We start from the raw sequence: 268,042 nt of genomic DNA, 5'->3' as shown, positions 1-268,042 counted from the left end.
AATCTGCTGGTTTTGATGCTTCTTTTGAATTCTGTGAAAATTGTCTCCATTTTTTCACTGACAAAATTGTGTCAACTAGAGCCAGTCTATCTCAGCCTTCATATGACCCTTCTGTTCCCCTGCATTTCTCTTCTGTTTTCCATCAGTTTGAGCCGGTGTCCTTTTCTTTTTTAAGTGACACAGTTAGTCATATGAAGCCCTCTGGTTCTCCTGCAGATGCCCTCCCACCTCGCCTGTTTAAGGAGGTACTTGCTACTATTGGACCAAGTGTCCTTAACATTATCAATAGTAGCCTCTCTTCTGGAATAGTTCCAGTAGAGTTTAAACATGCAGTGGTACGACCTCTACTTAAAAAACCCAGCCTCGACCCCTCTCTCCTCTCTAACTTCAGACCTATCTCTAATCTTCCATACATTTCCAAAATATTAGAGAAGGTTGTCTACAGTCAGTTGTTGCCCTTCTTAGAGGATAATGGTATCACTGAGCTGTTCCAGTCCGGTTTTAAAGCCCTCCACAGCACAGAGTCAGCGCTTCTAAAAGTTTTTAACGATGTCCTCCTGTCCACTGATTCTGGTAAATATGTTGTCCTGGTGCTTTTAGATCTGTCTGCTGCGTTCGACACCGTCGACCACGCCACCTTAATCACTCGTCTTGAGAACTGTGTGGGCATTAAGGGCGCCGCCCTCAACTGGTTCCGGTCGTACCTAACCGACAGGAGTTTTTGTGTAAAAGTAGACAGTTTTATGTCGTCCACAGCTCCTTTACCACATGGGGTCCCCCAGGGCTCAATCCTTGCCCCAATTTTATTTGCACTTTACCTTCTCCCCCTTGGTTCTATTTTTAGGAAGTACAGTATTGCATTTCATTTTTATGCCGATGATTGCCAGATTTATTTTCCCATGGCACAAAATAACACGGTTCAACGTCTTATTGACTGCCTGCACGACATCAAAGTCTGGCTTTCAGCTAACTTCCTGAGCCTAAATGAAGATAAAACAGAAGTTATGTTGTTCGGTCCAAGTCGCTCTCCCTCCCCCAACGTTGACCTCGGCACTCTGACCCCGTATCTCAGCGACTCTGTCACAAACCTGGGGGTAAAGTTTGACTCAGATTTTAAATTCGAAAAACAAATCAGCAGCGTCGTTCAAAAAAGCTTTTATCAATTACGCCAAATAGCGAAAGTGAAACCGCTTCTATCAAGACATGATCTTGAGAAATTAATCCACGCTTTTATCTCGACTCGTCTTGACTACTGCAATGCCCTGTATGTTGGCATTAGCCAGGCCTCCCTCGCCCGCCTGCAGCTCGTGCAGAACTCTGCTGCTCGTCTGCTAACACAGACCCGCAGACGTGAGCACATCACCCCTATTTTAGCGTCCCTTCACTGGCTCCCTGTGCGTTACCGAATACATTTTAAACTCCTTTTATTTGTTTTTAAATGTCTAAACAACCTCGCGCCAACCTATCTCTCCGACCTCCTTCAGCCTTACTGCCCCACCCGATCCTTAAGATCAGCCGATCAGCTGCTGTTGACGGTCCCTGACACAAGGCTGAAGCTTAGAGGTGACAGAGCTTTTGCCGTTGCTGCTCCCAAGCTCTGGAACGACCTACCCCTGAGTGTTAGACAAGCCTCCTCTCTTCCTGTTTTTAAATCTCTCTTAAAAACATACTTTTATTCCATGGCTTTTAACACTGAGTGATATCCATCCTGCAATGGCGCCCCATAATACACCTGCTGTGATCCTGTTTTTATGTTTTTATGTTTTTATTAATTCTATTTTAATTATTTATTTTTTATCGTGTTCTGTTTGTATTGTGTTGTGTTTGCTCGGTACTCGTTTTATCTTTTAACCTGTTCATTGTACAGCACTTTGGCTACCCCTGTGGTAAATTTTAAATGTGCTCTATAAATAAAGTTGATTTGATTTGATTTGATTTGATGAAGCAAAGCAATCAAACAATGTACTAATATGATCCACTTCAAGAAACTCTTCACACTTAAAGTGTTTACAAAGTACAAAGAAGAAGATAAACATTCTCAATTTATTTCATCCATCATTCATTTTCTACATCATCTTTCTCATCTCACCATATGAAATATAACTTACTTCACTCATTATTATTTATTTATTTTTATTGTGATTACTTATGGAGTATATTGTGAATACATTGAGAACAGGAAGTGAACAAAAGTGTTAGCAACTGTTACGTAAAAGAAAAGTGGTAGGATTAAATAAGCTCTGCTTCTTCCTACTCCTTTTCCAACATGTTGAAAATACAAACTGGAAATTGTGATGCATCATGTTGTATACATGCATGTGTGATGTATCATGTTGCATGCATGCATGTGTGATGTATCATGTTGTATACATGCATGTATGATGTATCATGTTGTATGCATGCATGTGTGATGTATCATGTTGTATGCATGCATGTGTGATGTATCATGTTGTATGCATGCATGTGTGATGTATCATGTTGTATGCATGCATGTGTGATGTATCATGTTGTATGCATGCATGTGTGATGTATCATGTTGTATGCATGCATGTGTGATGTATCATGTTGTATGCATGCATGTGTGATGTATCATGTTGTATGCATGCATGTGTGATGTATCATGTTGTATGCATGCATGTGTGATGTATCATGTTGTATGCATGCATGTGTGATGTATCATGTTGTATGCATGCATGTGTGATGTATCATGTTGTATGCATGCATGTGTGATGTATCATGTTGTGTGCTTGCATGTTCCAAATAAACTCAAAGTCAACTCAACTCAATTCAACTCAACTCAACTCAACTCAACTCAACTAACACTTGGTGGACATTCAAGCCACAAAATGCAAATGGAGTATTGTTGGTGTATTTTGGATGGTTATAGAGGACCTCCCATTGGCTCCATTGCAAGTGGACTTTTATTTACATTTATGAGTTAGAATTAGGGCTGGGTGATATATGGAATATACTGGATATATTGTGGGTTTGTCTCTGTGCGATATAAAAAATGAGTATATGGTGATATTGGAGTACCGTATTTTCCACACTATTAGCCGCACCTAAAAACCACAAATTTACTCAAAAGCTGACAGTGCGGCTTTTAACCCGGTGCGCTTTATATATGGATAAATATTAAGATTCATTTTCATAAAGTTTCAGTCTCGTAACTACGGTAAACAGCCGCCATCTTTTTTCCCGGTAGAACAGGAAGCGCTTCTTCTTCTACGCAAGCAACCGCCAAGGTAAGCACCCGCCCCCATAGAACAGGAAGCGCTTCTTCTTCTACTGTAAGCAACCACCCGCCCGCGTAGAAGAAGAAAAAGCGCGCGGATATTACCGTACGTTTCATTTCCTGTTTACATCTGTAATGACCACAAAATGGCTCCTACTAAGCGACAAGGATCCGGTTCATGAAAAGACGCAATCTCTCCATCCTCACACGGATTACTATTTCACAGCAACTGATATTCCTGTGAACCGCACTGTGGATACTGTGGATACAACGGGAGCACGTACGGTGAATATTCGCACCACAGGGAATGAGAAGTCGTCCTTCACTGTGGTTCTAGCTTGCCATGCTAATGGCCAGAAACTTCCACCCATGGTGATATTCAAAAGGAAGACCTTGCCAAAAGAGACCTTTCCAGCCGGCGTCATCATAAAAGCTAACTCGAAGGGATGGATGGATGAAGAAAAGATGAGCGAGTGGTTAAGGGAAGTTTACGCGTGTGTGCAGGCGCCAAGTCCTGTTGGAACTTGAAATCTCCATCTCCATAGAGCAGGTCAGCAGCAGGAAGCATGAAGTGCTCTAAAACTTGCTGGTAGACGGCTGCGTTGACCCTGGATCTCAGGAAACAGAGTGGACCGACACCAGCAGATGACATGGCACCCCAAACCATCACTGATGGTGGAAACTTTACACTAGACTTCAGGCAACGTGGATCCTGTGCCTCTCCTGTCTTCCTCCAGACTCTGGGACCTCGATTACCAAAGGAAATGCAAAATTTGCATGGTTGGGTGATGGTTTGGGGTGCCATGTCATCTGCTGGTGTCGGTCCACTCTGTTTCCTGAGATCCAGGGTCAACGCAGCCGTCTACCAGCAAGTTTTAGAGCACTTCATGCTTCCTGCTGCTGACCTGCTCTATGGAGATGGAGATTTCAAGTTCCAACAAGACTTGGCGCCTGCACACAGCGCAGAATCTACCCGTGCCTGGTTTACGGACCATGGTATTTCTGTTCTAAATTGGCCCGCCAACTCCCCTGACCTTAGCCCCATAGAAAATCTGTGGGGTATTGTGAAAAGGAAGATGCAGAATGCCAGACCCAAAAACGCAGAAGAGTTGAAGGCCACTATCAGAGCAACCTGGGCTCTCATAACACCTGAGCAGTGCCAGAAACTCATCGACTCCATGCCACGCCGCATTAACGCAGTAATTGAGGCAAAAGGAGCTCCAACCAAGTATTGAGTATTGTACATGCTCATATTTTTCATTTTCATACTTTTCAGTTGGCCAACATTTCTAAAAATCCCTTTTTTGTATTAGCCTTAAGTAATATTCTAATTTTGTGACACACGGAATTTTGGATTTTCATTTGTTGCCACTTCAAATCATCAAAATTAAATGAAATAAACATTTGAATGCATCAGTCTGTGTGCAATGAATAAATATAATGTACAAGTTACACCTTTTGAATGCAATTACTGAAATAAATCAAGTTTTTCAAAATATTCTAATTTACTGGCTTTTACCTGTATATGGTGTATCGTGACATGGACTAAACATATCCACATATATATGGTGTGTCGTGACATGGCCTAAACATATCCACATTTATATGGTGTATCGTGACATGGAATAAAAATATCCACATATATATGGTGTATGGTGACATGGCCTAAACATATCCACATATATATGGTGTATCGTGACATGGCCTAAACATATCCACATATATATGATGCATCGTGACATGGCCTAAACATATCCACATATATATGGTGTATCGTGACATGGACTTAACATATCCAAAAATAGAGATATTAATAAAAGTCCATATCGCCCAGCCCTACTTAGAATGCGATTTTTTTTAAATTATATATCCACCATCATGTCTTTTATAATGATTGTGAACGATAGAACAATTCCCCCAAAAAGTGCAGTTCCCCTCTAAATTCCAATGATTAGATTTAAGACTTGAAGTGTATGAGCATGAAGTGATGAAGCCTACTTGGATGAGTCTTCTAAGACAAAGTGAACAGTCCAGTTGTGATGGATTGAATGCCCTGAGAATAAAATGATATGTGCTTACTTGGACTGTGATGAAGCTGTGAGGACTCAGGTGCTTTGTCTTCATGCTCTTCAGTCTTCACAGAGACAACAGTCAGTGGAAACTTGCTGACATCATCCTCCTCCTGCCCTACAACACACTCTCCCTCCTCTTCCTCTTTCATGTGTGGATCCTCCTCTTCCTCTTTAATGTGTGTATCCTCCTCTTCCTCTTTTATGTGGGTGGGCTGTGGATCCTCCTCTTCCTCTTTAATGTGGGTGGGCTGTGGATCCTCCTCTTCTTCTTTAATGTAGGTTGGCTGTGGATCATCCTCTTCCTCTTTAATGTGAAGGGGCTGTTGAGCGTCTGTTGGGTAAATAAGTAAATAAGATAAAGAGAGAATATAAATAGTTTTGGACTGACACTGTTAACACAATGACATTATTTGTGTTCTTTCGTGTGTTGTGTTAAAAGTGTGTAGCAAAACAACCAATAAAAACACGGGAAATACTTCCTTTTGTCCCAGCCACTAAAATTAATTCAAAAGTGAGTACAAAAACAGACTTGGAAATTTGATGAGGAGCAAGTTTTTTTTATAAGTACAAGACAGCATTGATTGAGGCATTCTTAACTTTACACTCACTGATATAAAGTGTGTAAATATTTTATTCTGTATACGGTCTATGACACCTAAACTTTATCTCTAAACTTAACCATAATTTGTGGTGTAAAATGACGTCTGGAACTCAAGATAGTTCCACGTCTGGGAACGCCACCGACGGATAATCCTTGATATTACTCAACAAATCTTAAGGGATCTATTCCGTTTCATAATTAGATTTTTTTCTCGTATCTGCTTTTCGCAGGAAGAACTCGGCCAGGGGTGTTTAAACTAATTTTAGATGGGGGGCCACATGGAGAAAGATCTACTCCAAGTTGGCCGGACTGGTAAAATCACGGCAAGATAACGTAAAAATAAAGACAACTGCAGATTGTTTCCTTTGTATAAAAATAGAACAAACACATTCTGAAAATGTATAAATCATGTTGGTTTTTTTTTTACATACAATAGTATTCTATCTTTAGTTGTCCTTTTTTACACTTTCAGAATCAATTATGTGATAATGTTCATCAGTCAACTCATTGGTGTTCATTTTCAATCTATCAAGATGAATAAATAATATCAATATCAAATTACAGGATGTTATTGATGTAGTTTGCTCATTTTCTGCGACTGGTGCGCTAACATCATGTGTTTTAGTTGTGTTTTACATATGTAGCATAATCTACAAAGATAAAAAGAATTGCTATTGCGACATCTAGAGGACACATTTAGAACAGCAGTTTATTTCATTCAAAAATGTTGACTCATTTTTGTACTTAGCAAATTCATCCCGTCTCATTCACTCATTCACACAGTGATGGCGGGATCTGCCATGCAAGGCGCTTACCACGACCCATCAGGAGCAAGGGTGAAGTGTCCTGCTCAAGGACACAACAGACGTGACTAGGTTGGTAGAAGGTGGGGATTGAACCAGGAACCCTCAGGCACGGCCACTCTACCAACCACACCACTAGCCTTCTACCATCAACCTGCCTACTAGCCTTCCACCATCGGCCTGCTTGCTAGCCTTCCACCGTCGACCTGTCTACCAGCCTTCCACCATCGACCTGCCTGCTAGCCTTCCACCATCGACCTGCCTGCTAGCCTTCCACCATCGACCTGCCTGCTAGCCTTCCACCATCGACCTGCCTACTAGCCTTCCATCGACCTGCTGCTTGCCTCCAGCCATTGGCTTCGTCTACAGGCTTCCACCCGTCGGCCTTGGTTGCTAGTCTTCAGCCCTGTCTGCTAACATCTTCAAAAGTGGTAAAACAAGTGTAACTTCTCCTCTCACTATGTCACATATTATTATATTGTGTTTTATACTTTTGTGTGGTTTTACTGGTGTCCCAAATGGGTCTGGTCACCCCCACTCACAAGCTATGCTACTTCAAGATGCACAGTTTGACATATTTGATAATTTGACATTTCATCATAGTGGCAGCTACAAAATAACCTCGGCCTTATCTCAGTTGAAGATTTTTGTGACTTTGGACAAAACAAAATGGCTGCATACTATGGTAGAGTCCATTCATTCTTATTGTTTCCTTGTTTTGAGAGATCACGTCAACATTACTGCATCCTCCCCTATTGTGAGCACTTACTTTCACAGATTAAAGACCGACTCAAAAGATCGTAACTTTAAGCGCAAATGTTTAGTTATATTATTGTTATTGCTCTCAGGAAATGTTGAGACTAATCCAGGCCCTGATACACCTACACAATGTTTTACACCTGCAGATTTTAAAACTAGATCTGGTCTTGGGATTATTCATATCAATGTTCGGCGTTTACTCTCTAAACTGGATATGATAAAGATCTGGATGAACTCAACAAATGTTGATATTGTAGTCTTATCTGAAACTTGTCTTAAACAATCTGTGCTTGATAAAGATATTTACATTCATGGCTATAATGTCTATCGTACTGACCGACAAAGAAAAGGTGGTGGAGTGGCCATATATATTAAGCAGAGGTTTGATGTTAAATTAGTGCTCTCTGAATCAGTAAGTAAAGAACTTGAACTGTTAGCACTTGAAATTGAATGAGCTAGAAATCACCACATTATGGTAGTGGGGTGTTATAGGCCTCCATCTGCCCCTAGTAATTCCCTATCTACTCTTGTGAAGCTTCTGTCTCAACTGAAATACAATGAAATAGTGATTTGAACTGGGACTGGCTCACATCTGTGTCTGACTCTTTGAAAGCACAGTGTGAATCTCTAAATTTAACACTATTAATTAACTCAACTACAAGACCTAATCCTAAATGCCCTCAAAAAGCTACACTCATTGACTTTATTCTAACAAATATGCCCTTTAAATGTGTTGCATCTGGTGTTTTCCCTAATGATGTGAGTGATCATTGTGTGATTGCAGTAGTGCGAGACACAAGGATTCCTAAAAGCAAGCCTCGTCTTCTTGAAAAACGTAATATGAAATTACTTGAGACGCAAGCTTTTTTACATGACTTGCATCTTTTTAATTGGGATAGAATTGCTCTTTTTGATAATGTTGAACTGGCTTGGAAATATTTTCACGAAAACTTCTTGAGTATAGTGAAAAAACATGCCCCTTTTAGGAAATGTAGGGTTAAAGGACGTGACAATCAGTGGTTTACATCGGACCTGTCAGATGTATTGCATGAGCGTAATGCTGCTTGGGCCAGGGCACGCAAGTCAGGGTTGGAAGCAGATTGGTTGAATTTTAGACAATTAAGGAATCAATTTACCGTATTTTCCGCACTATAAGGCGCACCGGATTATTAGCCGCACCTTCAATGAATGGCATATTTCATAACTTTGTCCACCAATAAGCCGCCCCGGACTATAAGCCGCGCCTACGCTGCGCTAAAGGGAATGTCAAAAAAACAGTCAGATAGGTCAGTCAAACTTTAATAATATATTAAAAACCAGCGTTCTAACAACTCTGTTCACTCCCAAAATGTACGCAAATGTGCAATCACAAACATAGTAAAATTCAAAATAGTGCAGAGCAATAGCAACATAATGTTGCTCGAACGTTAATGTCACAACACACAAAATAAACATAGCGCTCACTTTCTGAAGTTATTCTTCATTCGTAAATCCTTCGTCTTCGGTGTCCGAAGTGAAAAGTTGGGCAAATTTACGATCCACTGGCAGATGTTGGCGTCGTCTGGCGCTGCCTCCTCGTCTTAGTGAAGGTGTGTTCGCCTTCTGTCATCCATTGTTCCCACGCAGTTAGCAGTCTAGCTTCGAATGCCCTGTTGACACCAATATCTAGCGGCTGGAGGTCTTTTGTCAATCCACCCGGAATGACGGCGAGTATTGAATTAAGCGCGTAAGCGTGTCTCTCAATGTGCTGTTATGAGCTAGCAAATATAACAACTACACTACCCAGCATGCAACGATAGTTACGAGCATGCGCGGTAGCCCTGAGAAGCGTTGTATGCTGGCAGTTAGCACGCTGTGAGTAAACGTTGAGAACTCAGTTAACACGCCTCGTCTGCATTATTTATAATTAGACAGACAACACACTTAATAGGAGCCATTTTGGGGTCTTTACATAAACACACAAATGGAAATGAAACGTCACATATCCCAGCATGCACCGCGCGCTTCTTCTACGGGGAAAAAAGATGGCGGCTGTTTACCGTAGTTGCGAGACCTAAACTTTATGAAAATGAATCTTAATATTTATCCATATATAAAGCGCACCGGGTTATAAGGCGCACTGTCAGCTTTTGAGAAAATTTGTGGTTTTTAGGTGCGCCTTATAGTGCGGAAAATACGGTACCTCTCTCCTTCGGAAAGTCAAATCAGAATTTTATTTCTCCACAACAATTGAAAACCTCAAACACCCAAAGAAGTTTGGGAAAATCATCAAATCTTTGTCCGCCTGCTGTAATTCAGTCAATCTCCCACCTAGTATACGTGTTGATGGTGTCAGAGTAAGTGACAGAAGAGAAATGGGTAGTCATTATAATAATCATTTTATTTCCTCTGGTTTTCTCAATAATTCTGACAACTTTACTGAAGTTCCGCTAACTCCGGAAAGAACCGTTGAAAATACCCAGGTTTTTAACTTCACGCCCTTTACCACAACAGAGGTAATGAGGGCTCTAAAACAACTTAAACCTAGAAAGCCAGCTGGCTCAGATAAATTAGAGCCGCTCTTTTTAAAGTTGACAGCTGAAATTATAGCTGGACCACTGACTCACATTTTTAATTTTACTCGAATTTCAAATGAAATCCCCTCGGATTGGAAATATGCCCTTGTAATCCGCCTATTAAAAGGAGGTGACCCTCCATCCATCCATCCATCTTCTTCCGCTTATTCGAGGTCGGGTCGCGGGGGCAGCAGCCTAAGCAGGGAAGCCCAGACTTCCCTCTCCCCAGCCACTTCGTCCAGCTCCTCCCGGGGGATCCCGAGGCGTTCCCAGGCCAGCCGGGAGACATAGTCTTCCCAACGTGTCCTGGGTCTTCCTCGTGGCCTCCTAGTAATCTAAATGATTACAGACCGATCTCTAAACTCTCTGTTCTGGCAAAAGTGCTTGAATCCCTTATCAGTGAACAGATAAAAGACTTTTTGGACACCAACTTTATTCTGTCACCATTTCAGTCAGGTTTTGGCAGAAATCCCAGTACTGTTACTGCTGCTATGAAGTTTATAAATGATGTAACTGAAGCTCTTGACAAGAAGCAGTGCTGTCTGTCCCTCTTTATTGACTTTTCAAAGGCATTTGATACTGTTGATCATGTCATTTTAATCAAACGTCTTTCAGCAATTGGTTTTTCTCAGCAAGCATTTGGATACTTTGCAAATGACCTCACAAGTAGAACTCAGGCTGTTCAGATAGAAGGTTCCTTCTCGGACGTACTGCAAGTGGAAAAGGGTGTCCCTCAAGGTTCTGTGTTGGGCCCATTATTAATTAATAATCTTGGACAGAATATTCTGAACTCAACTTTCCATTCCTACGCTGATGATACTGTCATATACTGCACAGCACCCACTCCTGCTGAGGCCTTTAAATATCTACAACAAGCATTTGACAGAGTACTAGAACAACATTGCTATCTTCAACTGCTTTTAAATGCAGAGAAAACTAAGTGTATGTTCTTTACCACGTCAAAAACTGTAAGATCAGCACTGTGTGAGAACATTTGAATTTGTGTTAGTATCTGCTTTTAAATATTTAGGATTTTAATTGATGACCACTTGAGTTTTAAGGAGCACATTCAGTATGTTGCAAAAAAACCCTGAAACTTTTACTGGGATTTTATTATAGAAACAAGTCTTGCTTTTCTTTTACTGTGAAACAGAAATTGGTGGAAACAACAAATGTACCTGTTATTGACTATGGAGATGTGTTGTACATGAATGCTACTGCTGGTTGTCTCCACAAGCTGGATAGTGTGTACCACGGGGCACTGAGATTCATCACTAACTTACTCACCATTGTGTGTTATACTCAATGGTTAACTTACTCACCATTGTGTGTTATACTCAATGGTTAACTTACTCACCATTGTGTGTTATACTCAATGGTTAACTTACTCACCATTGTGTGTTATACTCAATAGTTAACTGGACATCTTTATGTGCTCGACGCCTCAATCATTGGTATGTGTTCATCTACAAAACCATTCTGGGTATCACCCCATCTTATCCGTCTTGTATTTTAACAAAGAAACAAGGAAGTCACAATCTTCTTTCAATGAATGTTCTGCAATTTGTCGTCCCCAAAGTAAGAACTGAACTGGGCAAGAAAGCATTTAGGTTTTCAGCAGCGAAGGCTTGGAATAAACTACAATCCAATATTCAACTTCAAACCCTTGTTACATTGAATGAGTTTAAAGCTTCTGTGAAAGGATTGCAGTCTACCTTGTCTGTATGCACATGTGTTATGTCAGCAAGTTTTAATGTTGCACATTTAATGTTTTATGTGTTGTTTACTGTTTTAATGTAACCTTGCTGCTGCCCTCTTGGCCAGGTCTCCCTTGGAAAATAAATATTTGATCGCAATGGGATTTTACCTGGTTAAATAAAGAAAAAAACAAACAAAAAAAAACAGCTGTTTATTTGAAGTCTTAAAGAAGTCAACTATGTGTGCAGTGCAAGGTGAAATGCAGTTATGTCATCTTCTTGTCAATAACACACACATCAAACTTTTGCATGTTGTTGCTTCCTTATTTGTCATTATTCAAAGCTGATTTTAATGTGTAGCAGCGGCAGCTGAACTCAATGTGACAACGTGTCATAGTTACGTCAGTCAGCTGGAATTAAAAATACAAATAGTTGTGTCCTTAGTCCAGAATCTTCACGGTCCTCATGGAGGACATAATTAGGAACCAGTACTAAAAAAATGGTACTTGGTATACATCCCTAATCTTCACCACTAAACCTTTGAAATATGCTGACATATGTGCTGCTAAAGGTAAATAAACAGTAGCCATATTGAATGTTTGCCTTCATTTGACCAGGTGAGGTAAGGAGGACGGCCTCTAGGTCACATGGTTACACCCCAGCAATTACACTGTTGATGATTGATGAGCATTCATTTTTAAATGGTGGTGTTAAAAAGCAAGTACCGTATTTTCCGCACTATAAGGCGCACCTAAAAACCACAAATTTTCTCAAAAGCTAACAGTGCGCCTTATAACCCGGTGCGCTTTATTACGATTCATTTTCATAAAGTTTAGGTCTCGCAACTACGGTAAACAGCCGCCATCTTTTTTCCCCGTAGAAGAAGCGCGCGGTGCATGCTGGGATATGTGACGTTTCATTTCCATTTGTGTGTTTATGTAAAGACCCCAAATGGCTCCTATTAAGTGTGTTGTCTGTCTAATTATAAATAATGCAGACGAGGCGTGTTAACTGAGTTCTCAACGTTTTCTCACAGCGTGCTCATAACCACATTCGAACTGCCAGCATACAACAACGCTTCTCAGGGCTACCGCGCATGCTCGTAACTATCGTTGCATGCTGGGTAGTGTAGTTGTTATATTTGCTAGCTCATAACAGCACATTGAGAGACACGCTTACGCGCTTAATTCAATACTCGCCGTCATTCCGGGTGGATTGACAAAAGACCTCCAGCCGCTAGATATTGGTGTCAACAGGGCATTCGAAGCTAGACTGCTAACTGCGTGGGAACAGTGGATGACAGAAGGCGAACACACCTTCACTAAGACGAGGAGGCAGCGCCAGACGACGCCAACATCTGCCAGTGGATCGTAAATTTGCCCAACTTTTCACTTCGGACACCGAAGACGAAGGATTTACGAATGAAGAATAACTTCAGAAAGTGAGCGCTATGTTTATTTTGTGTGTTGTGACATTAACGTTCGAGCAACATTATGTTGCTATTGCTCTGCACTATTTTGAATTTTACTATGTTTGTGATTGCACATTTGCGTACATTTTGGGAGTGAACAGAGTTGTTAGAACGCTGGTTTTTAATATATTATTAAAGTTTGACTGACCTATCTGACTGTTTTTTTGACATTCCCTTTAGCGCAGCGTAGGCGCGGCTTATAGTCCGGGGCGGCTTATTGGTGGACAAAATTATGAAATATGTAATTCATAGAAGGTGCGGCTAATAATCCGGTGCGCCTTATAGTGCGGAAAATACGGTATATCTCCATCTTTAGTCATAAATGTGGCCCCCGGATGAACATGTGTCACAAACATTGTATTAGATGATATGTGGATGTTGTGCTTACTTGGACTGTGATGAAGCTGTGAGGACTCAGGTGCTTTGTCTTCATGCTCTTCAGTCTTCACAGAGACGACAGTCAGTGGAAACTTGCTGACTTCATCCTCCTCCTGCCCTACAGGACACTCTCCCTCCTCTTCCTCTTTCATGTGTAGATCCTCCTCTTCCTCTTTCATGTAAGGGTGCCGTGGATCCTCCTGCCTCAAAGAGGAGCCCCCCTGCTGCTGAAGGGCACGTTCTTCTTGACAAGCGTTCATCTGTTGGACGTCTGCAAGACAACACAAACAAACAGATGTGACAAATATTTTTTAGTCTATCAAATATAATATTTTTTCCATGAAGTACATGTTTGTGTACTTATGGACTAAGTACATCATATCAAAAGATGATTCTTAGTTTTTATTCTAATTTGGGTCCAATAAGCCCAAATAGCAAAGAGAAATAAAAAAAGCATGTAAACAAACAGCTTGGGCTTTAAGAGGTTAAGTCAGTATGCACGTATAAAAGTTTCATTGTGCTGCAGCATCGAGTGACGCCAACTTGCTCCTCCCACTACCAACCTACCAGCCAACCTTGATGTGCACCTCCAAAATAGTCTGACCTCACGTCAACGATGACCAGGACTGCAGAGCTGTGATTAGTTTGCTTTACTTTTACACGCAATATCCTCTCCTCGTTCTTCCTTCTGCGAAAGCAACATTCTTAAAACCAACAGAAGTGCAGCGAAGCACGTGTAACAAGTACCAGCGAGTGTGGCCGTGCAATAGTATGTTGGTCGAACCTCACTCACACCTTAAGAAATGTGCTGGCGTGAGAATATATATACACTATATTGCCAAACGTATTTGGCCACCCATCCAAATGATGAGAATCAGGTGTCCTAATCACTTATAAAATCAAGCACTTAGGCATGGAGACTGTTTCTACAAACATTTGTGAAAGAATGGGCCGCTCTCAGTGATTTCCAGCGTGGAACTGTCATAGGATGCCACCTGTGCAACAAATCCAATCATGAAATTTCCTCGCTCCTAAATATTCCAAAGTCAACTGTCGGCTTTATTATAAGAAAAGTGAAGAGTTTGGGAACAACAGCAAGTCAGCCACCAAGTGGTAGGCCACGTAAACTGACAGAGGTCAGCATAGTGCAAAGACTTTCTGCACAGTCAGTTGCTACAGAGCTCCAAACTTCATGTGACCTTCCAATTAGCCCACGCACAGTACGCAGAGTGCTTCATGGAATGGCTTTCCATGGCCGAGCAGCTGCATTTAAGCCATACATCACTAAGTCCAATGCAAAGCGTGGGATGCAGTGGTGTAAAGCATGTCACCACTGGACTCTAAAGCAGTAGAGACGCCTGGAGTGATGAATCACGCTTTTCCATCTGGCAACCTGATGGACGCTACATTTCGGACTGCATTGTGCCGATTGTGGAATTTGGTGGAGGAGGAATTATGGTGTAAAGTTGGTTTTTCAGGAGTTGGGCTTGGCCCCTTAGTTCCAGTGAAAGGAACTTTGAATGCTCCAGGATACCAAAACATGTTGGACAATTCCATGGGATGGCACTTCAAGTTCTTATGTGAGTAAAGGCAGGTGGCCAAATACTTTTGGAAAGATATATATATATATATATATATATATATATATATATATATATATATATATATATTTTTTTTTTTTTTTTTTGAGAATATTTGGGTACCTCATGATTCGATTACAAACAAAATATTGATGCATGTTCAATTTGTGTACAGTATATTAAAGCCATTTTTATTATTTAACATTTATCCATCCATCTTCTTCCGCTTATCCGAGGTCGGGTCGCGGGGGCAGCAGCCTAAGCAGGGAAGCCCAGACTTCCCTCTCCCCAGCCACTTCGTCCAGCTCCTCCCGGGGGATCCCGAGGCGTTCCCAGGCCAGCCGGGAGACATAGTCTTCCCAACGTGTCCTGGGTCTTCCTCGTGGCCTCCTACCGGTCGGACGTGCCCTAAACACCTCCTTAGGGAGGCGCTCGGGTGGCATCCTGACCAGATGCCCGAACCACCTCATCTGGCTCCTCTCGATGTGGAGGAGCAGCGGCTTTACATTGAGCTCCCCACAGATGACAGAGCTTCTCACCCTATCTCTAAGGGAGAGCCCCGCCACCCGGCGGAGGAAACTCATTTCGGCCGCTTGTACCCGTGATCTTGTCCTTTCGGTCATAACCCAAAGCTCATGACCATAGGTGAGGCTGGGAACGTAGATCGACAGGTAAATTGAGAGCTTTGCCTTCCGGCTCAGCTCCTTCTTCACTACAACAGATCGATACAGCGTCCGCATTACTGAAGACGCCGCACCGATCCGCCTGTCGATCTCACGATCCACTCTTCCCTCACTCGTGAATAAGACTCCGAGGTACTTGAACTCCTCCACTTGGGGCAAGATCTCCTCCCCAACCTGGAGATGGCACTCCACCCTTTTCCGGGCGAGAACCATGGACTCGGACTTGGAGGTGCTGATTCTCATCCCAGTCGCTTCACACTCAGCTGCGAACCGATCCAGTGAGAGCTGAAGATCCTGGCCAGATGAAGCCATCAGGACCACATCATCTGCAAAAAGCAGAGACCTAATCCTGCAGCCACCAAACCGGATCCCCTCAACGCCTTGACTGCGCCTAGAAATTCTGTCCATAAAAGTTATGAACAGAATCGGTGACAAAGGGCAGCCTTGGCGGAGTCCAACCCTCACCGGAAACGTGTCCGACTTACTGCCGGCAATGCGAACCAAGCTCTGACACTGATCATACAGGGAGCGGACCGCCACAATCAGACAGTCCGAAACCCCATACTCTCTGAGCACTCCCCACAGGACTTCCCGAGGGACACGGTCGAATGCCTTCTCCAAGTCCACAAAGCACATGTAGACTGGTTGGGCAAACTGCCATGCACCCTCAAGGACCCTGCCCAGAGTATAGAGCTGGTCCAGAGGTAATAGAAGTGCGTGCAAACAACATAATTTGTATTTATTGCTAATAAAGTTAGCACCGACACAAAGTAGACTACTGCAATGTATGTGTAATACATTATATTACACTGTCATAATAATAATAATAATGTTAATGTTTATCCTGTAAAGCGTCTTTGAGTACACTGAAAAGTGCTATACCAAATAAAATGTTTTATTATTATTATTATACCATGTGACTTATTACAGACTTAAATTACGAGACGTTCGTTCCTTTCTATTAACAAATATTTAATGATGTTAAGCGTGACTGTACTATACAGCAAAAAAACAGTTAAGGAATTAAATAAGTCAATATAATTGTCATAGAGAACATATAAAATACACTCCTCAGACGCTCGCATTTGCTACAAAGGCCTGCTAGCTGGCTAACGCTAGCACGTTAGCTTCGAACAACATATCAGGTAAATAATATAAACATATATAATGTATATTACCTCATAAGCCGCATGTACAAGAGAGGAGTGGAATATATTCTTCTTATTGTTACACCAGCAACTCTTAAATGGCACTTTCTGTTGTTCTGTGGCTGGGCGAAGGAAGTGTGCACCACTCACTATTGTCCCAGTGAAACACGTGTTTGGACAACATTTGTTCCGCGGTTGAGAACACCTCGATGACGTCACACAGGAAGAAGAACAAAACAAGATGGCGTCTGACGGAGAATACCTTGTTTTGGTTATTATGCTTTCTTGGTCTTAATTACAACGTCCATGTGCACATGTATGTCGTTTAACAGAGTAAACGTCCTTATTCATTGTTTGTATGCGGATACATTAGTCTGAGTGCACTTTGACCTGCTAGCCTAGCCTGCTGCTTAGCTTAGCTTGTTAGCTGCTAACAAAGAGAGGCGGAAGTGATCGACTCATCAAAGCAGAGATCCAATGTAAGTGTAAAGTGTTATTATTGTGTGAACATGTCTACATTAAGTAGAGATCCAATGTAAGTGTAAAGTGTTATTATTGTGTGAACATGTCTACATTAAGCAGAGATCCAATGTAAGTGTAAAGTGTTTTTATTGTGTGAACATGTCTACATTACAAATGATGTGAGTGAATCAGCGACTAACTGCTGCCGTTGAAGAAATATTTGTAATGTTAGGAAAAAACAAAAAACAATAGCAGAGTATGAGGAGGAACTTTGTCCAAAAAAAGAGGAGAAGGAGCGACAACATCAACTACCGGACGCTTTTTTCAAGAAACATCAAGTTGTGTTACAAATCCATCCATCCATCCATCCATCCATCTTCTTCTGCTTATCCGAGGTCGGGTCGCGGGGGCAGCAGCCTAAGCAGGGAAGCCCAGACTTCCCTCTCCCCAGCCGCTTCGTCCAGCTCTTCCCGGGGGCGTTCCCAGGCCAGCCGTGAAACATAGTCTACCCAACGAGTCCTGGGTCTTCCTCGTGGCCTCCTACCGGTCGGACGTGCCCTAAACACCTCCCTAGGGAGGCGTTCGGGTGGCATCCTGACCAGATGCCCGAACCACCTCATCTGGCTCCTCTCGATGTGGAGGAGCAGTGGCTTTACTTTGAGCTCCTCCCGGATGACAGAGCTTCTCACCCGATCTCTAAGGGAGAGCCCCGCCACCCGGCGGAGGAAACTCATTTCGGCCGCTTGTACCCGTGATCTTGTCCTTTCGGTCATGACCCAAAGCTCATGACCATAGGTGAGGATGGTAACGTAGATCGACCGGTAAATTGAGAGCTTTGCCTTCCGGCTCAGCTCCTTCTTCACCACAACGGATCGATACAGCGTCCGCATTACTGAATACGCCGCACCGATCCGCCTGTCGATCTCACGATCCACTCTTCCCTTACTCGTGAACAAGACTCCGAGGTACTTGAACTCCTCCACTTGGGGCACTCCACCCTTTTCCGGGCGAGAACCTTGGACTCGGACTTGGAGGTGCTGATTCTCATCCCCCTGAAGATCCTGGCCATATGAAGCCATCAGGACCACATCATCTGCAAAAAGCAAAGACCTAATCCTGCAGCCACCAAACCAGATCCTCTCAACGCCTTGACTGCGCCTAGTAATTCTGTCCATAAAAGTTATGAACAGAATCGGTGCCTTGGCGGAGTCCAACCCTGACTGGAAACGTGTCCGACTTACTGCCGGCAATGCGGACCAAGCTCTGACACTGATCGTACAGGGAGCGGACCGCCACAATCAGACAGTCCGATACCCCATACTCTCTGAGCACTCCCCACAGGACTTCCCGAGGGAATGCCTTCTCCAAGTCCACAAAGCACATGTAGACTGGTTGGGCAACCTCCAATGCACCCTCAAGGACCCTGCCGAGAGTATAGACCCGGTCCACAGTTCCACGACCAGGATGAAAACCACACTGTTCCTCCTGAATCCGAGGTTCAACTATCCGGCATAAACTCCTCTCCAGTACACCTGAATAGACCTTACCGGGAAGGCTGAGGATGCTTATACATATTGACACATATATAATAAAAACACTAATCTTATGACGGATGCTTTTGCAATTGTTCGATTTGATCTTTCACAACACCTAGTGGCCACAATAATTCATTAAGTCAAGCTCATGGCGCAGAAAGTTGAAAGATGCGGACACTTTTGTTACTGGATACTTTCTATCAGACTTCCGTTTTGGAGACTTTGTGTACGTATTAAGCAACTATAATTATTTGATATGCTTAAATGTGCTGTTTTAGCTTAGTTGTTGTGTAGCTGCTAGCTCCTACAGCAGGTGTGTCCAAAGTGCAGCCCATAGCTATGTTTTTAACCGACAACTGGGAGTGTTGAAAATGTGGTATTTGTGTGTCGGTCCAATCAGCGGCAGCTACACCCTGTTTCGTCATTGGACTTAAGTCTTTGGCTTGGTAGGTGGGTACGAGCCTACCAAGCCAGGTGGTACGAGCACGAGCATGGAGGAGCCTTTGTAGTGGTGTCGCAGCTTGGTGGTCGTGCCGTCAGGTAACACCAGGAAGGTTCCTTCTGTGCGATATTGACTGCTTCTTTTTTCTCCCTGGACTCTGACTTCATATCTGGTGTTGTCCTTCAGACCTGGGCCAAGAAGCCACGTAAACTGTGGCAAGAATGTGGGCGATAAGAGTGTATGTGCGTGGGCATGAACTTGCACCCAGTTTCAACTGGAACTCAGGACATATGATTAGTTGCACGGCCTATTCTAATCTATATTAAACATTTCTTAATCACTTCATCCTTCATTATCTTAATTATATCCCAACTTTAGCTACCTGTAAAAATGAGTGACATATTGTAGTCCATTTGTAAATAAATCCATCCATCCATTTTCTACCGCTTATTCCCTTCGGGGTCGCGGGGGGCGCTGGAGCCTATCTCAGCTACAATCGGGCGGAAGGCAGAGTACACCCTGGACAAGTCGCCACCTCATCGCAGTTTGTAAATAAATAGTTTTCCTAAATTATAGTCTCTTCACTTTAACCAGACAGTCATTAGGACAAAAGACCCTGCAAGGACTTTGCCCTTTAAAAGGAAAGCCCGAAAAAGGACAGTAATAAGATGAAGTCATCACATTTGCTATCAGGCATTTTATTATTAATATATTATGTTCTTGTTACTTGGGGCAGTATAGTTCGGTTGGTAGAGTGGCTGTGCCAGCAACTTGAAGGTTCCAGGTTCGATCCCAACTTCTGCCATCCTAGCTGTTGTGTCCTTGGGCAAGACACTTTACCCACCTGCTCCCAGTGCCACCCACACTGCTTTAAATGTAACTTAGGTATTGGGTTTCACTATGTAAAGTGCTTTGAGTCACTAGAGAAAAGCGCTATATAAATATAATTCACTTCACTTCACATCTTGTTGTTCCATTTTCTCATTTCAAGGGGAACTGCACTTTTTGGAATCATTCACAGTCCCTATGTAAGTTAAAGTTCAGGTCCCAACGGTAGTCCCACACTAGGTGTGGTGAAATGATCCTCTGCATTTGACCCATCCCCAAGTTCACCCCCTGGGAGGTGAGGGCAGCGGAGGCCGCGCTCGGGAATCATTTGGTGATTTAACCCCCAACCCTTGATGCTGAGTGCCAAGCAAGGAGGCAATGGGTCCCATTTGTATAGTCTTTGGTATGACTCTGCCGGGGTACGAACTCCCGACTTTCCAGTGTCAGGGCAGACACTCTAACCACAAGGCCACTGAGCAGGTCGATGGTTAATGCATCCTCAATAGAAAATAAACCTTCGCAAAAGTTAGCTAACAATTGAGTCATTAGTAGCCGCTCTATTCTGCCTATAAAGTGCTCTAAATAACATCCTAAAACCTTCAACATTTTAAATACACACTGTAAGTATATATGTAATGTAGTAACATTCTTAATAACATGTCATATTTACATATCTTGCTCATTTTAAGCATACAATGTCTGCTCTCACTGGGATGCCGACTGATGAGATGTTCATATCTTCCCCTTTAGATGAAGAATTAATCCTCACAAAGGGTAAAAAAGGGTGGGTGCAAAAGAGCATATTTTCGTGTCTTTCTTGCCATCTTCAGGTCTAAGTTGGATGTCAAAGTTGACCAAGTTCTCCGGTTTATGTCCACAACCTTCTACTACATAAGTGAGAAGAATGATTTATAATCTAGAATTAGCTTTCACCATCTTAGAGGCGAGAAAGCAGCTCAGTATGTCAATATGGCAGCATAAGCTAGTTACTTCTGTGATCAATGCGCCGCTAAAAGTAGGTCCTTAACGTTAGCGCTTATAATAACAATATCACTAATATTTGGTTAATATTCAGGTCACAAAATGTAAATGGAGTATTGTTGGCAGTTTTTGGATGGTTATTTGGAGGACTTTGTGGGTCTAATAGAGGAGCTCCCATTGACTCCAATGTTAGCTGATTTTTGCTCACGTTTATTTACTAATTAGAATACATCAAAATGTAAAACACGTCTTACATAAGGATTGTGAATGATAGGCGACATTTTAAAAAAGTGCAGTTTCCTTTGAATTTGTCAGATACGTAAACAGTCCTTCAAATTAAAGATGAAAAAGGTTGTTTGTAGATATTATCCACAATGAAGTTACAGTAAAACTAAGCACACAAGGGAAAGTACATTCATATACACATGAAGTACACATATGTGTAAGAATCATGTTAACCACCAGAATATCGTCTCGTTCTCCTAAAGCCAATATCGAGTATTCTTTGGTGAGCTGACCGTATCGTCACACCCTTAGTTAAAAGCACACCATCCCCATGACATGACAATTCCACGTGATGTAGAACAGGAGTACCACATTTTAAACATATACACTAAGGGTGTAACGGTACACAAAAATTTCGGTTCGGTACGTACCTCGGTTTAGAGGTCACGGTTCGGTTCATTTTTGGTACGGTAAGAAAACAACAAAATATACATTTTCTGGTTATTTATTTGCCAAAATTTGTAAACAATGGCTTTATCCTTTTAACATTGCTTTAAAATAGCTCTGTGAGTGATGGATGTGAGCCACCACTAGGCTGATCAGTGCAACAGCAGGCAGTCATGAATGCTAAGCATAACAATAACATACATATACACACAGGGTCCATTGCCAGGGTTAATGTGGTCAACATATATCAATCAATCAATCAATGTTTATTTATATAGCCCTAAATCACAAGTGTCTCAAAGGGCTGCACAAGCCACAACAACATCCTTGGTTCAGAGCCCACAAAAGGGCAAGGAAAAACTCACAACCCAGTGGGACGTTGATGTGAATGAGAGGACCGCAGATGTGGGTGACCCCCCGCCCCCCTCTAGGGGAGACCGGATGCAATGGACGTCGAGTGGGTCTAGTATAATATTGTGAAAGTCCAGTCCATAGTGGATCTAACATAATAGTGAGAGTCCAGTACATAGTGGGGCCAGCCGGAGACCATCCCGAGCGGAGACGGATCAGCAGCGCAGAGATGTCCCCAACCGATGCACAGGTCCACCCCGGGTCCCGACTCTGGACATATATATATATATATATATATATATATATATATATATATATATATATATATATATATATATATATATATATATAAAATGAAAACTAAATAAGATAAGGCTCAGACTTGGTTTCTTAACAAAACCTTTCTACATATAAAGTGCAACATTAAACTGCTTCAAGTTGTTGCTCAGATTAAATAAAATGACAAACCTTTTCTTCTACATACAAAAAGTGCAACATTAAACAGTTTCAAGTCAACTCATCCTCAGATTAACTTTTCTTTTCCCCCCTCAGCCTTTAACCCTGGTGACTTTCACTCAATCTTCATGTTTTTTGCCAGAAAAATCAGTTCATCCACATTGTGTGCAGAAAGAGCAGACCTGCTTGCAGTTACAATGTCTCCAGCTGTGGAAAATACCCTTTCGCTGGGCACGGAGGTAGCAGGTATGGCGAGGTAGTGCCTGGCTAACTTGGCAGTAAGGGGATATGTATGGGCTCATTGTTCTTCCACCATAGAAGTGGCTCAAAATATAGATTTTAATGCAATATGGTCTTAAAACTGCTGCTATAAAAACACCAACGGCATTCGTTATTGCTTTAGCCCTGCCTGACTCGCCGAGGAGAGGCTGCTTGAATGCGGTGGTAGCTGTGTTTGTTTGTCTTTCTCTTCGTTGAAGCAATGTTATCCATTGTTGTATCGCACCGCGAAGCCGGAGTGTTCCCAAACGGGAGATCTTAACGAGGCAAGAGGGTCTTCCACCTCTGGCTTTTACATGTTGTAGTAGCCCGGTCGCTGCTAGCATGCCGTGTGTTGTGCCTCGGTGTGCATTGTTTACACAACGTGCGGTGCGCTACTTAATATGTTCCTGTGGAATCTCGTTCTGTACACCTCCGAACCAAACCGAACCCCCGTACCGAAACGGTTCAATACAAATACACATACCGTTACACCCTTAATACACACACATCTGAAGAATATAAAAAATAAATATATTTGGTGGGCCAAACAAAATGACTCGGCGAACCAATGTTTGGTATGGGCGATATGACCTAAAATCTATATCCTAATAACAATATATGTTTTGATATATCATTTGGTATATGATTGATAATAGAAGAATGTCACAACTGGTTACAAAGGCTCCTAATTTGGCAGCTGACATATGCAGTAACATATTGTGTCATTTCTAATTGTATTATTTTGTCCAAACAATTATTATTAATGTACTTGTTTATTTACTATTAATATCTGGTTACTTTCTTTGAGAAAATAATACTGGAAATGATGTAATATTTTACTGCATATTTCAGCAACTAAATTAGGAGCCTGTGTAGCCTGTTTTAAAATGGTTCTATTAGTAATTATATATGAAAAAATATATCGCAAAATCAATTTTAAACCATATCGTCTATCCATAGTAAAACGTCCTGTGGTCCTGGTTTGTTTTTATTGTCCTGTGAATAATGTTGTAAAGAGCAGCGTGTTTGTGCGTCACTGAGATTTCAAGACAGTTCATACGATAACTTGTTTTTCCTAAGTGCATGTAAAAGTACTGAATGCATTGTGTGACTGAACAGAGATGGTGTGTTTGTCTTGCAGACGTCTGTGAAGAACATCTTCACCCTGAGCAACAGCAGTGGAGCTTCAGGATGCGGACGGAGGAGCCACAGCCTTCCCACATTGAGAAGGAAGAAGAAAACCCACTCATCACCCATTTTAAAGAGGAAGAGGAGGACCCACCGACCCCTCACATTAAAGAGGAAGAGGAGGAACATAGCATCAGTCAGCAGGGAGAGCATCTTGAAGGACTGGAGGAGGTTGATGTCACCAAGATGCCAGTGACTGGTGTCCCTGTGAAGAGTGAAGATGATGAGGTCAAAGGTGAAAGTGAGGAGAAGAGAGAGGCGGAGCCTCCAAGCAGCAGCTCAACACAACACATGACAACAGAAGCTGATGGAGACCACTGTGGAGGATCACAAGCAGACAAGATCTTAGCTCCACTATCAGATAGTGAGGACACAACGTCACACTCTCCTGACACTGATGATGAAGACTCTAAAGATGATGCAACATGTCACACTGACAACACTCACTTCACATGTTCTCACTGTCACAAAACTTTTAAATACCATAGTGATCTGAAAACACACACAAGAAGACACACTGGAGAAAAACCTTTTTCTTGTTCATTCTGTGGTAAAGGTTTCACACAAAGGCAATCTTTGAAAATACACATGAGAGCACACACTGGTGAAAAACCCTTTTCCTGTTCAACCTGTGGTAAAGGTTTTACACATAGTCAACATTTGAAAGTACACATGAGAATACACACTGGTGAAAAACCTTTTTCCTGTTCAACTTGTGGTAAAGGTTTTACACAAAGTCAGAGTGTGAAAAGACACAAGAGAACACACACAGGTGAAAAACCTTTTATCTGTTCAATCTGTAGTAAAGGTTTTAGACAAAGTCAATATTTGAAAGTACACATGAGAACACACACTGGTGAAAAACCTTCTTCCTGTTTAATCTGTGGTAAAGGTTTTACACAAAGTCAATCTTTGAAAGAACACATGAGAACACACACTGGTGAAAAAACCTTTTCCTGTTCAACTTGTGGTAAAGGTTTTACACAAAGTCAACATTTGAAAAGACACATGAGAAGACACCCAGGAGAGAAAGTGTGTAGTTGCAGTGTGTGTGGTGAAAGATTGTCTTCTAAGTACCAGTGTAAGAAACACAAGTGTGCTGGTGAGAACAGCAGCAGCAAATGAAACTGCAGGATTTGAAATAAACTGTCAAGACTTTAATGTTGACTTTCTAACAACATCAGCACATATAACATGTGTGACATCATTGTTGTTTGTGTAACTATCTTGTTAATATGCTTCTACATTTTTTTTTTTAACGTTGATGTTCCAGGTAATCTTATTTTCAGTGAAGGTTTAGGATAGCCAAATATAAGCTTTGGCTTAGCCTATTCCTTTTTCGGTCATGCTTTTTCTTTTCTTTTCTTTTCCTTTTGTGTGTAAATGTGTATGATTGTTATAAATGTATAGTCTGTCACACACAATGGTTAATGGTTGATGGTTGATTCTATGACCGAAATAAACTTATTTCATTCATTCATTCATTCATTCATTTATAGATTAGATAGTTTGAAATATGGATGTATTACATAAATATAATTCACTTCACTTGGGTATAAATATAGTAATAACGATTGGTAACTGAGGAAACTAATTGTTGAAGCTTTGGATTGGAATTGTTTCCTATTGTTTTATGTAGAGCTTCAGTCGTTCAACAGTCCGGGGTCTCCGCTGTCGTATTTTACGCTTCATAATGCGCCACACATTTTTGATGGGATACAGGTCTGGACTGCAGGCGGACCAGGAAAGTACCCGCACTCTTTTTTTATGAAGCCATGCTGTTGTAGCACATGCTGAATGTGGCTTGGCATTGTCTTGCTGAAATAAGCAGGGGCGTCCATGAAAAAGACGGCACTTGGATGGCAGCATATATATATATATATAACTTGGATTTCTATAGCACTTTTCTAAGTACCCAAAGTCGCTTTACATGTAGAACCCATCATTCGTTCACACCTGGTGGTGGTAAGCTACTTTCATAGCCACAGCTGCCCTGGGGTAGACTGACAGAAGCGTGGCTGCAATTTGCGCCAACGGCCCCTCCGACCACCACCTATCATTCATCATTCAATTCACCGGTGTGAGTGGCACCGGGTGCAAAGGGTGAAGTGTCCCGCCCAAGGACACAACGGCAGCGATTTTTGGATGGTAAGAGGCGGGGAGCGAACCTGCAACCCTCAGGTTTCCGGCACGGTTGCTCTACCCACTACGCCATGCCGCCCCAAAAAGCATATGTTGTTCCAAAACCTGTATGTACCTTCCAGCAATAATGGTGCCTTCACAGATGTGTAAGTTACCCATGCCTTGGGCACTAATGCACCCCCATACCATCACACATGCTGCCTTTTCAACTCTGCGTCGATAACAGTTAGGATGGTTTGCTTCCCCTTTGGTCTGGATGACACAATGTCGAATATTTCCAAAAACAATTTGAAATGTGGACTTGTCAGACCACAGAACACTTTTCCACTTTGCATGAGTCCATCTTAGATGATCTCGGGCCCAGAGAAGCCAGCGGCGTTTCTGGATGTTGTTGATAAATGGCTTTTGCTTTGCATAGTAGAGCTTTAACTTGCAACTACATATGTAGCGACCAACTGTATTTAATGACAGTGCTTTTCTGAAGTGTTCCTGAGCCCATGTGGTGATATCCTTTAGAGATTGATGTCAATTTTTGATACAGTGCCGTCTGAGGGATCGAAGGTCACGGTCGTTCAATGTTGGTTTCCGGCCATGTCGCTTACGTGGAGTGATTTCTCCAGATTCTCTGAACCTTTTGATGATATTATGGACTGTAGATGTTGAAATCCCTAAATTTCTTGCAATTGCACTTTGAGAAATGTTGTTCTTAAACTGTTTGACTATTTGCTCACGCAGTTGTGGACAAAGGGGTGTACCTCGCCCCATCCTTTCTTGTGAAAGACTGACCATTTTTTGGGAAGCTGTTTTTATACCCAATCATGGCACCCACCTGTTCCCAATTAGCCTGCACACCTGTGGGATGTTCCAAATAAGTGTTTGATGAGCATTCCTCAACTTTATCAGTATTTATTGCCACCTTTCCCAACTTATTTGTCACGTGTTGCTGGCATCAAATTTTAAAGTTAATGATTATTTGCAAAAAAAAAAAAAAGTTTATGAGTTTGAACATCAAATATGTTGTCTTTGTAGCATATTCAACTGAATATGGGTTGAAAATGGTTTGCAAGTCATTGTATTCCGTTTATATTTATATCTAACACAATTTCCCAAATCATATGGAAACGGGGTTTGTAAAAAAATGTCCACTTGCAATGGAGCCAATGGGAGGTCCTCTATAACCATCCAAAAACTGCCAACAATACTCCATTTGCATTTCGTGGCTTGAATACCAACCAAGTATTAATGATTTTGTTATTATAAGTGCTAACGCAGACAAACTATTTATAGCTTGTGTGTCTATGTTGACATCACCGGCTGGTGAGCTCCTTCCTCGCCTCGGTGCTGGTGAAAGATTATTCCAGATCATGAATTATGCCTCTCACCTGGATAGTAGAAGGATGTAAATGTACTTTGACAAGTTGGTACCGTTTGACAGCCAATTTAAACCCGGCAATGGCGAATGACACAAAAAGATGCTTGGCTTCACCCCCCTCTTCTGTGCGACGATTATGAATCATTGTTTGTCTAAATGGGAATATAACAAGATTATATCAGTCTGTGTCATAGTCACAGCAGACCTTGTACAGTAAGTGTGTCAGAGTTTGTAGGTGACGAACCCCAAGATGCAGAGAAGGCGGAAGGCATTGTATGAGAAAACATGATTTAATTAAACACTAAGGCAAAACTACAAACGAAAGGGTAACAAAAGGCGCGCACAAGGCGGAGAACAAACTTGGCTATGAACTAAAATAGCACAGAGGCTAACTGTGGACAAGAAACCAAAAACACTTACTGTGACACGAAGGAACTAGGACATGAGCAGAGTGAAACAAAAGTAGACAGAGCTACAACGACAAGTATTAAGAACAACGACACGACAGGTAGGAACGACAATGACATTGACAATAATCCAGCACTGACTGGAGGAGAAGGCGGGTTTAAATAGCAGCTGGCTGATTGACACCAGGTGTGGCCAGGTGCCAATCAGCCACAGCTGAGGGGACACAGCACTCAGGGAGACAAGTAGGAAATAAAGACAAAATAAAAGCGCTGGACAGAAAACTAAGACAAACGCAGAGAAAAAACTAAAACACAGTCAAACTGTCAGGGACAAGCCTGACAGTAGCCCCCCTTCCTATAACGGATACCAGACGTTCTAGAACCCCCCCCCCCCCCCCCGCCCCAAAAAAGTCCAAAGTCACGGGAGGGTGGAGGGAGGACAAGGAGGTGGGCCACCAGGCTAAGTGTCCCCGCAACCAGCGGGGAAGAGTTAGGTGGCGACTGCGAGTTGAACGCCGCCGCAATTGGCGAGGCGGCTCGACCGCCGGCATGGGAGGACCCACCAGAGACGATGGTGGTGGCGCCCTCTGCTGGCCCACCGGAGACGATGGTGGTGGCGCCCTCTGCTGGCCCACCGGAGACGATGGTGGCCCCGTGGATTGTAGACCCACCGGAGTGCATGGTGGCGCCCTCTGCTGCTGGCCCACCGGAGAGGAGGATGGTGGCGCCCTCTGCTGCTGGCCCACCGGAGAGGAGGGTGGTGGCGCCCTCTGCTGGCCCACCGGAGACGAGGGTGGTGGCGCCCTCTGCTGGCCCACCGGAGACGAGGATGGTGGCGCCCTCTGCTGGCCCACCGGAGACGAGGATGGTGGCGCCCTCTGCTGCTGGCCCACCGGAGACGAGGATGGTGGCGCCCTCTGCTGCTGGCCCACCGGAGACGAGGATGGTGGCGCCCTCTGCTGCTGGCCCACCGGAGAGGAGGATGGTGGCGCCCTCTGCTGCTGGCCCACCGGAGAAGAGGATGGTGGCGCCCTCTGCTGCTGGCCCACCGTAGAGGAGGATGGTGGCGCCCTCTGCTGCTGGCCCACCGGAGAGGAGGATGGTGGCGCCCTCTGCTGCTGGCCCACCGGAGAGGAGGATGGTGGTGCCGTAGGTTGTAGACCCACCGGAGTACATGGTGGCGTCTGCCGGCCCACCGGAGTGCATGGTGGCGTCTGCCGGCCCACCGGAGTGCATGGTGGCGTCTGCCAGCCCACCGGAGTGCATGGTGGCGTCGTAGGTTGCAGGCCCACCGGAGTGCATGGTGGCGTCTGTTGCAGACCCCTCGGAGATGGCGCCGTCTGTTGCAGACCCCTCGGAGATGGCGCCGTCTGTTGCAGACCCCTCGGAGATGGCGCCGTCTGTTGCAGACCCACTGGGGCAAGAAATAGCTGTGCCTCCCCAGCTGCACTGCTACTCATAGCCCCCCCACCCCCAAGGGACGGATCCCAGATGTCCCCAGATAGGCCCACAGACGACAGGGGTGGGTGGGTTGAGGGCTTGAAAAGTGGCCGAACTTCTCTTTAAATTAGCCATTAATTCCAAAGCTTTGTTTAGCCTCTCCGCCATGGACATCTCTGCGAGGTTCGAATTAGGCTGGATTATTATGTCAGAGATTGTAGGTGACGAACCCCAAGATGCAGAGAAGGCGGAAGGCATTGTACGAGAAAACATGATTTAATTAAACACTAAGGCAAAACTACAAACGAAAGGGTAACAAAAGGCGCGCACAAGGCGGAGAACAAACTTGGCTATGAACTAAAATAGCACAGAGGCTAACTGTGGACAAGAAACCAAAAACACTTACTGTGACACGAAGGAACTAGGACATGAGCAGTGTGAAACAAAAGTAGACATAGCTACAACGACAAGTATTAAGAACAACGACACGACAGGTAGGAACGACAATGACATTGACAATAATCCAGCACTGACTGGAGGAGAAGGCGGGTTTAAATAGCAGCTGGCTGATTGACACCAGGTGTGGCCAGGTGCCAATCAGCCACAGCTGAGGGGACACAGCACTCAGGGAGACAAGTAGGAAATAAAGACAAAATAAAAGCGCTGGACAGAAAACTAAGACAAACGCAGAGAAAAAACTAAAACACAGTCAAACTGTCAGGGACAAGCCTGACAAAGTGATGTTTTTTGTTTGTTTGTTGGCTCTCATGAATTCTGTAGTGTGTAATATTCAGTAATCTTGTCAAAAAAAAACAAACGCTGTGATGTGTTTTTGAAATTAATGCGCTAATGAGAAAAAATATGTAAATACATATATACCTACAATTTCTGACAGTCGCTTCCGGATGCGTCATTTTGGGGCGGTCTTATTTACGTGGCTCACCTTCGACAGCGTCTTCTCCCCGTCATCTTTGTTGTAGCGGTGTACCGTGCAAGGACGGGAGTGGAAGAAGTTTCAAAAGATGGAGCTAACTGTTTTAATGACATTTAGACTTTACTTCAATCAACCTCATCCGTGGCTCACTAGTGCAACAACAACATTGGAAATGTGTCCCGTGAAAAACCGTCTGATTGGAAGTCTCTGATAACTAAAGTTACTTGGGTGAATAATGTAAACTCACAACACCGGTATGTTTTAGTGCTTTACTGACATCATTTTACACTACTTTATATTACAAATGGCAACAGCAGAGGGTGAATGTCCCATAAAAAGAAGATAGGGAAAAAGAAGAAGCTTATAGATTATGGCATCGGCACGGACGTGCGCAAATTTTCAGGACTTCTGCAGATCTCAAATACACATCAGCAGGTACCAGAAGGTAAGAAAAGTTGGTTTTGCATAATATTGCGAAACAAAACGCCAGATAATATGTCTGCTAATGAGTGCCATTTTTTGGTCCTTATACACACACCATAGTAAAACTTGCATCTCTGACTACGGTAGCCGTAATGGTCCGACAATCCATCAAGCGGTGCGGCTTTTAAAGTCGTACTAAAACATTTTGACAGATTTTTGTGTATGTAATGTTCTTTATTTTCAATGGAACATAAACATTTTTGTTGTTTAATGGCGTCATATTGCAGTCTACTGTTATCTATTATGTGTGACTGTCATCTACTGGTCACACTTATCATTACACCTTGTACTAAATAAAACATTTTCGAGGTCGTTTTGAGAAAATGAAAGTATTTTAAGTGCGCCTTATAGTCTGAAAAATACGGTACATGAACAAAGTGAGCCTTTTGTCAGTAATTTTCAATCTTTGTTTCGGCTACTTGCAATTCTCCTCCACACGTTTTCCTGTGTGCAGTAGTGTTAGTAGTGTTAATGTTCATGTTGGAGATGGAACTAGTCATTTTAATACAACGCTGAATTTTAATGTACACATTGCTTTGAAACTGTAGGAGAATGCCGTCCATCCATCCATCCATCTTCTTCCGCTTATCCGAGGTCGGGTCGCGGGGGCAGCAGCCTAAGCAGGGAAGCCCAGACTTCCCTCTCCCCAGCCACTTCATCCAGCTCTTCCTGTGGGACCCAGAGGCGTTCCCAGGCCAGCCGGGAGACATAGTTTTCCCAACGTGTCCTGGGTCTTCCCCGCGGCCTCCTACCGGTCGGACGTGCCCTAAACACCTCCCTAGGGAGGCGTTCGGGTGGCATCCTGACCAGATGCCCAAACCACCTCATCTGGCTCCTCTCGATGTGGAGGAGCAGCGGCTTTACTTTGAGCTCTCCCCGGATGGCAGAGCTTCTCATCCTATTGCTAAGGGAGAGCCCCGCCACCCGGCGGAGGAAACTCATTTCGGCCGCTTGTACCCGTGATCTTGTCCTTTCGGTCATAACCCAAAGCTCATGACCATAGGTGAGGAAGGGAACGTCAATTGAGAGCTTTGCCTTCCGGCTCAGCTCCTTCATCACCACAACGGATCGATACAGCGTCTGCATTACTGAAAACGCCGCACCGATCCGCCTGTCGATCTCACGATCCACTCTTCCCTCACTCGTGAACAAGACTCCGAGGTACTTGAACTCCTCCACTTGGGGCAAGATCTCCTCCCCAACCCGGAGATGGCACTCCACCCTTTTCCGGGCGAGAACCATGGACTCGGACTTGGAGGTGCTGATTCTCATCCCAGTCGCTTCACACTCGGCTGCGAACCGATCCAGTGAGAGCTGAAGATCCTGGCCAGATGAAGCCATCAGGACCACATCATCTGCAAAAAGCAGAGACCTAATCCTGCAGCCACCAAACCAGATCCCCTCAACGCCTTGACTGCGCCTAGAAATTCTGTCCATAAAAGTTATGAACATAATCGGTGACAAAGGGCAGCCTTGGTGGAGTCCAACCCTCACTGGAAACGTGTCCGACTTACTGCCGGCAATGCGGACCAAGCTCTGGCACTGAACATACAGGGAGCGGACTGCCACAATCAGACAGTCCGATACCCCATACTCTCTGAGCACTCCCCACAGGACTTCCCGTGGGACACGGTCGAATGCCTTCTCCAAGTCCACAAAACACATGTATACTGGTTGGACAAACTCCCATGCACCCTCAAGGACCCTGCCCAGAGTATAGAGCTGGTCCACAGTTCCACGACCAGGACGAAAACCACACTGTTCCTCCTGAATCCGAGGTTCGACTATCCGGCGTAGCCTCCTCTCCAGTACACCTGAATAGACCTTACCGGGAAGGCTGAAGAGTGTGATCCCACGATAGTTAGAACACACCCTCCGGTTCCCCTTCTTAAAGAGAGGAACCACCACCCCGGTCTGCCAATCCAGAGGTACCGCCCCCGATGTCCACACGATGCTGCAGAGTCTTGTCAACCAAGACAGCCCCACAGCATCCAGAGCCTTAAGGAACTCCGGGCGAATCTCATCTACCCCTGGGGCCTTGCCACCGAGGAGCTTTTTAAATACCTCAGCAACCTCAGCCCCAGAAATAAGAGAGCCCACCACAGACTCCCCAGGCACTGCTTCCTCATAGGAAGACGTGTTGGTGGGATTGATGAGGTCTTCGAAGTATTCCCTCCACCGATCCACAACATCCGCAGTCGAGGTCACCAGAACACCATCCTCGCCATACACGGTGTTGATAGTGCACTGCTTCCCCTTCCTGAGGCGGCGGATGGTGGTCCAGAATTGCTTCGAAGCTGACCGGAAGTCTCTTTTCCATGGCTTCCCCGAACTCCTCCCATGTCCGAGTTTTTGCCTCTGCGACCGCTGAAGCCGCACACCGCTTGGCCTGTCGGTACCTGTCCGCTGCCTCAGGAGTCCTATGAGCCAAAAGAACCCGATAGGACTCCTTCTTCAGTTTGACGGCATCCCTCACCGCCGGTGTCCACCAACGGGTTCTAGGATTACCGCCACGACAAGCACCAACTACCTTGCGGCCACAGCTCCAATCAGCCGCCTCGGCAATAGAGATGCGGAACATGACCCATTCGGACTCAATGTCCAGTACCTCCATCGTGACATGTTCAAAGTTCTTCCGGAGGTGGGAATTGAAACTCTCTCTGACAGGAGACTCTGCCAGACGTTCCCAGCAAACCCTCACAATGCGTTTGGGCATGCCAGGTCTGTCCGGCATCCTCCCCCACCATCGCAGCCAACTCACCACCAGGTGGTGATCGGTAGAAATCTCCGCCCCTCTCTTCACCCGAGTGTCCAAAACATGAGGCCGCAAATCCGATGACACAACTACAAAGTCGATAATGGAACTGCGGCCTAGGGTGTCCTGGTGCCAAGTGCACATATGGACACCCTTATGTTTGAACATGGTGTTCGTTATGGACAATCTGTGACGGGCACAAAAGTCCAATAACAAAACACCGCTCGGGTTCAGATCCGGGCAGCCATTCTTCCCAATCACGCCTCTCCAGGTTTCACTGTCGTTGCCAACATGAGCATTGAAGTCCCCCAGTAGAACGAGGGAATCACCCGGGGGAGCACTCTTAAGTACTCCCTCGAGTAAATCCAAAAAGGGTGGGTTTGGCGCGTAAGCGCAAACCACAGTCAGGACCCGTTCCCCCACCCGAAGGCGGAGGGAAGCTACCCTCTCGTCCACCGGGTTGAACTCCAACGTACAGGCTCTGAGCCGGGGGGAAACAAGAATTGCCACCCCAGCCCGTCGCCTCTCACTGCCGGCAACGCCAGAGTGGAAGAGAGTCCAGCCCCTCTCAAGCGAACTGGTTCCAGAGCACTTGCTGTGCGTCGAAGTGAGTCCGACTATATCTAGCCGGAACTTCTCCACCTCGCGCACTAGCTCAGGCTCCTACCCCCCCAGCGAGGTGACGTTCCACGTCCCAAGAGCTAGCTTCTGTAGCCGAGGATCGGACCGCCAAGTGCCCTGCCTTCCGCTGCCGCCCAGCTCACATCGCACCAGACTTCTATGACCCCTGCTATGGGTGGTGAGCCCATTGGAGGGGGGACCCACGTTGCCTCTTCAGGCTGTGCCCGGCCGGGCCCCATGGGGACAGGCCCGCTCGCCATCGTGCCCCACCTCCTGGCCTGGCTCCAGAGGGGGGCCCCGGTGACCCGCGTCGGGGCGAGGGAAATCTGGGTCCTTGGTTTTTATATTTCATGGAAGTCCTCGTATCAGCTGGTATTTGACACATGCCCCCATATGGCTGCCGGGGGATATGCCTGTTGTATGATTCTTTCATTTTGGGCCTTTTAGAATCAGCATGTTTTCGTCTATTTGTGTCAAGAAGGTGAAATTAGGTCTGAAAACCTTTGACAAGTGGACTTCATTTCCATTAAGTATTTTCAAAGTGTAGAATACCATCCGCCTTAAACAGAATATTCTACTTTGAAAGTAAACTGGATCATTTATTTTGTGTTTATGCATGACTTCTTGTCCCACACGAGCAGATTTTAGCTCAATTGAACCGCCTTGTTGTGTCGACCACTAAATATAGAAGCCAGGCGGTGGAAACTGACATGTTGACCTCAAAACAAAAAACTGAATGAGCCTGTTGCCGTGGCGCCGCCATCCCACATCCAGTGGAAATCCCCGGTTACACTTACAAACGTTGCTTGGCGAGATGAATGACGTAACCATACTTGGGGTTCAAGGCACGAAGCAAAGGAAATACACTTTCAACCCACAGCACTCGCAGTGAGCAAACTTGAACACAAGATGGCGCCATAGCAGAGACAACAATACAGAATACAGATTTACACTGTAAACAACCTCATATTTTTCCAAGTGTATACATCAGTAACTGACAATACAATCACAGGGGGCGCTGGAGCCTATCCCAACTGCACTCGGGCAGAAGGGAATTTATGGCAATATAGATTTCAGGCCATTTTGCCCACCGCTTGTAAAAAGTGGTTTTCTTTTCCTGTGAATAATGTTGTAAACAGCAGTGTGTTTGTTTTCAGGCCAATTCATATACTAACTTGTTATTTTAAGTACATGTAAACCAGGGGTGTCAAACTCAAATACAGAGTGGGCCAAAATGTAAAAGTGAACAAAGCCGCGGGCCAAGGTTGAACAAATTAACCTTTTAATAGGGTCCCAAACAAGTTTTGCATTAAATATTGAACAAGCAAGGCTTATATAACTTTATAGTGACATGCAAAATCCAGTTTCAAATAATGATAATGATAATGAAAAAATATCAATGGCATATCAAATACAATTTAAATAAAAATTGAATGCCTCTTTTCTATTTGCAGCCGTCTGAGGTACATATATACATTAACTTTTTCCACAGGCTAATAAATTTGAAAATACCGGTAACATAATGAATAAATTAACCATTCAGGACTTTAAACTGCTCAGTTTGCAACACACTGATATAATCTGATGTGCCCAAGCCAGATACCTGGCATCTTTTTTTGGATGCTAGTTCATTAATGTCGGGGCTCAGGCTTTGAGCTGAGGCAACCCTCATTATCGAACGAAGGTGTTCATCAGTCATTATATCTCGTATTCCACAGTCTTGGGGGCATGCCTTGCAGGCACTGCTTTTAACGTCCTCTACGAGCTGATGTCACGTCCGCTTTTCATCCCTTCGAACAATGTGCCTGCGCAGTCACAAGATGTGAGTGGCTTCAGTACACACACATGTAAATGCAAAGTATACTTCATCAACAGCGATACAGTTTACACTGAGAGTGGCCGAATAGCAAATTTAACATTGTTGGAAATTTACGCCACACTGTGAATCCACACCAAACAAGAATGACGAACACATTTCGGGAGAACATCCGCACAGTAACACAACATAAACACAACAGAACAAATACCCAGAATCCCATGCAGCACTAACTCTTCCGGGACGCTACAATATACACCCCCGCCACCTCCAAACCAAGCCACCCCCCACCCCCCCCCCCCCCCCCCCCTCACCCCACCCCCCTTACACACACACATACACACACCTTGTAGCGTCAGGTTCCAGGTGTTGTGCCGGATAATGCACCCCCGGCGTAGAATGCACCCCCCTGACGGGAGTGTTATATCAACTAAAGCCCATACTTAAAGTTTCCACGTGCAATATTGAATGTATTTGAAAAAGTTATTTAATGAGAAGCCAAAAGTGAAAAAACAATAATGTTCGTGTTGGAGGAGTTGTGAATGAATGAAATATGAAATTCCTGCTGCAGTCGCTGCTGGGCCACAACATTAGGTACACCTGCAGACCGAGAAAATCTGGACTTTTTTTTTTTGTGTGTGTCCTGTCCAGCTTCTCAGGCAAATCATATAGTAGATGTAGATGCCCATGTCGGCTGTTCACATTTACTTTACAAAAGAGAAGTGTAGGATACTTCTCTTGTTGCTTTATTTGCATTTGACTTTATTAAATGTATTTATATTATCATTTAGTGCAGCCGGGCCGGAGCAGGAGGGGATAGAAAGAGAAAAAAAAAGAAGACAGAGGGGGAAATTGTGGGGACAAGAGGGGGATGACAGAGAGACAAAAACAACAACAGCAAACAACAACAACAACAGCAATAGAGCAACATCAGCATTAACGAAAAACCTTTTTCCTGTTCAATGTGTGATTCAAGTTTTGCACGTAGTCCAGATTTGAAAAGTCACATGAGAAGACACACTGGAAAATAAGTGTTGAGTTGCAGTGGGTGTGATGAAAGATTCTCTCATGAGTACCAACATAACAAACACAAGTGTGCTGGTGAGAACAGCAGCAGTAAAATAGAAAAGTGTTGCGCAGACCTCCACCAGGCCAAATCTCCCAGTAGTAAAGAATCCCTCAAAAGAAGAGAAATAAAAAAGCCTACAATTTTTGGTTGTGTTTTCCGCTCCATTGGCAGAATGGCGATATACGATATATATCTCCATATTTTTTCCGTAAAGTACAAACAAAACACAAAACAGTCCTACTTACCTGAGATATTTTGTATGTCATTATTATGACTTAGTAAGTCAATATTTGACTTAGTAATTTGATGTTAGTGTGTCTAAATTGTCAGACGATTGCTTCTCTGATGTCTCCATCATGTCCAGAAGTCTCTTCTTTATCTGGACGTCGTCTTCTACTGCATTCAGCAACTTTGTCTCCATTGGAAGTTTTCCTTTTAGTCTGTCCTGCTTGTGGCTGTTGAGTTTTGTTTGCCTAGTGAAAAAAAAAGAAGAAATTACGAGGATTTTTTCAAAATTACTTTCAACAATCATGAATACATTATTTGGGATAAAGCCACTTTAGCACAGGTGTAAGATAGTGACATGTTATTTACAACATGTCAAATGGCCGTCAACATCGTCGGGAAACAATGTGTGTCAATAAAACACTTTGAGGTTTTTTAATTTTGACAGAAAAAAAACAACATTTAATGCAACTGCAGTTTTACTTAACTCAATATTATTTATTACAAGAAACTACACAAAGCATTTTTAATACAAGCCTATTTAAATACATGTAAAACAGCTGAACTTGAATATATGCTTGCCATCTTGACTTCTGATTCCAAAGCAAGTATTTTTGTCACACTGTTGTCAAACAATGATCATATTCAAACAAATATGATTCCACATTGTTGAAAGTGGTCATCTGAGAGCATTTGGAATTGCAGTGCAGTTCATATAAAAATGTTTTGATGCCCCATCTTTCTGCCTTTTAACAATATTACTTCCTAGCAATGAAGTTAGCGCCCACATACCTGAAGTAGAGCTCTTCTCTCTTTCACCACAGAAGATTGTGGATAGTTCCTATTGGAATCTTGCTGCTCTTGTACATCATTGGGCATATCTTTGTCTGTGACCAGTAGTGATGGGTTGATGAGGTGTCATGAAGCGTTTCGACACATTGCAAAACTGTATTGATACTGTATCACTAAATACTGACATCTGCTGGACATTAAAAATCCCTACAGGCAACCTATGGACAGACTCAACTGACACTGATTTTATGACCTAGTATGTACAATAATACAAACTAAGTCATTGTATTTCATTTAGGATTATTTCTAGAGATAAATGCATTAAAATGTAATATCGGAAATTATTGGTATCGTTTTTTAATTATCGGTATTGTTTTTTTTAATTTATTTTTATTAAATCAATTTATTAATTCAACATACAAAACACAAGATACACTTACAATTAGTGCACCAACCCAAAAAACCTCCCTCCCCCATTTACACTCATTCACACAAAAGGGTTGTTTCTTTCTGTTATTAATATTGTGGTTCCTACATTATATATCAATATATATCAATACAGTCTGCAAGGGATACAGTCCGTAAGCACACATGATTGTGCGTGCTGCTGGTCCACTAATAGTACTAACCTTTAACAGTTAATTTTACTCATTTTCATTAATTACTAGTTTCTATGTAACTGTTTTTATATTGTTTAACTCTTTCTTTATTCAAGAAAATATTTTTAATTTATTTAACTTATTTTATTTTATTAATTTAAAAAAAAAAGTACCATATCTTCACCATACTTGGTTGTCCAAATTAGGCATAATAATGTGTTAATTCCACGACTGTATATATTGGCTGGTATCGGTTGATATCGGTATCGGTAATTAAAGAGTTGGGCATTATCGGAATATTGGCAAAAGGCCATTATCGGACATCCCTAATTATTTCATATTTTCATTTAAATAAAAATAGATTTTTATCTTTTTTAGATACAGTCAATAAATAATGTGAACATGGAAATCTAAGAACGTGTTGTGAATGAGGATGCTTGTGGACTGGGAATGTTTTTTTTTGTTTTTTATACACTTATTTAAAAAAAACTGTTTTTCCAACGTATTAAATTTTAGACGATTTCTCTTCTTAGTTATTATTTCTCCGGCTGACAGCATTGAGGAGGTGGATTTGTTAATGTACGACAATTCTGTCGTACAAATGAGACATTTAACCTGCAGAAAATATGAATAGTAAACTTAGAATCATTTTGAAGAGATTTTGAATTCTAATAGATCAAGTGGAAACTTTGAGAGAAGAGGATGAAACGACAAGGAAATTAACACAAATAAAAAATGTTCCGATATATGATCAAAATATTCCCACACGGCGGAAATCGTTCTTTTTGCCTGAGGATGTTCCATGATCTCCGACGACGATAAATTAGAAATGACCAACGACAGAAGTGCGACGATTCTGTTGGCAGCAGCATCTCGTTGACAGATGCTCTTCCTTATAAAAACACAGTTTGGCGCGCCGGCGTCCGTGCGACACAGCTCGCGTATCGGTCACGTGACCCAAACAGCTCATGATTGGTCACGTGACTTTCTAAAAGCGGTACGCGCACCGACACAGGGTTTTGCTCTATGAGATTGACGCATGCGCCGATGCACCGGTGTTGCCGGACCCATCACTAGTGACCAGGCTGTCAAGGGTGAATGGAGAATCCCAACTCCTGTGAGAGCTTGTGTCAATATCTGATGTTTCTATTCCAAATGGAATGGATGTAGTTGATGGAGAACCGCCCCAGATCTGCTGGTATAGTTGGAAGTACAGCAAAACAACTCTAGCGTAACCACTTCTTCCACCTGCGTCCACTGCTTGTCTGTACTTTCCACAAATCACTTTCAGTTTAATAAATAAATGATAAATGGGTTGTACTTGTATAGCGCTTTTCTACCTTCAAGGTACTCAAAGCGCTTTGACACTACTTCCACATTTACCCATTCACACACACATTCACACACTGATGGAGGGAGCTGCCATGCAAGGCGCTAACCAGCACCCATCAGGAGCAAGGGTGAAGTGTCTTGCTCAGGACACAACGGACATGACGAGGTTGGTACTAGGTGGGGATTGAACCAGGGACCCTCGGGTCGCGCACGGCCACTCTTCCACTGCGTGTCGATAGTTGTTTTTGTCATGTCCTCTTTCCGATGAGGAAATTCTTCAGATGTCCCTCCAAGTTCGTACCGTTCCAAAATAGGGTAATAATGTCACCAGACTTGGACTGGCAAGTTTACCAGTCAGAACTTTGTTGACTTTTGTTAACTTTAAGCTCCAAGACGATGCTAAAAGTAGCTCTACTTCTCTGTCAGTCCACATATATAATTCTTTGTTGCCGTGACCCGCCATTTTTTCTATATGCCGCCTCCAGAAGTGACGTTTTGGATGTTTCTGATTGGCTAAAATGGTCTTAAGTCCTAGGCTACAGCGCCCCCAGTATTTTGGCATGTGTATGACACTCAGTGTATGCGTTTGCTTGGGGACAGTAATAGTTTCTTTAAATGCTCACGTGTGGCTGGAGATCCTGTTAAGACGTTAGTTTAGGCGGTGGCTCTTTGTTGTTAAGGCGGCCGCCTTAACAACAAAACGCTGCGGGAAACCCTGCTGCTACAAAAAAGCCTGAGATGGTTTCAGTTGAAATATTTTTTTAACTCACATTACTATGTAGAAATTAGCATTTAAAATAAATAAATGATAAATGGGTTGTACTTGTATAGCGCTTTAATACCTTCAAGGTACTCAAAGCGCTTTGACACTACTTCCACATTTACCCATTCACACACACATTCACACACTGATGGAGGGAGCTGCCATGCAAGGCGCTAACCAGCACCCATCAGGAGCAAGGGTGAAGTGTCTTGCTCAGGACACAACGGACATGACGAGGTTGGGACGGCGTGGCGCAGTGGAAGAATGGCCGTGCGCGACCCGAGGGTCCCTGGTTCAATCCCCACCTAGTACCAACTTCGTCATGTCCGTTGTGTCCTGAGCAAGACACTTCACCCTTGCTCCTGATGGGTGCTGGTTAGCGCCTTGCATGGCAGCTCCCTCCATCAGTGTGTGAATGTGTGTGTAAATGTGGAAGTAGTGTTAAAGCGCTTTGAGTACCTTGAAGGTAGAAAAGCGCTATACAAGTACAACCCATTTATTTATCATTTATCATTTATTTACTGGGTGGGGATTGAACCAGGGACCCTCGGGTTGCGCACGGCCACTAAATACAAATATACTGCAAGAAAATAAATGAAATTATAATTTACAAAAAGCAAAAGGCTTTGTATAGTCCCAGTTACGAGTAGCCGCAACCTGTAATGTATTCTCTTTTTGATAGGGAGTTCCACATTTTGGTGGGATAGCAGGAAAACGATTTAGAACCTTTTTCGTAGTGAAATCTGGGTTGAATGTCATTTGTACAACTACCTCTAGGTAGTTGCAATTAGGGATGTCCTGATCCAGGTTTTTGCACTTCCGATCCGATACCGAAACTGACCGATATCGATACTGACCGATACTGGCCTATCCAAGCATGTATTAAAGTTTAAAGTTATTTAGCCTACTTAGTTGTCAGAATCATGTTGAAAAGGGTTTTAGTACTCTTGATAACAACTAGCCAGCGGAATTAGGTGAGTTTAAATAATACACAATGGTTGGTAACAAGAAACTGACCTTTTTATTCAAGGATAAACACAAAATAGACAGAATTATACATGACAAACAGAAATGGCATCATTGAACTAGGGCTGGGCGATATGGCCTTTTTTTAATATTGCGATATTTTAAGGCCATATTGCGATACACGATATGTATCTCGATATTTTGCCTCAGCCTTGAATGAACACTTGATGCATATGATCACAGCAGTATGATGATTCAATGTGTCTACATTAAAACATTCTTCTTCATACTGCATTAATATATGCTACTTTTAAACTTTCATGCAGAGAAGGAAATCACAACTAAAAAAATCACTATTTTTTCATACGGTGTTTATCTGGAAATGTTTGCCTCGGCATTTTGATGGTGTGGACGTGTGGCACCGAATGGAGATAAGCGTCTCGACAGACGTTACAATATTTGAACAATGATGACGAAAACTGTTTTCTCTGTCGTGTCCGTGTGTCGAAAATTGTTATGCGCTTATTTTTTTATTTGATTTTGTGCGTGGCATAGATTTGCCGTGCGCAGAGGACGCTTGAGCAGTGCGCAATTTATGGCGTCACATTAATGCCAAAAATCCAAGCGCATAAAAACTGTTATCGCGCGCTGATTCTCCACTTCGTGCGTGGTGCCTTTTTGCGCGCACGTGGTGCATTTTTGCGTGCGCGCGGTGCCTTTCTGCGCCAGGAGTACACAGAGAGCGCACAGACCGAGACGGCGCGCGTGCAGAAAGGCACCACGCGCGCGCCGTCTCGGTCTGTGCGCTCTCTGTGTACTCCTGGCATCTCTCCTCGCGCTGTCATGTTTCTTTTTGGCACTTTTGGGGCGGGTATGCTTAGACGGCCCCTCCTTTCTGATTGGCTCTGAGCATTTTTCATATGACCAATCATTCTCCAGCGTAGCAACGTTGTAGCCATCTTACCTCAGACATCTAGCCTCAATCATTACATTGATGTCAATGGTACATGTACTAATTAAATTACCATAACTTGCTCGATTTTCGACCAATTTACAAACGGTTTGCCTTGTTGCAAATCTTATTACATGTAGATATGATATAGGATGCTGTACCTGTTGAAATTACCTCTTTCGCTTTAAAAAAAAAGACTTAATTGTGCAACATAGTTGTGTAGGGTCAGTGTTAGTCAGTTCTCTGATTATTTTAAACTGTTTCAGAATACATTATTAAAAGGCTATTTTTAACATTTTAAAAACAAAATTCAAATATTCTTTCATTACTTTTATGGCTGAATCAAAATAAATTCCATAAATTAGAAAACAAATGTTCAAGAAGAAGTGAAAATATAAAATAATGTTATTGCTGGTGGACCAGTTCTGGCCGAAAGATGTGATTATGGTGTTTGTTGTCTTATTATTTATTTGGGTCACATTTTGTATTACCCTGTATTGTGTTTATGTGGTATGAAATAACCTTCATCAGCGCGCGACATGTTTTTATCCACTTCTTCCTCCGTAAATCTTGATACATATTGACGATGACCCGCCCTGCTATACTTCTGATTGGCTCTGAGCATTTTCCCCCTGACCAATCAGAAAGAAGGGGCCGTCTAAGCATACCCGCCCCCAAAGTGCCAAAACGAAACATGACAGCGCACAGATCGAGACGGCGCGCGCGGTGCCTTTCGAAAGGCACCGCGCGTGCAAAAGGGTGTCGCGCGCGATAACAGTTTTTATGCGCTCGGATTTTTGGCACTAATGTGACGCCATAGCAATTGCACAGGCGCGCACGGCTGCGCTAGCACCACAGCTAACATTAGCCATGCTGCTACCTCTCTGCTGGGAGAGGGCGAATACGTATGTGACGTATGACGTGACGTGTGTCGTGACAGTATATGACGTATGACGTGACAGTATGTGACGTGTGTCGTGACAGCATGTGACGTATGACGTGACAGTATGTGACGTGTGTAAGAAGGTGCGCTTGCTGTCTGTGAGAAGGAGAGACAGGAAAGATTGAGAAGAGCCTGTCGTGTAATGCCAGCAGCTAAAAGCAACTGCGTGAGAATCCACAGACGTGTGGATGTGTTGAAGGTGTGCTGGAAAATGCGGAACGGAAATTAGGGAGCAGTAGAAAAGTGGAATGTATTATTTAAATCGGTGCGTTGGAAAACACGGACCGGAGTTTTTTCACAACTGGATCTGGATCGGCATTTTCCCATGCTTTGCCGATACGCATTTTTTGCAAATATCGGCGGCCGATCCGATCCAAATATCGGATGGGGACATCCCTAGTTGCAATACATGGGTATTTTAGTGGTATGGTGTATATTGTACACCAGACCAACTGCAAGAAGCTGTACTCTGAAATGGTTGACGGAAGTGGGCGCGAGATGGGGGGTTGAGTAGAAGCCCAATCATTTTGTTTTGGCTGTCTGGAGTAGGGATGTCCCGATCCGATATTTGGATCGGATCGGCCGCCGATATTTGCAAAAAAATGCGTATCGGCAAGGCATGGGAAAATGCCGATCCAGATCCAGTTAAAAAAACTCCGCTCCGTGTTTTCCACGCACCTATTTAAATAATACATTCCACTTTTCTGCTGCTCCCTATAATTTCCGTTCCGCATTTTCCAGCACACCTTCAACACGTCCACAGGTCTGTGGATTCTCATGCAGTTGCTTTTAGCTTCTCAATCTTTCCTGTCTCTCCTTCTCACAGACAGCAAGTGCACCTTCTTACACACGTCACATACTGTCACGTCATACGTCACATACTGTCACGTCATACGTCACATACTGTCACGTCATACGTCACATACTGTCACGTCATACGTCACATACTGTCACGTCATACGTCACATACTGTCACGTCATACGTCACATAATGTCACGTCATACGTCACATACTGTCACGTCATACGTCACATACTGTCACGTCATACGTCACATAATGTCACGTCATACGTCACATACTGTCACGTCATACGTCACATACTGTCACGTCATACGTCACATACTGTCACGTCATACGTCACATACTGTCACGTCATACGTCACATACTGTCACGTCATACGTCACATACTGTCACGTCATACGTCACATACTGTCACGTCATACGTCACATAATGTCACGTCATACGTCACATACTGTCACGTCATACGTCACATACTTTCACGTCATACGTCACATACTGTCACGTCATACGTCACATACTGTCACGTCATACGTCACATACTGTCACGTCATACGTCACATACTGTCACGTCATACGTCACATACTGTCACGTCATACGTCACATACTGTCACGTCATACGTCACATACTGTCACGTCATACGTCACATACTGTCACGTCATACGTCACATACTGTCACGTCATACGTCACATACTTTCACGTCATACGTCACATACTGTCACGTCATACGTCACATACTGTCACGACATACGTCACATACTGTCACGTCATACGTCACATACTGTCACGTCATACGTCACATACTGTCACGTCATACGTCACATACATATAAGCCCTCCCCGAGCAGAGAGGTAGCAGCATGGCTAACGTTAGCTGTGATGCTAGCGCAGCCGTGTGACCAACGTTCTCTCTAAGGTGCGCGCTTGTGCAATTGCGCACTGTTTAAACGTCCTCTGCGCATAGCAATTATATGCCACGCACAAAATCAAATAAAAAAATAAGTGCATAGCCATTTTCGACACACCGACACGACAGAGAAAACAGTTTTCGTCATCATTGTTAAAATATTGTAACGTCTGTCGAGACGCTTATCTCCGTTCGGTGCCAGACGTCCACACCATCAAAATGCTGAGGCAAAAATTTCCAGCTCAACACTGTATGAAAAAATTAGTGATTTTTTTAGTTGTGATGTCCTTCTCTGCATGAAAGTTTAAAAGTAGCATATATTAATGCAGTATGAAGACGAATGTTTTAATGTAGACATGCAAGCCTTAAAAGAAAATGTTGAAAATCAAGACTACATTTCCTGCAAATGGATGCATTTCTACCCTATATTTTAACTTTAGATTTATTCTCATACCAAACTCTTTTGGCTGTCTTTTTGACACTTACATCCGGCGCCCCCCTCCATACCCTGGATTATAAATAATGTAAATAATTCAATGTGATTATCTTGTGTGATGACTGTATTATGATGATAGTATATATCTGATAGTATATATCTGTATCATGAATCAATTTAAGTGGACCCCGACTTAAACAAGTTGAAAAACTTATTCGGGTGTTACCATTTAGTGGTCAATTGTACGGAATATGTACTTCACTGTGCAACCTACTAATAAAAGTCTCAATCAATCAATCAAAACACACAGAATCATCATACTGCTGTAAATATATGCATCAAGTGTTCATTCAAGGCTAAGGCAAAATATCGAGATATATATATCGTGTATCGCAATATGGCCTTAAAATATCGCAATATTAAAAAAAGGCCATATCGCCCAGACCTTGTTTCAATGATGCCATTTCTGTTTGTCATGTATAATTTTGTCTATTTTGTGTTTATCCTTGAATAAACAGGTCAGTTTCTTGTTACCAACCATTGTGTATTATTCAAACTCCCCTAATTCAGCTGGCTAGTTGTTATCAAGAGTACTAAAACCCTTTTCAACATGATTCTGACAACTAAGTAGGCTAAATAACTTTAAACTTTAATACATGCTCGGTCGGATAGGCCATTATCGGTCAGTATCGGTATCGGTCAGTATCGGATCGGAAGTGCAAAAACAATATCGGTATCGGATCGGAAGTGCAAAAACCTAGATCGGGACATCACTAGTCTGGAGTTTGTTTTTCAGGGCTTTTAAGGCGTCACGGTACCAAACATGAACTCTGTAGTTAAAGTGGGGTTAATAAATGAGCGCTTGTGTTAGAGTCTTAAGTGTATTTCTACCTACCAGCGGGGTGATCCTACTGTGTAAGAACTAGGGATGTACGGTATACCGGTATTGGTATAGTACTGCGATACTAATGAATCATATTTGGTACTATACCGCCTGTAAAAAGTACAACTTCTATGATTATATCAATATTTTTTGGCATCACAACATCTTCTTTTGTTTAAAAAAATATATATTATGTTTATAAAGTCAGTAAGTATGTCCTTGGACACATGAGGACTTTGAATATGACCAATGTATGATCCTGTAACTACTTGGTATCAGACTGATACCCAAATTTGTGGTATCATCAAAAACTAATGTGAAGTATCAAACAACAGAGGAATAAGTGATTATTAAATTTTAACAGAAGTGTAGATAGCACATGTTAAAACAGAAAATAAGCAGATATTAACAGTAAATGAAGAAGTAGATTAATAATCAATTTTCTACCACTTGTTCTGAATAATTTTGACAAAATAATAGGTAGATAAATGACACAATATGTTACTGCATACGTCAGCAGACTAATTAGGAGCCTTTGTTTGTTTACTTCCTACTAAAAGACAAGTTGTCTAGTAAGTTCACTATTTTATTTTAGGACAAACTTGCAATAAGAAACATATGTTTAATGTACCCTAAGATTTTTTGTTAAAATAAAGCCAATAATGCACTTTTTTGTGGTCCTTTTATTTAGAAAAGTATCAAAAAGTATCGAAATACATTTTGGTACAGGTCCCGGTACCAAAATATTGGTATCGGGACAACACTAGTAAGAACATAATTTGTCGGTTGATTCTTTGACTACCTTAGTAGTCATTTTTTCACTGGAGAGATTAGTCTCTACGATGCAGCCAAGATAGGTCATCTCATTTTTGTTTGTTATAATATTGTCACCCACTTTGACTGTGAAGTTATATACTTTTCTGAGGTTAGGAATTGACCCAAAAACCTGTGTACTTGCAAGTACCAGGCGAGTCTTAATTTGCCAGTTTGTCATTGAAAGCCTTGCTAGTCTAGGTCTAAAGGATTGTAGCTTCGCTTGTTTTGTGGCCGTCAGCCTCGGTTCTATGTTCTTTACGGGTACAGAAAATGATGGAATGATCACTTAAGCCGCATACAGTAGTTCCACTTGTGGTGATCTTAGACTGGTCAGAAGTAACAACAAGGTCTATGAAGGTTTAAAAGGACTCACTCACCCTGGTAGTTTGCTTAATGAGTTAAGTGAGACAATGTTGGTGGCACAGCTTAGTCAAGGTTTTAAAAATGGGTGCATCCTTTCAGGACATATCTGTGTTCCAGTCCCCAAGAAGATGTAAACCTGTATCAACATGTTTACACAAAACTCACACACTCACCAAATACATGTTATACTGTAATCAAATCTAATTAAAGTTATAATTTCACTTCCTAATTCTGACTTACATGCAACAATAAGGGAAAGTAAACATTTATTTTCAATAACCAAAGTAGTCAACACTTAATTTATTAAAAGAGCATAAAGGTGACTGACTTTTCTTCAGCGTGTCGTAGATGGTCTCCAATTCCTAAAGAGGAATTGTTGATGGAAATACTCCATAAAACAGCGCATAGTAAAACATGTTTTTGGTAAAAGTTCCTTTTGGCCCAGCCAACAAAATGACCACAAGAAAGTATTCTGCATGATAACAAAAACATACCATGAATGTTTTTTTAAGTGATTTTGGAATTAGATTTTGTATTTCCATGATATTGAAATGATGGTAATGACTATGCCATTACAAGATTGTGGTTAAGTTTAGAGATAAAGTTTAGGTGTCATAGACCGTATACAGAATACAATATTGACACACTTTACATCAGTAAGTGCAAAATTAAGAATGCCTCAATCAATGCTGCCTCGTACTTATAAAAACTTTTCAAATTGCCCCCATCAAATTTCCAAGTCTGTTTTTGTACTCACTTTTGAATTAATTGTAGTGACTAGGACAAAAGGAGGTATTTCCCGCATTTCTATTGGTTGTTTTGCTACACACTTTTAACACAACACACAGAAGAACACAAATAATGTCATTGTGTTAACAGTGTCAGTCCAAAACTATTTATATTCTCTTTTTATCTTATTTACTTATTTACCCAACAGACGTCCAGCAGCCCCCTCACATTAAATATAATGAGGAGGATCCACAGCCCCCCCACATGAAAGAGGAAGAGAAGGAAGTGTGGATCAGTCAGGAGGGAGAGTGTGTTGTAGGGCAGGAGGAGGATGATGTCAGCAAGTTTCCACTGACTGTTGTCTCTGTGAAGACTGAAGAGCATGAAGACAAAGCACCTGTGTCCTCACATCTTCATCACAGTCCAAGTAAGCACATATCATTTTATTCTCAGTGCATTCAATCCATCACAACTGGACTGTTCACTTTGTCTTAGAAGACTCATCCAAGTAGGCTTCATCATTTCATGCTCATACACTTCAAGTCTTAAATCTAATCATTGGAATTTAGAGGGGAACTGCACTTTTTAGGGGATTTTTCTATCGTTCACAATCATTATAAAAGACATGATGGTGGATATATATTTAAAAAAAAATCACATTCTAACTAGGGCTGGGCGATATGGCCTTTTATTAATATGTGAATATGTTTAGGCCATGTCACCATACACCATATATATGTGGATATGTTTAGGCCATGTCACGATACACCATATATATGTGGATATGTTTAGGCCATGTCACGATACACCATATATATGTGGATATTTTGCCTTAGCCTTGAATGAACACTTGATGCATATAATCACAGCAGTATGATGATTCTATGTGTCTACATTAAAACATTCTTCTTCATACTGCATTAATATATGCTACTTTTAAACTTTCATGCAGAGAGGGAAATCACAACTAAGTCAATTTAGCAAAAGTGTATTTATTAAACAGTTATTAAGCAGTGGTACAAACATTCATGTCATTTCAAAACAGAAAGTGCAAGATTGTCAGAGACATTTTTAAACAAGCTATTAGTGCACTTTTGTGCATGATGTCACTAGTGTATGTCTCCATTCTTATAAATTGGTAGACTTTTGCAATTTTCATTTTGTCAGGGAATTTGCCGGTTAGAAATGATACGTTGCTGATATATGTCAGAGGTTCTGAAATGTCTTCTATAACCTTTTTTATGGTTACCATATCTATTCCATGACAGTCGGTTGAGGTCTTGGATTTACAATGTTTTACAATTTTGATTATTTCTTCTTTTGTCACGTTCTTAAGAAACATGGAATTGGGATTTCTGTCTATGAGCTCACTCAAGTCCTCAACTGATCCATCATCTGCATTTGGAAATCTTTGTTCCAGATGTTTTCCGATATTAACAAAGTAATCATTAAAACGTTCAACTATTTGGTTCATATTGTCATTTTTTGTATTTCCATGTAGAAAGTACTGGGGGTAATCTTTCTTAGCAGCATTTTTAATGATGCTATTTAGGATGCCCCATGTTGCTCTCATGTTGTTTCTTTTGTTCTTTAATAATTGTCTGTAGTATTCCTTCTTACATGTTCCTAGTATACCAATTAGATTGTTTTTATATTTCTTATACTTATTTTCTGCCTCTATAGATGTCTGTGTTATTAATATTCCATATAATGTCTTTTTTTTGTGACAAGCATTTTTCAGTCCTTTTGTCATCCATGGTTGGTTGTTTTTCTTTTGCTTCTTACTAACTTCTTTCCATGGACAACATAAACATTGATATTATACATGTGGGCCAATATATATATATATATATATATATATATATATATATATATATATATATATATATATATATATATATATATATATATATATATATATATTTATATATATATATATATATTTTTTTTTTTTTTTTTTTTTTTTTGATGTGGCAAGCTACTTTTGCAGTGTAGCTTGTAGTGTAGCATGCTACAATTCTCTGAGGATAGCTTAGCTACATTTAATTGAGAGTAACTTGTAGCTTAGCTTACTACATTGTCCAGGTAGCTTGCCCATCACTGTCTATTTGGCCTAGCTCACATGTCAATAGTTTGAATACTGCAAACGTCAATACAGTAACACCTCATTTGTTCTGCAGACGTCCAGCGGGTGTCAGCGGGGAGTCATGAAGAGGAGTGGTACACCAGTGTGGGATAGAAGGAGCTATAGGCCCCCTCCCACATTAAAGAGGAGCAGCTTCATGATGAAGATGAAGCTCAGTCCTTACAGCTTCATCACAGTCAAAGTGAGGAGAACAGAGGGGCGGAGCTTGTAAGTCAACACATCACAGAAGCTGATGGAGAGCATTGTGAAGATATCAAGTCAGAACCAGACAGCATCTTTGCTCCACTGTCAGACATGGACCACATGATGTCACACTCTTCTGATCACAGTGACCACATCCAAAAACCTTTGGAGAGTAAAAATGACTCTAAAGGTGATACGAGACATCACACTAACAACAAACACTTTGACTGCTCTGAATGTGGGAAATCATTTAGAAAGAAGTGTAATTTTACAGTACACATGAGAATACATACTGGAGAGAAACCTTTTACTTGCTCTGTTTGTAAGAAGAGTTACTCCAGAAAGCAAAGCATGACCACACACATGAGAACACACACAGGTGAGAAACGTTTTACTTGCTCTGTTTGTAAGAAGAGTTTCTCCAGAAAGCATCACATGACCACACACATGAGAATACACACTTGAGAGAAACCTTTTGCTTGCTCAGCTTGTGCTAAAAGATTCAACACTAAGAATGCAATTATATTACACATGAGAACACACATGGGGCAGCACGGTGGAAGAGGGGTTAGTGCGTCGGCCTCACAAAACGAAGGTCCTGAGTAGTCGTGAGTTCAATCCCGGCCTCGGGATCTTTCTGTGTGGAGTTTGCATGTTCTCCCCGTGACTGCGTGGGTTCCCTCCGGGTACTCCGGCTTCCTCCCACCTCCAAAGACATGCACCTGGGGATAGGTTGATTGGCAACACTAAACTGGCCATAGTGTGTGAATGTGAGTGTGAATGTTGTCTGTCTATCTGTGTTGGCCCTGCGATAAGGTGGCGACTTGTCCAGGGTGTACCCCGCCTTCCGCCCGATTGTAGCTGAGATAGGCTCCAGCGCCCCCCGCCACCCTGAAGGGAATAAGCGGTAGAAAATGGATGGATGGATGTTTGTAAGAAGAGTTTCTCCAGAAAGGAAATCATGACCACACACATGAGAACACACACTGGAAAGAAACCGTTTAGTTGCACTGTGTGTGATAAGATGTTCAGGTTTAAGTATCAGGTCAGTAAACACAAGTGTGTAACAGTCATGGAAGCTGCAGGGATGTAAAAACACTTAAACAGTGATTGTGCTAAATGTAGTTTAAAAACATAGCATGTTTAATATGAATGTATATTTGATAGTGTATGTAGTGCTTCTCATCTTCTAGTCTTATATGTTGTCCTGTAGTTACTTTTTAAGTTGTGTGCATGTATTGAATATTATATATGTAGCTACTATTTTATTTTATTTTCTCATCTTTGAAGAGAGGACATCTTATTATTATCATTTGCATTTTTTTCACACATTTTTTCCATTGCATTTTATTGATGTTATTATCCAATTAAGAGTATGAATGAATAAAATGGTTAACAAAATGTGGACTCTGGTAGATTAGCAGCATTGTTACATCATGGATGTTAACTACTGCAAAACATCAACAAAGAAGAAAAATGCTGAAATTAGCAACACATCACTGAACTTTAGAGCCATCGTGAGTGGAGTTGCTTGTTTTTATTGCTGCATTTGTACTTATTTCACCTCACATCTTCACTTTTAATCCTAAAGTCTTCTTCACATATATTGTTGTAGGCTTCTAACATTTATGTTTCTGATGTGTGTGTGTAGTCTGTGGAAAGGGTTGTTGTCCCTTGTGGATCCAATTGTTCACTTGCACAGATACATCTTCATCATCATCATCATCATCATCATCACCGGCCCAATACTGGACGAAACCTTAGCATTAATGTTTTAATATAAGTGTGACCTCATTATTCCTTGATAATAAGACTAAAAATACAGATTTAAGCACTGTATTAGAGTGCTTCTTGTAGTACTCCAACTCGCCACACTGAGAAGTGGGGGCGATCATGAGCTAGCAGATGCATGTTGCTTGATTGAAACTTTTATTAGTAGATTGCACAGTGAAGTACATATTCCGTACAATTGACCGCTAAATGGTAACACCCGAATATGTTTTTCAACTTGTTTAAGTCGGGGTCCACTTAAATCGATTTGTGATACAGATATATACTATCTTCATAATACAGTCATCACACAAGATAATCATCACAGTATATACATGTAATTATTTAAATTTTTTACAATCCGGGGTGTGGGATATGGAGGGGGGGGGGTTACGTTTGGTTGGTATCAACACTTCAGAGAAATTGACATTGGAACAGTGTAGGTCTGACTTGGTACATTTGTACAGCAAGTATTGGACACAGAGAGAGAGATCAGAAATTATAAGAATAAGTGACTACATTTGATTATTTACAATCCGAAGAGGTATGATGAGGAAGAGAGGGTGTTAGTCAAGGGTTGAAGTTGCCTGGAGGTGTTGTTTTATTGCGGTTTTGAAGGAGGATAGAGATACACTTTCTTTTACACCTGTTGGGAGTGCATTCCATATTGATGTGGCATAGAAGGAGAATGAGTTAAGACCTTTGTTAGATCGGAATCTGGGTTTAACGTGGTTAGTGGAGCTCCCCCTGGTGTTGTGGTTATGGCGGTCATTTACGTTAAGGAAGTAGTTTGACATGTACTTGGGTATCAGTGAGGTGTAGCTGATTTTATAGACTAGGCTCAGTGCAAGTTGTTTTACTCGGTCCTCCACCCTGAGCCAGCCCACTTTGGAGAAGTGGGTAGGAGTGAGGTGTGATCTGGGGTGGAGGTCTAGAAGTAATCTGACTAGCTTGTTCTGGGATGTTTGGAGTCTAGATTTGAGGGTTTTGGAGGTGCTAGGGTACCAGGAGGTGCATGCGTAATGGAAAAAGGGTTGAACGAGAGTTCCCTCCAGAATCTTCATGGTGCTTTTGTTGACCAGAGAGGAGATTCTACAGAGAAATCTCGTTCGTTGGTTGACCTTTTTGATTACCTTGGTTGCCATTTTATCACAGGAAAGATTAGCCTCTAGAATGGAACCTAGGTAGGTGACCTCATCTTTCCTGGTGATAACAATGTCACCCACTTTTATAGTGAAGTCACTGACTTTCTTAAGGTTGATGTGGGACCCAAACAGGATGGATTCAGTTTTACCCAAGTGTATGGATAGCTTGTTGTCAGCGAGCCAGGTGCAAGTTCTACAGAGTTCAGCACTGAGGATTTTCTCCACCTGTGACTTGTCCTTGCCGGATACCAGCAGGGCCGAGTCATCCGCAAACAAAAACAATTCACAGTCGCATGCTGATGACATGTCGTTTATGTATATTAGGAACAGTAAAGGCCCTAATATACTGCCTTGGGGGACTCCACAGCTTACTGGGAGGGGGGGGGGGGGGGGGGGGACACGGTGCCGTTCAACTCAACCACCTGTTCCCTCCCCTCCAAGTAAGATTGCATCCAGCTCGATGAGGTTTTATCAAATCCGATTGCTCTGAGCTTATCCAACAGTATAGCGTGGTCAACGGTGTCAAAGGCCTTCTGAAGGTCCAGCATGACCATGCCGCAGTATTTGCCCACGTCCACCTCATGTTTGATGTGGTCAGTCAGATAGAGAAGGCATGTGTCAGTGGAGTGGTTAGTTCTGAAGTCAGATAGAGAAGGCATGTGTCAGTGGAGTGGTTAGTTCTGAAGTCAGATAGAGAAGGCATGTGTCAGTGGTGTGGTTAGTTCTGAAGTCAGATAGAGAAGGCATGTGTCAGTGGAATGGTTAGTTCTGAAGTCAGATAGAGAAGGCATGTGTCAGTGGAATGGTTAGTTCTGAAGTCAGATAGAGAAGGCATGTGTCAGTGGAGTGGTTAGTTCTGAAGCCAGATTGTAATTTGTACATGAGTTTATTAGTGGCAAGGTAACTATCGACCTGTTCATAAACTATTTTTTCCATTACTTTCGAAATGGAACTGAGAATAGAAACAGGTCGGTAGTTGCCAGGTTCCAATTTGCTTCCTTTTTTTAAAGAGGGGAGTTACTCTTGCTATCTTAAAATCTTTTGGTACTTGGCCTTGTGAAATTGAGAGGTTTATTATGTGTGTGATGACTGGGGCAATGATGGAGGCAGAGTCCCTGAGGAATCTGGAGGGGATTTTGTCAAGGCTAGTGGCCTTGTTTGGGTGGAGCGCGCTCAAATTTTTAAACACCTCATCAGCTGTGACCATTTCTAATTTGAAATCATTGTTGGATACTCCTAGCTTTCTGTAGAAGGCTTTAATGTGTTCTACACCAAAGCGACCAGAGTGGTGGGACAGCTTGTTGACAAGAGTTGTGGCTATGCTGGTGAAAAAGGTGTTAAGTCTGCTTACTACCTCCATTCTGTCTGTAATGAGGGAGTCACCTTCCTTGATGCTGATGTTGGTGAGTCTGGTTTTAAGTTTTTGGCTGCAACCAGGAAGCTGGTTGTTGAGAATTGTCCAGAGCTCACGTGGCTTATTTGTGTTTTCCTTTGTGTGATTGTCTTCCTTTGCTACGGCGGTCAAGTTGCTTTCACGGTGGATATTTGCCTCCGGAGCTCCAGCGGAAGCTCCCCCTCACTGTGCCCACACTGCTCTCTCATGCTGCGGGGAGATTGCAGGAGAGGTGCCGCTCTCAACACTACTTTATGCTTAGGGACCATCAATAAATTACTATTGTCTTGAAAAACGTATATCTGCTAAATCAAAACACTGATTCATCTAAAAGGAGGTCAAATAAATAGTCCTACCTCCTTAATAACGTGCTAACGTGCACGCCCATTATGTCCTACTTTTATCATTCATATCCAGTGAGTGTGAATGTTGTCTGTCTATCTGTGTTGGCCCTGTGATGAGGTGGCGACTTGTCCAGGGTGTACCCCGCCTTCCGCCCGATTGTAGCTGAGATAGGCTCCAGCGCCCCCGTGAACCCGAAGGGAATAAGCGGTAGAAATTTGATGGATGGATATCCAGTTTTATATAATATACACCCTTTTTTTTAAAATAGGATTTTATTAATAAAAAACATTTGCATATTAAAAATCTTGGTTTCTTTTAAAAAAAATTCCTAAGTCACTTAAAATACTAAATTCACTTAAAATTTTAAGTGCTTTTCTCTAGTGTCATTCATGCCTTTTTGTTTTAAAATTTAAGTTTAATTGGAGGGACAAGCAGTAGAAAATGGATGAATGGATGGATTTTATAATACATTTGTGATATTGATAACCATGGTTACTTTTCAACCTCCCGCTACAACTACGAATGTCCAACATAAAACCGAATTAATCTAAATTGGAGCTAATAAAAAAAGTATGTACATTGATAATTATCTGTACAATATTTATCATGCACCCCAACTACTAACATAAAGCTGACATGCATGCTTTTTTTTTAAAGGTGCCATATGTAATAATGTAGCCAGAAATGGTACTGCAATCACAGTCAAAATTCTGTAGTCCCCCTCCTCTCTCCCTGACTGAGGTTGCCAGATACGCAGCCGAATCCAGCTCCATGGACTGGGCCACTCCAAGGAACTTCCAACTTCCACTGCCTCTTACTAAGGGTTGAGGTGCTGGGACCATAAATGCTGAATAGACAAGCATTTTGTCAATAACAAATCTCTAACCAACACATTTTACACAGAATTAGGCTATTTTCAGGAAGAAGTGCAATCATGCCTGCGCACAATATCACAACAAAGAGCAACCATATGGTTGTTGTCAGTACTATCAGAAAACCAAGACTAGAACAAACTACAACCAACACTAGCAAAGGTTCTACTGGTGAAAATAAGCAGAGCATGCTTAGCAGCCTAATGTACGCCCAAAACTAAAGAGACATTTTACTAAGGTGTGTCTATAGGCTACACCAATGAGGAATTATTTAATCATGTGATGTGTCTGTCTCCATACCTTTCACATTGCCATGATGACAGCCGTGCTAATGTTGGAACACATTTCCTCAGCCTATCAGCATGTTGAGAAGGAAATAGGCACAGACACTACACACATCCACATAGCTTTTATTTGTCGAAAATATATTTTACCTTGTCAGTTCAAATACACATGGACATACAGGATAACAGGCATAATATTCCCCCGTTAGCTTATATGTGGATGTGTCATTGACCGGGCTAGCATGCTAAGCATTACACTAGGAGCTGAGCACCATCACACTAAGCATTGGTTGCATGAACATACTAGCTTTGTGTCATGTCTGTATTATCATGTTTTGTTTTAAGTCATGTTTTGTTTAGTTTCCGTCTTTCACTCCCTTGTCTGGTCACCATAGCAACCATTAGTTTTCACCTGTCACGTCACGCACCTGTTTCACGTCTTGAGTCACGCACCTGTTTTCGTTAATCATGTCTGTAGTATTTAAGTTCAGTGTTTTTCAGTTTGTTTTTCTGACGACCTCGCACCCCATACCGCACCCCATATATGCTTCTGCACACTCCTCTATGATCCTGCTTCATGTCCCTTGTCACAGTAAGTTTTTGTTCATCAAGCCACAGTTAATGTTTTTGTTTAAGTGTTCATAGTTTATTCTCCGCCACTGTGCGCGCTTTTTGTTTGATCCTTTTTTTAAAATAAATAAATCATGTACCTTGGTTCCCGTCTCGCCCGTGCCAATTTTCCGCTGCATCCTGGAAAAGCAAACACCCCGGACCAAGTCGTGACAGTAGGTCGTCAGAAAAACAAACTGAAAAACACTGAACTTAAATACTACAGACATGATTAACGAAAACAGGTGCGTGACTCAAGACGTGAAACAGGTGCGTGACGTGACAGGTGAAAACTAATGGTTGCTATGGTGACCAGACAAGGGAGTGAAAGACGGAAACTAAACAAAACATGACTTAAAACAAAACATGATAATACAGACATGACACTTTGTTAGACAAGATCATAGACTGTATTGGACAATATAGTTTACATACCAACTGTCCATTTCCATTTATTACAAGTAATAAGAAAAGGTAAATGCCTGACTTACCTTTCAAGGAGGAAATTAGGAAGTTTGGCATCAGATGAAAAAATCTTCTCCGCCTTCAATGGTCTCCATCTTTCAAAGGCATCCCTGATACAAATCCTCATGTTGTTCCTGGCTTTGTCATGAATAAGTTGAAAATGGTAAAGAAGCCTTTTAGATTGACTAAGGTCTGACATGTTTAGTAACTTTACCAGTGGCAGTAGCCAGACGAAGATGACGGTGTGTAACTGGCAACCTGGATGTGACACACTCACAGACTTTCTAGTTGGTCAAACGGTAGAGGGCGGGACATGGAAATGAAAACAATAACAAGATTTCGGGCTGTAAATCTAATTATGAAGTGAGCATATCCCAGCTGAACTACTGTTATCAGTTATAGAGGTATTGGAAAAGAACATGATTTATTAACGCCTTTTGACATATCAGGGACATTTAATGATCACTTGACATGCAAATTCTACATATGACACTTTTAATATTGCTAAATTAACACAACACATCAGTTTAGGTAATTCCTGCATATTTACTGCTCCTGTTGTGTTCTAATTAAATTAAGTAATTCATTCATTCATTTATACAGCACACATTCTCGTATTGTGTATCAATTATGATACATTGTTATACTGTTATATTGCCAAACTGGTGTTGAACATATTGACGGACTATCCGTGACTGGTGAATTTATAAAATGACATGTGTTTTTGTAAAACTGAAAGTGAAATAAAAACCATTGGGTTTTTTTTTGCAAGAAGTGAGAAACAGCGCCCTCTGGCGTGAGTGTAAAAGCTTACAGCACCTGGTATTCCCAGGCGGTCTCCCATCCAAGTACTAACCAGGCCCGACCCTGCTTAGCTTCCGAGATCGGACGAGATCGGGCGTGTTCAGGGTAGTATGGCCGTAAGCCGAAAGACGAGGTAAAACCAACCTTTTTAAATGGAACTCTTACAGACGGGGTGAGAGACAATTACTATTTATCTTAGAGCCTGGCGCGCATGCGTACACTAATGTGCTTTTTCTGTCTGTGTGAGGTGCAGCTCTCCATCCATTGTCTACCGCTTGTCTCTTTTGGGGTGGCAGGGGTGCTGGAGTCTATCCCAGCTGCATTCAGATGCCACCTCATCACAGCTCTCAACACTGCTTTATGCTTAGGGACCGTCAATAAATCACTATTGTCTTGAAAAATGTATATCTGCTACATCAAAACACTGATTCATCTAAAAGAAGGTAAATATATTAGTCATACCTCCTTATTGTGCATGCCCATTATTTCATAATTCTAACATATATATCCATGTTTAATATAAAAAAATAAGGATATTTTCCCAATAGTCTCCATGTCATACAATTTAGTAACCTAATTCCACTTATTAGTCGTGCTAACCTTTTAGTGTAACGCACACCCTTTTATTTTAAAATAGGGTTTTATTAAAAAAAAGTTTTTTAATAAAGATCATGTGCATGATATGTCTTATACAGATAATTATCAACATTTTTATTAGCTCCAAATGAGAGTCAAGTTGGTTTTATGTTGGATAGTCGTAGTTGTTGCGGGAGCTAAAAATGAAACCATGGTTTTCAGTATTACAAATTTATATAAAATCCAATTAAACTTACATTTTAAAACAAAAAGGTGTGAAACACATTAGAGAAAACACTTCAAATATCAAGTGAATTTGGGATTTTAGGTCATATGACCAGGAATCTATTGAAAAGAAACATTTGTTTTTAATATCAAAATGTTTTTGATCCTATTTTAAAATAAAAGGACTAATATAAAGTGGAATTTGGTTACTAAGTTGCATGATAACATGGAGGCTTTTAAAACAAATAATTATTGTTTACATTAAAAAAATATTTAAATTATAAAATCAGGAACGATATTACAAATGTAGGACTATTTATTTGACCTCCTTTTAGATGAATCAGTGTTTTGATGTAGCAGATTTACATCTTCGAAGACAATAGTAATTTATTGACGGTCCCTAAGCATAAAGTAGTGTTGAGAGCGGCACCTCTCCTGCAATCTCCCCGCAGCATGAGAGAGCAGTGTGGGCACAGTGAGGGGGAGCTTCCGCTGGAGCTCCGGAGGCAAATATCCACCGTGAAAGCAACTTGACCGCCGTAGCAAAGGAAGACAATCACACAGACAGAAAAAGCACATTAGTGTACGCATGCGCGCCAGGCTCTTAGATAAATAACAATTGTCTCCCATCCCGTCTGTAAGAGTTCCATTTAAAAAGGTTGTTTTTACCTCGTCTCTCGGCTTACGGCCATACTACCCTGAACACGCCCGATCTCGTCCGATCTCGGAAGCTAAGCAGGGTCGGGCCTGGTTAGTACTTGGATGGGAGACCGCCTGGGAATACCAGGTGCTGTAAGCTTTTACACTCACGCCAGAGGGCGCTACAAAGTGCTGAGACTACAGCTGTTGTGATTCATGTATTGCTTTAATTGCAACTATTCCAAAATAAGGGAATATATTCGGTTATTATAATACAATTCCACTTAATATTTACAACTACAGTTGAAAGTACAAACCTTTACAACAGGATTTAAAACACAAATACCAACTAGAGCAATATTTAGATTGATTTAAAAATAATGGTGTGGTCTTTTGCAGTCAGTCAACCTCGCCCACGCCTCCTACCACTCCGTCCTGCATGAAGCTGAGGAGCCACGACTCGTCTCGCTCTGATCAGGCAACTTATCATTTAAAGGGGTCATATAAGCTACTGTTTATTTACCAAAATAAGTTGTATGTCTTTGTTTTGAAAATGTAAAAGTTTGTTTTTATTTTCAGAATGTTTGAAATAGTTGTACCGGGGGTGGGGGGGGAAAGAGCTGGTTACTTGTTTCTCTCGCAAGATCTGGAAAGAGCTGGTTAGTTGTTTCTCTCGCGAGATCTGACAAGACTGCGCGCGAAGCAAACAGGGCGAGGATAAAGCAAGATGGCGTCTGACGGTGAAGACGTTATTGCAGTCGTCACAGTTCAGTGTTCTTAATCTGTGCGTCCATGTACACATATATGTCCTTTATTACACTCTATTAAATAGAGTCATAATAACTGTTTGTATATTAGTCTGAGCGCACTTCTCCAGCTAGCTTAGCTTGCTAGTTAGCTTAGCTTGTTAGCTGCTAACAAAGAGAGATGAAAACACATCGCTAAGCAGAGATCAAGTGTGAGTGTAAAGTGTTGTGATTGTGTGAAAATGTGCGAAAGAACCATAGCAGAGTACGAGGAGGAACTTTGTCCAACAAAAGAGGAGAAGGAGCGACAACATGAAAAACATCAAGTTGTGTTACACACAACAGGTTTGTTTACTTCTTACTCTCACATCTTTACTAACTTTATATTTATTATTAACACTTTTCTTCAATAGATTGTCTATAGGAAGATGAATTGTCATGTGAGGATGTTCAGACACACAATATTTATGAGAGGTTGATGTTCCTCTCAGTTTGTAACAAAGTGTATCAACATGTTTACACAAAACTCACACAGTCACCGGGGGAATATTCCAGAGAGCAGGTTAAGTGCAAACTCCTGAGTATGTAAAGCTCCAGAGTTTGACCTCCAAAAATAAAAGAGGTAAGACAAAGTCAGAGTCAGTTACCATGGTAACTGAAGCTGTAAACCTAGCCTGCTAGCTGGCAGGTTTGACAATTTATTTATGTGTGTAAAAGCTATACTGACCTGTTATTTCCTTCATATTGGTGCAGCCATTAACCTACTACAACACCTGCTACATCCACCTACTCAGTGGCCTAGTGGTTAGAGTGTCCGCCCTGAGATCAGTAGCTTATACTGACTATAAAAATGGGACCCATTACCTCCCTGCTTGGCACTCAGCATCAAGGGTTGGAATTGGGGGTTAAATCCCCGTAAAAATGATTCCCGGGCGCGGCCACCGCTGCTTCTCACTGATCCCCTCACCTCCCAGGGGGTGATCAAGGTTAATGGGTCAAATGCAGAGAACAATCTGGCCACACCTAGTGTGTGTGTGACAATCATTGGTACTTTAACTTTTTAATGTGGCAGTGATTGTGGAAAAAACAAAGCCTAATCTAAAGATGACATCTTGATCTCATACCATCTCAAACCAATTGGTTGCTCATTATTAAGTGAAATGTCTTGAAGTCGCTTACAATTGTCTTTAACCAAGCAACACTAAGTTTTATCCAGTTACTCGATTAATCGGAAACATTTCCAGTAGAACACTTGATTAATAACATTTTCAATAGCCACAGCCCTATATTTCATGTACAATTTAATATTTAGCATGTATGAGATAAAATGTGTTTTGTTTGTGTCCTGTAGACATCCATCAGCTGATTGGACACCAAGAAGAATGTCTCCCTCATCTGCAGGGGGACAGTTTCACTTTAGAGGATCCACAGCCCTCACACATGAAAGAGGAAGAGGAGGGAGAGTGTCCTGTAGGGCAGGAGGAGGATGATGTCAGCAAGTTTCCACTGACTGTTGTCTCTGTGAAGACTGAAGAGCATGAAGACAAAGCACCTGAGTCCTCACAGCTTCATCACAGTCCAAGTAAGCACAACATCCACATATCATCTAATACAATGTTTGTGACACATGTTCATCCGGGGTCACATTTATGACTAAAGATGGAGATATACTTGCTTTTTAACACGTCCATTTAAAAATGAATGCTCATCAATCATCAACAGTGTAATTGCTGGGGTGTAACCATGTGACCTAGAGGCCGTCCTCCTTACCTCACGTGGTCAAATGAAGGCAAACATTCAATATGGCTACTGTTTATTTACCTTTAGCAGCACATATGTCAGCATATTTCAAAGGTTTAGTGGTGAAGATTAGGGATGTATACCAAGTACCATTTTTTTTAGTACTGGTTCCTAATTATGTCGTCCATGAGGACCGTGAAGATTCTGGACTAATGACACAACTATTTGTATTTTTAATTCCAGCTGACTGACGTAACTATGACACGTTGTCACATTGAGTTCAGCTGCCGCTGCTACACATTAAAATCAGCTTTGAATAATGACAAATAAGGAAGCAACCACACGCAAAAGTTTGATGTGTGTGTTATTGACAAGAAGATGACATAACTGCATTTCACCTTGCACTGCACACATAGTTGACTTCTTTAACACTTCAAATAAACAGCTGTTTTTTTTGTTTGTTTGTTTTTTTCTTTATTTAACCAGGTAAAAATCCCAAGGGAGACCTGGCCAAGAGGGCAGCAGCAAGGTTACATTAAAAACAGTAAACAACACATAAAACATGACATTTATAACATTAAAACTTGCTGACATAACACATGTGCATACAGACAAGGTAGACTGCAATCCTTTCACAGAAGCTTTAAACTCATTCAATGTAACAAGGGTTTGAAGTTGAATATTGGATTGTAGGTTATTCCAAGCCTTCTCTGCTGAAAACCTAAATGCTTTCTTGCCCAGTTCAGTTCTTACTTTGGGGACAAGAAATTGCAGAACATTCATTGAAAGAAAATTGTGACTTCCTTGTTTCTTTGTTAAAAGACAAGACAGATAAGATGGGGTGATACCCAGAATGGTTTTGTAGATGAACACGTACCAATGATTGAGGCGTCGAGCACATAAAGATGTCCAGTTAACCGTTGAGTATAACACACAATGAGTTGGTGATGAATGTCAGTGCCCCGTGGTACACACTATCCAGCTTGTGGAGACAAACAGCAGTAGCATTCATGTACAACACATCTCCATAGTCAATAACAGGTAAAAAGGTTGTTTCCACCAATTTCTGTTTCACAGTAAAAGAAAAGCAAGACTTGTTTCTATAATAAAATCCCAGTAAAAGTTTTAAGTTTTTTTTTTACAACATACTGAATGTGCTCCTTAAAACTTAAGTGGCCATCAATTAAAAATCCTAAATATTTAAAAGCAGATACTAACACAATTTGTTGCCCATTTCTTGTTCAAATGTTCTCACACAGTGCTGATCTTACAGTTTTTGATGTGGTAAAGAACATAAACTTTGTTTTCTCTGCATTTAAAAGCAGTTGAAGATAGCAAAGTTGTTCTTGTACTCAAATGCATGTTGTAGACATTTAAAGGCCTCAGCAGGAGTGGGTGCTGTGCAGTATATGACAGTATCATCAGCATAGGAATGGAAAGTTGAGTTCGGAATATTCTGTCCAAGATTATTAATTATTAATTAATAATTGGCCCAACACAGAACCTTGAGGGACACCCTTTTCCACTTGCAGTACATCCGAGAAGGAACCCTCTATCTGAACAGCCTGAGTTCTACTTGTGAAGTCATTTGCAAACCATCCAACTGTTTGCTGAGAAAAACCAATAGCTGAAAGACGTTTGATTAAAATGACATGATCAACAGTATCAAATGCCTTTGAAAAATTCAATGAAGAGGAACAGACAGCACTGCTTCTTGTCAAGAGCTTCAGTTACATCATTTATAAACTTCATGTTAGCAGTAACAGTACTGTGGTTTCTGCCAAAACCTGACTGAAATGGTGTTCAAAAAGTATTTTATCTGTTCACTGATAAGGGATTCAAGCACTTTTGCCAGAACAGAGAGTTTAGAGATAGGTCTGTAATTATTTAGATTACTAGGGTCACCTCCTTTTAATAGGGGGATTACAAGGGCAGATTTCCAATCCAAGGGGATTTCATTTGAAATTAGAGTAAGGATAAAAATGTGAGTCAGTTGTCCAGCTATAATTTCAGCTGCCAACTTTAGGAAGAGCGGCTCCAACTTATCTGAGCCAGCTGGCTTTCTAGGTTTAAGTTGTTTTCGAGCCCTCATGACCTCTGTTGTGGTAAAGGGCGTAAAGTTAAAAACCTGGGTATTTTCAACGGTTCTTTCCGGAGTTAGCAGAACTTCAGTAAAGTTGTCAGAATTATAGAGAAAACCAGAGGAAATAAAATGATTATTATAATGACTACCCATTTCTCTTCTGTCACTTACTCTGACACCATCAACAAGTATACTAGGTGGGAGATTGACTGAATTACAGCAGGCGGACAAAGATTTGATGATTTTCCAAAACTTCTTTGGGTGTTTGAGGTTTTCAGTTGTGGAGAAATAAAATTCTGATTTGACTTTCCGAAAGAGAGAGGTAAATTGTTTTCTTAATTGTCTAAAATTCAACCAATCTGCTTCTAACCCTGACTTGCGTACCCTGGCCCAAGCAGCATTACGCTCATGCAATACATCTGACAGGTCCGATGTAAACCACTGATTGTCACGTCCTTTAACCCTACATTTTCTAAAAGGGGCATGTTTGTTCACTATACTCAAGAAGTTTTTGTGAAAATATTTCCAAGCCAGTTCAACATTATCAAAAAGAGCAATTCTATCCCAATTAAAAAGATGCAAGTCATGTAAAAAAGCTTGCGTCTCAAATAATTTCATATTACGTTTTTCAAGAAGACGAGGCTTGCTTTTAGGAATCCTTGTGTCTCGCACTACTGCAATCACACAATGATCACTCACATCATTAGGGAAAACACCAGATGCAACACATTTGAAGGGCATATTTGTTAGAATAAAGTCAATGAGTGTAGCTTTTTGAGGGCATTTAGGATTAGGTCTTGTAGCTGAGTTAAATAATTGTGTAAAAAGTTAGAGATTCACAGTGTGCTTTCAAAGAGTCAGACACAGATGTGAGCCAGTCCCAGTTCAAATCACTATTTCCTTGTATTTCAGTTGAGACAGAAGCTTCACAAGAGTAGATAGGGAATTACTAATGGGTTGTACTTGTATAGCGCTTTTCTACCTTCAAGGTACTCAAAGCGCTTTGACACTACTTCCACATTTACCCATTCACACACACATTCACACACTGATGGAGGGAGCTGCCATGCAAGGCGCTAACCAGCACCCATCAGGAGCAAGGGTGAAGTGTCTTGCTCAGGACACAACGGACATGACGAGGTTGGTACTAGGTGGGGATGGAACCAGGGACCCTCGGGTCGCGCACGGCCATTCTTCCACTGCGCCACGCCGTCCCTAGGGGCAGATGGAGGCCTATAACACCCCACTACCATAATGTGGTGATTTCCAGCTCATTCAATTTCAAGTGATAACAGTTCAAGTTCTTTACTTACTGATTCAGAGAGCACTAATTTAACATCCAACCTCTGTTTAATATATATGGCCACTCCACCACCTTTTCTTTGTCGGTCAGTACGATAGACATTATAGCCATGAATGTAAATATCTTTATCAAGCACAGATTGTTTAAGCCAAGTTTCAGATAAGACTACAATATCAGCATTTGTTGAGTTTATCCAGATCTTTATCATATCCAGTTTAGGGAGTAAACTCCGAACATTGATATGAATAATCCCAAGACCAGATCTAGTTTTAAAATCCGCAGGTGTAAAACATTGTGTAGGTGTATCAGGGCCTGGATTAGTCTCAACATTTCCTGAGAGCAATAACAATAATAGAACTAAACATTTGCGCTTAAAGATACCATCTTTTGAGTCGGTCTTTAATCTGTGAAAGTAAGTGCTCACAATAGGGGAGGATGCAGTAATGTTGACGTGATCTCTCAAAACAAGGAAACAATAAGAATGAATGGACTCTACCATAGTATGCAGCCATTTTGTTTTGTCCAAAGTCACAGAACTCTTCAACTGAGATAAGGTCGAGGTTATTTTGTAGCAGCCACTATGATGAAATGTCAAATTATCAAATATGTCAAACTGTGCATCTTGAAGTAGCATAGCTCGTGAGTGGGGGTGACCAGACCCATTTGGGACACCAGTAAAACCACACAAAAGTATAAAGCACAATATAATAATTTGTGACATAGTGAGAGGAGAAGTTCCACTTGTTTCACCACTTTTGAAGATGTTAGCAGACAGGGCTAAAGACTAGCAACCAAGGCCGACGGGTGGAAGCCCGTAGACAAAGCCAATGGCTGGAGGCAAACAGCAGGCCAATGGAAGGCTAGTAGGCAGGTCATTGGTCGAAGGCTAGCAAGCAGGTCATTGGTGGAAGGCTAGCAGGCAGGTCGATGGTGGAAGGCTAGCAGGCAGGTCGATGGTGGAAGGCTATCAGGCAGGTCGATGGTGGAAGGCTAGCAGGCAGGCCGATGGTGGAAGGCTGGTAGACAGGCCGATGGTGGAAGGCTAGCAGGCAGGTCGATGGTGGAAGGCTAGCAGGCAGGTCGATGGTGGAAGGCTAGTAGGCAGGTCGATGGTGGAAGGCTAGTGGCGCGGTTGGTAGAGTGGCCGTGCCTGAGGGTCCCTGGTTCAATCCCCACCTTCTACCAACCTAGTCACGTCTGTTGTGTCCTTGAGCAGGACACTTCACCCTTGCTCCTGATGGGTCGTGGTAAGCGCCTTGCATGACAGATCCCGCCATTAGTGTGTGAATGAGTGAATGAGACGTTATGAGTTTGCTAAGTACAAAAACGAGTCGAAATTTTTGAATGGAAGAAACTGCTGTTCTAAATGTGTCCTCTGGATGTCGCAATAGCAATTCTTTGTATCTTTGTCGATGATGCTACATATTTAAAACACAACTAAAACACACAATGTTAGTGCACCAGTCGGGGAAAATGAGCAAACTACATCAATAACATCCTGTAATTTGATTTTGATATTATATATTTATCTTGATAGATTGAAAATGAACACCAATGAGTTGACTGATGAACATTATCACATAATTGATTCTGAAAGTGTAAAAAAGGACAACTAAAGATAGAATACTATTGTATGTAAAAAAACAACAACATGATTTGTTTATTTTCAGAATGTGTTTGTTATATTTTTAAACAAAGAAAACAATCTGCAGTTGTTTTAATTTTTACGTTATCTTCCCGTAATTTTACCAGTCCGGCCAACTTGGAGTAGATCTTCCTCCATGTGGCCCCCCATCTAAAATTAGTTTAAACACCCCTGGCCGAGTTGTTCCTGCGAAAAGCAGATACGAGAAAAAAATCTAATTATGAAACGGAATAGATCCCTAAAGATTTGTTGAGCAATATCAAGGATTATCCGTCGGTGGCGTTCCCAGACATGTGGAACTATCTTGAATTCCAGACGTCATTTTACACCACAAATTGTGGTTAAGTTTAGAGATAAAGTTTAGGTGTCATAGACCGTATACAGAATAACATATTTACACACTTTATATCAGTGAGTGTAAAGTTAAGAATGCCTCAATCAATGCTGCCTTGTACTTATAAAAAAAACTTGCTCCTCATCAAATTTCCAAGTCTGTTTTTGTGCTCACTTTTGAATGAATTTTAGTGGCTGGGACAAAAGGAAGTATTTCCCGTGTTTTTATTGGTTGTTTTGCTACACACTTTTAACACAACACACGAAAGAACACAAATAATGTAATTGTGTTAACAGTGTCAGTCCAAAACTATTTCTATTCTCTCTTTATCTTATTTACTTATTTACCCAACAGACGTTCAACAGCCCCTTCACATTAAAGAGGAAGAGGATTATCCACAGCCCATCTACATTAAAGAGGAAGAGGATGATCCACAGCCCACCCACATTAAAGAGGAAGAGGAGGAACCTCACATGAAAGAGGAAGAGGAGGGAGAGTGTGTTGTAGGTCAGGAGGAGGATGATGTCAGCAAGTTTCCACTGACTGTTGTCTCTGTGAAGACTGAAGAGCATGAAGACAAAGCACCTGAGTCCTCACAGCTTCATCACAGTCCAAGTAAGCACATATCATTTTATTCTCAGGGCATTCAATCCATCACAACTGGACTGTTCACTTTGTCTTAGAAGACTCATCCAAGTAGGCTTCATCACTTCATGCTCATACACTTCAAGTCTTAAATCTAATCATTGGAATTTAGAGGGAAACTGCACTTTTGGGGGGAATTTTTCTATCGTTCACAATCATTATAAAAGATATGATGGTGGATATATTAAAAAAATTAAATAAAAATCGTATCCTAACTAGGGCTGGGCGATATGGCCTTTTATTAATATGTGGATATGTTTAGGCCATGTCACGATACACCATATATATGTGGATATGTTTAGTCCATGTCACGATACACCATATATATGTGGATATTTTGCCTTAGCCTTGAATGAACACTTGATGCATATAATGACAGCAGTATGATGATTCTATGTGTCTACATTAAAACATTCTTCTTCATACTGCATTAATATTTGCTACTTTTAAACTTTCATGCAGAGAAGGAAATCACAACTAAGTCAATTTAGCAAAAGTGTATTTATTAAACAGTTATTAAGCAGTGGCACAAACATTCATGTCATTTCCAAACAGAAAGTGCAAGATTGTCAGAGACATTTTAAAACAAGCTATTAGTGCACTTTTGTGCATGATGTCACTAAGATGACATATCATAACAACACTAAATTAAAGTGCACTTTTTGTCTAGAACGCCACTACAATAGTTTAAAACAAATAAAGTGCACTTTTGTGCATGATGTCACTAAGGCTCAAACGACGCGTCGACATAGTCGACGTCATCGGTTACGTAAATACGTCGACGTCGTTTTTATGCTTCGACGCGTCGCATATTTACGTCACACTGCCGTCATGGCGGAGCGCAAAGCAGATGATGCGAGCGGTGCGAGCGAGGGAAAAAAAGCACGCCAAAAGTCGTCAAAAGTGTGGGAGTATTTCAATAAACAAATGTATATAATTCGGCATTATTTCGGCCAGTCGGCTTATAAAATCAGAGCCGATCAGTTTACGTTCGCGCGCAGGTATAACGCGGCGCGCTCCTGTCTCATCTGCTGGTGCGCGAGCCCGGTAATTGTCGGCTGTGTCAAATCAAGGAGTACAAAAGACGCCAGCGCAGAGTGGAAAAAGGTTTAGTTCATTACAGATAACCCAGAGTTGTGCCAAAAGTATGTAATATTTAATATTTCTCTTCGTGGGTGTGGCGCACCTGTTGCGCTGGTGAGATGGGAGGGGGGGTTGTGTGCATGTAGCGTGCTTAGTCTGGAGGCTAAATACACACAGTGTGTTATGTAACTGTTGTTTAGTGTTGATATTCTTTGCTTAATTTGATAAATGTTGGAGCAGTTTGCTTCATCAGGAGGGTGAAGTCGCTCAATTTAAAGTGTTGGATTTAACTGTGTTGGTGAGGGCGTAGAAAAAGGGGCATTTTTCTACCAGTAGACAGCGTTTAAGATTGAGTGTTTCACTGCTAAATTAATAATATGTTTATATTGAATATGGATTTTAAATATGTCTCTAAATAGGTGGTTAATTGGTTAGGTATTTATGTATTTGCATATTGGGTTTTCTGTTGCATTTATCTATTGTGTTTCTGGTGTTAAATGTATTTTATATGTATCTTGGTGCATTTATGTTGAGACAATTTATTTAAAATCTGTTTTAACTTAAAGGGAAAAGATGTGTCCATTTTCTTGCACTTGTTTAATGGTTAAGAGTTTGATAGCTAATTAATAGTTGTAAATTATGGGATTGATAATTGATTGATTTTTTACAGCATGTTAATCTTGTGGTGTTTTGTCCTTAAAGGTTTTTCACCTACTAAAGAAGCTAAAGGCTACTAAAGGCTACTAAAGACAGCTAATGACAGCTAAAGAAACTAAAGTCTATTAACACTGCTAAAGACTGCTAAAAAGACTAAAGAAGAAAAAAGAAGCTGTTTCTTGGTTGGAAAAACTGTTGCAAACTAAAGGAAAATAAAAGGAAAAAGTAACTACGGTCTGGTCTTTTGAGTGAAATCCAGAAGCCACATTCAGCATTGGTACATCCCTTCAAGTGTGGGATAAGCACAGCGAAAAAAGCAAAACACTTGACAGTTGTTGTATGCACACTGTGTCGAGCGGAAATGACCTATCATAGCAGCACAACGGCTATGAAGGAACATTTGAAAAGAAAACACCCGACAGCGTTCTTGCCATCACCATCAACTAGTCAATCGTCCGCGTGAGTATACATTGTCATCATTACACAAAATCATGAATGCGTCATTTGTATCTGCGTTGTAAATTCATAAACTAAAACACTGTTTCGCTCTGAGAGGCGCGTTTGGCATGCCTGTTCAGTGTTTACAAAGACGCGCTCCTCTTTAACGCTAACGTTAATTAGTTGTGCAAATACCTTTTACAACATTAACAGTTACATATACTATGTACAAACCAACAATTAACTTTCACTTTAATCATACTATCATTGTTGTGTTATTAAGCAAAATAAGCAATACTTTTACTTTTGTTGAAATGTTTACACTGTTACAGAATATTTCGTTTTGCACTTTTTTGTATTGGATGTTTATCTTTATTTTTGCACATTTTAAAGCAAAATAAGCAATACTTTTACTTTAGAAATGCTTATACTATTGCAGAATATTAAGATTTGCACTGGATGTTTACTTTTATATTTGCACATTAAAAAGCAAATAAGCTACTTTTAATTTTGTTAAATGTTAAAAGTTTTAAATGTTTACATTGTTACAGAATATTTTGTCATGTTGTTGTCAATGTTGACTGAGTGGCCATACTTTTTTTTTTGTATATAAAAGTCATGCCTTTTGAAAAAACTGGCCAACATTTATTTTTTCATCTTCATTTTAAATAAAAAAAATAATCGGTAAAAGGAAAAATAATCTATAGATTAATCGAAAAAATAATCTATAGATTAACCGATTAATCGAAAAAATAATCTATAGATTAATCGATAGAAAAATAATCGTTAGCTGCAGCTAGATGTCACACAAGATATTTCAAAAAGTGTAAAATAAAAATGAGCTGCATAATAGGAAATCAAATAGTGTATGTCCTTCGCTATGTGGTAGGTTCCTGCGGACGTTATCTCGTTCTGTTGTTGACTATTTGTTTCATACAGTGTTGATCTGGAAATGGTTGCTTGGGTATTTTGTGGGTGTGGCACAGAACGGAGATGTTGACATGCGGAGTTTCAAGCACTCTTCTTTCTCTAGCGGGTGACTTTTCAAATGATGCTACATTAGCAGTGCTGCTACTTTTTGTTGCAACACTTTTGCCGCATACTTGTTCACCATCTACCCGCTTGAAGCCAAACCACCGCCAGACGATGGACCCCCTGCTGTTTGTCTTGGGAATGAATTATTCCTTCATTTGTTATCATATTGGCACCTTCTTTCTCTCGTATTACCACTAGCACCACAGCTAACGTTACCATGCCGCTACCTGTCTGCTCCGTGAGAGCGTATGACATTGCACACGTGACAGTATGTGACGTATGTAAGAAGGTGCGCTTGTTTTATGTCTCTGTGAGAAGGAGAGACAAGAAAGAGTGAGAAGAGCCTGTAGTGTAATGCCTGCAGCTAAAAGCAACTGTGTGAGAACGTATACTCCAATATCACCATATAGTCATTTTCTATATCGCACAGAGACAAACCCACGATATATCCAGTATATTCCATATATCACCCAGCCCTAATTCTAACTCATAAATGTAAATAAAAGTCCACTTGCAATGGAGCCAATGGGAGGTCCTCTATAACCATCCAAAATACACCAACAATACTCCATTTGCATTTTGTGGCTTGAATGTCCACCAAGTGTTAGTTGAGTTGAGTTGAGTTGAGTTGAGTTGTGTTGAGTTTATTTGGAACATGCAAGCATACATCATGATACATCACACATGCATGCATACAACATGATACATCACACATGCCTGCATACAACATGATACATCACACATGCGTGCATACAACATGATACATCACACATGCATGCATACAACATGATACATCACACATGCATGCATACAACATGATACATCACACATGCATGCATACAACATGATACATCACACATGCATGCATACAACATGATACATCACACATGCATGCATACAACATGATACATCACACATGCATGCATACAACATGATGCATCACACATGCATGCATACAACATGATGCATCACACATGCATGCATACAACATGATACATCACACATGCATGTATACAACATGATACATCACAATTTCCGGTTTGTCTTTTCAACATGTTGGAAAAGGAGTAGGAAGAAGCAGAGCTTATTTAATCCTACCACTTTTCTTTTACATAACAGTTGCTAACACTTTTGTTCACTTCCTGTTCTCAATGTATTCACAATATACTCCATAAGTAATCACAATAAAAATAAATAAATAATAATGAGTGAAGTAAGTTATATTTCATATGGTGAGATGAGTAAGATGATGTAGAAAATGAATGATGGATGAAATAAATTGAGAATGTTTATCTACTTCTTTGTACTTTGTAAACACTTTAAGTGTGAAGAGTTTCTTGAAGTGGATCATATTAGTACATTGTTTGATTGCTTTGCTTCATCCATTCCATCATTTAATTCCACATACTGATATACTGAAGGTCTTAAGTGTTGTACGTGCATACAAATGTTTTAAATTACATTTTTCTCTGAGATTATATTTCTCCTCTTGTTGAGAATTTGTTAGGAATTGGTAGGGTGGATCCCAAGGATGCAGAGACTTATTGTGTACAATAGCTCTTCCTTTTATTTAGGAGGAAGCACAAAGTAGCAAAATAAAGGCGATTGTGGTAAACACAACAAAACACACCATGTAAAAAAAAACTACTACGAGAGATAACACACAAACTAAAAGCGCTAGACAAGGCTAGGAAAAAATACTTCATGAAAGAAGTTAATATAAAACAAAGTACAAACTAAAAACGCTAGACAAGGCTAGGAAAACATACTTCATGAAAGAAGTAAATAGATAAACAAAGTACAAAATGAAAACGCTAGACAAGGCTAGGAAATATACAGGCAAACCTGATATGAAGGGCACACGACGAACTAGTGAGTTCTCTGGCAAGATAAACAGGTAGCAAGCAGTAACAAAGTTCCGGCGCTCACAGGCCGTCAGCAGCCAGGTTAAATAGGCTGCTCCTAATCAATGTCAGGTGTGTGCTGCTGCCTCGTACCAGCTGCACTCCATACTGAGGATGAGAGAGAGAGTGAACATTGTGTGCAAACAACAACAGAAATGAACAAGGAGATTTCAGATTACCACAGTACCCCCCCCCCTCAACGGACGCCTCCTGGCGGCCTACCTGGTTTGTCTGGAAATCGAACGTAAAATTCCTTGATCAAGTCCTTGTCAATTATAAGCGAACTAGAAATCCATGACCGCTCCTCCGGGCCGTACCCCTCCCAGTCTACCAGGTATTGGAAACCCCTGCCCCTTCTTCTCACATCTAAGATGGTGTTTACTGTAAATGCTGGGTGACCTTCAACCAGCCTGGGTGGAGGAGGCGGTACCTCAGGAGGACTGAGCGGGCTGGATGCGACAGGCTTGATGCGGGACACGTGAAAAACAGGATGGCACTTGAGAGATTTTGGGAGATGGAGCCTGACTGCAACACGATTGATGATCTTGACAATGGGGTATGGTCCAATGAACCTGGGAGCCAGTTTCTTAGAGTCGGTGGCCAATGGTAGGTCCCGGGACGATAACCAGACCTTCTGTCCCAACTGGTAGTGTGGGGCTGGTGTGCGATGGCGGTTGGCTAAGAGTTGGTTCCTGGCCGATGTTCTTCTTAACGCCGCCCTGGTGTTACGCCAAGCTTGATGAGCCCGGCGCAGGTGTGCCGTTACGGATGGAACGTCAGCATTGGGTTGGGTAGAAGAAAAAACTGGGGGTTGGAAACCATAGGCGACGTGAAATGGAGACAGGCCGGTGGCGGAGCTAATGAGGGAATTGTGAGCGTATTCGATCCATGGGAGATTCTCAGACCAGATTGAGGGTTGCTGATGACATGTGTACCTGATGGCCGCCTCCAGGTCTTGGTTGGTCCGCTCGGTCTGTCCATTGCTCTGAGGGTGGTAGCCGGAGGATAGGCTAGGGGAGGCCCCCAGAGACTTGCAGAATGCCCTCCAGACAGCCGAGGAAAACTGGCCCTCTGTTGGATACCACATCAGTGGGGATGCCGTGCAGCCGGAAAGCATGGAGCACTAATAGTTGGGCTGTTTCCAGAGCTGAAGGCAGCTTGGGGAGGGCCACGAAGTGGGCCATCTTTGAGAACCGGTCCACAATGGTCAAGACCGTGTCATTTCCCTCGGAAGGGGGCAGTCCTGTGACAAAGTCCACAGCTATGTGTGACCACGGGCGGGAGGGGATGGGTAATGGGTGTAACAGTCCTGCTGGAGCCTGGTGGGATGCCTTGTTCCGGGCGCAGATCCGACATGCTGCCACAAACGCCTTTGTATCTGCAAGAATGGATGGCCACCAAAAACGCTGGGAGAGGACAAAACTGGTGCGACGAATACCTGGATGGCAAGCGATCTTCGACCCATGTGCCCAATCCAGAACGTTGGAACGAAGCCGAGGAACCACAAATAACCGACCTGGTGGGCAGCCCCGAGGAGATGTGTCCGACTTCAGGGCCTCCAAGACTTGCCGCTTGATGTCCCACTGGAGTCCCCCAATGATGTGGGTATGGGGAACAATTGGTTCCTGTGAAGAATTCTCAAAGGACGAAGAGTAGAGACGGGACAGGGCATCGGGCTTCCCATTCTGAGAACCAGGTCGGAAAGTGATGATAAAATTGAAACGGGTCAGAAATAGTGCCCACCTGGCTTGGCGGGGGTTCAGTCTCTGTGCAGTCCTTAAGTAGGACAGGTTCTTGTGGTCCGTGTAGATGATGAATGGTAGCTCCGCCCCTTCCAGCCAATGTCTCCACTCCTGAAGGGCCCAGATGACCGCCAGGAGCTCCCTGTTGCCAATGTCATAATTTCTCTCAGCAGGGGATAGGCGACGAGAGAAGAAAGCACAGGGGTGCAACTTCTGGTCGGAGATAGATTGCTGGGAGAGTACGGCCCCTACACCTGAATCAGAAGCGTCCACCTCAACAAAAAATTGGAGAGAACGGTCAGGGTAACAAAGAACAGGAGCCGAAGTAAACAATCTTTTCAGCCTCAAGAACGCGGAATTGGCTTCGGGTGTCCATTCAAACAGAACCTTAGTAGAGGTTAGCCTCGTAAGTGGCTCAGCGACACGACTAAAATTACGAATAAATCGCCGATAAAAATTAGAGAAGCCCAAGAATCTCTGAAGGTGCTTCTTGGAAACTGGAGTGGGCCAATCTACTACTGCTTTTACTTTAGTAGGGTCCGGTCTGAGTCTACCCTCCTCAATGATAAATCCTAAGAAGGGAATGGAGGAAGAGTGAAACTCGCATTTTTCCGCTTTGACGAACAGTTTATTCTCGAGCAATCGTTGAAGGACTAATCGAACCTGCTGCACATGTTCGTCAAATGTTGATGAATAAATTAATATATCGTCCAGGTAAACAAAGAGAAACCGACCTGTCATGTCCCGAAAAATGTCATTAATGAAACCCTGAAAAACACCAGGTGCATTTGTAAGTCCAAAAGGCATGACTAAATACTCAAAATGTCCGAGAGGGGTGTTGAATGCGGTCTTCCATTCATCCCCCTCTCGGATGCGAACTAGATGGTACGCGTTACGTAGATCGAGTTTAGTAAAAAACTTTGCAGACTGTAAGGGAGTAAAAGCAGAATCAAGGAGTGGAAGAGGATACTTATTCTTGACAGTAATCTGATTAAGAGCACGGTAGTCTATACAAGGCCGTAGGGACTTGTCCTTCTTTTCGACAAAAAAAAATCCAGCAGCTACCGGTGCAGTAGAAGGACGAATGAGGCCCGCAGCTCGTGATGTGTTTATGTATTCTTCTAGTGCTTTGAGTTCGGTATTAGACACCTTGTACAAACGGGTCGATGGTAAAGCCGCGCCGGCTAGCAAATCGATACCACAATCGTAGGGTCGGTGGGGGGGAAGTGAGAGTGCTCTATCCTTGCTAAATACCGCTTTTAAATCATGGTAGTTTGTGGGCACGTTTGTTAAGTCTATGTTCTCTATAACGGAGGTAGGTGGCGGTGTGTGGGATCCTGCTGCGGAACGAAGACAATGTATGTGGCAGGTCACACTCCAATTAATAATGGCCGAGCGAGGCCAGTCTATGTGCGGGTTATGCTTATGTAGCCAGGTTATCCCCAAAATTACAGGCGCGGACCGTGATGGCACGATAAAAAAAATTATTTTCTCACAATGATTACCAGACAAGCGCAGGTTGAGCGGGAGGGTCTGGTGGGTTATACTGGCTAATAGGCGCCCATCTAGAGAATACACCCTCTTGGGCACATACAGTTTTACAACTGGAATCTTATGGAGTCTCATGAACTCAAAGTCCAAAAAGTTATCATCTGCTCCTGAGTCAATGAGAGCGCAAATGTCTATTTGTTGGTTAGACCAAGAAAGAGTACCTTTTAGCTGCATTCTGCCTGCGGCCAACGAAGGAGAACGGCGACCTCTGGTGGACGTGTCCTCTGGTGAGTGAGGGCGCACTCTTGGCCGTGCGGCGGGGCGCGGCAGTTCCTTGCAGCGGGAGATGAGGTGATCAGCGGCCCCACAGTATAGGCAGAGTTGGAGGCGAAAACGGCGTTCCCTCTCGGCAGTGGTGAGTCGACGACCTCCCAGTTGCATCGGCTCATCTATCTGCCCCGAAGGAGAGGTGTCTTCGGGAACGAATTGCTCAGTTTTGCAGATGGCAGGTCTAGCAGGTGCTGATTGGCTGCTAGGTGGGGCTTGTCTCCCTCGTCGATCCCGCCTCTCCTCCAATAGGCGGAAGTCGATTTGCACCGCCAATTCGATGAGATCATCCAGGTTCGTCGGGAGTGACAGCGGGATCATCATGTGACGAATCTCGTCCGCGAGACCCAGGAAGAAAGCGTCCAACAGCGCCGAGGGACCCCAGTCACAGTCGGCGGCCATGGTGCGGAACTCGATCGAGTAATCTGCGACACGTCGTGAACCCTGTTGCAGCCGAAAAAAGGATCTCGCTGCCTCTCTACCTGGGAGTCGTCGTTGGAAGATTTGCTTCATGGCTTTGGAAAAGTTCGCATATGTGGAGCTGGAGGTGGTCTGACGGTTCCATTCAGCAGTCGCCCAGGTGCCCGCACGGCCAGACAGGTGGGAGATAACAAACGCTACCTTAGCCCGCTCAGAGGTGAAAGCAGAAGCGTTTAGCTCGAAATGTAGTTCACACTGAGTCAGGAATTGTCTTACGTCTTCCCTTTCTCCGGAAAAACGTTCGGGTCGGGATAGCCGTATGTTGCTGGTACTTGCGGGTTGTGTAGGCTGGGCGGATGTCTGGTCAGGCACGGTGGTCGAGGTGGGTACAACAGTGGCTAGCAACATGTTGACTCGCTCCAACATGGTGTCTTGACGCTCCGACAGTCCCTGTAGACCTCGGCTCAGGTGGTCTAGCTGGTCCCCCTGCTGGTTGATCCGTTGAGCCTGGCCTTGTAATGCTCTTTTCCAGGCATCTGTCTCTGCGGGTTCCATAGTTTGGCCGGAACTTTTCTGTTAGGAATTGGTAGGGTGGATCCCAAGGATGCAGAGACTTATTGTGTACAATAGCTCTTCCTTTTATTTAGGAGGAAGCACAAAGTAGCAAAATAAAGGCGATGGTGGTAAACACAACAAAACACACCATGTAAAAAAACTACCGTATTTTCCGCATCATAAGGCGCCCTGGGTTAAAAGCCGCGCCTTCAATGAACGGCATATTTCAAAACTTTGTCCACCAATAAGCCGCCCCGTGTTGTAAGCCGCATCTAACTGCGCTAAAGGAATGTCAAAAAACAGTCAGATAGGTCAGTCAAACTTTAATAATATATTAAAAACCAGCGTTCTAACAACTCTGTTCACTCCCAAAATGTACGCAAATGTGCAATCACAAACATACGTATATCAACATGGACAGAGCTGCGTGAAAAAAGCCACCCGGCCTCTTCGCGTAAACTTAAACTTACCTTAACCACTCGCTCATCTTTTCTTCATCCATCCCTTCGAGTTAGCTTTTATGATGACGCCGGCTGGAAAGGTCTCTTTTGGCAAGGTCTTCCTTTTGAATATCACCATGGGTGGAAGTTAGCATGGCAAGCTAGAACCACAGTGAAGGATGACTTCTCATTCCCTGTGGTGCGAATATTCACCGTACGTGCTCCCGTTCCACAGTGCGGTTCACAGGAATATCAGTTGCTGTGAAATACGGTAGTAATCCGTGTGCGGATGGAGAGATTGCGTCTTTTCATGAACCGGATCCTTGTCGCTTAGTAGGAGCCATTTTGTGGTCTTTACAGATGTAAACAGGAAATGAAACGTACGGTGATATCCGCGCGTTTTTTCTTCTTCTTCCGGGGGCGGGTGGTTGCTTACAGTAGAAGAAGAAGCGCTTCCTGTTCTATGGGGGCGGGTGCTTACCTTGGCGGTTGCTTGCGTAGAAGAAGAAGCGCTTCTTGTTCTACCGGGAAAAAAGATGGCGGCTGTTTACCTAAGTTGCGAGATCGAAACTTTATGAAAATGAATCTTAATATTTATCCATATATAAAGCGCACCGGGTTAAAAGCCGCACTGTCAGCTTTTGAGTAAATTTGTGGTTTTTAGGTGCGGCTAATGGTGCGGAAAATACGGTACTACGAGAGATAACACACAAACTAAAAGCGCTAGACAAGTCTAGGAAAAAATACTTCATGAAAGAAGTTAATATAAAACAAAGTACAAACTAAAAACGCTAGACAAGGCTAGGAAAACATACTTCATGAAAGAAGTAAATAGATAAACAAAGTACAAAATGAAAACGCTAGACAAGGCTAGGAAATATACAGGCAAACCTGATATGAAGGGCACACGACGAACTAGTGAATTCTCTGGCAAGATAAACAGGTAGCAAGCAGTAACAAAGTTCCGGCGCTCACAGGCCGTCAGCAGCCAGGTTAAATAGTCTGCTCCTAATCAATGTCAGGTGTGTGCTGCTGCCTCGCACCAGCTGCACTCCATACTGAGGATGAGAGAGAGAGTGAACATTGTGTGCAAACAACAACAGAAATGAACAAGGAGATTTCAGATTACCACAGAATTGTTGTACATTCTTGGCTAGCAGGTTATAGTTTGCTTTGTGTATCATTTTAGCTGTTTGCTAATTCACTATGTGGTGGAATTTCAGTATTTTTGATTCTATAAATAAAATGTTTGTATGTTGTCTATATCCAACATGATGTATTATTATAACTGATCTTTTTTGTAACACAGTTAATGAATGAAGTGTACTTTTGTAGTTATTTCCCATATTTCTACACAATAAGTCAGATATGTAACACTAGCGAGCAGTAGAGAATATGAAGTCATTTTTGGTCTACAACATGTTTTGCTTTATTCATTATTGACGTGTTTCTTGCTACTTTATGTTGTATATTTTTTACATGACATTTCCAGTTCATTTTATCATCAATTATTTTACCTAGACATGTGGTTTCATTTACTCTTTCAATTTCTATTCCGTCTATTTGTGTTTGTGTTTGACTTTGTCTTCTACTGTTACCAAATAGCATTATTTTACTTTTACTGGGATTCAAAGATTGTCAAAGCATCTTTTTAATGTGTTCATTTCTTCTGTTATTATTTGTATTATCTTCTGTGTGTTCTCTCCTGAACAAAACACTGTTGTATCATCTGCAAATAATACTAACTTTAAATCTTTTGTAACTTTACAGATGTCATTTATATAGAGATTGAATAATTGAGGTCCTAGTATTGATCCCTGAGGTACACCACAGGATATATTTAGTGTTGTAGAAGTGTGTTGGCCTAGCTTCACGTATTCCTGTTGGTTAAATAACTTCTTATCCAGTTTAAGACCAACCCTCTGATGCCATATCCTTCTAGTTTTTTGATGAAAATATTGTGATTAATTGTGTCAAATGCTTTAGTTCGATCCAACAACACTGCTGCTGCACATTTTTTACTATCTATTGCATTGCTCATTTTTTCTGTCATTTCAACGAAAGCCATCAAAGTTGAAATATTAGCTGTGTATCCATATTGCTTCTCTTCTAGTATTCCATGTTTGTTTGTGAAACTCTCTAAACTGTTATTGGACACTTTTTCAATGATTTTAGAAAACTGTGGAAGTAAAGAAACAGGTCTATAATTTGTAAATTGGTGTTTGTCTCCAGTCTTATAAATTGGTGCAACTTTAGCTATTTTCATTTAGTTTGGGTATTTGAAATGATATGTTACTACCGTATTTTCCGCACTATAAGGCGCACCTAAAAACCACAATTTTTCTCAAAAGCTGACAGTGCGCCTAATAACCCGGTGCGCTTTATTACGATTCATTTTCATAAAGTTTCGGTCTCGCAACTTCGGTAAACAGCCGCCATCTTTTTTCCCGGTAGAACAGGAAGCGCTTCTTCTTCTACGCAAGCAACCGCCAAGGAAAGCACCCGCCCCCATAGAACAGGAAGCGCTTCACCTGCCCCCATAGAACAGGAAGCGCTTCACCCGCCCCCGGAAGAAGAAGAAAAAACGCGCGGATATCACCGTACGTTTCATTTCCTGTTTACATCTGTAAAGACCACAAAATGGCTCCTACTAAACGATCCGGTTCATAAAAAGACGCAATCTCTCCATCCGCACACGGATTACTACCGTATTTCACAGCAACTGAACCGCACTGTGGAACGGGAGCACGTACGGTGAATATTCGCTCCACAGGGAATGAGAAGTCATCCTTCACTGTGGTTCTAGCTTGCCATGCTAACTTCCACTCATGGTGATATTCAAAAGGAAGACCTTGCCAAAAGAGACCTTTCCAGCCGGCGTCATCATAAAAGCTAACTCGAAGGGATGGATGGATGAAGAAAAGATGAGCGAGTGGTTAAGGGAAGTTTACGCGAAGAGGCCGGGTGGCTTTTTTCACACAGCTCCGAAGGCGAACACACCTTCACTAAGACGGGCAGACAGCCTCGGACGACATACGCCAACATTTGCCAGTGGATCGTAAATGCTTGGGCAGATATTTCGGTCACAACTGTGGTCCGAGCTTTCCGGAAGGCAGGATTCACAGAACAACAGCGACACTGACTCCCGATGACTTCTACGAGACGGAACCGGCCATTTTGGATCCCACGCTTGCGCAACTTTTCAATTCGGACACCGAAGACGAAGAATTCGAAGGATTTACGAATGAAGAATAACTTCAGAAGGTGAGCGCTATGTTTATTTTGTGTGTTGTGACATTAACGTTCGAGCAACATTATGTTACTATTGCTCTACACCATTTTGAATTTTACTATGTTTGTGATTGCACATTTGCGTACATTTTGGGACAGAGTTGTTAGAACGCTGGTTTTCAATATATTATTAAAGTTTGACTGAACTATCTGACTGTTTTTTTGACATTCACTTTAGCGCAGCGTTTTTTTGACATTCACTTTAGCGCAGCGTAGGCGCGGCTTTTAGTCCGGGGCGGCTTATTGGTGGACAAAATTATGAAATATGTAATTCATAGAAGGTGCGGCTAATAATCCGGTGCGCCTTATAGTGCGGAAAATACGGTAATATACATGAATGGTCCTGAGATCTCTTCTAGAACCTTTTTTATGGTTTCCATATCAATTCCATTACAATCAGTTGAAGTCTTAGATTACAGGATTATAACTATTTCCTCCTGTGTCACATTACTGAGGAACATGGAGTTGGGATTTGGCTCTATGGTATCATTATAGTCCTCAATTGAAACTGGGTCTGGAATCCTTTCTTCCAATATTTACAAAGTAATTATTGAAGCTTTCAACTACTTCCTTCATGTTGTCATTATTTGTGTTTCCGTCTAAGAAGTATTGGGGGTAATCCCCCCAAATATAAGCTTTGGCTTCAGCCTATTCCTTTTTCCGTCATTCTTTTTCTTTTCTTTTTGTGTGTAAATGTGTATGATTGTTAAATATGTATCATCTGTACTGTTAAACTGGTCACACAGAATGGTTGATGGTTGATTATATGATGGAAATAAACTTATTTCATTCAAATAAACATATGGGACGCAGGTTGTCTTACGTCAGCACCAGAAGTGGTCGAATCAGCTGCTCACCTGGCAGGTTTTTTGGGGATGAATAGGGAAGTCCTTCTTTAGCTGCCGTCTTGTTTTATCATATATTGCTGCCTTTGCACCTGTCAATGTTCACTTTTGTATGCACATTAAATCAACAACAAATCTTGACTTTGGAGCAATGTTCACAGACTCTAGTATTTGGCTCTCTATTAGATGTGACAGTGCCTACCTCTTTAGGACCACCCTTTCTAGATATATAAAGATGTGTATTTACAACATTAATATATACATACTATGCAAATATAAAAAAAGGTAAGCTTTTAGTTTTGTTTAAAATGTTTTGTTTGTAATTGTTTTTTAATCTTCATTATTTACTTCAAGTTATTACAGTATGTCTCTATATACATATTTATTTTATGCATTTTGGCCAAAGGAGGCACATTTCAATTTCTTACTCACACTTGTTATTACATATGTTGACCAGAGGGGGATGGATAGGGAAGTCCTTCTTTAGCTGCCGTCTTGTTTTTTCATATATTGCTGCTTTTGCATCTGTCAATGTTCATTGTTTATGCACATTAAATCAACAAAAAACCCTGACTTTGGAGCAATGTTCACGGACTCTAGTATTAGATGCAATGTTATTGGGACCATGATTTTTGTCATCACTTGTTCACACCTCCTCATATGGAAGATACTTTTCCTTCTTCATGTCTCAAGAACACACAAACAAACACACACACACACACTCACACATACATTATTGTATGTGTGACCTTCTTGACAACCTCTGAAAAATGCCTACCTCTTTAGGACCAGCATTTTTAAATATATAAAGATTTATATTTACAACATTAATAATATATACAAACTATGCAAATATAAACAAAGGTAAGCTTTTTGTAAATTTGTTTTGGATTTTGTTTTTTGTAATTGGTTTTTCTATCTTCATTATTTACTTCAAGTTATTACGATCTCTCTCTCTCTCTCTCTCTCTCTCTCTCTCTCTCTCTCTCTCTCTCTCTCTCTCTCTCTCTCTATCTACCTATATATATATATATATATATATATATATATATATATATACATATACATTGTTTTGATTCATTTCAATATCTTGCACACACTTGTTATTACATATGTTGACCAGATGTTGAGATATTTGCTGGGAGTCCATATTGGTTCTCCACCAGCGTCCCACTTTTGTTGATAAATAAATCTAATCAGCTATTGAATAGTTTTTCCATGATTTTGGAGAATGGTGGAAGTAATGAAACTGGTGTGTAGTTAGTAAACTGGTGTATGTCTCCATTCTTAGAAATTGGTACGACTTTTGCTGTTTTCATTTTGTCAGGGAATTTGCGGGTTAGAAATGATACGTTGCTGATATATGTCAGAGGTTCTGAAATGTCTTCTATAACCTTTTTTATGGTTACCATATCTATTCCATGACAGTCGGTTGAGGTCTTGGATTTACAATGTTTTACAATTTTGATTATTTCTTCTTTTGTCACGTTCTTAAGAAACATGGAATTGGGATTTCTGTCTATGAGCTCACTCAAGTCCTCAACTGATCCATCATCTGCATTGGAAATCTTTGTTCCACATTTTTTCTGATATTAACAAAGTAATCCTTAAAACGTTCAACTATTTGGTTCATATTGTCATTTTTTGTATTTCCATGTAGAAAGTACTGGGGGTTATCTTTCTTAGCGGCATTTTTAATGATGCTATTTAGGATGCCCCATGTTGCTCTCATGTTGTTTCTGTTCTTCTTTAATAATTGTCTGTAGTATTCCTTCTTACATGTTCCTAGTATACCAATTAGCTTCTTTTTATATTTATTATACTTATTTTCTGCCTCTATAGATGTCTGTGTTATTAATATTCCATATAATGTCTTTTTTTTGTGACAAGCATTTTTCAGTCCTTTTGTCATCCATGGTTGGTTGTTTTTCTTTTGCTTCTTACTAACTTCTTTCCATGGACAACATAAACATTGATATTATACATGTGGGCCAATATATATATAATATATATGCTGTTAAATGTAGCTTTGATGTGGCAAGCTGCTTTTGCAGTGTAGCTTGTAGTGTAGCGTGCTACAATTCTCTGAGGATAGCTTAGCTCCATTTAATTGAGAGTAACTTGTAGCTTAGCTTACTACATTATCCAGGTAGCTTGCCCATCACTGTCTATTTGGCCTAGCTCACATGTCAATAGTTTGAATACTGCAAACTTCAATACAGTAACACCTCATTTGTTCTGCAGACGTCCAGCGGGTGTCAGCGGGGAGTCATGAAGAGGAGTGGCACACCAGTGTGGGACAGAAGGGGCTACAGGCCCCCTCCCACATTAAAGAGGAGCAGCTTCATGATGAAGATGAAGCTCAGTCCTTTCAGCTTCATCACAGTCAAAGTGAGGAGAACAGAGGGGCGGAGCTTGTAAGTCAACACATCACAGAAGCTGATGGAGAGCATTGTGAAGATATCAAGTCAGAACCAGACAGCATCTTTGCTCCACTGTCAGACATGGACCACATGATGTCACACTCTTCTGATCACAGTGACCACATCCAAAAACCTTTGGAGAGTAAAAATGACTCTAAAGGTGATACGAGACATCACACTAACAACAAACACTTTGACTGCTCTGAATGTGGGAAATCATTTAGACACAAGGGTCATTTTACAGTACACATGAGAATACACACTGGAGAGAAACATTTTACATGCTCTTTTTGTAAGAAGAATTTCTTCCAAAAGGGTAACATGACCACACACATGAGAACACACACTGGAGAGAAACATTTTGCTTGCTCAGCTTGTACTAAAAGATTCAACACTAAGAATGAAATGATATTACACATGAGAACACACACAAGTGAGAAACCTTTTACTTGCTCTGTTTGTAAGAAGAGTTTCTCCAGAAAGCAACAAATGACCTTACACATGAGAACACACACTGGAGAGAAACCTTTTGCTTGCTCAGCTTGTGCTAAAATGTTCAACACTAAGACGGAAATTATATTGCACATGAGAACACACACAGGTGAGAAACCTTTTACTTGCTCTGTTTGTAAGAAGAGTTTCTCCAGAAAGGAACAAATGACCACACACATGAGAACACACACAGGTGAGAAACCTTTTACTTGCTCTTTTTGTAAGAAGAGTTTCTCCACAAAGCGTAACATGACCACACACATGAGAACACACACTGGAGAGAAATCTTTTGCTTGCTCAGCTTGTGCTGAAAGATTCAACACTAAGAATGACATGATATTACACATGAGAACACACACAGGTGAGAAACCTTTTACTTGCTCTGTTTGTAAGAAGAGTTTCTCCACAAAACATAACATGACCACACACACAAGAACACACACTGGAGAGAAACCGTTTGCTTGCTCAGTTTGTGCTAAAAGATTCAACACTAAGAATGAAATGATATTGCACATGAGAACACACACAGGTGAGAAACCTTTTACTTGCTCTGTTTGTAAGAAGAGTTTCTCCAGAAAGGAACAAATGACCATACACATGAGAACACACACTGGAGAGAAACCTTTTGCTTGCTCAGCTTGTGCTAAAAGATACAACACTAAGAAGGAAATGATATTGCACATGAGAACACACACAGGTGAGAAACCTTTTACTTGCTCTGTTTGTAAGAAGAGTTTCTCCAGAAAGGAACAAATGACCATACACATGAGAAAACACACTGGAGAGAAACCTTTTGCTTGCTCAGTTTGTGCTAAAAGATTCAACACTAAGAATGAAATGATATCGCACATGAGAACACACACAGGTGAGAAACCTTTTACTTGCTCTGTTTGTAAGAAGAGTTTCTCCAGAAAGGAACAAATGACCATACACATGAGAACACACACTGGAGAGAAACCTTTTGCTTGCTCAGCTTGTGCTAAAAGATTCAACACTAATAAGGAAATGATATTGCACATGAGAACACACACAGGTGAGAAACCTTTTACTTGCCCTTTTTGTGAGAAGAGTTTCTCCATAAAGGAACGCATGACCACACACACTGGTGAGAAACTGTTTAGTTGCACTGTGTGTGATAAGATGTTTAGGTTTCAGTATCAGGTCAGTAGACACAAGTGTGTAACAGTCATGGAAGCTGCAGGGATTTAAAAACACTTAAACAGTGATTGTGCTAAATGTAGTTTAAAAACACAGCATGTTTAATATGAATGTATATTTGATGTTGTATGTAGTGCTTCTCATCTTCTAGTCTTATATGTTGTCCTGTACTTACTTTTTACGTTGTGTGCATGTATTGAATATTATATATGTAGCTACTATTTTATTCTATTTTCTCATCTTTGAAGAGAGGACATCTTATTATTTTCATTTGGTTTTTTTCACACATTTTTTCCATTGCATTTTATTGATGTTATTATCCAATTAAAAGTATGAATGAATAAAATGGTTAACAAAATGTGGACTCTGGTAGATTAGCAGCATTGTTACATCATGGATGTTAACTACTGCAAAACATCAACAAAGAAGAAAAATGCTGAAGTTAGCAACACATCACTGAACTTTAGAGCCATCGTGAGTGGAGTTGCTTGTTTTTATTGCTGCATTTGTACTTATTTCACCTCACATCTTCACTTTTAATGGGTTGTACTTGTACTTGTATAGCGCTTTTCTACCTTCAAGGTACTCAAAGCGCTTTGACACTACTTCCACATTTACCCATTCACACACACATTCACACACTGATGGAGGGAGCTGCCATGCAAGGCGCTAACCAGCACCCATCAGGAGCAAGGGTGAAGTGTCTTGCTCAGGACACAACAGACATGACGAGGTTGGTACTAGGTGGGGATTGAACCCTAAAGTCTTCTTCACATATATTGTTGTAGGCTTCTAAGATGTATGTTTCTGATGTGTGTGTGTAGTCTGTCCAATTGTTCACTTGCACAGATACATCTTCATCATCATTAGTTTATTATTGTTCTTCGGTCAATGGTCAACAAAATGAACAAACAGTTGTACATTCATAGATTGAAAAAGAAAATGTTGCAGAGCAAAAGTGTTTAGGCTGAAGTTGAACACTTATTTCGCCTAACCCAGGGGTCGGCAACCTTTACCAGTCAAAGAACCATTTTGACAAGTTTTATAAATTATAGAAAACAATAGGAGCCGCAAAATTTTTTGAAATTTTAAATGAAATAACACTGCATACGATTTTTTTTCTTTTTTCTTTGTGCTATGTATAAACCAGGGGTCTCAGACATGCTGCCCACACCTTTATGTGGAATTTGAAAGCTGGTGCGGCACGCGGGTTTTAAATGAATGGCGCTTGTCAGCGTCATGCGTGCCGTGATGGTACAGCATATAGCACCCACTACAGCCAGCGTGCCTGATCAGCCACACGTTGTATGGGGCTTCCGCTTGCTCACGTAAGTGACAGCAAGGCATACTTGGTCAAGAACCACACAGCTCACACTGACGGTGGCGGTATAAAAAAAACTTTAACACTCTTACTAATAATGCGCCACACTGTGAACCCACACCAAACAAGAATGACAAAACATTTCGGGAGAACATCTGCACCGTAACACAACATAAACACAACTGGACAAACACCCAGAATCCCATGCAGCCCTAACTCTCCCGGGATACATTATACACCCCCCCCCCCCCACCAAACCCCGCCCACCTCAACCGACGCACGGGGGGGGTTTGGTGTGGGGGGGGTGTATAATGTATCCCGGGAGAGTTAGGGCTGCATGGGATTCTGGGTGTTTGTTCTGTTGTGTTTATGTTGTGTTAAGTTGCAGATGTTCTCCCGAAATGTGTTTGTCATTCTTGTTTGGTTTTGGTTCAAAGTGTGGCACATTATTAGTGAGAGTGTTAAAGTTGTTTTATATGACCACCGTCAGTGTAACCTGTGTGGCTGTTGACCAAGTATGCCTTGCTGTCACGTACGTGTGTAAGCAGAAGATGTATATTGTATAACAAGTGTTGGGCTGGCACGCTGTTAATACAGATTGTGGAGGGCGCCAAATGTTGTACCATCATGGCACGCCCTTATTATAGCCATAAGGGTGAAAATCGGTGAATATTAATCCCGGGAGTTTTCTGCGAGAGGCACTGAAATCCGGAAGTCTCACGGGAAAATTGGGGAGTTCAGCAAGTAAGCTGCTGAGCCGCATCAGAGTGATCAAAGAGCCGCATGCGACTCCGGAGCCGCGGGTTGCCGACCCCTGGCCTAACCCTATAAACAATGTCAAGTACAAGATGAACTTCCGAAAATGATGAAATGTTCTTTGTACAACGTATTATAAACACACATTATACACAACATAAACACAGTTCAATGATATACACAGTAAAGGCATGTGAAATATCCTTGTACACCTTTGCACCAATTATATACTATATACAAACACTTCCATGATTATTTATATCTCACACTTAGTTTGTAATGAACATTGATCATAGTATTAACTACAGTGTTGATTCAAGAGTGATATATTTTTTCAAGACATGTTTTTTAAATGTGTGAATGGAAGTGGAACATTTGAAGGAATGATCCAAGCTGTTCCTAACCCTGCAGTGTAACAGCATCACAGCTTGTTAGAGACCAGGGAAAACTGGAGCTCAGCCTTTTAGCGGCCCGGACAATAAGATAAGAAGTGGCAGGAGTTGGTCAGTGGGCAAGCAGTCAGAGCGTGGACTGTGGATGTCGGCCAGAGCGGAGTTACGTAACCTTTCCACGCCCGCTTCCCCCTTGTGGAGCCGAGCAGACACACTCCAGCGCCCACTGATGATTTACTGCCGAGGACGACACAGCGGTTCCACGTTCCGTGCTCTCATCCCTCTGACGACTGGGACCAGCTGGATCAGTTGCAGTGTGTGCTATACAGCAGTGGTCCCCAACCACCGGGCCGCGGACCGATTGGTACCGGGCCACACAAGAAATTAAATATATATAATTTTTAGTTTTATTTTTTTTAAATTATTAAATCAACATAAAAAACACAATATATACATTATATATCAATATAGATCAATACAGTGTGCAGGGATACAGTCCGTAAGCACACATGTTTGTATTTCTTTATGAAATTTAATTTCATGTATTTGTTTTGAAAAGGTCAGGGGTAAGCGGGCAGATTTGGTGGGGGAGGTTTTACAAGAGGGCAGCACGGTGGTAGAGGGGTTAGTGCATGTGCCTCACAATACAAAGGTCCTGAGTAGTCCTGAGTTCAATCCCGGGCTCGGGATCTTTCTGTGTGGAGTTTGCATGTTCTGCCCGTGACTGCGTGGGTTCCCTCCGGGTACTCCGGCTTCCTCCCACCTCCAAAGACATGCACCTGGGGATATCAATCAATCATCAATCAATGTTTATTTATATAGCCCTAAATCACAAGTGTCTCAAAGGGCTGCACAAGCCACAACGACATCCTCGGTACAGAGCCCACATAAGGGCAAGGAAAAACTCACCCCAGTGGGACGTCGATGTGAATGACTATGAGAAACCTTGGAGAGGACCGCATATGTGGGTAACCCCCCACCCTCTAGGGGAGATCGAATGCAATGGATGTTGAGTGGGTCTGACATAATATTGTGAGAGTCCAGTCCATAGTGAATCCAACATAATAGTAAGAGTCCAGTCCATAGTGGGGCCAGCAGGAAACCATCCCGAGCGGAGACGTTTCAGCAGCGCAGAGATGTTCCCAGCCGATGCACAGGCAAGCGGTCCACCCCGGGTCCCGACTCTGGACAGCCAGCACTTCATCCATGGCCACCGGACCTGTGCCCCCCCCCCCCTCTCCACAAGGAAGAGGGGAGCAGAGGAGAAAAGAAAAGAAACGGCAGATCAACTGGTCTTAAAGGGGAGTCTATGGATAGGTTGATTGGCAACACTAAATGGTCCCTAGTGTGTGATGTTGTCTATCTGTGTTGGCCCTGTGATGAGGTGGCGACTTGTCCAGGGTGCACCCCGCCTTCCGCCCGACTGTAGCTGAGATAGGCTCCAGCGCCCCCGAAGGGAATAAGTGGTAGAAAATGGATGGATGGTTTTACAAGACAAAATGTCAAATAAATGTGAGCACTTGCTTATTTAGACACTGTGTTGTACTGCACTGTTGATGCTGGATAAAGCATTTTGAAGAAAATATGTACCGGTATATTAAATATTTTTTTAAATATAATAGAATTCAGAAAAATATGCCTCAAAAATTGCACACGTCCCGAAACTTTTACCATTTGTGTTTTAACTTCTTTTCCCACTCAGCAGCTAAGAAAAACGGTTACATGCCTTCAAAATAAAATGCAGATACAACATAAAAAACAAATGAGAGTTTGAACTCACCGTAACGCTGTAGATTGGTCAAGCTGGAGTGCGTTACCACGGTGATTAGCAATCCTCTCTAACAATTGTGTCTCAATGTCTTCAGCTATTTCCTCAATGCGCCGAGTCGCGGTGTAGCCGACAGAGATATCTTCTTAGCAGCCTCTCCTAGAAGTTGACTTTAGCGGCAGGAAGGATCAATTCTTCACCAATAGTGAATGGCTTTTTAGCCTTAGCAATATGATTAGCCACTAAGTACGATGCTCTCAGTGATTCTCATTTACTGATGTGGTCATTTCTTCTCTTTTTCATCTTCATCTTTTTTTCTTTCAAAATACTTGTCTTTTAATCCAGGGTGCTCGGTCTCTAAGTGGCCAAGCAGTTTTGAAGGCTTCATGGCCTCATTAGAGAGCTGCTGGCCACATATTATGCAGAGTGCGGGGGAATCACCTGTTGCCATAAATCCATATTTCAAGTAGGACTTCTGCTATTGTCTGTTAAAAGCTTTCTTTTTGTTGGAAGTCGTAGGCTGTTCTTCTCTCTCTTCCCAAAGCCTTTTCCCCTTCACAAAGAAACTTTCCAAATGTCTGTTTTTTTGCTCATTTTCCTAGCAGGGTTACATTTTGCCGCTCAAGTGACCAATATATAACCCAGAGAATCCGGTCATTTTTCAAAATAAAATACTAAAAAAAAATCGTTCAGGCTCAGATAATAAATAAAACGGAAATAACTAATTATTTCTTGTGCGGCCCGGTACCAATCAATCCACAGACCGGTAGCGGGCCGCGGCCCGGTGGTTGGGGACCACTGGTCTACAGTACAGGCCAAAAGTTTGGACACAGCGTCTCCTGACTATTTACATTGTAGATTGTCACATCAACACTATGAATGAACACATGAGGAGTTATGTACTTGACAAAAAAATAACTGAAAACATGTTTTATATTCTAGTTTCTTCAAAATAGCCACCATTTGCTCTGATTACTGTTTTGCACACTCCTGGCATTCTCTCCATGAGCTAACTCCTTCAAGAATGTTGGAAAACCATTTCAGGTGACTACCTCTTGAAGCTCATGGAGAGAATGCCAAGAGTGTGCAAAGCATTAATCAGAACAAGGGTGGCTATTTTGAAGAAACTACAATATAAAACATGTCTTCAGTTATTTCACTATATTTTGTGTTCATTCATAGTTTTGATGACAATCTACAATGCAAATAGTCATGAATGAGAAGGTGTGTCCAAATGTACTGATATGTCACACACTTGTATTGGAACTCTGAGCAAAGTACAAAGGTAGAGATGTCCAATAATAATAATAATAATAATACCTGAGATTTAGATAGCGCTTTTCTAAGTACTGTTGCGTTTGGACCAGTTGTTCCTCCCAGGGAATTCAAGTCATAAGTCGCTCCCAAGCTCTTTACGACACTTTAAGCTGAGTAGAAAAACCACCAGAGACAGAATAGGTATTTTGTAATATATTTGCAAAGCTTTGTAAATACATTGAGACCAGTCCAGCATAGAACATTCAATCGCGCCGCCAAGATGGTCTGCCCCCCTCCCATGAAAAACCCTCTCCCCTATCAAATCTCTCTCCCTCCCACCCTCGCAGTCATGTCCCTCCAGCCAAAACACATGCCCATTGTCCTCCGCACCTGGACATAAGGCTAGATAAGAGAAAGGAGTATCTCTCTTTCTTACATACCTCACTCAAGGTTTAGCACACAGTATTTGCAGACAACCAAAAGACCACAATTGGAAGAAAAACACTAATATGATTATGAAATCAAAAGAAGTAACACTTAAATATGGATATATGTAAATATCTGCTTCCGACGGTACCCATAGTCGCTCTACATGTAGAACCCATCATTTATTCACACCTGGTGGTGGTAAGCTACTTTCATAGCCACAGCTGCCCTGGGGTAGACTGACGGAAGCGTGGCTGCAATTTGCGCCAACGGCCCCTCCGACCACCACCTATCATTCATCATTCAATTCACCGGTGTGAGTGGCACCGGGGGCAAAGGGTGAAGTGTCCCGCCCAAGGACACAACGGCAGTGATTTTTGGATGGTAAGAGGCGGGGAGCGAACCTGCAACCCTCAGGTTTCTGACACGGTTGCGCTACCCACTACGCCATGCCGATATTATCGGCCAATAAATGCTTTAAAATGTAATATCGGAAATTATCAGTATCGCTTTTTTTTTATTATCGGTATCGTTTTTTTTGTGTTTTTTTTTAATTATTATTTGTATTTTTTATTTTTATTAAATCAACATAAAAAACAGAAGATACACTTACAATTAGTGCACCAACCCAAAAAACCTCCCTCCCCCATTTACACTCATTCACACAAAAGGGTTGTTTCTTTCTGTTATTAATATTCTGGTTCCTACATTATATATCAATATATATCAATACAGTCTGCAAGGGATACTGTCATGACTTGGTCCTTGGGTTTTGTTTTTCCGGAAGGCAACGGAAAGTTGGCTCGGGCGAGACGGGAATGTGAGTACATATTTTATTTTTACAATAACAAAAGGAACAAACTAAAGGTGCGCACGATGGCGGAGAACAAACTATGAAAGCAAAAAGACTATAGCACAAAGGCAATTAACTCAGAACACGAAACAAAACACTTACTGTGGCATGGGACTGTGAACACGGCTTGAGAGGATAAAGAGCGTGCAGAGCATAAATGTGATGTCGCCAGGTGACCAACAGAAAAAGAAAAGCTTAAATAACACAGGCATGATTAACGAAAACAGGTGCGTGACTCAAAACGTGAAACAGGTGCGTGACGTGACAGGTGAAAACTAATGGTTGCTATGGAAACAAAACAAGGGAGTGAACAACCAGAAACTAAAGAGTCCAATAACTAAACAAAACATGACTAAAACAAAACATGATTACACAGACATGACAGGATACAGTCCAAAAGCACACATGATTGTGCGTGCTGCTGGTCCACTAATAGTACTAACCTTTAACAGTATTTTCATTCATTACTAGTTTCTATGTAACTGTTTTTATATTGTTTTACTTTCTTTTTTATTCAAAAAAATTATTATTATTATTATTTTTTTTTTTTTTTTTTAAGGAACCTTATCTTCACCATAACAGGTTGTCCAAATTAGGCATAATAATGTGTTAATTCCACGACTGTATATATCGGTATCGGTTGACATCGCTATCGGTAATTAAAGAGTTGGACAATATCGGATATCGGCAAAAAGCCATTATCGGACATCCCTATACAAAGGTGCTGTCCGTGTGACTCTCCCATCCCCTCTTACCTTTCCGTTAAACTCTGTTTTTGCCAACAATAGTCCTTCACAAAAGGTGAAGGCGGTGGTAAATATGCATTCATCCATTTAATTCATCATTTATACATATTTTTGGGTGTCTGGAACGTGTAACAGTATTTAGATATTTTTTTCCCAAAAAAGGAAATGGCTCTGGTTTTCGAACAATTCGGTCTTTGTCTGACTTTTTGGAATGACTTACTAACAAAAACCGAGATACCACTCTACCAAACTGTACTCAGTGGCCTAGTGGTTAGAGTGTCCGCCCTGAGATGGGTAGGTTGTGAGTTCAAACCCCGGCCGAGTCATACCAAAGACTATACAAATGGGAGCCGTTTCCTCCCTGCTTGGCACTCAGCATCAAGGGTTGGAATTGGGGGTTAAATCACCAAAATGATTCCCGGGTGCAGCCACCGCTGCTGCTCACTGCTCCCCTCACCTTCCAGGGGGTGATCAAGGGCAATGGGTCAAATGCAGGGAATAATTTTGCCACACTTAGTGTGTGTGACAATCATTGCTACTTTTTATTGGTTATTGGTTTTTATTAACTCGCTGGAATAAAAAGACAATATAACATACATCCATAAACGTGGACGCATGTGAAAAAGTGCAATATATTTATCTGTACAGTAACCTATTTATTTATTTTTATATGCACCTTATTGCTTTTTTATCCTGCACTTCCATGAGCTTATGTAAGGAAATGTTGTTCTTATCTGTACTGTAAAGTTCTAAATTAGCCACCCTTGCTCTGATTAATGCTTTGTACACTCTTGGCATTCTCTCCATGAGCTTCAGTATTTCGATACATTTAGAAATAAAGGCAACCACAAAAATGGCATTATTGGCTTTATTTGAACAAAAAATCTGAGTGTACATGAAACATAAGTTTATTATTGCAGTTAAGTCCTTAAATAAAATGTTGAACATACTAGACAACTTGTCTTTTAGTAGTAAGTAAACAAACAAAGACTCCTAATTAGTCTGCTGACGTATGCACTAACATATTGTGTCACATTATGAGGGACAAACTGTAAAAAAGTATTAATAATCTACTTGTTCATTTACTGTTAATATCTGCTTATTTTCTGTTTTAACATGTTCTATCTACACTTCTGTTAAAATGTAATAATCACTTATTCTTTTCTTCTTTGATACTTGACATTAGTTTTGGATGATACCACACATTTAGGTATCAATCTGATACCAAGTAGTTACAGGATCATACATTGGTCATATTCAAAGTCCTCATGTGTCCAGGGACATATTTCCTCAGTTATAAAACTGTGGAAGTCGCTTCCTAGCGGTTCCGCTGATCACACACGTCACAGGAGACCTGCAGCGTCTAGAGTTGAACAAAGTTTTGATATGCATCAACAATTTTTTTAAATGTATAAATGGTTGATTTATATAGGCTAGTAAGGTAAAGTTTTGTACCTGACAAGTTACCAACTATCCCACACCTGGGACACAGTCCTGCAGGGCCGTTTGGTAGACATCCAGACGACAGGGGGCGACACACCAAGGGACACCACTTCAGGTGGGATGGAACAATCCATATAACACGTCACAGATGACGTCACGCTAACATCACGTGACACCTCTGATGAAGGCTGCAGACGCAAGATAGCCCAAACTTGACCTTACTAGCCTATATAAATCTACCATTTATAAATACCAGTGACATGCGGTGAGGTTGATGGCTGGTGAGGCACTGACTTCATCACAGTCAGATTTACAAACATATGAACCCTAAAGAGTATCTTATTCACCATTTGATAGGCAGCAGTTAACGGGTTATGTTTAAAAGCTCATACCAGCATTCTTCCCTGCTTGGCACTCAGCATCAAGGCTTGGAATTGGGGGTTAAATCACCAAAAATGATTCCCAGGCACGGCGCCGCTGCTGCCCACTGCTCCCCTCACCTCCCAGGGGGTTATCAAGGGTCATCACATTTCATTACACCTAGTGTGTGTGTGACAATCATTGCTACTTTAACTTAACTTTAACTTTACACAAACAAACTGTAGCACACAAAAAAGCACATTTAATTAAAAAAACGTTATTATGGTCTTACCTTTACTTATAAATGAAGTCCATGCGCCGCTGTTGCGCCGGATAATGTACCCCCGCCGTAGAATGCACCCCCTGACGGGAGTGTTATATCAACTAAAGCCCACACTTAAACTTTCCACGTGCAAGATTGAATCTATTTAAAAAAGTGTAACCGAGGGTTTATAAATGTCGCCTATACTGTATGAAACTACAAAATAACAAACACGGAGGCTCCAGTTTACACGAGGACCACCTTATTTACCTTCTTTCAAAAACTTCCGCTCCACTCCAACGTGTCATCACTTCCGCTCTTAGCGCCTTCAAAATAAGAGCTCAAGGCATATACTGTATAACAGCGTATAACAGGAACATCACAAAGAGGAACGCCCATAAAAATAGGTTACACAAGTTATTTAATAAGAAGCCAAAAAGTGCAAAAAAAATAATGTTCGTGTTGGAGGAGTTGTGAATGAACGCAATATGAAATCCGTGCTGCAGTCTGCAGGTGTACATAATGTTGTGGCCCTGCAGTCATTCACAACTCCTCCAACACGAACATTATTGTTTTTGCACTTTTTGGCTTCTTATTAAATAACTTTTTTAAATAGATTAAATTTTGCACGTGGAAAGTTTAAGTGTGGGCTTTAGTTGATATAACACTCCTGTCAGGGGGTGCATTCTACGGCGGGGGTGCATCCAGCACAAGGAGGTGGGATTACTGCGAGCCTCAGCCAGTGCGTCTTGGTATGATGACGTTTGCGCGTGACGTCACGGGTTGAAGCAGACATTTTGGAATAGCACGGTGGACAGCTTAAGTCGTCTGTTTTCATCACATAATTCCACAGTATTCTGGACATCTGTGTTGGTGAATCTTTTGCAATTTGTTCAATTAACAATGGAGACTGCAAATAAGAAATCTGTAAGTGGGATCGTGTATTAGCGGCGGCTGCAGCAACACAACCAGGAGGACTTTGACTTGGATAGCAGACGCGCTACCGTGAGTACAGCTTTGGCTTCCAAACATTTGATCGCTTGCCCGTACGTGCGTGTCGCTATGTGCATGTCACGTACGTAACTTTGGGGAAATATATGTTTATTGCCGACTCTGATGGCGGCCGGGGTGTCGTCGAAAGCTACAATGCCGTCCACCGCCGCGCCGCTGTCCTCACCTGTCTGGGTTGACTTCCTCCGTCTCCGGGCCGCCGACCGCACCGATCATCGTGGTGAAGTCCTTCGTCGCGCCGTCGATCGCTGGAACGCAGGTGAGCACGGGTGTTGATGAGCAGATGAGAGCTGGCGTAGGTGGAGAGCTAATGTTTTTAGCATAGCTGTGTCGAGGTCCCGTAGCTAAGTTAGGTTCAATGGCGTCGTTAGCAACAGCATTGCTAGGCTTCAACAGGCGGCACAGCATTAACCGTGTGGTTACAGGTCCAGAGTTTGGTAGTATTGTTGATATTCTGTCTATCCTTCCAGTCAGGGGCTTATTTATTTTGTTTCTCACCGCATTTAAGCACGATGCTATCACGTTAGCTCCGTAGCTAAAGTGCTTCGCCGATGTATTGTCGTGGAGATAAAAATCACAGTGAATGTCCATTTCGCGTTCTCGACTCTCATTTTCAAGAGGATATAGTATCCGAAGTGGTTTAAAATACAAATCCGTGATCCACAATAGAAAAAGGAGAGAGTGTGGAATCCAATGAGCCCTTGTACCTAAGTTACGGTCAGAGCGAAAAAAGATGCGTCCTGCACTGCACTCTAGTCCTTCACTCTCACTTTCCTCATCCACAAATCTTTCATCCTGGCTCAAATTAATGGGGTAATCGTCGCTTTCTCAGTCCGAATCGCTCTCGCTGCTGGTGTAAACAATGTGCAGATGTGAGGAGCTCTTCAACCTGCCACGTCACGCTACTTCCGGTACAGGCAAGGCTTTTTTTTATCAGCGACCAAAAGTTGCGAACTTTATCGTCGATGTTCTCTACTAAATCCTTTCAGCAAAAATATGGCAATATTGCGAAATGATCAAGTATGACACAAAGAATGGATCTGCTATCCCCGTTTAAATAAGAAAATTTCATTTCAGTAGGCCTTTAAGTGTTTTTAAATCCCTGCAGCTTCCATGACTGTTACACACTTGTGTTTACTGACCTGATACTTATACCTGAACATCTTATCACACGCAGTGCAACTAAAAAATTTCTCTCCAGTGTGTGTTCTCATGTGTGTGGTCATGTTTTGCTTTCTGGAGAAACTCTTCTTACAAACGGAGCAAGCAAAATGTTTCTCACCTGTGTGTGTTCTCATGTGTAATAAAAGTTCCCTTTTAGTGTTGAATCTTTTAGCACAAGCTGAGTGTTAGGTTCAAACACTGATGACATATATTCATCAGACAAGAAGCAAGGAATCATGCAGAGACAGAGTTCAATTTAGCTCATGTGGAGAACGCATGGAGCTGCACACTTAGTCACAGTCTCGGCCTACCCTCTAAGGTTCAGCTCCCGCGTCCCTCAATTTATTCAAGAGTTCCACAGTCAACATCACTGAGGCCGCCTCTAAAAGGAGTGGTCACATATATTATGCAAAGCAGGTCCAGGACGCACAACACGTGACAGAATGTGGTGGGGGCCTTGTGATTTCGCCTTGTCTCCGCTTCGTCTGCGTGTTGTCATCTTATCTTCATTGAGGTCCTTCAAGTCTCTGCTTCGTCTGCGTGTTGTCGTCTTATCTTCGTTGAGGTCCTTGAAGTCCTTGGCTGTTAGCGGGCTAAAACAAAGATAACATCTGTGGCTGAGGCCACCCCTCAGACAAGAAGTTTTTGTCCTTGCACAAATAGAAAAGTCTAACTTGAGCACAATAACTAATAACTAAAGCAACAAACTTTAAGCATACTAAAGTTAGTGTGATAATATATACATAATTATTCTAACACTGAGCAAGCAAAAGGTTTCTCTCCAGTGTGTGTTCTCATGTGTAATATAATTTTCTTCTTAATGTTGAATCTTTTAGCAAAAGCTGAGCAAGCAAAATGTTTCTCTCCAGTGTGTGTTCTCATGTGTGTGGTCATGTCACCCTTTCTGGAGAAAATCTTCTTACAAACAGAGCAAGTAAAAGGTTTCTCTCTAGTGTGTGTTCTCATGTGTGTGGCCATGAAATCTTTTCTGGAGAAACTCTTCTTACAAACAGCGCAAGTAAAAGGTTTCTCTCCAGTGTGTGTTCTCATGTGTGTGGTCATGCATTCCTTTCTGGAGAAACTCTTCTTACAAACAGAGCAAGTAAAAGGTTTCTCTCTAGTGTGTGTTCTCATGTGTGTGGTCATGAAATCTTTTCTGGAGAAACTCTTCTTACAAATAGCGCAAGTAAAAGGTTTCTCTCCAGTGTGTGTTCTCATGTGTGTGGTCATGCATTCCTTTCTGGAGAAACTCTTCTTACAAACAGAGCAAGTAAAAGGTTTCTCACCTGTGTGTGTTCTCATGTGTAATATCATGTCATTCTTTTTGTTGAATCTTTTAGCACAAGCTGAGCAAGGAAAAGGTTTCTCTCCAGTGTGTGTTCTCATGTGTGTGGTCATGCTTTGCTTTGTGGAGAATCTCTTCTTACAAACGGAGCAAGTAAAAGGTTTCTCTCCAGTATGTGTTCTCATGTGTACTGTACAATTAGTCTTCAGTCTAAATGATTTCCCACATTCAGAGCAGTCAAAGTGTTTGTTGTTAGTGTGATGTCTCGTATCACCTTTAGAGTCATTTTTACTCTCCAAAGATTTTTGGATGTGGTCACTGTGATCAGAAGAGTGTGACATCATGTGGTCCATGTCTGACAGTGGAGCAAAGATGCTGTCTGGTTCTGACTTGATATCTTCACAATGCTCTCCATCAGCTTCTGTGATGTGTTGACTTACAAGCTCCGCCCCTCTGTTCTCCTCACTTTGACTGTGATGAAGCTGTAAGGACTGAGCTTCATCTTCATCATGAAGCTGCTCCTCTTTAATGTGGGAGGGGGCCTGTAGCTCCTTCTGTCCCACACTGGTGTGCCACTCCTCTTCATGACTCCCCGCTGACACCCGCTGGACGTCTGCAGAACAAATGAGGTGTTACTGTATTGAAGTTTGCAGTATTCAAACTATTGACATGTGAGCTAGGCCAAATAGACAGTGATGGGCAAGCTACCTGGACAATGTAGTAAGCTAAGCTACAAGTTACTCTCAATTAAATGGAGCTAAGCTATCCTCAGAGAATTGTAGCACGCTACACTACAAGCTACACTGCAAAAGTAGCTTGCCACATCAAATATATATATATATATATATATATATATATATATATATATATATATATATATATATATATATATATATATATATATATATATATATTGGCCCACATGTATAATATCAATGTTTATGTTGTCCATGGAAAGAAGTTAGTAAGAAGCAAAAGAAAAACAACCAACCATGGATGACAAAAGGACTGAAAAATGCTTGTCACAAAAAAAAGACATTATATAGAATATTAATAACACAGACATCTTTAGAGGCAGAAAATAAGTATAATACATATAAAAACAAGCTAATTGGTATACTAGGAACATGTAAGAAGGAATACTACAGACAATTATTAAAGAAGAACAGAAACAACATGAGAGCAACATGGGGCATCCTAAATAGCATCATTAAAAATGCTGCTAAGAAAGATTACCCCCAGTACTTTCTACATGGAAATACAAAAAATGACAATATGAACCAAATAGTTGAACGTTTTAATGATTACTTCTTTAATATCGGAAAAAATGCGGAACAAAGATTTCCAAATGCAGATGATGGATCAGTTGAGGACTTGAGTGAGCTCATAGACAGAAATCCCAACTCCATGTTTCTTAAGAAATAATCAAAATTGTAAAACATTGTAAATCCAAGACCTCAACCGACTGTCATGGAATAGATATGGTAACCATAAAAAAGGTTATAGAAGACATTTCAGAACCTCTGACATATATCAGCAATGTATCATTTCTAACCGGCAAATTCCCTGACAAAATGAAAATTGCAAAAGTCGTACCAATTTATAAGAATGGAGACATACACCAGTTTACTAACTACACACCAGAATTCACAGCAAATATGTCAACATGGATAGCATTAATCCAAATAACAGAGGAAATGAGCATTGCAATATATGGTAAAGAATGTGCAACCGCAGTATTCATGGACTTAACTAAAGCATTTGACACAATTAATCATGATATTTTAATAACAAAACTAGAACGATATGGCATCAGAGGGTTGGTCTTGAACTGGGTAAGAAGCTTTTTAACCAACAGGAAACAATACGTGAAGATGGGTGAAAATATGTCAACACAGCTAGATATATCTTGTGGTGTACCTCAGGGATCAATACTGGGACCAAGATTGTTTCATCTTTATATAAACCACATTTGTAAAGTTACAAAGGACTTAAAGTTAGTTTTATTTGCGGATGATACAACAGTGTTTTGTTCAGGAGAGAACACACAGAAGATAATACAAATAATAACAGAAGAAATGAACACATTAAAAAGATGCTTTGACAAAAACAGACTATCTTTGAATTTCATTAAAAGTAAAATAATAATATTTGGTGACAGCAGAAAAGAGCATCATACATAAATACAAATAGACGGAATATAAATTGAAAGAGTAAATGAAACCACATGTCTAGGTATAATAATTGATGATAAATTGAACTTGAAATCTAATGTAAAAAATATAGCAAGAAACACATCAATAATGAATAAAACAAAACATGTTCTAGACCAAAAATGACTTCATATTCTCTACTGCTCACTAGTGTTACATATCTGACTTATTGTGTAGAAATATGGGAAATAACTACAAAAGTACACTTCATTCATTAACTGTGTTACAAAAAAGATCAGTTATAATAATACATCATGTTGGATATAGACAACATACAAACACTTTATTTATTGAATCAAAAATACTGAAATTCCACCACATAGTGAATTAGCAAACAGATAAAATGATACACAAAGCAAACTATAACCTGCTAGCCAAGAATGTACAACAATTCTCAACAAAAGAGGAGAAATATAATCTTAGAAAAAAATGTAATTTAAAACATTTTTATGCACGTACAACACTTAAGACCTTCAGTATATCAGTATGTGGAATTAAATGATGGAAAGGATGAAGCAAAGCAATCAAACAATGTACTAATATGATCCACTTCAAGAAACTCTTCACACTTAAAGTGTTTACAAAGTACAAGGAAGAAGATAAACATTCTCAATTCATTTCATCCATCATTCATTTTCTACATCTCATCTCACCATATGAAATATAACTTACTTCACTCTTATTATTTATTTATTTTTATTGTGATTACTTATGGAGTATATTGTGAATACATTGAGAACAGGAAGTGAACAAAAGTGTTAGCAACTGTTATGTAAAAGAAAAGTGGTAGGATTAAATAAGCTCTGCTTCTTCCTACTCCTTTTCCAACATGTTGAAAAGACAAACTGGAAATTGTGATGTATCATGTTGTATGCATGCATGTGTGAAGTATCATGTTGTATGCATGCGTGTGTGATGTATCATGTTGTATGCATGCATGTGTGATGTATCATGTTGTATACTTGCATGTGTGATGCATCATGTTGTATGCATGCATGTGTGATGTATCATGTTGTATGCATGCATGTGTGATGCATGATGTTGTATGCATGCATGTGTAATGTATCATGTTGTATACATGCATGTGTGATGTATCATGTTGTATGCATGCATGTGTGATGTATCATGTTGTATGCATGCATGTGTGATGCATCATGTTGTATGCATGCATGTGTGATGTATCATGCTGTATGCAGGGATGTGTGATGTATCATGTTGTATGCATGCATGTGTGATGTATCATGTTGTATGCATGCATGTGTGATGTATCATGTTGTATGCTTGCATGTGTGATGTATCATGTTGTATGTATGCATGTGTGATGTATCATGTTGTATGCATGCATGTGTGATGTATCATATTGTATGCTTGCATGTGTGATGTATCATGTTGTATGTATGCATGTGTGATGTATCATGTTGTATGCATGCATGCATGTGTGACGTATCATGCTGTATGCATGCATGTGTGATGTATCATGCTGTATGCTTGCATGTGTGATGTATTATGTTGTATGCATGCATGTGTGATGTATCATATTGTATGCATGCATGTGTGATGTATCATGTTGTATGCTTGCATGTGTGATGTATCATGTTGTATGTATACATGTGTGATGTATCATGTTGTATGTATGCATGTGTGATGTATCATGTTGTATGCATGCATGTGTGATGTATCATGTTGTATGCATGCATGTGTGATGTATCATGTTGTATGCTTGCATGTGTGATGTATCATGTTGTATGTATGCATGTGTGATGTATCATGCTGTATGCATGCATGTGTGATGTATCATGTTGTATGCATGCATGTGTGATGTATCATGGTGTATGCATGTGTGATGTATCATGTTGTATGCATGCATGTGTGATGTATCAAGTTGTATGCATGCATGTGTGATGTATCATGTTGTATGCATGCATGTGTGATGTATCATGTTGTATGCATGCATGTGTGATGTATCATGTTGTATGCTTGCACGTTCAAATAAACTCAAGTCAACTAACACTTGGTGGACATTCAAGCCACAAAATGCAAATGGAGTATTGTTGGTGTATTTTGGATGGTTATAGAGGACCTCCCATTGGCTCCATTGCAAGTGGACTTTTATTTACATTTATGAGTTAGAATTAGGGCTGGGTGATGTATGGAATATACTGGATATATCGTGGGTTTGTCTCTGTGCGATATAGAAAATGACTACAGTATATGGTGATATTGGAGTATACGTTCTCACACAGTTGCTTTTAGCTGCAGGCATTACACTACAGGCTCTTCTCACTCTTTCTTGTCTCTCCTTCTCACAGAGACGTAAAACAAGCGCACCTTCTTACATACGTCACATACTGTCACGTGTGCAACGTCATACGCTCTCACGGAGCAGACAGGTAGCGGCATGGTAACGTTAGCTGTGGTGCTAGTGGTAATACGAGACACAGAAGGTGCCAATCTGGTAACAAATGAAGGAAGAATTCATTTCCAAGACAAACAGCAGGGGGTCCATCGTCTGGCGGTGGTTTGGCTTCAAGCGGGTAGATGGTGAACAAGTATGCGGCAAAAGCGTTGCTAAAAAAAGTAGCAGCACTGCTAATGAAGCATCATTTGAAAAGTCACCCGCTAGAGAATGAGGAGTGCTTGAAACTCTGCATGTCAACATCTCCGTTCAGTGCCACACCCACAAAATGCCCAAGCAACCATTTCCACATCAACACCGTATGAAACAAATAGCCAACAACAGAAGGAGATAACGTCCGCAGGAACCTACCACATAGTGAAGGACATACACTATTTGATTTCCTATTATGCAGATCATTTTTATTTGACACTTATTGAAATATCTTGTGTGACATCATGCACAAAAGTGCATTTTATTTGTTTTAAACTATTGTAGTTGCGTTCTGTACAAAAAGTGCACTTTAATTTAGTGTTGTTTTGATATGTCATCTTAGTGACATCATGCACAAAAGTGCACTAATAGCTTCTTTTAAAATGTCTCTGACAATCTTGCACTTTCTGTTTTGAAATGACATGAATGTTTGTGCCACTGCTTAATAACTGTTTAATAAATACAATTTTGCTAAATTGACTTAGTTGTGATTTCCCTCTCTGCATGAAAGTTTAAAAGTAGCATATATTAATGTAGAATGAAGAAGAATGTTTTAAAGTAGACACATAGTATCATCATACTGCTGTGATTATATGCATCAAGTGTTCATTCAAGGCTAAGGCAAAATATCCACATATATATGGTGTATGGTGACATGGCCTATACATATCCACATATATATGGTGTATCGTGACATGGCCTAAACATATCCACATATATATGGTGTATCGTGACATGTACTAAACATATCCACATATTTATGGTGTATCGTGACATGGACTAAAAACAGAGATATTAATAAAAGTCCATATCGCCCAGCCCTACTTAGAATGTGGTTGTTTTTTTATATATATATATCCACCATCATTTTTTTTATAATGATTGTGAACTATAGAACAATTCCCCAAAAAAGTGCAGTTCCCCTCTAAATTCCAATGATTAGATTTAAGACTTGAAGTGTATGAGCATGAAGTGATGAAGCCTACTTGGATGAGTCTTCTAAGACAAAGTGAACAGTCCAGTTGTGATGGATTGAATTCCCTGAGAATAAAATGATATGTGCTTACTTGGACTGTGTTGAAGCTGTGAGGACTCAGGTGCTTTGTCTTCATGCTCTTCAGTCTTCACAGAGACAACAGTCAGTGGAAACTTGCTGACATCATCCTCCTCCTGCCTTTCAACACACTCTCCCTCCTCTTCCTCTTTCATGTGTGGATCCTCTTCTTCCTCTTTCATGTGGGTGGGCTGTGGATTATCCTCTTCCTCTTTGATGTGAAGGGAATGTTGAACGTCTGTTGGGTAAATAAGTAAATAAGATAAAGAGAGAATATAAATAGTTTTGGACTGACACTGTTAACACAATGACATTATTTGTGTTCTTTCGTGTGTTGTGTTAAAAGTGTGTAGCAAAACAACCAATAAAAACACGGGAAATACTTCCTTTTGTCCCAGCCACTAAAATTAATTCAAAAGTGAGTACAAAAACAGACTTGGAAATTTGATGAGGAGCAAGTTTTTTTTATAAGTACAAGGCAGCATTGATTGAGGCATTCTTAACTTTACACTCACTGAAATAAAGTGTGTAAATATTTTATTCTGTATACGGTCTATGACACCTAAACTTTATCTCTAAACTTAACCATAATTTGTGGTGTAGAATGACGTCTGGAACTCAAGATAGTTCCACATGTCTGGGAACGCCACCGACGGATAATCCTTGATATTACTCAACAAATCTTTAGGGATCTATTCCATTTCATAATTAGATTTTTTTCTCGTATCTGCTTTTCGCAGGAAGAACTCAGCCAGGGGTGTTTAAACTAATTTTAGATGGGGGGCCACATGGAGAAAGATCTACTCCAAGTTGGCCGGACTGGTAAAATCACGGCAAGATAACGTAAAAATAAAGACAACTGCAGATTGTTTTCTTTGTTTAAAAATAGAACAAACACATTCTGAAAATGTACAAATCATATAAATGTTTATTTCACATACAATAGTATTCTATCTTTAGTTGTCCTTTTTTACACTTTCAGAATCAATTATGTGATAATGTTCATCAGTCAACTCATTGGTGTTCATTTTCAATCTATCAAAATAAATAAATATCAAAATCAAATTACAGGATGTTACTGATGTAGTTTGCTCATTTTTCCCGACTGGTGCGCTAACATCATATGTTTTAGTTGTGTTTTACATATGTAGCATCATCTACAAAGATACAAAGAATTGCTATTGCGACATCCATAGGACACATTTAGAACAGCAGTTTCTTTCATTCAAAAATTTCGACTAATTTTTGCACTTAGCAAACTCATCCCGTCTCATTCACTCATTCACACACTAATGGCGGGATCTGCCATGCAAGGCGCTTACCACAACTCATCAGGAGCAAGGGTGAAGTGTCCTGCGCAAGGACACAACAGACGTGACTAGGTTGGTAGAAGGTGGGGATTGAACCAGGAACCCTCAGGCACGGCCACTCTACCAACCGCGCCACTAGCCTTCCACCATCGACCTGCCTGCTAGCCTTCCGTCATCGACCTGCCTCCTAGCCTTCCACCATCGACCTGCCTGCTAGCCTTCCACGATCAACCTGCCTACTAGCCTTCCACCATCGACCTGCCTACTAGCCTTCCATTGACCTGCTGTTTGCCTCCAGCCATTGGCTTTGTCTACGGGCTTCCACCCGTCGGCCTTGGTTGCTAGTCTTTAGCCCTGTCTGCTAACATCTTCAAAAGTGGTGAAACAAGTGGAACTTCTCCTCTCACAATGTCACAAATTACTATATTGTGTTTTATACTTTTGTGTGGTTTTACTGGTGTCCCAAATGGGTCTGGTCACCCCCACTCACGAGCTATGCTACTTCAAGATGCACAGTTTGACATATTTGATAATTTGACATTTCATCATCGTGGCAGCTACAAAATAACCTCGGCCTTATCTCAGTTGAAGATTTCTGTGACTTTGGACAAAACTAAATGGCTGCATACTATGGTAGAGTCCATTCATTCTTATTGTTTCCTTGTTTTGAGAGATCACGTCAACATTACTGCATCCTCCCCTATTGTGAGCACTTACTTTCACAGATTAAAGACCGACTCAAAATATGGTAACTTTAAGCGCAAATATTTAGTTATATTATTGTTATTGCTCTCAGGAAATGTTGAGACTAATCCAGGCCATGATACACCTACACAATGTTGTACACCTGCGGATTTTAAAACTAGATCTGGTTTTGGGATTATTCATATCAATGTTCAGAGTTTAGTCCCTAAACTGGATATGATAAAGATCTGGATAAACTCAACAAATGCTGATATTGTAGTCTTATCTGAAACTTGGCTTAAACAATCTGTGCTTGATAAAGATATTTACATTCATGGCTATAATGTCTATCGTACTGACCGACCATATATAAATATATATATATATATATATATATATATATATATATATATATATATATATATATATATATAGATATATATATATATATATATATATATATATATATTTATTTATATATATATAGATGGCCATATATATTAAGCAGCGGTTTGATGTTAAATTAGTGCTCTCTGAATCAGTAAGTAAAGAAGTTCAATAGATAGATAGATAGATAGATGGATAGATAGATAGATAGATAGATAGATAGATAGATAGATAGATAGATAGATAGATAGATAGATAGATAGATAGATAGATAGATAGATAGATAGATAGATAGATAGATAGATAGATGGATAGATAGTACTTTATTGATTCCTTCAGGAGAGTTCCCTCAGGAACATAAAAACTGTTAACACTTGAAATTTAATTAGCTAGAAATAACCACATTATGGTAGTGGGTTGTTATAGGCCTCCATTTGCCCCTAGTAATTCCCTATCTACTCTTGTGAAGCTTCTGTCTCAACTGAAATACAATGAAATAGTTATTTGAACTGGGACTGGCTCACAACTGTGTCTGACACTTTGAAAGCACAGTGTGAATCTCTAAATTTAACACAATTAATTAACTCAACTACAAGACCTAATCCTAAATGCCCTCAAAAAGCTACACTCATTGACTTAATTCTAACAAATATGCCCTTCAAATGTGTTGCATCTGGTGTTTTCCCTAATGATGTGAGTGATCATTGTGTGATTGCAGTAGTGCGAGACACAAGGATTCCTAAAAGCAAGCCTCGTCTTCTTGAAAAACATAATATGAAATTATTTGAGACGCAAGCATTTTTACACGACTTGCATCTTTTTAATTGGGATAGAATTGCTCTTTTTGATAATGTTGAACTGGCTTGGAAATATTTTCACGAAAACTTCTTGAGTATAGTGAAAAAACATGCCCCTTTTAGAAAATGTAGGGTTAAAGGACGTGACAATCAGTGGTTTACATCGGACCTGTCAGATGTATTGCATGAGCGTAATGCTGCTTGGGCCAGGGCACGCAAGTCAGGGTTAGAAGCAGATTGGTTGAATTTCAGACAATTAAGAAATCAATTTACCTCTCTCCTTCGGAAAGTCAAATCCGAATTGTATTTCTCCACAACAACTGAAAACCTCAAACACCCAAAGAAGTTTCGGAAAATCATCAAATCTTTGTCCGCCTGCTGTAATTCAGTCAATCTCCCACCTAGTATACTTGTTGATGGTGTCAGAGTAAGTGACAGAAGAGAAATGGGTAGTCATTATAATAATCATTTTATTTCCTCTGGTTTTCTCTATAATTCTGACAACTCTACTGAAGTTCCGCAAACTTCGGAAAGAACCGTTGAAAATACCCAGGTTTTTAACTTTATGCCCTTTACCACAACAGAGGTCATGAGGGCTCTAAAACAACTTAAACCTAGAAAGCCAGCTGGCTCAGATAAGTTGGAGCCGCTCTTCCTAAAGTTGGCAGCTGAAATTATAGCTGGACCACTGACTCACATTTTTAACCTTACTCTAATTTCAAATGAAATCCCCTTGAATTGGAAATCTGCCCTTGTAATCCCCCTATTAAAAGGAGGTGACCATTGTAATCTAAATAATTACAGACCGATCTCTAAACTCTCTGTTCTGGCAAAAGTGATTGAATCCCTTATCAGTGAACAGATAAAATACTTTTTGGACACCAACTTTATTCTGTCACCATTTCAGTCAGGTTTTGGCAGAAATCACAGTACTGTTACTGCTGCTATGAAGTTTATAAATGATGTAACTGAAGCTCTTGACAAGAAGCAGTGCTGTCTATCCCTCTTTATTGACTTTTCAAAGGCATTTGATACTGTTGATCATGTCATTTTAATCAAACGTCTTTCAGCTATTGGTTTTTCTCAGCAAGCAGTTGGATGGTTTGCAAATGACCTCACAAGTAGAACTCAGGTTGTTCAGATAGAAGGTTCCTTCTCGGACGTACTGCAAGTGGAAAAGGGTGTCCCTCAAGGTTCTGTGTTGGGCCCATTATTAATTAATAATCTTGGACAGAATATTCTGAACTCAACTTTCCATTCCTACGCTGATGATACTGTCATATACTGCACAGCACCCACTCCTGCTGAGGCCTTTAAATATCTACAACAAGCATTTGACAGAGTACAAGAACAACTTTGCTATCTTCAACTGCTTTTAAATGCAGAAAAAAACAAAGTGTATGTTCTTTACCACGTCAAAAACTGTAAGATCAGCACTGTGTGAGAACATTTAAACAAGAAATGGGCAACACATTGTGTTAGTATCTGCTTTTAAATATTTAGGATTTTAATTGATGACCACTTGAGTTTTAAGGAGCACATTCAGTATGTTGCAAAAAAAAACTGAAACTTTTACTGGTATTTTATTATAGAAACAAGTCTTGCTTTTCTTTTACTGTGAAACAGAAATTGGTGGAAACAACCTTTTTACGTGTTATTGACTATGGAGATGTGTTGTACATGAATGCTACTGCTGGTTGTCTCCACAAGCTGGATAGTGTGTACCACGGGGCACTGAGATTCATCACCAACTTACTCACCATTGTGTGTTATACTCAATGGTTAACTTACTCACCATTGTGTGTTATACTCAATGGTTAACTTACTCACCATTGTGTGTTATACTCAATGGTTAACTGGACATCTTTATGTGCTCGACGCCTCAATCATTGGTATGTGTTCATCTACAAAACCATTCTGGGTATCACCCCATTTTATCCATCTTGTATTTTAACAAAGAAACAAGGAAGTCACAATCTTCATTCAATGAATGTTCTGCAATTTGTCGTCCCCAAAGAAAGAACTGAACTGGGCAAGAAAGCATTTAGGTTTTCAGCAGCGAAGGCTTGGAATAACCTACAATCAAATATTCAACTTCAAACCCTTGTTACATTGAATGAGTTTAAAGCTTCTGTGAAAGGATTGCAGTCTACCTTGTCTGTATGCACATGTGTTATGTCAGCAAGTTTTAATGCTGTAAATGTCATGTTTTATGTGTTGTTTACTGTTTTAGATGTAACCTTGCTGCTGCCCTCTTGGCCAGGTCTCCCTTGGAAAAGAAATATTTGATTTCAATGGGATTTTACCTGGTTAAATAAAGAAAAAAACAAACAAACAAAAAAACCAGCTGTTTATTTGAAGTCTTAAAGAAGTCAACTATGTGTGCAGTGCAAGGTGAAATGCAGTTATGTCATCTTCTTGTCAATAACACACACATCACACTTTTGCATGTTGTTGCTTCCTTATTTGTCATTATTCAAAGCTGATTTTAATGTGTAGCAGCGGCAGCTGAACTCAATGTGACAACGTGTCATAGTTACATCAGTCAGCTGGAATTAAAAATACAAATAGTTGTGTCGTTAGTCCAGAATCTTCACGGTCCTCGTGGACGACATAATTAGGAACCAGTACTAAAAAAAATGGTACTTGGTATACATCCCTAATCTTCACCACTAAACCTTTGAAATATGCTGACATATGTGCTGCTAAAGGTAAATAAACAGTAGCCATATTGAATGTTTGCCTTCATTTGACCACGTGAGGTAAGGAGGACGGCCTCTAGGTCACATGGTTACACCCCAGCAATTACACTGTTGATGATTGATGAGCATTCATTTTTAAATGGACGTGTTAAAAAGCAAGTATATCTCCATCTTTAGTCATAAATGTGGCCCCCGGATGAACATGTGTCACAAACATTGTATTAGATGATATGTGGATGTTGTGCTTACTTGGACTGTGATGAAGCTGTGAGGACTCAGGTGCTTTGTCTTCATGCTCTTCAGTCTTCACAGAGACAACAGTCAGTGGAAACTTGCTGACATCATCCTCCTCCTGCCCTACAACACACTCTCCCTCCTCTTCCTCTTTCAAATGTGAGGGCTGTGGATCCTCTGAAGTGAAACTGTCCCCCTGCAGATGAGGGAGACATTCTTCTTGGTGTCCAATCATCTGATGGATGTCTACAGGACACAAACAAATCACATTTTAACTCCTACATGCTTAATATTAAATCGTACATGAAATATAGGGCTGTGGCTATTGGAAATGTTATTAATCAAGTGTTCTACTGGAAATGTTTTCGATTAATTGAGTAACTGGATAAAACTTAGTGTTGCTTGGTTAAAGACAAATTTAAGCGACTTTAAGACATTTCACTTAATAATGAACGGCCAATTGGCTTGAGATGGTATGAGATCAAGATGTCATCTTTAGATCAGGCTTTGTTTTTTCCACAATCACTGCCATGTTAAAAAGTTAAAGTACCAATGATTGTCACACACACACTAGGTGTGGCCAGATTGTTCTCTGCATTTGACCCATTAACCTTGATCACCCCCTGGGAGGTGAGGGGAGCAGTGAGCAGCAGCGGTGTCCGCGCCCGGGAATCATTTTTACGGTGATTTAACCCCCAATTTCAACCCTTGATGCTGAGTGCCATTTTTATAGTCTTTGGTATGACTCAGTCGGGGTTTGAACTCACAACCTACCGATCTCAGGGCGGACACTCTAACCACTAGGCCACTGAGTAGGTGGATGTAGCAGGTGTTGTAGTAGGTTAATGGCTGCACCAATATGAAGGAAATAACAGGTCAGTATAGCTTTTACACACATAAATAACTTGTCAAACCTGCCAGCTAGCAGGCTAGGTTTACAGCTTCAGTTACCATGGTAACTGACTCTGACTTTGTCTAACCTCTCTTATTTTTGGAGGTCAAACTCTGGAGCTTTACATACTCAGGAGTTTGCACTTAACCTGCTCTCTGGAATATTCCCCCGGTGACTGTGTGAGTTTTGTGTAAACATGTTGATACACTTTGTTACAAACTGAGAGGAACATCAACCTCTCATAAATATTGTGTGTCTGAACATCCTCACATGACAATTCATCTTCCTATAGACAATCTATTGAAGAAAAGTGTTCATAATAAATATAAAGTTAGTAAAGATGTGAGAGTAAGAAGTAAACAAACCTGTTGTGTGTAACACAACTTGATGTTTTTCATGTTGTCGCTCCTTCTCCTCTTTTGTTGGACAAAGTTCCTCCTCGTACTCTGCTATGGTTCTTTCGCACATTTTCACACAATCACAACACTTTACACTCACACTTGATCTCTGCTTAGCGATGTGTTTTCATCTCTCTTTGTTAGCAGCTAACAAGCTAAGCTAACTAGCAAGCTAAGCTAGCTGGAGAAGCATCAAAGTGCGCTCAGACTAATATACAAACAGTTATTATGACTCTATTTAATAGAGTGTAATAAAGGACATATATGTGTACATGGACGCACAGATTAAGAACACTGAACTGTGACGACTGCAATAACGTCTTCACCGTCAGACGCCATCTTGCTTTATCCTCGCCTTGTTTGGTTCGCGCGCAGTTTTGTCAGATCTCGCGAGAGAAAAAATTAACCAGCTCTTTTCGAGATCTTGCGAGAGAAACAAGTAACCAGCTCTTCCCCCCCACCTCCGGTGAAAATAAAAATAAACTTTTGCATTTTCAAAAACAAAGACATACAACTTATTTTGGTAAATAAACAGTAGCTTATATGACCCCTTTAAATGATAAGTTGGCTGATCAGAGCGAGACGAGTCGTGGCTCCTCAGCTTCATGCAGGACGGAGTGGTAGGAGGCGTGGGCGAGGTTGACTGACTGCAAAAGACCACACCATTATTTTTAAATCAATCTAAATATTGCTCTAGTTGGTATTTGTGTTTTAAATCCTGTTGTAAAGGTTTGTACCTTCAACTGTAGTTGTAAATATTAAATGGAATTGTATTATAATAACCGAATATATTCCCTTATTTTGGAAGAGTTGCAATTAAAGCAATACATGAATCACAACAGCTGTAGTCTCAGCACTTTGTAGCGCCCTCTGGCGTGAGTGTAAAAGCTTACAGCACCTGGTATTCCCAGGCGGTCTCCCATCCAAGTACTAACCAGGCCCGACCCTGCTTAGCTTCCGAGATCGGACGAGATCGGGCGTGTTCAGGGTAGTATGGCTGTAAGCCGAAAGACGAGGTAAAACCAACCTTTTTAAATGGAACTCTTACAGACGGGATGGAAGACATCCATCCATCCATTTTCTACCGCTTGTCCTTTTTGGGGTCGCGGGGGGTGCTGGAGCCTATCTCAGCTGCATTCGGGCAGAAGGCGGAGTACACCCTGGACAAGTCGCCACCTCATCACAGGGGGTGAAAGACAATTATTATTTATCTTAGAGCCTGTCGCGCATGCGTACACTAATGTGCTTTTTGTGGCTGTGTGAGGTGCAGCTCTCCATCCATTGTCGACCGCTTGTCTCTTTTGGGGTGGCAGGGGGTGCTGGAGCCTATCCCAGCTGCATTCAGATGCCACCTCATCACAGCTCTCAACACTGCTTTATGCGTAGGGACCGTCAATAAATCAACATTACCTTGAAAATTGTATATCTGCTACATCAAAACACTGACTCATCTAAAAGAAGGTAAACAATTAGTCATACCTCCTTATTGTGCATGCCCATTATTTCATAATTTTAAAATGATATCCATGTTTAATATAAAAAAATAAGGATATTTTCCCAATAGTCTCAATGTCATACAACTTGGTAACCTAATTCCACTTATTAGTCATGCTAACCTTTTAGTGTAACGCACACCCTTTTATTTTAAAATAGGGTTTTATTTAAAAACAAAAAATAATACGTTTTTTAGTAAAAATCATGTGCATGATATATCTTATACAGATAATTATCAACATTTGTATTAGCTCCAAATGAGAGTCAAGTTGGTTTTATGTTGGATAGTCGTAGTTGTTGCGGGAGCTAAAAATGAAACCATGGTTTTCAATATTACTAATTTATATAAAATCATATTAAACTTACAATTTAAAACAAAAAGGTGTGAAACACATTAGAAAAATCACTTCTAATATTTAAAATTAATTTGGGATTTTAGGTCATATGACCAGGAATCTATTGAAAATAAACATTTGTTTTTAATATCAAAATATTTTTGATCCTATTTTAAAATAAAAGGACTAATATAAAGTGGAATTGGGTTACTAAGTTGCATGATGACATGGAGACTTTTAAAACAAATGAATATTGTTTACATTAAAAAAATATTTAAATTATAAAATCAGGAACGATATTAAAAATGTAGGACTATTTATTTGACCTCCTTTTAGATGAATCAGTGTTTTGATGTAGCAGATATACATCTTCGAAGACAATAGTAATTTATTGACGGTCCCTAAGCATAAAGTAGTGTTGAGAGCGGCACCTCTCCTGCAATCTCCCCGCAGCATGAGAGAGCAGTGTGGGCACAGTGAGGGGGAGCTTCCGCTGGAGCTCCGGAGGCAAATATCCACCGTGAAAGCAACTTGACCGCCGTAGCAAAGGAAGACAATCACACAGACAGAAAAAGCACATTAGTGTACGCATGCGCGACAGGCTCTTATAGATAATTAGTCATTTTCTCCCATCCCGTCTGTAAGAGTTCCATTTAAAAAGGTTGGTTTTACCTCGTCATTCGGCTTACGGCCATAATACCCCAAACACACCCGATCTCGTCCGATCTCAGAAGCAAAGCAGGGTCGGGCCTGGTTAGTACTTGGATGGGAGACCGCCTGGGAATACCAGGTGCTGTAAGCTTTTACACTCACGCCAGAGGGCGCTATTTCTCAGTTCTTGCAAAAAGAAATTATTTTTATTTCACTTTCAGTTCAATTTACCCTAACATGTCTAATATTTATCCATCTTTGGGCTGTTTTTGCCATCTTACCCGGCTACAAAAACACATGTCATATTATAAATTGACCAGTCACGGACTTTTGAGCGCTGATAGTCCGTCAATATGTTCAACACCGGGGTGATATGAACCAATCAGCGTGCCTTATTCCAACATCTCCAACTTTCTAAGCCAATCAGATCCGCCTCTGTCCAACTTTCTTCAACACATTTAATATTTGGCCAATGACAGAACGGCTGGTTTACTTCCGGCCTCATTGGCATATTTCAACATTTAACCAATCACGGATGATGATGACATTCCGGTACCTCCCAAGAAAGGAACTTCTTTTCAAAACAACATTTTATACTTTTTTAACACTTGAACGTACAAACATGTTGAGTAAATGTGATCTCATTGTTATTAATGCTGTTGCTGTGTATCATGAGAAGAAAGGCTTGCTGTTGTTGTTATGCGCCTCCAAAAGGTTATATACGGTAGTGCAGGTTCATCCGCGCTATCGTCACGTGATCTCTTCCGGTTCACTTCGCGCGAGAGAATGTGAGACATACACAGAAAAGTTCGATGGAGTTGTGTTCTATTTTCCCACAGTTACCGATGTTTTGTTTCCCGGTGCTGTGAGGCATTGTACTGAACCATCCTTAAAATAAACCATCATCTTTCATATATATACAACTGGAGTATTCATTGAAGATGAATGAAGAAAGAGGAAACCCAACAGGTTATGGGCCCAGACGTGCAACGGGAGGAAGATGGCAGCGCCTGATCTTCGATGGAGACGAGGACAACTACGAACTTTGGGAAGTAAAATTTCTTGGTCACATGAGACTTGAACGTTTAAAGGACACAATACTTTCCTCTGGTGAGGTTGACCCAGAGAAGAATGCAGAATGCTTTGCAGAGCTAATCCAGTTCCTAGACGACACAAGTCTGTCGTTGGTAATGAGAGACGCTGCTGACGATGGTCGCAAAGCACTACAAATTTTACGGCGCCATTATGCCAGTGATGGTAAGCCAAGAATTATTTCCCTGTACAACGAATTGTGTTCCCTGAAGAAAGACTCAGAAGAAACTATTACAGACTACATCATTAGAGCCAAAAAGATAGTGACTTCTTTAAGAAATACAAAGCAAGTAATAAGCGATGAGTTGAGCATTGCTATGGTTCTGCGGGGCCTACCGGAACCATACAAACCATTCGTCATTCACATGACACAGAGCAACGATGAAGTGACTTTTGTGGAGTTCAAGAGCAAACTACGAAGCTACGAAGAGACAGAGAAATTTGAACGCAAACCAAAATCAGACAACGTAATGAAAGTGGACATAGCGTCAGCGACCTGTTATGGATGTGGGAATCGTGGACATTTGGCGAAAAATTGTCCCCACAAAACAACACCAAAGTGGTGCAACTACCACCGAAGCACAACACATACAGACGCGACGTGCAGAAGAAAAACCAAGCCTGACTCTGCTAAACAAACTATGGAGAAAGAAGAAGATTCAAAGGAAATTGGCACCTCCTTTGTGTTCCAAGCCAGTCATTTGGTGCTTCCAGACGGCATCAAACAAAATGGACTGATGGTGGACTGTGGGGCGACGTCACACATAATCACTGAGAAGAGCAAATTCACACGATTTGATGAGACTTTTAACCCAAACAAACACTACATGGAGTTGGCCGATGGAACAAGGAAGAACAACGTGGCGCTGAAGAGAGGCGATGCAGTGGTTCTTCTACGCAACACAGAGGGGAGAAGCGTCTCCGTCACACTGAAGAACGCCTTGTTCATCCCAACCTACCCACAGGACTTCATGTCGGTGAAAGCAGCCACGACTAATGGAGCTCAAGTGATCTTCGGAGAAGGACAAAACCGGCTCATCACGAAAGAAGGAAACACCTTCAAGATAGAAGTACACGAGAGACTGTACTACCTCAAAACGGTAAACCATCAAAAACTGTATGATGACTCTGTGCATGACATTATGTCAAAAGACAAAGTGAATCTATGTTGTGATGTGAAAACATGGCACGAGATCTTGGGGCACTGCAATGTGAATGATGTGTTGAAGCTTCAAAATGTTGTGACAGGCATGACAGTTACAGGAGATACAAAGATAGAATGTGACATTTGTACACAAGGAAAATTCACTAACACTAGGAACAAATTACCTGATGTCAAAGCTAGTGCACCCCTAGAGCTGGTGCACACTGACCTGGCCGGTCCCATTGACCCCATTGGATTACATGGGCATAAATATTCAGTCTCATTTACTGATGATTATTCAGGGGCAGTAATTGTTTACTTCTTGAAAAATAAGAGTGAAACTACCCTTGCGACAGAGAAGTTCATTGCAGACGTTTCCCCATATGGCAACGTAAAATGTATGCGCTCAGATAATGGAACTGAGTTCACTGGAAACGATTTTCAAACACTTTTGAGAGAGAAAGGTATCAGACATGAAACCTCGTCACCTTATTCTCCTCATCAAAACGGTACAGCTGAAAGACAGTGGCGAACACTGTTTGAAATGGCAAGGTGTATGCTACTAGAAAAAGAGTTACCAAAAACATTATGGCCTTATGCTGTTCAAAGTGCCACCCACATTCGGAACAGATGTTACAATGACAGAACAAAGAACACACCTTATTTCATGCTAACTGGAAAGAAGCCCAACATTTCAAAAATGTGGGTGTTTGGCTCGGAGTGTTACGCATACACTCACAGTCACAAGAAACTTGAACCAAGGTGTGAGAAAGTAGTATTTGTGGGCTATAGTAAAAATAGTCCAGCATACTTGGTCTATGATCCACAGTCAAGAAAGGTGTCAAAACACAGACTGGTAAAATTCACCAAAAAGAACACTGCAGAAAAAGAGACACAAACAAATGCGTATGACTTGGAAATCCCAGATTGCGAAAGCAATGAAACCAAACTACCTGACACTGTATCAGAAAAATTAGTGAGCATCGAAAATCAAACTGTAGCTCAAAATGATGTTGATAACCAAACACAAACTCTAGAAGTAGAAGAGGATGTGGTGTTAGATGATGCCACAACTAACACAGAGACTAGAACAGAACAAAGAGGTCGCTACCCAAAGAGAGAGAGAATTGTTCCTCCAAAATACTTAGAGGAATATGTAACAAACATTGATGATATCAATGAAAGCCATGACGTTATTGATCACTGTTGCAGGGCAATGTGTGGAGTCCCACAGACGTATAAAGACACCCTGATGTCATCAGAGGCAGCCAGCTGGGAAAAAGCCATGAAAGACGAGTTGGCATCTCTCAAAGAAAATGACACATTTGAACTAACAACATTACCAAAAGGGAAAAATACAGTAGGTGGAAAGTGGGTTTATGCCCTCAAAGAAAACAGAGAAAGGACAGCTTTTCAAAGCTAGATATGTTGCCAAAGGATACAGTCAAACTGAAGGTATAGATTATCAAGAAACATTTGCACCAACCGCAGACATTACTTCTGTGCGTGCATTGATGCAAATAGCTGTCCAAAATGACCTCACCGTCCACCAGATGGATGTGAAAACGGCATATTTACATGCCCCCATTGATGAAGAGATATACCTAGAACAACCAGAAGGTTTTCAGAAAACATCGGACACAGGTGAAAAACTAGTATTTAGGTTGAAGAAATCAATCTATGGCCTAAAACAATCAGGAAGAAATTGGTACAAACTTCTAAATGACCATTTAGAGCAAAACAATTTCAAAAGAAACCTATCTGATCATTGTGTCTACCGAAAACAAACAGAAAATGAAACAGTCATTGTTATCATCTGGGTGGACGACCTGATCATTGCTGCAAGTAGCAAAGAAGCACTTGAGCAATTAATGAAAGCCAAATTCAACATGAAAGACCTGGGTAAGATGTCTTATTTCCTGGGTATTCATTTTGAACAGAAACAGAATGAAATCAAAATGGATCAAAAAATGTACATACAAAAGTTGCTTGAAAGATTTGGCATGTCAGAATGCAAACCTAGAAGCACTCCTTCTGAACAGAAAGTAGAACTGAGCACTACAAATGAAAATGAGTGTGACACTACCGAGGTGGTAAACCCCAGAGAATACCGTGAAATCATTCGTAGTTTGATCTATGCCATGACCTGCACCAGACCAGATATCAGCTGGATTGTTGGTAGGTTATCACAAACATTGGCAAAGCCAACAGCACAGGATCTAGTTTCTGCCAAACATGTGCTAAGGTATCTCAAGGGTACACATGACTTTGAACTATGTTTCAAGAAAAGTGAGGAAGGCCTCAACCTGATTGCATTTAGCGATTCAGACTGGGCATCATCAATGGAAGACCGACGCAGCACTAGTGGATATTGTTTCGGTCTAACAAAACAAGGTCCAGCTATATCCTGGAAATCAAAGAAACAACCAACAGTTGCATTGTCAACTTGTGAAGCTGAATATATTGCCTTATCCAACACTACACGAGAAAGTATTTATATCACCCAACTGTTGAGTGGCATGGACAAATGTTTGTACAATTGTACAACAATTCATGGAGACAATTAGTGATGGGTCCAGCAACACCGATGCATCGGCGCATGCGTCGAGCTCATAGAGCGAAACCCTGTGTCGGTGCGCGTACCGCTTTTAGAAAGTCACGTGACCGATCATGAGCTGTTTTGGTCACGTGACCGATACGCGAACTGTGTCGCACTGACGCCTCCTCTGTGCCCTGTGAGCGGGTCTTTTCTACAGCCGGTGAAATAATAACTAAGAAGATAAATCGTCTAAAATGTAATACGTCGGAAAAACTTTTTTTTTTTTTTTTTATAAAAATGTGTAAAAAATAAAATTAAAAAAATACCCAGTCCACAATCATCCACAACACGTTCTCTTAGATTTCCATGTTATGATACATGTTCACATTATTTATTGACTGTATCTAAAAAAGATAAAAATATATTTTTATTTAAATGAAGATATGAAATAATCCTAAATGAAATACAATGACTTGGTTTATATTATTGTATATACTAGGGCAGGGGTCACCAACGCGGTGCCCGCAGTCACCAGGTAGCCCGTAAGGACCAGATCAGTCGCCCGCTGGCCTGTTCTAAAAATAGCTCAAAGAGCAGCACTTACCAGTGAGCTGCCTCTATTTTTTAAATTGTATTTATTTACTAGCAAGCTGGTCTCGCTTTGCTCGACATTTTTAATTCTAAAAGAGACAAAACTCAAATAGAATTTGAAAATCCAAGAAAATATTTTAAAGACTTGGTCTTCACTTGGAATAAGCGGTAGAAAATGGATGGATGGATGGGTCTTCACTTGTTTAAATAAATTCATTTATTTTTTACTTTGCTTCTTATTACTTTTAGAAATACAATTTTAGAGAAAAAATACAACCTTAAAAATGATTTTAGGATTTTTAAACAAATATACCTTTTTACCTTTTAAATTTCTTCCTCTTCTTTCCTGACAATTTAAATCAATGTTCAAGTAAATTTATTTATTTTTTATTGTAAAGAATGATAAATATTTTAGCTTCTGTTTTTTCGACAAAGAATATTTGTGAAATATTTCTTCAAACTTACTATGATTAAAATTCAAAAAAAATATTCTGGCAAATCTAGAAAATCTGTAGAATCAAATTTAAATCTTATTTCAAAGTATCTTGAATTTCTTTTAAAATTTTTGTTCTGGAAAATCTAGAAGAAATACTGATTTGTCTTTGTTAGAAATATAGCTTGGTCCAATTTGTTAAATATTCTAACAAAGTGCAGATTGGATTTTAACCAATTTAAAACATGTCATCAAAATTCTAAAATGTATCTTAATCAGGAAAAATTACTAATGATGTTCCACAAATTATTTTTTTAATTTTTTCAAAAAGATTCAAATAAGCTAGTTTTTCTCTTCTTTTTGTCGGTTGAATTTTGAATTATAAAGAGTCGAAATTGAAGATAAACTATGTTTCAAAATTTTATTTTACATTTTTTCTTGTTTTCTCCTCTTTTAACCCGTTCAATTAAGTGTTTTTTTCATCATTTATTCTCTACAAAAAACCTTCTGTAAAAGGAAAAAAATGGACAGAAATACCCATTTTTTTTATATATATAAATGTATTTATTTAGCTATTCTTGTTTAAATCACACTTACGTGTAACTTACAAATGACAATATATTTATTTATTTAAGTGTGTATCAAACTGGTAGCCCTTCGCATTAATCAGTACCCAAGAAGTAGTTTTTGGTTTCAAAAAGGTTGGTGACCCCTGTACTAGGTCATAAAATCAGTGTCAGTTGAGTCGGTCCATAGGTTGCCTGTAGGGATTTTTAATGTCCAGCAGATGTCAGTATTTAGTGACACAGTATCGACACAGTATCAATACAGTTTTGCAATGTGTCGAAACGCTTCATGACGCCTCATCAACCCATCACTAGAGACAATCAAGGGGCTCTTTTGTTGAGCAAAAATCCAGTTAATAGACAGAGGTCCAAACATATTGATGTTAAATATCATTTCATTCGTGAGGCACTCACTGAAGGGAAAATTTCATTAGTCTACTGTCCTACAGAAGACATGGTTGCAGACATCTTAACAAAACCTACTACAAGAGCCAAGATTGACAAATTCAAATTATTTTTTTTTTGGAAACTAATGTGTTTCACTGTTTCATGGTTATGAGATCAAGGGGGGGTGTTGAGTAAATGTGATCTCATTGTTATTAATGCTGTTGCTGTGTATCATGAGAAGAAAGGCTTGCTGTTGTTGTTATGCGCCTCCAATAGGTTATATACGGTAGTGCAGGTTCATCCGCGCTATCGTCACGTGATCTCTTCCGGTTCACTTCGCGCGAGAGAATGTGAGACATACACAGAAAAGTTGGATGGAGTTGTGTTCTATTTTCCCACAGTTACCGATGTTTTGTTTCCCGGTGCTGTGAGGCATTGTACTGAACCATCCTTAAAATAAACCATCATCTTTCATATATATACAACTGGAGTATTCATTGAAGATGAATGAAGAAAGAGGAAACCCAACAATCCGTGATTGGTTAAATGTTGAAATATGCTAATGAGGCCGGAAGTAAACCAGCCGTTCTGTCATTGGCCAAATATTAAATGTGTTGAAGAAAGTTGGACAGAGGCGGATCTGATTGGCTTAGAAAGTGTGAGATGTTGGAATAAGGCACGCTGATTGGTTCATATCACCCCGGTGTTGAACATATTGACGGACTATCAGCGCTCAAAAGTCCGTGACAGGTGAATTTATAATATGACATGTGTTTTTGTAGCCGGGTAAGATGGCAAAAACAGCCCAAAGATGGATAAATATTAGACATGTTAGGGTAAATTGAACTGAAAGTGAAATAAAAAAAAATTCTTTTTGCAAGAACTGAGAAATAGCGCCCTCTGGCGTGAGTGTAAAAGCTTACAGCACCTGGTATTCCCAGGCGGTCTCCCATCCAAGTACTAACCAGGCCCGACCCTGCTTTGCTTCTGAGATCAGGTGTGTTTGGGGTATTATGGCCGTAAGCCGAATGACGAGGTAAAACCAACCTTTTTAAATGGAACTCTTACAGACGGGATGGGAGAAAATGACTAATTATCTATAAGAGCCTGTCGCGCATGCGTACACTAATGTGCTTTTTCTGTCTGTGTGATTGTCTTCCTTTGCTACGGCGGTCAAGTTGCTTTCACGGTGGATATTTGCCTCCGGAGCTCCAGCGGAAGCTCCCCCTCACTGTGCCCACACTGCTCTCTCATGCTGCGGGGAGATTGCAGGAGAGGAGCCGCTCTCAACACTACTTTATGCTTAGGGACCGTCAATAAATTACTATTGTCTTCGAAGATGTATATCTGCTACATCAAAACACTGATTCATCTAAAAGGAGGTCAAATAAATAGTCCTACCTCCTTAATAACGTGCTAAGGTGCACGCCAAATTATTTCCTACTTTTATCATTCATATCCAGTGAGTGTGAATGTTGTCTGTCTATCTGTGTTGGCCCTGTGATGAGGTGGCGACTTGTCCAGGGTGTACCCCGCCTTCCGCCCGATTGTAGCTGAGATAGGCTCCAGCGCCCCCCGCGACCCTGAAGGGAATAAGTGGTAGAAATTGGATGGATGGATATCCAGTTTTATATAATATACACCCTTTTTTTTTAAATAGGATTTTATTTAAACAAAAACATTTGAATATTAAAAATCTTGGTTTCTTTTTAAAAGATTCCTAAGTCACTTAAAATACTGAATTCACTTAATATTTTAAGTGCTTTTCTCTAGTGTCATTCATGCCTTTTTGTTTTAAAATTTAAGTTTAATTGGAGGGACAAGCAGTAGAAAATGGATGAATGGATGGATTTTATAATACATTTTTGATATTGATAACCATGGTTACTTTTCAACCTCCCGCTACAACTACGAATGTCCAACATAAAACCGAATTAACTCTCAATTGGAGCTAATAAAAAAAATATATACATTGATAATTATCTGTACAATATTTATCATGCACCCCTACTACTAACATAAAGCTGACATGCATGCTTTTTTTTTAAAGGTGCCATATGTAATAATGTGGCCAGAAATGGTACTGCAATCACAGTCAAAATTCTGTAGTCCCCCTCCTCTCTCCCTGACTGAGGTTGCCAGATACGCAGCCGAATCCAGCTCCATGGACTGGGCCACTCCAAGGAACTTCCAACTTCCACTGCCTCTTACTAAGGGTTGAGGTGCTGGGACCATAAATGCTGAATAGACAAGCATTTTGTCAATAACAAATCTCTAACCAACACATTTTACACAGAATTAGGCTATTTTCAGGAAGAAGTGCAATCATGCCTGCGTACAATATCACAACAAATAGCAACCACATGGTTGTTGTCAGTACTATCAGAAAACAGACTAGAACAAACTACAACCAACACTAGTAAAGGTTCTACTGGTGAAAATAAGCAGAGCATGCTTAGCAGTCTAATGTACGCCCAAAACTAAAGAGACATTTTACTAAGGTGTGTCTATAGGCTACACCAATGAGGAATTATTTGATCATGTGATGTGTCTGTCTCCATACCTTTCACATTGCCATGACGACAGCCGTGCTAATGTTGGAACACATTTCCTCAGCCTATCAGCATGTTGAGAAGGAAATAGGCACAGACACTACACATATCCACATTGGTTTTGTTTATGGAAAATATATTTTACCTTGTCAGTTCAAATACACATGGACATACAGGATAACAGGCATATATTTCCCCCGTTAGCTTATATGTGGATGTGTCATTGACCGGGCTAGCATGCTAAGCATTACACTAGGAGCTGAGCACCATCACACTAAGCATTGGTTGCAGGAACATACTAGCTTTGTTAGACAAGATCATAGACTGTATTGGACAATATAGTTTACATACCAAATGTCCATTTCCATTTATTACAAGTAATAAGAAAAGGTAAATGCCTGACTTACCTTTCAAGAAGGAAATTAGCAAGTTTGGCGTCAGATGAAAAAAATCTTCTCCGCCTTCAATTGTCTCCATCTTTCAAAGGCATCCCTGATACAAATCCTCATGTTGTTCCTGGCTTTGTCATGAATAAGTTGAAAATGGTAACAAGGCCTTTTAGATTGACTAAGGTCTGACATGTTTAGTAACTTTACCAGTGGCAGTAGCCAGACGAAGATGACGGTGTGTAACTGGCAACCTGGATGTGACACACTCACAGACTTTCTAATTGGTCAAACGGTAGAGGGCGGGACATGGAAATGAAAACAATAACAAGATTTCGGGGCTGTAAATCTAATTATGAAGTGAGCATATCCCAGCTGAACAGTTATAGAGGTATTGGAAAAGAACATGATTTATTAACGCCTTTTGACATATCAGGGACATTTAATGATCACTTGACATGCAAATTCTACATATGACACCTTTAATATTGCTAAATTAACACAACACATCAGTTTAGGTAATCCCTGCATATTTACTGCTCCTGTTGTGTTCTAATTAAATTAAGTAATTCATTCATTCATTTATACAGCACACATTCTCATATTGTGTATTAATTACGATACATTGTTATATTGTTATATTGCAGTAACAGCCAAACTGGTGTTGAACATATTGACGGACTATCCGTGACTGGTGAACTTATAAAATGACATGTGTTTTTGTAAAACTGAAAGTGAAATAAAAACCATTGTTTTTTATTTTTGCAAGAAGTGAGAAACAGCGCCCTCTGGCGTGAGTGTAAAAGCTTACAGCACCTGGTATTCCCAGGCGGTCTCCCATCCAAGTACTAACCAGGCCCGACCCTGCTTAGCTTCCGAGATCGGACGAGATCGGGCGTGTTCAGGGTAGTATGGCCGTAAGCCGAAAGGCGAGGTGAAAACAACCTTTTTAAATGTAACTCTTACAGACGGGGTGAGAGACAATTATTATTTATCTTAGAGCCTGGCGCGCATGCGTACACTAATGTGCTTTTTCTGGCTGTGTGAGGTGCAGCTCTCCATCCATTGTCTCTTTTGGGGTGGCAGGGGGTGCTGGAGTCTATCCCAGCTGCATTCAGATGCCACCTCATCACAGCTCTCAACACTACTTTATAATTAGGGACCGTCAATAAATCACTATTGTCTTGAAAAATGTATATCTGCTACATCAAAACACTGATTCATCTAAAAGAAGGTAAATAATTAGTCATACCTCCTTATTGTGCATGCCCATTATTTCATAATTCTAACATACATATCCATGTTTAATATAAAAAATAAGGATATTTTCCCAATAGTCTCAATGTCATACAATTTAGTAACCTAATTCCACTTATTAGTCATGCTAACCTTTTAGTGTAACGCACACCCTTTTATTTTAAAATAGGGTTTTATTTAAAAAAAAAAGTGTTTTAATAAAGAGCATGTGCATGATATGTCTTATACAGATAATTATCAACATTTTTATTAGCTCCAAATGAGAGTCAAGTTGGTTTTATGTTGGATAGTCGTAGTTGTTGCGGGAGCTACAAATGAAACCATGGTTTTCAATATTACTAATTTTTATAAAATCCAATTAAACTTACATTTTAAAACAAAAAGGTGTGAAACACATTAGAGAAAACATTTCAAATATCAAGTGAATTTGGGATTTTAGGTCATATGACCAGGAATCTATTGAAAAGAAACATTTATTTTTAATATCAAAATGTTTTTGATCCTATTTTAAAATAAAAGGACAAATATAAAGTGGAATTTGGTTAATAAGTTGCATGGAGACTTTTAAAACAAATAATTATTGTTTACATTAAAAGAATATTTAAATTATAAAATCAGGAACGATATTAAAAATGTAGGACTATTTATTTGACCTCCTTTTAGATGAATCAGTGTTTTGATGTAGCAGATATATATCTTCGAAGACAATAGTAATTTATTGACGGTCCCTAAGCATAAAGTAGTGTTGAGAGCGGCACCTCTCCTGCAATCTCCCCGCAGCATGAGAGAGCAGTGTGGGCACAGTGAGGGGGAGCTTCCGCTGGAGCTCCGGAGGCAAATATCCACCGTGAAAGCAACTTGACCGCCGTAGCAAAGGAAGACAATCACACAGCCAGAAAAAGCACATTAGTGTACGCATGCGCGACAGGCTCTTATATAAATAACAATTGTCTCCCATCCCGTCTGTAAGAGTTCCATTTAAAAAGGTTGGTTTTACCTCGTCTTTCGGCTTACGGCCATACTACCCTGAACACGCCCGATCTCGTCCGATCTCGGAAGCTAAGCAGGGTCGGGCCTGGTTAGTACTTGGATGGGAGACCGCCTGGGAATACCAGGTGCTGTAAGCTTTTACACTCACGCCAGAGGGCGCTACAAAGTGCTGAGACTACAGCTGTTGTGATTCATGTATTGCTTTAATTGCAACTATTCCAAAATAAGGGAATATATTCGGTTATTATAATACAATTCCACTTAATATTTACAACTACAGTTGAAAGTACAAACCTTTACAACAGGATTTAAAACACAAATACCAACTAGAGCAATATTTAGATTGATTTAAAAATAATGGTGTGGTCTTTTGCAGTCAGTCAACCTCGCCCACGCCTCCTACCACTCCGTCCTGCATGAAGCTGAGGAGCCACGACTCGTCTCGCTCTGATCAGCCAACTTATCATTTAAAGGGGTCATATAAGCTACTGTTTATTTACCAAAATAAGTTGTATGTCTTTGTTTTGAAAATGTAAAAGTTTATTTTTATTTTCAGAATGTTGAAATAGTTGTACTGGGGGTGGGGGGGGGGAAGAGCTGGTTACTTGTTTCTCTCGCGAGATCTGACAAGACTGCGCGCGAACCAAACAGGGCGAGGATAAAGCAAGATGGCGTCTGACGGTGAAGACGTTATTGCAGTCGTCACAGTTCAGTGTTCTTAATCTGTGCGTCCATGTACACATATATGTCCTTTATTACACTCTATTAAATAGAGTAACATCGTTAATAACTGTTTGCATCCGGTTATATTAGTCTGAGCGCACTTCTCGAGCTAGCTTAGCTTGCTAGTTAGCTTAGCTTGTTAGCTGCTAACAAAGAGAGATGAAAACACATCGCTAAGCAGAGATCAAGTGTGAGTGTAAAGTGTTGTGATTGTGTGAAAATGTGCGAAAGAACCATAGCAGAGTACGAGGAGGAACTTTGTCCAACAAAAGAGGAGAAGGAGCGACAACATGAAAAACATCAAGTTGTGTTACACACAACAGGTTTGTTTACTTCTTACTCTCACATCTTTACTAACTTTATATTTATTATTAACACTTTTCTTCAATAGATTGTCTATAGGAAGATGAATTGTCATGTGAGGATGTTCAGACACACAATATTTATGAGAGGTTGATGTTCCTCTCAGTTTGTAACAAAGTGTATCAACATGTTTACACAAAACTCACACAGTCACCGGGGGAATATTCCAGAGAGCAGGTTAAGTGCAAACTCCTGAGTATGTAAAGCTCCAGAGTTTGACCTCCAAAAATAAGAGAGGTAAGACAAAGTCCGCGTCAGTTACCATGGTAACTGACGCTGTAAACCTAGCCTGCTAGCTGGCAGGTTTGACAAGTTATTTATGTGTGTAAAAGCTATACTGACCTGTTATTTCCTTCATATTGGTGCAGCCATTAACCTACTACAACACCTGCTACATCCACCTACTCAGTGGCCTAGTGGTTAGAGTGTCCGCCCTGAGATCAGTAGCTTGTGTCATACCAAAGACTATGAAAATGGGACCCATTACTTCCCTGCTTGGCACTCAGCATCAAGAGTTGGAATTGGGGGTTAAATCACCGTAAAAATGGTTCCCGGGCGTGGCCACTGCTGCTGCTCACTGCTCCCCTCACCTCCCAGGGGGTGATCAAGGTTAATGGGTCAAATGCAGAGAACAATCTGGCCACACCTAGTGTGTGTGTGACAATCATTGGTACTTTAACTTTTTAATGTGGCAGTGATTGTGGAAAAAACAAAGCCTGATCTAAAGATGACATCTTGATCTCATACCATCTCAAACCAATTGGCCGTTCATTATTAAGTGAAATGTCTTAAAGTCGCTTAAATTTGTCTTTAACCAAGCAACACTAAGTTTTATCCAGTTACTCAAGTAATCGAAAACATTTCCAGTAGAACACTTGATTAATAAAATGTTCAATAGCCACAGCCCTATATTTCATGTATGATTTAATATTTAGCATGTAGGAGTTAAAATGTGTTTTGTTTGTGTCCTGTAGACATCCATCAGCTGATTGGACACCAAGAAGAATGTCTCTCTCATCTGCAGGGGGACAGTTTCACTTTAGAGGATCCACAGCCCTCACACATGAAAGAGGAAGAGGAGGGAGAGTGTGTTGTAGGGCAGGAGGAGGATGATGTCAGCAAGTTTCCACTGACTGTTGTCTCTGTGAAGACTGAAGAGCATGAAGACAAAGCACCTGAGTCCTCACAGCTTCATCACAGTCCAAGTAAGCACAACATCCACATATCATCTAATACAATGTTTGTGACACATGTTCATCCGGGGGCCACATTTATGACTAAAGATGGAGATATACTTGCTTTTTAACATGTCCATTTAAAAATGAATGCTCATCAATCATCAACAGTGTAATTGCTGGGGTGTAACCATGTGACCTAGAGGCCGTCCTCCTTACCTCACGTGGTCAAATGAAGGCAAACATTCAATATGGCTACTGTTTATTTACCTTTAGCAGCACATATGTCAGCATATTTCAAAGGTTTAAAGATAAGAGATGTATACCAAGTACCATTTTTTTTTTAGTACTGGTTCCTAATTATGTCGTCCATGAGGACCGTGAAGATTCTGGACTAACGACACAACTATTTGTATTTTTAATTCCAGCTGACTGACGTAACTATGACACGTTGTCACATTGAGTTCAGCTGCCGCTGCTACACATTAAAATCAGCTTTGAATAATGACAAATAAGGAAGCAACAACACGCACAAGTTTGATGTGTGTGTTATTGACAAGAAGATGACATAACTGCATTTCACCTTGCACTGCACACATAGTTGACTTCTTTAAGACTTCAAATAAACAGCTGTTTTTTCTTTTTTTTTTTTTTTTCTTTATTTAACCAGGTAAAAATCCCATTGAGATCAAAGATCTCTTTTCCAAGGTAGACCTGGCCAAGAGGGCAGCAGCAAGGTTACATTAAAAACAGTAAACAACACATAAAACATGACATTTACAACATTAAAACTTGCTTACATAACACATGTGCATACAGACAAGGTAGACTGCAATTCTTTCACAGAAACTTTAAACTCATTCAAGGGTTTGAAGTTGAATATTGGATTGTAGGTTATTCCAAGCCTTCGCTGCTGAAAACCTAAATGCTTTCTTGCCCAGTTCAGTTCTTACTTTGGGGACGACAAATTGCAGAACATTCATTGAACGCAGATTGTGACTTCCTTGTTTCTTTGTTAAAAGACAAGACGGATAAGATGGGGTGATACCCAGAATGGTTTTGTAGATGAACACATACCAATGATTGAGGCGTCGAGCACATAAAGATGTCCAGTTAACCATTGAGTATAACACACAATGGTGAGTAAGTTAACCATTGAGTATAACACACAATGGTGAGTAAGTTAACCATTGAGTATAACACACAATGGTGAGTAAGTTAACCATTGAGTATAACACACAATGGTGAGTAAGTTAACCATTGAGTATAACACACAATGGTGAGTAAGTTAACCATTGAGTATAACACACAATGGTGAGTAAGTTGGTGATGAATCTCAGTGCCCCGTGGTACACACTATCCAGCTTGTGGAGACAACCAGCAATAGCATTCATGTACAACACATCTCCATAGTCAATAACAGGTAAAAAGGTTGTTTCCACTAATTTCTGTTTCACAGTAAAAGAAATAAGAGACTTGTTTCTATAAAAAAATCCCAGTAAAAGTTTCAGTTTTTTTTTACAACATACTGAATGTGCTCCTTAAAACTCAAGTGGTCATCAATTAAAAATCCTGAATATTTAAAAGCAGATACTAACACAATGTTTTGCCCATTTCTTGTTCAAATGTTCTCACACAGTGCTGATCTTACAGTTTTTGATGTGGTAAAGAACATACACTTTTTTTTCTCTGCATTTAAAAGCAATTGAAGATAGCAAAGTTGTTCTTGTACTCTGTCAAATGCATGTTGTAGATATTTAAAGGCCTCAGCAGGAGTGGGTGCTGTGCAGTATATGACAGTATCATCAGCGTAGGAATGGAAAGTTGAGTTCAGAATATTCTGTCCAAGATTATTAATTATTAATTAATAATGGGCCCAACTTAGAACCTTGAGGGACACCCTTTTTCACTTGCAGTATGTCCGAGAAGGAACCTTCTATCTGAACAGCCTGAGTTCTACTTGTGAGGTCATTTGCAAACCATCCAACTGCTTGCTGAGAAAAACCAATAGCTGAAAGACGTTTGATTAAAATGACATGATCAACAGTATCAAATGCCTTTGAAAAGTCAATAAAGAGGGGAAGACAGCACTGCTTCTTGTCAAGAGCTTCAGTTACATCATTTATAAACTTCATAGCAGCAGTAACAGTACTGTGATTTCTGCCAAAACCTGACTGAAAAGGTGACAGAATACCGTTGGTGTCCAAAAAGTCTTTTATCTGTTCACTGCTAAGGGATTCAATCACTTTTGCCAGAACAGAGAGTTTAGAGATCGGTCTGTAATTATTTAGATTACTAGGGTCACCTCCTTTTAATAGGGGGATTACAAGGGCAGATTTCCAATCCAAGGGGATTTCATTTTAAATTAGAGTAAGGTTAAAAATGTGAGACAGTGGTTCAGCTATAATTTCAGCTGTCAACGTTAGGAAGAGCGGCTCCAACTTATCTGAGCCAGCTGGCTTTCTAGGTTTAAGTTGTTTTAGAGCCCTCATGACCTCTGTTGTGGTAAAGGGCGTAAAGTTAAAAACCTGGGTATTTTCAACGGTTCTTTCCGGAGTTAGCGGAACTTCAGTTGAGTTGTCAGAATTATAGAGAAAACCAGAGTTAATAAAATGATTATTATAATGACTACCCATTTCTCTTCTGTCACTTACTCTGACACCATCAACAAGTATACTAGGTGGGAGATTGACTGAATTACAGCAGGCGGACAAAGATTTGATGATTTTCCAAAACTTCTTTGGGTGTTTGAGGTTTTCAGTTGTTGTGGAGAAATGCAATTCTGATTTGACTTTCCGAAGGAGAGAGGTAAATTGATTCCTTAATTGTCTAAAATTCAACCAATCTGCTTCTAACCTTGACTTGCGTGCCCTGGCCCAAGCAGCATTACGCTCATGCAATACATCTGACAGGTCCGATGTAAACCACTGATTGTCACGTCCTTTAACCCTACATTTTCTAAAAGGGGCATGTTTGTTCATTATACTCAAGAAGTTTTTGTGAAAATATTTCCAAGCCAGTTCAACATTATCAAAAAGAGCAATTCTATCCCAATTAAAAAGATGCAAGTTATGTAAAAAAGTTTGCGTCTCAAATAATTTCATATTATGTTTTTCAAGAAGACGAGGCTTGCTTTTAGGAATTCTTGTGTCTCGCACTACTGCAATCACACAATGATCACTCACATCATTAGGGAAAACACCAGATGCAACACATTTAAAGGGCATATTTGTTAGAATTAAGTCAATGAGTGTAGCTTTTTGAGGGCATTTAGGATTAGGTCTTGTAGCTGAGTTAATTAATTGTGTTAAATTTAGAGATTCGCACTGTGCTTTCAAAGAGTCAGACACAGATGTGAGCCAGTCCCAGTTCAAATCACTATTTCCTTGTATTTCAGTTGAGACAGAAGCTTCACAAGAGTAGATAGGGAATTACTAGGGACAGATGGAGGCCTATAACACCCCACTACCATAATGTGGTGATTTCTAGCTAATTCAATTTCAAGTGCTAACAGTTCAAGTTCTTTACTTACTGATTCAGAGACCACTAATTTAACATCAAACCTCTGCTTAATATATATGGCCACTACACCACCTTTTCTTTGTCGGTCAGTACGATAGACATTATAGCCATGAATGTAAATATCTTTATCAAGCACAGATTGTTTAAGCCAAGTTTCAGATAAGACTACAATATCAGCATTTGTTGAGTTTATCCAGATCTTTATCATATCCAGTTTAGGCAGTAAACTCTGAAGATTGATATGAATAATCCCAAGACCAGATCTAGTTTTAAAATCTGCAGGTGATCTCTCAAAACAAGGAAACAATAACAATGAATGGACTCTACCATAGTATGCAGCCATTTGGTTTTGTCCAACGTCACAGAAATCTTCAACTGAGATAAGGCCGAGGTTATTTTGTAGCTGCCACTATGATGAAATGTCAAATTATCAAATATGTCAAACTGTGCATCTTGAAGTAGCATAGCTCGTGAGTGGGGGTGACCAGACCCATTTGGGACACCAGTAAAACCACACAAAAGTATAAAACACAATATAATAATTTGTGACATAGTGAGAGGAGAAGTTCCACTTGTTTTACCACTTTTGAAGATGTTAGCAGACAGGGCTAAAGACTAGCAACCAAGGCCGACGGGTGGAAGCCCGTAGACGAAGCCAATGGCTGTAGACAAAAAGCAGGCCGATGGAAGGCTAGTAGGCAGGTCGATGGTGGAAGGTTGGTAGGTGGGTTGACGGTGGAAGGCTAGCAGGCAGGTCGACGGTGGAAGGCTAGCAGGCAGGTCGATGGTGGAAGGCTAGCAGGCAGGTCGATGGTGGAAGGCTAGCAGGCAGGTCGACGGTGGAAGGCTAGCAGGCAGGTCGATGGTGGAAGGCTAGCAGGCCGGTCCACGGTGGAAGGCTGGCAGGCAGGTCGACGGTGGAAGGCTGGCAGGCAGGTCGACGGTGGAAGGCTAGCAGGCAGGTCGACGGTGGAAGGCTGGCAGGCAGGTCGATGGTGGAAGGCTAGTGGCGCGGTTGGTAGAGTGGCCGTGCCTGAGGGTTCCTGGTTCAATCCCCACCTTCTACCAACCTAGCCACGTCTGTTGTGTCCTTGAGCAGGACACTTCATCCTTGCTCCTGATGGGTCGTGGTAAGCGCCTTGCATGGCAGATCCCGCCATTAGTGTGTGAATGAGTGAATGAGACGTTATGAGTTTGCTAAGTACAAAAACAAGTCGAAATTTTTGAATGGAAGAAACTGCTGTTCTAAATGTGTCCTCTGGATGTCGCAATAGCAATTCTTTGTATCTTTGTCGATGATGCTACATATTTAAAACACAACTAAAACACACAATGTTAGTGCACCAGTCGGGGAAAATGAGCAAACTACATCAATAACATCCTGTAATTTGATTTTGATATTATTTATTTATCTTGATAGATTGAAAATGAACACCAATGAGTTGACTGATGAACATTATCACATAATTGATTCTGAAAGTGTAAAAAAGGACAACTAAAGATAGAATACTATTGTATGTAAAATAACAACATGATTTGTACATTTTCTGAATGTGTTTGTTCTATTTTTAAACAAAGAAAACAATCTGCAGTTTTCTTTATTTTTACGTTATCTTGCCGTGATTTTACCAGTCCGGCCAACTTGGAGTAGATCTTCCTCCATGTGGCCCCCCATCTAATATTAGTTTACACACCCCTGGCCTTGATCTTCCTGCGAAAATCAGATACGAGAAAAAAATCTAATTATGAAACGGAATAGATCCCTAAAGATTTGTTGAGTAATATCAAGGATTATCCGTCGGTGGCGTTCCCAGACATGTGGAACTATCTTGAGTTCCAGACGTCATTCTACACCACAAATTAAGGTTAAGTTTAGCGATAAAGTTTAGGTGTCATAGACCGTATACAGAATAAAATACTTACACACTTTATATGGGGACGGCGTGGCAAAGTTGGTAGAGTGGCCGTGCCAGCAATCGGAGGGTTGCTGGTTACTGGGGTTCAATCCCCACCTTCTACCATCCTAGTCACGTCCGTTGTGTCCTTGGTTAAGACACTTCACCCCTTGCTCCTGATGGCTGCTGGTTAGCGCCTTGCATGGCAGCTCCCGCCATCAGTGTGTGAATGTGTGTGTGAATGGGTGAATGTGGAAATACTGTCAAATCGCTTTGAGTACCTTGAAGGTAGAAAAGCGCTATACAAGTATAACCCATTTATAACCCATTTATATCAGTTAGTGTAAAGTTAAGAATGCCTCAATCAATGCTGCCTTGTACTTATAAAAAAAACTTGCTCCTCATCAAATTTCCATGTCTGTTTTTGTACTCACTTTTGAATTAATTTTAGTGGCTGGGACAAAAGCAAGTATTTCCCGTGTTTGTATTGGTTGTTTTGCTACACACTTTTAACACAACACACGAAATAACACAAATATTGTCATTGTGTTAACAGTGCCAGTCCAAAACTATTTATATTCTCTCTTTATCTTATTTACTTATTTACCCAACAGACGTTCAACAGCCCCTTCACATTAAAGAGGAAGAGGATGATCCACAGCCCACCTACATTAAAGAGGAAGAGGGGGATCCACAGCCCACCCATATGAAAGAGGAAGAGAAGGATCCACACATGAAAGAGGAAGAGGAGGGAGAGTGTGTTGTAGAGCAGGAGGAGGATGATGTCAGCAAGTTTCCACTGACTGTTGTCTCTGTGAAGACTGAAGAGCATGAAGACAAAGCACCTGAGTCCTCACAGCTTCATCACAGTCCAAGTAAGCACATATCATTTTATTCTCAGGGCATTCAATCCATCACAACTGGACTGTTCACTTTGTCTTAGAAGACTCATCCAAGTAGGCTTCATCACTTCATGCTCATACACTTCAAGTCTTAAATCTAATCATTGGAATTTAGAGGGGAACTGCACTTTTTGGGGGAATTTTTCTATCGTTCACAATCATTATAAAAGACATGATGGCAGATATATAAAAAAAAAAATCGAATTCTAACTATGGCTGGGCGATATGGCCTTTTATTAATATGTGGATATGTTTAGGCCATGTCACGATACACCATATATATGTGGATATGTTTAGGCCATGTCACGCACGATACACCATATATATGTGGATATGTTTAGGCCATGTCACGATACACCATATATATGTGGATATGTTTAGGCCATGTCACGATACACCATATATATGTGGATATGTTTAGGCCATGTCACCATACACCATATATATGTGGATATTTTGCCTTAGCCTTGAATGAACACTTGATGCATATAATGACAGCAGTATGATGATTCTACGTGTCTACATTAAAACATTATTCTTCATACTGCATTAATATATGCTACATTTAAACTTTCATGCATAGAGGGAAATCACAACTAAGTCAATTTAGCAAAAGTGTATTTATTAAACAGTTATTAAGCAGTGGCACAAACATTCATGTCATTTCAAAACAGAAAGTTCAAGATTGTCTGAGACATTTTAAAACAAGCTATTAGTGCACTTTTGTGCATGATGTCACTAAGATGACATATCAAAACAACACTAAATTAAAGTGCACTTTTTGTACAGAACGCCACTACAATAGTTTAAAACAAATAAAGTGCACTTTTGTGCATGATGTCACACAAGATATTTCAATAAGTGTCAAATAAAAATGAGCTGCATTATAGGAAATCAAATAGTGTATGTCCTTCGCTATGTGGTAGGTTCCTGCGGACGTTATCTCGTTCTGTTGTTGACTATTTGTTTCATACGGTGTTGATATGGAAATGGTTGCTTGGGCATTTTGTGGGTGTGGCACAGAACGGAGATGTTGACATGCGGAGTTTCAAGCACTCTTCATTCTCTAGCGGGTGACTTTTCAAATGATGCTACATTAGCAGTGCTGCTACTTTTTTTAGCAACACTTTTGCCGCATACTTGTTCACCATCTACCCGCTTGAAGCCAAACCACCGCCAGATGATGGACCCCCTGCTGTTTGTCTTGGGAATGAATTGTTCCTTCATTTGTGACCAGATTGGCACCTTCTTTCTCTCGTATTACCACTAGCACCACAGCTAACGTTACCATGCCGCTACCTGTCTGCTCCGTGAGAGCGTATGACGTTGCACACGTGACAGTATGTGACGTATGTAAGAAGGTGCGCTTGTTTTATGTCTCTGTGAGAAGGAGAGACAAGAAAGAGTGAGAAGAGCCTGTAGTGTAATGCCTGCAGCTAAAAGCAACTGTGTGAGAACGTATACTCCAATATCACCATATAGTCATTTTCTATATCGCACAGGGACAAACCCACGATATATCCAGTATATTCCATACATCACCCAGCCCTAATTCTAACTCATAAATGTAAATAAAAGTCCACTTGCAATGGAGCCAATGAGAGGTCCTCTATAACCATCCAAAATACACCAACAATACTCCATTTGCATTTTGTGGCTTGAATGTCCACCAAGTGTTAGTTGACTTGAGTTTGAGTTTATTTAGAACATGCAAGCCTACAACATGATACATCACACATGCATGCATACAACATGATACATCACACATTTATGCATACAACATGATACATCACACATGCATGCATACAACATGATACATCACACATGCATGCATACAACATGATACATCACACATGCATGCATACAACATGATACATCACACATGCATGCATACAACATGATACATCACACATGCATGCATACAACATGATACATCACACATGCATGCATACAACATGATACATCACACATGCATGTATACAACATGATACATCACAATTTCCAGTTTGTCTTTTCAACATGTTGGAAAAGGAGTAGGAAGAAGCAGAGCTTATTTAATTCTACCACTTTTCTTTTACATAACAGTTGCTAACACTTTTGTTCACTTCCTGTTCTCAATGTATTCACAATATACTCCATAAGTAATCACAATAAAAATAAATAAATAATAATGAGTGAAGTAAGTTATATTTCATATGGTGAGATGAGTAAGATGATGTAGAAAATGAATGATGGATGAAATAAATTGAGAATGTTTATCTTCTTCTTTGTACTTTGTAAACACTTTAAGTGTGAAGAGTTTGATTGCTTTGCTTCATCCATTCCATCATTTAATTCCACATACTGATATACTGAAGGTCTTAAGTGTTGTACGTGCATACAAATGTTTTAAATTACATTTTTCTCTAAGATTATATTTATCCTCTTTTGTTGAGAATTGTTGTACATTCTTGGCTAGCAGGTTATAGTTTGCTTTGTGTATCATTTTAGATGTTTGCAAATTCACTATGTGGTGGAATTTCAGTATTTGTGATTCAATAAATAAAGTGTTTGTATGTTGTTTATATCCAACATGATGTATTATTATAACTGATCTTTTTTGTAACACAGTTAATGAATGAAATGTACTTTTGTAGTTATTTCCCATATTTCTACACAATAAGTCAGATATGTAACACTAGTGAGCAGTAGAGAATATGAAGTCATTTTTGGCCCGGGACATATTTTGCTTTATTCATATTCATATTTATAACAGTGATTTAAAACTCTTAGCTCAAATTTCCAAACTGCACACACTCAAGGGATCAATGAAAATTATAAAATCAAATACAGTGGTAGTTCAATTTACAAGCTCTAATTGTTTTAGGACAGAGCTTGTAACCCTTATTTATTTTTTGCAGGAAAATAGCCATACCTTTAATTTAGTGGTAAAAGTGCAATATACTAACCCAGTTTCAGAATGATTTCCCTGTTAAAATCTCACAATTCATGAGATTTGTATCTAAAATGATATTTTTGGGGGCTTGTTGGTCTAGTGGTATGATTCTCGCTTAGGGTGAGAGAGTACTCGGGTTCAACTCCCGGACAAGCCCCTAACAGTGATCTTGAAGTCTTAGATAAATTTTCCTAACTGCACACAATGAAGGGATCAATGAAAATGTATTAAATCAAATACAGTGGTAGCTCAATTTACAAGCTCTAATTGTTTTAGAACAGAGCTTGTAACCCTTAGTTCTTTTTTGCAGGAAAATAGTCATACCTTTAAATTAGTGGTAAAAGTGTAATATACTAACCCAGTTTCAGAATGATTTCCCTGTTAAAATCTTACAATTCATGAGATTTTTAGCTAAAATTATATTTTTTGGGGCTTGTTGGTCTAGTGGTATGATTCTCGCTTAGGGTGCGATAGGTCCCAGGTTCAATTCCTGGACAAGCCCTTAACAGTGCTTTTGAACCCTCAGCTCAATTTTATAAACTGCACACACTCAAGGGATTGATTGATTGATTGAGACTTTTATCAGTAGGTTGCACAGTGAAGTACATATTCCGTACAATTGACCACTAAATGGTAACACCCCAATAAGTTTTTCAACTTGTTTAAGTCAGGGTCCACTTCATATATATATATATACTATCGTCATAATACAGCCATCACACAAGAGAATCACATTAAATGATAAATGATAAATGGGTTGTACTTGTATAGCGCTTTTCTACCTTCAAGGTACTCAAAGCGCTTTGACACTACTTCCACATTTACCCATTCACACACACATTCACACACTGATGGAGGGAGCTGCCATGCAAGGCGCTAACCAGCACCCATCAGGAGCAAGGGTGAAGTGTCTTGCTCAGGACACAACGGACATGACGAGGTTGGTACTAGGTGGGGATTGAACCAGGGACACTCGGGTCGCGCACGGCCATTCTGAATTGAATTATTTACAATCTGGGATCTGGAGGGGGGTGGGTTTGGTTGTTATCATCAGTCATCAACAATTGAGAACAGAGAAATGGATATTGAAACTGTAGGTCTGACTTGGTAGGATATGGACAGCAAGTAGTGGGCAGAGAGAGAGAGAGAGAGAGAGAGAGAGAGAGAGAAGAGAGAGAGAGAGAGAGAGAGAGAGAGAGAGAGAGAGAGAGAGAGAGAGAGAAAGAGAGAGAGAGAGAGAGAGAGAGAAAGAGAGAGAGAGAGAGAGAGAGAGAGAGAGAGAAAGAGAGAGAGAGAGAGAGAGAAAGAGAGAGAGAGAGAAAGAGAAAGAGAGACCCAGGAGAGCTATCCAGACAAACTATTGATTTGGAACCTATCTGAAGTAGTGTTTCTTTCTGAGTCCTGGTTTAATCCACATTTAAAATGGCATTTTTTTGAAGAAAACATTGCAGTAAACATCAATCTCTGTAGATCCATTGGGATTTTATTCAAAACGAATAGAATTTGGCTTGCATTGATTATCAGTAATTTAAATTAGTTTAAACAAGCATGGCTTGAAAGTTATGTTGCAAACGTTTTAACTAGAAACTTTTTTGCAAATTTAGAGAAGGACATGGGCTGTACAAGAAAACCCTCAAACCCTCGTGCTCGCGTCAAGATTTCATCCCTGGGTTGGCTTGAACCACCATCCTCTCAGTTAACAGCCGAACGCGCTGACCGATTGTCATTGTCTTTGGATGGGCGTAACTAGAAGTACACTGATTCAGCCTTCGGTGAGTCCAATATGCCCTTTGGGTGGAATGCCTGCGTCTTGCGGTTTTCACAAACATTGCTTTTGTCCCTTATGAATATTAGTTAAAATGTAATAAAAGCAACAGAATTTATTGGCCGGGAATCGGACCCGGGTCTCCCGCGTGGCAGGCGAGAAATCTACCACTGAACCACCAATGCCTGTGGAGTAAAAGAGTTTTCTAAACTCGGTTAAGAGGAAGAACGTTTGAAATGCGGGCAGCGACGGACCAAACATTCTACACTGAATTAATGATAGCCAATATGAGGCGATAGCATTGATTATCAGTAATTTACATTAGTTTAAACAAGAATGGCTTGAAAGTTATGTTGCAAACGTGGCACACGTTTAAACTAGAAACTTTTTGGGAAATTTAGAGAAGGACATGGGCTGTACATGTGTACTGTGCTCGAGTCAAGATTTCGTACCTGGGTGGGCTTGAACCACCATCCTCTCAGTTAGCAGCCGAACGCGCTGACCGATTGCGCCACAGAGACTTACTGGTTTACATGATTAATTACTCCCCCAAAAATTATAAAATCTCATGCTACGATGTCCCGATGTCATTGTCTTTGGATTAGCGTAACGAGAAGTACACTGCTTCAGAATTCGGTGAGTCCAATATGCCTTTTGGGTGGAATGCCTGCGTCTTGCGGTTGTCACAAACAATGCTTTTGTCCCTTATGAATATTAGTTAAAATGTAATCAAAGCAACAGAATGCATTGGCCGGGAATCGGACCCGGGTCTCCCGCGTGGCAGGCGAGAATTCTACCACTGAACCACCAATGCCTGTGGAGTAAAAGAGTTTTCTAAACTCGGTTAAGAGGAAGAACGTTTGAAATGCGGGCAGCGACAGACAAAACATGCTACAAAGTAGTTTTCATTCTACGTGCACAAGGGATTTAACAACATCCACAAAAAGTAAGAAATGCAATGCAGCTAATAACAGCAATAAGACTAGCTAGCACCATGTTTTCCATTGGCCGAAAATCAACTTGTAAGTCTTGATAAAGGTCTGCAACTTGCAGCAGTTTCCATGGTGTAGTGGTTATCACATTCGCCTCACACGCGAAAGGTCCCCTGTTCGAAACAGGGTGGAAACAAGGTCTTTTTACTTTCCTTCTTACTTCTTTGAATAAGCAAGGAAATAAATGATAGCAAGGTCCTGTGTTTCATCATAAAGTAGTTTGCAACATAGCTGACCACCTCATGTACAGCTGAGCACACACAACACCAAATTTAGAGGGTTCTCATATAGGCAGACCTCAGGCTTCAACATCATGAATGCTGGGTTCCATGAAAATGTCACGCACAAACCTGTGAAATTTCTCATTCATTCAAGTCACTGTATTCTCAGGGCTTTCAATGGATTGCAACTGTACTGTTTAGATTGACTTATAAGATGTTTAACCTCTCTTTTAGCAGGAATCATAGGTGTAATTCCCAAAGAGTTAGAGAAGACAGCTGCAGTCTGAATGAGTGTTGGCCTTGCTTTCAAATTAAGAACCAGTCAAATAGTCACCTGAAACCTAAATCATAGCAGAGGATGGTTTCGATCCATCGACCTCTGGGTTATGGGCCCAGCACGCTTCCGCTGCGCCACTCTGCTGTCTTAAACTCCAGGATGCTGACTCTGGTGGATATCCAGACAAACTACTTGTAACAAAGTGATTCGGAACCCATCTGAAGTAGTGTTTCTTTCTGAGTCCTGGTTCAATCCACATTTAAAATGGCATTTTTTTGAAGAAAACATTACAGTAAATATCAAACTCTGTGGATCCATTGGGATTTTATTCAAAACAAATAGAATTTGGCTTGCATTCATGTGGTTTGAAAACAAACTGAGAAAGTGTTACAGAAAAAACATCAAGACACTGACGGGATTTGAGCCCAACATCTCCTATTTAACAAACAGGCACCTTGACTGACAGCTACAGCGCCTGGAACAGAATGGGATTTCAACACGATGTCTATAACCCTACACTGAATTAATGATAGCCAATTTGAGGCGATAGCATTGATTATCAGTAATTTACATTAGTTTAAACAAGCATGGCTTGAAAGTTATGTTGCAAACGTTTTATATAGAAACTTTTTTGCAAATTTAAAGAAGGACATGGGCTGTACAAGAAAATCCTCGTGCTCGCGTCAAGATTTCGTCCCTGGGTGGGCTTGAACCACCATCCTCTCAGTTAACAGCCGAACGCGCTGACCGATTGTCATTGTCTTTGGATGGGCGTATCTAGAAGTACACTGATTCAGGCTTTGGCGAGTCCAATATGCCTTTTGGGTGGAATGCCTGCGTCGAGCGGTTGTCACAAACATTGCTTTTGTCCCTAATGAATATTAGTTAAAATGTAATAAAAGGAACAGAATGCATTGGCAGGGAATCGGACCCGGGTCTCCCGCGTGGCAGGCGAAAATTCTACCACAGAACCACCAATGCCTGTGGAGTAAAAGAGATTTATGAACTCGGTTAAGAGGAAGAACGTTTGAAATGCGGGCTGCGACAGACAAAACATGCTACAAAGTAGAACACATTCTACGTGCACAAGGGATTTAACAACATCCACAAAAGGTAAGAAATGCAATGCAGCTAATAACAGCAATAAGACTAGCGAGCACCATGTTTTCCATTGGCCGAAATTCAACTTGTAAGTTTTGATAAAGGTCTGCATATTGCGGCAGTTTCCATGGTGTAGTGGTTATCACATTCGCCTCACACGCGAAAGGTCCCCTGTTCGAAACAGGGTGGAAACAAGGTCTTTATACTTTCCTTCTTACCTCTATAAATAAGCAAGGAAATAAACGATAGCAAGGTCCTGTGTTTCATCATAAAGTAGTTTGCAACATAGCTGACCACCTCATGTACAGCCGAGCACACACAACACCAAATTTAGAGGGTTCTCATATAGGCAGACCTCAGGCTTCAACATCATGAATGCTGGGTTCCATGAAAATGTCACGCACAAACCTGTGAAATTTCTCATTCATTCAAGTCACTGTATTCTCAGGGCTTTCAATGGATTGCAACTGTACTGTTTAGATTGACTTATAAGATGTTTAACCTCTCTTTTAGCAGGAATCATAGGTGTAATTCCCAAAGAGTTAGAGAAGACAGCTGCAGTCTGAATGAGTGTTGGCCTTGCTTTCAAATTAAGAACCAGTCAAATAGTCACCTGAAACCTAAATCATAGCAGAGGATGGTTTCGATCCATCGACCTCTGGGTTATGGGCCCAGCACGCTTCCGCTGCGCCACTCTGCTGTCTTAAACTACTAAATGCTTACTCTGGTGAATATCCAGACAAACTACTTGTAACAAAGTGATTTGGAACCCACCCGAAGTAGGGTTTCTTTCTGAGTCCTGGTTCAATCCACATTTAAAATGGCATTTTTTTGAAGAAAACATTGCAGTAAGTTGAAAGTTATGTTGCAAACGTAGCACATGTTTTAACTAGAAACTTTTTGGCAAATTTAGAGAAGGACATGGGCTCAAAAATGAGGCGATAGGCAACTCAATCCACATTTAAAATGGCATTTCTTTGAAGAAAACATTGCAGTAAACATCAAACTCTGTGGATCCATTGGGATTTTATTCAAAACGAATAGAATTTGGCTTGCATTCATGTGGTTTGAAAACAAACTGAGAAAGTGTTACAGAAAAAACTTCAAGACACTGACGGGATTTGAGCCCAACATCTCCTATTTAACAAACAGGCACCTTGACTGACAGCTACAGCGCCTGGAACAGCATGGGATTTCAACACGATGTCTATAACCCTACACTGAATTGATGATAGCCAATTTGAGGCGATAGTATTGATTATCAGTAATTTACATTAGTTTAAACAAACATGGCTTGAAAGTTATGTTGCAAACGTTTTAACTAGAAACTTTTTTGTAAATTTAGAGAAGGACATGGGCTGTACAAGAAAACCCTCAAACCCTCGTGCTCGCGTCAAGATTTTGTCCCTGGGTGGGCTTGAACCACCATCCTCTCAGTTAACAGCCGAACGTGCTGACCGATTGTCATTGTCTTTGGATGGACGTAACTAGAAGTATACTGATTCAGCCTTTGGTGAGTCCAATATGTCCTTTGGGTGGAATGCCTGCGTTTTGCGGTTGTCACAAACATTGCTTTTGTCCCTTATGAATATTAGTTAAAATGTAATAAAAGCAAAAGAATGCATTGGCCGGAAATCCGACCCGGGTATCCCGCATGGCAGGCGAAAATTCTACCACTGAACCACCAATGCCTGTGGAGTAAAAGAGATTAATGAACTCGGTTAAGAGGAAGAACGTTTGAAATGCGGGCTGCGACGGACCAAACATGCTACACTGATTTAATGATAGCCAATATGAGGCGATAGCATTGATTATCAGTATTTTACATTAATTTAAACAAGAATGGCTTGAAAGTTATGTTGCAAACGTGGCACACGTTTTAACTAGAAACTTTTTTGCAAATTTAGAGAAGGACATGGACTGTACAAGAAAACCCTCAAACACCTGTCGTCGAGTCAAGATTTCGTCCCTGGGTGGGCTTGAACCGCCATCTTCTCAGTTAACAGCCGAACGCGCTGACCGATTGTCATTGTGATTGGATGGGGGTAACTAGAAGTATACTGATTCAGCTTTCGGTGAGTCCAATATGCCTTTTGGGTGGAATGCCTGCGTCTTGCGGTTGTCACAAACATTGTTTTTGTCCCTTATGAATATTAGTTAAAATGTAATAAAAGCAACAGAATGCATTGGCCGGGAATCTGACCCGGGTCTCCCGCGTGGCAGGCGAGAATTCTACCACTGAACCACCAATGCCTGTGGAGTAAAAGAGATTTATGAACTCGGTTCAGAGGAAGAACGTTTGAAATGCGGGCTGCGACGGACCAAACATGCTACACTGAATTAATGATAGCCAATATGAGTCGATAGCATTGATTATCAGTAATTTACATTAGTTTAAACAAGAATGGCTTGAAAGTTATGTTGCAAACGTGGCACACGTTTTAACTTGAAACTTTTTTGCAAATTTAGAGAAGGACATGGGCTGTACAAGAAAACCCTCAAACCCCTGTGCTCGAGTCAAGATTTCGTCCCTGGGTGGGCTTGAATTACCATCTTCTCAGTTAAGAGCCGAACGCGCTGACCGATTGTCATTGTCTTTGGATGGGCGTAACTAGAAGTATACTGATTCAGCCTTCGGTGAGTCCAATATGCCCTTTGGGTGGAATGCCTGCGTCTTGCGGTTTTCACAAACATTGCTTTTGTCCCTTATGAATATTAGTTAAAATGTAATAAAAGCAACAGAATGCATTGGCCGGGAATCGGACCCGGGTCTCCCGCGTGAATTCTACCATTGAACCACCAATGCCTGTGGAGTAAAAGAGATTTATGAACTCGGTTAAGAGGAAGAATGTTTGAAATGCGGGCTGCGACGGACCAAACATGCTACACTGAATAAATGATAGCCAATATGAGGCGATAGCATTGATTATCAGTAATTTACATTAGTTTAAACAAGAATGGCTTGAAAGTTATGTTGCAAACGTGGCGCACGTTTTAACTAGAAACTTTTTTGAAAATTTAGAGAAGGACGTGGGCTGTACAAGAAAACCCTCAAACCTCCGTGCTCGAGTCAAGATTTCGTTCCTGGGTGGGCTTGAACCACCATCCTCTCAGTTAACAGCCGAACGCGCTGACCGATTGCGCCACAGAGACTTACTGGTTTACATCATTAATTACTCCCCAAAAAATTATAAAATCTCATGTTACGATGTCCCGATGTCATTGTCTTTGGATGGGCGTAACTAGAAGTACACTGCTTCAGGCTTTGGCGAGTCCAATATGCCTTTTGGGTGGAATGCCTGCGTCATGCGGTTGTCACGAACATTGCTTTTGTCCCTTATGAATATTAGTTAACATGTAATAAAAGCAACAGATTGCATTGGCCGGGAATCGGACCCGGGTCTCAGCGTGGCAGGCGAGATTTCTACCACTGAATCACCAACGCCTGTGGAGTAAAAGAGATTTATGAACTCGGTTAAGAGGAAGAACGTTTGAAATGAGGGCTGCGACAGAAAAAACATGCTACAAAGTAGAACACATTCTACGTGCACAAGGGATTTAACAACATCCACAAAAGGCAAGAAATGCAATGCAGCTAATAACAGCAATAAGACTAGCAAGCACCATGTTTTCCATTGGCCGAAAATCAACTTGTAAGTCTTGATAAAGGTCCGCAACTTGCAGCAGTTTCCATGGTGTAGTGGTTATCACATTCGCCTCACACGCGAAAGGTCCCCTCTTCGAAACAGGGTGGAAAAAAGGTCTTTTTACTTTCCTTCTTACCTCTATAAATAAGCAAGGAAATAAATGATAGCAAGGTCCTGTGTTTCATCATAAAGTAGTTTGCAACATAGCTGACCACCTCATGTACAGCCGAGCACACACGACACCAAATTTAGAGGGTTCTCATATAGGCAGACCTCAGGCTTCAACATCATGAATGCTGGGTTCCATGAAAATGTCACGCACAAACCTGTGAAATTTCTCATTCATTCAAGTCACTGTATTCTCAGGGCTTTCAATGGATTGCAACTGTACTGTTTAGATTGACTTATAAGATGTTTAACCTCTCTTTTAGCAGGAATCATAGGTGTAATTCCCAAAGAGTTAGAGAAGACAGCTGCAGTCTGAATGAGTGTTGGCCTTGCTTTCAAATTAAGAACCAGTCAAATAGTCACCTGAAGCCTAAATCATAGCAGAGGATGGTTTCGATCCATCGACCTCTGGGTTATGGGCCCAGCATGCTTCCGCTGCGCCACTCTGCTGTCTTAAACTCCAGGATGCTTACTCTGGTGGATATCCAGACAAACTACTTGTAACAAAGTGATTTGGAACCCATCTGAAGTAGTGTTTCTTTCTGAGTCCTGGTTCAATCCACATTTAAAATGGCATTTTTTTGAAGAAAACATGACAGTAAATATCAAACTCTGTGGATCCATTGGGATTTTATTCAAAACGAATAGAATTTGGCTTGCATTCATGTGGTTTGAAAACAAACTGAGAAAGTGTTACAGAAAAAACATCAAGACACTGACGGGATTTGAGCCCAACATCTCCTATGTAACAAACAGGCACCTTGACTGACAGGTACAGCGCCTGGAACAGCATGGGATTTCAACACGATGTCTATAACCCTACACTGAATTGATGATAGCCAATTTGAGGCGATAGCATTGATTATCAGTAATTTACATTAGTTTAAACAAGCATGGCTTGAAAGTTATGTTGCAAACGTTTTATATAGAAACTTTTTTGCAAATTTAAAGAAGGACATGGACTGTACAAGAAAACCCTCAAATCCTCGTGCTCGCGTCAAAATTTCGTCCCTGGGTGGGCTTGAACCACCATCCTCTCAGTTAACAGCCGAACGTGCTGACCGATTGTCATTGTCTTTGGATGGGCGTATCTAGAAGTACACTGATTCAGGCTTTGGCGAGTCCAATATGCCTTTTGGGTGGAATGCCTGCGTCGTGCGGTTGTCACAAACATTGCTTTTGTCCCTAATGAATATTAGTTAAAATGTAATAAAAGGAACAGAATGCATTGGCAGGGAATCGGACCCGGGTCTCCCGCGTGGCAGGCGAAAATTCTACCACTGAACCACCAATGCCTGTGGAGTAAAAGAGATTTATGAACTCGGTTAAGAGGAAGAACGTTTGAAATGCGGGCTGCGACAGACAAAACATGCTACAAAGTAGAACACATTCTACGTGCACAAGGGATTTAACAACATCCACAAAAGGTAAGAAATGCAATGCAGCTAATAACAGCAATAAGACTAGCGAGCACCATGTTTTCCATTGGCCGAAAATCAACTTGTAAGTATTGATAAAGGTCTGCAACCTGCAGCAGTTTCCATGGTGTAGTGGTTATCACATTCGCCTCACACGCGAAAGGTCCCCTGTTCGAAACAGGGTGGAAACAAGGTCTTTTTACTTTCCTTCTTACCTCTATAAATGAGCAAGGAAATAAATGATAGCAAGGTCCTGTGTTTCATCATAAAGTAGTTTGCAACATAGCTGACCACTTCATGTACAGCCGAGCACACACGACACCAAATTTAGAGGGTTCTCATATAGGCAGACCTCAGGCTTCAACATCATGAATGCTGGGTTCCGTGAAAATGTCACGCACAAACCTGTGAAATTTCTCATTCATTCAAGTCACTGTATTCTCAGGGCTTTCAATGGATTGCAACTGTACTGTTTAGATTGACTTATAAGATGTTTAACCTCTCTTTTAGCAGGAATCATAGGTGTAATTCCCAAAGAGTTAGAGAAGACAGCTGCAGTCTGAATGAGTGTTGGCCTTGCTTTCAAATTAAGCACCAGTCAAATAGTCACCTGAAACCTAAATCATAGCAGAAGATGATTTCGATTCATCGACCTCTGGGTTATGGGCCCAGCACGCTTCCGCTGCGCCACTCTGCTGTCTTAAACTACAAAATGCTTACTCCGGTGAATATCCAGACAAACTACTTGTAACAAAGTGATTTGGAACCCATCCGAAGTAGGGTTTCTTTCTGAGTCCTGGTTCAATCCACATTTAAAATGGCATTTTTTTGAAGAAAACATTGCAGTAAGTTGAAAGTTATGTTGCAAACGTGGCAAACGTTTTAACTAGAAATTTTTTGCAAATTTAGAGAAGGACATGGGCTCAAAAATGAGGCGATAGGCAACTCAATCCACATTTAAAATGGCATTTTTTTGAAGAAAACATTGCAGTAAACATCAAACTCTGTGGATCCATTGGGATTTTATTCAAAACGAATAGAATTTGGCTTGCATTCATGTGGTCTGAAAACAAACTGAGAAAGTGTTACAGAAACAACATCAAGACACTGGCGGGATTTGAGCCCAACATCTGCTATTTAACAAACAGGCACCTTGACTGACAGCTACAGCGCCTGGAACAGCATGGGATTTCAACACGATGTCTATAACCCTACACTGAATTGATGATAGCCAATTTGAGGCGATAGCATTGATTATCAGTAATTTACATTAGTTTAAACAAGCATGGCTTGAAAGTTATGTTGCAAACGTTTTAACTAGAAACTTTTTTGCAAATTTAGAGAAGGACATGGACTGTACAAGAAAACCCTCAAACCCTCGTGCTCGCGTCAAGATTTTGTCCCTGGGTGGGCTTGAACCACCATCCTCTCAGTTAACAGCCGAACGTGCTGACCGATTGTCATTGTCTTTGGATGGGCGTAACTAGAAGTATACTGATTCAGCCTTTGGTGAGTCCAATATGTCCTTTGGGTGGAATGCCTGCGTTTTGCGGTTGTCACAAACATTGCTTTTGTCCCTTATGAATATTAGTTAAAATGTAATAAAAGCAACAGAATGCATTGGCCGGAAATCGGACCCGGGTATCCCGCGTGGCAGGCGAAAATTCTACCACTGAACCACCAATGCCTGTGGAGTAAAAGAGATTTATGAACTCGGTTAAGAGGAAGAACGTTTGAAATGCGGGCTGCGACGTACCAAACATGCTACACTGATTTAATGACAGCCAATATGAGGCGATAGCATTGATTATCAGTATTTTACATTAATTTAAACAAGAATGGCTTGAAAGTTATGTTGCAAACGTGGCACACGTTTTAACTAGAAACTTTTTTGCAAATTTAGAGAAGGACATGGGCTGTACAAGAAAACCCTCAAACCCCTGTGCTCGAGTCAAGATTTCGTCCCTGGGTGGGCTTGAACCACCATCCTCTCAGTTAACAGCCGAACGCGCTGACCCATTGCGCCACAGAGACTTACTGGTTTACATGATTAATTACTCCCAAAAAAATTATAAAATCTTATGTTACGATGTCCCGATGTCGTTGTCTTTGGATTAGCGTAACTAGAAGTACACTGCTTCAGCCTTCGGCGAGTCCAATATGCCTTTTGGGTGGAATGCCTGCGTCTTGCGGTTTTCACAAACATTGCTTTTGTCTCTTATGAATATTAGTTAAAATGTAATAAAAGCAACAGAATGCATTGGTCGGAAATCGGACCCGGGTCTCCCGCGTGGCAGGCGAAAATTCTACCACTGAACCACCAATGCCTGTGGAGTAAAAGAGATTTATGAACTCGGTTAAGAGGAAGAACGTTTGAAATGCGGGCTGCGACGGACCAAACATGCTACACTGATTTAATGATAGCCAATATGAGGCAATAGCATTGATTATCAGTATTTTACATTAATTTAAACAAGAATGGCTTGAAAGTTATGTTGCAAACGTGGCACACGTTTTAACTAGAAACTTTTTTGCAAATTTAGAGAAGGACATGGGCTGTACAAGAAAACCCTCAAACCCCTGTGCTCGAGTCAAGATTTCGTCCCTGGGTGGGCTTGAACCACCATCCTCTCAGTTAACGGCCGAACGCGCTACCCATTGCGCCACAGAGACTTACCGTATTTTCCGCACTATAAGGCGCACCGGATTATTAGCCGCACCTTCAATGAATGGCATATTTCATAACTTTGTCCACCAATAAGCCACCCCGGACTATAAGCCGCGCCTACGCTGCGCTAAAGGGAATGTCAAAAAAACAGTCAGATAGGTCAGTCAAACTTTAATAATATATTAAAAACCAGCGTTCTAACAACTCTGTTCACTCCCAAAATGTACGCAAATGTGCAATCACAAACATAGTAAAATTCAAAATAGTGCAGAGCAATAGCAACATAATGTTGCTCGAACGTTAATGTCACAACACACAAAATAAACATAGCGCTCACTTTCTGAAGTTATTCTTCATTCGTAAATCCTTCGTCTTCGGTGTCCGAAGTGAAAAGTTGGGCAAATGTGAGATCCAAAATGGCCGGCTCCGTCTCGTCGAAGTAATCGGAGTCAGTGTCACTGTTATCCAGCAGTTCTGTGAATCCTGCCTTCCGGAAAGCTCGGACCACAGTTGTGACCGAAATATCTGCCCAGGCATTTACGATCCACTGGCAGATGTTGGCGTCGTCTGGCGCTGCCTCCCTGTCTTAGTGAAGGTGTGTTCGCCTTCTGTCATCCATTGTTCCCACGCAGTTAGCAGTCTAGCTTCGAATGCCCTGTTGACACCAATATCTAGCGGCTGGAGGTCTTTTGTCAATCCACCCGGAATGACGGCGAGTATTGAATTAAGCGCGTAAGCGTGTCTCTTACTGTGATGTTATGAGCTAGCAAATATAACAACTACACTACCCAGCATGCAACGATAGTTACGAGCATGCGCGGTAGCCCTGAGAAGCGATGTTGTATGCTGGCAGTTAGAATGTGGTTATGAGCACGCTGTGAGTAAACGTTGAGAACTCAGTTAACACGCCTCGTCTGCATTATTTATAATTAGACAGACAACACACTTAATAGGAGCCATTTTGGGGTCTTTACATAAACACACAAATGGAAATGAAACGTCACATATCCCAGCATGCACCGCGCGCTTCTTCTTCTTCCGGGGGCGGGTGGTTGCTTACAGTACAAGAAGAAGCGCTTCCTGTTCTATGGGGGCGGGTGCTTACCTTGGCGGTTGCTTGCGTAGAAGAAGAAGCGCTTCCTGCTCTACCGGGAAAAAAGATGGCAGCTGTTTACCGAAGTTGCGAGAACGAAACTTTATGAAAATGAATCTTAATATTTATCCATATATAAAGCGCACCGGGTTAAAAGCCGCACTGTCAGCTTTTGAGTAAATTTGTGGTTTTTAGGTGTGGCTAATGGTGCGGAAAATACGGTACTGGTTTACATGATTACTTACTCCCCAAAAAATTATAAAATCTCATGTTACGATGTCCCGATGTCATTGTCTTTGGATTAGCGTAAGTAGAAGTACACTGCTTCAGACTTCAGGGAATCCAATATGCCTTTTGGGTGGAATGCCTGCGTCTTGCGGTTGTCACAAACATTGCTTTTGTCCCTTATGAATATTAGTTAAAATGTAATAAAAGCAACAGAATGCATTGGCCGGGAATCGGACCCGGGTCTCCCGCGTGGCAGGCAAGAATTCTACCACTGAACCACCAATGCCTGTGGAGTAAAAGAGATTTATGAACTCGGTTAAGAGGAAGAACGTTTGAAATGCGGGCTGCGATGAACCAAACATGCTACACTGAATTAATGATAGCCAATATGAGGCGATAGCATTGATTATCAGTAATTTACATTAGTTTAAACAAGAATGGCTTGAAAGTTATATTGCAATTGTGGCACACGTTTTAACTAGAAACTTTTTTGCAAATTTAGAGAATGGGCTGTACAAGAAAACCCTCAAACCCCTGTGCTCGAGTCAATATTTTGTCCCTGGGTGGGCTTGAACCACCAGCCTCTCAGTTAACAGCCGAACGCGCTGACCCATTGCGCCACAGAGACTTATTGGTTTACGTGTTTATTAAAGCGCACCGGGTTAAAAGCCGCACTGTCAGCTTTTGAGTAAATTTGTGGTTTTTAGGTGCGGCTAATGGTGCGGAAAATACGGTACTGGTTTACATGATTACTTACTCCCCAAAAAATTATAAAATTTTATGTTACGATGTCCCGATGTCGTTGTCTTTGGATTAGCGTAACTGGAAGTACACTGCTTCAGCCTTCGGCGAGTACAATATGCCTTTTGGGTGGAATGCCTGCGTCTTGAGGTTTTCACGAACATTGCTTTTGTCCCTTATGAATATTAGTTAAAATGTAATAAAAGCAACAGAATGCATTGGCCGGGAATCGGACCGGGGTCTCCCGCGTGGCAGGCAAGAAATCTACCACTGAACCACCAATGCCTGTGGAGTAAAAAAAGTTTTCTAAACTCGGTTAAGAGGAAGAACGTTTGAAATGCGGGCCGCGACAGACAAAACATGCTACAAAGTAGAACACATTCTACGTGCACAAGGGATTTAACAACATCCACAAAAGGCAAGAAATGCAATGCAGCTAATAACAGCAATAAGACTAGCGAGCACCATGTTTTCCATTGGCCGGAAATCAACTTGTAAGTTTTGATAAAGGTCTACAACTTGCAGCAGTTTCCATGGTGTAGTGGTTATCACATTCGCCTCACACGCGAAAGGTCCCCTGTTCGAAACAGGGTGGAAACAAGGTCTTTTTACTTTCCTTCTTACCTCTATAAATAAGCAAGGAAATAAATGATAGCAAGGTCCTGTGTTTCATCATAAAGTAGTTTGCAACATAGCTGACCACCTCATGTACAGCCGAGCACACACAACACCAAATTTAGAGGGTTCTCATTAGGCAGACCTCAGGCTTCAACATCATGAATGCTGGGTTCCATGAAAATGTCACGCACAAACCTGTGAAATTTCTCATTCATTCAAGTCACTGTATTCTCAGGGCTTTCAATGGATTGCAACTGTACTGTTTAGATTGACTTATAAGATGTTTAACCTCTCTTTTAGCAGGAATCATAGGTGTAATTCCCAAAGAGTTAGAGAAGACAGCTGCAGTCTGAATGAGTGTTGGCCTTGCTTTCAAATTAAGAACCAGTCAAATAGACAACTGAAACCTAAATCATAGCAGAGGATGGTTTCGATCCATCGACCTCTGGGTTATGGGCCCAGCACGCTTCCGCTGCGCCACTCTGCTGTCTTAAATTACAAAGTGATTTGGAACCCATCTGAAGTAGTGTTTCTTTCTGAGTCCTGGTTCAATTCACATTTAAAATGGCATTTTTTTGAAGAAAACATTGCAGTAAACATCAAACTCTGTGGATCCATTGGGATTTTATTCAAAACGAATATAATTTGGCTTGCATTCATGTGGTTTGAAAACAAACTGAGAAAGTGTTACAGAAAAAACATCAAGACACTGACGGGATTTGAGCCCAACATCTCCTATTTAACAAACAGGCACCTTGACTGACAGCTACAGCGCCTGGAACAGCATGGGATTTCAACACGATGTCTATAACCCTACACTGAATTGATGATAGCCAATTTGAGGCGATAGCATTGATTATCAGTAATTTACATTAGTTTAAAAAAGCATGGCTTGAAAGTTATGTTGCAAACGTTTTAACTAGAAACTTTTTTGCAAATTTGAGAGAGAGAGAGAGAGAGAGAGAGAGAGAGAGAGAGAGAGAGAGAGAGAGAGAGAGAGATCAGAAGGCATAAGAAAAAGTATCTACATTTGATTATTTACATTTGATGATTAAGAATGAAAGAGTTAAAGACTTGCTTCAACAACACTACTTTGCAACAAAGAAATGCTATAAACAAAAAGCTGCTACATGCGTCTTGTCATTTTATCTGCAGTGTTTACAATTAAAACTGACTTCTTTTCAATTTGGACTCAAAACTCACGTTTTCCAGTCTTCTTCAAAAGGCCACCCTTCAAAAGTTTTGAAGCTATTCTCCCAAAAGTACATCGTAAATGTATCACTTTCGTTAAAAAGCTCCATTTGGGCTTGATTTAAAAGCCGGATAAAAGTTGTAAAAATGGCAAAAAAAAAAACCAGCAAGGGGAATTGAAATATGACAGTTTTCTTGAAAATGTTTTGATTGGATTGTTTTCTTCTTCATGGTTTTCACACACAAGTGCTGGTGCGGCCTACGCCACCTTGTGGTTGTCTTGCCCAACTGTTGAAGAAAAACATGTAAATACTACAACTAACATTTGATGCAATAAATCAAAGTCCCTTTATTTTGCATACTGAGAGACAATATCAATAATTGTATGATGGAAACTCCTCATGAACGCTACTTCCGCTTCCTAGTCTAGCAACACAACGCCATCAAGTGCTTGATTGGCGTAAACATTGAAGTAACAACAATACTATAGTTTAAGTATTTCAAACAATAAATCAAAGCAAAATTCACTTTCTTTAATCTACTAATATGAGTTGTAATGATCAGTTTATTCTCCAGAGGAGTCAATGTGTCAAGCATAATAACATCACATCCTGTATGCCATATCAAAATAAAGACAACACCACAGTAAGAGACAAAATAAAGACTTGATGACCGCTAAATGCAAACTGCTATTGGTCAGAATTTGAGGCGCGGGAAACAGTGGTGGTCTCTCTGCCGCTGTAAATAAAGATGGAAGGAAGGAGTTTGCTTATTTATCACAGTGGTGTATTGTGAAAGTGGGCTCCTTACTACGGAATCATGTCTTTCTCAGTACCGGAGACAACCAAGTGTATGTCTTTAACTCCCAGGACAGAAATCTGAAGGCCACTATTAGATGATACACACACCATTTGGCATTTTTTTCCGCATGTAGCGACAAACTGCTTCTCTCCGCCTCTTCCCTTTTCAAGGTTGGGAAAAGACTTTTCTTGCTTCATTTGTTTTGTGGTGGTAGAAGATGATGCCCTCTCAGTCTCTGCAGCTCATTGACAAGTCAGGTGGGAAGGCTTTTTGTCCAAAATAGTCCAAGATCCTTTACATGCTTTTTGTGTCCCAACTGAAGCACGCCCAAATAGCCAGGACCAGGTCAAAGATTTTTTCTAAAAAGGGCCTTTTCTTTTCTCCCCCCCCCCCATTCCCGAGGCGGCGTTTAACGGTAAGGGGGAGAAACTTTTTTTTTTGTTTTGTTTTTTACCTCAGAAAAACACGAAAAAAGATTGTTATCATTACCGATTTTAACATGGAAGAAAAGCTGGACTCAAGTTGTGCACGAAAACTTTTTTTCTGTCACCGAGCGTAAAGTCGGCAAAGTTGTTGGAGCCCCCCCACCACCACATTTTTCGAAAACTTTTCTTTTTTTTTGAGCGAGTGAAGTTTTGTACAAATATTAAAAAAGAAGAGGAAAGAATGGCGAAGGACAGTCGTAAGGGGGGACCCCGGACCAAAGAGGAAAGGGGACCGTCGCGGGGGGCCAACTTTTCTCACATTTGTTTTTTTTTCCAAACTCCTTCCATCAACCCCAACCCGGGATTGAACGGGCCGAAGGATACTTCCTGGTTTCGACGAGAGGAAGCAAGTCGGCTGCAAAGAAAATGCAAATTAAAGCTTTTAAATTGAAAACCCCGTCGCCGAAATGTTTTTCCGGAAAAAGATAAAGGAAAGAAGAAAGCGTCCTTTTGCAATGAAGTTTAGGATGAAATAGGCTGGCATCATCATTACCACTTGTGGTCCCCTCCAAGGTTTCTTCCATTCCAAATATCCACCGCGCCCAGCAAAAGCCTTCCATCTTTTCAGGACCAAAGCCTTGAAAACAACTCACATCTCTTTTTGGCATCTTACACACGTGACTTACACACAACATGTATCACGTGACTTACACACAACATGTATCACGTGACTTACACACAACATGTATCACGTGACTTACACACAACATGTATCACGTGACTTACACACAACATGTATCATGTGACTTACACACAACATGTATCACGTGACTTACACACAACATGTATCACGTGACTTACACACAACATGTATCACGTGACTTACACACAACATGTATCACGTGACTTACACACAACATGTATCACGTGACTTACACACAACATGTATCAGGTGACTTACACACAACATGTATCACGTGACTTACACACAACATGTATCACGTGACTTACACACAACATGTATCACGTGACTTACACACAACATGCATCACGTGACTTACACACAACATGTATCACGTGACTGACACACAACATGTATCACGTGACTTACACACAACATGTATCACGTGACTTACACACAACATGTATCACGTGACTTACACACAACATGTATCAGGTGACTTACACACAACATGTATCACGTGACTTACACACAATATTAGTATTTCCAACTAGGACTTTCCCTCATGTGTGTTGTGGCAAAATGTGAATGGCTGACAAAAATGTGTTTCCTTGGCGGAGGTCACTGAACCTCCATTTGTGTCTTGGTGTGTCCACAGTGGATTAGTAGGTGTGAGACAAACACTTTATCTTCCTGGTTGTTGTATCGCTACGTGTTTGACATTATTTAAGACTTTATGGTGCCTGGAAAAGGACAGTTTGCCTCTTCTGTGGTATTGATGAGATTTAAAGGAGTGTTGTTAGTCCCATGGTGATGTGATAAAACCTCTTTCTTGTTTGGAAGATACACACAATTGTAACTGTTATTTCTTCCTGCACATAATAAATATGTACAACGTGTTTGGATGTATTCATTTATGTAACATTGTCATTAAATGTAACATTGCCTGACAAAAAGTCATTCCACGTAATATTTTGATATTTACACATCGCATATTTGACTAGAATACCCTTATGAGCATTACATATATCAACATCAACTACCTACTGTACTGTTTACTTGTTGAAATACCCTTTTTGGAGAAAATATATACCCATATAGTTTATATGTCTATATATATATATATATATATATATATATATATATATATATATATATATATATATATATATATATAATATAAATATGTATAAGCATGTATATATATATATATTTTTTTATATATACATATATATTATATGTTATATGTATTATATATTACTGTAACTTGTTCTTAAAAATAGTAGTTATTTTGTATGTCAAATTGAGTGTTTGTGTGTATATATGCATGTGTGTGCGTGTGTATATATATATATATATATATATATATATATATATATATATATATATATATATATATATATATATATATATATATATATATAAAACATTACACAAATATAACAAACAAATGTTCTCTCAGCACCAGCATGGAGCTGTGTAGCATTTGTCTGTGACAGAATGACATCACACTAAGACATTCAGTGACAGTTTTCCAGTGTTTATCAGTCATTTTTATTTACTTATTTAGAATTTTGGTACAGTAAAAACCTTTTAAACAAAGTGTTTGCTCGTGAAATTTTCTGAAAGTTGTAGGTGTATTTTTGCTATCGTTCACATTTTCAGAATGTATAATATTGTTTTTTAGAGAAATGTCAGGTTTCAAACACTGATGACATCCATTAAACAAGACAAGAGGCAAATAATCAAACAGAGACAGAATTAAATTTGGACTCAATATTGAGGAGAAACATGGCGACTGTACTTTCTGTACAGTCTTCAACCACGCTCTGCCAAAAGATTGCACTCCTTCTTTATTTGACTTTCTACCCCCACCTGACCACAGCTGCTTCCAAAGGGAAGTGGGTCGTAAACAGCGTTGCCTTTGGTTACCGAACAGTTCAAAAGCAGAGGTTGTAAAAAAGTTAAAAAAAAGAGTTCCATAAAATAGTTCAAAGAGAGTTCCATAAAATAGTTCAAAAAGAGTTTGTAAAATACTTCAAAAAGAGTTCCTCTGGAAGTTGGGCAGATCCTGCCATCTGTCCGCTTTGAAGTCCCAGTGGAGTTTTACGAGCATTCTTCTTGGTACGTTTCAAAGACAGCCCCTGTCCTTTTGTCAGGAACACAATGTAATACAAAGTTTTTTGTGATCATTTAGAAACAATTATTCTAACAGAAATGTTTTGACATTTTGTTATTATTGTTAATATTATCTGAAATCTATTTTTGGCAGCAGCAAAGTGGCCATTTGGGTAGTTTTTAGCTCTAAAAAGGGTATTTCAACAAGTAAACAGTACAGTAGGTGTTGATATATGTAATGCTCATAAGGGTATTCTAGTAGAATATGCAGAGATGAGATGTGTCAATATCAAAATATTACTTGAAATCAATTTTTGGCAGCAGCAAAGTGGTTGTTTTGGCATATTTTAACTTTGTAAAGGGTATTTCTACAAGTAAACAGTAAAATAGGTACTTGATTTATATACAGTATATGTAATGCTCATAAGGGTATTCTAGTAGAGTATGCAGAGATGAGATGTGTCAACATTGGCGTTGTTAGGCCTATTTTAGGAGGGCTCAAGCCCCCCTAAAATATTCTTAAGCCCCCCTAAATCATTTGGTGTTATATATTTTTATTTTACAAATACATGCTGACATATTCATTATGAAGTGGCCCGAATATGAGTTTAAATAAATAATCATATAACCTGTCATTATTCACTCAGTTTCCCCTCACTTCATAGCGTAAGGTAGCGAGCCCCTTTAGTGCATCGGTATCCAATCCATTCCACTTCTTCATATAGAAAATGCCCACATCACTCAAAATCCAGTCCGCATTTTCTCTGCGACCTTGCTTGCGGTCCTGCAGGTGTACGAAGCACATTAGCACACAGCACTGCAGATTGCAGAACAAGAACGTGAACGGATGCAAAATGGACATAAGAAAGGTTTTCAAGAAAGTAAGTATTCATCACTGCTTGTAGTAAAATGTATTAGCTCCACTTTACACCTGGTCTGTGTTTGACACAAAGTTACTTTCCCGCTCTAAATACACCATCTTTGTAGTAATTTTTCTCCTGCGTGGACTTCCGTCCTCCTTTACAATGAGTGAAGCTGCACCAAACCTTGTGTCTGCAATTGTAAATCATTTACTTTTTAACTTTTGTGTTTCTTGTAGAATCTATATCAAGTAATATACATTAGCCTATTGTTCAAATAATGGAAAAAGCATCATTAAATATATTTGTTGTATTGTATTGTTACATTAATAGCTGCACGGTGGAAGAGGGGTTAGTGCGTCTGCCTCACAATACGAAGGTCCTGACTAGTCCTGGGTTCAATCCCGGGCTCGGGATCTTTCTGTGTGGAGTTTGCATGTTCTCCCCGTGACTGCGTGGGTTCCCTCCGGGTACTCCGGCTTCCTCCCACCTCCAAAGACATGCACCTGGGGATAGGCCCCTCCCACCTCCAAAGACATGCACCTGGGGATAGGCCCCTCCCACCTCCAAAGACATGCACCTGGGGATAGGCCCCTCCCACCTCCAAAGACATGCACCTGGGGATAGGCCCCTCCCACCTCCAAAGACATGCACCTGGGGATAGGCCCCTCCCACTTCCAAAGACATGCACCTGGGGATAGGCCCCTCCCACCTCCAAAGACATGCACCTGGGGATAGGCCCCTCCCACCTCCAAAGACATGCACCTGGGGATAGGCCCCTCCCACCTCCAAAGACATGCACCTGGGGATAGGCCCCTCCCACTTCCAAAGACATGCACCTGGGGATAGGTTGATTGGCAACACTAAATGGTCCCTAGTGTGTGAATGTGAGTGTGAATGTTGTCTGTCTATCTGTGTTGGCCCTGTGATGAGGTGGCGACTTGTCCAGGGTGTACCCCGCCTTCCGCCCGATTGTAGCTGAGATAGGCTCCAGCACCCCCCGCGACCCCGAAGGGAATAAGCGGTAGAAAATGGATGGATAGATGGGTGTTAATCATTTCATAGGATTTTCAGAGGGCGGAAAAACCAAGACATTGAATACAAAATGTAAAATGAATAAATACATGCGATGAGGTGGCGACTTGTCCAGGGTGTACCCCGCCTTCCGCCCGATTGTAGCTGAGATAGGCTCCAGCGCCCCCCGCGACCCCAAAAAGGGAATAAGCGGTAGAAAATGGATGGATGGATGGATGGAATAAATACATAAAAAGAAAAAGAAAAAAAATGGTTAAAAGCCATCGTCCCGCGGAGCATTTCATTTCGTCCCGTGCATTTTTATACCGTCCCCGGGACGACGGGACTACGTTAATCTCAAGCCCTGGAAGTTACATTTTATTGTTTGCATTATTTGTTTCAGCATTGCACTTTGAAGATGGTCCCTCAGCTCTTTGACAGCTTTGGCTCTTTTTCACATCAGCAGTCTTTCTTATTTACAGTATATATAAACCTTTCTCATTTCTATTCAGATTTCCATATATATTTAATTTCCTTAACGGCTTGCCATAATATATATATATATATATATATATATATATATACATATATATATATATATATGTAAGCCAAATTATCCTGATCCAGATATGACTTTAATTCAAGTAATTAAGTAATATTTCCAGGGCTTGAATTTACAACCATTTTAGTCACATATGTGCCCAAAATGTAATCTGTGCAACTTCAAAATATTTGGGAACAAACAATTATTGTATTGTGAGCGAAAGTGGTGGCATTAGCCTCTATGTTGTGAAGTAATAACATAGAGGCTAATGCCACGACTTTCATTGTGTTTCAGTGTATGTTGAAGGATCATGCAAGTCATTGTTTCTTGTTGATGCTGTCAACAAAATGTCATTGTTGTTGTTGTACTGAACACACATTGAAAATAAACCCACTGAAATAATAATAATAACAATGAATCATTTCTAAGTCTTTGTTAGACGTTTGTGAAGATTTGTGCTCGTGCGCTACGTTCGCTCGCATCCTGTGCATCTCCTGGGGGCTAAGCCCCCCCTGTCCTTAAAAGCTAGTGATGCCCCTGTGTGACAATATCAAATATTACTTGAAATACATTTGTGGCAGCAACAAAGTGGCCATGTGGGTAGATATTTGCTCTAAAAAGGGTATTTCAACAAGTAAACAGTACAGTAGGGGGTTAGGGTAACCCTAAACCTAACCCAGCAGGACCCTGAGGTCTTCAGACCAGCTCCTCCTGGCTGTCCCAAGAACGAGGCTAAAAACCAGAGGAGATGGATCCTTCTCAGTGGCAGGGCCCAGACTGTGGAACAACCTTCCACTATCTATTAGATCCTCCCAGTCTCTGAGACTATTTCAATATTAAAACATATTTTTACTCCCTGGCGTTCAAATCCAGTTAGGCAGCATCTTGGCTGTTTTGAATTATTTCTTCTTTTATCCTTTTTATTTATTTATTACATTTTAGTATTTTAGTGATATATTCTGCACTTCTTTTAAGGTATATTTTACTATTGTATTGTATTCATCCTCCTGTGTTACCATATTAATGTGACACTATGTGCACCTTATGTCTTATGTCTGTACAGCACTTTGGCCAACTGAGCTTGTTTTAAATGTCACATAGAAATAAATACACTCAACTCAACTCAACACATCATTGAGTGGCATTTTGTTTTTACACTGGGGGGGACCAGACAAGCACTTACTTTTTACACTGGGGGGGACCAGACAAGCATTTAGTTTTTACACTGGGGGGGACCAGACAAGCATTTACTTTTTACACTGGGGGGGACCAGACAAGCACTTACTTTTTACACTGGGGGGGACCAGACAAGCATTTAGTTTTTATACTGGGGGGGGACCAGACAAGCATTTAGTTTTTACACTGGGGGGGGGACCAGACAAGCATTTAGTTTTTACACTGGGGGGGACCAGACAAGCATTTAGTTTTTACACTGGGGGGGACCAGACAAGCTCTGCTTCTTCCACTCATGTTGGACGCTTGATCACTTGAGCAAAAGTTGTGCTTGTAAAGTGTTGACATGTTCCAAATAAATACATTGAAAGTGAACATTAATAATAACATTTTAAAGTATGTTTTGGTTGTATGCCAACTTTGCGGAGCAGCTCTTCACAGCATCACCTCGCTAGTTAGCTTAACGTTAGCATCTTCCATGTTACATCATAACGATGTTGAATAAATGTGTTTGTGTGCCTTACAGACGGACTTGTTATTGGCTAACATATATACACATCATTTGTGCTACATCTTTTTACTTTATTAGTACATTAACCTCCAGTCTTCACACAGTGAGCCTAGAAATGAGTTTAACATTGGGGGGACATCAATTTATATCCCAAAATAATGTTAGGACAAATAAATGATTACACAGTATCAGTATCAGTCTATGTTAAGCATTTTATGTAGCATTCCCATTTTACACTTTTTAGTCAACTCTTGTGAAATATACACTGTCATGTTACTCTTTATAGTTTATTAATTAGTCAATTAATAAAATATTTACTGAGTCCTGCTGCTGTTTCACTTTTATTGTGGTGTCATTTTTCTACCTGTTAAGAGAAGTATTTGATCTTAAATATATAAATAATCCTCCATATTGGCAGCCATAGTGATTCATTTATTCAGCAGAGCATTAAAACTTGGATCTGACAAAAAAGTAAACACAAATGCTGTCTTCCTCGCTGATAAAACATGATAGTTACATGCATCTGCTAGCTCTTGATCGCCCCCACTTCTCAGTGTGGCGAGTTGGAGTACTACAAGAGGCACTCTAATACAGTGCTTAAATCTGTATTTTTAGTCTTATTATCAAGGAATAATGAGGTCACACTTATATTAAAACATTAATGCTAAGATTTCGTCCAGTAGCGGACCAGTGATGATGATGATGATGATGAAGATGTATGTGTGCAAGTGAACAATTGGATCCACAAGGGACAACAACCCTTTCCACAGACTACACACACACATCAGAAACATAAATGTTAGAAGCCTACAACAATATATGTGAAGAAGACTTTAGGATTAAAAGTGAAGATGTGAGGTGAAATAAGTACAAATGCAGCAATAAAAACAAGCAACTCCACTCACGATGGCTCTAAAGTTCAGTGATGTGTTGCTAACTTCAGCATTTTTCTTCTTTGTTGATGTTTTGCAGTAGTTAACATCCATGATGTAACAATGCTGCTAATCTACCAGAGTCCACATTTTGTTAACCATTTTATTCATTCATACTTTTAATTGGATAATAACATCAATAAAATACAATCGAAAAAATGTGTAATTTTATAAGACACACAAAAAAACAAATTAAAAAAATAAGATGCAATCTCTTTAAACAATGAGAAAATAAAATAAAATAGTAGCTACATATATAATACTCAATACATGCACACAACTTAAAAAGTAAGTACAGGACAACATATAAGACTAGAAGATGAGAAGCACTACATACAACAACAAATATACATTCATATTAAACATGCTGTGTTTTTAAACTACATTTAGCACAATCACTGTTTAAGTGTTTTTACATCCCTGCAGCACGGTGGGAAGGGGTTAGTGCGTCTGCCTAACAATATGAGGGTCCTGAGTAGTCGAGAGATCAATCCCGACCTCGGGATCTTTCTGTGTGGAGTTTGCATGTTCTCCCCGTGACTGCGTGGGTTCCCTCAGGGTACTCCGGCTTCCTCCCACCTCCAAAGACATGCACCTGGGGATAGGTTGATTGGCAACCCTAAATGGTCCCTAGTGTGTGAATGTGAGTGTGAATGTTGTCTGTCTATCTGTGTTGGCCCTGCGATGAGGTGGCGACTTGTCCAGGGTGTACCCCGCCTTCCGCCCGATTGTAGCTGAGATAGGCTCCAGCGCCCCCCACAACCCCGAAGGGAATAAGCGGTAGAAAATGGATGGATGGATGGATGGACATCCCTGCAGCTTCCATGACTGTTACACACTTGTGTTTACTGAACTGATACTTAAACCTGAATGTTTCATCACACACACTGCAACTAAAAGGTTTCTCTCCAGTGTGTGTTCTCGTGTGTGTGGTCATGCATTTCATGCTGGAGAAACTCTTCTTACAAACAGAGCAAGCAAAAGGTTTCTCTCCAGTGTGTGTTCTCATGTGTGTGGTCATGTGATGCTTTCTGGAGAAACTCTTCTTACAAACAGAGCAACTAAATTGTTTCTCACCTGTGTGTGTTCTCATGTGATATATCATGTATTTTTTAATATTGAATCTTTTAGCACAAACAGAGCAAGTAAAAGGTTTCTCTCCAGTGTGTGTTCTCATGTGTGTGGTCATGTCAAGCTTTCTGGAGAAACTCTTCTTACAAACAGAGCAAGTAAAAGGTTTCTCTCCAGTGTGTGTTCTCATGTGTGTGGTCAAGTTAGGTTTTGTGGAGAAACTCTTCTTACAAACAGAGCAAGTAAAAGGTTTCTCCCCAGTATGTGTTCTCATGTGTACTGTAAAATGACTCTTCTTTCTAAATGATTTCCCACATTCAGAGCAGTCAAAGTGTTTGTTGTTAGTGTGATGTCTCGTATCACTTTTAGAGTCATTTTTACTCTCCAAAGGTTTTTGGATGTGGTCACTGTGATCAGAAGAGTGTGACATCATGTGGTCCATGTCTGACAGTGGAGCAAAGATGCTGTCTGGTTCTGACTTGATATCTTCACAATGTTCTCCATCAGCTTCTGTGATGTGTTGACTTACAAGCTCCGCCCCTCTGTTCTCCTCACTTTGACTGTGATGAAGCTGTAAGGACTGAGCTTCATCTTCATCATGAAGCTGCTCCTCTTTAATGTGGGAGGGGGCCTGTAGCTCCTTCTGTCCCACACTGGTGTGCCACTCCTCTTCATGACTCCCCGCTGACACCCGCTGGACGTCTGCAGAACAAATGAGGTGTTACTGTATTTTACTTTGCAGCTCTTATGCCAACCATCCACATGATGTGAGGTTGGCCTAATCAAATATATGCATAAAAACTATCATATCTAAATAATTTATAGCTCTTATTACACATCTTACTGGAAGTCTTTTATGGTTGTGAACTTTTATTAACCAACAACAGGACAAACATGAAATATGGTGATGATTGAATAATAGTTAGTTAGTTAAATGGATATGCAGTCACGGGTGGCAGATGTGGGGTCCTAGTCCTTGTTTGTTTACATGGACGTCCTCGCAAGACGCAAAGTTGAATGATAAAATCCAACCTTACCTGCATGATTTATCCGTGAGAAATGGGTAGTCATTATAATAATCATTTTATTTCCTCTGGTTTTCTCTATAATTCTGACAACTTTACTGAAGTTCCGCTAACTCCGGAAAGAACCGTTGAAAATACCCAGGTTTTTAACTTTACGCCCTTTACCACAACAGAGGTCATGAGGGCTCTAAAACAACTTAAACCTAGAAAGCCAGCTGGCTCAGATAAGTGGGAGCCACTCTTCCTAAAGTTGGCAGCTGAAATTAAAGCTGGACCACTGAATAACATTTTTAACCTTACTCTAATTTCAAATGAAATCCCCTTGGATTGGAAATCTGCCTTTGTTATCCCCCTATTAAAAGGAGGTGACCCTAGTAATCTAAATAATTACAGACCGATCTCTAAACTCGCTGTTCTGGAAAAAGTGCTTGAATCCCTTATCAGTGAACAGATAAAATACTTTTTGGACACCAACTTTATTCTGTCACCATTTCAGTCAGGTTTTGGCAGAAATCACAGTACAGTACTGTTACTGCTGCTATGAAGTTTATAAACGATGTAACTGAAGCTCTTGACAAGAAGCAGTGCTGTCTGTCCCTCTTTATTGACTTTTCAAAGGCATTTGATACTGTTGATCATGTCATTTTAATCAAACGTCTTTCAGCTATTGGTTTTTCTCAGCAAGCAGTTGGATGGTTTGCAAATGATCTCACAAGTAGAACTCAGGCTGTTCAGATAGAGGGTTCCATCTCGGACGTAATGCAAGTGGAAAAGGGTTTCCCTCAGGGTTCTGTGTTGGGTCCATTATTAATTAATAATTAATCATCTTGGACAGAATATTCCGAACTCAACTTTCCATTCCTACGCTGATGATACTGTCATATACTGCACAGCACCCACTCCTGCTGAGGCCTTTAAATATCTACTACATGCATTTGACAGAGTACAAGAACAACTTTGCTATCTTCAACTGCTTTTAAATGCAGAGAAAACAAAGTGTATGTTCTTTACCACATCAAAAACTGTAATATCAGCACTGTGTGAGAACATTTGAACAAGAAAAAGGCAAAAAATTGTGTTAGTATCTTCTTTTAAATATTTAGGATTTTTAATTGATGACCACTTGAGTTTTAAGGAGCACATTCAGTATGTTTTTTAAAAAAAAAACTGAAACTTTTACTGGGATTTTATTATAGAAACAAGTCTTGCTTTTCTTTTACTGTGAAACAGAAATTGGTGGAAACAACCTTTTTACCTGTTATTGACTATGGAGATGTGTTGTACATGAATACTACTGCTGGTTGTCTCCACAAGCTGGATAGTGTGTACCACGGGGCACTGAGATTCATCACCAATTTACTCACCATTGTGTGTTATACTCAATGGTTAACTTACTCACCATTGCGTGTTATACTCAATGGTTAACTTACTCACCATTGTGTGTTATACTCAATGGTTAACTTACTCACCATTGTGTGTTATACTCAATGGTTAACTGGACATCTGTATGTTCTCGGCGCCTCAATCATTGGTATATGTTCATCGACAAAACCATTCTGGGTATCACCCCATCTTATCTGTCTTGTATTTTTACAAAGAAACAAGGAAGTCACAGTCTTCGTTCAATGAATGTTCTGCAATTTGTCGTCCCCAAAGTAAGAACTGAACTGGGCAAGAAAGCATTTAGGTTTTCAGCAGCGAAGGCTTGGAATAACCTACAATCCAATATTCAACTTCAAACCCTTGTTACATTAAATGAGTTTAAAGCTTCTGTGAAAGGATTGCAGTCTACCTTGTCTGTATGCACATGTGTTATGTCAGCAAGTTTTAATGTTGTACATTTGATGTTTTAAGTGTTGTTTACTGTTTTTAATGTAACCTTGCTGCTGCCCTCTTGGCCAGGTCTCCCTTGGAAAATAAATATTTGATCTCAATGGGATTTTACCTGCTTAAATAAAAACTAAATAAAAACTAAATAATAAAAATCACTGAATATTACACACTGCAAACTTCCTGAGAGCCAACAAACATAATAAAACATCACTTACTGTACAAGGTCTGCTGTCACTATGACGCAGACTGATAGAATCTCGTTATATTTCCATTTAGATGAAGAATGATTCATAATCGTCGCACGGAAAAGGGGGGTGACGTCAAGTGTCTTTTTGTGTCGTTCGCCATTGCTGGGTCTAAATTGGCTGTCAAACGATATCAACTTGTCAGAGTACATCCTCATCCTTCTGCTATCCAGGTGAGAGGCACGATTCATGATCTGGAATAATCTTTTACCAGCACCGAGGTGAGAAAGGAGCTCACCCACAAAATGCAAATGGAGTATTGTTGGCACTTTTTGGATGGTTATAGAGGACCTCCCATTGGCTTATTTACATTTATGAGTTAGAATGTGATTTTAAAACAATATATATCAACCATCATGTCTTTTATAATGATTGTGAACGATAGAAAAATTCCCCCAAAAAGTGCAGTTCCCCTCTAAATTCCAATGATTAGATTTAAGACTTGAAGTGTATGAGCATGAAGTGATGAAGCCTACTTGGATGAGTCTTCTAAGACAAAGTGAACAGTCCAGTTGTGATGGATTGAATGCCCTGAGAATAAAATGATATGTGCTTACTTGGACTGTGATGAAGCTGTGAGGACTCAGGTGCTTTGTCTTCATGCTCTTCAGTCTTCACAGCAACAGTCAGTGGAAACTTGCTGACATCATCCTCCTTCTGCCCTACAACACACTCTCCCTCCTCTTCCTTTTTCATGTGTGGATCCTCCTCTTCCTCTTTAATGTGGGTGGGCTGTGGATCATTATCTTCCTCTTTAATGTTCGTGGGCTGTGGATAATCCTCTTCCTCTTTAATGTGAAGGGGCTGTTGAACGTCTGTTGGGTAAATAAGTAAATAAGATAAAGAGAGAATAGAAATAGTTTTGGACTGACACTATTAACACAATGACATTATTTGTGTTCTTTTATGTGTTGTTTTAAAAATGTGTAACAAAACAACCAATAAAAACACGGGAAATACTTCCTTTTGTCCCAGCCACTAAAATTAATTCAAAAGTGAGTACAAAAACAGACTTGGAAATTTGATGAGGAGCAAGTTTTTTTATAAGTACAATGCAGCATTGATTGAGGCATTCTTAACTTTACACTAACTGATATAATGTGTGTAAATATTTTATTCTGTATACAGTCTATGACACCTAAACTTTATCTTTAAACCTAACCATATTTTTTTAATGACATAGTCATCACCATAACTTCAATATCATGGTAATAAAAAAAATCTAATTCCAAAATCATTTAAAAAAAACATTCATGGTATGTTTTTGTCATCATGCAGAATACTTTTTTGTGGTCATTTTGTTGGCTAGGCCAAAACAAACTTTTGCCAAAACATGTTTTACTATGTGCTGTTTTATGGAGTATATCCATCAACAATTCCTCTTTAGGAATTGGAGACCATCTACGACACGCTGACAGAAAGCAAGCCACCTTTATGTTCTTTTAATAATTCATGTGTTGACTACTTTGGTTACTGAAAATAAATGTTTACTTTCACTTATTGTTGCATGTAAGTCAGAATCAGGAAGTGAAATTATAACATTAATTAGATTTCATTACAGTATAACATGTATTTGGTGAGTGTGTGAGTTTTAAATAATACAATTCAATCAAATATTAACATACTACTCAAAGATACATACCGATGATACTTTGTTTGGCATAAGATTCGAGCAGATGAAAACGTTTGCAAGCGTCACCGAACTAGCTTAAAGTAGACCTGAAAGGAACTCCTTACTGTAAACTAGGCAATGCTGCCTCCCGCTGTCTAAAGGAGGAAGTGCACCTCACTGTTGAATTCCAAAGTGAACTTAAACACTGGTTTTACATATATCATCGATAAATTCAACAAACAAGACTGAACAATCTGCTTATTTTCTATTTTAACATGTTCTATCTACACTTCTGTTAAAATGTAATAATCACTTATTCTTCTGTTGTTTGGATACTATACATTATTTTTGGATGATACCACAAATTTGGGTATCAAACTGATACCAAGTAGTAACAGGATCATACATTGGTCATATTCAAAGTCTTCATGTGTCCAGGGACGTATTGCCTGAGTTTATAAACATAATATACATGTTTAAAAAACGAAAGAAGATGTGATGCCAAAACAAATTGATGTAATCATAGTAGTAGTACTTTTTAGAGGCGGTATAGTACCGAATATGATTAATTAGTATCGCAATACTATATGAATGCTGGTATACCGTACAACCCTAGTTCTTACACAGTAGGATCACCCGGCTGGTGGGTAGAAATACACTTACGACTCTAACACAAGCACTCATTTAACCCCACTTTGACTACAGAGTTCATGTTTGGTACCGTGCCTTAAAAGCCCTGAAAAACAAACTCCAGACAACCCAAAACAAAATGATTGGGCTTCTACTCAACCGTCCATCTCGGGCTCACCTTTCAGCCAACCATTTCCTTGAAGTGGGGAGGCTCTTGGTAGGTGACAGAGTACATCTTCTTGCAGTTGGTACAAGATACACCATACCACTAAAATACCCATATACCTGTCTAGATACTTCAAAATATATTGACCATTATAACACCAGAGGTAGTTGTACAAGTCACATTCAACCCAGATCTCACTCCAAAAAAGGTTCTAATTAGTTTGCCTGCTATACCGCCAACATGTGGAACTCCCTATCAATAGCCATAAAGGAGTGTAAATCCTTTACTTCCTTCAAAGCAGCTTTGACAAGACATTACAGGTTGTGGCTACTCGTAACTGGGAATATACAAAGCCTTTTGCTGCAATTTTCTTGCAGTATTGTTGTCTTTTTGCTACTTTCTACATACTTTGTGTTCTATCTGTGTGAGTGAACAAATATTTCAACTGAAACCATCCCAGGCTTTCTTGTAGCAGTGAATGTGTACCGTGATGAAAATGTAGCCTTTCCTATGCAAACTTCTCATAACTCCTTCAATCAATCAATCACACATTGTTACAAACTGAGAGGAACATCAACCTCAAACTGTCTCGTTTTCATGAAGAATCTAAATGAAAGCATTGCATCATCCCCACAAGATAAAGCATCTATTGAAGAAAAGTGTTAATAATGAAATATAAAGTTAGTAAAGATGTGAGAGTAAGAAGTAAACAAAGCTGTTGTGTGTAACACAACTTGACGTTTCTTGAAAACAGCGTCCAGTAGTTGACTGTTCTCTTTCGTTCTAGAAAGTTCCGCCTGGTAATCTGCTATCGTTCTTTCGCACATTTTCACACAATCACAAAACTTTACACTCACATGTTCACACAATCACAACACTTTACACTCACAATTGATCTCTACTTAGCGATGTGTTGATAACATCCGCGTCTCTTTGTTAGCAGCTAACAAGCTAAGCTAGCTAAACTTGCTAGCACGATAAGGTTCTCGCTCACCGAGACGGGTTTTTTCCTGAATTACAGACTCAAAGATGTATTTTATACGACATACATTTTTACAAACTGGAGAACAAATAATAAGACTGACTTATTAGCGTCCTTCTGGCTTCTTTCTGCGTCAATGTGCTTTCACGACAGTTGGCACGCTTGACGTTACAAGACGGTTCTGCTCTCGTCTATGACTGCTCTGCTCTCGCGAGATGTGTCATGCGCAGAAGACTCAAAGCTTTGTAGTAAATCAGGAGCGTGATCACTTTTTGATTTTCTACATTTATTTTGCATTATTGACTTTGTTAAAACTGTTGTTTGTAATAAAATGATTAATTTTATTATTTTGTTGTAATTGTTACATTAACTAAAATGATGTGTATATTGTTGTATTATTCACCAATAAAACGATACATTTTAGTCCTGTGTTTTATTCTGATGATAATGAAAAATTAGGTAAAAGGCAAAGTGAAAGTGAAACTAAGCTACTGCCTCTCGCCTACACGTCAATTTATCGTGTGGTAGCCAAAAGTCACCAGTAGATGGCAGTGCAATATTGTAAAGTCCTACATATAGAATACATATATTGAAATGTTGCTGGTCATATTAATAAAACGCTAAATCCTTTATTTTTGACAAAATACCTCTAGTAGTGATACAAATGTGCTCTGGCAAAATAATCTTATTTCCTTTGTTTGGCTTGAAAGAAGCTATGAAAATAAACATGACAAAAAATGAGTAGTTCTCAGGAAGAAAAAAAGGTTGTAGATGATGTGAAAGGACCAAATCCTCTGTTTAAGAATAATACGAATAATAATAATCAATGTTATTTATAAGGTGCCTTTCTAGAGACGATACAAACATTACAACATTGAACAATATAAAACAGAAAATGTCAGTTTAGACAAGAAACTAGAAATAGCTGAAATTAAAGTGAATAAGCATTCTGGAATAAGTGTGTTCTTGATTTGAAAAGGCTAAATGAGTTCATATTGTGGAAGTCTTGCTGTTCCAAAAATATGGAGGGTCAAATTGGACAAAATTAAACAATTGATTGATTGAAATAAATACATCTTTAAATAATTACTTAATATGATAATTCATTACAAATGAATTTAAATACATAAATGTATTTTATCTTTCAAACTCAGCCATCAAAGTCAGTGGGCGGGTTCTAATATCTGATTGGTTCCACCGACCAGAGAGAATAGCGGTTGATATCTTCGTCCGAAAGTGAGGAAATTGTGACATCTTTGTAACTGTTTTGGACTTAAGTTTGCTTGTTATCTGTATGTGGTATATAAGTTCCTGTCCTGTGCCCATATTTGGTATTTTTCACTTCCTCGTGCTGTTCACAGGCTTCCACACCAACTGCCTGATATGCAAACGGGACAAACCTGTACCATGTTGCCAATCAATCTCTTATTTCAGTCCAGATTGTCATCCAGACAGCTTCGGATCTCTGCTTCGCATACACGTGTTGTTTCCGGTACAAAATGAGTTCCGTCTCTTGCGCATTTACTTCTGCACTCGCCTTCTTTTGTTTTCCCCCACTCCTTTTGTGGTTGAGTTTTCTGTTCTTTTCTTCCCTTCATGTGAGTGCACCTTTTGTTTGTATTAAATAATATTATTTTACTCAGCGTCTGCCTCCCGTCTCTGCATCCTTGGGGTCTCGTTCGTCACTAAGCTGCATTCCAGCTCCTGACAGAAATAACTGTATTAAATTCCTCTACTTTATTTGCTACATGCTGTGGGTCAGCATAGGTCTTACTTGCACATGTTCCACATCTACCAGCAACTCCCCAGAAAGTATTAAAAAGTATGTCCTTCTAAGACGTCATGTTTTCAAATACTTTTAAAGTTCCAAAGATATGAAGATATGACGGGGTGAGGTTGTGGATATTCAAGAAATACACGACGCACTTACCCGTGTAACAAATTATCCAAGGAGCGGAACCTTAAACGATGGGTTAGTGTGGCTGACACTGGGCTTAAGCTGAATAATTGTTTGTTTAAGGAGTTATCCGGCTTAATGTAGACAGGGCATGACTTTGCCTGTGACCTTTGCTAAATTAATTTTGTCAAATCTTTTAAGGAAGTCCTGGCCTCTGACTGTTCAATGGCAGAACATATATATATATATATATATATATATATATATATATAAATACATCCATTTTCTACCGCTTGTCCCTTTATATATGTGTATGTATATATATATATATATATATATATATATATATATATATATATATATATATATATATATATATATATATATATATATATATATATATATATATATATGTCTTAATAGGGTTATCCAAAAAATAGTGCTCGATACCGTAGTATATATATGTATGTGTGGGAAAAAATCTCCTGACGATTGAGGGTACCCCCCCTCATGAAACAGGCCTGTAGAGATGAAATAGTCTTGTGATTTTTTTTCCCACACATACATATATATATATATATATATATATATATATATATATATATATATATATATATATATATATATATATATATATATATATGCAGGGCTCACATTTAACCACGGAAACCGTGGCATTTTCCGTGACCACCCTTGTGACTTGCCATAATGCCCGAAAAAATTGACCGGCATTTAAGGCAAGAACATGCCGTGACCACCCTTGACTTTTTACTTATTAATGGACTATGGATGTAACAATAAACGGTATAATGATACACAGCGGTGAAATTCCAGATGTTTAGTAACACGTTTACATTTTTAATGACCGAAAAACTGTAATTTATCAACGCACTTTACGCAACTGCTTACTTCCTGAACACTGAAGCGCCGCAGCGTCTGCTCATGCTCACTAGAGTCGTACGGCTCGGGAGACATGGCGGTGACTTCATGGACTTTATTTTGAAAATGTTCCCTCCGAGCTAACGGAGCCGATCTCTTCGTTTCACTTCATTGCAATGGCTTCTACTTCCATGGAGTGTCGGTGTGCGATTAAGAGCACAATGCTGTTGGAGGAGAACAATATTTGATGTTGCACTTTCATTTTGAACCTGAAGCTAGCGTCCTTCCGTCAGCTGCTGGGACTGAGAGTTAGCATGCAGCAGGTGATGTGTGGGGAACCTTGTCACAACTTCTTTATAAAGTCTGTAGTTTGTTTACTGGGATGCTCACTCCTCCTTTATTTAACTGCTTTCTTTGTTAGTGTTCCAATAACATCAATACTAGCTCAAATGTTTTGTCATCTTATCCAATTGATCGCAGGCTGAGTTGTCAGTGAGGCACAAAGATTGTGTGTTAGATGTGAGAGGTGTCACTCTTTATTTTTGTTGGCCAAACTGTTGTACTGAAGTACGTGGTTGTTGTTGAAGAACAAAGATTGTTTATTAGACTTAATTTTCATTATTCAAACTGCTTTATGTTTTATACATTACAAACCATCACTGATGGTGGAAACTTTACACTAGACTTCAGGCAACGTGGATCCTGTGCCTCTCCTGTCTTCCTCCAGACTCTGGGACCTCCATTTCCAAAGGAAATGCAAAATTTGCATGGTTGGGTGATGGTTTGGGGTGCCATATCATCTGCTGGTGTCGGTCCACTCTGTTTCCTGAGATCCAGGGTCAACGCAGCCGTCTACCAGCAAGTTTTAGAGCACTTCATGCTTCCTGCTGCTGACCTGCTCTATGGAGATGGAGATTTCAAGTTCCAACAGGACTTGGCGCCTGCACACAGCGCAAAATCTACCCGTGCCTGGTTTACGGACCATGGTATTTCTGTTCTAAATTGGCCCGCCAACTCCCCTGACCTTAGCCCCATAGAAAATCTGTGGGGTATTGTGAAAAGGAAGATGCACAATGCCAGACCCAAAAACGCAGAAGAGTTGAAGGCCACTATCAGAGCAACCTGGGCTCTCATAACACCTGAGCAGTGCCAGAAACTCATCGACTCCATGCCACGCCGCATTAGCGCAGTAATTGAGGCAAAAGGAGCTCCAACCAAGTATTGAGTATTGTACATGCTCATATTTTTCATTTTCATACTTTTCAGTTGGCCAACATTTCTAAAAATCCCTTTTTTGTATTAGCCTTAAGTAATATTCTAATTTTGTGACACACGGAATTTTGGATTTTCATTTGTTGCCACTTCAAATCATCAAAATTAAATGAAATAAACATTTGAATGCATCAGTCTGTGTGCAATGAATAAATATAATGTACAAGTTACACCTTTTGAATGCAATTACTGAAATAAATCAAGTTTTTCAAAATATTCTAATTTACTGGCTTTTACCTGTATGTGTGTTACCAATAGTAACAAGCTAGTCATTGATTTTTAGTTTTCGTTTAAGCAAGTTGCAAACAAGACACTTAAATGTTTGCGGTCATTGTGATTATATTATACATTAAAATGTCATTTTCTTGTTATTAGTCAATATAAAGTTAGTAAAGATGTGAGAGTAAGAAGTCAACAAACCTGTTCTGTGTAACACAACTTGATGTTTCTTGAAAACAGCGTCCAATAGTAGCTTGTTCTCCTCCTTTGTTCTAGAAAGTTCCGCCTCGTATTCTGCTATCGTTCTTTCTAACACTACAAATATTTCTTCAACGGCAGCAGTTAGTCGCTGATCCACCAACGCTCTCAACATGTGTAATGTAGACATTTTCACACAATCACAACACTTTACTCTCACACTTGATCTCTACTTAGCGATGTGTTGATAACTTCTCTTAGCAGCTAACAAGCTAAGCTAACTAGCGAGCTAGGCTAACTAACAATAAACGAGCACGAGAAGCAGCAAAGTGCTTCTAGCACATCGAGATAATTTTATCATTGAATAAAGAATCAAAGATGTATTTTATAGGACGTAAATATTTCAAACTGGAGAACAAATATTAAGACTGACTTATTAGCGTCCTTCTCACGTCTTTCTCCGTCGATGTGCTTTCACGACAGTTCGCACACTTGACGTTACAAGACGGTACCACTCTGCTCTCGCGAGATCCGTGGATCGATTGGTACCGGGCCGCACAAGAACTAAAAAAAAAAAAAAAAAACTAATTCTTGTGCAGCCCGGTACCGGTACCAAAAAAATAAATAAATAAAAATAAAAAATAAAAAAACACTTACAATTAGTACACTTACCCAAAAAAACCTCCCTCCCCCATTCACACTCATTCACACTCATTCACACAAGTTAATTTAAAGTAGCAATGATAGTCACACACACACTAGGTGTGGTGAAATGTGTCCTCTGCATTTGACCCATCCTTTTGTTCACCACCTGGGAGGTGAGGGGAGCAGTGGGCAGCAGCGGTGCCGCGCCCGGAAATCATTTTTGGTGATTTAACCCCCAATTCCAACCCTTGATGCTGAGTGCCAAGCAGGGAGGTAATGGCTCCCATTTTTATAGTCTTTGGTATGACTCGGCCGGGGTTTGAACTCACAACCTACCCATCTCAGGGCGGACACTCTAACCACTTGGCCACTGAGTAAAAGGGTTGTTTCTTTCTGTTATTAATATTGTGGTTCCTACATTATATATCAATATATATCAATACAGTCTGCAGGGATACAGTCCGTTAGCACACATGATTGTATTTTTTTATGACAAAAAAAATATATATATATAAAAAATAATAATAATAACACCCCGGTCCGTGGGACAAATTTTCAAGCGTTGACCGGTCCGCAGTTACATAAAGGTTGGGGACCACTGCATTACAGGGACAAGCGGTATAAAATGGATGGATGGATACAGAGGTCTATCAGTGATTAAAATCAGCATAACTCACTGAATGTTCAACTGATTTTCAGGCCGTTTGCTTGAATTTAAATGTCAGACACGTAATTATCATGCAACATATTTTGAGTCAACATTAAAATGCTGCTTTTCATAGCAAAATAAATACAAAGTGTGGCAGAGTGTGCACTATCATTACAACTTGCTGTTTGTTTGCATATTAAAACAGAATGGTAGATAATAATAACGAAAAAATCAATACCAAATTTTTTTAATAATATTACGTTGTGTATGAGAATAAACTGAAAAAAATGTTTACATATACCGCTTTATATTCGCTTTTTTTATTTAACATCACTGAATATTACACACTGCAGACTTCCTGAGAGCCAACAAACATACCGTATTTTCCGCACTATAAGGCGCACCGGATTATTAGCCGCACCTTCTATGAATTACATATTTCATAATTTTGTCCACCAATAAGCCGCCCCGGACTATAAGCCGCGCCTACGCTGCGCTAAAGGGAATGTCAAAAAAACAGTCAGATAGTTCAGTCAAACTTTAATAATATATTGAAAACCAGCGTTCTAACAACTCTGTCCCAAAATGTACAAATGTGCAATCACAAACATAGTAAAATTCAAAATGGTGTAGAGCAATAGCAACATACCGGTAATGTTGCTCGAACGTTAATGTCACAACACACAAAATAAACATAGCGCTCACTTTCTGAAGTTATTCTTCATTCGTACCGGTAAATCCTTCGAATTCTTCGTCTTCGGTGTCCGAATTGAAAAGTTGCGCAAGCGTGGGTTCCAAAATGGCCGGCTCCGTCTCTTCGAAGTCATCGGATTCAGTGTCGCTGTTGTTGTGCAGCAGTTCTGTGAATCCTGCCTTCCGGAAAGCTCGGACCACAGTTGTGACCGAAATATCTGCCCAGGCATTTACAATCCACTGGCAGATGTTGGCGTATGTCGTCCGGCGCTGTCTGCCCGTCTTAGTGAAGGTGTGTTCGCCTTCGGTCATCCATTTTTCCCACGCCGTTCGCACTCGTGATTTGAATGCCCTGTTGACACCAATATCCAGCGGTTGGAGTTCTTTGGTTAATCCACCCGGAATGACGGCGAGTGTTGTATTTGTGTGCTTCACTTGTTTTTTGACACCATCTGTGATGTGGGCGCGCATAGAGTCGTATATCAACATGGACGGAGCAGCGTGAAAAAAGCCACCCGGCCTCTTCGCGTAAACTTCCCTTAACCACTCGCTCATCTTTTCTTCATCCATCCATCCCTTCGAGTTAGCTTTTATGATGACGCCGGCTGGAAAGGTCTCTTTTGGCAAGGTCTTCCTTTTGAATATCACCATGGGTGGAAGTTTCTGGCCATTAGCATGGCAAGCTAGAACCACAGTGAAGGACGACTTCTCATTCCCTGTGGTGCGAATATTCACCGTACGTGCTCCCGTTGTATCAACAGTGCGGTTCACAGGAATATCAAAAGTCAGTGGAACCTCGTCCATGTTGATAATGTTCTCTGGCCGGATCTTTTTTTCAGCTATCTTGTTTTTACAATATGCACGGAAAGTAGCCAGCTTTTCTTTAAAGTCGTTAGGCAGTTGCTGTGAAATAGTGGTCCGTGTGCGGATGGAGAGATTGCGTCTTTTCATAAACCGGAAACACCAAGAAGCACCACCTTTAAAATCATCCAGGTGAAGTTCGCTTGCTAGCGTTGTTGCCTTCATTCGAATAGTGATGGTGCTGACACTTCTGCTTGCTGCTCTCTGCTCAACAACCCACTGTTCGAGTTCGTCCTCCAACTGTTGCCATCGTGCTTTGTTCCCTCGGAAACTCTGTTTTGTCTTCTTTACCTGGCGCAGGTCATCTTCTTGCTTCCTCCACCTACGCACCATTGATTCATTTATGTTATATTCTCTTGCTGCTGCTCTATTTCCGTGTTCTTCGGCATGACTTATTGCCTTAAGTTTAAATTCTGCGTTATAAGCGTGTCGTTTAGTAGGAGCCATTTTGTAGTCTGGTCTTTACAGATGTAGACACACAAAGGAAATGAAACGAAATATCCGCGCGCTTCTTTTTCTTCCGGGGGCGGGCGGTAGCGCTTCCTGTTCTATGGGGGCGGGTGCTTACCTTGGCGGTTGCTTGCGTAGAAGAAGAAGCACTTCCTGTTCTACCGGGAAAAAAGATGGCGGCTGTTTACCGAAGTTGCGAGATCGAAACTTTATGAAAATGAATCGTAATAAAGCGCACCGGGTTATAAGGCGCACTGTTAGCTTTTGAGAAAATTTGTGGTTTTTAGGTGCGCCTTATAGTGCGGAAAATACGGTACAAAAGCCAAAAGCAGTGAAGTTGTCGCGTTGTGTAAATGGTAAATAAAAAGAGAATACAACAAATCCTTTTCAACTTATATTCAATTGAATAGACTGCAAAGACAAGATATTTCATGTTCACACTGAGAAACATATATATTTGTTTGCAAATAATCATTAACTTAAAATTTAATGGCAGCAACACATTGCAAAAAAGTTTTTACCACTGTGTTACATGGCCTTTCATTTTAACAACACTCAGTAAAGGTTTGGGAACTGAGGAGACACATTTTTGAAGTGGAATTATTTCCCATTCTTGCTTGATTTACAGCTTAAGTCTCATATTTTAGCCTTCATATTGCACCACACATTTTTAATGTCTGGACTACAGGCAGGCCAGTCTAGTACATGCACTCTTTTACTATGAAGCCACACTGTTGTAACACCTGGCTTCTTGCTGAAATAAGCAGGGGCGTCCATGATAACGTTGCTTAGGTGGCAACATGTGTTGTTTCAAAACCTGTATGTACCTTTCAGCATTAATGGCTCCTTTACAGATGTGTAAGTTACCCATGTCTTGGGCACTAATTCACCCCCATACCATCACACATGCTGCCTTTTACACTTTGCGCCTATAACAATCCGGATGATTCTTTTCCTCTTTGGTCCGGAGGACACCACGTCCACAGTTTCCAAAAACAATTTGAAATGTGGACTCGTCAGACCACAGAAGACTTTTCCACTTTGTATCAGTCCATCTTAGATGAGCTCAGGCCCAGCGAAGCCGACGGCGTTTCTGGGTGTTGTTGATAAATGGCTTTGGCTTTGCATAGTAGAGTTTTAACTTGCACTTACAGATGTAGCGACCAACTGTAGTTACTGACAGTGGGTTTCTGAAGTGTTCCTGAGCCCATGTGGTGATATCCTTTACATACTGATGTCGCTTTTTGATGCAGTACCGTCTGAGGGATCCAAGGTGCGTAATATCATGGCTTACTACGTGCAGTGATTTCTCCAGATTCTCTGAACCTTTTGATGATATGGGGACGGCGTGGCGAAGTTGGGAGAGTGGCCGTGCCAGCAATCTGAGGGTTCCTGGTTCAATCCCCACCTTCTACCATCCTAGTCACGTTCGTTGTGTCCTTGAGCAAGACACTTCACCCTTGCTCCTGATGGGCCTGGTTAGCGCCGTGCATGGCAGCTCCCGCCATCAGTGTGTGTTTGTGTGTGTGAATGGGTGAATGTGGAAATAGTGTCAAAGCACTTTGAGTTCCTTAAAAAAAAGGTAGAAAAGCGCTATACAAGTACAACCCATTTACCATTTACCATATTACGGAGCGTAGATGGTGAAATCCCTAAATTCCTTGCAATAGCTGCTTGAGAAATGTTGTTCTTAAACAATTTGCTCAGGCATTTGTTGACAAAGTGGTGACCCTCGCCCCGTCCTTGTTTGTGAATGACTGAGCATTTCATGGAATCTACTTTTATACCCAATCATGGCACCCACCTGTTCCCAATTAGCCTGTTCACCTGTGGGATGTTCCAAATATGTGTTTGATGAGCATTCCACAACGTTCTCACTCTTTTTTGTCACTTGTGCCAGCTTTTTTGAAACATGTTGCAGGCATCAAATTCCAAATGAGCTAATATTTTCAAAAAATAATGTTTTCCAGTTCGAACGTTAAATATCTTGTCTTTGCAGTCTATTCAATTGAATATAAGTTGAAAAAGATTTGTTGTATTCTCTTTTTATTTACCATTTACACAACATGACAATTTCACTGCTTTTGGCTTTTGTGTATATATATATATATATATATATATATATATATATATATATATATATATATATATATATATATATATATATATATATACATACATATACACACAATATATAGCATATTTCAGTCAAGTTAATAACTCTTACACAGCAGAAGTGTGACAGAAGTCATGTGGTCTAGTGGTTAGAGTGTCCGCCCTGAGACTGGAAGGTTGTGAGTTCAAACCCCAGCCGAGTCATACCAAAAACTATAAAAATGGGAGCCATTTCCTCCCTGCTTGGCACTCAGCATCAAGGGTTGGAATTGGGGGATTAAATCACCAAAAATGATTCCCGGGTGCAGCACCGCTGCTGCTCACTGCTCCCCTCACCTCCCAGGGGGTGAACAAGGGGATGGGTCGAATGCAGAGGACACATTTCACTACACCGAGTGTGTGTGTGTGTGACTATCATTGGTACTTTAACTTTAACTTTACTGAGCCAAAAGTTGCGTTATTACAAGCGAGCGTCATTATTCAGGGTTGCAGGACATGGAGGAGGTCAGGTCAAAAGATGAGGCACTCCTCCCTTGGAGAAGCCAAACCATCAGTTTTATATTCCTACCCCCTGTCTGCGTGTGTGTGCTGGGTCAGGAGTGTACATCCTGACCATAAAAGGGGGCTTTGTGTGTAAGTGGCTGAAAAACAACAGATGTATGTTAGATGTTTACATCCAGCTAAACATTTAGTCCAGGGGTGTCAAAGTCATTTTAGATGGGGGGCCACATGGAGAAAAATCTACTCCCAAGTGGGCCAGACTGGTACAATCACGGCACGATAACTTCAAAATAAAGACAACTTCAGATTGTTTTCTTTGTTTAAAAATAGAACAAGCACATTCTGAAAATGTACACATCATAATGTTGTTGTTTTTTTACACTTAAATGTTGCTGTTAATAATATTCTACCTTTATTTGTCCTTATTTATACTTTCTGAATAAATGATGTGATAATGTTCATCAGTCAACTCATTGGTGTTCATTTTCAATCTATATCTAAAAAAGTAACATCAAAAATCAATTTACATGATGTTATTTATATACTTTGCTCATTTTCTTTGATTTTTTTTTTTTTTTTTTACATATGTAGCATCATCTACAAAGATACAAATAATTGCTATTGTGACATCTAGTGGACATATTTGCAGACCAAGGTCCAACTTTGTTGCCTCTTCTTCTGCCAGAACTAATCCAATCCACACACAAATGTCAGTACTAAAGGGCCCTATGTTATTATGTGCCCAGAGTGAAATAGCTACTAGTTAACCTGCTGCTTTGCTTTCTCCAACATGAATATAAACATTCACCATATGCAAAACACAATACCAGTTCATTCATTCACTTCAACACAGACATGTTTTATCGAGGGACGTAACTTTCACACTGCCTTATGTGACGTAGTGAGTGTCATCCGAGGCCAGAAAGGGGCAGAAAGAGTATAGAGAGAGTATAGCCAACAGGGTTTTGGAGTTGGTGTCCAACATGGCACCCTGTAGTCACGTGAAGGGTTTTTAACCAATCATTTGGGAGACTGCCTGGCCATACGCTCTCTAATTGGTCAAATCCTCTCAGGTGACTACAGGGCACCTTGTTAGACACCAACTCTGAACCCGGGTTGGCCAAACTCTCTCTCTACACGACTCTGGAAAGGAGCACACATCAGTGACCTCTAGAGGACGATGCCAGTAAATACACAACATTGTTACTATGTTTTTTTGATTGATTGATTGAGACTTTTATTAGTAGGTTGCACAGTGAAGTACATATCCCGTACAATTGACCACTAAATGGTAACACCCAAATACGTTTTTCAACTTGTTTAAGTCGGGGTGCACTTAAATTGATTCATGATACAGATGTATACTATCAGATATATACTATCATCATAATACAGTCGTCACACAAGATAATCACATTGAATTATTTACATTATTTACAATCCGGGGAGTGGAAGGGGGGTCGGGGGGGGTTAGGTTTGGTTGTTATCATCAATCATCAACAATTGAGAACAGAGAAATGGATATTGAAACAGTGTAGGTCTGAGTTGGTAGGATATGGAGAGAGAGAGAGAGAGAGAGAGAGAGAGAGAGAGAGAGAGAGAGAGAGAGAGAGAGAGAGAGAGAGAGAGAGAGAGAGAGAGAGATCAGAAGGCATAAGAAAAAGTATCTGCATTTGATTGTTTACATTTGATTATTAACAATCCAGGGAGGGTGTTAGTTTAGGGTTGAAGTTGCCTGGAGGTGAACTTTTAGTGCGGTTTTGAAGGAGGATAGAGATGCCCTTTCTTTTATACCTGTTGGGAGCGCATTCCACATTGATGTGGCATAGAAAGAGAATGAGTTAAGACCTTTGCTAGTTCGGAATCTGGGTTTAACGTGGTTAGTGGAGCTCCCCCTGGTGTTGTGGTTATGGCGGTCATTTATGTTAAGGAAGTAGTTTGACATGTACTTCGGTATCAGGGAGGTGTAGCAGATTTTATAGACTCAATGTCTTACATTGTTGTGTTCATATATGTTTATATTGTTCACAAAATGATAGTCAAAATCATTTAATGATCTTGAAAACTTTCCCTGTATTTACTGGTTGGTGTGATCAATACCAACATGTACAGTAACGCCCACAAACACTTGCACTTTGTCAGCAAAGTTCTTGTGACAAAGAAAAGAAAAGAAGAATGTTGCTGAGCTAATGCCCCGCCTATCCTCCCCCGAGCCACGAACCACTTCATCTGGGACACAAAGGACAAGACAAAACTGCAACACTAAATGTATGCATCCTTTCCAACGGCCACTGGGGGGCAGTAGAGGTAACTGTTCCAGCAAGGTTTTACAAAGTGTTTTACAAGGTCTGACTCAAATTGCCTACCTGGTCTGTGTGACTACACTCTGGCAACCCATCTTGTCTGATATAGTCCTCAAACATACATGTTGCTACTGTAAAGGCACGCTGGAAAAGGTTGACATAGCGTTTAAAGTAGTCCCTAACCACAAGTACACACCTGTTGCCCTGAGATGTAACAGGTAACTCAGTAATATTCATAGCGGCAGGTCCTATCATGTTGAAATGTACCATCTTTATCTTTCATGATGGTCACTGCGGTTAAGTGGCTTGGATCAAGCATCCAGTCAATGTTTGGCTTACCGTGTCAAATTTCACAGTTCACTTTCCTTTTCTTGGATGCTTGTAATGGCCATAGGGGTCCATCGAGGCGTATATATATAATGAATATTGCCAGTCACAGTTAACTTGTGCTCAGCTGGGAAAATAAATAAATATATATATATGTATATATATATATATATATATATATATATATATATATATATATATATATATATATATATATACTTATTATGTCATCCATTTACTTGTTAAAAACTGTTACAGGCGTATCAAATAATCATGTTAATATTAAAAATGTAACTTAAAAATATGTGGGGATATAAAAGGCATCCGGTGCTATCAGACCGGGCGGAAGCGGAAATTGACGTCATAAACCATAGGAGCACCTGTCAGACCCAGCGTTTTTGCTACGGAGCCACTTCTTGGAAGAATCCTCATTTTTTACCTTTTTTGTGGACTTTCCATTGGCCTGTGGAGAACCGGCACAACAGACTCTTTTTCCAGGAGGACTTTGAGTTGGATGCGCAGACGCGGTACCGTGAGTACGCAGCTGCGGCTTCCAAACATTTGATCGCTTGCCCGTACGTGCATGCCTCTATGTGCATGTCACGGACGTAACTTTGGGGACTTTGGGGAAATATATGTGTTGTATGAACTTCGGGAAAGTGCATGGTACTTTGGGCTGTGGGATTGAGTGTTTTGTGCGGGTGTATGGTTTTGTATTGGCGGGTTATATGGACGGGAGGGGGGAGGTGTTTGTTATGCGGGATTAATTTGTGGCATATTAAATACGAACCTGATCGTCTTGTGGCTAATAGTTATACACGTCTTGTGTTTATTTACTATATTAATCATTCCCAGCTGAATATCAGGTCCCACCAAGTCACGTGATACATGTTGTGTGTAAGTCACGTGATACATGTTGTGTGTAAGTCACGTGATACATGTTGTGTGTAAGTCACGTGATACATGTTGTGTGTAAGTCACGTGATACATGTTGTGTGTAAGTCACGTGATACATGTTGTGTGTAAGTCACGTGATGCATGTTGTGTGTAAGTCACGTGATACATGTTGTGTGTAAGTCACGTGATACATGTTGTGTGTAAGTCACGTGATACATGTTGTGTGTAAGTCACGTGATACATGTTGTGTGTAAGTCACGTGATACATGTTGTGTGTAAGTCACGTGATACATGTTGTGTGTAAGTCACGTGTTACATGTTGTGTGTAAGTCACGTGATACATGTTGTGTGTAAGTCACGTGATACATGTTGTGTGTAAGTCACGTGATACATGTTGTGTGTAAGTCACGTGATACATGTTGTGTGTAAGTCACGTGTTACATGTTGTGTGTAAGTCACGTGATACATGTTGTGTGTAAGTCACGTGATACATGTTGTGTGTAAGTCACGTGATACATGTTGTGTGTAAGTCACGTGTGTAAGATGACAAAAAGAGATGTGAGTTGTTTTCAAGGCTTTGGTCCTGAAAAGATGGAAGGCTTTTGCTGGGCGCGGTGGATATTTGGAATGGAAGAAACCTTGGAGGGGACCACAAGTGGTAATGATGATGCCAGCCTATTTCATCCTAAACGTCATTGCAAAAGGACGCTTTCTTCTTTCCTTTATCTTTTTCCGGAAAAACATTTCGGCGACGGGGTTTTCAATGTAAAAGCTTTAATTTGCATTTTCTTTGCAGCCGACTTGCTTCCTCTCGTCGAAACCAGGAAGTATCCTTCGGCCCGTTCAATCCCGGGTTGGGGTTGATGGAAGGAGTTTGGGAAAAAAAACAAATGTGAGAAACGTTGGCCCCCCCGCGACGGTCCCCTTTCCTCTTTGGTCCGGGGTCCCCCCTTACGACTGTCCTTCGCCATTCTTTCCTCTTCTTTTTTAATATTTGTACAAAACCTCACTCGCCCAAAAAAAAAGAAAAGTTTTCGAAAAATGTGGTAGGGGGGGGGGGCTCCAACAACTTTGCCGACTTTACGCTCGGTGACAGAAAAAAAGTTTTCGTGCACAACTTGAGTCCAGCTTTTCTTTCATGTTAAAATCGGTAATGATAACAATCTTTTTTCGTGTTTTTCTGAGGTTAAAAAACAAAACAAAACAAAAAAGTTTCTCCCCCTTACCGTTAAACGCCGCCTCGAGAATGAGGGGGGGAGAAAAGAAAAGGCCCTTTTTAGAAAAAATCTTTGACCTGGTCCTGGCTATTTGGGCGTGCTTCAGTTGGGACAAAAAAAGCATGTAAAGGATCTTGGACTATTTTGGACAAAAAGCCTTCCCACCTGACTTGTCAATGAGCTGCAGAGACTGAGAGGGCATCATCTTCTACCACCACACAAACAAATGAAGCAAGAAAAGTCTTTTCCCAACCTTGAAAAGGGAAGAGGCGGAGAGAAGCAGTTTGTCGCTACATGCGGAAACAAATGCCAAATGGTGTGTGTATCATCTAATAGTGGCCTTCAGATTTCTGTCCTGGGAGTTAAAGACATACACTTGGTTGTCTCCGGTACTGAGAAAGACATGATTCCGTAGTAAGGAGCCCACTTTCACAATACACCACTGTGATAAATAAGCAAACTCCTTCCTTCCATCTTTATTTACAGCGGAAGAGAGACCACCACTGTTTCCCGCGCCTCAAATTCTGACCAATAGCAGTTTGCATTTAGCGGTAGTCGCGTCATCAAGTCTTTATTTTGTCTCTTACTGTGGTGTTGTCTTTATTTTGATATGGCATACAGGATGTGATGTTATTATGCTTGACACATTGACTCCTCTGGAGAATAAACTGATCATTACAACTCATATTAGTAGATTAAAGAAAGAATTTTGCTTTGATTTATTGTTTGAAATACTTAAACTATAGTATTGTTGTTACTTCAATGTTGACGCCAATCAAGCACTTGATGGCGTTGTGTTGCTAGACTAGGAAGCGGAAGTAGCGTTCATGAGGAGTTTCCATCATACAATTATTGATATTGTCTCTCAGTATGCAAAATAAAGGGACTTTGATTTATTGCATCAAATGTTAGTTGTAGTATTTACATGTTTTTCTTCAACAGTTGGGCAAGACAACCACAAGGTGGCGTAGGCCGCACCAGCACTTGTGTGGCTCAACCATGAAGAAGAAAACTATCCAATCAAAACATTTTCAAGAAAACTGTCATATTTCAATTCGCTTTGCATGTTTTTTTTTTGCCATTTGTACAACTTTTATCCGGCTTTTAAATCGAGCCCAAATGGAGCTTTTTAACGAAAGTGAAACATTTACGATGTACTTTTGGGAGAATAGGTTACAAACTTTTGAAGGGTGGCCTTTTGACGAAGACTGGAAAACGTGAGTTTTGAGTCCAAATTGAAAAGAAGTCAGTTTTAATTGTAAACACTGCAGATAAAATGACAAGACGCATGTAGCAGCTTTTTGTTTATAGCATTTCTTTGTTGCAAAGTAGTGTTGTTGAAGCAAGTCTTTAACTCTTTCATTCTTAATAATCAAATGTAAATAATCAAATGTAGATATTTTTTCTTATGCTTTCTGATCTCTCTCTCTCTCTCTCTCTCTCTCTCTCTCTCTCTCTCTCTCTCTCTCTCTCTCTCTCTCTCTCTCAAATTTGCAAAAAAGTTTCTAGTTAAAACGTTTGCAACAAAACTTTCAAGCCATGCTTGTTTAAACTAATGTGAATTACTGATAATCAATGCTATCGCCTCAAATTGGCTATCATTAATTCAGTGTAGGGTTATAGACATCGTGTTGAAATCCCATGCTGTTCCAGGCACTGTAGCTGTCAGTCAAGGTGCCTGTTTGTTAAATAGGAGATGTTGGGCTCAAATCCCGTCAGTGTCTTGAAGTTTTTTCTGTAACACTTTCTCAGTTTGTTTTCAAACCACATGAATGCAAGCCAAATTCTATTCATTTTGAATAAAATCCCAATGGATCCACAGAGTTTGATGTTTACTGCAATGTTTTCTTCCAAAAAATGCCATTTTAAATGTGGATTGAACCAGGACTCAGAAAGAAACACTACTTCAGATGGGTTCCAAATCACTTTGTTACAAGTAGTTTGTCTGGATATTCACCAGAGTAAGCATCCTGGAGATTAAGACAGCAGAGTGGCGCAGCGGAAGCGTGCTGGGCCCATAACCCAGAGGTCGATGGATTGAAACCATCCTCTGCTATGATTTAGGTTTCAGGTGACTATTTGACTGGTTCTTAATTTGAAAGCAAGGCCAACATCAAAACTTACAATTTGATTTTCAGCCAATGGAAAACATGGTGCTCGCTAGTCTTATTGCTGTTATTAGCTGCATTGCATTTCTTGCCTTTTGTAAACGTTGTTAAATCCCTTGTGCACGTAGAATGTGTTCTACTTTGTAGCATGTTTTGTCTGTCGCAGCCCGCATTTCAAACGTTCTTCCTCTTAACCGAGTTCATAAATCTCTTTTACTCCACAGGCATTGGTGGTTCAGTGGTAGAATTTTCGCCTGCCACGCGGGATACCCGGGTCCGATTTCCGGCCAATGTATTCTGTTGCTTTTATTACATTTTAACTAATATTCATAAGGGACAAAAGCAATGTTTGTGACAACCGCAAAATGCAGGCATTCCATCCAAAGGACGTATTGGACTCACCAAAGGCTGAATCAGTATACTTCTAGTTACGTCCATCCAAAGACAATGACAATCGGTCAGCACGTTCGGCTGTTAACTGAGAGGATGGTGGTTCAAGCCCACCCAGGGACGAAATCTTGACGCGAGCACGAGGGTTTGAGGGTTTTCTTGTACAGCCCATGTCCTTCTCTAAATTTGCAAAAAAGTTTCTAGTTAAAACGTTTGCAACATAACTTTCAAGCCATGCTTGTTTAAACTAATGTAAATTACTGATAATCAATGCTATCGCCTCAAATTGGCTATCATTAATTCAGTGTAGGGTTATAGACATCGTGTTGAAATCCCATGCTGTTCAAGGCGCTGTAGCTGTCAGTCAAGGTGCCTGTTTGTTAAATAGGAGATGTTGGGCTCAAATCCCGTCAGTGTCTTGAAGTTTTTTCTGTAACACTTTCTCAGTTTGTTTTCAGACCACAAAATGAATGCAAGCCAAACCCCCCCCCCTCCAGACCCCAGATTGTAAATAATGTAAATAATTCAATGTGATTCTCTTGTGTGATGACTGTATTATGACGTTAGTATATATATGAACCCCGACTTAAACAAGTTGAAAAACTTATTGGGGTGTTACCATTTAGTGGTCAATTATACGGAATATGTACTTCACTGTGCAACCTACTAATAAAAGTCTCAATCAATCAATCCCTTGAATGTGTGCAGTTTGGAAAATTGAGCTAAGAGTTTTAAATCACTGTTAAGGGGTTGTCCAGGAATTGAACCCGGGACCTCTCGCACCCTAAGCGAGAATCATACCACTAGACCAACAAGCCCCAAAAAATATAATTGTAGATAAAAATCTCATGAATAGTGAGATTTTAACAGGGAAATCAGAATCCCATGCAGCCCTTACCCTTCCGGGCTACATTATACACCCCTTCTACCACCAAACCCCGCCCCCACCCCAACCCTGCTCCCCCACACATCAACCCCCCCCCCCCCCCTCCTCCGTGCGTCGGTTGAGGTGGGCGGGGTTTAGTAGCGGGGGTGTATAATGTAGCCGGGAAGAGTTAGGGCTGCATGGGATTCTGGGTATTTGTTCTGTTGTGTTTATGTTGTGTTAAGGTGCAGATGTTCTACCGAAATGTGTTTGTCATTCTTGTTTGGTGTGGGTTCACAGTGTGGCGCATTATTTGTAAGAGTGTTAAAGTTTTTTATACCTCCACCGTCAGTGTAACCTGTGTAGTTGTTGACCAAGTATGCCTTGCTGTCACTTACGTGAGCAAGTAAAAGCCCCGTACAACGTGTGGTTGGGCCGGCACGCTGGTTGTAGTGGGCACTAAATGCTGTACCATCACGGCACGTTCGAGAGAACAGTTGCCCTGAAATTTGTAGTCTGCCAAGTATGACGCTGTCAAGCGCCATTCATATAAAACTTGCGGGCCGCACTAACATTCAAATTTCATATTGAGGTGATGGCTGCGTGTCTGAGACCCTTGGTTTATACATAGCACAAAGCAAAAAAAAAAACTTTGAATGCAGTGTTATTTCATTCTAAATTTCAAAAGATTTTTGTGGTTCCCATTGTTTTCTTTAATTTGTGAAACTGGTCAAAATGGCTCTTTGAGTGGTAAAGGTTGCCGACCCCTGGACTAGACCAACAAGCCCTGAAAAATCAAGTTTCATCAAAAATGTTCATGAATTGTGAGATTTTAACAGGGACATCATTCTGAAACTGGGTTAGTATATTGCACTTTTACCACTAATTTAAAGGTATGGCTATTTCCATGCAAAAAAGAACTAAAGGTTACAAGCTCTGGACCTTTTGCACCCTAAGCGAGAATCATACGACTCGACCAACATAAACCGCAAAAACATGTTTCAACAAAAAGTCTTACAAATTGTGAGATTTTAACAGGGAAATCATTCTGAAACTGGGTTAGTATATTGCACTTTTACCACTAATTTAAAGGTATGGCTATTTTCCTGCAAAAAAGACCTAAGGGTTACAAGCTCTGTCCTAAAACAATTAAAGGTTGTAAATTGAGCTACCACTGTATTCGATTTTATACATTTTCATTGATCCCTTCATTGTGTGCAGTTTGGAAAATTGAGCTAAGACTTTTAAATCACTGTTAAGGGCTTGTCCAGGAATTGAACCCGGGACCTCTCGCACCCTAAGCGAGAATCATACCACTAGACCAACAAGCCCTACGGCAACAGTTACCAAATTCTCAAAAAAGTTTATATTTTATCTGGGGAAACAACCTGTTACTGCACTTTTATGGCCATGGATGAAGTGCTGGCTGTCCAGAGTCGGGACCCGGGGTGGACCGCTCGCCTGTGCATCGGCTGGGAACATCTCTGCGCTGCTGACCCGTCTCCGCTCGGGATGGTGTCCTGCTGGCCCCACTATGGACTGGACTCTTACTATTATGTTGGATCCACTATGGACTGGACTCTCACAATATTATGTCAGACCCACTCGACATCCATTGCTTTCGGTCTCCCCTAGAGGGGGGGGGGGGTTACCCACATATGCGGTCCTCTCCAAGGTTTCTCATAGTCATTCACATCGACGTCCCACTGGGGTGAGTTTTTCCTTGCCCGTATGTGGGCTTTGTACCGAGGATGTCGTTGTGGCTTGTGCAGCCCTTTGAGACACTTGTGATTTAGGGCTATATAAATAAAGATTGATTGATTGATTGATTGAAAAGCACTGTTAAGGGCTTGTCCGGGAATTGAACCAGGGACCTCTCGCACCCTAAGCGAGAATCATACGACTAGACCAGGGGTCGGCAACCCGCAACTCCGGAGCCGCATGCGGCTCTTTGATCACTCTGATGCGGCTCAGCAGCTTACTTGCTGAACCCCCCGATTTTCCTGGGAGATTTCCGGATTTCGGTACCTCTCGCAGAAAACTCCCGGGATTAATATTCTCCAATTTTCACCCTAACAATAATAATAAGGGCGTGCCATGTTGGTACAGCATTTAGCGCCCTCTACAATCTGTACAAACAGCGTGTGCCAGCCCAGCCCTTTGTTGTATGCATCTTCTACTTGCACACGCAAGTGACAGCAAGGCATACTTGGTCAACAGCCACACAGGTTACACTGACGGTGGCGGTATAAAAAACTTTAACACTCTTACTAATAATGCGCCACACTGTGAACCCACACCAAACAAGAATGATAAACACATTTCGGGAGAACATCTTCACCGTAAAACAACATAAACACAACAGAACAAATACCCAGAATCCCATGCAGCCCTAACTCTTCCGGGCTACATTATACACCCCTGCTACCACCAAACCCCGCCCCCACCCCAACCCTGCTCCCCCACACATCAGTTGCCCTGAAATTCGTAGTCTGACGGAAAAATCGGGAGGGTTGAAAAGTATGACGCTGTCAAGCGCCATTCATATAAAACTGGCGGGCCGCGCTAACAAACATTCAATTTTCATATTAAGGTGATGGCTGCGTGTCTGAGACCCTTGGTTTATACATAGCACAAAGCAAAAAACAACAACTTTGTATGCAGTGTTATTTCATTCTAAATTTCAAAAGGTTTTTGTGGCTCCCATTGTTTTCTTTAATTTGTGAAACTGGTCAAAATGGCTCTTTGAGTGGTAAAGGTTGCCGACCCCTGGACTAGACCAACAAGCCCCGAAAAAACAAGTTTCATCAAAAATGTTCATGAATTGTGAGATTTTAACAGGGAAATCATTCTGAAACTGGGTTAGTATATTGCACTTTTACCACTAATTTAAAGGTATGGCTATTTCCATGCAAAAAAGAACTAAAGGTTACAAGCTCTGGACCTTTTGCACCCTAAGCGAGAATCATACGACTCGACCAACATAAACCGCAAAAACATGTTTCAACAAAAAGTCTTACAAATTGTGAGATTTTAACAGGGAAATCATTCTGAAACTGGGTTAGTATATTGCACGTTTACCACTAATTTAAAGGTATGGCTATTTTCCTGCAAAAAAGAACCAAGTGTTACAAGCTCTGTCCTAAAACAATTAGAGCTCGTAAATTGAGCTACCACTGTATTTGATTTTATACATTTTCATTGATCCCTTCATTGTGTGCAGTTTGGAAAATTAAGCTAAGAGTTTTAAATCACTGTTAAGGGCTTGTCCAGGAATTGAACCTGGGACCTTACGCACCCTAAGCAAGAATCATACCACTAGACCAACAAGCCCCGAAAATTATAATTTTAGATAAAAATCTCATGAATTGTGAGATTTTAACAAGGAAATCATTCTGAAATTGTGTTATTATATTGCACTTTTACCACTAATTTAAAGGGGAACATTATCACCAGACCTATGTAAGCGTCAATATATACCTTGATGTTGCAGAAAAAAGACCATATATTTTTTTGCCCGATTTCCGAACTCTAAATGGGTGAATTTTGGCGAATTAAACGCCTTTCTATTATTCGCTCTCGGAGCGATGACGTCACAACGTGACGTCACATCAGGAAGCAATCCGCCATTTTCTCACTTTCGTCGGTGTGTTGTCGGAGGGTGTAACAACACGAACAGGGACGGATTCAAGTTGCACCAGTGGCCCAAAGATGTGAAAGTGGCAAGAAATTGGACGAAATTTGTTCAAAATACGAGGGTGTGGGTAAAGCCGACGAAATGGTCAGTCGTTTGTTCCGCACACTTTACCGACGAAAGCTATGCTACGACAGAGATGGCAAGAATGTGTGGATATCCTGCGACACTCAAAGCAGATGCATTTCCAACCATAAAGTCAAAGAAATCTGCCGCCAGACCCCCATTGAATCTGCCGGAGTGTGTGAGAAATTCAGGGACAAAGGACCTCGGTAGCACGGCAAGCAATGGCGGCAGTTTGTTCCCGCAGATGAGGGAGCTAAACCCCCTGGATGTCTTGGCTCACACCGTCCCTTATGCCACCGAAGATGATCAAGAGAAGAATATCGACCCTAGCTTCCCTGGCCTGCTGACATCAACTCCAAAACTGGACAGATCAGCTTTCAGGAAAAGAGAGCGGATGAGGGTATGTCTACAGAATATATGAATTGATGAAAACTTTATTCATTACTCGCGGTTTTACGTAAATTATTATACATAAACTGTGTTTACCAATAATTTAGCTTAAAAACATTTATTGTTTTCAATCATTCGAGTACATTCGGGTAGTCTTGTGTAATGCAGTATTTTGTGTCTATTTAGGTATGGTTAACCTGAGTGCTGAAATCCTGGAAAAATATATGTTCTTAGCGCGCCTGAAATGGGCTGTCTGCACTCTCAAAGTGCATGTTGTTGCCAAATGTATTTCATATGCTGTAAACCTAGTTCATAGTTGTTAGTTTCCTTTAATGCCAAACAAACACATACCAATCGTTGGTTAGAAGGCCATCGTCCAATTCAACCTCGCTTTCTCCCGTGTCGCTGGCTGTCGTGTCGTTTTCCTCGGTTTCGCTTGCATACGGTTCAAACCGATATGGCTCAATAGCTTCAGTTTCTTCTTCAATTTGGTTTTCGCTACCTGCCTCCACACTACAACCATCCGTTTCAATACATGCGTAATCTGTTGAATCGCTTAAGCCGCTGAAATCCGAGTCTGAATCCGAGCTAATGTCGCTATAGCTTGCTGTTCTATGCACCATGTTTGTTTGTGTTGGCATCACTATGTGACGTCACAGGAAAATGGACGGGTGTATATAACGATGGTTAAAATCAGGCACTTTGAAGTTTTTTTTTAGGGATATTGCGTGATGGGTAAAATTTTGAAAAAAAAATTCGAAAAATAAAATAAGCCACTGGGAACTGATTTTTAATTGTTTTAACCCTTCTGAAATTGTGATAATGTTCCCCTTTAAGTGTTTTTAAATCCCTGCAGCTTCCATGACTGTTACACACTTGTGTCTACTGGCCTGATACTTAAACCTGAACATCTTATCACACACAGTGCAACTAAACTTTTTCTCTCCAGTGTGTGTTCTCATGTGTCTGGTCATGTCACGCTTTCTGGTGAAACTCTTCTTACAAACAGAGCAAGTAAAAGGTTTCTCACCTGTGTATATTCTCATGTGTAATATAAGTTCCTTTATCATTCGTTCCTGTATATCGGTTGGGAACATCTCTGCGCTGCTGACCCGTCTCCGCTCGGGATGGTTTCCTGCTGACCCCACTGTGGACTGGACTCTTACTGTTATGCTGGATCCACTATGGACTGGACTCTCACAATATTATGTTAGACCCACTCGACATCCATTGCATTCGGTCTCCCTAGAGGGGGGGGGGGGGGGGGTTACCCACATATGCGGTCCTCTCCAAGGTTTCTCATAGTCATTCACATCGACGTCCCACTGGGGTGAGTTTTTCCTTGCCCTTATGTGGGCTATACCGAGGATGTCGTTGTGGCTTGTGCAGCCCTTTGAGACACTTGTGATTTAGGGCTATATAAATAAACATTGATTGATTGATTGATTGTTGAATCTTTTAGCACAAGCTGAGCAAGCAAAAGGTTTCTCTCCAGTGTGTGTTCTCATGTGTCTGGTCATGATTTGCTTTCTGGAGAAACTCTTCTTACAAACAGAGCAAGTAAAAGGTTTCTCACCTATGTGTGTTCTCATGTGTAATATAAGATCCTTTTTAGTGTTGAATCTTTTAGCACAAGCTGAGTGTCAGGTTCAAACACTGATGACATATATTCTTCAGACAAGAAGCAAGGAATCAAGCAGAGACAGAGTTCAATTTAGCTCATGAGGAGAACCCATGGAGCTGCACACTTAGTCACAGTCTCGCCCTACGCTCTAAGGTTCAGCTCCCGCGTCCCTCTATTTATTCAAGAGTTCCACAGTCAACATCACTGAGGCCGCCTCTAAAAGGAGTGGTCACATATACTATGCAAAGCAGGTCCAGGACGCACAATACGTGACAGAATGTGGTGGGGGCCTTGTAATTTCGCCTTGTCTCCGCTTCGTCTGCGTGTTGTCATCTTATCTTCATTGAGGTACTTAAAGTCTCTGCTTCGTCTGCGCGTTGTCGTCTTATCTTCGTTGAGGTCCTTGAACTCCTTGGCGTTTAGCGGGCTAAAACAAAGATAACATCTGTGGCTGAGGCCACCCCTCAGACAAGAAGTTTTTGTCCTTGCACAAATAGAAAAGTCTATCTTGAGCACAATAACTAATAACTAAAGCAACAGACTTTAAGGATACTAAATTTAGTGTGATAATATATACATAATTATTTTAACACTAATCAAGCAAAAGGTTTCTCCCCAGTGTGTGTTCTCATGTGTAATATAATTTTCTTCTTAGTGTTGAATCTTTTAGCACAAGCTGAGCAAGCAAAAGGTTTCTCTCCAGTGTGTGTTCTCATGTGTGTGGTCATGATTTGCTTTCTGGAGAAACTCTTCTTACAAACAGAGCAAGTAAAAGGTTTCTCTCCAGTGTGTATTCTCATGTGTGTGGTCATTTGTTCCTTTCTGGAGAAACTCTTCTTACAAACAGAGCAAGTAAAAGGTTTCTCTCCAGTGTGTGTTCTCATGTGTAATTTAATTTTCTTCCTAGTGTTGAATCTTTTAGCACAAGCTGAGCAAGCAAAAGGTTTCTCTCCAGTGTGTGTTCTCAAGTGTGTGGTCATGTCACCCTTTCTGGAGAAACTCTTCTTACAAACAGAGCAAGTAAAAGGTGTCTCACCTGTGTGTGTTCTCATGTGTAATATAATTGTCCTCTTAAAGTTGAATCTTTTAGCACAAGCTGAGCAAGCAAAAGGTTTCTCTCCATTGTGTGCTCTCATGTGTCTGGTCATGTTACGCTTTGTGGAGAAACTCTTCTTACAAACAGAGCAAGTAAAAGGTTTCTCACCTGTGTGAGTTCTCATGTGTAATATCATGTCATTCTTAGTGTTGAATCTTTTAGCACAAACAGAGCAAGTAAAAGGTTTCTCTCCAGTGTGTGTTCTCATGTGTATGGTCATTTGTTCCTTTCTGGAGAAACTCTTCTTACAAACAGCGCAAGTAAAAGGTTTCTCTCCAGTATGTGTTCTCATGTGTTGTGTAAAATGACTCTTCTTTCTAAATAATTTCCCACATTCAGAGCAGTCAAAGTGTTTGTTGTTAGTGTGATGTCTCGTATCACCTTTAGAGTCATTTTTACTCTCCAAAGGTTTTTGGATGTGGTCACTGTGATCAGAAGAGTGTGACATCATGTGGTCCATGTCTGACAGTGGAGCAAAGATGCTGTCTGGTTCTGACTTGATATCTTCACAATGCTCTCCATCAGCTTCTGTGATGTGTTGACTTACAAGCTCCGCCCCTCTGTTCTCCTCACTTTGACTGTGATGAAGCTGTAAGGACTGAGCTTCATCTTCATCATGAAGCTGCTCCTCTTTAATGTGGGAGGGGGCCTGTAGCTCCTTCTGTCCCACACTGGTGTGCCACTCCTCTTCATGACTCCCCGCTGACACCCGCTGGACGTCTGCAGAACAAATGAGGTGTTACTGTATTGAAGTTTGCAGTATTCAAACTATTGACATGTGAGCTAGGCCAAATAGACAGTGATGGGCAAGCTACCTGGACAATGTAGTAAGCTAAGCTACAAGTTGCTCTCAATTAAATGGAGCTAAGCTATCCTCAGAGAATTGTAGCACGCTACACTACAAGCTACACTGCAAAAGTAGCTTGCCACATCAAATATATATATATATATATATATATATATATATATATATATATATATATATATATTGGCCCACATGTATAATATCAATGTTTATGTTGTCCATGGAAAGAAGTTAGTAAGAAGCAAAATAAAAACAACCAACCATGGATGACAAAAGGACTGAAAAATGCTTGTCACAAAAAAAAGACATGATATGGAATATTAATAACACAGACATCTATAGAGGCAGAAAATAAGTATAATAAATATAAAAACAAGCTAATTGGTATACTAGGAACATGTAAGAAGGAATACTACAGACAATTATTAAAGAAGAACAGAAACAACATGAGAGCAACATGGGGCATCCTAAATAGCATCATTAAAAATGCTGCTAAGAAAGATTACCCCCAGTACTTTCTACATGGAAATACAAAAAATGACAATATGAACCAAATAGTTGAACGTTTTAATGATTCAAAATGTCTAGGTATAATAATTGATGATAAATTGAACTGGAAATCTCATGTAAAAAATATACAACATAAAGTAGCAAGAAACACGTCAATAATGAATAAAGCAAAACATGTTCTAGACCAAAAATGACTTCATATTCTCTACTGCTCACTAGTGTTACATATCTGACTTATTGTGTAGAAATATGGGAAATAACTACAAAAGTACACTTCATTCATTAACTGTGTTACAAAAAGATCAGTTATAATAATACATCATGTTGGATATAGACAACATACAAACACTTTATTTATTGAATCAAAAATACTGAAATTCCACCACATAGTGAATTTGCAAACAGCTAAAATGATACACAAAGCAAACTATAACCTGCTAGCCAAGAATGTACAACAATTCTCAACAAAAGAGGAGAAACATAATCTTAGAGAAAAATGTAATTTAAAACATTTGTATGCACGTACAACACTTAAGACCTTCAGTATATCAGTATGTGGAATTAAATGATGGAATGGATGAAGCAAAGCAATCAAACAATGTACTAATATGATCCACTTCAAGAAACTCTTCACACTTAAAGTGTTTACAAAGTACAAAGAAGAAGATAAACATTCTCAATTTATTTCATCCATCATTCATTTTCTACATCATCTTACTCATCTCACCATATGAAATATAACTTACTTCACTCATTATTATTTATTTATTTTTATTGTGATTACTTATGGAGTATATTGTGAATACATTGAGAACAGGAAGTGAACAAAAGGTGTTAGCAACTGTTATGTAAAAGAAAAGGGGTAGGATTAAATAAGCTCTGCTTCTTCCTACTCCTTTTCCAACATGTTGAAAAGACAAATTGGAAATAGTGATGTATCATGTTGTATGCATGCATGTGTGATGTATCATGTTGTATGCATGCATGTGTGATGTATCATGTTGTATGCATGCATGTGTGATGTATCATGTTGTATGCTTGCATGTTCCAAATAAACTCAAGTCAACTAACACTTGGTGGACATTCAAGCCACAAAATGCAAATGGAGTATTGTTGGTGTATTTTGGATGGTTATAGAGGACCTCCCATTGGCTCCATTGCAAGTGGACTTTTATTTACATTTATGAGTTAGAATTAGGGCTGGGTGATATATGGAATATACTGGATATATCGTGGGTTTGTCTCTGTGCGATAAAGAAAATGACTATATGGTGATATTGGAGTAAACGTTCTCACACAGTTGCTTTTAGCTGCAGGCATTACACTACAGGCTCTTCTCACTCTTTCTTGTCTCTCCTTCTCACAGAGACATAAAACAAGTGCACCTTCTTACATACGTCACATACTGTCACGTGTGCAACGTCATACGCTCTCACGGAGCAGACAGGTAGCGGCATGGTAACGTTTGCTGTGGTGCTAGTGGTAATACGAGAGAAAGAAGGTGCCAATCTGGTAACAAATTAAGGAATACTTAATTCCCAAGACAAACAGCAGGGGGTCCATCGTCTGGCGGTGGTTTGGTTTCAAGCGGGTAGATGGTGAACAAGTATGCGGCAAAAGCGTTGCTACAAAAAGTAGCAGCACAGCTAATGTAGCATCATTTGAAAAGTCACCCGCTAGAGAATGAAGAGTGCTTGAAACTCCGCATGTCAACATCTCCGTTCTGTGCCACACCCACAAAATGCCCAAGCAACCATTTCCAGATCAACACCGTATGAAACAAATAGTCAACAACAGGAGGAGATAACGTCCGCAGGAACCTACCACATAGTGAAGGACATACACTATTTGATTTCCTATTATGCAGCTCATTTTTATTTGACACTTATTGAAAGATCTTGTGTGACATCATGCACAAAAGTGCACTTTATTTGTTTTAAACTATTGTAGTGGCGTTCTGTACAAAAAGTGCACTTTAATTTAGTATTGTTATGATATGTCATCTTAGTGACATCATGCACAAAAGTGCACTAATAGCTTGTTTTAAAATGTCTCTGACAATCTTGAACTTTCTGTTTGGAAATTACATGAATGTTTGTGCCACTGCTTAATAACTGTTTAATAAATACACTTTTGCTAAATTGACTTAGTTGTGATTTCTCTGCATGAAAGTTTAAAAGTAGCATATATTAATGCAGTATGAAGAAGAATGTTTTAATGTAGACACATAGAATCATCATACTGCTGTGATTATATACATTAAGTGTTCATTCAAGGCTAAGGCAAAATGTCCACATATATATGGTGTATCGTGACATGGCCTAAACATATCCACATTTATATGGTGCATCGTGACATGGACTAAACATATCCACATATTTATGGTGTATCGTGACATGGCCTAAACATATCGACATATATATGGTGTATCGTGACATGGCCTAAACATATCAACATATATATGGTGTATCGTGACATGGCCTAAACATATCCACATATATATGGTATATCGTGACATGGCCTAAACATATCCACGTTTATATGGTGTATCGTGACATGGACTAAACATATCCACATATATATGGTGTATCGTGACATGGCCTAAACATATCGACATATATATGGTATATCGTGACATGGCCTAAACATATCGACATATATATGGTATATCGTGACATGGCCTAAACATATCCACATATATATGGTGTATTGTGACATGGCCTAAACATATCCACATATATATGTTGTATCGCGACATGGCCTTAACACATCCACATATTAATAAAAGGCCATATCGCCCAGCCCTAGTTAGAATGTGATTTTTATTTTATTTTTTTAATATATCCACCATCATGTCTTTTATAATGATTGTGAACGATAGCAAAATTCCCCCAAAAAGTGCAGTTCCCCTATAAATTCCAATGATTAGATTTAAGACTTGAAGTGTATGAGCATGAAGTGATTAGCCTACTTGGATGAGTCTTCTAAGACAAAGTGAACAGTCCAGTTGTGATGGATTGAATGCCCTGAGAATAAAATGATATGTGCTTACTTGGACTGTGATGAAGCTGTGAGGACTCAGGTGCTTTGTCTTCATGCTCTTCAGTCTTCACAGAGACAACAGTCAGTGGAAACTTGCTGACATCATCCTCCTCCTGCCCTACAACGCACTCTCCCTCCTCTTCCTCTTTCATGTGTGGATCCTCCTCTTCCTCTTTAATGTAGGTGGGCTGTGGATCCTCCTCTTCCTCTTTAATGTAAGTGGGCTGTGGATCATCCTCTTCGTCTTTAATGTGAAGGGGCTGTTGAACGTCTGTTGGGTAAATAAGTAAATAAGATAAAGAGAGAATATAAATAGTTTTGGACTGATACTGTTAACACAATGACATTATTTATGTTCTTTCGTGTGTTGTGTTAAAAGAGTGTAGCAAAACAACCAATAAAAACACGGGGAATACTTCCTTTTGTCCCAGCCACTAAAATTCATTCAAAAGTAAGTACAAAAACAGACTTGGAAATTTGATGAGGAGCAAGTTTTTTTTATAAGTACAAGGCAGCATTGATTGAGGCATTCTTAACATTACACTCACTGATATAAAGTGTGTATATATTTTTTTCTGTATACGGTCTATGACACCTAAACTTTATCTCTAAACTTAACCATAATTTGTGGTGTAGAATGACGTCTAGAACTCAAGATAGTTCCACATGTCTGGGAACGCCACCGAAGGACAATCCTTGATATTACTCAACAAATCTTTAGGGATCTATTCCGTTTCCTAATTAGATTTTTTTTTTCATTTCTGCTTTTCGCAGGAAGAACTCGGCCAGGGGTGTTTAAACTCATTTTAGATGGGTGGCCACATGGAGGAAGATCTACTCCAAGTTGGCTGGACTGGTAAAATTACGGCAAGATAACGTAAAAATAAAGACAACTGCAGATTGTTTTCTTTGTTTAAAAATAGAACAAACACATTCTGAAAATGTACAAATCATGTTGTTTTTTTTACATACAATAGTATTCTATCTTTAGTTGTCCTTTTTTACACTTTCAGAATCAATTATGTGATAATGTTCATCAGTCAACTCATTGGTGTTCATTTTCAATCGATCAAGATAAATAAATAATATCAAAATCAAATTACAGGATGTTATTGATGTAGTTTGCTCATTTTCCCCGACTGGTGCGCTAACATCATGTGTTTTAGTTGTGTTTTACATATGTAGCATCATCTACAAAGATACAAAGAATTGCTATTGCAACATCTAGAGGACACATTTAGAACAGCAGTTTCTTTCATTCAAAAATTTCGACTCATTTTTGTACTTAGCAAACTCATCCCGTCTCATTCACTCATTCACACACTGATGGCGGGATCTGCCATGCAAGGCGCTTACCACGACCCATCAGGAGCAAGGGTGAAGTGTCCTGCTCAAGGACACAACAGACGTGACTAGGTTGTTAGAAGGTGGGGATTGAACCAGGAACCCTCAGGCACGGCCAATCTACCAACCGCGCCACTAGTCTTCCACCATCGACCTGCCTACTAGTCTTCCAACATCGACCTGCCTACTAGCCTTCCACCATCGACCTGCCTGCTAGCTTTCCACCATCGATCTGCCTGCTAGCCTTCCACCATCAACCTGCCTGCTAGCCTTCCACCATCGACCTGCCTGCTAGCCTTCCACCATCGACCTGCCTGCTAGCCTTCCACCATCGACCTGCCTACTAGCCTTCCACCATCGACCTACCTGCTAGCCTTCCACCATCGACCTGCCTGCTAGCCTTCCACCATCGACCTGCCGACTAGCCTTCCACCATCGACCTGCCTGCTAGCCTTCCACCATCGACCTGCATGCTAGCCTTCCACCATCAACCTGCCTACCAGCCTTCCACCACCGTCCTGCCTTCTAGCCTTCCACCATCGGCCTGCCTGCTAGCCTTCCACCATCGGCCTGTCTACCAGCCTTACACCATCGACCTGCCTGCGAGCCTTCCACCATCGACCTGCCTACTAGCCTTCCATCGACCTGCTGTTTGCCTCCAACCATTGGCTTTGTCTACAGGCTTCCACCCGTCGGCCTTGGTTGCTAGTCTTTAGCCATGTCTGCTAACATCTTCAAAAGTGGTAAAACGAGTGGAACTTCTCCTCTCACTATGTCACATATTATTATATTGTGTTTTATACTTTTGTGTGGTTTTACTGGTGTCCCAAATGGGTCTGGTCACCCCCACTCACGAGCTATGCTACTTCAAGATGCACAGTTTGACATATTTGATCATTTGACAATTCATCATAGTGGCAGCTACAAAATAACCTCGGCCTTATCTCAGTTGAAGATTTCTGTGACTTTGGACAAAACAAAATGGCTGCATACTATGGTAGAATCCATTCGTTCTTATTGTTTCCTTGTTTTGAGAGATCACGTCAACATTACTGCATCCTCCCCTATTGTGAGCACTTACTTTCACAGATTAAAGACCGACTCAAAAGATGGTAACTTTAAACGCAAATGTTTAGTTATATTATTGTTATTGCTCTCAGGAAATGTTGAGACTAATCCAGGCCCTGATACACCTACACAATGTCTTACACCTGCGGATTTTAAAACTAGATCTGGTCTTGGGATTATTCATATCAATGTTCGGAGTTTACTCCCTAAACTGGATATGATAAAGATCTGGATAAACTCAACAAATGCTGATATTGTAGTCTTATCTGAAACTTGGCTTAAACAATCTGTGCTTGATACAAATATTTACATTCATGGCTATAATGTCTATCGTACTGACCGACAAAGAAAAGGTGGTGGAGTGGCCATATATATTAAGCAGAGGTTTGATGTTAAATTAGTGCTCTCTGAATCAGTAAGTAAAGAACTTGAACTGTTAGCACTTTAAATCGAATTAGCTAGAAATCACCACATATTGGTAGTGGGGTGTTATAGGCCTCCATCTGCCCCTACTAATTCCCTATCTACTCTTGTAATGCTTCTGTCTCAACTGAAATACAAGGAAATAGTGATTTAAACTGGGACTGGCTCACATCTGTGTCTGACTCTTTGAAAGCACAGTGTGAATCTCTAAATTTAACACAATTAATTAACTCAGCTACAAGACCTAATCCTAAATGCCCTCAAAAAGCTACACTCATTGACTTAATTCTAACAAATATGCCCTTTAAATGTGTTGCATCTGGTGTTTTCCCTAATGATGTGAGTGATCATTGTGTGATTGCAGTAGTGCGAGACACAAGGATACCTAAAAGCAAGCCTCGTCTTCTTGAAAAACGTAGTATGAAATTATTTGACACGCAAGCTTTTTTACATGACTTGCATCTTTTTAATTGGGATAGAATTGCTCTTTTTGATAATGTTGAACTGGCTTGGAAATATTTTCACGAAAACTTCTTGAGTATAGTGAACAAACATGCCCCTTTTAGAAAAGTTATGGTTAAAGGACGTGACAATCAGTGGTTTACATCGGACCTGTCAGATGTATTGCATGAGCGTAATGCTGCTAATCCGCCTATTAAAAGGAGGTGACCCTAGTAATCTAAATAATTACAGACCGATCTCTAAACTCTTTGTTCTGGCAAAAGTGCTTGAATCCCTTATCAGTGAACAGATAAACAACCAACTTTATTCTGTCACCATTTCAGTCAGGTTTTGGCAGAAACCACAGTACTGTTACTGCTGCTATGAAGTTTATAAATAATGGAACTGAAGCTCTTGACAAGAAGCAGTGCTGTCTGTCCCTCTTTATTGACTTTTCAAAGGCATTTGATACTGTTGATCATGTCATTTTATTCAAACGTCTTTCAGCTATTGGTTTTTCTCAGCAAGCAGTTGGAGGGTTTGCAAATGACCTCACAAGTAGAACGCAGGCTGTTCACATAGAAGATTCCTTCTCGGACATACTGCAAGTGAAAAAGGGTGTCCCTCAAGGTTCTGTGTTGGGCCCATTATTAAATAATAATTAATAATCTTGGACAGAATATTCCGAACTCATCTTTCCATTCCTACGCTGATGATACTGTCATATACTGCACAGCACCCACTCCTGCTGAGGCCTTTAAATATCTACAACATGCATTTGACAGAGTACAAGAACAACTTTGCTATCTTCAACTGTTTTTAAATGCAGAGAAAACAAAGTGTATGTTCTTTACCACATCAAAAACTGTAAGATCAGCACTGTGTGAGAACATTTGAACAAGAAATGGGCAACACATTTTGTTAGTATCTTCTTTTAAGTATTTAGGATTTTTAATTAATGACCACTTGAGTTTTAAGGAGCACATTCAGTATGTTGTAAAAAAACAACTAACTTTTACTGGGATTTTATTATAGAAACAAGTCTTGCTTTTCTTTTACTGTGAAACAGAAATTGGTGGAAACAACCTTTTTACCTGTTATTGACTATGGAGATGTGTTGTACATGAATGCTACTGCTGGTTGTCTCCACAAGCTGGATAGTGTGTACCACGAGGCACTGAGATTCATCACCAACTTACTCACCATTGTGTGTTATACTCAATGGTTAACTTACTCACCATTGTGTGTTATACTCAATGGTTAACTTACTCACCATTACTCACCATTGTGTGTTATACTTAATGGTTAATTTACTCACCATTGTGTGTTATACTCAATGGTTAACATACTCACCATTGTGTATTATACTTAATGGTTAACTTACTCAACATTGTGTGTTATACTCAATGGTTAACTTACTCAACATTGTGTGTTATACTCAATGGTTAACTTCCTCACCATTGTGTGTTATACTCAATGGTTAACTTACTCACCATTGTGTGTTATACTCAATGGTTAACTTACTCACCATTGTGTGTTATACTCAATGGTTAACTGGACATCTTTATGTGCTCGACGCCTCAATCATTGGTATGTGTTCATCTACAAAACCATTCTGGGTATCACCCCACCTTATCTGTCTTGTCTTTTAACAAAGAAACAAGGACGTCACAATCTTCGTTCAATGCATGTTCTGCAATTTGTCGTCCCCAAAGTAAGAACTGAACTGGGCAAGAAAGCATTTAGGTTTTCAGCAGCGAAGGCTTGGAATAACCTACAATCCAATATTCAACTTCAAACCCTTGTTACATTGAATGAGTTTAAAGCTTCTGTGAAAGGATTGCAGTCTACCTTGTCTGTATGCACATGTGTTATGTCAGCAAGTTTTAATGTTGTAAATGTCATGTTTTATGTGTTGTTTACTGTTTTTAATGTAACCTTGCTGCTGCCCTCTTGGTCAGGTCTCCCTTGGAAAATAGATATTTGAACTCAATGGGATTTTTACCTGGTTAAATAAAGAAAAATACAAACAAAAGAAAAAACAGCTGTTTATTTGAAGTCTTAAAGAAGTCAACTATGTGTGCAGTGCAAGGTGAAATGCAGTTATGTCATCTTCTTGTCAATAACACACACATCACACTTTTGCGTGTTGTTGCTTCCTTATTTGTCATTATTCAAAGCTGATTTTAATGTGTAGCAGCGGCAGCTGAACTCAATGTGACAACGTGTCATAGTTACGTCAGTCAGCTGGAATTAAAAATACAAATAGTTGTGTCGTTAGTCCAGAATCTTCACGGTCCTCATGGACGACATAATTAGGAACCAGTACTAAAAAAAAATGATACATGGTATACACCTCTTATCTTAAGGCCTACTGAAACCCACTACTACCGACCACGCAGTCTGATAGTTTATCTTTTAATGATGAAATCTTAACATTGCAACACATGCCAATACGGCCGGGTTAGCTTACTAAAGTGCAATTTTAAATTTTGCGCGAAATATCCTGCTGAAAACGTCTCGGTATGATGACGCCTGCGCGTGACGTCACGGATTGTAGAGGACATTTTGGGACAGCATGGTGGCCAGCTATTAAGTCGTCTGTTTTTGGTGAATCTTTTGCAATTTGTTCAATGAACAAAGGAGACAGCAAAGAAGAGAGCTGTAGGTGGGAAGCGGTGTATTGCGGCAGGTGTTGTGCCGGATAACGCACCCCCGCCGTAGAATGCACCCCTTGACTGGTGTGCCGGATAACACAGCCGGTGTTTTATTGTTTACATTCCCGGAAGATGACAGTCAAGCTTTACCATTGGCCTGTGGAGAACTGGGACAACAGAGACTCTTACCAGGAGGACTTTGAGTTGGATGCGCAGATGCGGTACCGTGAGTACTCATGCAGCTGCGGCTTCCAAACATTTGATCGCTTGCCCGTAGGTGCGTGCCGCTATGTGCATGTCACGTACGTAACTTTGGGGATATATATGTGCTGTATGAACTTTACGGAGGTAAAAGGTACTTTGGGCTGTGGGATTGAGTGTGTTGTGCAGGTGTTTGAGTTGTATTGACGGGTTATATGAACAGGAGGGGTGAGGTGTTTGTTATGCGGGATTAATTTGTGGCATATTAAATATAAGCCTGGTTGTGTTGTGGCTAATAGATTATATATATGTCTTGTGTTTATTTACTGTTTTAGTCATTCCCAGCTGAATATCAGGTCCCACCCGCCTCTCACAGCATCTTCCCTATCTGAATCGCTCCCACTGCCCTCTAGTCCTTCACTCTCACTTTCCTCATCCACGAATCTTTCATCATGGCTCAAATAAATGGGGAAATTGTCGCTTTCTCGGTCCGAATCGCTCTCGCTGCTGGTGGCCATGATTGTAAACAATGTGTGGATGTGAGGAGCTCCACAACCTGTGACGTCACGCAACTTGTCTGCTACTTCCGGTACAGGCAAGGCTTTTTTTATCAGCGACCAAAAGTTGCGAACTTTATCGTCGATGTTCTCTACTAAATCCTTTCAGCAAAAATATGGCAATATCGCGAAATGATCAAGTATGACACATAGAATGGAACCGCTATCCCCGTTTAAATAAGAAAATCGCATTTCAGTAGGCCTTTATCTTCACCACTAAACCTTTGAAATATGCTGACATGTGGGCTGCTAAAGGTAAATAAACAGTAGCCATATTGAATATTTGCCTTCATTTGACCACGTGAGGTAAGGAGGGCGGCCTCTAGGTCACATGGTTACACCCCAGCAATTACACTGTTGATGATTGATGAGCATTCATTTTTAAATGGTGGTGTTAAAAAGCAAGTATATCTCCATCTTTAGTCATAAATGTGGCCCCCGGATGAACATGTGTCACAAACATTGTATTAGATGATATGTGGATGTTGTGCTTACTTGGACTGTGATGAAGCTGTGAGGACTCAGGTGCTTTGTCTTCATGCTCTTCAGTCTTCACAGAGACAACAGTCAGTGGAAACTTGCTGACATCATCCTCCTCCTGCCCTACAACACACTCTCCCTCCTCGTCCCCTTTCAAATGTGAGGGCTGTGGATCCTCTAAAGTGAAACTATCCCCCTGCAGATGAGGGAGACATTCTTCTTGGTGTCCAATCAGCTGATGGATGTCTACAGGACACCAACAAAACACATTTTAACTCCTACATGCTAAATATTAAATCATACATGAAATATAGGGCTGTGGCTATTGAAAATGTTATTAATCAAGTGTTCTACTGGAAATGTTTTCGATTAATCGAGTAACTGGATAAAACTTAGTGTTTCTTGGTTAAAGACAAATTTAAGCGACTTTAAGACATTTCACTTTTCACAAAAGTCAAAGTACCAATGATTGTCACACACACACTAGGTGTGGCCATATTGTTCTCTGCTTTTGACCCATCACCCTTGATCACCCCCTGGGAGGTGAGGGGAGCAGTGAGCAGCAACGGTGGTCGCGCCCGGGAATATTTTTTAAAGGTGATTTAACCCCCAATTGCTGAGTGCCAAGCAGGGAGGTGATGGGTTCCATTTTTATAGTCTTTGGTATGACACAAGCTACTGATCTCAGGGCGGACACTCTAACCACTAGGCCACTGAGTAGGTGGATGTAGCAGGTGTTGTAGTAGGTTAATGGCTGCACCAATATGAAGGAAATAACAGGTCAGTATAGCTTTTACACACATAAATAACTTGTCAAACCTGCCAGCTAGCAGGCTAGGTTTACAGCGTCAGTTACCATGGTAACTGACTTTGTCTAACCTCTCTTATTTTTGGAGGTCAAACTCTGGAGCTTTACATACTCAGGAGTTTGCACTTAACCTGCTCTCTGGAATATTCCCCCGGTGACTGTGTGAGTTTTGTGTAAACATGTTGATACACTTTGTTACAAACTGAGAGGAACATCAACCTCTCATAAATATTGTGTGTCTGAACATCCTCACATGACAATTCATCTTCCTATAGACAATCTATTGAAGAAAAGTGTTCATAATAAATATAAAGTTAGTAAAGATGTGAGAGTAAGAAGTAAACAAACCTGTTGTGTGTAACACAACTTGATGTTTTTCATGTTGTCGCTCCTTCTCCTCTTTTGTTGGACAAAGTTCCTCCTCGTACTCTGCTATGGTTCTTTCGCACATTTTCACACAATCACAACACTTTACACTCACACTTGATCTCTGCTTAGCGATGTGTTTTCATCTCTCTTTGTTAGCAGCTAACAAGCTAAGCTAACTAGCGAGCTAAGCTAGCTCGAGAAGTGCGCTCAGACTAATATACAAACAGTTATTATGACTCTATTTAATAGAGTGTAATAAAGGACATATATGTGTACATGGACGCACAGATTAAGAACACTGAACTGTGACGACTGCAATAACGTCTTCACCGTCAGACGCCATCTTGCTTTATCCTCGCCCTGTTTGCTTCGCGCGCAGTCTTGTAAGATCTCGCGAGAGAAACAAGTAACCAGCTCTTTCCCTCTCCACCCCCGGTACAACTATTTTAACATTCTGAAAATAAAAAAAAACTTGTACATTTTCAAAACAAAGACATACAACTTATTTTGGTAAATAAACAGTAGCTTATATGACCCCTTTAAATGATAAGTTGCCTGATCAGAGCGAGACGAGTCGTGGCTCCTCAGCTTCATGCAGGACGGAGTGGTAGGAGGCGTGGGCGAGGTAAGGGACAAGCAGTAGAAAATGGATGGATGGATGTCTCTCACCCCGTCTGTAATAGTTATATTTAAAAAGGTTAATTTTACTTCGTCTTTCGGCTTACGGCCATACTACCCTGAACACCCCCGATCGCGTCCGATCTCGGAAGCTAAGCAGGGTCGGGCCTGGTTAGTACTTGGATGGGAGACCGCCTGGGAATACCAGGTGCTGTAAGCTTTTACACTCACGCCAGAGGGCGCTGTTTCTCACTTCTTGCAAAAGAAAACAATGTTTTTTATTTCACTTTCAGTTCAATTTACCATAACATGTCTAATATTTATCCATCTTTGGGCTGTTTTTGCCATCTTACCCGGCTACAAAAACACATGTCATATTATAAATTGACCAGTCACGGACTTTTGAGCGCTGATAGTCCGTCAATATGTTCAACACCGGGGTGATATGAACCAATCAGCGCGCCTTATTCCAACATCTCACACTTTCTAAGCCAATCAGATCCGCCTCTGTCCAACTTTCTTCAACACATTTAATATTTGGCCAATGACAGAACGGCTGCTTTACTTCCGGCCTCATTAGCATATTTCAACATTTAACCAATCACGGATGATGATGACATTCCGCTACCTCCCAAGAAAGGAACTTCTTTTCAAAACATTTTATACTTTTTTAACACTTGAACGTTCAGACCATATTTAATTTTCTGCAGCTGATAAGAAGAGGGGAGAGTATTATTCACCTGTTCACGTTTAGTAAGGTGAAGATACACAACTACAAGAAGTGAATGCAGTAACAGTTTGGCCCTACAGACGTTCTAGCAATATAACAATATAACAATGTATCATAATTAATACACAATATGAGAATGTGTGCTGTATAAATGAATGAATTAATTACTTAATTTAATTAGAACACAACACGAGCAAAATCATGACAGTAAATATGCAGGGTTGATTGATTGATTGATTGATTGAAACTTGTATTAGTAGATTTTACAGTACAGCACATATTCCATACAATTGACCACTAAAGTCAATTGACCAATAAGTTTTTCAACTTGTTTAAGTCGGGGTCCACTTAAATTGATTCATGATACAGATATATACTATCATCATAGTACAGTCATCACACAAGATTAGGATTACCTAAACTGATGTGTTGTGTTAATTTAGTAATATTAAAGTGTTATTGTTGTTTTATTTCATTTATAATTAATTGAACACAACATTAAACCGAGTACAAGACCAAATGTGCCAGATTTTGCTAATGTATTGTGTTGATTAACAATAGAAAATATATGACAATTATTTACTCGTCAATTACTTTATTTTATTTATAAAAGTTTAGACCCAAAATTAAAAGGCATACAAGAGCCCATGTATTTAAAAAGTATTAGTTTGCATTTCTCTTGAAGGACTTGGATGAATAAAGGCAGACACAACGTCTTCAAATCATGTCAGACTCGAGGTGGACTGTTGGCATGAAACAGTTTGTCAGCACTGGGACCTGAAAAATACTCCTGACTTAAAAATACTCATACATAAAAACCAAAAAAAAGAGCAAACAGGTGAAAGTAACGAGAAAAAGTTGCAATGTTGACTCTTATAACACAAGGTGTTTTTTTCCTTTAAAGCTGTCATTGCTCAAAAAATAATAATGAATCAAAATAATGTTGTAATGAATTATTGACCTATTGAAGGCTCCAATTACTGCACATTAAAAATTCCACTTTGAAATATTTGTTGGGGGAAATATTACATATTTTGTGTGTTTGCATATAAAAGGCAACATTTTCTTTGACAAAAATAGCATAAAATATAAAATATATTAACGTATAATTGACGGATAGATCTGAAGTTGATATCAAAGTTTATAGGTTTAAAGTTAAAAAAATAAAAATAGCGTCTGATGTTGTGGGAGAACACCTTGCAGCCCTAACTCGGGGCGGGGCGGGGTTTGGTGGTAGCGGGCGTGTATATTGTAGCCCGGAAGAGTTAGGGCTGCATGGGATTCTGGGTATTTGTTCTGTTGTGTTTATGTTGTGTTACGGTGCGGATGTTCTCCCGAAATGTGTTTGTCATTCTTGTTTGGTGTGGGTTCACAGTGTGGCGCATATTTGTAACAGTGTTAAACTTGTTTATACGGCCACCCTCAGTGTGACCTGTATGGCTGTTGATCAAGCATGACTTGTAGTCACTTACACGTGTCTACAGAAGCCAAATACAACATGTGACTGGGCTGGCACGCTGTTTGTACAGGTTGTAGAAGACGCTAAAGGCAGTGCCATCACGGCACGCCCTTAATATTGTTGTCTGGGTGAAAATCGGCAGAAATTCAGGAGAATGGTTGCCCCTGGAGATTTCCGAAGGGGCACTGAAATTCGGGAGTCTCCCGGAAAAATCGGGAGGGTTTACAAGTTATATATATATATATATATAAAATTATCTTTATAATATTTATCATGAACTATGACCCACAACTACGACTCTTACTGGCCTACTGCCTTCAGTAATGGCACCATTACTGATAGTTTGGAAATCGGCACAATCTTGTGGGTTTTTTTTAGCCAAGGAACAAAAAAGGATTGTCCCAATTCAGCTGGTATACATCCACTGTTGTAAATGATGTTGCACAACGTTAATAACTTGTTAATAATTTTGTAGTGTATTTTCCGTAACATAGGGCACACCAGATTATAAGGCGCACTGCCGATGAGCAGGTCTAGTCAGGTCTATTTTATACAAAAGGCACACCAGATTGTAAGGCACATTAAAGGGGTCATATTATGATTTTTTTTCTAAATTTAAAACCCTTCCTTGTGGTCTGCATAACTTGTAATGGTGGTTCCATCCATCCATTTTCTACCACTTGTTCCTTTCAAGGTTGCGGGGGGTGCTGGAGCCTATCTCAGTTCTTTGGTGAAAATGTTTCATAGATTATGTTTTACAGATCATCTTCAAGCCGTCTTCAGACCGACGCTTCAGGATGTTCTGTGGGCGGTCTTATTTACGTGGCTTGGACAGCGTCTTCTCCCCGTCATATTTGTTGTAGCAGTGTAGCGTGCAAGGACGGGAGTGGAAGAAGTGTCAAAAGATGGAGCTAACTGTTTTAATGACATTCAGACTTTACTTCAATCAATAACGGAGCAGCATCTCCTCATCCGTGGCTCACTAGTGCAACAACAACGCCCGAAATGTGTCCCGTGAAAAAACGTCCGACTCTCTAATAACTAAAGTCCGTGGGTGAATAATGTAAACTCACTACACCGGTAGTTTTTAGGGCTTCCATGGCGAGATATAAGTTAGAACTTTACACTACTTTATATTAGAAATGGCAACAGCAGAGGATGAATGTCCCATAACAAGAAGATAGAGAAAAAGAAGAAGCTTATCGACTGCGGTGTCGATATGGTGCCGGACTACAATGGCGGAGGCGCGCAAATTGTCAGGACTTATGCAGATCCCAAATACACATCAGCAGGTACCAGAAGGTAAGAAAAGTTGATTTTGCATAATATTGTGTAACAAAACGCCATATGTCTCCTAACAGGTGCCATTTTGCGGTCCTTATACACACACCATAATAAAACCCGTATGTTGAATCATAGCACCTCTGACTACGCTAGCCGTAATGCTCCGACAATCCATCAAGCATTGCTGCTTCTTAGCTTACCAAAGTCGTACTAAAATATTTTGACAGATTTTTGAGCACTGTGTTATGTTCTATATTCTCATGCACCAAATAAAATAGCTTCGAGGTTGGTAAGCACAACCAGAATTATTCTTTCGATTTTTTTTAAAAATTCTGAATTTTAAGTGTGCCTTATAGTCCGGAAAATACGGTATCATGTTCATTTAGAGCTTTCAGTGATGATTCTGTTGGTATATCATCTGGACCAATAGCTTTTCCTTTCTTTATTGTAAATATTACTTCCTTTGTTATAATATTATGTCCATCAGTTAACCCTATAAATTGCATTTTTGCTCAGTTTGTGTCATCATATAGCTCAGTTACATATTCAACCCATCTGGTTGCTATCCGTTTTGGTCTTTGATAGCTGCCTTTTTCCTAGTTTTTCTATGTGATTTTCCAACCCGACGCATCACTACCTTATCGTGATGAGATGGTTCGCGCGCCGCCATGACCTCAAGAGCTATGTTGGCTGGAGTCTAATACTCCTGGCAGGGTCTCCCATGCCGAACAGGTAGAGACCAGACCAAGAGTGATCCCACCAGTTCTCCAGGTTAGGGGTTGGACTTAGGGCCAATAACCCGCTCCCGTAAAAAAGAGTTTATTACAGAAACCCACAGCAGAGCAAATTCACTAGCGGGAAACGCTGTAGCCAGTCCTCGAAATGAGAGAGACACCATGACCCAAGGGCCAAAGCCAACAGAACCAACGGGACGCCCTAAGGCCGAAAAAGCTACTGCTGCACCCCAGAAAAACGATGAAGATTGGAAATTTGAATGTTCGAACACTTTACACAAGTGGCAATATAGCACTGGCAGCAAAATAACTAACCACCAAAGGAATCGACATCATAAGAATCTGCTAAACACACTGGACAGAACAAGGAAAAGTAGAAATGGCAGAAGGAGAAATATGTACATATGTAAAACATAACTAAAACACATGATGTTAGCGCACCAGTCGGGGAAAATGAGCAAACTACATCAATAACATCCTGTAATTTGATTTTGATATTATTTATTTATCTTGATAGATTGAAAATGAACACCAATGAGTTGACTGATGAACATTATCACATAATTGATTCTGAAAGTGTAAAAAAGGACAACTAAATATAGAATACTATTGGATGTAAAAAAAAAAAAAACATGATTTGTACATTTTCAGAATGTGTTTGTTCTATTTTTAAACAAAGAAAACAATCTGCAATTGTCTTTATTTTTACGTTATCTTGCCGTAATTTTACCAGTCCGGTCAACTTGGAGTAGATCTTCCTCCATGTGGCCCCCCATCTAAAATTAGTTTAAACACCCCTGGCCGAGATCTTCCTGCGAAAAGCAGATACGAGAAAAAAATCTAATTATGAAACGGAATAGATCCCTAAAGATTTGTTGAGTAATATCAAGGATTATCCGTCGGTGGCGTTCCCAGACATGTGGAACTATCTTGAGTTCCAGACGTCATTCTACACCACAAATTGTGGTTAAGTCTGTCGCCGTGGCGCCGCCGTTCCACATCCAGTGGAAATCCCCGGTTACACTTACAAACGTTGCTTGGCGAGATAAAGAAGAAACCATACTTGGGGTTTATGGCACGTAGCAAAAGGAAATGCACTTTCAACCCACTGCACTCGCAGTGAGCGAACTCGACCACAAGGTAGCGCCATAGCAGAGCTAACAATACGGAATACAGATTTACAATGTAAACGACCTAATCTTTTCTCCAACTTTATACATCATACCTCAGGCAGAAGGGAATTTATGGCAATACAGATTTTAGGCCATATTGCCCACCCCTCGTAAAAAGTGGTCTTCTTTTCCTGTGAATGATGTTGTAAACAGCAGTGTGTTTGTTTTCAGGCCAATTCATACATTAACTTGTTATTTTAAGTACATGTAAACTTACTGAATGCCTCATGTGACTGAGCAAATCTGGACATTTCTCAAGCATGTTTGTCATTTTGTGTCCTGCAGACGTCTGTGAAGAACAACTTCTGCCTGAAAAACAGGAGAGTAGCTTCAGGATGTTGAAGGAGGATCCACCAAAGAGGAAGACCAGGCACCACGGACCCTCTGGCTTCTCCTTTTCCTCTTTGACACAGACCCTGCCCTGTAAAAAGGAAGAGGAAGACTCACTGACCCCCCACATTAAAGAGGAAGAGGAGGAACACAGCGTTAGTCAGGAAGTGACTGGTGTCCCTGTGAAGAGTGAAGATGATGAGGTCAAAGGTGAAAGTGAGGAGAAGAGAGAGGCGGAGCCTCCAAGCAGCAGCTCAACACAACACATGACAACAGAAGCTGATGGAGACCACTGTGGAGGATCACAAGCAGACAAGATCTTAGCTCCACTATCAGATAGTGAGGACACAACGTCACACTCTCCTGACACTGATGATGAACACTCTAAAGATGATGCAACATGTCACACTGACAACACTCACTTCACATGTTCTCACTGTCACAAAACCTTTAAGGACCATTGCAATTTGAAAGTACACATGAAAACACACACTGGTGAAAAACCTTTTTCTTGTTCATTCTGTGGTAAAGGTTTTACACAAAAGCGATCTTTGAAAATACACATGAGAATACACACTGGTGAAAAACCCTTTTCCTGTTCAACCTGTGGTAAAGGTTTTACACAAAGTCAACATTTGAAAGGACACATGAGAACACACACTGGTGAAAATCCATTTTCCTGTTCAACTTGTGGTAAAGGTTTTACACAAAGTCAACATTTGAAAGTACACGCGAGAATACACACTGGTGAAAAACCTTTTTCCTGTTCAACTTGTGGTAAAGAGTTTACACAAAGTCACAGTGTGAAAAGACACATGAGAACACACACTGGTGAAAAACCTTGTATCTGTTCAATCTGTAGTAAAAGTTTTACACAAAGTCAACATTTGAAAGGACACATGAGAGCACACACTAGTGAAAAACCATTTTCCTGTTCAACCTGTGGTAAAGGTTTTACACAGAGTCAAAATTTGAAAATACACATGAGAACACACACTGGTGAAAAACCTTTTTCCTGTTCAACTTGTGGTAAAGAGTTTAGACAAAGTCAGAGTGTGAAAATGCACATGAGAAAACACACTGGTGAAAAACCTTTTTCTTGTTCAATCTGTGGTAAAGGTTTTACTAAAAGGCAATCTTTGAAAAGACACATGAGAATACACACTGGTGAAAAACCTTTTTCTTTGAAAAGACACATGAGAAGACACCCAGGAGAGAAAGTGTTGAGTTGCAGTGTGTGTGGTGAAAGATTGTCTTCTAAGTACCAGTGTAAGAAACACAAGTGTGCTGGTGAGAACAGCAGCAGCAAATGAAACTGCAGGATTTGAAATAAACTGTCAAGACTTTAATGTTGACTTTCTAACAACATCAGCACATATAACATGTGTGACATCATTGTTGTTTGTGTAACTATCTTTTTAATATGCTCCTACATTTATAGATTAGATAGTTTGAAATATTGAAGTATTCCATATTTGTATTTCTACTTGTTAATGATCCCATAGATGATCACCTTTATATGATGTACATATGTACTGGTTCACATGTGAAACATCTTCTGGACCACTTCAGGAAGCATATTATTATTTACTTTATACATCATTTGAACACTTGTCTTTTACACCATTTTAAAATGTGTGACTTTATGAATTATTTGTTGGGTCTCTATAATCCATTTTATTAATGATCTTTATTACTCTCTTTTGTAATATGATGATTGTTTTATATGTATGTCCCCAGACCTTTATGCAATATAAAAGTGAGAGAAAAAGGCTGAATTGTTTGTGGAAGGATGTTTATTTTTTATTTTTACAAACTTACATTCGTGGATAAAACAAAAATTCCCATTATTGGGTTTTAAACATTTTTAATGTATGTTTTCTTTTTAAACATCCCCAAAACAATATCAATATCAATCAAAGTTTGGAGTGTCAGGCACAAGCCAGTATTGTACATCATCCCACAGACATTTACTTTGCATACTGTAGGAGACAAATTTCCTTATTTGTTCATATTGTTTTTATTTTGTTTTCTCTCATTAATTGCTGGCCTCTGTTCATGCTGAAAAGTGTTGGCAGGGATGGGACCATTGCTATGGTGCGGTTGCCATGGTAACGTCATTTAATTGGGTTCAGGTGGGAGCACTCGGGGCGATTGCATGGAGGACACAAACAGTTTTTGGCCGTGCGTGTCGTGACAATGTTCCATTCAAGGTCAGCATACATTAGAATTTTCTAAACTCGGTTAAGAGGAAGAACGTTTGAAATGCGGGCTGCGACAGACAAAACATGCTACAAAATAGAACACATTCTACGTGCACAAGGGATTTAACAACATCCACAAAAGGCAAGAAATGCAATGCAGCTAATAACAGCAATAAGACTAGCGAGCACCATGTTTTCCATTGGCCCAAAATCAACTTGTAAGTCTTGATAAAGGTCTGCAACTTGCAGCAGTTTCCATGGTGTAGTGGTTATCACATTCGCCTCACAGGCGAAAGGTCCCCTTTTCAAAACAGGGTGGAAACAAGGTCTTTTTACTTTCCTTCTTACCTCTATAAATAAGCAAGGAAATAAATGATAGCAAGGTCCTGTGTTTCATCATAAAGTAGTTTGCAACATAGCTGACCACCTCATGTACAGCCGAGCACACACAACACCAAATTTAGAGGGTTCTCATATAGGCAGACCTCAGGCTTCAACATCATGAATGCTGGGTTCCATGAAAATGTCACGCACAAACCTGTGAAATTTCTCATTCATTCAAGTCACTGTATTCTCAGGGCTTTCAATGGATTGCAACTGTACTGTTTAGATTGACTGATAAGATGTTTAACCTCTCTTTTAGCAGGAATCATAGGTGTAATTCCCAAAGAGTTAGAGAAGACAGCTGCAGTCTGAATGAGTGTTGGCCTTGCTTTCAAATTAAGAACCAGTCAAATAGACAACTGAAACCTAAATCATAGCAGAGGATGGTTTCGATCCATCGACCTCTGGGTTACGGGCCCAGCACGCTTCCGCTGCGCCACTCTGCTGTCTTAATCTCCAGGATGCTTACTCTGGTGAATATCCAGACAAACTACTTGTAACAAAGTGATTTGGAACCCATCTGAAGTAGTGTTTCTTTCTGAGTCCTGGTTCAATCCACATTTAAAATGGCATTTTTTGGAAGAAAACATTGCAGTAAACATCAAACTCTGTGGATCCATTGGGATTTTATTCAAAACGAATAGAATTTGGCTTGCATTCATGTGGTTTGAAAACAAACTGAGAAAGTGTTACAGAAAAAACTTCAAGACACTGACGGGATTTGAGCCCAACATCTCCTATTTAACAAACAGGCACCTTGACTGACAGCTGCAGTGCCTGGAACAGCATGGGATTACAACACGATGTCTATAACCCTACACTGAATTAATGATAGCCAATTTGAGGCGATAGCATTGATTATCAGTAATTTACATTAGTTTAAACAAGCATGGCTTGAAAGTTATGTTGCAAACGTTTTTACTAGAAACTTTTTTGCAAATTTAGAGAAGGACATGGACTGTACAAGAAAACCCTCAAACCCTCGTGCTCGCGTCAAGATTTCGTCCCTGGGTGGGCTTGAACCACCATCCTCTCAGTTAACAGCCGAACGTGCTGACCGATTGTCATTGTCTTTGGATGGGCGTAACTAGAAGTACACTGATTCAGCCTTCGGTGAGTCCAATATGCCCTTTGGGTGGAATGCCTGCGTCTTGCGGTTTTCACAAACATTGCTTTTGTCCCTTATGAATATTAGTTAAAATGTAATAAAAGCAACAGAATGCATTGGCCGGGAATCGGACCCGGGTCTCCCGCGTGGCAGGCGAGAATTCTACCACTGAACCACCAATGCCTGTGGAGTAAAAGAGATTTATGAACTCGGTTAAGAGGAAGAACGTTTGAAATGCGGGCTGCGACGGACCAAACATGCTACACTGAATTAATGATAGCCAAAATGAGGCGATAGCATTGATTATCAGTAATTTACATTAGTTTAAACAAGAATGGCTTGAAAGTTATGTTGCAAACGTGGCACACGTTTTAACTAGAAACTTTTTTGCAAATTTAGAGAAGGACATGGGCTGTACAAGAAAACCCTCAAACCCCCGTGCTCGAGTCAAGATTTCGTCCCTGGGTGGGCTTGAACCACCATCCTCTCAGTTAACAGCCGAACGCGCTGACCGATTGTCATTGTCTTTGGATGGGCGTAACTAGAAGTACACTGATTCAGCCTTCGGTGAGTCCAATATGTCCTTTGGGTGGAATGCCTGCGTCTTGCGGTTGTCACAAACATTGCTTTTGTCCCTTATGAATATTAGTTAAAATGTAATAAAAGCAACAGAATGCATTGGCCGGGAATCGGACCCGGGTCTCCCGCGTGAATTCTACCATTGAACCACCAATGCCTGTGGAGTAAAAGAGATTTATGAACTCGGTTAAGAGGAAGAACGTTTGAAATGCGGGCTGCGACGGACCAAACATGCGACACTGAATTAATGATAGCCAATATGAGGCGATAGCATTGATTATCAGTAATTTACATTAGTTTGAACAAGAATGGCTTGAAAGTTATGTTGCAAACGTGGTACACGTTTTAACTAGAAACTTTTTTGCAAATTTAGAGAAGGACATGGGCTGTACAAGAAAACCCTCAAACACCTGTGGTCGAGTCAAGATTTCGTCCCTGGGTGGGCTTGAACCACCATCCTCTCAGTTAACAGCCGAACGCGCTGACCGATTGCGCCACAGAGACTTACTGGTTTACATGATTAATTACTCCCCAAATAATTATAAAATCTCATGTTACGATGTCCCGATGTCATTGTCTTTGGATTAGCGTAACTAGAAGTACACTGCTTCAGACTTCGGCGAGTCCAATATGCCTTTTGGGTGGAATGCCTGCGTCTTGCGGTTGTCACAAACATTGCTTTTGTCCCTTATGAATATTAGTTAAAATGTAATAAAAGCAACAGAATGCATTGGCCGGGAATCGGACCCGGGTCTCCCGCGTGGCAGGCGAGAATTCTACCACTGAACCACCAATGACTGTGGAGTAAAAGAGGTTTCTGAACTCGGTTAAGAGGAAGAACGTTTGAAATGCGGGCTGCGACAGACAAAACATGCTACAAAGTAGAACACATTCTACGTGCACAAGGGATTTAACAACATCCACAAAAGGCAAGAAATGCAATGCAGCTAATAACAGCAATAAGACTAGCGAGCACCATGTTTTCCATTGGCCGTCTTTTTACTTTCCTTCTTACCTTTTGTACAGCCCTTACCTTTGGGCTGGTACCGAGGGCGACTGTGTTGACCAGTTTGACGTGTGTACCGGTAAATGATAGAATGTCCAGTACTGTAGAACTGTGTTTGGATATGACAATCCGTTTATTACAAACTATCTAAATTCAACCAAATGTAAGTTATATAACAAAGTATGCTAACCTTGAATGGCACATTATACCAGCATTGTCACCACATGACACAACACGATATGATATGACACGACACGACACCACACGGTCGAAAACTGTTTGTCCTCCAATCGCCCTGCCCATGCTCACACCTGAACTCAATTTAAGGAGGCTGCCATGGTAACCCCACCATAGCAACAGTCCCCTCCCTGTCGACACTTCCTGGTTCTTAACAGGAAGTGGGCGGAGCAATCTGCCAAAAAAGGAAATACAACATGCTGAACCCAACAATCAATTAGAGAAAATAAAATAAAAGCATTATAAACAAATAGGGAAATTTGGCTCCAACACCTTTATAAATAAGCAAGGAAATAAATGATAGCAAGGTCCTGTGTTTCATCATAAAGTAGTTTGCAACATAGCTGACCACCTCATGTACAGCCGAGCACACACGACACCAAATTTAGAGGGTTCTCATATAGGCAGACCTCAGGCTTCAACATCATGAATGCTGGGTTCCATGAAAATGTCACGCACAAACCTGTGAAATTTCTCATTCATTCAAGTCACTGTATTCTCAGGGCTTTCAATGGATTGCAACTGTACTGTTTAGATTGACTTATAAGATGTTTAACCTCTCTTTTAGCAGGAATCATAGGTGTAATTCCCAAAGAGTTAGAGAAGACAGCTGCAGTCTGAATGAGTGTTGGCCTTGCTTTCAAATTAAGAACCAGTCAAATAGACAACTGAAACCTAAATCATAGCAGAGGATGGTTTCGATCCATCGACCTCTGGGTTATGGGCCCAGCACGCTTCCGCTGCGCCACTCTGCTGTCTTAAACTCCAGGATGCTTACTCTGGTGAATATCCAGACAAACTACTTGTAACAAAGTGATTTGGAACCCATCTGAAGTAGTGTTTCTTTCTGAGTCCTGGTTCAATCCACATTTAAAATGGCATTTTTTGGAAGAAAACATTGCAGTAAACATCAAACTCTGTGGATCCATTGGGATTTTATTCAAAACGAATAGAATTTGGCTTGCATTCATGTGGTTTGAAAACAAACTGAGAAAGTGTTACAGAAAAAACTTCAAGACACTGACGGGATTTGAGCCCAACATCTCCTATTTAACAAACAGGCACCTTGACTGACAGCTGCAGTGCCTGGAACAGCATGGGATTACAACACGATGTCTATAACCCTACACTGAATTAATGATAGCCAATTTGAGGCGATAGCATTGATTATCAGTAATTTACATTAGTTTAAACAAGCATGGCTTGAAAGTTATGTTGCAAACGTTTTTACTAGAAACTTTTTTGCAAATTTAGAGAAGGACATGGACTGTACAAGAAAACCCTCAAACCCTCGTGCTCGCGTCAAGATTTCGTCCCTGGGTGGGCTTGAACCACCATCCTCTCAGTTAACAGCCGAACGTGCTGACCGATTGTCATTGTCTTTGGATGGGCGTAACTAGAAGTACACTGATTCAGCCTTCGGTGAGTCCAATATGCCCTTTGGGTGGAATGCCTGCGTCTTGCGGTTTTCACAAACATTGCTTTTGTCCCTTATGAATATTAGTTAAAATGTAATAAAAGCAACAGAATGCATTGGCCGGGAATCGGACCCGGGTCTCCCGCGTGGCAGGCGAGAATTCTACCACTGAACCACCAATGCCTGTGGAGTAAAAGAGATTTATGAACTCGGTTAAGAGGAAGAACGTTTGAAATGCGGGCTGCGACGGACCAAACATGCTACACTGAATTAATGATAGCCAAAATGAGGCGATAGCATTGATTATCAGTAATTTACATTAGTTTAAACAAGAATGGCTTGAAAGTTATGTTGCAAACGTGGCACACGTTTTAACTAGAAACTTTTTTGCAAATTTAGAGAAGGACATGGGCTGTACAAGAAAACCCTCAAACCCCCGTGCTCGAGTCAAGATTTCGTCCCTGGGTGGGCTTGAACCACCATCCTCTCAGTTAACAGCCGAACGCGCTGACCGATTGTCATTGTCTTTGGATGGGCGTAACTAGAAGTACACTGATTCAGCCTTCGGTGAGTCCAATATGTCCTTTGGGTGGAATGCCTGCGTCTTGCGGTTGTCACAAACATTGCTTTTGTCCCTTATGAATATTAGTTAAAATGTAATAAAAGCAACAGAATGCATTGGCCGGGAATCGGACCCGGGTCTCCCGCGTGAATTCTACCATTGAACCACCAATGCCTGTGGAGTAAAAGAGATTTATGAACTCGGTTAAGAGGAAGAACGTTTGAAATGCGGGCTGCGACGGACCAAACATGCGACACTGAATTAATGATAGCCAATATGAGGCGATAGCATTGATTATCAGTAATTTACATTAGTTTGAACAAGAATGGCTTGAAAGTTATGTTGCAAACGTGGTACACGTTTTAACTAGAAACTTTTTTGCAAATTTAGAGAAGGACATGGGCTGTACAAGAAAACCCTCAAACACCTGTGGTCGAGTCAAGATTTCGTCCCTGGGTGGGCTTGAACCACCATCCTCTCAGTTAACAGCCGAACGCGCTGACCGATTGCGCCACAGAGACTTACTGGTTTACATGATTAATTACTCCCCAAATAATTATAAAATCTCATGTTACGATGTCCCGATGTCATTGTCTTTGGATTAGCGTAACTAGAAGTACACTGCTTCAGACTTCGGCGAGTCCAATATGCCTTTTGGGTGGAATGCCTGCGTCTTGCGGTTGTCACAAACATTGCTTTTGTCCCTTATGAATATTAGTTAAAATGTAATAAAAGCAACAGAATGCATTGGCCGGGAATCGGACCCGGGTCTCCCGCGTGGCAGGCGAGAATTCTACCACTGAACCACCAATGACTGTGGAGTAAAAGAGGTTTCTGAACTCGGTTAAGAGGAAGAACGTTTGAAATGCGGGCTGCGACAGACAAAACATGCTACAAAGTAGAACACATTCTACGTGCACAAGGGATTTAACAACATCCACAAAAGGCAAGAAATGCAATGCAGCTAATAACAGCAATAAGACTAGCGAGCACCATGTTTTCCATTGGCCGTCTTTTTACTTTCCTTCTTACCTTTTGTACAGCCCTTACCTTTGGGCTGGTACCGAGGGCGACTGTGTTGACCAGTTTGACGTGTGTACCGGTAAATGATAGAATGTCCAGTACTGTAGAACTGTGTTTGGATATGACAATCCGTTTATTACAAACTATCTAAATTCAACCAAATGTAAGTTATATAACAAAGTATGCTAACCTTGAATGGCACATTATACCAGCATTGTCACCACATGACACAACACGATATGATATGACACGACACGACACCACACGGTCGAAAACTGTTTGTCCTCCAATCGCCCTGCCCATGCTCACACCTGAACTCAATTTAAGGAGGCTGCCATGGTAACCCCACCATAGCAACAGTCCCCTCCCTGTCGACACTTCCTGGTTCTTAACAGGAAGTGGGCGGAGCAATCTGCCAAAAAAGGAAATACAACATGCTGAACCCAACAATCAATTAGAGAAAATAAAATAAAAGCATTATAAACAAATAGGGAAATTTGGCTCCAACACCTTTATAAATAAGCAAGGAAATAAATGATAGCAAGGTCCTGTGTTTCATCATAAAGTAGTTTGCAACATAGCTGACCACCTCATGTACAGCCGAGCACACACGACACCAAATTTAGAGGGTTCTCATATAGGCAGACCTCAGGCTTCAACATCATGAATGCTGGGTTCCATGAAAATGTCACGCACAAACCTGTGAAATTTCTCATTCATTCAAGTCACTGTATTCTCAGGGCTTTCAATGGATTGCAACTGTACTGTTTAGATTGACTTATAAGATGTTTAACCTCTCTTTTAGCAGGAATCATAGGTGTAATTCCCAAAGAGTTAGAGAAGACAGCTGCAGTCTGAATGAGTGTTGGCCTTGCTTTCAAATTAAGAACCAGTCAAATAGACAACTGAAACCTAAATCATAGCAGAGGATGGTTTCGATCCATCGACCTCTGGGTTATGGGCCCAGCACGCTTCCGCTGCGCCACTCTGCTGTCCTAAACTCCAGGATGCTTACTCTGGTGAATATCCAGACAAACTACTTGTAACAAAGTGATTTGGAACCCATCTGAAGTAGTGTTTCTTTCTGAGTCCTGGTTCAATCCACATTTAAAATGGCATTTTTTGGAAGAAAACATTGCAGTAAACATCAAACTCTGTGGATCCATTGGGATTTTATTCAAAACGAATAGAATTTGGCTTGCATTCATGTGGTTTGAAAACAAACTGAGAAAGTGTTACAGAAAAAACTTCAAGACACTGACGGGATTTGAGCCCAACATCTCCTATTTAACAAACAGGCACCTTGACTGACAGCTACAGTGCCTGGAACAGCATGGGATTTCAACACGATGTCTATAACCCTACACTGAATTAATGATAGCCAATTTGAGGCGATAGCATTGATTATCAGTAATTTACATTAGTTTAAACAAGCATGGCTTGAAAGTTATGTTGCAAACGTTTTTACTAGAAACTTTTTTGCAAATTTAGAGAAGGACATGGACTGTACAAGAAAACCCTCAAACCCTCGTGCTCGCGTCAAGATTTCGTCCCTGGGTGGGCTTGAACCACCATCCTCTCAGTTAACAGCCGAACGTGCTGACCGATTGTCATTGTCTTTGGATGGGCGTAACTAGAAGTACACTGATTCAGCCTTCGGTGAGTCCAATATGCCCTTTGGGTGGAATGCCTGCGTCTTGCGGTTTTCACAAACATTGCTTTTGTCCCTTATGAATATTAGTTAAAATGTAATAAAAGCAACAGAATGCATTGGCCGGGAATCGGACCCGGGTCTCCCGCGTGAATTCTACCATTGAACCACCAATGCCTGTGGAGTAAAAGAGATTTATGAACTCGGTTAAGAGGAAGAACGTTTGAAATGCGGGCTGCGACGGACCAAACATGCGACACTGAATTAATGATAGCCAATATGAGGCGATAGCATTGATTATCAGTAATTTACATTAGTTTGAACAAGAATGGCTTGAAAGTTATGTTGCAAACGTGGCACACGTTTTAACTAGAAACTTTTTTGCAAATTTAGAGAAGGACATGGGCTGTACAAGAAAACCCTCAAACACCTGTGGTCGAGTCAAGATTTCGTCCCTGGGTGGGCTTGAACCACCATCCTCTCAGTTAACAGCCGAACGCGCTGACCGATTGCGCCACAGAGACTTACTGGTTTACTTGATTAATTACCCCCCAAATAATTATAAAATCTCATGTTACGATGTCCCGATGTCATTGTCTTTGGATTAGCGTAACTAGAAGTACACTGCTTCAGACTTCGGCGAGTCCAATATGCCTTTTGGGTGGAATGCCTGCGTCTTGCGATTGTCACAAACATTGCTTTTGTCCCTTATGAATATTAGTTAAAATGTAATAAAAGCAACAGAATGCATTGGCCGGGAATCGGACCCGGGTCTCCCGCGTGGCAGGCGAGAATTCTACCACTGAACCACCAATGCCTGTGGAGTAAAAGAGATTTATGAACTCGGTTAAGAGGAAGAACGTTTGAAATGCGGGCTGCGACGGACCAAACATGCTACACTGAATTAATGATAGCCAAAATGAGGCGATAGCATTGATTATCAGTAATTTACATTAGTTTAAACAAGAATGGCTTGAAAGTTATGTTGCAAACGTGGCACATGTTTTAACTAGAAACTTTTTTGCAAATTTAGAGAAGGACATGGGCTGTACAAGAAAACCCTCAAACCCCCGTGCTCGAGTCAAGATTTCGTCCCTGGGTGGGCTTGAACCACCATCCTCTCAGTTAACAGCCGAACGCGCTGACCGATTGTCATTGTCTTTGGATGGGCGTAACTAGAAGTACACTGATTCAGCCTTCGGTGAGTCCAATATGCCCTTTGGGTGGAATGCCTGCGTCTTGCGGTTGTCACAAACATTGCTTTTGTCCCTTATGAATATTAGTTAAAATGTAATAAAAGCAACAGAATGCATTGGCCGGGAATCGGACCCGGGTCTCCCGCGTGAATTCTACCATTGAACCACCAATGCCTGTGGAGTAAAAGAGATTTATGAACTCGGTTAAGAGGAAGAACGTTTGAAATGCGGGCTGCGACGGACCAAACATGCGACACTGAATTAATGATAGCCAATATGAGGCGATAGCATTGATTATCAGTAATTTACATTAGTTTAAACAAGAATGGCTTGAAAGTTATGTTGCAAACGTGGCACACGTTTTAACTAGAAACTTTTTTGCAAATTTAGAGAAGGACATGGGCTGTACAAGAAAACCCTCAAACACCTGTGGTCGAGTCAAGATTTCGTCCCTGGGTGGGCTTGAACCACCATCCTCTCAGTTAACAGCCGAACGCGCTGACCGATTGCGCCACAGAGACTTACTGGTTTACATGATTAATTACTCCCCAAAAAATTATAAAATCTCATGTTACGATGTCCCGATGTCATTGTCTTTGGATTAGCGTAACTAGAAGTACACTGCTTCAGACTTCGGCGAGTCCAATATGCCTTTTGGGTGGAATGCCTGCGTCTTGCGGTTGTCACAAACATTGCTTTTGTCCCTTATGAATATTAGTTAAAATGTAATAAAAGCAACAGAATGCATTGGCCGGGAATCGGACCCGGGTCTCCCGCGTGGCAGGCGAGAATTCTACCACTGAACCACCAATGCCTGTGGAGTAAAAGAGGTTTCTGAACTCGGTTAAGAGGAAGAACGTTTGAAATGCGGGCTGCGACAGACAAAACATGCTACAAAGTAGAACACATTCTACGTGCACAAGGGATTTAACAACATCCACAAAAGGCAAGAAATGCAATGCAGCTAATAACAGCAATAAGACTAGCGAGCACCATGTTTTCCATTGGCCGTCTTTTTACTTTCCTTCTTACCTTTTGTACAGCCCTTACCTTTTTGCTGGTACCGAGGGCGACTGTGTTGACCAGTTTGACGCGTGTAAATGATAGAATGTCCAGTACTGTAGAACTGTGTTTGGATATGACAATCCGTTTATTACAAACTATCTAAATTAAACCAAATGTAAGTTATATAACAAAGTATGCTAACCTTGAATGGCACATTATACCAGCATTGTCACCACATGACACAACACGATATGATATGACACGACACGACACCACACGGTCGAAAACTGTTTGTCCTCCAATCGCCCTGCCCATGCTCACACCTGAACTCAATTTAAGGAGGCTGCCATGGTAACCCCACCATAGCAACAGTCCCCTCCCTGTCGACACTTCCTGGTTCTTAACAGGAAGTGGGCGGAGCAATCTGCCAAAAAAGGAAATACAACATGCTGAACCCAACAATCAATTAGAGAAAATAAAATAAAAGCATTATAAACAAATAGGGAAATTTGGCTCCAACACCTTTATAAATAAGCAAGGAAATAAATGATAGCAAGGTCCTGTGTTTCATCATAAAGTAGTTTGCAACATAGCTGACCACCTCATGTACAGCCGAGCACACACGACACCAAATTTAGAGGGTTCTCATATAGGCAGACCTCAGGCTTCAACATCATGAATGCTGGGTTCCATGAAAATGTCACGCACAAACCTGTGAAATTTCTCATTCATTCAAGTCACTGTATTCTCAGGGCTTTCAATGGATTGCAACTGTACTGTTTAGATTGACTTATAAGATGTTTAACCTCTCTTTTAGCAGGAATCATAGGTGTAATTCCCAAAGAGTTAGAGAAGACAGCTGCAGTCTGAATGAGTGTTGGCCTTGCTTTCAAATTAAGAACCAGTCAAATAGACAACTGAAACCTAAATCATAGCAGAGGATGGTTTCGATCCATCGACCTCTGGGTTATGGGCCCAGCACGCTTCCGCTGCGCCACTCTGCTGTCTTAAACTCCAGGATGCTTACTCTGGTGAATATCCAGACAAACTACTTGTAACAAAGTGATTTGGAACCCATCTGAAGTAGTGTTTCTTTCTGAGTCCTGGTTCAATCCACATTCAAAATGGCATTTTTTTGAAGAAAACATTGCAGTAAACATCAAACTCTGTGGATCCATTGGGATTTTATTCAAAACGAATAGAATTTGGCTTGCATTCATGTGGTTTGAAAACAAACTGAGAAAGTGTTACAGAAAAATCATCAAGACACTGACGGGATTTGAGCCCAACATCTCCTATTTAACAAACAGGCACCTTGACTGACAGCTACAGTGCCTGGAACAGCATGGGATTTCAACACGATGTCTATAACCCTACACTGAATTAATGATAGCCAATTTGAGGCGATAGCATTGATTATCAGTAATTTACATTAGTTTAAACAAGCATGGCTTGAAAGTTATGTTGCAAACATTTTAACTATAAACTTTTTTGCAAATTTAAGAGAGAGAGAGAGAGAGAGAGAGAGAGAGAGAGAGAGAGAGAGAGAGAGAGAGAGAGAGAGAGAGAGAGATCAGAAGGCATAAGAAAAAGTATCTACATTTGTTTATTTACATTTGATGATTAACAATGAAAGAGTTAAAGACTTGCTTCAACAACACTACTTTGCAACAAAGAAATGCTATAAACAAAAAGCTGCTACATGCGTCTTGTCATTTTATCTGCAGTGTTTACAATTAAAACTGACTTCTTTTCAACATCATAAATGTATCACTTTCGTTAAAAAGCTCCATTTGGGCTTGATTTAAAAGCCGGATAAAAGTTGTACAAATGGCAAAAAAAAAAAAACAAGCAAAGCGAATTGAAATATGACAGTTTTCTTGAAAATGTTTTGATTGGATAGTTTTCTTCTTCATGGTTGAGCCACACAAGTGCTGGTGCGGCCTACGCCACCTTGTGGTTGTCTTGCCCAACTGTTGAAGAAAAACATCTAAGTACTACAACTAACATTTGATGCAATAAATCAAAGTCCCTTTATTTTGCATACTGAGAGACAATATCAATAATTGTATGATGGAAACTCCTCATGAACGCTACTTCCGCTTCCTAGTCTAGCAACACAACGCCATCAAGTGCTTGATTGGCGTCAACATTGAAGTAACAACAATACTATAGTTTAAGTATTTCAAACAATAAATCAAACCAAATTTCCCTTTCTTTAATCGACTAATATGAGTTGTAATGATCAATTTATTCTCCAGAGGAGTCAATGTGTCAAGCATAATAACATCACATCCTGTATGCCATATCAAAATAAAGACAACACCACAGTAAGAGACAAAATAAAGACTTGATGACGCGACTACCGCTAAATGCAAACTGCTATTGGTCAGAATTTGAGGCGCGGGAAACAGTGGTGGTCTCTCTTCCGCTGTAAATAAAGATGGAAGGAAGGAGTTTGCTTATTTCTCACAGTGGTGTATTGTGAAAGTGGGCTCCTTACTACGGAATCATGTCTTTCTCAGTACCGGAGACAACCAAGTGTATGTCTTTAACTCCCAGGACAGAAATCTGAAGGCCACTATTAGATGATGCACACACCATTTGGCATTTGTTTCCGCATGTAGCGACAAACTGCTTCTCTCCGCCTCTTCCCTTTTCAAGGTTGGGAAAAGACTTTTCTTGCTTCATTTGTTTTGTGGTGGTAGAAGATGATGCCCTCTCAGTCTCTGCAGCTCATTGACAAGTCAGGTGGGAAGGCTTTTTGTCCAAAACAGTCCAAGATCCTTTACATGCTTTTTTCGTCCCAACTGAAGCACGCCCAAATAGCCAGGACCAGGTCAAAGATTTTTTATAAAGGGCCTTTTTTTTACCTCAGAAAAACACGAAAAAAGATTGTTATCATTACTGATTTTAACATGGAAGAAAAGCTGGACTCAAGTCGAGCACGAAAACTTTTTTTCTACCACCGAGCGTAAAGTGGCAAAAGTGTTGGAGCCCCCCCCCCCTACCACATTTTTCGAAAACTTTTCTTTTTTTTGGGCGAGTGACGTTTTGTACAAATATTAAAAAAGAAGAGGAAAGAATGGCGAAGGACAGTCGTAAGGGGGGACCCCGGACCAAAGAGGAAAGGGGACCGTTGCGGGGGGGCCAACTTTTCTCACTTTTGTTTTTTTTTCCAAACTCCTTCCATCAACCCCAACCCGGGATTGAACGGGCCGAAGGATACTTCCTGGTTTCGACGAGAGGAAGCAAGTCGGCTGCAAAGAAAATGCAAATTAAAGCTTTTACATTGAAAACCCCGTCGCCGAAATGTTTTTCCGGAAAAAGATAGAGGAAAGAAGAAAGCGTCCTTTTGCAATGAAGTTTAGGATGAAATAGGCTGGCATCATCATTACCACTTGTGGTCCCCTCCAAGGTTTCTTCCATTCCAAATATCCACCGCGCCCAGCAAAAGCCTTCCATCTTTTCAGGACCAAAGCCTTGAAAACAACTCACATCTCTTTTTGGCATCTTACACACGTGACTTACACACAACATGTATCATGTGACTTACACACAACATGTATCACGTGACTTACACACAACATGTATCACGTGACTTACACACAACATGTATCACGTGACTTACACACAACATGTATCACGTGACTTACACACAACATGTATCACGTGACTTACACACAACATGTATCACGTGACTTACACACAACATGTATCACGTGACTTACACACAACATGTATCACGTGACTTACACACAACATGTATCACGTGACTTACACACAACATGTACCACGTGACTTACACACAACATGTATCACGTGACTTACACACAACATGTATCACGTGACTTACACACAACATGTATCAGGTGACTTACACACAACATGTATCACGTGACTTACACACAACATGTATCACGTGACTTACACACAACATGTATCACGTGACTTACACACAACATGTATCACGTGACTTACATACAACATGTATCACGTGACTTACACACAACATGTATCACGTGACTTACACACAACATGTATCACGTGACTTACACACAACATGTATCACGTGACTTACACACAACATGTATCACGTGACTTACACACAACATGTATCACGTGACTTACACACAACATGTATCACGTGACTTACACACAACATGTATCACGTGACTTACACACAACATGTGTGACTGGCAATATTCATTATATATATACGCCTCGATGGACCCCTATGGCCATTACAAGCATCCAAGAAAAGGAAAGTGTAATGTGAAATTTGACACGGTAAAGCCAAACATTGACTGGACGCTTGATCCAAGCCACTTAACCGCAGTGACCATCATGAAAGATAAAGATGGTACATTCCAACATGATAGGACCTGCCGCTATGAATATTACTGAGTTACCTGTTACATCTCAGGGCAACAGGTGTGTACTTGTGGTTAGGGACTACTTCACACGCTATGTCAACCTTTTCCAGCGTGCCTTTACAGTAGCAACATGTATGTTTGAGGACTATAACAGACAACATGGGTTGCCAGAGTGTAGTCACACAGACCAGGTAGACAATTTGAGTCAGACCTTGTAAAACACTTTGTAAAACCTTGCTGGAATAGTTACCTCTACTGCCCCCCAGTGGCCGTTGGAAAGGATGCATACATTTAGTGTTGAAGTTTTGTCTTGTCCTTTGTGTCCCAGATGAAGTGGTTAGTGGCTCGGGGGAGGATAGGCGGGGCATTAGCTCAGCAACATTCTTCTTTTCTTTTCTTTGTCACAAGAACTTTGCTGACAAAGTGCAAGTGTTTGTGGGCGTTACTGTACATGTTGGTATTGATCACACCAACCAGTAAATACAGGGAAAGTTTTCAAGATCATTAAATGATTTTGACTATCATTTTGTGAACAATATAAACATATATGAACACAACAATGTAAAACAGTGAGTCTATAAAATCTGCTACACCTCCCTGATACCGAAGTACATGTCAAACTACTTCCTTAACGTAAATGACCGCCATAACCACAACACCAGGGGGAGCTCCACTAACCACGTTAAACCCAGATTCCGAACTAACAAAGGTCTTAACTCACCCTGCAAAAAATGTTCTATAGAATCTCTATAGAAATATATAGAACGCTATAGAATTTCGTCGGAATTTCTTTAGAACTGAAGATTCTATAGAATATGTATTCAAAATTCTATAGAAATTCTATAGACATCAGCTTCATGTGCTGGAAGGTCTTTTCACTGTTCTATAGAGCTGGGAATTCTATAGAATATCCTATAGAAATTCTATAGACATTACATTATCTGATGAAAAGTCCATAGATTGTTCTATAGAACTGGGCATTCTATAGAATGTCTAACAGAAATTCTATAGACATTACTTTATCTGCTGAAAGGTCTATAGATTGTTCTATAGAACTGGGCATTCTATAGAATGTCTAACAGAAATTCTATAGACATTATCCTTTATCTGCTGAAAGTTCTATAGATTGTTCCATGGAATAAAATTCTATAAAATGGCAGCAGCGCTATCACCATAGCATTGATTAATCTCACTAAGTTGATTCACCAGACTTGAGCTTGTTTTTTGAACAATGCAGGATGTCTCCCTCAATTATGAAAATGTTAATTTTGTATCATTCAAAATTGTGAGGTGTCATTTCAAGGCGGACACCCAGAACTTCGGCAGACTTTATTTTTAAAAGTATATTTATTCCAATAAATCAATTTATTTTTATTTTTAGAGTTTTTGAGTTATCTATAAGTAAAAAGTGTGAATATTTTCGTAACTTACTTTTTTATGTGATAAAATTAATTTTATTGGACTTCCAACATAAATTGATTTAGCAAAACTCAGTTCAAAGGTTTAAATCAGACCTAAAACGTCAGGACCCGCCCACGTACCTGCATGCAGCTGTGGAAGAACAAGCCCAGACACGTTTCTTCACGGAGCCCAATAGGAAAACACTTTACCGAACTCATGTAAGTAACAATTTATATTGTTAAAAGTCAGTATTTGCCAGGATTTAAATGTATACATTTTCAAAAGCATGGTTCAATGTTATATTTAGTTTACTACTTTTCCCGCCGTAACATTACAAACCCCCCCCCCCCCCCCCCCAAACATGATAGATGGATAGAACTGCTAAAATAACAAAACTGTTTTAAGGCTGCAATCACAACCAAATTCATGTATAGTTGGTAATAATCGCGTTGTATCAATGTTTCTCATATCCGACACTAATAAGTGCGAATATGTTTCAAATCAACTTTTTTTTTTAAATTATTTATTTTTCCCCTTCGCGCTTGCCGTAGTTGCAAAGCAGATTTCGCGGGCAGTTTGAGTTGGTGATGGCGGCCACAACGTCCATGTTGACTTCACTCGCTCTTTCTAAACTGCCCAAGTCACGTCGGAGTTCATTGACGGTAACTTTGTTGGCTTAAACATCACATTTAGGTTTAGGGTCTTCTAGGCGCGATGCGAGACGTCACAAGCGGGCTAACGTTGAGCCAAACAGCAGCTTCGAGGCACGGGCGGAAATGGTGAGCTAGCAAAACTAGCCTAATTTATTATTATTATTATTATTATTATTATTATCATCCCTCCATTGTTTGTAACGTCAGGCTTGTGTGATCACACAGAGAAGGAGTTTGGCCCCCAGTCAGGTCGCCAAACGGAAGCAAGGGGAGGATGATCATCGAGACGAAATATAGTATATTAACCACGCGGTTCTCGAGAGAAGATGAATGGAGAAAATTGGGACAGTGATGAAGAAGTCCAAGTTCCATGGCCACTCAACAAAGCAGGAGGAAGGAAGCAGTCACAAACCAAATACGTGGCAAGAATTCTGAGATTTGGTGGTAATTAATAAACAGTTGAAAACTTTTCAATTCAATTCAGTAAAAAGTATACGTTTTACCAGAAGTACATATAAATATAGATATATTTAATGTACTTCTGATTTTACACCTTGAACTTTCGACTTTGTTTATGTAAAGTTAAATTTAATTAATATAATTTTTTTTCTTCCATGATTGATAGTAATTTCTCATCAGTGCAGCCCTGGTATACTGAATGTTTCAATCTGCAATGCTGAGGTGATTGTCATGATAGTACAGACTTAACCTTGACAATTTTTTAATATGGCTGTAAGCCTGTAAATAAGGGAAAGTAAGGTGAAATTTGTTTCTCGCTGAGGTGAATTTCTGAATCATCAGAACTGTAGGTATACCAAAGTAATTTAGTGATAACAATCTGCTGCTGAAATGTATGACTAACTGTACAGTTTAATTTAGCTTAATGTGGCACATATTTGTTTTTACACAGAAGACACACGTGAACTGACGCCATATTTGAAAGCCGCTCAGGATGGCAAGGATGTACCGGTACCCCTTACTGGTGATTTGGAATATGGCAGAGGCAAGAGAAACAAACAGCCAAAGTCTTGGTCATCAGACAGTGAGAGCAAGGATGAAAGTGACGAGGAGACTCTATCTGACAGACAGCAGGTACTTTTATTTCAGTGGTGTCGCGATATGACCGAAATAGTGTTGAAAGCGACGTTAAACGTTAATTCACTCACTCACTATTTCAGTGGTGTTTCAACTGTGTGAGGTTTTGTAGGATTCAATCCCATACTTTTGAAGTACCTTGTCAGTTTTTCTTTATCATAAAAGTTAATCAAATCATGTTTCATTGTAGGCTTTAAAGTTATTGAATATTTTGATTCAATTCGACCAACTCAGACAGAATAATATTCAAGACAAATTGAGGTGTTGACAGACTTTCTGCATGTACTCGAAAATCTATCATTTCTGCAAACATATTTCTTCACTTCAATGGCATATAAAAGAACTGAACACGTTTTCTTGTTAATCTTGATTTTTCAGAAGAAAAAGAGGAAAGTAAGCCGTACAGCTGTGGGATATGATGCTCGGGCACAATTGAAGGCCCAACTTGCTGCTGTGAGTACATGAATAGAATAGAATAGGATTTTATTGGTTAATCAAAGCACCCTCTCGAGGCAAACAATCACAAGTGCCTAGCATTCATTTGAAATCGAGGACGTAAAAATTGCATCCCTGGCAACTGGTTTAAAACACAAGTTTATACTTTTACTTATATGAAAATAACACTACAAATACCTGATGAACAGTGCCTACTGTGTGAATGGCTTACTGCTACATGTACATGTAGCATATTCAAATTAATGTGCCTACAAGGTTGCTTATACATGTAAAACTTATATGGTGCTGTCAGGGCCGTATCCAGGACAAATTGCTTCCGGAAAACATATGAGCGCCCAAATTAATCATAATACAAATTATTTCATTTGATTTACTATTTTGACATTTTCAGCTGGGAAGAACTTCACCGAAAGATACATGTACAGAAATGGAATCCCTGAAGAAGGAAGTCCTCCAGTTGAGAGAGGAAAACAAATCCCTTCGAGATGCATTGAGGGTTGTTGAAGGTAGGTTTTCTTATTCTAGAAGTATGTTATTGTAATTATCATAGGTTGATGGAAAATATGCTTACATGTCGATGTATGAAATAACTTTCTTATTACTGTATTTTCATCTAACTTTGGCCTACGGGTATTGTCGTCATGTACGGCTGTCCATCCGTCACCGCAATATTTACAGAATCGTTTCATGTACGGAAACCAAACTTGTTACATCTATTTATCTTAGTGTAACAAGAAGCCTATCGAAAATGAGTCGTCTCGGACAATATTTTCCAGAGTTATGCCCCTTTTTTCCAATAAAAATCCATTTATGATTTGGGATAATTTCAGAACTGTTGCATATACAACATCCTAAGTTGTGATGTCCTCCCCTCTAAATAAGGGGAGGACATATGGTACTTGTTTGTTTGTCTGTCTGTCCGTCCGTTTTTGTGTGTTTCTCTTATATTAGCAAGAGTTACGTCCCTTCCTTCTTGATATTTTGTCTCAGCTGGATATCTGATTAATACTTGACCGACAAATATTAAATCTTCGCGTGGTCAGGATGAATTAATATATATGGTTATATATATTTTTCATCTTTGATTGCTTCCTTACCATGTTTCCCTTGACTTGAACAAGATTCCTATCAAAATACCCTTACATTATGATAGCTGGGGTTAGAGCCGAGCGGTTTGGATATCGCCAGCTTCATGTTATTAATGTATTTTTTTTTTTTATTGTGTCTGCATCACAATGTACTTTTTTCTATTAAAGGACTTCCTGGCCTGCTAATGAAGATGGACGACTTATCACGTCAGGCAACAATACTATCAGCTCGACGTCCTGCTGTCGCTCTGCCAGAGAGGAGCTGGCCAACAGCAGCTTGACAGGAAAAAAATCCAATGCTTTTAAGGATAAGCATGAGAAACCAAAACTGGATGACAAGAAAGTGTCTGCTATTATTGGTGAGTATAAGTTAAATCAATCTGATTAAAACCATATCCACATCAGGGAAGTGGATCTGACCCTTTTCCTATCTCCAAGTCGTTCCGTGATCGTTTGGCATGAAGTATAGATATCCATAGCTTCCAGTCTGCTTGGTCCATGAATTGACTGCGAGATGTTCGTTTTGACAGATTTATAGGCATGGGTGGTCACATTAGCTTTGATCTCGTCGGAAACCAACATCAAGTGACAAAGCAAAAACCGCAGCGCACGGATATCTACACCTTTTTCTCGTTTGATATCTTATATCGGCATTCTCCGCCTTACTATTTAACAACTAGCGTCGGGAATTTCCGTGAGTTCTGCTGCAAGTTGAGAAGTGAACGACTTTTAGATAGGGAATGTGTCAGATCCCCTTCCCGATGTGGATATGGTTTCAATCAGATTGAAGTTAAATATTTTTATTAGAATTCTATTAATGCACTTTCGTGATTGTTCGAACGCCATTGGGGACACCCATCAAGTACACAACAAGATTCACAAGAAAGTGAAATCCTGAAAATAATTTGAAAAATATTTCACACACTGAATGGATTTTCTATATAGCTAATGAATAGTGTACATGCACTGTCAGAATTTGATACAGATTTGTTGCAGTTCGTAAAGCCTGGCATGATTGCACCACATATGATTTTGTGTGCGTCAAGCAGTGCAAGTGCCTTACAGCATAGAAACGCGTGATATGCAATGTATGCAGTGTGTTGACTATCCATTGCATTGATTAAATGATAGACATCACTCTCTTTATCGAGCTGAAAAATGCCATAGTGTAACTCATTGCATGACAGCTAGTGTCTTGGTGTCTGCAGACACTAATTCTGGTATATTTTATTGATCTTTCAGATTTTGTGAAGAAGCTCCATCCCTCAAGTGAAGCAAATGTGATAAAGAAAATCATTGGAGTGAAACTGAACATTGCGCAGAAAATGGGAAAAAAAGAAGGCCTCAGAAACAAATTCTGCTGGACGTCTAGCCGTCTCTAACAGTCGGGGAAGCGCGGTGATCATGTTGATTTATGCTGCTGACATTTATTTATTACGTCAAGATTTGAGTTACATGTATATAATAAATACAAGTCAACATTCATTCAACTGCAATATTTGTCTTTCTCCATTGCCAGTGTTAGACCACAGATTTTGTAGAATGCCTGCCCAATCATTTCTACATCATTCTGAACCGTATTCCACAGAAAGCCATTCCATAGGAGCCTGTTCTATAGAACTACTCTTTAGAACTTTCTTCTATAGCACTATTCTTTAGAGGAGATCTATAGAACCATTCTTTAGAACCCTGTTCTATAGAACCATTCTTTAGAACCCTGTTCTATAGAACCATTCTTTAGAACCCTGTTCTATAGAACCATTCTTTAGAACCATGTTCTATAGAACCATTCTTTAGAATCCTGTTCTATAGAACTTCGGTCCTAAAGTTCATTAGAAATTCTATAGAGATATTCTTTAGAAATTCTATAGAACTTCGGTCCTAAAGTTCATTAGAAATTCTATAGAGATATTCTTTAGAAATTCTATAGAACATTTTTTGCAGGGTTCTTTCAAGCCAAACAAAGGAAATAATATTATTTTCCCAGAGCACATTTGTATCACTACTAGAGGTATTTTGTCAAAAATAAAGGATTTAGCGTTTTATTAATATGACCAGCAACATTTCAATGGTTCTATATGTAGGACTTTACAATACTGTACTGCCATCTACTGGTGACTTTTGGCTACCGCACAATAAATTGACGTGTAGGCGAGAGGCAGTAGCTTAGTTTCACTTTCACTTTGGCTTTTACCTCATTTTTCATTATCATCAGAATAAAACACAGGACCAACATGTATGGACTTATTGGTGAATAATACAACAATATATACATCATTTTAGTTAATACAACAATTACAACACAATAATAAAACTAATCATTTTAATTTTATTACAAACAACAGTTTTAACAAAGTCAATAATACAAAATAAATGTAGAAAATCCAAAAGTGATCACGCTCCTGATTTACTACAAAGCTTTGAGTCTTCTGCGCATGACACATCTCGCGAGAGCAGAGCAGTCATAGACGAGAGCAGAACCGTCTTGTAACGTCAAGCGTGCCAACTGTCGTGAAAGCACATTGACGCAGAAAGAAGCCAGAAGGACGCTAATAAGTCAGTCTTATTATTTATTCTTTAGTTTGAAATATTTACGTCGTATAAAATACATTTTTGATTCTTTATTCAAGGATAAAATCGTCTCGATGCGCTAGAAGCACTTTGCCGCTTCTCGTGCTCGTTTATTGTTAGTTAGCTTAGCTCGCTAGTTAGCTTAGCTTGTTAGCTGCTAAGAGAAGTTATCAACACATCGCTAAGTAGAGATCAAGTGTGAGAGTAAAGTGTTGTGATTGTGTGAAAATGTCTACATTACACATGTTGAGAGCGTTGGTGGATCAGCGACTAACTGCTGCCGTTGAAGAAATATTTGTAGTGTTAGAAAGAACGATAGCAGAATACGAGGCGGAACTTTCTAGAACAAAAGAGGAGAACAATCAACTACTGGACGCTGTTTTCAAGAAACATCAAGTTGTGTTACACAGAACAGGTTTGTTGACTTCTTACTCTCACATCTTTACTAACTTTATATTTTACTAATAACACCTTTCTTCAGTAGATGGTCAATCAGTGGCCTAGTGGTTATAGAGTGTCCGCACTGATGGGTAGGTTGTGAGTTCAAACCCCAGCCAAGTCCTACCAAAGACTATATTAAATGGAAGCCATAACCTCCCTGTTTGGCACTCAGCGTTAAGGGTTGAAAATGAGGGTTGAATCACCAAAAATGATTCCCGGGAGCGGGCACCGCTGCTGCTCACTGCTCCCCTCACCTCCCAGGGGATGATCAAGGGTGATGGGTCAAATGCAGAGAATCATTTTGCCACACCTAGTGTGTGTGTGTGACAATCATTGGTACTTTAAGTTGAACTTAATAGGAAGATGGTTTGTCTTGTGGGGATGATGCAATGCTTTCATTTAGATTCTTCGTGAAAACGAGACAGTTTGAGGTTGATGTTCCTCTCAGTTTGTAACAATGTGTGATTGGTTGATTGAAGGAGTTATGAGAAGTTTGCTTAGGAAAGGCTACACTTTCATCACGGTACACATTCACTGCTCAGTGTTTCCCCCAGAAAATGTGTTAGTTAATCCTTATATAAACATTTTATAAGGATTTTTTACAAAATTACATTCAAAAATCATGATTACATTATTTGGGATAAAGCCACTTTAGCACAGGTGTAAGATAGTGACATGTTATTTACAACATGTCAAATGGCCCTCAACATCGACAGGAAACAATGTGTGTCAATAAAACACTTTGAGGTATTTTAATTTGGACAGAAAAAACAATTTTAATGCAACTGCGGTTTTACTTAACTCAATATTATTTATTACAAGAAACTACTCAAAGCATTTTTATTACAAGCCTATTTAAATACATGTAAAACAGCTGAACTTTAATTTATGCTTGCCATCTTGACTTCTGATTCCAAAGCAAGTATTTTTGTCACACTGTTGTCAAACAATGATCATATTCAAACAAATATGATTCCACATTGTTGAAAGTGGTCATCTGAGAGCATTTGGAATTGCAGTGCAGTTCATATAAAAATGTTTTGATGCCACATCTATCTGCCTTTTAACAATATTACTTCCTAGCAATGAAGTTAGCGCCCACATACCTGAATTACAGCTCTTCTCTCTTTCACCACAGAAGGTTGTGGATAGTTCCTATTGGAATCTTGCTGCTCTTGTACATCATTGGGCATATCTTTGTCTGTGACCAGGCTGTCAAGGGTGAATAGAGAATCCCAACTCCTGTGAGAGCTTGTGTCAATATCTGATGTTTCTATTCCAAATGGAATGGGTGTAGTTGATGGAGAACCGCCCCAGATCTGCTGGCATATTTGGAAGTACAGCAAAACAACTCTAGCGTAACCACTTCTTCCACCTGCGTCCACTGCTTGTCTGTACTTTCCACCAATCACTTTCAGTTTAGTGTCGATAGTTGTTTTTGTCATGTCCTCTTTCCGATGAGGAAATTCCTCAGATGTCCCTCCAAGTCCGTACCGTTCCAAAATAGGGTAAGAATGTCACCAGACTTGGACTGGCAAGTTTACCAGTCAACACTTTGTTGAGTTTTGTTAACTTTAAGCTCCAAAACAATGCTAAAAGTAGCTCTACTAATAATTATTTATTGCCGTGACCCGCCATTTTTGCTATATGCCGCCTCCGGAAATGACGTTTTGGATGTTTCTGATTGGCTAAAATGGTCTTAAGTCCTAGGCTACAGCACCCCCAGTATTTTGGCATGTGTATGACATTCAGTGTATGCGTTTGCTTGGGGACAGTAATAGTTTTTTAAATGCGCACGTGTGGCTGGAGATCCTGTTAAGACGTTAGTCTGGGGGTTGGCTCTTTGTTGTTAAGGCCGCCTTAACAACAAAACGCTGCGGGAAACCCTGCTGCTACAAGAAAGCCTGAGATGGTTTCAGTTAAAATATTTTTCAACTCACATTACTATGTATAAATTAGCATTTAAAATACAAATATACTGCAAGATAATAAATGAAATTATAATTTACAATAAGCAAAAGGCTTTGTATAGTCCCAGTTACGAGTAGCCGCAACCTGTAATGTCTTCTCTTTTTGATAGGGAGTTCCACATTTTGGTGGGATAGCAGGAAAACGATTTAGAACCTTTTTCGTAGTGAAATCTGGGTTGAATGTGATTTGTACAACTACCTCTGGGTAGTTGCAATACATGGGTATTTTAGTAGTATGGTGTATCTTGTACACCAGACCAACTGCAAGAAGCTGTACTCTGAAATGGTTGGCAGAAATGTGAGCCCGAGAAGGACGGTTGAGTAGAAGCCCAATCATGTTGTTTTGGCTGTCTGGAGTTTGTTTTTCAGGGCTTTTAAGGCGTCACGGTATCAAACATGAACTCTGTAGTCAAAGTGGGGTTAAATGAGTGCTTGTGTTAGAGTCTTAAGTGTATTTCTACCCACCAGCGGGGTGATCCTACTATGTAAGAACTAGGGTTGTACGGTATACCAGTATTGGTGTAGTACCCCAATACTAATGAATCATATTTGGTACTATACCGCCTGTAAAAAGTACTATTTCTATGATTATATCAATATTTTTTGGCATCACAACATCTTCTTTTGTTTAAAAATAAAATATATTATGTTTATAAAGTCAGTAAATATGTCCCTGGACACATGAGGACTTTGAATATGACCAATGTATGATCCTGTAACTACTTGGTATCAGATTGATACCCAAATTTGTGATATCATCCAAAAGTAATGTAAAGTATCAAACAACAGAGGAATAAGTGATTATTAAATTTTAACAGAAGTGTAGATAGCACATGTTAAAACAGAAAATAAGCAGATATTAACAGTAAATGAAGAAGTAGATTAATAATCCATTGTGTACCACTTGTCCTTAATAATTTTGACAAAATAATAGGTAGATAAATGACACAATATGTTACTGCATATGTCAGCAGACTCAATTAGGAGCCTTTGTTTGTTTACTTCCAACTGAAAGACAAGTTGTCTAGTAAGTTCACTATTTTATTTTAGGACAAACTTGCAATAAGAAACATATGTTTAATGTGCACTAAGATTTTTTGTTAAAATAAAGCCAATAATGCACTTTTTTGTGGTCCTTTCTATTTAGAAAAGTATCAAAAAGTATCGAAATACATTTTGGTACAGGTCCCGGTACCAAAATATTGGTATCGGGACAACACTAGTAAGAACATAATTTGTCGGTTGATTCTTTGACTACCTTAGTAGTCATTTTTTCACTGGAGAGATTAGTCTCTACGATGCAGCCAAGATAGATAATCTCATTTTTGTTTGTTATAATATTGTCACCCACTTTGACTGTGACGTTATCTACTTTTCTGAGGTTAGGAATTGACCCAAAAACCTGTGTACTTGCAAGTACCAGGCGAGTCTTAATTTGCCAGTTTGTCATTGAAAGCCTTGCTAGTCTAGGTCTTAAGGATTGTAGCTTCGCTTGTTTTGTGGTCATCAGCCTCGGTTCTATGTTCTTTATGGGTATAGAAAATGATGGAATGATCACTTCAGCCGCATACAGTAGTTCCACTTGTGGTGATCTTAGACTGGTCAGAAGTAACAACGAGGTCTATGAAGGTTTAAAAGGACTCACTCACCCTGGTAGTTTGCTTAATGAGCTAAGTGAGACAATGTTGGTGGCACAGCTTAGTGAAGATTTAAAAAATGGGTGCATCCTTTCAGGACATATCTGTGTTCCACTTACACTTCAAGTCTTAAATCTAATCATTGGAATTTAGAGGGGAACTGCACTTTTGGGGGAATTTTTCTATCGTTCACAATCATTATAAAAGACATGACGATGGCTATATTAAAAAAAAATAAAAAATAAATTCTAACTAGAGCTGGTGGATGTGTTTAGTTCATGTCACAATACACCCTTATATATGTGGATATGTTTAGTCCATGTCACGGTACACCATATATATGTGGATATGTTTAGTCCATGTCACCATACACCATATATATGTGGATATGTTTAGTCCATGTCACCATACACCATATATATGTGGATATGTTTAGTCCATGTCACCATACACCATATATATGTGGATATGTTTAGTCCATGTCACCATACACCATATATATGTGGATATGTTTAGTCCATGTCACCATACACCATATATATGTGGATGTGTTTAGTCCATGTCATGATACACCATATATATGTGGATATGTTTAGTCCATGTCACCATACACCATATATATGTGGATATGTTTAGTCCATGTCACCATACACCATATATATGTGGATATGTTTAGGCCATGTCACGGTACACCATATATATGTGGATATGTTTAGGCCATGTCACGATACACCATATATATGTGGATATGTTTAGTCCATGTCACGATACACCATATATATGTGGATATGTTTAGTCCATGTCACGATACACCATATATATGTGGATATGTTTAGGCCATGTCACGATACACCATTTATATGTGGATATGTTTAGTCCATGTCACGATACACCATATATATGTGGATATGTTTAGTCCATGTCATGATACACCATATATATGTGGATATTTTGCCTTAGACTTGAATGAACACTTGATGCATATAATGACAGCAGTATGATGATTCTATGTGTCTACATTAAAACATTCTTCTTCATACTGCATTAATATATGCTACTTTTAAACTTTCATGCAGAGAAGGAAATCACAACTAAGTCAATTTAGCAAAAGTGTATTTATTAAACAGTTATTAAGCAGTGGCACAAACATTCATGTCATTTCAAAACAGAAAGTGCAAGATTGTCAGAGACATTTTAAAACAAGCTATTAGTGCACTTTTGTGCATGATGTCACTAAGATGACATATCAAAACAACACTAAATTATTTGTACAGAACGCCACTACAATAGTTTAAAACAAATAAGGTGCACTTTTGTGCATGATGTCACACAAGATATTTCAATAAGTGTCAAATAAAAATGAGCTTCATAATAGGAAATCAAATAGTGTATGTCCTTCACTATGTGGTAGGTTCCTGCGGACGTTATCTCCTTCTGTTGTTGACTATTTGTTTCATACGGTGTTGATGTGGAAATGGTTGCTTGGGCATTTTGTGGGTGTGGCACTGAACGGAGATGTTGACATGCAGAGTTTCAGGCACTCTTCATTCTCTAGCGGGTGACTTTTCAAATGATGCAGTGCTGCTACTTTTTGTAGCAACGCTTTTGCCGCATACTTGTTCACCATCTACCCGCTTGAAGCCAAACCACCGTCAGACGATGGACCCCCTGCTGTTTGTCTTGGGAATGAATTATTCCTTCATTTGTTACCAGATTGGCACCTTCTTTCTCTCGTATTATCACTAGCACTACAGCTAACGTTACCATGCCGCTACCTGTCTGCTCCGTGAGAACATATGACGTTGCACACGTGACAGTATGTGACGTATGTAAGAAGGTGCGCTTGTTTTATGTCTCTGTGAGAAGGAGAGACAAGAAAGAGTGAGAAGAGCCTGTAGTGTAATGCCTGCAGCTAAAAGCAACTGTGTGAGAACGTATACTCCAATATCACCATATAGTCATTTTCTATATCGCACAGAGACAAACCCACGATATATCCAGTATATTCCATACATCACCCAGCCCTAATTCTAACTCATAAATGTAAATAAAAGTCCACTTGCAATGGAGCCAATGGGAGGTCCTCTATAACCATCCAAAATACACCAACAATACTCCATTTGCATTTTGTGGCTTGAATGTCCACCAAGTGTTAGTTGAGTTGAGTTTATTTGGAACATGCAAGCATACAACATGATACATCACACATGCATGCATACAACATGATACATCACACATGCATGCATACAACATGATACATCACACAAGCATGCATACAACATGATACATCACACATACAGGCATACAACATGATACATCACACATGCAGGCATACAACATGATACATCACACATGCATGCATACAACATGACACATCACACAAGCATGCATACAACATGATACATCACACATGCATGCATACAACATGATACATCACACATGCATACAACATGATACATCACACATGCATGCATACAACATGATGCATCACACATGCATGCATACAACATGATACATCACACGTGCATGCATACAACATGATACATCACACATGCATGCATACAACATGAGACATCACACATGCATGCATACAACATGATACATCACACATGCATGCATACAACATGATACATCACACATGCACGCATACATCATGATACATCACACATGCATGCATACAACATGATACATCACACATGCATGCATACAACATGATACATCACACATGCATGCATACAACATGATACATCACACATGCATGCATACAACGTGATACATCACACATGCATGCATACAACATGATACATCACACATTTATGCATACAACATGATGCATCACACATGCATGCATACAACATGATACATCACACATGCATGCATACAACATGATACATCACACATGCATGCATACAACATGATACATCACACATGCATGCATACAACATGATACATCACACATGCATGCATACAACGTGATACATCACACATGCATGCATACAACATGATACATCACACATTTATGCATACAACATGATGCATCACAAATGCATGCATACAACATGATACATCACACATTTATGCATACAACATGATGCATCACACATTTATGCATACAACATGATGCATCACACATGCATGTATACAACATGATTCATCACAATTTCCAGTTTGTCCATTCAACATGTTGGAAAAGGAGTAGGAAGAATCAGAGTTTATTTAATCCTACCCCTTTTCTTTTACATAACAGTTGCTAAAACTTTTGTTCACTTCCTGTTCTCAATGTATTCACAATATACTCCATAAGTAATCACAATAAAAATAAATAAATAATAATGAGTGAAGTAAGTTATATTTCATATGGTGAGATGAGTAAGATGATGTAGAAAATGAATGAAGAATGAAATAAATTGAGAATGTTTATCTTCTTCTTTGTACTTTGTAAACACTTTAAGTGTGAAGAGTTTCTTGAAGTGGATCATATTAGTACATTGTTTGATTGCTTTGCTTCATCCATTCCATCATTTAATTCCACATACTGATATACTGAAGGTCTTAAGTGTTGTACGTGCATACAAATGTTTTTAATTACATTTTTCTCTAAGATTATATTTCTCCTCATTTGTTGAGAATTGTTGTACATTCTTGGCTAGCAGGTTATAATTTGCTTTGTGTATCATTTTAGCTGTTTGCAAATTCACCTTATGTTGTATGTTTTGTATATGAGATTTCCAGTTCATTTTATCATCTATTAATACTCCCAACAATCTGGTTTCTTTTACCCTTTCAATGTCTAATCCGTCTATTTGTATTTGTGTAAGATGCTTTTTTCTACTGTTACCAAATAGCATTATTTTAGTTTTACTGAGACTCAAAGATAGTCTGTTTTGGTCAAAGCATCTTTTTAATGTGTTCATTTCTTCTGTTATTATTTGTATTATCTTCTGTGTGTTCTCTCCTGAACAGAAAGCAGTTGTGTCGTCTGCAAATAAAACTAACTTTAAGTCCTTTGTAACTTTACAAATGTGGTTTATATAAAGATGAAACAATCTTGGTCCCAGTATTGATCCCTGGGGTACACTACATGATATATCTAGCTGTGTTAACATATTTTCACCCATTTTCACATATTGCTTCCTGTTGGTTAAATAGCTTCTTACCCAGTTCAAGACCAAACCTCTGATGCCATATCGTTCTAGTTTTGTTATTAAAATATCATGATTAATTGTCTCCTCTCTGAGCTGCCACCTTACCGTGGTAGAGGAGTTTGCGTGTCCCAATGATCCTAGGAGCTATGTTGTCCGGGGGTTTCTATGCCCCCTGGTAGGGTCTCCCAAGGCAAACTGGTCCTAGGTGAGGGATCAGACAAAAAGCAGCTCGAAGACCTCGATGAAGAACACAAACGAAGGAACCAGATTTCCCTCGCCCGGACGCGGGTCACCGGGGCCCCCCTCTGGAGCCAGGCCCGGAGGTGGGGCACAATGGCGAGCGCCTGGTGGCCGGGCCTGTCCCCATGGGGCCCGGCCGGGCACAGCCCGAAGAGGCAACGTGGGTCCCCCCTCCAATGGGCTCACCACCCATAGCAGGGGCCATAGAGGTCGGGTGCAGTGTGAGCTGGGCGGCAGCCGAGGGCAGGGCACTTGGCGGTCCGATCCTCGGCTACATAAGCTGGCTCTTGGGACGTGGAACGTCACTTCGCTGGGGGGGAAGGAGCCTGAGCTAGTGCGTGAGGTGGAGAAGTTCCGGCTTGATATAGTCGGACTCACTTCGACGCACAGCAAGGGCTCTGGAACCACTTCTCTTGAGAGGGGCTGGACTCTCTTCCACTCTGGCGTTGCCGGCAGTGAGAGGCGATGGGCTGGGGTGGCAATTCTTGTTGTCCCTCGGCTCAAAGCCTGCACGTTGGAGTTCAACCCGGTGGACGAGAGGGTAGCTTCCCTCCGCCTTTGGGTGGGGGGACGGGTCCTGACTGTTGTTTGCGTTTACGCGCCAAGCGGCAGCTCAAGAGTACCCACCCTTTTTGGATTCACTCGAGGGGGTACTGGAGAGTGCTCCCCCGGGTGATTCCCTCGTTCTACTGGGGGACTTCAACGCTCATGTTGGCAGTGACAGTGAAACCTGGAGAGGTGTGATTGGGAAGAATGGCCGCCCGGATCTGAACCCGAGTGGTGTTCTGTTATTAGACTTTTGTGCTCGTCACAGATTGTCGATAACAAACACCATGTTCAAACATAAGGGTGTCCATATGTGCACTTGGCACCAGGACACCCTAGGCCGCAGTCCCATGATCGACTTTGTAGTTGTGTCATCGGATTTGCGGTCTCATGTTTTGGACACTCGGGTGAAGAGAGGGGCGGAGCTTTCTACCGATCATCACCTGGTGGTGAGTTGGCTGCGATGGTGGGGGAGGATGCCGGACAGACCTGGCAGGCCCAAACGCATTGTGAGGGTTTGCTGGGAACGCCTGGCAGAGTCTCCTGTCAGAGAGAGTTTCAATTCCCACCTCTGGAAGAACTTTGAACATGTCATGAGGGAGGTGCTGGACATTGAGTCCGAGTGGACGATGTTCCGTACCTCTGTTGTCGAGGCGGCCGATTGGAGCTGTGGCCGCAAGGTAGTTGGTGCCTGTCGTGGCGGTAATCCTAGAACCCGTTGGTGGACGCCGGCGGTGAGGGATGCCGTCAGGCTGAAGAAGGAGTCCTATCGGGTTCTTTTGGCTCATGGGACTCCTGAGGCAGCAGACAGGTACCGACAGGCCAAGCGGTGTGCGGCTTCAGCGGTCGCGGAGGCAAAAACTCGGACATGGGAGGAGTTCGGGGAGGCCATGGAAAAAGACTTCCGGACGGCTTCGAAGCAATTCTGGACCACCATCCGCCGCCTCAGCAAGGGGAAGCGGTGCAGTGTCAACACCGTGTATGGTAGGGATGGTGCTCTGCTGACCTCGACTGCGGATGTTGTGGATCGGTGGAGAGAATACTTCGAAGACCTCCTCAATCCTACCAGCACGTCTTCCTATGAGGAAGCAGGGCCTGGGGAATCTGTGGTGGGCTCTCCTATTTCTGGGGCTGAGGTTGCCGAGGTAATTAAAAAGCTCCTCGGTGGCAAGGCCCCGGGGGTGGATGAGATCCGCCCGGAGTTCCTTAAGGCTCTGGATGTTGTGGGGCTGTCTTGGTTGACAAGACTCTGCAACATCGCGTGGTCATCGGGGGCGGTACCTCTGGATTGGCAGACCGGGTGGTGGTTCCTCTCTTTAAGAAGGGGAACCGGAGGGTGTGTTCCAACTATCGTGGGATCACACTCCTCAGCCTTCCCGGTAAGGTCTATTCGGGTGTACTGGAGAGGAGGCTACGCCGGATAGTCGAACCTCGGATTCAGGAGGAACAGTGTGGTTTTCGTCCTGGTCGTGGAACTGTGGACCAGCTCTATACTCTCGGCAGGGTCCTTGAGGGTGCATGGGAGTTTGCCCAACCAGTCTACATGTGCTTTGTGGACTTGGAGAAGGCATTCGACCGTGTACCCCGGGAAGTCCTGTGGGGAGTGCTCAGAGAGTATGGGGTAACGGACTGTCTTATTGTGGCAGTTCGCTCCCTGTATAATCAGTGTCAGAGCTTGGTCCGCATTGCCGGCAGTAAGTCGGACACGTTTCCAGTGAGGGTTGGACTCCGCCAAGGCTGCCCTTTGTCACCGATTCTGTTCATAACCTTTATGGACAGAATTTCTAGGCGCAGTCAGGGCGTTGAGGGGATCTGGTTTGGTGGCTGCAGGATTAGGTCTCTGCTATTTGCAGATGATGTGGTCCTGATGGCTTCCTCCGGCCAAGATCTTCAGCTCTCACTGGATTGGTTCGCAGCCGAGTGTGAAGCGACTGGGATGGGAATCAGCACCTCCAAGTCTGAGTCCATGGTTCTCTCCCGGAAAAGGGTGGAGTGCCATCTCCGGGTTGGGGAGGAGATCTTGCCCCAAGTGGAGGAGTTCAAGTACCTCGGAGTCTTGTTCACGAGTGGGGCAAGAGTGGATCGTGAGATCGACAGGCGGATCGGTGCGGCGTCTTCAGTAATGCGGACGCTGTATTGATCCGTTGTGGTGAAGAAGGAGCTGAGCCGGAAGGCAAAGCTCTCGATTTACCGGTCGATCTACGTTCCCATCCTCACCTATGGTCATGAGCTTTGGGTCATGACCGAAAGGACAAGATCACCGGTACAAGCGGCCGAAATGAGTTTCCTCCGCCGAGTGGCGGGGCTCTCCCTTAGAGATAGGGTGAGAAGCTCTGTCATTCGGGGGGAGCTCAAAGTAAAGCCTCTGCTCCTCCACATCGAGAGGAGCCAGATGAGGTGGTTCGGGCATCTGGTCAGGATGCCACCCGAACGCCTCCCTAGGAAGGTGTTTCGGGCACGTCCGACCGGTAGGAGGCCACGGGGAAGACCCAGGACACGCTGGGAAGACTATCTCTCCCGGCTGGCCTGGGAACGCCTCGGGATCCCCCGGGAGGAGCTGGACGAAGTGACTGGGGAGAGGGAGGTCTGGGCTTCCCTGCTTAAGCTGCTGCCCCCGCGACCTGACCTCGGATAAGCGGAAGAAGATGGATGGATGGATGATTAATTGTGTCAAATGCTTTAATTAAGTCCATGAATACTGCGGCCGCACATTCTTTACCATCAATTGCATTGCTCATTTCCTCTGTTATTTGGATTAATGCTATCCATGTTGACATATTTGCTGTGAATTCTGGTGTGTAGTTAGTAAACTGGTGTATGTCTCCATTCTTATAAATTGGTACGACTTTTGCAATTTTCATTTCGTGAGGGAATTTGCGGGTTAGAAATGATACGTTGCTGATATATGTCAGAGGTTCTGAAATGTCTTCTATAACCTTTTTTATGGTTACCATATCTATTCCATGACAGTCGGTTGAGGTCTTGGATTTACAATGTTTTACAATTTTGATTACCGTATTTTCCGCACTATAAGGCGCACCTAAAAACCACAAATGTTCTCAAAAGCTGACAGTGCGCCTTATAACCCGGTGCGCTTTATTACGATTCATTTTCATAAAGTTTCGATCTCGCAACTTCGGTAAACAGCCGCCATCTTTTTTCCCGGTAGAACAGGAAGCGCTTCTTCTTCTACGCAAGCAACCGCCAAGGAAAGCATCCGCCCCCATAGAACAGGAAGCGCTTCTTCTTCTACCCGCCCCCGGAAGAAGAAGAAAAAACGCGCGGATATCACCGTACGTTTCATTTCCTGTTTACATCTGTAAAGACCACAAAATGGCTCCTACCAAGCGAAAAGGATCCGGTTCATAAAAAGACGCAATCTCTCCATCCGCACACGGATTACTAGCGTATTTCACAGCAACTGATATTCCTGTGAACCGCACTGTGGAACGGGAGCACGTACGGTGAATATTCGCACCACAGGGAATGAGAAGTCATCCTTCACTGTGGTTCTAGCTTGCCATGCTAACTTCCACCCGTGGTGATATTCAAAAGGAAGACCTTGCCAAAAGAGACCTTTCCAGCCGGCGTCATCATAAAAGCTAACTCGAAGGGATGGATGGATGAAGAAAAGATGAGCGAGTGGTTAAGGGAAGTTTACGCGAAGAGGCCGGGTGGCTTTTTTCACACAGCTCCGAAGGCGAACACACCTTCACTAAGACGGGCAGACAGCGCCGGACGACATACACCAACATTTGCCAGTGGATCGTAAATGCCTGGGCAGATATTTCGGTCACAACTGTGGTCCGAGCTTTCCGGAAGGCAGGATTCACAGAACAACAGCGACACTGACTCCCGATGACTTCGACGAGACGGAACCGGCCATTGTGGATACCACGCTTGCGCAACTTTTCAATTCGGACACCGAAGACGAAGAATTCGAAGGATTTACGAATGAAGAATAACTTCAGAAGGTGAGCGCTATGTTTATTTTGTGTGTTGTGACATTAACGTTCGAGCAACATTATGTTACTATTGCTCTACACCATTTTGAATTTTACTATGTTTGTGATTGCACATTTGCGTACATTTTGGGACAGAGTTGTTAGAACGCTGGTTTTCAATATATTATTAAAGTTTGACTGAACTATCTGACTGTTTTTTTGACATTCACTTTAGCGCAGCGTTTTTTTGACATTCACTTTAGCGCAGCGTAGGCGCGGCTTATAGTCCGGGGCGGCTTATTGGTGGACAAAATTATGAAATATGTAATTCATAGAAGGTGCGGCTAATAATCCGGTGCGCCTTATAGTGCGGAAAATACGGTAGTTCTTCTTTTGTCACGTTCTTAAGAAACATGGAATTGGGATTTCTGTCTATGAGCTCACTCAAGTCCTCAACTGATCCATCATCTGCATTTGGAAATCTTTGTTCCACATTTGTTCCGATATTAACAAAGTAATCATTAAAACGTTCAACTATTTGGTTCATATTGTCATTTTTTGTATTTCCATGTAGAAAGTACTGGGGGTAATCTTTCTTAGCAGCATTTTTAATGATGCTTACTACATTGTCCAGGTAGCTTGCCCATCACTGTCTATTTGGCCTAGCTCACATGTCAATAGTTTGAATACTGCAAACTTCAATACAGTAACACCTCATTTGTTCTGCAGACGTCCAGCGGGTGTCAGCGGGGAGTCATGGAGAGGAGTGGCACACCAGTGTGGGACAGAAGGAGCTACAGGCCCCCTCCCACATTAAAGAGGAGCAGCTTCATGATGAAGATGAAGCTCAGTCCTTACAGCTTCATCACAGTCAAAGTGAGGAGAACAGAGGGGCAGAGCTTGTAAGTCAACACATCACAGAAGCTGATGGAGAGCATTGTGAAGATATCAAGTCAGAACCAGACAGCATCTTTGCTCCACTGTCAGACATGGACCACATGATATCAGACTCTTCTGATCACAGTGACCACATCCAAAAACCTCTGGAGAGTAAAAATGACTCTAAAGGTGATACGAGACATCACACTAACAACAAACACTTTGACTGCTCTGAATGTGGGAAATCATTTAGACAGAAGAGTGATTGTACAAGACACATGAGAACACATACTGGAGAGAAACCTTTTACTTGCTCTGTTTGTAAGAAGATTTTTTCTAGAAAGCCACACATGACCAGACACATGAGAACACACACTGGGGAGAAACCTTTTACTTGCTCTGTTTGTAAGAAGAGTTTCTCCACAAAGCCACACATGACCAGACACATGAGGACACACACTGGGGAGAAACCTTTTACTTGCTCTGTTTGTAAGAAGAGTTTCTCCACAAAGCTTACCATGATATTACACATGAGAACACACACTGGAGAGAAACCTTTTACTTGCTCTATTTGTAAGAGGAGTTTCTCCACAAAGCAAACCATGACCACACACATGACAATACACACTGGAGAGAAACCGTTTAGTTGCACTGTGTGTGATAAGATGTTCAGGTTTAAGAAGCAGGTGAGTAAACACAAGTGTATAACAGTCATGGAAGCTGCAGGGATGTAAAAACACTTAAACAGTGATTGTGCTAAATGTAGTTTAAAAACACAGCATGTTTAATATGAATGTATATTTGATGTTGTATGTAGTGCTTCTCATCTTCTAGTCTTATATGTTGTCCTGTACTTACTTTTTAAGTTGTGTGCATGTATTGAATATTAAATATGTAGCTACTATTTTTTTTGTGTCATTGTTAAAGAGAGGACATCTTATTATTTTCATTTGGGTTTTTTTCTACACATTTTTTCCATTGCATTTTATTGATGTTATTATCCAACTAAATGTATGAATGAATAAAATGGTTAACAAAATGTGGACTCTGGTAGATTAGCAGCATTGTTACATCATGGATGTTAACTACTGCAAAACATCAACAAAGAAGAAAAATGCTGAAGTTAGCAACACATCACTGAACTTTAGAGCCATCGTGAGTGGAGTTGCTTGTTTTTATTGCTGCATTTGTACTTATTTCACCTCACATCTTCACTTTTAATCCTAAAGTCTTCTTCACATATATTGTTGTAGGCTTCTAACATTTATGTTTCTGATGTGTGTGTGTAGTCTGGAAAGGGTTGTTGTCCCTTGTGGATCCAATTGTTCACTTGCACACATACATCTTCATCATCATCATCATCATCATCATCATCATCATCATCACAGGCCCAATACTGGACGGAACCTTAGCATTAATGTTTTAATATAAGTGCGACCTCATTATTTCTTGATAATAAGACTAAAAATACAGATTTAAGCACTGTATTAGAGTGCTTCTTGTAGTACTCCGACTCGCCACAATGACAAGTGGGGGCGATCATGAGCTAGCAGATGCATGTTGCTATCATGTTTTATCAGCGAGGAAGACAGCATTTGTGTTTACTTTTTGTCAGATCCAAGTTTTAATGCTCTGCTGAATAAATGAATCACTATGGCTGCCAATATGGAGGATTATTTATATATTTAAGATCAAATACTTCTCTTAACAGGTAGAAAAATGACTCCACAATGAAAATGAAACAGCAGCAAGACTCAGTAAATATGTTATTAATTGACTAATTAATAAACTATAAAGAGTAACATGACAGTGGATATTTCACAAGAGTTGACTAAAAAGTGTAAAAAGGGAATGCTACATAAAATGCTTAACATAGACTGGTACTGATACTGTGTAATCATTTATTTGTCCTAACATTATTTTGGGATATAAATTGATGTCCCCCCAATGTTAAACTCATTTCTACGCTCACTGTGTGAAGACTGGAGGTTAATGTACTAATAAAGTAAAAAGATGTAGCACAAATGATGTGTATATATGTTAGCCAATAACAAGTCCGTCTGTAAGGCACACAAACACATTTATTCAACATCGTTATGATGTAACATGGAAGATGCTAACGTTAAGCTAACTAGCGAGGTGATGCTGTGAAGAGCTGCTCCGCAAAGTTGGCATACAACCAAAACATACTTTAAAATGTTATTATTAATGTTCACTTTCAATGTATTTATTTGGAACATGTCAAAACTTTACAAGCACAACTTTTGCTCAAGTGATCAAGCGTCCAACATGAGTGGAAGAAGCAGAGCTTGTCTGGTCCCCCCCAGTGTAAAAACTAAATGCTTGTCTGGTCCCCCTCAGTGTAAAAACTAAATGCTTGTCTGGTCCCCCCCAGTGTAAAAACTAAATGCTTTTCTGGTCCCCCCCAGTGTAAAAACTAAATGCTTTTCTGGTCCCCCCCAGTGTAAAAACTAAATGCTTATCTGGTCCCCCCCAGTGTAAAAACTAAATGCTTGTCTGGTCCCCCCCAGTGTAAAAACTAAATGCTTGTCTGGTCCCCCCAGTGTAAAAAGTAAATGCTTGTCTGGTCCCCCCCAGTGTAAAAAGTAAATGCCACTCAATGATGTGTTGAGTTGAGTTAAGTGTATTTATTTCTATGTCACATTGAAAACAAGCTCAGTTGGCCAAAGTGCTGTACAGACATAAGACATAAGGTGCACATAGTGTCACATTAACATGGTAACACAGGAGGATGAATACAATACAATAGTAAAATATACCTTAAAAGAAGTGCAGAATATATCACCTAAATTACTAACATGTAATAAATTAATAAAAAAGGATAAAACAAGAAATAAAAAAACAAAACAAGACATCCTGCCTAACTGGATTTGAACGCCAGTACCGAGTCAGCATTTTTAAAGCTTTTTAATGACATCCTTGGAGCAACAGATTTAGGTGATCATGTGATTTTAGTTTTACTGGATCTAACAGCAGCATTTGATACGGTGGACCATAATATTTGAATGATCCGCCTACAGCATCAAGTGGGCATCTGTGGTACTGCTTTGAGTTGGCTGAAGTCATATTTGACTAACAGGACCTTCTCTGTAAATGTTGCTGGTTCTGAATCCTCTGTTGCTCCCTTGACATGTGGGCTCCCACAAGGCTCAGTTTTAGGACCACATCTCTTTTCTTTGTATTTACTTCCCCTGGGCTCAATCCTAAGAAAGCATGATATTTATTTTCATTGTTATGTCGATGACACACACATTTATTTTCCGTTGAAGAGAAATCATGCCTCTTCAATGCAGACACTACTTACTTGTCTTGATGATATCAAGGCCTAGAAGGCCCTAAACGTCTTACATTTCAATGAAAAGAAGACAGAAGTAATAGTGTTTGGACCTAGTGGTACCTGTGAGCTCCCCCCTGTTGACTTTGGCCCCTTGGCTTTGCACGTTAAGACCATGGTCACCAACCTGGGCTTTGGTATTGACAGTGATTTTAAATTGGAGCGTCAGATTGGCACAGTGGTGAAAGACAGCTTTTTTTGTATTTACGTCAGCTGGCCAAGGTTAAAAACCTTCTTTCTAGGCAACAGTTAGAGACAGTAATCCATGCCTTTATCTCATCTGGGCTGGATTACTGTAACTCTTTGTATTTTGGAATGAGTCAGTCCTCCCTCTCACGTCTGCAGCTGGTCCAAAATGCAGCTGCCCGACTTTTAACTAACACAAGAAAAAGAGAGCACATTACTCCTGTTTTAGCCTCCCTCCACTGTCTTTTACAGTCCATTTTAAAATCATCTTACTCGTTTTTAAATCCTTACGTGGTCTTACCCCACCCTACCTCTCTGAGCTGCTCCACCTCTATGCCCCCACCCGCTCCCTCAGGTCAGCTGATCAAATCCCAAATCAAAGCGCAAGCTCAGAGGGGACAGAGCCTTCTCTGTTGCGGGTCCCAAACTCTGGAAGCATCTCCCTCTCCATGCGAGACAGGCCCCTTCTTTAGCGACTTTTAAAGGCCTACTGAAATGAAATTGTTTTATTTAAACGGGGATAGCAGATCCATTCTATGTGTCATACATGATCATTTCGCGATATTACCATATTTTTGCTGAAAGGATTAGGAGAGAACATCGACGATAAAGTTCGCAACTTTTGGTCGCTGATAAAAAAGCCTTGCCTGTACCGGAAGTAGCGTGACGTCACAGGTTGAAGGGCTCCTCACATCTGCACATTGTTTACACCAGCAGCGAGAGCGATTGGGACCGAGAAAGCGACGATTACCCCATTAATTTGAGCCAGGATGAAAGATTTGTGGATGAGGAACGTGAGAGTGAAGGATTAGAGTGCAGTGCAGGACGTATCTTTTTTTGCTCTGAACGTAACTTAGGTACAAGGGCTCATTGGATTCCACACTCTCTCCTTTTTCTATTGTGGATCACGGATTTGTATTTTAAACCACCTCGGATACTATATCCTCTTGAAAATGAGAGTCGAGAACGCGAAATGGACATTCACAGTGACTTTTATCTCCACGACAATACATCGGCGAAGCACTTTAGCTACGGAGCTAACGTGATAGCATCGTGCTTAAATGCAGATAGAAACAAAAGAAATAAGCCCCTGACTGGAAGGATAGACAGAATATCAACAATACTACCAAACCCTGGACCTGTAACCACACGGTTAATGCTGTGCCGCCTGGCGAAGCCTAGCAATGCTGTTGCTAACGACGCCATTGAAGCTAACTTAGCTACGGGACCTCGACAGAGCTATGCTAAAAACATTAGCTCTCCACCTACGCCAGCCCTCATCTGCTCATTAACACCGGTGCTCACCTGCGTTCCAGCGATCGACGGCGCGACGAAGGACTTCACCCGATCATCGATGCGGTCGGCGGCCCAGAGACGAAGGATGTCAACCCAGACAGGTGAGGACAGCGGTGCGGCGGCGGGCGTTGTAGCTTTCGACGACACCCCGGCCGCCCTCAGAGTCGGCAAGAAACATATATTTCCCCAAAGTTACGTACGTGACATGCACATAGCGACACGCACGTACGGGCAAGCGATCAAATGTTTGGAAGCCAAAGCTGTAGCTGCGCGTCTGCTATCCAAGTCAAAGTCCTCCTGGTTGTGTTGCTGTAGCCAACCGCTAATACACGACCCCACCTACAGCTTTCTTCTTTGCTGTCTCCATTGTTCATTGAACAAATTGCAAAAGATTCATCAACACAGATGTCCACAATACTGTGGAATTCTGCGATGAAAACAGAGCTGTTTGTATTGGATACAATGGTGTCCCAATACTTCCGCTTCAACCCGTGACGTCACGCGCAAACATCATCATACCGAGACGTTTTCAACCGGAAGTTTCCTGGGAAATTTAAAATTGCACCTTATAAGTTAACCCGGCCGTATTGGCATGTGTTGCAATGTTAAGATTTCATCATTGATGTATAAACTATCAGACTGGTAGTAGTGGCTTTCAGTAGGCCTTTAAGAACCTTCTTAAAACCCATTTTTATTCACTGGCTTTTAACCCAGCATGAGATTTTAAACTGTTTTTAACTTTTTTTAACTGTTTTTAACTTTTTAACTGCTTTTTATCTAACAAATTGTTCTTAGGATAATTTGTATTTGCTTTTTCAATGTGTATTTTACTTCTGTTTTAAATGTTATTTTTTAGTCTGTGCTTTGCCTCTATTTCTTTGTGGTGTTCAGCCCTTTAATTGTTCTTCAACTGTGCTTCTTTTTAAAGGGCTCTATAAATAAAGTTGGTATGGTATGGTATATATATATCTGTATATATAATATACTGTACACATATTATGTATATATTCGTATATATGTTAGATCTTTTATGGCTATATTAGTCTATTTATACCTGCATTGTACTTTCCATCCTTACACTTTCCATCATTGTAACTGAGCTACTGTGTTGAACAATTTCCCTTGTGGATCATTAAAGTTAGTCTAAGTCTAAGTCTAAGTATGGTATATCATGTCATGTAATATGACTTCAACATATTTGTGTTAATATTAGACTTTGTTTGTAAACCAGTTCTACTTCTGACTATTTATTTTATTTTGTATTGAACAATTAAACATACATAAACAATGTACAGACACATTAAGGTGCTTTCAATACAATATGAGTCAATGTTTTTCAATATTTTACTCAGCAATATAAAACACATCACATTAAATACAATCCTCCTACAAACAAAACATGTTAAAGAAAGTCAAAGTAAATATGAGAGACCATACGAATAAGATTAAAATAAAAATATATATAAATGAATAATAAACTTGTGCTTATTTAAAACCACTTAAATAATTCCAATAAATATAATCATTTAAGGGCTTTTTCTATTTGGTACAATCTTCCAAGATTGAATTAATAAAATGAAATCATTAACACAATGTGAGAATTAGGATTTCACTTCAAGAAAGAGACGTTTGTGTATGAGAGCAAATGTTTCACACTTTTTAAAAATGATAGAAATTCACGACATGATCGATCAACGCATGCGCGAAGAGGACGTCACTTCCTGGACTTTTTTAATGACAGATCTCCTGCGACATCACGCTCTGTGATATTTGAATGTTTTGTATAAAAATATATTACCTAAGAGTAAAAGGGAAGAAGAATAAGAACACGTGGAAGGGTAAATTTAAAAGAATCAGGCAGTAATATCGCTACAATTTCTACCACTTTCACTCTTGTCATTGCAATGAATGTCGCACGGGGGCGCCACTGAACCATCATTAAAGGTTTGTTATTTACTTTCCATTTATTTTTTTAAATATTTTATATCACAATAGTTATTATAGCAAAGAAAAGCATGATAACAGTGACAGCAGGCAATATCTTATATAGAGATGCCGCATCGACCTCTTCATCAGTGACGTCATTCCCAGCTTCCGGTGTAAACGGAAGACGGCAGAACAGAGCAGTCCTGCCTTGTAACGTCAAGTGTGCTAACTGTCGTGAAAGCACATCGACGGAGAAAGACGCTAATAAGTCAGTCTTATTATTTCTTATCCAGTTTGAAATATTTACGTCGTATAAAATACATCTTTGATTCTTTATTTAAGGATAAAATGGTCTGGATGCGCTAGAAGCACTTTGCTGCTTCTCCTGCTATCTTTGCTTGTTAGTTAGCTTAGCTCGCTAGTTAGCTTAGCTTGTTAGCTGCTAACAGAAGTTATCAACACATCGCTAAGTAGAGATCAAGTGTGAGAGTAAAGTGTTGTGATTGTGTGAAAATGTCTACATTACACATGTTGAGAGCGTTGGTGGATCAGCGACTAACTGCTGCCGTTGAAGAAATATTTGTAGTGTTAGAAAGAACGATAGCAGAATACGAGGCGGAACTTTCTAGAACAAAGGAGGAGAACAATCAACTACTGGACGCTGTTTTCAAGAAACATCAAGTTGTGTTACACAGAACAGGTTTGTTGACTTCTTACTCTCACATCTTTACTAACTTTATATTTGACTAATAACAAGAAAAAGACATTTGTAATATATCATATAATCACAATGACCAGTGGTGGAACAAGTCAGAGCTGGGCCGGGGGCGGGTCCCATGACGGGGCCCCCTAAACCCAAATATCAAAGCTAATGCTAACATCATTTGACAACATACACATGCCTCTCTGGGTTTACTACCAACAATCTTTAACCAGGTTTTAAAACGTTTGCCAGCCATTTTTGCTATAATTAGCATTTTCCCGACATGTATTTATTTTCTCACTTTCACCACAGCATCACCCGTTCACAGGATGTAGAAAAATTATCAAAGGGGATCAGATTTTTTTATTTTGCCTATCATTCACAATCCTTATGTAAGACAATAATATGTTTTTATTTTTTATGCATTCTAAGTCGTAAACAAACGTTAGCAAAATCTTAACTCTCCTAATTCTAACAATGGAGTCAATGGGAGCGCCTCTATTCTGCTCACTAAGCCCTCTAAATAAGAATTAGTTGATCAATATAATATACCCAGAATGCTATCTCTCTAAAACATGCTGTAAAAATACATATTCTCTGGAAATATGCCTTATAATAGCCACAAACTGGAGGATACATTTTTTATTAGGATAACATTTGAAAAATAGTTTAAAGATTTTAAATTTTACAGGGTCTACCTCAACTTCTGCCCCCCTGTGGCCCCAAAAGGGACAAGAGGTAGAAAATGGATGGATGGATGGAAAAAGACACATCATAGAAAGATGCATTAAATATAAAGTTGAGTTAATGAAACATGTAGAATAGATTGTGTTCTACACCCTCTGTTGTTTAAAAAGGGTACAGTTAGGGTTGGACCATTATGGCAAAAATAATAATCACCATTATTTTCATTGATATTGTAATCACCATTAATTACACAATTATTTTCATATGAAAACACCAGTATTTATTTTACTACCAAAACTAAACTTTAAATATATCTTTGGAAAAATGTCTAAATTTGTGTATACATTTTAAAATACTTGTAATGATTTAAGCATGTATTTTATTATTATTATTAGCTTTCATGGCTGAAAAGACACAAGTGACAACAGACAAGCTCCGACTGGATATTAGTTAGTAACAAATAAAATAATAGTAAAAATAAATGTAAATAACAATGGCAATATAAAAAACAATATAATTAAGTTTTTTGTTTTAATTGTTTTAAGGTCCATTTTTTACCTTATACACGTATTTTACTACCATTTAAGTGTGTGCTTTTTTGCCAATAAAAAATGTATAAAATGTTTAGTTAAATGCAGAATCTCTCACATTTATTGGTGCAATTTATATTTGGACCATTTTTAACCAGAACTTTGGGTCAAAGCATAATAATTGTGTAAATGCATCAATAAGTTCATTATGTTTGTGTGAGGTGCTTTTTTGAAAGCTTTATTTTGTCAGCGCAGTCAGGCCTATTATTGTGAAGGGGGAATTGTGTTGCTGTTCTTAGCTTGATGTGTGGAGGCGACTTGAGGGTGTTTAAAAAAAGGAGAGAGAGAGAGAGACAGAGAGAGAGAGAGAGAGAGAGAGAGAGAGAGAGATTCTGAAGTTGCAACTGCTGTCCTGTTTGTACATTAATCCTACATGGATGATGTCGTTCACAACAACACAATCAGATGAGATGTGTTGTGGGTGTATGGATTTTCCTTGCCAGCTATAGCTTCGTAGTTTAGTCGCTATTTCGATTGATCGCCTCAAGGACGGGACAGTTGTGTGTTTCATAGTAACGTTACTAGTCGTTGTGACATGTAGAGGACTAGGAGGTTTATTACCATTGCGGGGAAATTTTCTGTGTCTACGTACCTTCGACACATCCGTACACCCACTGGAGTGACGCCACGCTTTCTCCGCCGTGTGTTTGAGGAGCCTGCAAAAGACCTGCATATACATGTAACAATCATGTTACATCAACAATACAGTTTGCTGTAAACTTAAAAAAAACAATACAACCATTAAGGATAAAGTTTGACTTTTTAGCTTAATGCTAACATACAATGGACGAGCACATTGACAGGCTAACAAAAAATAGCACTGCGATGGTTTTAAACTCCATATGAGTTGGGACATTGTGTTATATGTAAATATAAACGGAATACAATGATTTGCAAATCATTTTCAACCCATATTCAGTTGAATATGCTACAAAGACAACATATTTGATGTTCAAACTGATAAACTTTTTTTTTTGCAAATAATCATTAACTTTAGAATTTCATGCCAGCAACACGTGACAAAGAAGTTGGGAAAGGTGGCAATAAATACTGATAAAGTTGAGGAATGCTCATCAAACACTTATTTGGAACATCCCACAGGTGTGCAGGCTAATTGGGAACAGGTGGGTGCCATGATTGGGTATAAAAACAGCTTCCCAAAAAATACTCAATCTTTCACAAGAAAGGATGGGGCGAGGTACACCCCTTTGTCCACAACTGCGTGAGCAAATAGTCAAACAGTTTAAGAACAACGTTTCTCAAAGAGCAATTGCAAGAAATTTAGGGATTTCAACATCTACGGTCCATAATATCATCAAAGGGTTCAGAGAATCTGGAGAAATCACTCCACGTAAGCGGTATGGCCGGAAACCAACATTGAATGACCGTGACCTTCCATCCCTCAGACGGCACTGTATCAAAAACCGACATCAATCTCTAAAGGATATCACCACATGGGCTCAGGAACACTTCAGAAAACCACTGTCATTAAATACAGTTGGTCGCTACATCTGTAAGTGCAAGTTAAAGCTCTACTATGCAAAGCGAAAGCCATTTATCAACAACATCCAGAAACGCAGCCGGCTTCTCTGGCCCGAGATCATCTAAGATGGACTCATGCAAAGTGGAAAAGTGTTCTGTGGTCTGACGAGTCCACATTTCATATTGTTTTTGGAAATATTCGACATCGTGTCATCCGGACCAAAGGGGAAGCGAACCATCAAGACTGATATTGACGCAAAGTCCAAAAGCCAGCATCTGTGATGGTATGGGGGTGCACTAGTGCCCAAGGCATGGGTAACTTACACATCTGTGAAGGCACCATTAATGCTGAAAGGTACATGCAGGTTTTGGAACAACATATGCTGCCATCTAAGCGCCGTCTTTTTCATGGACGCCCCTGCTTATTTCAGCAAGGCAATGCCAAGCCACATTCAGCACGTGTTACAACAGCGTGGCTTTGTAAAAAAAGAGTGCGGGTACTTTCCTGGCTCACCTGCAGTCCAGACCTGTCTCCCATCAAAAATGTGTGGCGCATTATTAAGCGTAAAATACGACAGCAGATACCCCGGACTGTTGAACGACTGAAGCTCTACATAAAACAAGAATGGGAAATAATTCCACTTTCAAAGCTTCAACAATTAGTTTCCTCAGTTCCCAATCATTTATTGAGTGTTGTTAAAAGAAAAGGTGATGTAACACAGTGGTGAACATGCCCTTTCCCAACTACTTTGGCACGTGTTGCAGCCATGAAATTCTAAGTTAATTATTATTTGCAAAAAAAAAATAAAGTTTATGAGTTTGAACATCAAATATGTTGTCTTTGTAGTGCATTCAACTGAATATGGGTTGAAAAGGACTTGCAAATCATTGTATTCCGTTTATATTTACATCTAACACAATTTCCCAACTCATATGGAAACAGGGTTTGTACAAAGGTTTAACAAATAGGAGTTTAGTTGAACAAAACTGACATAAAACAACAGATGCATTTTTACTTACACATATACATTCACCAAAGTGTGTAGAAACTCAACTTTGTACTATTAGGCCATCAAACCTTACAACTCTGATTTAGTATGGGACATTATTGCCAGGTCTTCTTGTATCACAAAATTGTGAAATGAAATATTTTCCACTCACAAAGACCCCAAACATCCACATTTTTAACCGCTGATTTGTATTTTTGATGTTCAGTTGGCCGACCAGAGGAATTAGTTGTCACTACAACTAACTGCATCTTCTTACATCACACCTTCAACCATCCTCCATTGCAGCAAATACATTACATTTCTTACAAGTATTATTATCACTGAAGGACAGTAGAACAAGGCTAAACATGCTACACACAAAGGACGGGCAAGCTAAGAGCTAAGCTAGCCTCTAAACTAGCTTGAAACAAGAAGAAATAAGTGCTTAGTCGTTTTTCCCATTCAAAATAAATTGGCAATTTTTCAAACTTCAACTATTTACACATTTTTCAACCGATTCAAACATATTCCACTGATCCTGGACATTCAAACTATCATATTTCCAAGTTTAAAAAAATCCAGGAATTCCCAGAATTTCCGTTTTTTCTTGACCCTTTTTTCTGGCGACGACTCCTTTCCCATTTTTCAACCCACTACAACCGTTCTACCGTCAAATCATTCCTCTTAATCAGGACAAAAATCAACGTTGTTTTTCGAACTTGAAAAATTCCTGTTTTTTCTGAAATTCCAGGAATTCCATAATACCATTTCTCAATTAAAAATGTTACTACTTCAACACCTCAGCCTTCCCGGTAAGGACTATTCAGGTGTACTGGAGAGGAGGCTACGCCGGATAGTCGAACCTCGGATTCAAGAGGAACAGTGTGGTTTTCGTCCTGGTGGTGGAACTGTGGACCAGCTTTATACCCTCGGCAGGGTCCTTGAGGGTGCATGGGAGTTTGCCCAACCAGTCTACATGTGCTTTGTGGACTTGGAGAAGGCATTCGACCGTGTACCCCGGGAAGTCCTGTGGGGAGTGCTCAGAGAGTATAGGGTATTGGACTGTCTGATTGTGGCGGTCCGCTCCCTGTACGATCAGTGTCAGAGCTTGGTCCGCATTGCCGGCAGTAAGTCGGACACGTTTCCAGTCAGGGTTGGACTCCGCCAAGGCTGCCCTTTGTCACCCATTCTGTTCATAACTTTTATGGACAAAATTTCTAGGCGCAGTCAAAGCGTTGAGGGGATCTGGTTTGGTGGCTGCAGGATTAGGTCTCTGCTTTTTGCAGATGATGTTGTCCTGATTGCTTCATCAGGCCAAGATCTTCAGCTCTAACTGGATCAGTTCGCAGCCGAATGTGTGAAGCGACTGGGATGAGAATCAGCACCTCCAAGTCCGAGTCCATAGTTCTCGCCCAGAAAATGGTGGAGTGCCATCTCCAAGTTGGGGAGGAGATCTTGCCCCAAGTGGAGGAGTTCAAGTACCTGGGAGTCTTGTTCACGAGTGAGGGAAGAGTGGATCGTGAGATGGACAGGCGGATCGGTGCGGCGTCTTCAGTATTGCGGACGGTGTATCGATCCATTGTGGTGAAGAAGGAGCTGAGCCGGAAGGCAAAGCTCTCAATTTACCGGTCGATCTACGTTCCCATCCTCACCTATGGTCATGAGCTTTGGGTTATGACCAAAAGGACAAGATCACGGGTACAAGCGGCCCAAATGAGTTTCCTCCGCCGGGTGGCGGGTCTCTCCCTTAGAGATAGGGTGAGAAGCTCTGTCATCCGGGAGGAGCTCAAAGTAAAGCCGCTGCTCCTCCACATCGAGAGGAGCCAGATGAGGTGGTTCGGGCATCTGGTCAGGATGCCACCCGAACGCCTCCCTAGGGAGGTGTTTAGGTCACGTCCGACCGGTAGGAGGCCACGGGGAAAACCCAGGACACGTTGGGAAGACTATGTCTCCCGGCTGGCCTGGGAACGCCTCGGGATCCCCCTGGAGGAGCTGGACCAAGTGGCTGGGGAGAGGGAAGTCTGGGCTTCTCTGCTTAGGCTGCTGCCCCCGCGACCCGACCTCGGATAAGCGGAAGAAAATGGATGGTTGGATGGGTTCTTTTATGAATTTATTATGGGTCTACTGAAAATGTGAGCAAATGTGAGGGTCAAAAGTATACATACAGCAATGTTAATATTTGCTTACATGTCCCTTGGCAAGTTTACCTGCAATAAGGCGCTTTTGGTAGCCATCCACAAGCTTCTGCTTGACCACTTGACCACAAATTGGTGCAGTTCAGCTAAATGTGTTGCTTTTCTGACATGGACTTGTTTCTTCAGCATTGTCCACACCTTTAAGTCAGGACTTTGGGAAGGCCATTCTAAAACCTTCATTCTAGCCTGATTTAGCCATTCCTTTACCACTTTTGAGGTGTGTTTGGGGTCATTGTCCTGTTGGAACACCTAACTGCGCTCAAGACCCAACCTCCGGGCTGATGATTTTAGCTTGTCCTGAAGAATTTGGAGGTAATCCTCCTTTTTTATTGTCCCATTTAAAGCAGCAGTTCCATTGGCAGCAAAACAGGCCCAGAGCATAATACTACCACCACCATGCTTGACGGTAGGGGTGGTGTTCCTGGGATTAAAGGCCTCACCTTTTCTCCTCCAAACATATTGCTG

At 40.6% G+C, this 268,042-nt stretch overlaps 6 protein-coding genes, 1 long non-coding RNA gene, 23 other non-coding genes and 1 pseudogene across 30 annotated transcripts; 11 read left to right on the top strand and 20 right to left on the bottom strand.

The window, feature by feature from the left end:
• Positions 1–5,246: 5,246 nt before the first annotated feature.
• On the bottom strand, positions 5,247–17,140 carry LOC133570629 (uncharacterized). The gene is made up of 3 exons (XM_061923321.2): positions 17,013–17,140; positions 13,582–13,842; positions 5,247–5,638 (listed from the first exon to the last, which is right to left on the bottom strand). Exons 2-3 carry the CDS (start codon positions 13,829–13,831, stop codon positions 5,247–5,249), a joined length of 642 nt encoding a protein of 213 aa, XP_061779305.1. The 5' UTR covers positions 13,832–13,842; positions 17,013–17,140.
• A 41,585-nt stretch (positions 17,141–58,725) lies between these two features.
• On the bottom strand, positions 58,726–58,844 carry LOC133571279 (5S ribosomal RNA). Its single transcript, XR_009810373.1, has one exon. It is a non-coding gene; the product is annotated as a 5S ribosomal RNA (ribosomal RNA).
• A 1,359-nt stretch (positions 58,845–60,203) lies between these two features.
• LOC133571291 (5S ribosomal RNA) lies at positions 60,204–60,322 on the top strand. Its single transcript, XR_009810384.1, has one exon. It is a non-coding gene; the product is annotated as a 5S ribosomal RNA (ribosomal RNA).
• A 549-nt stretch (positions 60,323–60,871) lies between these two features.
• Positions 60,872–91,325, top strand: LOC133570678 (uncharacterized). The gene is made up of 5 exons (XM_072916562.1): positions 60,872–61,253; positions 62,260–62,490; positions 68,368–68,628; positions 85,131–86,906; positions 91,294–91,325. The coding sequence occupies exons 1-5, from the start codon at positions 61,151–61,153 to the stop codon at positions 91,323–91,325; spliced, it is 2,403 nt and encodes an 800-aa protein (XP_072772663.1). The 5' UTR covers positions 60,872–61,150.
• A 154-nt stretch (positions 91,326–91,479) lies between these two features.
• Positions 91,480–113,637, bottom strand: LOC140680182 (uncharacterized). Its single transcript, XM_072916561.1, has 5 exons — positions 113,250–113,637; positions 112,008–112,238; positions 105,892–106,116; positions 100,278–100,616; positions 91,480–91,637 (listed from the first exon to the last, which is right to left on the bottom strand). Exons 1-5 carry the CDS (start codon positions 113,350–113,352, stop codon positions 91,480–91,482), a joined length of 1,056 nt encoding a protein of 351 aa, XP_072772662.1. The 5' UTR covers positions 113,353–113,637.
• Positions 113,638–114,168: 531 nt separating this feature from the next.
• Positions 114,169–114,287, bottom strand: LOC133571164 (5S ribosomal RNA). The gene has a single exon (XR_009810320.1). It is a non-coding gene; the product is annotated as a 5S ribosomal RNA (ribosomal RNA).
• Positions 114,288–115,794: 1,507 nt separating this feature from the next.
• LOC133571220 (5S ribosomal RNA) lies at positions 115,795–115,913 on the top strand. The gene has a single exon (XR_009810354.1). It is a non-coding gene; the product is annotated as a 5S ribosomal RNA (ribosomal RNA).
• A 7,517-nt stretch (positions 115,914–123,430) lies between these two features.
• Positions 123,431–123,539, bottom strand: LOC133571263 (5S ribosomal RNA; annotated as a pseudogene).
• Positions 123,540–126,256: 2,717 nt separating this feature from the next.
• On the bottom strand, positions 126,257–126,375 carry LOC133571303 (5S ribosomal RNA). Its single transcript, XR_009810395.1, has one exon. It is a non-coding gene; the product is annotated as a 5S ribosomal RNA (ribosomal RNA).
• Positions 126,376–127,717: 1,342 nt separating this feature from the next.
• Positions 127,718–127,836, top strand: LOC133571314 (5S ribosomal RNA). The gene has a single exon (XR_009810405.1). It is a non-coding gene; the product is annotated as a 5S ribosomal RNA (ribosomal RNA).
• A 13,590-nt stretch (positions 127,837–141,426) lies between these two features.
• On the bottom strand, positions 141,427–141,500 carry trnas-gcu (transfer RNA serine (anticodon GCU)). The gene has a single exon. It is a non-coding gene; the product is annotated as a tRNA-Ser (tRNA).
• Positions 141,501–141,722: 222 nt separating this feature from the next.
• On the bottom strand, positions 141,723–141,793 carry trnag-gcc (transfer RNA glycine (anticodon GCC)). The gene has a single exon. It is a non-coding gene; the product is annotated as a tRNA-Gly (tRNA).
• A 241-nt stretch (positions 141,794–142,034) lies between these two features.
• Positions 142,035–142,107, top strand: trnav-cac (transfer RNA valine (anticodon CAC)). Its single transcript has one exon. It is a non-coding gene; the product is annotated as a tRNA-Val (tRNA).
• Positions 142,108–143,691: 1,584 nt separating this feature from the next.
• Positions 143,692–143,764, top strand: trnav-cac (transfer RNA valine (anticodon CAC)). The gene has a single exon. It is a non-coding gene; the product is annotated as a tRNA-Val (tRNA).
• A 5,157-nt stretch (positions 143,765–148,921) lies between these two features.
• trnav-cac (transfer RNA valine (anticodon CAC)) lies at positions 148,922–148,994 on the top strand. The gene has a single exon. It is a non-coding gene; the product is annotated as a tRNA-Val (tRNA).
• A 5,066-nt stretch (positions 148,995–154,060) lies between these two features.
• Positions 154,061–154,133, top strand: trnav-cac (transfer RNA valine (anticodon CAC)). The gene has a single exon. It is a non-coding gene; the product is annotated as a tRNA-Val (tRNA).
• An 8,349-nt stretch (positions 154,134–162,482) lies between these two features.
• On the bottom strand, positions 162,483–176,697 carry LOC140680158 (uncharacterized). Its single transcript, XM_072916533.1, has 4 exons — positions 176,435–176,697; positions 169,134–169,391; positions 165,289–166,175; positions 162,483–162,518 (listed from the first exon to the last, which is right to left on the bottom strand). Exons 1-4 carry the CDS (start codon positions 176,619–176,621, stop codon positions 162,483–162,485), a joined length of 1,368 nt encoding a protein of 455 aa, XP_072772634.1. The 5' UTR covers positions 176,622–176,697.
• A 6,537-nt stretch (positions 176,698–183,234) lies between these two features.
• Positions 183,235–210,223, bottom strand: LOC140680157 (uncharacterized). Its single transcript, XM_072916532.1, has 6 exons — positions 210,007–210,223; positions 208,866–209,096; positions 201,690–201,950; positions 197,972–198,042; positions 183,450–183,488; positions 183,235–183,336 (listed from the first exon to the last, which is right to left on the bottom strand). Exons 1-6 carry the CDS (start codon positions 210,107–210,109, stop codon positions 183,235–183,237), a joined length of 807 nt encoding a protein of 268 aa, XP_072772633.1. The 5' UTR covers positions 210,110–210,223.
• trnap-agg (transfer RNA proline (anticodon AGG)) lies at positions 191,712–191,783 on the bottom strand. The gene has a single exon. It is a non-coding gene; the product is annotated as a tRNA-Pro (tRNA).
• A 523-nt stretch (positions 210,224–210,746) lies between the features above and the next one.
• LOC133571176 (5S ribosomal RNA) lies at positions 210,747–210,865 on the top strand. The gene has a single exon (XR_009810332.1). It is a non-coding gene; the product is annotated as a 5S ribosomal RNA (ribosomal RNA).
• Positions 210,866–216,359: 5,494 nt separating this feature from the next.
• On the top strand, positions 216,360–218,134 carry LOC133570679 (uncharacterized). The gene has a single exon (XM_061923372.2). The coding sequence runs from the start codon at positions 216,360–216,362 to the stop codon at positions 217,665–217,667; it is 1,308 nt and encodes a 435-aa protein (XP_061779356.1). The 3' UTR covers positions 217,668–218,134.
• A 1,182-nt stretch (positions 218,135–219,316) lies between these two features.
• trnat-cgu (transfer RNA threonine (anticodon CGU)) lies at positions 219,317–219,388 on the bottom strand. Its single transcript has one exon. It is a non-coding gene; the product is annotated as a tRNA-Thr (tRNA).
• Positions 219,389–220,162: 774 nt separating this feature from the next.
• On the bottom strand, positions 220,163–220,233 carry trnag-gcc (transfer RNA glycine (anticodon GCC)). Its single transcript has one exon. It is a non-coding gene; the product is annotated as a tRNA-Gly (tRNA).
• Positions 220,234–221,059: 826 nt separating this feature from the next.
• trnan-guu (transfer RNA asparagine (anticodon GUU)) lies at positions 221,060–221,133 on the bottom strand. Its single transcript has one exon. It is a non-coding gene; the product is annotated as a tRNA-Asn (tRNA).
• Positions 221,134–223,401: 2,268 nt separating this feature from the next.
• Positions 223,402–223,472, bottom strand: trnag-gcc (transfer RNA glycine (anticodon GCC)). The gene has a single exon. It is a non-coding gene; the product is annotated as a tRNA-Gly (tRNA).
• Positions 223,473–224,298: 826 nt separating this feature from the next.
• Positions 224,299–224,372, bottom strand: trnan-guu (transfer RNA asparagine (anticodon GUU)). Its single transcript has one exon. It is a non-coding gene; the product is annotated as a tRNA-Asn (tRNA).
• A 2,603-nt stretch (positions 224,373–226,975) lies between these two features.
• Positions 226,976–227,049, bottom strand: trnan-guu (transfer RNA asparagine (anticodon GUU)). The gene has a single exon. It is a non-coding gene; the product is annotated as a tRNA-Asn (tRNA).
• A 222-nt stretch (positions 227,050–227,271) lies between these two features.
• trnag-gcc (transfer RNA glycine (anticodon GCC)) lies at positions 227,272–227,342 on the bottom strand. Its single transcript has one exon. It is a non-coding gene; the product is annotated as a tRNA-Gly (tRNA).
• An 826-nt stretch (positions 227,343–228,168) lies between these two features.
• On the bottom strand, positions 228,169–228,242 carry trnan-guu (transfer RNA asparagine (anticodon GUU)). The gene has a single exon. It is a non-coding gene; the product is annotated as a tRNA-Asn (tRNA).
• A 222-nt stretch (positions 228,243–228,464) lies between these two features.
• trnag-gcc (transfer RNA glycine (anticodon GCC)) lies at positions 228,465–228,535 on the bottom strand. Its single transcript has one exon. It is a non-coding gene; the product is annotated as a tRNA-Gly (tRNA).
• A 5,759-nt stretch (positions 228,536–234,294) lies between these two features.
• Positions 234,295–236,124, top strand: LOC133570715 (uncharacterized). Its single transcript, XR_009810237.2, has 4 exons — positions 234,295–234,721; positions 235,197–235,282; positions 235,382–235,600; positions 236,067–236,124. It is a non-coding gene; the product is annotated as an uncharacterized lncRNA (long non-coding RNA).
• Positions 236,125–268,042: the final 31,918 nt, after the last annotated feature.

The sequence above is a fragment of the Nerophis lumbriciformis genome, linkage group LG28, assembly GCF_033978685.3.
Source record: "Nerophis lumbriciformis linkage group LG28, RoL_Nlum_v2.1, whole genome shotgun sequence".
NCBI lineage: Eukaryota > Metazoa > Chordata > Actinopteri > Syngnathiformes > Syngnathidae > Nerophis > Nerophis lumbriciformis.
The sequence above is the reverse complement of the archived record's forward strand: the minus strand, read 5'-3'. Positions and strand labels throughout refer to the sequence as shown.

Coding starts and splice junctions, on each gene's coding strand:
- LOC133570629 (XM_061923321.2), bottom strand. CDS start 13,831: ATGAACGCTTGTCAAGAAGAACGTGCCCTTCAGCAGCAGGGGGGCTCC. Junction 5,639..13,581: donor ACAGCTTCATCACAGTCCAA/GTAAGCACAACA, acceptor TTTACCCAACAG/ACGCTCAACAGCCCCTTCAC.
- LOC133570678 (XM_072916562.1), top strand. CDS start 61,151: ATGTGCGAAAGAACCATAGCAGAGTACGAGGAGGAACTTTGTCCAACA. Junction 61,254..62,259: donor AGTTGTGTTACACACAACAG/GTTTGTTTACTT, acceptor TGTGTCCTGTAG/ACATCCATCAGCTGATTGGA. Junction 68,629..85,130: donor ACAGCTTCATCACAGTCCAA/GTAAGCACATAT, acceptor TTTGTTCTGCAG/ACGTCCAGCGGGTGTCAGCG.
- LOC133570679 (XM_061923372.2), top strand. CDS start 216,360: ATGTTGAAGGAGGATCCACCAAAGAGGAAGACCAGGCACCACGGACCC.
- LOC140680182 (XM_072916561.1), bottom strand. CDS start 113,352: ATGTGCGAAAGAACCATAGCAGAGTACGAGGAGGAACTTTGTCCAACA. Junction 100,617..105,891: donor ACAGCTTCAACACAGTCCAA/GTAAGCACATAT, acceptor TTTGTTCTGCAG/ACGTCCAGCGGGTGTCAGCG. Junction 91,638..100,277: donor GAGTAAAAATGACTCTAAAG/GTGATACGAGAC, acceptor TTATGGCAACAG/GTGATTCCCCCGCACTCTGC.
- LOC140680157 (XM_072916532.1), bottom strand. CDS start 210,109: ATGTGCGAAAGAACCATAGCAGAGTACGAGGAGGAACTTTGTCCAACA. Junction 201,951..208,865: donor ACAGCTTCATCACAGTCCAA/GTAAGCACAACA, acceptor TTTACCCAACAG/ACGTTCAACAGCCCCTTCAC. Junction 198,043..201,689: donor ACAGCTTCATCACAGTCCAA/GTAAGCACATAT, acceptor TTTGTTCTGCAG/ACGTCCAGCGGGTGTCAGCG.
- LOC140680158 (XM_072916533.1), bottom strand. CDS start 176,621: ATGTCTACATTACACATGTTGAGAGCGTTGGTGGATCAGCGACTAACT. Junction 166,176..169,133: donor ACAGCTTCATCACAGTCCAA/GTAAGCACATAT, acceptor TTTGTTCTGCAG/ACGTCCAGCGGGTGTCAGCG. Junction 162,519..165,288: donor AGAAACCTTTTAGTTGCAGT/GTGTGTGATGAA, acceptor TCTGGTTTTTAG/CCTCGTTCTTGGGACAGCCA.